General features: G+C 39.8%; 6 protein-coding genes and 2 long non-coding RNA genes across 8 annotated transcripts; 4 read left to right on the top strand and 4 right to left on the bottom strand.

Moving 5' to 3' along the window:
* Positions 1-27,694: 27,694 nt before the first annotated feature.
* On the bottom strand, positions 27,695-62,878 carry NHLRC2 (NHL repeat containing 2). Its single transcript, XM_072339927.1, has 12 exons — positions 62,767-62,878; positions 62,415-62,654; positions 60,459-60,611; positions 52,653-53,108; positions 50,865-50,986; positions 49,662-49,791; positions 40,295-40,394; positions 39,594-39,825; positions 39,010-39,132; positions 37,785-37,994; positions 36,009-36,234; positions 27,695-33,099 (listed from the first exon to the last, which is right to left on the bottom strand). The coding sequence occupies exons 1-12, from the start codon at positions 62,864-62,866 to the stop codon at positions 32,831-32,833; spliced, it is 2,361 nt and encodes a 786-aa protein (XP_072196028.1). The 5' UTR covers positions 62,867-62,878; the 3' UTR covers positions 27,695-32,830.
* On the top strand, positions 55,583-62,399 carry LOC140253881 (uncharacterized). The gene is made up of 4 exons (XR_011904019.1): positions 55,583-55,612; positions 57,625-57,803; positions 61,122-61,219; positions 61,961-62,399. It is a non-coding gene; the product is annotated as an uncharacterized lncRNA (long non-coding RNA).
* A 318-nt stretch (positions 62,879-63,196) lies between the features above and the next one.
* Positions 63,197-76,739, top strand: DCLRE1A (DNA cross-link repair 1A). The gene is made up of 9 exons (XM_072339926.1): positions 63,197-63,986; positions 64,915-66,411; positions 68,239-68,372; positions 69,416-69,534; positions 71,238-71,381; positions 72,210-72,355; positions 73,488-73,642; positions 75,606-75,747; positions 76,010-76,739. The coding sequence occupies exons 1-9, from the start codon at positions 63,569-63,571 to the stop codon at positions 76,174-76,176; spliced, it is 2,922 nt and encodes a 973-aa protein (XP_072196027.1). The 5' UTR covers positions 63,197-63,568; the 3' UTR covers positions 76,177-76,739.
* Positions 76,740-86,013: 9,274 nt separating this feature from the next.
* PLEKHS1 (pleckstrin homology domain containing S1) lies at positions 86,014-97,571 on the bottom strand. The gene is made up of 13 exons (XM_072340407.1): positions 97,541-97,571; positions 96,563-96,654; positions 96,352-96,458; positions 95,837-95,971; positions 94,802-94,874; positions 94,218-94,325; positions 93,429-93,524; positions 90,294-90,401; positions 89,215-89,330; positions 87,527-87,712; positions 87,319-87,420; positions 86,737-86,872; positions 86,014-86,102 (listed from the first exon to the last, which is right to left on the bottom strand). Exons 1-13 carry the CDS (start codon positions 97,569-97,571, stop codon positions 86,034-86,036), a joined length of 1,359 nt encoding a protein of 452 aa, XP_072196508.1. The 3' UTR covers positions 86,014-86,033.
* A 3,134-nt stretch (positions 97,572-100,705) lies between these two features.
* Positions 100,706-118,789, bottom strand: CASP7 (caspase 7). The gene is made up of 7 exons (XM_072340408.1): positions 118,741-118,789; positions 117,888-118,000; positions 105,187-105,335; positions 104,113-104,241; positions 103,462-103,637; positions 103,042-103,180; positions 100,706-102,344 (listed from the first exon to the last, which is right to left on the bottom strand). The coding sequence occupies exons 2-7, from the start codon at positions 117,998-118,000 to the stop codon at positions 102,121-102,123; spliced, it is 930 nt and encodes a 309-aa protein (XP_072196509.1). The 5' UTR covers positions 118,741-118,789; the 3' UTR covers positions 100,706-102,120.
* On the top strand, positions 114,281-118,713 carry LOC140254125 (uncharacterized). The gene is made up of 3 exons (XR_011904069.1): positions 114,281-114,325; positions 117,970-118,035; positions 118,411-118,713. It is a non-coding gene; the product is annotated as an uncharacterized lncRNA (long non-coding RNA).
* Positions 118,790-124,964: 6,175 nt separating the features above from the next.
* On the top strand, positions 124,965-170,140 carry NRAP (nebulin related anchoring protein; the record flags this gene model as incomplete). Its single annotated transcript, XM_072340959.1, has 41 exons — positions 124,965-125,104; positions 125,800-125,887; positions 128,153-128,257; positions 128,757-128,861; positions 129,759-129,866; positions 130,704-130,808; positions 131,069-131,176; positions 132,740-132,844; positions 135,343-135,447; positions 137,448-137,564; positions 139,210-139,314; positions 139,835-139,942; positions 140,639-140,743; positions 142,605-142,703; positions 143,243-143,347; positions 144,380-144,487; positions 145,370-145,471; positions 145,885-146,082; positions 146,307-146,411; positions 147,796-147,894; positions 149,788-149,892; positions 150,351-150,458; positions 151,080-151,391; positions 152,286-152,390; positions 154,462-154,560; positions 155,956-156,060; positions 156,446-156,553; positions 156,975-157,088; positions 157,966-158,163; positions 158,884-158,988; positions 159,989-160,087; positions 160,939-161,043; positions 161,407-161,514; positions 163,115-163,426; positions 164,395-164,499; positions 165,200-165,298; positions 165,408-165,512; positions 167,077-167,184; positions 167,817-168,128; positions 168,358-168,510; positions 169,713-170,140. Coding segments are annotated over 41 exons (5,184 nt in total), but the record flags the coding sequence as incomplete, so codon positions are not given.
* HABP2 (hyaluronan binding protein 2) lies at positions 169,735-189,147 on the bottom strand. The gene is made up of 14 exons (XM_072340406.1): positions 189,073-189,147; positions 182,387-182,420; positions 178,747-178,878; positions 177,744-177,854; positions 176,925-177,041; positions 176,530-176,649; positions 175,815-175,986; positions 175,335-175,429; positions 174,982-175,201; positions 174,147-174,289; positions 173,698-173,832; positions 172,363-172,508; positions 171,261-171,465; positions 169,735-169,772 (listed from the first exon to the last, which is right to left on the bottom strand). Exons 1-13 carry the CDS (start codon positions 189,145-189,147, stop codon positions 171,304-171,306), a joined length of 1,662 nt encoding a protein of 553 aa, XP_072196507.1. The 3' UTR covers positions 169,735-169,772; positions 171,261-171,303.
* Positions 189,148-237,292: the final 48,145 nt, after the last annotated feature.

The raw sequence follows: 237,292 nt of genomic DNA, 5'->3' as shown, positions 1-237,292 counted from the left end.
TGTCTCCTATCCTGTTCTATTTATGAACATCCACATATGTTGGTGAAAAGGGAAGTCTGTGTACCTTATGCTGCCCCACAAGTTATGCACAGCAGCTCCATGCAATCCTGTCTGGCTGCAGAGATGCTGTGAGTATCTGTTCAATTCCACCTTGGGAAACAGATGAGTATGAAGGCAGAGAGGGGAAACTTCTGGCCCTTTCTTTTCAGTTCACTCAAAAGAAGTGCCAGAGGAAAACAAATTTCCTAGAACTTATGAGGATAGTTTGATACCAGGGGCAGGATTGATTCCAGGCCTGAGGATTCTGAGTTGTCGAATACTGATGCAGTTAGTCCATAAAGCTAGATTTCACTCTTGCGAGGCTGAAACAAAACATAAACATAATTCATAAGCCCTAATTAGGACCTTTGTTGCCACTATATCTTCTTCAAATTGGCCAAATTCTTAGAGTATGGAAACAAAGCAAAGCAGGAAAGCCCATGAAATAGAAGGAAGTCTCTCCTGGTCTTCACCTCTTCTCCTACAGCAAAACAGTAAAGTTAATTGGCAGTTCTACTTTTCATTAGCTTGTCATTATTTACTGCATACACATAATCCAGGCATTTATGGTGTCAAGAGCTGTCTAACACAGAGCTTGCTGTGCAGCATTAAAATGTCATGGGATGATGATATGAAGCCACTTTGGTCCCTTCTGAACATATCCCAATTAAAGCTTAGAAAAGAAGGTCATGAGTGCATGATAAAATACGTGAGGAAAAAGTGTTCGTGTTTACCCACTTACATCATGCACATTCAACAGAGAAATTTGTTCTCACCTCTGGTTACCTGACATCCAAAGTATTTGTTTTCCTCACATTTGCAACATGGAGATACCCTTCTCTTTCCTTCTGAGCGTTTAATTGTGGTTGGCTTTGAATTGTGGTTGGCTTTGCTTTGTCTTTCAGTCACGGTTACATGTAAAAGGGTATGCTGGCACATAACTCAATCATTTCAGTCCAGAAAGCTCTTGACAGTTTGTTCTCCCAACTACATTTACTGCTGTGAATCTTGTGTTGGGTGACTTCTGTTCTCAAATAAACTTTAACATATATTTTCACACATGTTTCTGACACATTTAGTAGATGAGAGTTTATTACAGGCTGTAATTTTAGCCAAGGGTGGAATTCAAATTCTGACTGGATCCACCTGTGGTTATACCAATTCTGTACTATCTCAAGATGTCAAAGAAAATATTGCAGGCTATAATGTCATCCTAGACCATCCAGATAATGAACCAGACAGTAAATTTGAGACATCATAATCTTGTTGTAAATTTCTTATAACTTTTTCTTACTGTTTGTTAACAGACATGATTGATGACCATGTTGACTACTGCTCCACAGCTTCCCTTGTTCAATTAACCCTTGCTGTTCATCAGTCCCTCTTACAGATTTCATAGAATCATTAAGGGTTGGAAAAAGACCACTAAGTTCTTCTGGTTCAACTGCTATCCTGTCACCACCATGCCCACTAAACCACATCCCTAAAGCTGTCAGACTGGCCAGAGAAACTTTTCATGCTCTTAGCTGAATTGTGTGTTCTAAGATCTTTTTGGTGTAAGCTGTGTGAGTGTGGTTGTGCCCTCCTCCTAAATGTTGCCAATAGACTGGAGGATTTCTGGTATATCTAGCACTACTATGGCTGCCTTCCACCCCAGGGGAAGGATTCTTGTGGAAAGAACATGTGATGTAACTGTGTAATTAAAGATTGCATCTGTAGGAGAAATGCTAATTCATGCCTTGAAACAGTGATTGAGCACCTGGTGGGAAGGCGGGGCCAACCCAGGGGAATTCAGGTTCATGAAAGGCACCAGGATCCACCCCCTCCCCAGACCTCATTTAAGGGTTGACAGTGGAAGCAAGGGTATCTTGTTGGAGATCCCTGCATGCCTGAGGCCTTCCTAGGGTAAGCAGTTTTTTTTCCTTTGTTTCTGCATACACGGCTGTTGCATTTGGGCTTATCCTCACTGGCTGTAGCCTAGGATTTTGCTACCCCCACTATTATTGCTGTGCTTTGCATTGTATTACAGCATCCTAACGCAAACATAAATGTGTACTGCCGGAGTCGTTCAAACTCCTGCAAATCATGAGCCTTAAATATCTGATTTTTCTTCTTGAAGTCTATGCAGTCAGACACCATTGATTAAGCTATACTCATAACAGGGGCTTGTCTTTTATTTCCTGTATTTTGGGCCTTTATTTGGAGCCTTGAGAATGTTATTCAATCCACACTGTTCAAAAGCCACTGTGTGTTATATATGATATCCATTCATTAGGTTGCAAATGGTACTCATGTGATGTGATCCATGCTTAACCAGGCCTCAACAGAAAGCCTGTGGAAGAATAATGCCTGTGAGGTGTAGGGGTCACTCAGACAGAAAGTCAGAGCATCTCAAGGGCAGAAGAGGAATCACGAACCCCTACCTACTCAGCTGTGGATTCATTCCTTTTAAGGTTGTGAATATTTTTACAGTATTAATTTCTCTGCATTATGTCAGCCACCTTACTGGAAGCAGAAGTTTTTCCTAGGAAATTCTGTGCTATGGGAAGATTAGTACTAAGTCAGACTATGCTACTTAAGACTTCAGTTTAAAGAAACACACAAATAAATGTATATTATCTAATATAAACAAATGCAGGAACAAATATCCAAATCCTCCTCTTTTTTTGCTATAAATCTTGGATAGTCTGAGGTGCCAGAATTCAGGTTACTTCAGATGAATACTAGACAAAGTAGGATTTGCTCAGTGTTTCTTGTCTGAGATTTCTTTCTCTATCCTATTTGGTCCATGTCTGATGTGAGGTTTATATAACAAACAGCAGAGCAGAAGAGAAATAGGTGTTATCAGAACAGCTCTGAAACCACTAACTTTCCCAATTCCTTTACTGTCTCACTTATAATTCCTCGTATGGCAATAAAGACACAATTCTCCATCTAAGGTTTTAAAAGGCAAGAACCTCTAACTAGATAGAAGAAAAATAATTTGTCAAGCAGGCTGTCAGACTAGTCAAGCCAAGCAGCTAGCTTAATCCTACCAGGGCACGTTCCCAACTCTGAAGCAACACTGGTGATGCTGTATCTGCTGAGTTGATTGTGTTTTCTGATTTGTCAGACTGAACTTAAGAAGGGAAAGAGAAGAGAAACTAAAGATGGCGGCTGCTTGCTGCAAAAATCAACACTAAATCTTAAGCATGAAATATAAATATAAAATAACCACAAGTAAATATTATCTGCATTGCTCAAAATACTTTAAGTATTCTTTTAAAATTCTTTCTATGCTCCCTGGTCTCCTTAACTCTCTTCATAAAAATCATACATTGGTACAAGGAACAGTAACACACCCCTGGTGCTATAGGTGCTGTAGGTGTTACGCTTCTAGCATTGCTTTTGAGTCCAGAATAAAAACAAAACAAAAAAACCAAGAGATTGAAGCTTTCTGTGGCATGTAAGTGGCTGTTTGAATCATAATGGAATTATGTGCTCATAGTCTTTCTGAGGGTTATAGCTGAGCTTGCACCTTTAAAGTTTTGTGAATATATCTTTCCCTAGTCTTTCTGTGATAAACCTCAGTACCTCCTTGTTAGTCTGTGATCTCTGTCAGACAAGGAATGGTTCTTTCTCTTACAAGAACAAGATATAGGGAATGATGTTACTACTCCAGATAACTCTGGGAATACAGGGAAGGGAATGGGAGTGGAGTCCACAATTCATCATTCTGTTCTCTGATCTGCGTATTATTGATTTTTTTTCTGGGACAGAATTTTTCTCATGGTTGCAGCAATGAAATCCAAAAGCATTTCACCATATATCACCTGAATGACTTGTCTTGGAAGGAAAAGGCAGGATTCTTATCTCTGATGATGCTGCCCATGCATTTAGGTTGTTGTCTAGATCTTTTCAACATATGTGCCTCAGCCTGTGATTCTATTTTCAGCAACCAGCTGTGATACCTGGGAAACATTCAGCTTTTTAGCATTAGAAGCACGGAGAAAAGATCACTGCAGCAATTAGCTTGCAGCTGAAAATTCAGCATCTTCTTCATGTTTGATGCAATTTCTTGCCTGTTGCTGCAGTGACTTGGATGTAGAAAAATATAATTCCTGAAGAATTACCTACTGCAAATGGGCCTGTATTAAGTAGTTCAGATGTGTCTCGTGTGTGCTGTGTTATATTTTTGGGTGAGGACAATACGTAGAACCTCACAGTTCATCTGTGATAAGGAACAGAACCTGAAATGCTCTGAAGTAACAATGCAGAAAGCTGTGGAGGAAAAGTGTGTATCAAAGCAATTGGCTTGGAACAGAGAGTCCCGTGCTGAACAACTTTTTTATCTGCTTGACTGGCCCTGGAGATGTAATCATGTTGTAGTTGTACTGACACAGGCAGTGAACAGACTGATTTCTCATTCTTTTTCCTTTACTGGGGAGGGATGCCATGTAAAAATATGGTAAATAAGACTCTAGGCAGAAAAGAACAGTCATTCTAGATTAAACTTTCCTTCTTGAAGGGAGGGCTTCGTAATCACAGAATGGTTGGATTTGGGAAGGAACTCTGAAGATCCTCTTGTTCAAATTGCTGCTCAAGCAGACTTACCTAGATCAGGTTGCCTAGGACAATGGGCACTTCAATTCCTACGTGAATTGCTACTGTGGGGATCCACAGTGGGAGGAGGGTATGCATCCTTTATCACTTGAGCTTTGTGGTCCTCACGTGTATAAACTTCACAGAGATAACCAGATAGTCTAGATCAGAACACACAACTATGATAACACGAATGAAGTTCTAGGCCAGGAATGATAACACAAACCAGCGTATAAAGTCATTACCTTTGAATTTTCAGCACGTAAAGCAGAGCACGTTAACTCTCAGATAATTTGCTAATTTGTTCTTATAAAAGCACACAGTACGTTTTATACTGCGTCAGCGAGCCTGGCATGTTCCATATACAGCATCAAAGGGACATGAACTTGAACCCCAGCTGAAAAAGAGACCATGTGAGATAGTGCCCTATGATTAAACTGTGTTTTGAAATCAAGTTCAACGTAAGGCTTTTGTCCTCTGTGCAGTAAGTTATCACTAGTTTTGCAAACAGAAAGAATATTGCATGTTTCTCAGAGTAAAACGGATCCCACAGGCTTAGAATCCAGCCAAAACCAGAACAATCTTGGGGTATATCTGGTTTATTTTAGTTGTATTTCTTGGGCTAATGAAGTAATCACTGTTGCAGTGGGCAAAAGGGCAATGTTTATTAAGGTCTGGGCAGTCAAGCATCTATGATTTTAGTGTAGATATACACATCTGTATGTTTATTGCTTCCAAAAGGAAATCAGTATTTTTCTTACTTGAAATGGTAGAAAATCTGGAGGGTCTAAAGAGAAATTATATTTAAAGTATTCTGAAAGAGATCAGTGTTTTTCATACCTGTCTTTAGTAGTGGTAAACAGCCTACTCGTAAACTTAAATCCTTTCATGTTCCAATAAGAGATGCAACAGTACCTCTCCTCTCAACTGGGAAAAATGCAGCAACTGTGTCTTATGAGATGGAGGCAAAGCAGATCCTCAGAAAGCTGTCTTGTGGTTAATGTGGGTATTAAAAGACATCGTGGATTCACAGAAACTGTTAGAATCAAACAGCATTCTTTTTCCTTTTTATTTTCATTCACAGTGCTTCTGGGATGATGATGGGCGTCATTTACGTTGTTATGTAGTCTGAAGAGTTCTGTTGTATGAAAATTCAGGGAGGCAGAATCTCTCTGTGGACTCTGAAATGTTTTCATTAAGAAGGACTTATTTTAAAGAGTTCTTCTTCATTGCATTTGTGGGTATGCATCTTTTTGGAGCTGGATTTTTACTTTGACTGCATTCATGGGTTTATACAAGGACATTAAAGCTTTACAGCAGAGTCTGACCCATAGATGCAGCTCTCACTGCTGACTTCAAGTACTGAGTACTCCTGAACTGTGATTCATGGCACGGTTCTCTCCATCACTATTATGCCAAACCATGAAATCTGACTTTGAAGAACTGACAAATATTTTTTATGTTAGCCCAACTAATGCCAACAGATGTGTGAACATGTGGGTGGTTTCTGGGATGGGGGAAAGCAATGCAGTAAGAGCACTGGAAACCCCTGACAGCTAGTCTGAACCTAATCATTCAAATCCCTGTGAAAATATTGCATATGATGGTGTAAGATATAGGGTGTTCCATCTACCACAGACCACCTAAGGCAGATATGCACAGCATCTGTGTGCCAGATGGGAGCAGATGAGGTGCTTCCTTGCATGCCTCAATTAATGGAAGATGAATATAGTTGTAGTGTGGCACTGACAGGTGTGGTCACTTGTTTTGCACCTGTGAAGTAGGCTATGAAAGATCAGACACACCTCCTGGCGCTGCTGTCAAAACAAAGGAGTCAAGCTGACTAACAGCCCAAGGTAAAATATTTTACTAAATTTAAACACAAGCTATTCAGTATTCAGTCTCCTTGCCTCCGTCTGTGTACAGAGGTATGACCAATATGCTTGGTGACTCATATCAAGAGACGAGAATAGCACCAATGAATTACTTGAGTGTTTACAGCAAGACTTGCCAGAGAGGTGCCTTGCTCACAGTTTTAGATAAGACTGACTGCAGTTTGTCATAGGAAGATCAATTGCTCTGAAATATGACTTTATCAAGCTTGTCTCAGCTAAAAGTTACTATTTCCCTATCTTGTGCTAGCTGAACTTCCACACTGGTCTTATATTATTACAAAACTGCCAGAAATCTCAGTGGGAGCAACAGATTCCAGTGAACTGTAACAGTGAGCAATCCATCTCTAACAGCATTCTGAAGGAGTGGGGGTAACATTGAGTAGATTATTGGGAAACTCTTACGCGATAAAACTCTTCAGTCATTCACAAAAACTGAGGAAACTAAAAAGGACCTGGAGAAAACAACTTATGTAATATATGCTCATATTCTCACAGACTCTCTATATGTTCTGATTTGTGGGTTTTTTTTTTCATTTGCTTCATATTTCTGCATCCTAGCTGTATTACTAGAGCATTGCTACTACTCTCCAAAGAAGATATAGCTTTTTATGGCTGTGCCCTTTGTCTCCTTTACCTGACCTGAGTTTCTGTTCTGCTTGACCATTACATGACACCTTTGAGGCCATAGAAATGCCTACTCATCTGTGATTCTCCAATGAAACTTGTGGTTTCATAACTTAGCAACTTCAAACAAAGACAGGTATGATATTGCTATTTTAGCTCTTACAAAGTAAATAGCAAATATCTGAATGTTCTGTGACCTGGGTGACAAAACCAAGTGGTGTGGAAAAATATGATCTCCTCCTGACAGCCTCTCCTTTCATTCTTTTTATTTCCTGGTCCCATCTTCTTTGTTTGCCCAATATCTGATCTATTTGGTAAAACATTTTAGATGGTAAATATCTTGAAGAACATCTTTTTTTGGTGCTGTTCTCTTTCTTTTATGCAATACGTGTCTGGAAGGCTTTCCTTTAGCTCTGAAGATTTCAGATGTCAGTAGCTCACTCTGAGTGCCTTTGCAGTAAAATTGCCTCAACTGAGTGAGTGGGAAGACCAAGACTGAGCTGGGAGAAAAAAAAGCTATCACTAATGTCTGTGAATCACACCAACCTAATATGCATTTCAAGCCAACCCTGTGCATCTAGCTGGTTCTTAATGAGATAGATACCAAAACAGGGCTGCATCTGTCCACACAGCTGCCCATCACAGGGCGCTGATCGCACTAGGGATCAGCATGAGCAGCTTTCATCTGCATCTTGAGGTACTTGCCAGATTGAAAAACACAATATGTTTGTTTGTTGTTCAGCAGTGGAAAAGAGGCAGCACTGCTGAACCTCAGAGCAGTTTTTGCCATGGTATGCTTTTCCTGTCCTTCCAGTAGCAGTGAGGTGGAATGCCTCTGGTTGTATCAAAAAGAAGGCATTTGGTGGCCATGAAATGATTACATTTGGAAAACAAGATGCATAGTGCCCAAAGTCAGTGCTGTCAGGACAGCAGTTTGGATGCCATCCCTCTTTCTTATGGTCAGCAGTTGTTTTCATCTGAGGCAGCAAAACAGTCTCTGGGAATGTGTTGAATTTACACTTGCTTTTAATTGCCATCTGTCTGCGTTGCAGATCTCTTTATTGCATTTAGTGGAGAGGCTGAAGGAAGAATAAGCATGAAAAGCAACTGCTCCATCACCTCCTGTGAGCACTCCCCTGAGTGGACAGACTTACAGCTGAGTGTCACTCTTGTGACACCATGCTGGGCTGGGGCCATTGGCAAAAGGCTTGTGTCTTTGTGACTGTTAATGCAACACTAACTGCGGTCAACCAATTTCCTTCCCCACTCTAAAGCCCACTGGGGGTGTGAGACACTGAATTTGCACAGCTGAGCCCTGGTGGCAAAGAGACATGCTACGTGATGGCAGGTGCTTGCTCTGAGTTTGCACGCGCACTGCTTGCAAAGGCTTATGAGGCCAGAAAGGACAAAGAAATAGCACCCAGAGCTATGAGATAATCTGTTTTTGCTTTTGAGTTAAAGTTGGAAGAGGTATAAAACAAGATAGCTGGAAAACTTTAGGAGAGCTGACTGAAGCATCAGGGAGTTGGCAACTGTTTCCGGATAAGATGACATTCAGGGGGAGTGTTGATTCTTTGTCATGAACCAAAAGATGTGTTCACATCCACAAGCCCTCCCTTTACAGATTACCTGAGTAACTATTAAAGCAGATGACAAGTACAACACAAAAGAGAAATCACAGCTTATTCTGCAAATCAGTTAGTATGTTATTACTTAATATAAATATAGGGTAAATCAGCCTGTGCACAGAGTAATTTGCATTTCATTTTCACAGCAACGTGAAAACTATTCTAAAACAACATGAAAAAATCCCTGTAAGATATATAAGTGAACACTGGAAAATGTCAAGGGAGTGGTGGTTTTAATAATAACTTCATATAGTATTTTGTAGGCCTTAATTGAAGACTCTGCAAATATTATGTCCCTGTTCACTGCAGGAGAGTTGGACACCAATGAACTTCAAGGGTCCCTTCCAATGCAAATGATCCTATGATTCCATGATGTTTATGTGCTTATGTGTGTGAACGCTTACCTCTCTGGACACCTAATATACAACCATGTAGTTGGGGTTCAGGAAATCAGAAGCTTTAATTTCTGGCATTACCATTGCAGGTAACAGTAAGTTGAGTTTAGCCTGGTAGGTTGATTATGGCCAAATCAATTTTAATGTGGATGGTCCCATAATTAGTAGCTCACGTTTAGAATGAAAAATTGAGTATGGCCAGTGTCTGTTATTGTAGGAAAGTAGCAGCTCTAAAATGTCAGTTGAATGGTTTTTGGTTTCCTGAAAGTATGGCTTTCTCCAGGAGAAACCAAAGAAGTCTCTTTTAACTGATGTCTCCTTTCCTGAATGTGCTCACTTCTGCTGTTTGGATCCCAGACAGGCCTGAACCAGACCACCAAGCAGCATGAAGTTTGGCAGGTGGCTGAGGTAAAAGTAGACTCAAATTCAGATCTGTGCATCCATGGAATAGGTCCCACTTCTGCCATTTCTCAGACTCAAGCAATTTGAGAGCATACAAGTGCCAAAGCTCATGAAGTCCCACGATTTCCTCTAACAGCCTTAAAAGAAACCAGGAATTTAAATGCAGCTTTATGTATGCAGATAAACCCAGAAGCAAACTGAGATTTCAGGAAGATATCTCAGATTGATTCTGATTTCTGAATCCTTATGTTGACTTGCTTTGCAAGTTGCTCTCTGTAGTGAAGCAGAAAATGAGGCAAAGCCTGCCTCTTCCAATCTGAGACTCTCATTGAAAGTAAATGAGGATATAAATGGGAAGGTTGTCATGGGTTCATTCAGACATTACTTTGTTCTGCTGCACCTTCTGAAATACAAGTTCTTTATGCCCCAAATTTCTATTCAGCAGTAGAATAACAAGATATTTTATTAAATCAGAAGTTATCTGATGGTCACTGGCAACTACAATGGATGATATGGGTACCCATATGGTACCAATGGGTCCAGCACCCACTGAATATGTGGTACAGAGCAAAGCAGGTGGAGTAGGGCTGCTGTCCCTGCAGATCTCTAGCTGTTTCATAAAGTCATTTGTTGTTGTAAAAGGTTGTTTCTAGTTTCTAAGTCACTGCTGGGACCTCAGAGACAAGCTGTTCCCAGTCCTACTTTATATCCTGTCTGCAGCCTTAAAATTGAAGAAAAACAAAAAACCCAGCTTTTTTCACGTACATATTCCTAAATTATTGCTTGGCTTAGATCAACACTGTGTTACAGTGGAGGTATAATATTAGCATGGCATTAAATCATGGAGCTAAACCCACAGGAAACATTTCCAGCCTGCAGCAAGGCAGCACCTCGCTGAGCCCTGAGCCTGCAGGGCAGCTGGCAGCCCCTAGCCCAGGGATCTGATAAGTAGGAGGGAAGGCAACTTTTTATGCAGGTAGTTTGTGATAGAACAAAGGGAATGTTTTTAAACTAAAAGAGGGATGTTTTAGATTAGTTCTCAGGGAATTTTTTCAGTAAGAGGGTAGTGAGGCCATGGCTTTGAGGACCTATCCAACCTAAGCCATTCTATGATTCCATGTGCCTGACAAAAACACTGAGTGTATCACAGGTGCTAATCAGGTTTCGTTAGGTGGTGTATCAAAGCCCACACGTTCCAGGTAATGCTTGGCAGTGAAGGGATGAGCAGAGTGGCTGTGCAGCTCTTACACAGTGAGGTCCCCTTTGTGGATGTGTAATTGTGAGGGACCAGGACCCTGAACTCTCCAGCTTCAGTTGCACAGACCTTCACCTGACAGATTATATAGAAGCAGGAGGCCCCTATGGCCATTACTGTGTCTGTGAAGATGGGTTTTAGGCTATTGAACCAGTGCCTGACAGGGTGGCACTGGGTAGTCCATGCTTCTCAAACATTGCTTCCTTGTGATATCAAGCCCTCCTCTTAGTGCTTCTGCCTAGCTAAGAGCTCGGGAGAAAGAACCCTCTCTGTTAGCTTTCTAGTTTTCTTTTCAATACAAAAGGACATGAACAATTAGTTCAATTAAACTCTTTGGAAACAGGCTGAGTCACCAGAGGAGCGTTGGTTGGGAAGTATCACTTGAATCCAACAGGCGCACACTGTGAATACAAACTGCCAAACAGAAGTTTGAACTCCATTTTAAGAGAAAGCACAGGGGGAACATGAAAGGTGTCAGCTTCTGCAGCCAGCTGGGCAAAACTTGGAGTGGAATTGCAATGCTGTGTAACACAGCTCTTGCTTTGCACTTCATCACCCATAGCCCAGGCACTGCATACTTCCTATTTCACCTCCCTCTCACTTACGCTCCTCTCTGAATCCCTTGATAAAAGACAACAGATCTTTCAAGAGCCCGTTTCTTCTTTACCATGATTTCATTTGTTCAGCCTTGATGCTGCCACGAGTGGCCATGGTGATGCTCACTGGGAAGGAGGAGTGAAAGGGTTTGTCTCCTGGGACACTTTGTGTCACTGTGCCTCTGTCCTCCAAACAACAACAGAACAAAGAGAAGAACAGAACAAAGAGGCAGAAAACTGGCCTAATTAATACAACTCTGTACAGCTCATCAGGGTGCTCAGATGTAAGGAACAGGAATGGGGAATAAGACGTGGCTTTTCAAAAGGATTTAGTTCAGCCTGAAAAGGTTTACAGGCCTATCTAGCAAATCTCTGGGTAATTAGGCCAGTTTCTGGCATACCAAAGCAAATTGTTTAAATCTTTTCCCCCTTAAAATCATATTATCTGGAATTCCCTCTTTGATAGCAGGACTAGGCTCAGAAGCATAAAATCCTTTGTGCACAAAGATGAAGGAGCTCTAATGGTCTTTTCTGCTAATTTCCATGAGCTCCATTCTTTTTCTTGGGGAGGCTATGACAGGACATTTCAGAGCATGTGCATCACCTCCTGCTGCGTGTCCCATAACCTGGGGGAAGGTGAGGCAGCAGCATCTCAGATGGGCTATTGGATGCAAAATGACTTTCAGACCTGTGCTTTCTCCCTCTGCCTTCTCAAAGCCTTCTAACGTACTGTCATTTCCACTACTACCAGAACAGCCTTCCTGCCTATTGAAAATGAATGTATTCTCATCTAGCGCATACATGTGAAGCCAAGCCAAAATTAGTAAGAACTTGGTTTTAATGCCATGCTGGAATGGTTTTATTCTCTGAGTCTGCTTGCCTTGAGACATGCTGCTGCCTTAGAGCAGAACTCCCACACGTTTTGGTTTATTACCAGAGCTCATATTTTATAGGCAATTCCTAATCCTCATGTTATTTTGTTACTCAGACAAATTTATCTAAATCTAAATTTTTTGCAAATACAGACTGTGCTGTCTGAGGATGAAGGCATCTGGGAGTAGCTGCAGAACGCAACAGAGACAGCACGGTTTTTCTTTGCTTAGAAGTTTCAAGCCAGAAAATTCCTCAGACTGCTTGAAAGCTCTGAGACAAAAGTTAGCAAAACTGGATTTACGGACCTCACCTCAACAGTCCAATGCTTACGATAGCAAGTGCCATAAATTATTCAAATAAAATAAAGGATGACTCCTCATCTTTCTTTCTGTCACATTTCATTTCTGCAGAGAAAACCTGCCAATTCTTGATGGGATTTCAGTATTTCTAAAAGTGATATTATCAACAGCACGCACCTTTATCCTACACATTCAGCTTCTCAGAGCGTATGACTTAATTCTCCCTCTGACATGAGTGTTGGCTTCTGATCATTTTTTTCAGTTTACCTCTGCTGTTGATCCATCCAAATAAGTGTCAGAGTTCTTTCACAATAGCTCCTTCTCCACCGGCAATGCATAATTTAAATATGTCATTCTCTTGTCCCTTAAAAAATAAAGAAATCCCATTCTAAATCACAAGGACGCAGCAAAAGGGGTTTTAAGAACAGATTTGATTTGTTAGCATGCATTGTAAAGCTATCAACAGCTTCCCTGGGGTCTAACAGGAATGCTGAAAACTATGTCAAAGCTTATACAAATATTTAAGTGGAAGGCTTTCCAATGTAAATCTCAATAAAATGAAATCAAACGTGTGGTGCAGAAAAAGAGAAGATGATGACTGCTTCACATCCTTTTTCTATTTGTCTTTTTGTAGGATGTTCTCCAGATCTGTTTATGGCAAACTGAAGCAGACCAACATTAGGCTTAATGCTTTCAAAGTGCCCTGCATGACGTTCTGCCAAGCCTTTGGGACCTATGGATCTTTAGGTAGGAGCAATTGAACCAGATTTCTAAATATTCTTCTATGTTACCCACAGTTACATCTACCAGTTCCCCACATGTTCCACTACAACATAACAAGCTGGCCCTGCAATATCTCATTGCATGTCATAATTCAGTAGGGTGGAGAAGAGAGCAATTGGTAGGACAGCTCAGGGCATCAGGCACTTGCCTCTTGCAGTGAGCATTGCAAAGCACCCTGCTCCCTATCTTAAGTCTGAGGTCCATCACAACAGGGTAAACTTGAAGTTAATGGGCTCGCAACTGTGTGGCTGAGAGCAGGGTCTAATGCTCAGATTGTTATTTTGAGGGGGATCGCCCTGGGACCTTGCTATTTTCCACATTTAAGGTTGCTGTAACGTGTGTTCTGAATCTTTAATGTGCATCATTGATTTATGGAAAAGGCACCGTCATTAAGGTAATTTTCTCCAGACAATTCTGTTCACCTGCAAGTTTTCATAACCATGGAAAGAGTAGAAAGGAAAGGAAAAGGGCAGAGTCTCCAGAAAATCAGGGAGTTAACTTTACCCATTTCCTAATTGTAGTGCTGAACTAAACTATCAGCTTTTCTTTTTAGTCTTGATCAACACTAAAGTTACCAAACGGTGGTAGGTAGCAGTTATGGAGAGACTTTCATGTGTAGGACATATAGTGTCTTACAGAAATGCTAAAAATTAGTAAGATGTGTTTGTGTATGAACTGCTAAAAACTGCCTATAGGATTATCAACACAACAAAAATAACAGTGCTTTGGGCTTTCAAATGCTCTGAGAGCTATTGGTTAGTTTACATGAATGTCCTTACAATTTGCTTTCAGCTGCAGCTTGTGATTTTCCCCTTTTAAGACTCTGCGCATTAACTGCGCTTTGACGTTTCATCTCTCACTTTCCCCAGTGGGAATGCTGGTGTGTAACAGGAGGATCTTCCTCATTTTCAAACTTCAGGATAAGCAAATAAGAAAGGTACACAATGATAAAGCCGTGAAAAGAGGAAGATGTGCAACTAGTGATGCATGAGTCTTCCCACTGAAAACTCTAATATAGACATGTAACCAGAATAAAAATAACAAGTAATAGCTAGTCTCGACTTTTAAAGGGAAGGGAGGAGGAAGACCATACAAGTATTTTGCACTTCTAAAGCTTAGGTTGGTGTGTGATAATATAGTAGTGCTCAATTTAACCAATTTTATTTGGTCTAAAGTAGGGGCAGAATGCTCTCCCTCCTGCTTTCAAGTCTGCTTGTTGCTGGTGCATCCGCTTTGCTGGTGTGATTAGAGATGCATCTTAGTCATACAATCCAGTCCTGAGTAGTCACCATTCATGAAAGTAGCCAAGGGCAGCTTCTTCCTCACGTGGACTCATACATTTTGTATGAATTTTTTGTGGCAAAAACTACGGATTCAAATAATTCCTAAGCCCTAAAAAAGAAAAGAAGCTCTTACACTGAAACATGGGATGAAACAGTGAGGATTGAACTCTGAATTCTGTTACGTTCTTCCTTTTTGTGAGCAGGACACTTTTGAAATGTGTGATGCAATGGGATTCAAACTCTGTAGCCACAGGAAAGTGTATGATGTAATTCTCCTCAGGGTTCATCAGGAACATAAGTCAGCCAGCAATAAGGCACATACATGACGTGTCGATGGAAATGCTGCTGGTATTCAGAACTTAACTTAAGGTCAAACCTTAAAGCAGAATTTAATAAAGCCATCTTTCCTCAGCTCAGTTTCTCCACCTTCAGAAAGCCAACTGAGCTTATTTTAACTCCTGATCTGTTTTTCAGTTCAGGTGTTTTTTGCTTGTTTCTGCTTTCTTTACTCATATTCAAGGAAGTCTGGTGAGAAAGTATTGTAAGTTCAAGAAGAGATGGTAACTATTGCTCTCTGTGCCAGAGAATCATGGCTTCCTTAGAACTGCTAGCACCATTGGCCCCAGAAGCCAGAGAAAGAGGAATAATATTATATTTCTAAGCACCTTGGCAATCAGCATTGCTCTCAGTCAACTAAGGATAGAAAATAGGCAGCAGCTATCTAGGTATTAATGGCCTGCAAATAAAGTAAGGACATGATATCTCAAATGCTACAAGCAAGAAAAGATGAGCTTTTTAAAAGTGCTGATATAATCACTACGAGTTCCAGATGAGAAAGAAAAGGGAACAAACTGACTATATCAAAAGTTTCCCCAGTAATTCCAAACCATGTATCCAAAACCATTAAAAAAAAAAAAAAAAAAAGATAAAAAATTAAATCCTCAAAATATGTTGTTATTTAGTGCTTAAACTGAGATCTACCAGGGGAAATTAATTTCATAGGTCCTAGAATTACCGATCTCAGCAATGGAAATGAACTCAATGTCCCTGCGTTGCTCAGGCTTGTATGCTCTTGTACCTGTTTTAATGGTTTGTTTTGCCTTCTTTGAGCAAAATGAATTTCCACATTAAGTTCATTTCTATGCACCTCTGAAACAGAGCAATCTATATTTAGAGGCGTGTTGCAGTGGCAGTAAGAAATAAAGAAATGTGTAGGTTCAATAGAAAATGTCTCTGGTGTCTAGAATGCTTAAGAAAAATGGCTACGTTAGCAACGTGAGGAAGGTGGTGCTTTTCTGTGCTCCACTATTGCAATGGAAAGTACATTTTAAGGCAGAAAAAAGGAACGAGGAATTTTAAAAAGGCACAGGGAGAAATAAAAGGCCAAGTAGTCATCAAGAAAATCTATAACTGAGCTGGCAAAGCGACATGCCAAGTTTCAGCCACGGATTTTGAATTTCAGCTGACAGATTCATCTAATTTACTGCTTTGTTTTGGACATCAGGTTAAAACTCTTTTAAGAAAAGCTGGACCAACGCAGCTATGTCCTGAGTTTTCCAAGCATGATGAGCTCAGCTTGGAGAAGAAACCAAGCACTTGACATTACTGTGCAAAACTTGGGCCCTTGGTTTTCTTTCTTTTTCTTTTTCTCTTATTATTTTTTCTAAAAGGGTTATTAAATCACGTATGCTATCAAAAGGCAAGGATTTAAAAGCTCAAGATAGGCTTTGGACAACAGTGAAATAAGGACTTGCAGTTAAGCTTGAAATTCAGACTGCTTACTCAGGTGGCAGTAAGTCCAGTCTTGGAAGGCAATTTGGATTGCTCATGCTCTAGCTGCACCCAACCCCAAAAGAGCCCAACCACCATCTCCTCTTCTGATTGCTGGAATGTTCAAGCCAAACTTTCAGCAGAGCTGAATGAGGGAAGGCTTTGTGAAAGTGAGTTTGCGATACAAGGTCAGATTCTTGTGCATGTGCTTAAAACTGACCTCTAAGAAGACCCCATTATGTGACAAGCAGCAGTCATAATGAAAATTTAGCTTGAACATTTAGCTCCTAATTGCCACTATCAGTATCATTGCTCTTTCCAGACCTCAAGAGTGGGAGAAACACTTTACATGCAGACAAAAATTCTGCTCTGCAGTAGAATGTGTGGCAGGTCCCAAGTGAAAATTCATATCCTGTGTTGCTACCTGCTCATTCTCTTGCAGTACTCAACATTTTCAGCTTTAAATGTCATGCTGGCACTACCATGAAATGCAGAACTATGCAGCTCCCAGAGACCTCTCTTTGCAGTTGATACTGAGGTAGCACTGGCTGGTCATTGCATCCTGGTCCGACTTTAGGAGCAGACCACCAAGACAAGTGGTCATCCAAACACATCTTGAACATGTTTTCTTGGTTTTATTAAATGACAAAAGCCAAACCAACTGAAATGTTTTGGGAAACGTCATGGCTGAGGTGCTCAACCCCAAGAACACTAAGTAACCACCCCGCAAGTGTTGAGGCAGCTGATGGCTCTGATAAGCTGGCAGAACAGCCTCAGGTCTGTATGCTGTGTTGCCCAGCCATGTTAGATTGTTCTAATTACCAAAATAGTCCAGAAAATCTGCTCTATCTTTCACCTTGCCAACCTAAATACAAATCATGAATGTGTTGGCTGGATTCAGCTTGTGTATCTTTGCTTTCTGCACATTCTTTCTGGTTTGAGATGGAGAAGTGCAGTCCTCTTGTGCACAGAACAGGCCCAGTCCTGGCAGCAGACGTTAAATATTAACCACACCTGTAGATGGGAAGTACTGTGTGAAAATGGCTGTTACTGCCTCTTCAGCATAGTACTTCAAGTCAAATCTGGAAGGACCAGCTCACAGGCACTTCTGCTCTTTTCAATATCCTTCCACAAAGTCAGCTTAAATGTGTAAGCTATGATAGTGTTTTCTTGGAGGGTGGCCATGTGACTCCTGAGAATAGAACAAGACCGCTAATCCTGATCTTAAATAGGCATAAGGTAAGCAGCTCTTCCTTGCTTCCTACTTGGAAGTCTTCCAGACAACAAAGGTTCTGGTGTCTCAGCTGAATGAGCATATTTTTGGTATATGAAAATGTAACCTACGTGAAGTAAACCTGCAATGTACTATGAGTGCTCTGGTCCTCCTCAATACCACCTGATCTGCAAGAAGTCACATCTTTACTGTTCATGCCTATAGGTGTTTGTCTGCTACGTGCTCTCCTGCAAACTTAGCTTGAGGTCTGTCTCAGAATTTTAATCAACGTTATGGTGAGATATGGGCTAAGGATTTGCAAATGTGATGGTTTAATCAACTTCAGAACCACATGCCTATATATATATATATATATATATATATATATATGCATATATTCCTACAGTTTCAAGGTAATTCTTTCACAGCCGGATGATTCATTTTGTTTCTTGTCAGTTGCATAATTTTAGCAGTGTTACTTATTAAGGAAAAAAAAAAAACAACACCACCAGAGAAGGTCGAGCTTTAGATAGAAGCGATACGCAGTTTTGAGGCACTCATCACTGTCAGAGGAAGCAATGTCAAAAGAGACAGGGAAGCGAAAACCCTTTTTTGATTCTGAGGTTGTGGCAGTGTTTGTTAACTAGTTATGCTGTTCAAGGTCTCAGAAGCAGCAGCATTCTTCTAGCACATTCTTTTTAAAAACAAACATAAAAACCCAACAGTCAAGATGCTTACAGTTTCTCAGTTATGCTTGAGTGAGAATTTTCCATTGCATTCAGGTGACTTTGCATCTCTTACTGCTGCCACCTTGACACTGTATGGTCTTATTCCACAGCCATTGAGAAGCGAAGATTGTAGAATAGAATCATAGAATGGCCTGAGTTGAAAAGGACCACAATGATCATCCAGTTTCAACCCCCTGCTATGTGCAGGGTTGCCAACCACCAGACCAGGCTGCCCAGAGCCACATCCAGCCTGGCCTTGAAAAAGATTGGAGTGTGCTGCTCTGACTTGGCTTAAGGCGTGGGAAGATTTTAACTTATTTCCAAAGGCTTAAGACATTCTATCACTACTCTAATTTCTAAAGGGCTGCAGGGCTTGGAAACTGAACACAGAATGAAAAGATTTTGGGCATGATGATGAAAATACTCACAGATTTCCACATTACACCATTGTGGGGTCAAAGTAATCCCATGAAAAATCAGCGCTGTTGCAAAGTTAATTTTAATCGCATACAAATACAAGCTGTAAAGTTAATTTTACGGGAATACAAATATAAAGGGAGTCTATGATGTGTTAACAGCCACAGATCTAAAGTTGGGCATGTCATGATTTCCACACTTGACCTGATGTGTCAAGGGCTCAAGGTTAAAGCTCCCTTCTGAGAGCTCTGTTCCTGTGACAGCGATATCAACACGCACGAAAGCTCCCGCTGTCACCTTCACGGCTTCAGCGGGTTCAGGTGTGACACCTGAGCTCTCAGGAGAGCTGGGATGGTACTTCCAGCAGTCCATGGCAGTTTGGAGCTCGATGGAAGTTGTTTCATTCCTGTCACTTCTCATTTAATCAGAGCTCTCCAAGGATCCCCCACAAACTGCTGCAGTATGGATACGAAACGCTGTAGCCATATCCATTCTGGAGAATGTGGGCAGTGCAGTGTTTAAGCAGATTTAAGCAAATCACTGGTAATAAATCCTCCAGTATTTCCTTTGTATATACAATTTGGTGTCTCCGTTTCCCATTTTTAGTGATACATTCTGTTCTGATTTATATCCCATACAGAAGCAAAGCCTTTTAAACATAGGAGGAAAGCTAACATTTCACAGCTGGTGCAGTTAAATATATTAAAAATTGTTCTACCCTTGGAAAAAAAGAGATGAGTGATCTTTGTTGCTGCTGTTTATAGATAGCAGCAGAAAAGCAGCCTGCTGTTCTGAAAGCATTGAGCGGCCATCCTTCAAAAATTCAATGCATTTGAGTGATCATTAACTCAAACCATCAAATTGAGGTATCATTTAAACCACCTTAAATGTTTAGAGCAGACACCCTCCTGATGACCTGGGGATGCTGGAGTGCTTCGGGTCTTGCAAAGATGAAAGACTTTAATGGTAGACTCGTGTCACATTGCCAGATTCCTGCCTGACAGATAATTCAGTTCTCAACTCAGTGCTGTTTAAGATGCTTGATATTGTATTTACTGAAGGATGTGCTCTGCGGAAGTGCTTATAGATTTCAAAATTAAAGGAAAGCAAAGATTCCAGGGGCTTAAAGATGAGAGCCCCTCAGATTTAGGATGACAGCACTGTGTGGTGGACAATATCTTGCTTACAGGATGGAGAATGAGTACTAATGACTTGGCACGCATAAAAAAACCTGACAATAGATGTTAACCACCTGGCCATAGCATTGAAAGGATCTGTTTTAAGGCGTTGTGTAAATAAACTTTGATAGCTTTCATAATAACATGCTCTTATCAGCTCTGAGGCTGCTGAGTTCAAACAGCAGGACCCTGGGATCAGCATCATGAGCCTTTTCTTTGGACAGAGATTCTAATTCATCTGTGCTTTGAACCGACTGCTGCATTTTTTTGCTACTATGAGAAACTTTCGTGGATTTGCTTTCTGTATTTTATGTGTTTATTTTGTATGATGTAAGGTATATATATACAGGCTTAGCTCAGGGCTTTTTACTCTTTTTTCACACTGCAGAAAGTTTTCGTTAAGAACACAGCAAATGCAATGAATGCATTCAAGTGTTGCGCAAAGAGCAAGGTAGGAAAAGCCTTTGCTGGCAGGGCTGTTTAAATGCAATCAAGTATCTGCCATCACAGAGGCCTGCTTGTGACACTGTCAGCTCTCTTGCAGAAGAAGCGCTTTGCAGTCAACATTTCTGAATTAGCGAGAGTGTAGGATATTTTAAAAAGCCATAATGGGCATTGAAGAGACAATGTACGATTTTCATCACTTATTTCTATTGAAGCAGCACTCTGCAGTCCCAAGTCTGGGCTGGAGCCCCACTTTGCTCAGCACACAAAAAAATGTGTGCATGCTGATGCAGCTGTGTACTTATGAGCAGACCTTTACTGCAGAGAATGAGTTCTTTGCTGACAGCAGCTCTGCTCCTGGACAGTGAAGCACGCATGCAGACTTGGGAGTAGACCCTAAAAGGATCACAGTCTTCCAAAATATACATCCCAGTGTAGGTGCGGCTGTAGTGACATTGGGAATGAGTTCAAATTCATGTGAGGTTTCTGTCTGTGATAGGGGACAGAGATGGGTGGCAGAGGATGGCAGAAAAGACTCTCGAAAGCATAGTAAGATGGTACCAACAAAAAAGGTGCTTAATTATGGCTTAGAGAATTAGGAGGCTGAGATGTGGTAGGTGCTCTGCTTCAAGGTCCTTTACAGATAAGAGAAACTGACGTATTTTTCCTTCCCATATTTCCCTCAGACACTGCATCATCTTAAAAGGAGAATCGCTGAGGAGAAGATGTGAAAGAGTTAAATGGCAGCTCTTGGTGGAAAGCTGAGCTCAGGACCCACGCGTGCTGGAACGAGGCTTTGTAAGTTGGTTCTAATAAAATATGAGAAATCAAGGTTAGAACATCAGACAGGAATTCATCAGGATTAAAGGTAAAAATAAACCAGGCCATGCTAGCAGATTTATGCAGGGCTGCAGAAGTTCCCCCAAGAAAAGGCTTGTTGCCTATCTGTTTCTGGGTATTTACATTGCACCTGGAGCCCTCCTGACACTGAGCTCCCACACAGCACCATCACAGGGCAGTGCCTTTTTCCTTATGCATCTGATTTAGAGATTTCAGTCCTGGCAGACTGCTGGTGTGTTATACATGTCTTTCATTGCCTGGACTGCAGCCATGCAATATATATGAATCATAGAAACAGTATGGTTGGGAAAGACCACTAAGATCAGCAAGTCCAGCCCCAACCCACACTCACCATGCCCACTGACCCTCAGTGCCACATCTACACGGTTCTAGAACTCCTTTGGGGATGGTGACTCCATCACCTCCCTGGGCAGCCTGTGCCACTGCATCACCAAGTAAGGAGAAGTGTGAGAAGTGTAGAGACGAAAGGTTACACAGAAAACTTGTGACTGAGGAAATAAATTTCTCTACTCAGAATATCAAGTAAAATCCATGAAAATAATCATACTCTTCTATGCCAAACATACAAAAGTCAGCTGATGAAAAAGAACAGTGATCAGTCATTTAGATTCCATTGTAAGGGTAACAGCCTGTTCAGGAGACATCTCTGTTCAAAGCCAGAGAGTAAACTTCTAGATGAACGAAATAATGCCAAGGATGTCAGCTCCTACAGATAATCCAAACTCAGCCTTGGCAGTCCAGTTCTTCCCCAGATGAGAGAAAGATGGAACCACAAGTGATGATTCCCACTTGTTAATTAGCACTCAAATAAAGATGCTCAACGCTTATGATAAAGAAGCCAGGAAAGTATCCTTTCAGAGCACTGCACTAATTACACTTAAAACAGTCTGCAGTTGTCAGCTCACAACCTCAGCTCCAGTTTAGAGACATCAGCTCTAAATGTGTGTCATGCAATAGAGTTTATGGAAGTTCTATGCAATTCTATGGTGGCATTCTTCTAGTCCTTACCCTAATTAAGTGCAGGGAGGCCCAAGAGGTATTTTGATTGCTATGGCTGGCCAGTACTTCTGCAGCAGCCACGTCTCAGACTGCATTTACTACTGCATTTATCTGCCACAACCTCAGCGTGCAGCTGCTGCTTGGTGTGATGGGGCTGCTTCTTGTTAAGAAGGCTGTGCTAAGATCTAGTGGACACTTGTAAGAGTTGAGCAACTCTGCAATGGCCTACAATGGCCTGCAATGAAAAGGGCCATCCCGTCACTCACATGTGTAGGATCAGTTGTATTTTGGTGAAAGACAGACATATCACAGCATAATATCAAACCCCATCTTCAATCATCTTTTGCTTTTCATCTGTTCAATCAATCATCTCTTTAGCAACTAGAACAAACAAAAAGAGCTAATAAATATGTGAAGACTTGCATCTCTGGCCAACTTCAACATTTTTGCAGCATGTGATCAAACATCCATATAAAAAAAAAAAAACTAGATTAAAATCTCTGGACCCTTTAAGGCTTGAAGCTGGAGAGATGTCTAGTTCGGCTGAACTCCACGTGCCCTTCCAGAATTCCTGTGCTAATGACTTAATCCCCCCAGTTTAGGAAGGTTCCTGAATTTATTTGCTTACACATTTCTGAAGCTTCGGGAGGAAAAGCAATGAGAGATTTGTATATAAAGGAACAAGCAAGAGCAAGTCTCTGGTATGACGGAAGAATAATTGCGAATTTCATAGAAGTCATTTATTATTCCAGTTGCTGAATCTATTTTTAGAGCTGTTTTCGTAAGACAAGACACTACAAGGGAAATAAACCTGTCATACCAACTGTTATTATCGTTTATATCACCATAGTGTCTAGGACTCTGTCTCAGGAAAGAACTCCGTTGCATTAGGAGTTACATACATAAACACCTAGGAAGGATAAAGGGAAATTCCCACAGGAAGCTGGAGGTTGGGAAGACGAGGACTATTCAGCATGATGAAGGAGCTGCTTCCAAAGCAGGCAGAGAGCCAGGATCAAGTGTGGAACAGATGCAAACAGAAACAAAGATGTTAGAAATAAAAGATTGGTTTAAGCGTTGAAAGTAACAAGTGGGTCAAGAAGCCTGAAGAGATCTGGCTAACATAATGTTATTAGAAACCTTGCTGAGAGCAATTTTGGTGGTCAGCATGGAGACAGCTAAATTAGTGGGAATGGAATACAGACGTGCAATAGAGGAAGTTGGAGCTCTTGTTAATAGAACGTTTCACAAGTGCAAAAAGAAAATGGAAGGGGTGTGCAGGTTAGGAATATTCTTTCCAGTATGAAAAGAGCTAAATTGGTTTTCTTTTTTGGGGGGAAAAGTACAAATGGATAGTCAATGGGCTGTGAGTTTTGGGAGAACTAATTAAGAGTAGTGAAGGTGGAGTGAAAAGGATCAAGCAATAGTCATTAAAAAGAGATTCAGCAGAGATTAAAGAGATGATTGAAGCAAAGCGGTGGAAAATGCATCCATTTTCTGGCCAGGATAAATGTATCAATCTACTGCTCAGACTGCAGCAGGATCACCTCTGCATACAGAGCTATGTGAAACACTTGGCCTCGTCAGCTGGACAGCTGAAAGGAAGATACAGGCTGACAACAGATGTGAGTGGAAAGAAAGGTTTATCCAAGAGGTGAGAGGCACCAGCATGGTGCACATCCATGAAGACCTCGAGCATCTTCCTGCGTGCTTTGAGGCAATGGCAGCTTCAGTCCTACTGCCCCTCACTGCTGGGTTACATCAGGGCTGCACTGACCCTTCTCAGTGAATGAGTGAAAGTGCTCAGGAGCCACCACGATGTGATAAATTATTGCTGAAGAGAAGGACTCATTAATTCCACCGAAGGATTCAGCCTTCACATTTTATATCTCCGAGTTAAACTTACTACTGAATCTGAGCCTCTTCCCACGCAGAGTTTTCAGTAGGCTTTAATGCTGAGAGGTGCTGCTACATAGGCATAGTGGATTTTCCTCACTGATTTCCTTGGCTGACAACAACAACGACAAAAGGATAACAAATATCGTGGGTTAGGATAGGAACCATCCTAAGCATATTGTTCACCTGACTGGTCAGCATTCAAAATACAAAAGGCATATGAGAGGAGGAGACAATTCACTGAGTGTCTGTAAACTATCTGTCCCCATGGAAGGGTATGTGCTTATATAGACCCAAACTAGGTCACAAAGTCACTGAGATTCAATCCACTACCATTTCAAAACCTTTATTTTTAGAATCAACAAGTTCTCTGTATATTAGAACAAGATTCTTATGCAACTCTATAAAAGTAGCTTTCATTCTACTTCTTGTCTTCGCTTGGTAAAGTTATTTCTCCTGTATTTTATACATGTAATTTAAGCCTACTATAAAGAGAATTGCTCTTCAGCAGCCTCAAGCAAATAAAAAATGTTAGCCTCCTGCTAAGCTTCATTCCCTAACCACGCCGTTGTGAGTCAGTCAGTGTTGCAGTTTACAGTTCCAAGAGGCAAGTTTTGCCACCCTTTGCTGAGGACCCCATCTCAGCATCCCAGCATATCCTCTGCACCTTACACGTAGTCTGACAAGTTCTGCCACTCTGTGCCTCCTTTGACTCAAGCCTATGACAACTTTACAGCACTTCCACTGCTAAACGCCCTGCAAAAATGCTAATTAAACCCTTCTCCTTCACTCAACTGCATAAAGGAGAGAGAAATGTAAATGATGTTTCTCAGTACCCCCCGGCAAATTTCCCTTGGATTTAACTGCCGTTCCGACACCGCCGCTCCTATGTGCTGTTTGGCACATTTCGATTTCATGCTTTCCTTCGTGATCCCATTCAAGATGCTGAAAGGCAGCTCCATCTCTCATTCTTAATGATCTCTGTACAACTCCAGTCAAGCCACCGGTGTGTCAGGCTGTGTATGGAGAGAAAGGGAAAATGCTGAGGCTGTGATTGAGCCACAGCTCAGGCCTGCTGCTGGCAGACTGCTGACTGCTCCTCGCTTTGCTTAAGGCACCTCACACTGACGTGCTGTCACCTCAGACCTTCGCTGGGGAAGTGGTGCGCTTTCCCAGCCAGGATGTACAAAGAGGATATTTAAACTGATGAATTACCTTCTCATTAGTATATGGAGTTGATGTTGGAACAACGTCTCAGTTCTCATTGACAAGAATTGCAGCTTTAGCATCAGAAAAACAACACTGTGGATCTACACTATGAATTTACAAGCAAATATGAAGCACAAAGGTAATTTTGGCTGTTTGGATTTACTCAGCTTCTTCATTAATATCTTAACTACCGCTCCGTATATTGCAGCTTCTTTCAGCTTTTGGAAAGCATATCTATTATTTACAGCCTGCTGATAGGATCTCTGAGCACTGATAAGCCCACATACTCTGCTTAAGGCAATGCAGGAGAAAGGAAAAATACAGAGATTTAACCAAAGGTTACCAAGTGCTCGTGCTTTTCCAGAAAAGAAGGAAACAACACCTATTGCTGTAGCAGTACTTTAGAAAGCTACTTGTAGAGCTGAGAGCTGAAATCTCCCACTCTGCTTTCACTTCTCTACCTAAAGAAAGAGGGTAAGGAGAACAAACCAGCCTTAGAAAACCCCAGTCCAGCTAGGGTAGAATTTTGCTTCACACAGCAGAGTATAAAAATAGCCATCAGACACTGATTTCAGTTTCTGTTGGGACTGTGCACAAAATTCCAGGCTGACAGGAAGAAAAGATAAAACTTGTATGAGACAGCAGGACCATGAATTTGAATGGCCACAGGAAAGTGTGATTGGAAGGACAGGGAGAGGCCTTCTAAAGCCACTACCTACCTCACCTCTGGATAAGTTCTTGCCAGGAGATTTTCTTGCAACAGCTAGAAAACATCTTGATCCTCTCATCAAATTTCAAACGCAAGGCTCCTTCCCCTTGCCTTTAGAGACAGTTCAACTCTGTCTAGATAATGGCGGGACAAGGGGAAATGGTTTTAAGTTGAAGGAGGGAAGATGTCGGTTGGATGTCAGGGGGAAGTTCTTCACAGAGAGAGCAGAGAGGTGCTGGCACAGGCTGCCCAGAGAGGCTGTGGATGCTCTGTCCATGGAGGTGTTCAAGGCCAGGTTGGATGGGGGCCTGCACAGCCCGGTCCAGTGCCAGATCTGGAGGTTGGTGGCCCTGCCTGTGGTGGGGGGTTGGAACTTGACAATCCTTGGGATCCTTTCCAACCCAACCATTCTATGATTCTGTCATTCTATTCTATGATTCTTAGAGCTGTCACTTTGAGACCACAGAAAGGAGTGGTGCCTTCCTTGGTTCTGGCAAAATGCACCCAGCTCAGTCAGAGATGTCACTATACATAATGGTACCATGTGAGCATCTATAGGTTTGTACATACAGGCTTATGCATTAGGTATTAATGTTTAAAATGTTTGCATTGATAAGAGCAATGATATTTATCAAGGTTAAAAAATCAACAAAGCTGCCCTACTCTCATTAGCAATATTACCTATAGTAAACAAACAAGGTTTTTTGGCATACAGTGCCTTCATGAGCAATTAATCAATGTACCAGTAAGGCCATGAGCAGAAGCGTAAGTAACAGATGATATTCGTAGGTATGTTGGTAGTGCTCCTCACTTGAATGACTGCACAGGAAGCCAGTATTAGTGCTCCAGCTCCATATGTTCTTAGTCAAAGCTGTAAAACTGTTATCTAAAGTGAAATGGTTGTAACAAAACAATTCTAATTGGTAGAAGCTGCTGTTAAAGCATGCTTCAGACACAATGAAGCATCTTTACTGTGATTGTTATTGTCAGCACAACAAAATGTTCACCTCCCAACATGAACAACAAATGGGCGAGGGTGTATTCTCTCATTCTTTACATTAAGGTCTGGGTGAAGTCAAACCAAGCATTTGCTTGCAGAATCTTTGCGGGGGGTGTGCAGTGTGCAGAATAGCTGTGTCTACAAGCACCCACACGCTGCAAACCACATCACCTTCTACACACAGTAACACAGCTAACAGGGCACCAAAGCAGGAGATAGACGTGCTGCAGAAGCTAAGCTACCCCTTGGGATCTCTGCAGCAAGCTGAAGTGTGCAAACAGTCCATGACTCATGCAGCACAACATTTCTCATCTGTCTAATGTGCAGAAATGGAATGAAACCAGATCTCGTTTTCCAGGTTGCTGAATAAACCTGAAGATGGAGAGTCTTTGCGACTCCAGAGTTTTAGCCCAGGTCCATGAATGGCCAGCTGACACTTGTGGCTGCACAGCCCTGCAGGAAAGGGAGTGTGAAATGAATGGTGCCTGTTAGAGAACAGATTCAACTCACTTGTAACTCCTTATACTTGTATAACTCCACTGTAACGCCTTATGGCATACACATTTCATTGTTTCCATGTCTCTCTTGATGAAAAAACTGACAAACAAATCAGATCATGAAAGATAACATTTTTAATGTTCATATTTTTCCATGAAAAAAACCTTACAAGGAATAAGAGGTTTCACAGGAGAAAGAATACATTCTTCAGTAGCTGTTCATTTGCTCGCTGAAATCTGAGGCTGACATTTCCTCTCCGGTGTATTTATTTATTCTCCTACTATTACAGGACATTTACCTTTTACTTAAAAAGGATCATAATCCACAAATATTGTTAAGGAAGATAAAACAATCCCCATATTTCCACCTGAAGAATGCAGAGACGTTTTTTAAGGTGTTAAGTGCTCGACTGTGACTTCGTCTGCTACTGTTGTACTGCTGGATGCGAAGACATCCCAACATCAGAACCCAAATGCAGTGATACGGTTTCATTGTGAGAGTACCCGACCCTTCATAGCTGCCTCTACACACAGACCTCTCTTCCAGTTAAATCATCTTTGCTGATCTGTAAGAAGAGGGAAAAAAATCCCAACAGAAAAAGCCCCAAAGACCAAAACCTTCCCCCTAGAATACCAAGAATTGTCATCCTTGCCCATTTCAAGTTTCGCCCTCCATCTCACTTGCACTGCAATTTCTGCAAGGTGTTTGAAATCACCCCGCCAAGTTTACTCCTATCTCTCACGTGCACTCAAGAACAGCTTCAGAAGCATGTTCACAAGACTGCAAAAAAGACTTGAGATTGAAGTACTTCATAAGGGCAGGCTGAAGGAAAAGCACCTGCACTTCAGCTTGGTTCAAAAACACAACAGTGCAGGAAAACCGATCCTTACAGTTTCAGAATGAGCAGAGTTACAAAACAAACCAACAAAAACCAAAACCCAAACTCACAAATCGGGAAGCTCAAATAAATTCCCTGTTGCAGTCAGTACTCCAGCATTCCTATGAAGACACGCTTTCAAGTATTTTCATTCAAGGCACTGATGTTTTTCCTTCGGTCATCCTGATGCAATGAAAGCCCAGCACTTCTGTCACGCTGGGCTGAACCACTGTCCCAGGAGATACTTGCTGCTATCCCTGGGGAGCCCGAATTTCACCTTGCTGCAGTTTTGCAACTGCCTCATCATATGTAGAAGAGAGTACAATGCTCTTTACTAAAATAAATAGCCAATAATTGAAGGAACAGAAAGATGCGCCTCCGTCACTTCATTCTGATCATCTCCCTCCTGTAAGCAAGCGATTAGGAATGAGTCTTTCTTGATGCTCTCACAAAATGCAGTTTTATCCATGGTTTGAGTCACAAGATTTGATCATTGAAATAAAACAAGTGGATGAAGAATACATACTTACACACCTTTTCTCAGGCCAAGCAGATAAGGCATTTACATGAAACTGTAAACTACTCTCTCATGTATTACTCATCTGGTCCGGACTTGCTTTGTATCACATTACCACAGTATTACACAAGCACAATGCCCTACAAGTGGAAGACGTGAGGCAAAATGTGAACTATGAAAAGCTGAACCAGTAGAAAAACCCAAAAAGGCATGAGAGGATCTAATATAAAAAGGAATGAACTAAAAATGTGTGCATAAAATGCATGCCCATCAATAACACAACGTAGGCAGTCAGCATTCCTCCTCTACCTTCCATGGAGAAGAATAAACTACAGAGAGATGTTACTGAATTCAAACAGAGCGAAAAGCCATGAGAAGGTATTACTCTCCTTCTCTGAAATGACATTATCTTTCTCCTAGTGAAATTAAAACTGTAATTAAATACAAACATCTCCTGGAACTTTTAACATATTCATTCACAAACAAAAGCTGTTCTAGGAAAGCAAACTGTCTTCTACTGTAGAGTGCAAGCGCAAGCAAATTTCTTTAGAGATTTGCTACAGTAATTTGTGACTTTATTAAGGTCTGATGCAAAACCTGTTAAAGTCGGTGAGAAAACACGATGTGAAAAGGCTTTGAATTACATACTGGAGCTGGAAGTTCAAAATCTGTGAGTGCTGAGCCATACCAAATCAGTGGTAATTTGCAGTTTTTGTATCGGGAAATACTACAAGCTGAATTGCCATACAAAGAGATGGCAGCCATCTGATTTTTCAGTGTTTACAGACAGAAATCAAATGTCCTATTTTTCTAAATAGTATTTCAAGGATTCTTTCTGGTAACCCAACTGAAATTTCTGCTGCTTGTACAAGTTACATCCTGTCTGGTTACATCCACAGTGCTTGTTGCTTTAGTGTAACTGCACCCTGTAAGCCCTGGAGAAAGCAATGGAAACAGCATCTCTTTCGTAGGATAAAAGTAAACAACATAAGCTCTTAAAAAGCACATTATGCTAATTATAGAGTGTTCAAATGTCTGTTCAGCTGATGCCACAAGTGAAACATAAGTAGGGACTCAGTGAGTTTGTATGCTATTTCCTGGACAAACAAAATAGTGTCAGGCTTAATGTGATAGATGCCAGTCATAGTGAACACACAGAGTGAGCGAGGATCAGAAAAACCCCAGTAACTTCATCAGGGAGAGCTGGAGCACGCTGATCATCAGCTGCTCCAAAGACAACAAGGGAGAATTATTATAGCAGTGTCCCTGTGTGAAAGCCATAGAGACAGATCAGGGTTAAGAAGTTCTCCCTTTTACTCTAAAGGGGTTTAGGACTTACAGGATGCAGGTGGGGAAAGCATTTTGTGACATCCATCTTTTCTTTGTAAACAACAAGACAAATGTACTTTTGAGATGGTCTCACACACCTTCTGCCTCTTTTAGCACAGTCATTACATGCAGTAACAGGGAATGTACTAACAACGGCATGAATTTGCTACGTCCCAAGTTTGTGTTGGATACACTCCTTGTTTACACAGGATTCACTCAACTGCTGCAAGACAGACTTAAAGGAGAAATAAAATAATCAAACACATATTCCTACCGTTTTCCTTGAAATACAATTACTTAAAATTTGGCTGTGATACAGATTTAAAGGTCCTTTAACATCTGAGCCTGGATGTTAGCTGGATGCTCATGCAACACTTTCCTTAGTATCTGCTACCACTCCCTTCCAATAAGGTTACAGTGGCTCTGAATGTGCCTACCACACTAAAAAGGGAATCTTGAAAACAAAAAACATATGACCCTTAAGCACATGTTGACAGATGCATGTTTAGACAGAAGACATATCTACAATACTATATTTCAGCATTACAATTCAGATTACATTTGTTGCAGCTTTTTTTTTCTCCTGGGTATGAGAACAGAAGGCAGCATTTTATGATCCTGTTCAACTGAAACACATTTTTCTTCTCTAATTTCCAATTAAAATTATATTATATCAGTCTAACTGCTGAGTTACGAACTCAAGGTAACATTAAGAGTTCGATTCGTTATTCTGAACTTCTGAAACTAACACTTGGGTGTTTTTCAGTAAGCAGCAGAAAAGCTGTGATCTGGCTGGATGCTGAGCTATGGTTTCCTGGCCTCCATCCAAAGTTAGATAAACACCAAATAAAATCGGAAGGAGTTGTAATAAAACGTAAGAAATGATAAATGCACCAATCCATTTCTTTAGCTTCATCCTTCCAGCGGTATTTGCAACCTCTGAACAAAGCAGCAAAGCTCTACCCTTATTCAGAACGGCGTACGAGATTGAGAGGCTTATCCAAAGGAAGAGTGAATAAGAAAAAATGGCTTCAAGAAAGCAAACAAACAACAGAAACACAAGAGAAATAATAGTTCAGTCCTTGCCTTGCTGACAGGTGGTGAGCTAATCACCATTTCTTCTACTACAGGGAACTTACAGATAGCCTGGCACTTCAGTAGGAGGAAAAAACACACCAATCCTTATGGTCCCCCTGAACAAAAGCCCCTCGAGTTCATGACCCACGTGTCAGTCAGCTTGTAAGAAACATCAATGACAGATCATACTGCGGAATGACTGACAGGTGTCAGCAACCATGATGACTGCTTTAGAAAATACCACATAAAAATACTTCCACGAGCACACTTCATACTATATGCAAAAATACTATCTTCCACCTTAAATTCATCTTCTTAGAACTGATTCTCATAATCAAAGCACTGACCCTAATCCAGCTGCCACTTAAGCGCTGTGGAAATCCTTCCCATTTGGGTAAGACACTCATACATCCTCCTGTATTCCTGGTACTTGCTGTGGCAAATTGATCACATTTTTCTTGCAAAACAGTGAAGCACCAAAGGCAGAGTTCAGGAACACGACTTCAAAGTATTTTGCTCCAAGATGAAATCACTGATCTTCAGCAAAACATCAGAACCTCCAGACATGATATTTTCACATGCATAGCTCTGACTCAGAGGCCACCATAACAAATGTATGTGTGGACAAAGAGTGACTTCAAAAAACCCTGACCTGGACTTCAAGAAGGCAGCGTTACTCCAAATATTTTAAGCTTGCAAGAAAGAATCTATCTTCAGACAATGTTTTACATTGAAATGCTAAAAGTGAGAAAGTGATTCACTTGCTTGAAATGGCTGACATTTAATTTTTGCACTTCAGATAATCAAACATTTTCTATCACTTACCATAAAATGTAAGTCAGTACAGATTAGAAAGATTCCAGCATGGTTTTATGATATTTTTTTCCTTTACAAATATACATCAAGGAGGCACATTCTTTGCTAGAAATGAGTGTGATTCATTTATGGAGGAGCTTAAACACTTCCTGTCACAGGAATTTTTCCATGAAGCTGCGCTCTTCATATAAGGCAGTCAGATTGAGTTAAGCAAAACACTCACCTTAAATAATATCAGAGCTACACTTAATTTAAGATCTACTTTCAAAACACACACGTGCCATAGATGCTGTTCAGAAAAACACACAAGATGCTTCTTTTGCTGCCTTGAGAAAGAAACCATTAATTTTGACATTCTGTTAAATTTTAAGGGCACAGAAGGAATCAGGAACTGTTAGTCTGAAGTAATCCAATGTACAATGCAAGGAACTTCTTACAGTAACGTCACAAAGCAATATTAGCTCTTTCAGAAGGACTTGTTGCTCATTACTTAGAATGGCACAAGTCCCGTATATTCACAATTGGCAATAGAGTCTAGAGCTTTACAGTATCAGTGCTGCTACTGTAATGAAAAGAAATGAGGTTGTGATTACAAATTTTCCCATTAAAATAAGAAACTCTGCTTCATTTAACCAAGCACTAGTTAGTTATAAACGAATGTGTTAGTTCAACTTGAGTCAAACTGCCTTGGTTTGTACTTCCTATCTGCAAAGGCTGATTGAATGAGATTCCTTTCATCATGCAGGCACTGCTATCTTTACTGCAATAGTAGAGGCATGCTTTGATAGCCAGGACAGCTTCAGCTGATAGACAGACTCTTGGTAGCTGAAAGGGAATGACAGTTTGACAGGAAACATCCTTAATTTCTCCAGATAGATACTGTCCTTGAAGCAGCCATGCATTATTATCTGCAAAAGAACAAATGTTATCGTTAGGATATTTAACACCATATCTGAAACCAACAGAAAACATTAATTTTACCTATGGAACAACATAGCCTTTCTTTACAGTTGTTTAAGGGTAGAAAGATCCATAGCTTTGCTTCAAACTTGTGGGCACACATACAATAGACCTTTGTTAAATACAGTGATCTGCAATTTGTCCTATAGACTCTTTATAGGATATTAATACATTTTTTTCTGAGATACATAAGCAAAACTCCTCAGATCAGTGGGCTGTTACACGTTTTCACCCAAGGTCTAATACTGCAGGTAAGGTAACTGCCATACATGCACAGAACTGAAGGCACTTCATGACACTTCCAAACAGAAATGTTGGCTTCATGAGCAGCATGCTGAAATTTACCAATGTTCAGACAGTCACAGCACAAATGGAGCTTGGCATTTATTATTTAAGAGCGTGTGAACTTAAAAACAAACCGTACAATAAACAGTCATTGCATTGTTCTCTGCATTTGAGACCGGAGTGAGATGGATGAAGTGCTCTTTCTGGCATTTTTCAGAAAACACATCAAAGCCGGATCTGGAAGTTATGAGCTTCAAACGACTTGTCGAGGTTAAGTCACTCAGCTCCCTCCAGCTTCACTAATCCTTGAAACTCTGACGTAGATCCCCACCTCAACAATATTTAGAGATGCTGAAGGCCAAAAGGTGTTCTGACGGCCCTGAAAATATTCTATTGGTACTCCAAAGGCACAAACAGTAGTGAGAAACTACCTAAAATCGTGAGGTATATCCACAAATTGCGGATGCTCTACCGTCTTTGTTGAATGCTTTTACAAACAATCAATTTAATTAAGCTATCACACGGAGAGTTTGACGCTTTGAAAGCTGGCCAAAAAATCATGAGTCACAAAATGTGATGTTTAGTTTCAGATCGCTTTAATTGCATCTACAAGCTGTAATGACTATTAACATGTATTCATCATTGTAAAAGTCAATATGGCACGTACATTCAGGCTGAGAACAACCGCTAAAACTCAGCAGAATTTTAGAATCCAGCAGCGTTTCAGCAAAGAATGACTTTTCAATGCAGTACAAATGGGCAACAATAACTGAAATACATATGTTCTGTTTAATGCTTCTAAAATTTGACAAGGAAGCTGAAGATATACGAGGGTGGTTTTTTTTTGTTTTTTAAACTGTTTAGCAAGGTTTGTTCTGCTCTTTAATGGCTTAGTGGGTATTTTATTAACTTACCCCACGAGGTGACAACTCTCTGCACATCACTGACTTTTAGGGTACGTAGAGTGTAAAAACAAATGTGTTCATATCACACAATCTGAGTACTAAATGTCATCCCTTCAGCTCCAAGAAGACCAGTTCATGGTGGCAGCCTTACTTAAGCACACAACACCTACTATATGATACTACTTAGAGACACGGGTATTTCAGAGAGATGAATAAGTTAAACACATCAGTGTTAAAGCACATGAGCCATACCTGATTAAATCAAGAGCCAGGCAAGATTGTGTTAACACATAAAGAATGTGCAAAGCCATGGGTTATTTTGTAAATGGTCTTTCATATGGTAGTTGGTTCAAATGGTACTTCCATATGAAAGGTTTACTTTGGAATGGTACTTCCAAGGGCACTGACAGATATTCCTTTCTGAGTGCAGCTGGAACACTGGAAAACATTGTCTCCAAACACTCACTAATGGTCACCCCTTGCGAGGCTTTTCAGATAACCTTACTATTTTTGTACCAAAGAGAATTTCAAGGGACATGCTCACACAATCTAGTCTACCAATCACAACTACGGACAAAGTAGTGTCCAGAGTAAGGACAGTAATGATGGGTACAATTAAACCCAGTCACGTGCAATAGGAACATGTTCCATGTGTTCTTTTAAATACTTATTGAGAGAGATTAATTTAGACTCAGGACTCCCATTTCAGCTTCTCAAGAAGCTTTCTGCCAGAGAAAGGCAGTGAGACTGAGATGAGCCATTCATAGAGACAGAGTAAAGAGGGCAAGCATCTGAGAAGGAAAAATCTCAACTGTTCTGGGAGCAGCACCTCTGCACACCCTCCCTGGCTGTTTCTTTCAAGGAAGTTTTACAAAAATTAACACAGCATGCATTAATTCAAGCAAAAAGCTGCAGTCTGCTGTACCAAATGCTTTGGAGTTGTTTTTTTTATTTGCTTGATTTTTGTTTAATTCTTCCCACTTCCATTTTCAAATGTAACAACTCTGGATGGAATTTAGCATATCACAATGTAATGGCATATCACAATAGCAACACAGACTGGGAGGGACTCTTCGGTTCATCAGTCTGAGATCCCTCCTATATGTCTTGAGTATTGTGTTCAGTTTTGGGCTCCTCACTACAAGAAAGACACCAAGGCCCTGGAACGTGTCCAGAAAAGGGCAACAAACCTGGTGAGGGGTCTGGAGCACGAGTCTTATGAGGAGCAGCTCAGGGAGATGGGATTGTTTAGTCTGGAGAAGAGGAGGCTCAGGGGAGACTTTATTGCTTTCTATAACTTCCTGAAGGGAGGCTGTGATGAGGAGGGGTTTGGCCTCTTCTCCCATGCAACAAACAGGACCTGAGGAAATGGCTGCATGTTGTACCAGAAGAGGTTCAGATTAGACATAAGAAAGAACTTTTTCTCTCGGAGAGTGATCAGACACTGAAAAGGTGGAGTCACCGTCCCTAGCAGTGTTCAAGAGGCGTCTGGATGAGGAGCTACGAGATATGGTTTAGTGGCTCATGGTAGCGGATGGTAGGACTAGATAATCTTGTAGGTCCTTTCCAACCTTGTGATTCTATGATTCTATGTGCACATAAAGACAAAATCTACTTCTCATCTTACCTACACCTGTTCAACCGATAAAAGAACATAAGCACTTTACCTTCTGCAGTGATAAACCAAGCATTAGGTGCTTCTTCATTCAATTTTGAATCTGGAGGGAGAGTCAACTTCAGTAGAAACTGAATTGTCTGACCGGGAGCTGCACTCAGTGAAGGAAGCTGAATGTTTGGAGCAGATTTAGGCAGTTTTGGAAGGTTTGCTATTTGGTCCTTTTGCACAGACGGATGATCTGTAACATCGCGGGTCTCTGGATTCAGGATAGGCAACTATCAATAGAAATCAAAGGATTAATTTTCCCTTGTACTGGTACAGCAAAGAGGCTTTCCAAACACAATCATACTTTCATAGCTGACATAGACTAGGAAAACTAACACATCTACAGCTACTGCACTGAAACTCTGATAGAGTGCAATAATACTGCAGTGACAGGCAGAGAAAAGGAAGGATGAAATGACTTCTTAAATTAGAGGGATGAAACTCACTGATCCCTAGATGAATGTTTACTATTAAAATCATAAAATCCATCCCTGTTTTACTGTACCCACTACTTTAATTGAAATCTTCAACATTTGCCTCAAGTCCAAGAATGTAACTCTGCAGATTACACAGCAAAGCAAACAGCAGTTTCCAAGAAAATGAACCAAGATGTTGCATGGCATGAAAATACACACATACATGAAGATTGCATACTGTGAAATGCAAGAAACTTAGAAGAAATCAGCAGGACAATTACATCATATATTTATGAGAACATTAAAATGTGGTGCCATTATAAGATGGACAGCAGTGCAGATCTGTTTTGCTTTCATGTTTACAAGCACACCAAGCACTGCTGGATTTGAAAGTGGATTTCATTTGGCAACTTGAAAGCCCCAGATAAGGAATACATGAAATTCTGCACGGCACACACAAAAACTTCATGCTTTAAGTAAGTTTGGAAGCTCAGTGCCATAACAATAAAATTAAGACATCACAGTACACATTTCTGACATATTTGGAACCATAATCTTTTGGTTTTGGAACTACAGCCAAGCGATGGCAACAACTCTGCTCTCCTCACAGCAGTTATGTTATAGAAATGTTTGGTGACTTTTCTCTCCAGATAACTGCAGCAAGCTACTGCTTCTGTGCTTTATATTCTCAACATTGTACAAATTTTGGGGTATATTTAGAGATCAGAAACACAGATGCAGAAGTGGAGACAACAGTGTCAGCAAATATAGAAGCTGTTACAAACACTGTGGGGAGAAAGTAAGCTGTAGAGCAATAAGCTAGACGGAAATACACAAAGAACAAAGGGTAAGCTCTGCCCTGCAGTACAACAGTTTATGCAGTAGTAAATGTAGAACAGATGAAATCTGGCAAAACTGACACATCAGATTGCCATCTTATCCTTGGGATAGACTACGTACCACACTTTAAGTCAATGGCCTTCACAAACCACACCTTATGCCTTAATTAGAGGACCTTGTAATTGATTTTAATTCCATTCATTATTAAGAGTATTGCTGTTGCTCACAACATTTTCATATTGAGAAACTGGGCTACAGTATTTAATAGCTCGTATTTCATTATTATTATTACTTAATAGAGGGTAATCACTGTTTTCATGCAAAAATTGCCTTCCAAGGACTAGGGCTTTGAACAGCATCCTATCAGATGATGTTTGTTTGTCAGATCATCACAGAACATTATGTGAATATAGTTACCAAAAAGTTTATTAGCTACATGATGTTTTACTCCATTTGCCAAAGTCTGTAATAGCAATTTTCACCAAGACACGCCACTGTTGGACTGTTCACTAAATATCACTTGCCATGGATAGAATTTTTGTTTCCAAATCCAGCACTTTAATCTGGTGATTATTTGTGTCCGCAACGTACATCAAACGGCCATTTTCTTCAATGCACAAACCTCCCGGTTCATTAAAAGTCGACTGTGTAAAGCTGGAGCCAAGAACATTGCTTGCTTCTCCTGTGCCTGCCAGGGTAGCACAGTTCTTCATTTTGGGATCTACAACCTTAATCTAAGATTTAAAAAAAGACATAAAAAACAAAAAATGACAAAGACTTTCTGAAAAAAGCCACCAGAATTCATTATAATTTATTATATTATATTATATCCCACATTTTCTGAAGACAGTGCTAAACTTGATTCTCTTAGCTAACAAGCGTGTGTCCTATAAGACAGGTTATCATACTTTGCCAACAGGCATCTCCCTCCTTTCTTCCTGGACTTCATTCAGCTTTCTCTATTTAAGGCACCTATCCCTTTGGTATAAACATATGCTGAACAGCTTGTTTTTTCCTTGTGTTTGTTGCCACTGTGAAAACATTTGCAAAACAGGAAGACAACAAAACTGGGAGGCAAACTTTTAAATATGTTTTTCTAAAAATGGGCAAGTTATTCTTTTTTTTTTTTCTTAAAGTAATATCAAAAAAGTTGATGGTGTGTAATGCTTTGAACAAAATCTCATTTGCTCCTGAGGTTTTAATGATTGATACCTACCTTGGTCTTCAAGTAAAACAAACTACTTGCTTTTAATGCAATTAGTCAACGTACAGCTAGAAACTTTATGAAAGCTTACACAATGTCATGTGAAAGCAATCACAAACAGCAGTGTCTCATCTTTGAATTCCAAGGGGTAACTCAAAACATGGCTGAGGAAAAAGGCACTCTTCTTGCTCTCTCAGTTTTATCAAACCTGCAGTATGCCTGAATAAACACTCCTAGCTGTTTTGCCATTGTTCACCACCTTTAGAAAGATATTAGGAATGAGTCTTTAGTTAGAATGGCACAAAACTGACCTTCCTCAGGGGGCCACCATATCAACACAGCAGCGTATGGGAACAAAACAATGGGTATAGAGAAAGACTCATAAGGAAGGAAGGAAGGAAAAAGAACCCACAAAAGAACTCTTATCATTTGTTTCTTCAGCTCAACCAAGAACACTATTCATACATTCTGAAAATAATCTCTTACAGTAGTAACAATTGTGAAGAATTGTGAATCATGTACACATCAAGCTGCTACACGCTTACCTTATGATTATAGGAATCTGCCACATAGAGCAGTTTTCTTTTCTTGTCCCATGTTACTCCTAGGGGATGCTGCAGCTTGGCATTTATGCCTGCTCCGTCCACATCACCAAAGGCAAACAAATTCTGAAGAAGTACGTTATCAAATGAAATGATTTGATTATTCAGTGCTGGTATTAATTTAAACTGTTAGAATTAAATGGAAATTCACTGACAAAAAAAAAAATAAAAAAATCAAGACAACTTCAAAAAAAGGATATAGAAAATGAGGAAGCGAGGATGCTAATGATGGAAATGGAAATTATCACATTTAAATTATCGGTATGAATCCAGCTGGCTTTAACGACCACGCAATGCATTTTCAGTTCAACTATCTGATAAACAAGTCAAGTTATTTTGTATCTGAGGAGCAACAGTCTGCACTATAATCTCAGCACCACAACTGGCACACATTTGCATTCCAAGCAGTGAAGTTAAGAGACTGACGGCCACAGAAACTAATTTACCCTCTCACCCCAAAAGTGGTTCCTCCAGGTCAGGCTTGAGAAATATTAGTAGGGCAGTGTGGGGAAGTTTGAAGTGATTACCAATGGATCTCTCTCTCCTCCTACAAGGTGCTTCACAGCTCCGTCTTTCAGAGAGATCATTCGCACAGTGCTGCTCTCGCTATCTGCTACAAAAAGGCAGTTCCATGGTTCTTCAGAAGCCAGAGAGAGTCCAGAAGGTTGTGCAAAGCCGGCCTTATGAGGGTATGCATTGTTTCTGTTCTCTTCATTTCCGCTCCCAGCAAATCGAAGACAGACTCCTTTCTTTAAATCACTAAAGAAAAACAGTACTTATTTTCAAGAACAAGTCTTACATACTTCAGATGTTGTGCATAAACGCAAAGTACAGGACGACCACTTGTGAGTTATAAAAACAGCCGTACTATTACAGCACAAGAAATTACTCAAAGGCTTTATGCTATCTTTTAATGCGACTTGGTTTATCATTCACTACTAGGTAATTCAAATGGAATGAAAAGTAACATTAAATTGTACAACTGTACCTTACTGTCATGTAGCTTTTTAGCAAAGGTAGTATATTTCATTTCCTCTAACAGATGTGGGTAAAAGCATACAGACATTAAAGGACAGAAGCCTTTTCAGTGTGAACAGCAACAGCAAGCTTTAAGCTACATAAAGGTTGAGATCAATCAATTTAACTGGTTTATGTGTCTCTTTGGGGTTTGAAGGCTAGTTATCCAGACAAACGGCAGTTTCACATGTCTCTTATTGCAGCTGCTTACCTTCCCTTGGGAAGTTTTCCACCTTCCAACATCAGTGCCCATACCTGATGAATGCCTGCCATTGCTATCCATAGAACATCGTCTTCCTGGGTCCCTGAAACTTTAAAAAAAATAGGATATATAAGAACGGATGAAAAAGAACCAAAAAACAAACACCACCCTTTGTAAATGTTTCATAAAACAAACAAGCCAACAAACCAATCCTGACATCCCCACTACTTTGCCTCACTGTTTGCCACAGGAAAAACCAAAAAACCAACCAAATAAGCCACAGGGCAAGAGAGCAAGAGAATGTCTTCAGTTCACCAAGAAATCTGCTATTGTTCTTACATTCTCCTCCCAAGGATACAGAATTATGATTTTAGTATCTCTCCCTATAAAAGACAATACTTCACATGGGATTTGCTCTTTGGAGGATTCTGCTGTTGGGTCCATGTTTCACTTTTCTCTTTGGGACTGTATGCTAACGAACATGTATTTATTTTTCCTAAGCATGGAATTCAGGGTGGGTTTTTTGGTTTTGTTTTAAAGTGGCAAAATCAGACACTACCAAAAGCAATTCATTATTGTTTACAGGTTTTGAGAGGAATAACAAGGATGGCACCTTTTAGTTCAAATGCTTGTGTTAATTCCTGGTCATTTATCCTGAAAATTCACATATTCATACTATATTACACTTAACAGACCCATTGAACCCAGTGGAGCACTAATGACAATAAAGACAGGGTGCAGTGTTTTTAACATAATGCAAACTGATGCTGTCCAGCCTCCAAGTTGTACTCCCTATGCACACACATCTGTTACTGCACACAAAAGATGCAGAGATATGGAACAGTGACGTTCTGATCAAGCATGTAATTTCTTCCATCACTCATATTCACCAGCCTAAATCTATGTAATTAAACAAAGCTCTCCTGGATAATATATCACAAATAAAAGGACAGAAATAGAATCAGAACATTTGAGTGCTCTCTAGCTCAAAATATATCACACTACATAAGAAATAAGTTACCTTTCTAACACCATACCAGTTTGTACACATTGAATATCACTCTTTGATTTAGTCAGACACATTAAAATAGTTTTCTAAATGGATGAATCAGGTATTGAAATTAACTACTAGCTTAACAGAAAAGCACTTCTAAATGGATCACTAGTACTTTTTAACATGCATGAGCTTATAAAACAACATCCATATTACAGCCATTCCTTCAAACAACCTCTTGGACCAGCCCTCACTCCCTCTCATTTAAAGGTTCCAAAACAAAAGCAATTATATGTACAATGCTTGCCAATATCTTAGATTTGTGAAGTCTTTTAAAATGAAATTGCCACTATTGCCCCAATTGATATTCTGCTGCTGTTCCTTCAATCCTAAATCTTCCTTAGCATTGCAGACTGCAAGCAGAAGAGAACAGCATCCCATCTTCAGCATCAATCTGCTCATTGAGCTCTCTTAGGAGTAGAACTGGTATGAATATAATGCAGTTTTGGTTCAGCCTTTCCTGTTTCTTGGACGAAGATACAAGTTTCCAAGACGGTGATCAAAGGAACTCTGCTGACCCTCTCCTGCACTTCCACATAGCTCCATGTTTTCCACTCACAGTGAAGTTCCAAGACTAAAAGTCAGACTTCTGAAGTGCCTGAATGCTTTTTGATGAGACGGAATGTTTGCAAAACGAGTTGGAAAACAAGCATTTTGTCAGCCATCATAGACATTACCAAAGCATTGGCAATATCAGCGCCCTTCCCCACACACATAACAACCCCCCCCCCCCCTCAAAACACAGAATCCCCTTTGGTTCCAGCATGCTCCTAAGAGATTTAATTGAGAAAATGATTAAGAAAACATTTTACTACTTCCTATACAGTGCATGATCTGCTTCCAGGACTTTGTGTCAGTCTGCTGCACAGTTCGCACTTTTCAGGTTCTACAATTCTGAGGATCCCAGAGTGATGCTAAAAGTGAGCTTTTCATCTTGCTGTGCTGCACAGTTCATACTAAGGGGTGTCGAAAACAGTATTGTTCATTACTTACTCTTCACCCGACAATTAAATGAAGAAGTAAGACTAAAGCTGAGCACTTCAGAAAATTCTATTCCACAAAATCTAATTTCTCTAATTCCACCCACTGCTGCTCCCCTGTGACAGCTATAAGGTTTGAACATTAAAAGGGGTCTTACTCTAATTCTGCACATCAAAAGGCTTATCAGATACAAGACACAGGAAAATAAGTATAAACATTAATTTCAAATTTTACAGAATATGCAAGACCGACAGAGATACGATCCCTTCTTCATCTGGAGATCAAGAGAGGAAAAGTAAATAAGAACAATAAGAAGGAATTGCTGTAACAAATATTTTCTTCTGGACAGTAGCTACGACAAATGGAATGGAATGGGTGAAGCACAGTAACAGTACAAGCATACTGAGTTGTGGTAAATAGGTCAGAGCTTTAATAGAAAAAAAAACAAAACCTACACAAAACTAGAAAAGCAAAACCAACGCCAATGGCCACACAGAAACCATTTTCTGTTAATCACACAGTGGTCCTGACAGTACAGAGTTTAATGTTACGTGTTCTGAAATTAAAACAATCAAAAAAACCTCAGGCTCTTGTTTGAGGATAAAGCAGCACCACTGTCATCCCTGTACTGTTCGTGCAGGAGGAGGGAACCGGGGAGAACTTCTTGCTGAAGTTAGGATAATGCCAACATTACCATAACTCCTTATCATCCATGACTGGAAAGAATTTATTTGTAAAGAATTTATTATAAAACAACATAAAAGAACAAAGCAACTCTTTTACATTTATTCAATTAAGCACCACATTCCAAACTATCTCAAGCTGCTTTAAAAATCCAGTGTAGTTTCTCCTTATTAGGGTATGTACTTTCTTATCTTTAGTGCTGCCTGTATCAAAGCAGAGTATGGCTTACTAAAGTGATATACTCATGTTATAAAGATTCACCAGTAATAAACTACAGCTCTGAATGCATTTGTGTGATGTGGTATATAATATTTCAGTGCTTTTTAAGTTCCTGAGTCTGCCTGTGCTACATATCTGTTTTTTAATAACTCATAATCCTGTTCGTACACACACTGTTTTAAATGGTTGAGGAATACTGCTGACCTTTTTAAGACACTAATCTGAACACACCAAATGGACTATCTTCTGTAGCAGGCAACATCTACTTGAAGAGATTCCATTCCCAGGCCTACCACACACTTCCAGTTGCCTGTCTGGGGACTTCGTGCTTCCTTCCAGTCTGTGAATTAAAAGTCTGGAAATCAAAGTTAATCTCACAGCTGGTACCATTGATATTTTCTAAATAGACTGAAGTTTGAAAATATTATCCGTGTCAAGTAATTTTATCTTTATAAAATGCAATAGTAACAAAGAAGATTGTTGGTACACTCAACTTGCGCAAAACCCCAGCAGGCATAAAGGGCTGATCAACAGCCCCCTCCCCTTACAGACACGTATGCTGTGTATGTATACACAAGAATATAAGTCTTGTCCCCATTTAAGCCAGTGGAAGTTTAGCAAACTAAATTCAAATCTGACTAACACAATGGCACAGAATTGCTGTTCTTCTTCCAGTGAGACACGGACAGCAAATCATAAAAAACAAACGCTTTAGCACTCTAAGTCTGGACTCTTGCATGTACACCTCATCCTTTTTGCAGGAGTAAAAACTACTGTTCTCTTTTTTCCCATGCTACCCAGTTCTCCTTCACACACTTCTGCATTGTGCAAACAGCACAAGCTTTCATGAAGCAAAACAAGATTAGATTTTCCTCCTAAGTAAACTACTTCTAACCTCTAACCAGGGGAAATCAGTGCACATGAATAGCAAGGGGATGTCAAACTTTGAGAGATAAAAGGGAACTAAAAATAGCAGCTATGATCTGATGGCTTTTTTTTTTATTAACACTAAAGTACTAATTTAGATTATCTACTGTTGGGATACAACAACATATGAAGAAACATAAGATTGGTTACATGTTTTATTCATTCTTGTGAGGAAAAACAACCGCATGCACTCAAGCTTAGGTCAGTATTGCACTCCCCCTCAACAAACTTCCCACATTGGAAGGTGTTTCAGCATCAAACCAGGCCAGTTCAGAAGCCACTCATCCTGACCCTAACACGCTCATCAAAGCCTCTCTAAGGTTTCTCAGGGATGTTTATTTTCAGTGGATCTCCATCTGGAACTGAACATCAGAAACAGCATCCAATACCTAAAAGTGTTCAGGAATCTGACAGTTTTAACATCTTTCTAATTCACAAACAAGACCTATACACTGCAGAAGGAAGAAACTGTGTAAGAAACCATAATTACAGGTACAAATACCATACTTTATATATACAGAGGGCACTGAAAAGTCATGGAATTCAAGGTATTACTGAGTCTGACACCTGTTCAGATGGTATCTGCTAAACCAAATATTTCTTTTACTATAGAAATATAGAAATATAGAATATACTATAGAAATTTCTGCTGGAAATCCAGTCAGAACTCCCATTCAGATATTATGTTCATATCAAAGGCATGTTATACTAATATCAGTATCAAATTTCTTGCACTAAATCTACAGTGAATATGTAAAATATTATTAAAGTCTATTGATATTACTATTCAGCAACACCATAAACTCTTTAATCACTTAACAACCATTTACAAGTGGATTTAGGATCCAGTTTGAGAAGTGAAGACAGACACAGCAGTCTCATGTCAGCAATGTTTCTAATGTGACTTTTGGTGCCATTCAATCCTACAGGGGCAGATGATGCCCAAAGCTCGGTGTATCTCTGAGCTTCTATTCTGCACTGGAAACCCCTGAAGAGATAAGAAGGCCTTTTGCATTTCAACTGAGTCCGCACTGATACCTCATGCACTCATATCATATATGTAACATACATTTGGAGCAATTCAAATTTGAGTTATCAAGGAAAACGTTTCCTAATTAAAGCCTGATGATATCATTAAGGAGCCCTTTAATCTTCATCTGTAACTAAGGAAAATTCCTTTCACAAGGCAGTGGAGTCTGGAGCCTCAATGCCAGAATGAGACCAAACTGGAAGGGAAAAGAAAACTGACATGCAGAAAAATATGCTTCCAAGATAGAGATAGTTCAGACACAGTTCACCAAGTAGTGTTAATTACTTATAGCTGTAGTGATTATTGCTTTATTGTACTTTTGTTTGTAAAATTAGGGGAGAATTGCTAGGAATAATTCAGAAAAAAAAACAAAGAGTATTTCCTTGGGAATGCATTTGTAATAAATGATTGTCGAGTGGAAACGCCAGAAAAAACTGTACATACTTTTGCCTTTTAAGGGCTATAAAGATTGTACCCGTCTTATAAGGTACGGTACTTCCATTTAAATAATATCTATGTAAATCCCACATTGGCTTAACAATTTCCAGTTAGTTTACTGAAAGCGTGGTCAACACTGTGCTTGGGAGGATCTATAAATAGGATACAATCACACAACTTAAGACTGGATTTTGGAATGTGAAACACACAGTTATGTCACCAAGCACAGGTCATCGTCCTTCTCCCAGCAAGAATGCAGCTATCAAGAACATTTCACACTCAGATCAACTGTGCATTTAAGCATCACTTGCTTTCAACACCCGTTGAATAAAAATAGAAGAGGACAACAGAGAAAGCTAAAAAAGCACACAGTAATTTAATAATGTATTTTTAAGCTGCTGACCCTTCCCCTGTTTTGTCTACTTCCTGCATAATCTAAGTCAATTCAAATTCCAGAACCACTTTCACCAACAGAATTTAATCTAGGGAGTTCATTCAAGACTTTCAAAAGGGGAGGGCAAAACAGAATTTTACCATCAAGTAAAGATGGCAGGGAAGAAAACTTGCTATCTGAATCCCAGCACAATGTTTGTCTAAACCCTTCTACCTTAGAAAGACATTTTTATCACCTTTCTATTAAGGGGCATATCAGTCACTTAACCTTTTTGCCTCAAGTTTCAGCATCTGTATAAAATGGGAAACAGAAGCTCGTTATCTCAGAAGTATTGTCAGGACGGCTTCAAGTACATCTGCTCTAAAGATGAACTTACTTATGCTTTTGTTAACTTTTCCTCTCAATATTTTACTCTTCAAATATATATAGAAAGCAAATTCTATCACACAAAACTGTCTATCAGTGGGGATACATCTGGCTTTGATAAGGATAACATTATATCCTTTCAGGTCTTTGGCTTTGCACATCTGATTAAATGAGAGCTTGACCCTTATGAATACAGATTTCCAGAAATGATCACAAACCACAGTACTGAACTGCACTTGGGATTAAGAAGTCTCACTCTTAAGTATACAGGGAGGTGAATTAACACAAAAAAATGTATTCGCTGAAACCGTTTTCTGTATTGTCACAACAGATGTCAGCAACAGATTTGACGACTTCAGTGGGCTTTGAATCAGGCTTAATGTCGTCTGGAATCCATGAGACAACTGAAATGTTACAACTAAGCTTTATATTTACTTCACACCTTTGTGCCTACTGCCTCAAAGTGATAATGACTTTTGAACACAACGTTGGAGGATTAAGTGAGGGCTTCTCTTGGTTCTGTGCACGGCACCTTTTATTTAGACCGCGATATGAATTTAAGTTCACAACAAACAATACATTAAAAACTTATGAAGCAAACAGTGCTGCCTTTAAACTGATCAATACTTACTCTAAGCTTTATGTAGGAAGAGGAGATATGATTGATACAGGGAAAATATTAATCTCTCAAGACATAACCTTTCCTTCTGACACCCTGAAAAAGGTCAGCAGAGGCTGTTTAATACTGCTTTCATCTCATGTTTTGATTAGTATGGCTTTGGGCACTGAAAGGAAACTCACAGCAGCATCACTTGTTTAATAACTGTAATATCCATAAATCTACATTCTGAAAAAAAAAAATGTTTCTTTTACACTTTGAATTACATAGATCTATAGAAAATAGAGAAGCATGAATCTATTTCCCATATGCCATTCCAGTACTGGCAAAAGTCAGAATTATAAATGACAAAATTTGGAATATTGCACCTTAAGCTTTTCAAACACATATAAACTCCCACAGCTTGCAGCTACGTTACAGAAATAAGCACTACTGTGCAGATGCAAACAAAAATCATTTGGGAAAGTGATTAATCACTTCATTAACATATATGGGAAAAACAGTTTTGAGAACTTGTGGACAGCACAGTGAGAGTCACCAACAGAAGTCTGCATTTCTGCTCAGGGACAGGTCTCTACTTAGTAGAGACTTCCAATAGAGGTTAGCTTCATATGGGTTTACCAAATAACATATGCATCCCATCTCATTCTAATCGACCTTATGAGAATATCCTACTACATTCAAGTGACTTGCATTAACAGTACAACTCTGACAAACTCTACCCAATGAGTTTTTTTTAACAATCCTAAGGAAAAAAAACAAAACAAGACAAAAAAGCTCAATGCAGCTCATGACTGTATCTATGCCATAAGGCATATGTGCTACAAACTACAACACACAGTCCTCGCTCCTTGTGCACAATCTGGTTGTTTTTGTGCTTCATCTTCACACAGGATCACAGCGAGCATCACTCATTCGCTTGTTCAAAACTCCTCCGATTCTTCCAGTTTCCTTGAAAATAATGACTTAATTGCAAATTTGATCCCCTGAAAACATTCCAGTTTCTATGGCACTCCCAAAAATACTGCACATGCACCAAGAATAAGTAAGCACTTTTACCAACTGCTCAGCAGTGCCGTCTACAATTTGACAAGTTTCATTTTAGTCCAGTAAACTAAATCCCCTAGAAAGACTACCTAAACCTGAAACATAGAGATTGCTGCACAGAATTCAACTCCAACTACATGTTTTCAACTTCATTTCACAAATCTAATGAAATAAATGAGACACCATAACATGAGGTATCAGAAACACCTTTCAAGAAAGCTGCTTTGAGAGGACCAGCCCAAGGCTGCTGCTCTGACATGCAAGGCTGTTTTGAGAGACTCTTGCAGGAACATCAGGGGAAGGAAATGAGGCAGTTGTCTGCAGGACGTGCTCAGCCCAAGGAACATGGGAGAAAGCTGAAGCAGGCAAGCATGGCCTGGGATGCAGCCTGGGATGGTGAAAAGGAGCCTTCAGTTTTGTTTTGTGCCATTTTCTGAGAGCTGTTATCATAAATGCCAACAACATACTCCAAGGAGAACAGACAGCAAATCCTCCACACTCTAACACTGTCTTAAAGAGGCTTCAGGAAGTGATCTAGTTCATTACCCTTCTTGGGTAAACGTCATTCACAGCAATCCAAATCTGGTGAGATCCTCTTTCAGCTTTCCTTAAGTAAGATTCCAGAGGACCCTTCATCTTTAAGGGTCAGTGACACTGTTAAACATAAAACTGATGCTTGTGGCTTACTTTAGTAGTCAAGGCTGTTGGCAGTATACTGTATATAGTGACAATGTATTTGTGCCCCATGACTACTATACAATCAGCATTCGTGAACTAGCTACATGTTACCTTATACTAAATTGGAGTGTTTTCTCCTCCCTGATGCAAAGGTTTTATGCCACAGACAATCATTTTGCTGTCGTTAAGGAACTTGCATTTGCAAGCTCCAAATTATACTGAAATGGAAACATAAGAAAGGAGAACACTAACTCCTAGTTAATAACATTTAAAAACATGGCAGTTATGTGATCTCAGGCTCAGGAGTGCATTAAGTTGATCAGGAAAGAAAACCACTTAAATCCTCAGAAGATGATTTTTTGCATGCTATCTTGCAAAGCTTTCATTACTATCCCTTGATGCTTGGAAGGTGTTTTCTGAGGTGTTCTTCTTCTATCTGTTTGAATCTATCATAACCTATTAGTCTAACAATGTCACGTCATCTAAACAGGAATACGCAGAAGTCATCAGATAAAAGTTATTTCCTAAACTCAAATATTTACAAGTGATGAGATGTCCATCCAGGCAAGGAAAGGATCTTCAGACAATGTCCACTTCCTGTAAAATGCAGCCACTTCTTCAGTCATCCTGCCATAAAGCACTGGCTTAGCAAAGGCAATCACAATTTCCTTCCGTATTTTGACTGAGTAAATACCTAACTTTCTGTGAAAGACTTTTTCTTCGGAGAGGTTAACAGCTCACATTATTTCAGGATTCACATCAGAAATTTACACTCAGTTGATAATGGTGATAATTATACACATGAAACTACCAGTTTTTAGACTCAATTATAAAGTATATCTGAACATTTCATGCTTCAGGTTACTACCATAACAGGAAGACATTAAGCAAACACTCATGCATGGGAGATTTTGTTAAAAAGCTCAATTGAAACTGCACCTGAACTTCCGAAGACCACATCCCATGGAGAGCTGATAGGCTGTTCTTCTCCTTTTGCTCCACCTTCTTTATCAACACCTTGGATCCCAATTCCTGCTACAGTGGTCACAATTTCTAATTCCAGGTCAATCTGTAAGAAGTAAAAATATATACGTTAAATATACAACAGCAACCGTAGATAATAGAAGTAATACAGATAATCTGAGCTAGCTATGTAAAAAATGAAGTATCTTTGCAAGTAAAACACAGATTCTAATAAATTTCAGGTATTTGTTTCTGAAGGAAAATTGTTAATCTGACCATAATACTTTCTGCTGGTGGTAGGAGGGTAAGGCAGCAGGGAAAACAACTGACTGCACTTCCTTGCAGATGCACCAAAAATTAACACTCATTTGGTCAGCAATTTTAGCAGAAAGAATTAGAATTTGCTAGAGAAGTGTTTCAGATGGACATTGGATATGGATATTTTAAACTTCTATAGGAATATGCTATAAAAGCTCAGATACTGTAAAATTATTTCTTGTCAGCAGATAAAATAATCTATACAAAGGAAATTACTTTTGCAATTCACTTCATGCCTTGGAGGAAAAAAATATTTTTTAGTTCTGCAATTTAAATCTATTTATTTTTTCTTCCCCTTTTGTTTATATTCTAAGTGACTTCTAATATCTCTTTTAATAACCAGGTCATACAATATTGCTTCAGCAAACTTCTCATTATTCTAAGTTTGACCTCACTGGGCTTGAGATCCAACTCCAATTAAATATTAACAGCAACATTTCTATGCTCTAAAAACTTGCAAGTGTTAAACAGAAAAAAAAAACCCCACACAGATCAAAGCAAACTGTAGACCCAAACATTTGGATATCCACCAAACAGTAGGAGTACAATAACTTCTGATAAGAATCTTCCACAACTGGAAGTGAAACAAAAACCACTTCTGCTTCCAGCACTAAGAATAGTTATTTCTTATAACAGGAAAGTAAGAGTTACTAGAAGCAGTGCATGGCTTCATTTGAAAGGAAATACCAAAGATATATGCGGCCATTTATAAAACCACCATTCAAAAGCCTTTTTTAGGAAGCTATTAGGCCAAATTTCTTTCTTGATATTGAGCGTATCTGTAGATTAAGTCGCTTGATATAAATTTTCAAGTAAGTAGGGCAAGGCACAAGAGATTAAATTTTCGTATGGAAAAATTACCTTTCTAATTAGATGATTTTCTGTATCAGCCACGTAAATGACATTATTTTTTATAGCAACGCCTTGTGGTGAGTTGAAAGCTGCCTCTGAAAATCTGCCATCTTTTCTTCCACTATTTGGACCTAAAAATGAATCAAAGCAAACTCAAAATTCATTTTAGAAAAAGGAACTGGACAATAAACAATCTGATTAAACCTGTAAGATAATCACATATTCTAAAAGATGCTTCCATGGTGCCTTGTACAGTTCACATTATGTACATTTTGTTAAGCCTCGTTTTAGTCACTGTGACATGTCATTGCTACAGCCTGATACTAAGTTTTGAACTTGTTCTCCACGAGTTCTCCACATCTTTAAGATTAACTCTCAGAGAAAAGTCTTAGTAGGGTTCTACATTGCTCTAGTTGCATTTAGCTAAGAGACAAAAGTAAGTGCAGAAGACAACACCCAAAAACTCTTTTTTAAACTTTATTCCTAATCACAGCAAAGCAAGTCAGCAGCAAAGACTGCACATTCCAACCTCAATTCCATTTCAGTGGTTTTGATCTTAATGTAAATATAATGAAACCAGTATTTCACTAGCAGCACTTCCTCATTACTAATAAAAACTTAGCAAAAAGATGACACACAACAAATCACATGGAAGAACAGTGAGAATGATGGAGTGACATCCTTCTGCATAGCACAGTGAAGAAATAGGGAGGAATGTGACCTCAATAAAACAGTATCAGTGCAAGGATGGTATTTCAGATGGAGTAGCATTTAAAGTGCATCAGCACTGTGTGTCAGCAGAAGACATTTAGATTCATGAGTTACGTGCGCAACATGATGTATGATGCAAATATAGCAATTTCAACCTTTGTGCATGCTCACATTTATTACTGTATTCTCAACTCAATTACACTATTTTCTGCCCACGGAATTATTTAACTGCGTCACTAAAATACACAAACTTTTACGACTTACTGCTGGAATACAATTCAGACATGAGCAAATATGAAATACTGAGGTGTGCTGGATTCCAGTAGTCCCCTAACTAGGACACAGCGCAGCACAGCACAGAGAGCCATCAGGAACTGAGGTACCAACTCAGAGATCAGGACACTTCCCTCCAAGCTGCTCTTTACTGAACATCCCAGAACACTGATGGGTACTTTGCTGGCAGAGACTTCAGCTCACATACAGAACAGAAGCCAAACTGTCTGACTTCTGTCATAATAAACCCTGTTTGTGTTTCTTGTAGAAGAGCATTGGGACTGATGCTTTGACCAAGGTTCACTTGGATCATGACTCAGCGCACTGTTTGTGCCGCTGGTATAGGGAGTTTTAATGATCCTACTGAGTGATGATCTTCATTCCAAAACAAACAAAAAGCACCCCTGAAACACACCACCACCATAATCCAATGTTCTCTTTTTCCTCTTGGAAAGGGAAGCATTCTTATCTTTTCCCTATCTTGCTGCCAGATGTAAATATAGATCACTTAAATCTAAATGCATTTGAAGCTCTTTCAGAAGAAAGAAAAACTGTATTTTTTTGGCTGTCACATAAAAATACAGAACTCAGTTAATGAAACAAAGAAAAAAAAATAGAGACAACTCAACCAGTTGCATAATAGTCTCTCATTGATAGTACTATGCTTTATCCCTCCCATGTCCAGTAAAAGTGATTTTCTGAGGAAAAAAACCCATTCTACCAATGCTCACGAATCACCAGATCATAAGTGCACCACAGAATATAGTCCACCCCCAAGCAAAAAAGTCCATAACAAAATTTACATAGCCTTACCTCCAATAGTGTGTAGAATTTGCCCATTTTTCAGAGTGACCAAAATCCTGTGATGTCCAGTGTCTGCTATCACCAGCCTTTCTCCTGACTTATCTACTGTCACTTTGCCAGGAAACAGCAGGGGAGAAGGTGGGAGGGAGTCTTTGTACAGCTTTATTCCAATATTGTTATCTTTAATTTGTCCTCTGTCCTTGTAGAATTTCAGTGCTATTGAAGTAAATAAAAACAACTTCTCTTTGTGCCCTTCTCCAACAAGCGAAAACAGCATGTTTCCACGAGGTCCAAGAATGACCAGAGTTGGCCAGCAGGACACTTCTAGTTCATGCCACAGTGTTGCATCTGCATCGTTTACAACAGGGTGGCCAATGTCATACCTCAAAACTGCACTCTTAATGTTATCCAGAACTTTTTCGTTTGGAAACTTCGCTGAATGAACACCAATAATAACAAGGCCATCTGAAAGGAAAAGTGAATTATTACATTTAAACATATTTGTATTTCAGTTAAAATAGTAAAAACGAAGAAGTTACCCTCCAACGTAACTAAGCACATTTCAGAATGAGGAGGGATGAACAAGTAAAAAGAATAATATGTCACAAATAGTTCTTCTTAACCTCTGCATATTAAGGCAGAAAATGCTTTGAAAATAATTATGGGTAAGCTGCAGAAGTTCAGCTGGTACTTTGTTTTCTCAAGTATTCACGATACCTCTTTGGCGTCTGATTCCTTTACACAACTATGGTGTTTACAGAAAAGTAATACTTTTCTATTGCAAACCAGGAACCGCAAATATAACACTGAACTTTAAAGTAAAGAAATGAAAGGTACAGGCTCTTAAAATCAAAACAGTACCCCGTGTTTCACATAAAGCTGGCAGCACCGGAAACCATGAAAAATTTAAAAAGTGGATTAAATCAATTTAATCTCCAATTTTAATCCCTCTTCTTAATGTTTATAACAAAATATCTATATTTGGAGAATAATCAGTAGTATAGAGATACTGCATTTGAATTCCTAGTATGAAGGTTCTCTGCAATGTCTTCATCAATGGCACTGATGATAGGCTTGAGTGCAACTTCAGCAAGTCTGCTGATGACGCTGAGTGGAGCAGTTGACAGATTAGAAGGAAATGATGCCATCCAGAGGGATCTTGACAAACTAATGAGGTTCAACATAGCAAAGTGCAATGTTCTGTACTTGGGTTAGAGTAACCCCAGATACATATACTGACTGGGAGAAGCACACCTTGAGAGTAACCCTGTGTAGAAGGACCTGGGGGTATAGGTGGATGAAAAACTGAACGTGAGCCAGCAGTATGCTCTTGCAGCTTGGAAAGCAAATGGTACCCTGGGCTCTATCAGAAGAGGGGTGACCAGCAGGGACAGGGAGGTGATTGGCCCTCTCTGCTCTGTCCTCATGAGGCCCCATGTAGAGTACTGCATCCAGGTCTGGAGTTCTCAGCACAGGAAGGATGTGGAGCTGTTGGAGAGGGCCCAGAGGAGGGCCACAAACATTATCTGAGGCCTGGAGCCCCTATGAAGACAGGCTGAGGGAACTGGGCTTGTTCAGCCTGGAGAAGAGAAGGCTGCAAGGAGACCTCACTATCACCATCTGGTATTTAAATGTGGATTACAAAAAGAAGGGGAATCAACTTTTTACTTGCATAGACAGTGATAGGACAGGGGGGAATGGTTTTAAGCTCAAGGAGGGAAGGTTTAGATTGGATGTCAGTGGGAAGTTCTTCACAGAGAGAGTGGTGAGGTGCTGGCACAGACTGCCCTGAGAGGCTGTGGATGCTCGGTCCCTGGAGGTGTTCTAGGCCAGGTTGGATGCGGCCTCGGGCAGTCTGGTCTAGCATTAAATGTGGAGGTTAGTGGCCCTGCCTGTGGCAGGGGGGTTGGAGATTCATGATCCTTGAGGTCCCTTCCAACCCAGACTGTTCTTTGATTCTGTGATCTTATGAAGGTACTGGATAAGCACAAAGTAAAATAATTCAGCTTGTATACATGGAATAGACAGCATCAGCAATAAATTGATCAAAAAGCACACAAATTAAATGCTTGTTTATTTTCCCACTTCAGTGAAACTCCAACAGAAAATCTACAGAACAGAACTCATCTGCTTTTCTCTATGGGACAAAACATAAATATACTTTCACTTCATGTAAATAATTTCACCAGCAGTCCTAAATTTTCCACCCCCCTACCTACTTAACAGAGAAAGAATGGGAAGCCTTCAGCAAAGTCACTTTTTGGTACCTCCTAGGAGGATTAAACCTCAAACGCTCTAACGAACAATTCTGGATCTCTTTCAGTGTTTTAAATTATGCCTTCTAGCATAATCTCTTGGAAATTAAATGAGCAATGTACATGACATCAACAACATATTTTGTTTCATTTTGTGCATAAAGAATACTCAGCCATAAACATCATGTTGTTACAGTCAAAGTAACTTGTCAAATGTGGGATGATTTGGGTTTTGGGTTATTTTTATTTTAAAATTCAGAGATGCGAGTAAAATAAATGAGACTATCTGAACCATGACATTTGATTAAATTGCAGAACATTCCATTTCTAGAATCTGTTGCTCACAGCCACCATAAAAGAATGAGACACTGAAGATCATTCGTTACTGAAGCCAGGAAGATAACGACAGTAACAACCATGCAGTTGTAGAAAGCTGCAGTACAATAACTTTAAACCCAAACTGTTGATATAATTGAAATCTTAGATGTTAACCCTATGCAGTGGAAGACCTAAGTCATATATTGAAGAAGTGATTGAGCACCTGGTAGGAAGGCAGAGCCAACTCAGGGGAGCTCAGGTGCAAGCAGTGCCCCTGAATGACTAGAAGGGGTGGAGCCAGGATCCACCCCTTCCCAGACCTCATTTAAAGGTTGACCAGGGAGGTAATGCTTGCTATTTTGCTGCAGATTATTGTGCATCTGAGGCCTTCTGAAGGTAAGTAAATTCCTTCATTTATTTCTGTGCCTGCTGCTCCATTTGAGTAGGGCCTTACTTGCTACAGCTTGGGATCTTGCTGCTCTGCTGTTCCTATTGCACTTATCACTGTGTTGCACCTTACTATGTACTGAAAAATCACCTGTGTTACTGGATTTTGCAAGCTTTTTATAATCACAGGTAACTGGTATCATTCTACTACTTCATCTTTTATTTACCCTTATGTCTTAGTTTGAGTAGAGATGCTAAATTAAATAGGAAGGGGGAATACCCTTATGGTTGATATCCTTTTTAGCTAATTTTTCTAAATTAAAAAAATACTTTGACAACAACGAGTTCTTTCTTCTTTTTCCAGTTGTATCTATATAAATATTCAGCATTTATTTATTGCTTGCATTCAAATATCTGTAGTGTTTCCTTCTAGTGTTTTTTTTTTTTATGTTTACAGTGAATTTCTTATTTTTATCATCAATACAAGTAATATCATAAAAGAGGTGAAGACTTGGAGACTCTACAGGTGTCACAGATGGAGAAATTATCCAACCTAAATCCAGTTCTGTTGATGTTTCAACTTTAATATACAACTGGTACAGAGCCCTGAAGAACTTAATGAGGCTCTTAAATGACATTTATCTTAAGTCACATCTTGGATTAATTTGTGCTCCTTCAAATACTGCAGTGAAAAGTGTGTTGTACTGCTACAGGCAAAACAGGTTTGGTTGAATGGCTAATAAATTTATGTAAGGAGGATACAATTTAAAAATTTAAAGGATAAAAGTGGATGTGCAGTGTGAATCCCTAAGGAATTAAGTGCCTTTATTTGGTGTTGACTTGAATATGGTGAAGGTCACTAAACTGGGAAAGACAAACTTCAAATGTTTTCTTAGTGAATTTTCAGTAAGGCTTCAGAGCATGAACTGTTCAGTTGTTTGTAGCAGCAGATAATTAAAAGACCATTTAGCACTTTTTTGAGAATTACCATTTGTTATGGCAGAATGAATCTTTCATAGCTCCACCACAAGTTTAACCTGGAAAAGACTACGTTTTCAGTCATATTTCTGGCATATTCATTACTAGTTTCCTCACAAAGTGCTCACCTGCTGTATCTGCTACTCTCAGACTACCTAGAAGCACACCTGCAAATCTCTTCTTCCTGTGTTGCTCAGTGGTTACTTTATTTAAATATACTTTCTGCAGAAATGTCAAACCTTTTTCTCCTTATTTTCTTAAAGAATCTCTACAACTCAGCAGATATAAAGCCATTACATTTCTTAAAGCTTTGCAGCATAGTCCTATATATGTTACCAACCCAATGTTTTATTTCTAAATCTATCATTGTTTTTTCTTGGCCTACATGACCACTTATGTAATGGAATGTGTATTTAGCTTGCTCTATTCTACAATGCCCAAATGCTACCGTAGGAAAGCATTCCTGATGTGAAGAATTCTACTCTACTTTGCTTCTGATGCCTGTGCTACAGCTTGGTTTTGGTTGATTGTTTGGGTGGGGTTTTCTGTGTTTTTTGAGGCTTTAAAGATTAAACCAATATATAATATGGATTACTGAACAGATGTGTTACTGCAAATAATGCAGCAAAAGTATTATGGTGTACAAAACCAGACTGTAAATAATCCCCTTCTATGAAAGAATAAGCATTCTAGTGTACATTATGGTTGTCTGACACCTGCTCCAGGAAATAAATTTTCTGCAGCAATGCACATTGCATTGCTAGCACTTGATGAATGATCTCTAAAAATGGAGGGCTGCCAGAGCTGTTATTGTTTTGGCAGTGTAACTCATTTTTATTTCAAGTAAATTATCTTGATGGTTTTGTGTCAGAAGTGTAAGAAAGGGTATTATTTCCTGACTTAAACAGTTAAATTATTGAGCTCAGAGGAGTTTTTTTCCTTCTAAGAACAAAACTGAGAAATTAATTTAATCTTTAACTTGCATTTTATTTGTTTAAAAAGAAATTGAGACATATTTTTTCTCTTTTGGCTCTTCTCCTCAGCTCTAAAACAGTATTAATAGGGAAGAACAGCATCTAGAGGAGTGGTAATATTTCTGGAAGAGGACAAGGAAGGGTGAAGCTCTGCACATGAGCTGCATAAAACAAGTTCATGGACAGAGAATCAAGAAAACCAAAGAAATATTGTTGTTGCCACTGCAGTAAGCATGGCATGTTGCAAGGTAAGACAACTCGAATTCTAGTATCATAAGCTGATAAACAGCAATTTAAATGTTTTCACTGTAATAAGATCAGTAGTAGTGCTTATTTCCTCCATCAAAAATATCATTAAGGCTGGAAGGATAATTTCTTTGATACCTATACCGCACAAACACATTATAATACTCCTTCATGAAGAAAATTTCTGTGAAAACAGATGCTACACCATGATACAAGAAAATGCACGCCATTTAAAACACTATTTGAAGGATTATAACAGAGCATAACACTGGAGTTATGCCAAGCTATTTCTGAATATTAAAAAGTACTCCCTCTTATAGAAGTAATTTCTGGACTGCTGATAACATGAACTGGATATGCACTGGGGTTTAAAATAACTTTCTGAATGCCACTTGAAGAACAGAAATAGCTCCACTGAAGATAGCAACAAGAACAGATCAGATAAAGACGCTAGGCGACATTTAATCCTATGGAAAGCAGTCTTTACTTTGAGACAAATCTCAAGTTCCAGAACTGTCTGAGAAGATATATTTGATGGCTTAGGATCACCTTAAAACTTCCAGGTTCTTGTTTAGATGTCTTAAATCTGATGACTGTATTACTGAGTTTCTACATTCTCCCAATGAGACAGGATTTAAACCATGTAGACAAAAAAGTAATTAGAATATGAGAAAAAATTATGTACAGAAAGATGTTGCTGCAAATTATCAATATTAAGGTTTGTTCTCAGCTGTGCAGAAACATGGAGGCAGTGTTCTTTTAGCTACTCTAACACCAGATTAAGACCCAAATGCACTGTAAAACAGATAACTTTCTAGAGTAAAATATTTTTCTCTCTGAATAACACTCTGCTGGAAGAGGACTCTTCTGCTGCATAAATGAAATGTGTATGTAAAATACTATAGAGTTTTTTGTAGTATGAGGTGAGAGGTGGGGAAACCAGCCCAAGTGAAAGTGAATCTGTCCCCCATATCCTGAAGGGGCAACAGACTTCCGCTAAGTAAAGAAGGCAGTAGATTAAAATGGAATGAAATTCTGGCATCAGGGTGAATGCTAAAGAAGTTTGTATCTTAGTATCCTTAAAGTATTTTTGCTATGCCCAACATTCTTTCTTCTTCAGTCTTACTCTTCCAGCCTTTACTTTTCTCACGTTTCTCAAGCTGGCTTTTCCTCTCATCTGTTACTGACTGGTAACTTTTATCTCCTACATGCTTCTCTCATTTCTATTTTTTTTTTTTTTCCACTTCCTTCCCAAGCACCTTTTCCCAATCTCCAGTTCTTCTATAGCTCAAATCTAAGAAGTATTTGTCACCTATCAGCAATGTACTTTTCACAAGGCTGTTAAAATAATGCTTTTTGTTACCAACAGATTTAACAGCTTAGTTTAAAATATATTGGGGATGGCTGCTATGTTTGTACAACAACACTGCATTTCAAAATGTGTATTTTTAAGGATGTTATCAATTCAATGATCAATGCTATCTTCTGAAGTTTCAGAGCAGACCTTCTTTCCAGTATGCCTGACATCCAGAGCAATCCCTTTATAATTTCTTCATCATTTTCCACTTAAAACTGCCTCCTTCACAAAAAAAAAGGCTATGAAAATGTTACTTTAATGAAGTTTGTCATAGCAAATTATTATACCAGTTCTCAAATTTCTTCAAAGCAAACAGTAAAAATTTTTCAAGGCAGGTAAACTATTCTATTTCAATCTTTTGTAAAGCAGTATTTAAACCTACAATATATGAGTGAACTAACTTAATGAACTTTTAGTTTCAAAGACACTGTCATCTGTTTTTCCAATGAAAACAAGAAATATGAAAATAAATGCTGTCAAGATGAAAATCAAATCAGAATTGCTAATGTAAAATCCAAAGTGTAAATATTATAAGGTAATGTAATTTTCACTGTTAGTCCTTAAAAGTATTTTATCGAATGAAAGTAACACTTATCTACTAGGTTGATCTGCTGAAATATACAAGTTAACTTAGCAGTCAATATGTTCCTGTGTAAAAACACCTCTTCTCTCTGACAAGTCATGAGAATGATAAGAGACTAAATTTGAAATAGTAATTACCCTGTATTTTCATTCAGTCAGAGAGAGATGGGCTTTATTTCAGGTGTGGACTTTGAAATCTTTAGGAGCTTAATCCCTTCTCTCAGGATAGATGGCTACTAATAGAAAACAAGATGATGGGAAAAAAAACAACAACAACAACAAAAAAAAACCTCATAAACCAAGTTTTTATGTGTTTTTATTTCAATTAGAAGTTAAAAAAAAGACTAAACCAGTCTACCACTTGCACAATGTTCATTGCCCAGAGTTCATCTGTAAGGTAAATGTGCATACAGCAACTCTGAGCCTGTAACTTACATCCATGCATTTTGCAAATGGCCCTATGAGGATATCAGATTCACGCTTCAAGCACATATCATGTCTTCTGTGCCTGTACAGTTAAAGAAACACCGTATTTAGCCCCACCTAAAAATGTGATGAGAGCATAGCCAGTAACCTTTGTCAGGCTACTTAAAAGATTAGAAGACACTTTTAGGCATCCCTGAAATGCTGCCAGCTGTTTAGTAACTGAAGTGACTCAGCTACTCCACCTGCAACACTGCCAGGAAATTCTATTCTGTGCTAGCCAAAGCTCTTTTACCTTTATCAGAGTACTGGTGCTCTAATTCATGGAGATCAGGCAGCAGGTGCAAGCAATTGATGCAGCAGTAAGTAAAGAAATCCAACACCACAACTTTTCCACAAAGGTCTTTGTGAAGAGAAATGGGACCTTCAGTATTTAACCACTGTAAATCTGCACAGAGAACAGAGAGAGACAGTTTGAGGAAGGGTAGGGAAAGGAAGATGCTTGTACCAAACTGGTATGCTAATACACAACATTTCTAATACATTTTACTTCAGGCAAACAACCCCACCTCTTCCCACCAAGTAGAAAAGCAAAACAGAAGTCTTAGGTCTATCAAACTCACCCTTATGTATACAGATATTCAAAATGTCTAAAGGAAATTTATGAAATTTAATATAACATTGAAAGTACAACTTACATAGTTAAATAAGTACCTTTTTAATTAACAGAAGATGCAAGCTGCAGAGCAATTTCCATATATTTCAAAATCTGTTATTACTCAACATGTAACAACATCATAGGTATTAATGACTACTTATTTAAAAATTCATGGAACTCTTCATTTTACAACATTTTTGTAAATAACTATTTTCAAGAATGACTGAAATGTTTTTGCCTTTTTAGTTTTGTTCTTCATTTTAAACAGTTTGAAATGACATATGTAGTATTTCTTCCCAGGTGACAGAACTGTAACCCTTTCAGACAGATGTGGAAAGTATACTTGGATACTTATTCATATACTTGATATGAAAAATGAAGGCAATGCTTTCTCACTGGTAACTGATATTACTCTGATTCTGGTATTGAGATATGAATGTCCTAGATCTAGAGAACTGTTTGCCACTCGATGCTTTTTGAGGGGTGGGGGGAACAGATGTGATATGTTATGAAGTCAAACTCAATTCTTAAATGACTTTCTTTTTTTAAGTGCACAAATGTACTAAGAATAATCTGAAAATAGTCAGGATCTTCATCCCATCAGTTTCAGCAAACCATGAACTCAGTGTTCCAGAAGACATTGCTACTCAACTCAGCAGATTTGTTTTTTGCTTCACTATGAGGAAGTATGGCCCCTCTCTGTACACAGACAGAGTATATATTGATATATATTCACATGTACAATGTGAAGGTACACATATTTAGACTTGGAGACTTAATTTCAGTTCATGCATTTCTGCAGTACATGAGTGAGGATTTGCTTTTTGCTTTTTAGAAGCAGACCAGATTGCTTTAATGGCATGACACCCCTTTTCACTAGAATCAAAATATGCTTTAAAGGAAGATATTGGAAATAAAGTGTTGGCTACTTATTTGATTTCATCTCTAGAGATGAACATAAAGTTTGGCAAAATAGAGAAAGCAAGATATTAGCGATGAAAATTTATCTTGAGGCCAAATCCAGGCAGTAAAAGTATTCACAAAGATTAAAAGTCAGGATTAACTCCTATGCTGTGTATAATATTAATCCTGTATTTTATCTGTTTGGTTCTTTGCCTCGTAACCTCTCATGGCCCCAGCAAGCATTGCTATGGCCACAAGCACCCAGAGCGGGGTCTGCAAGACGAATGCTTTGCACAAGAGTCATGGGGAAAAGGTGAATCACTGAACCACGATGGCACCTCCAGCACAAGACACGTTATCAGGAACACAAAAATCGGCAAGCACAACTCGGTCATGGGATGAGAAAGGCCTGAGGCGGAAGAGTAAGAACTGCAGCAAAACCAAAGGAACTCAAGAGGCCGCTTACTGCAGAAAAACGAAAGCCTCTATATACAAAAGCTCTCAGAAGTTTAAGGACGAAGCTTTAAAAAACGCTTTTTTTATAAGAAGAATCAAGAGGGACGCCCACAAACAGGTTCTTTTCTCCTTTGCTCCCGTGCTTCCACCAACCCGCTGCCCAGGAAAAATGCCTTTTACTGCACCAGCCCACGGGGCGGTGGTTCCGCGGCGCATCCGGGCCCCTCCACCCACCTCCGCCGAGCTCGGGAACTGTCAGGTCCCGCTCCCGGCCGTCCATTTTCTTCAGGTACTGGTAGACCAGGTTCTCCTTCTCCTGAGCGGTGTCGGCGTCGAGCAATGCATACTCCAGCTGCGTCTGTGCGGGCAGGAGCCCCGCCAGGCCATCCGCCGCCATGGCACCTCCCTGCCGAGCCCGCCGCTGTTTACTAGCCTTGCGGTTCGCTGTCGCACATTCGGCCCGGGAGAGAAAAGCTGTAATTAAAACGAAGCAAAACAAGCAATGAAAACGGCAAACGTAAACACACAGAGGCTCGTCTTTCTTAAAGGGAGGGATTTTTAAATTCATTTCTCATTTTGACCGGACTTTTGCAATTCGCAGAAGCACATTCGTGAGGAAAACTGCGCGCTAAATCCCCAGTCCAGTCCAGCAGATTCAGCACCACCTTTTTTTTTCCCCCGCTCATTTCGCTTTTTTTTTTTTTTTTAATTATTATTCTTAAGTGTAAGATACGTCACAAGTGGAACGTATCAGGACTAAAGGTGGAGGGTTTTCTTAATTTATTTCTCGGGAGGGCAGGTGGCTGTAATGACAGAGGAGGTGACGAATCTGCGAACGCCGACACTCCGCTGCGTGGGCCGGCAGACGGCGCGCTCCTAAAGGGAGAGGCGGCTGCTCGGAGCCGGGAGCGGAGCGCGGGGTGGCGGCGGCTGCTCCCTGCTCACCTCGGTCTTCGCTGCGTGGCGGCTCGTGGCAGCGATCTCGGAGCTGAAGTCGCGTTTTTATACAGTCTTTTTCGGGGGGCGGTCAGGGGTGCGGGGAGGGCAGCACCCCAGGCCCGGCTTGGGGTTTGAGAGGGGGGGGGGCTGAAGGCAATGGCTCTGTCAGCCTTTCTTTCTGTATCTGACAGATTCTGCTCTTGTTTAACAGCGGTTGCAGATACTCAAAGAGGCGCTTGTTAAGTTATTTTCAGGCTAGGATCCACCATGCTCCTGTCCCATCAGGGACTGCCGTTTGGTTTGGGGCCCAGTGATGCTTTGGTAGGATGGGGTTTGATTGCTTCTGTGCCATCCCCCATTCGCTGCTGGAAGACAAGACGTATTGACAGTAGGAAAGTTAGATTTGTGGACTGCTCCTCAAGTGCGAGGACAATATTTCCTATGTTGCCATGTCTGAAGATGCGTTATTGGAAGAGGACATTTGGGAATACAAATCCATCAGGAAGCAAAAGCCACAGAGCAACACAGAGAGTACCTCTGTGTCCGTGCAGTCAGTAACCAAAGGCAAATGCAGGCCGAAAAGAAAGGAAAATGGAAGCAAAAAGAAATCTGTGGGAAAAAATAGTATTCCTCAGAAAAGCAAGCAGAGATTGAGGCCGAACAAGGATCTGGATCCATATAAAGATGACAGCAGCGTGCACACTCAGGAAAGCACGAGCAGCCTGACAGAACAGGGCTCACCAAGAACAAGGCTGGTTTGTGACGGATATTGCCCGAGCTGTCAGATGCCCTTCTCCTTGCTGGTGGTGCAGACACCTCGCTGGCATGTTGCTGAATGTTTGGATACTCTGGGATCTGTTGAAAAAGGTAGGAGTAGGGTAAGAAAAAAGTTTACCATTGTAAAATAATGGGAAATATCCTTCAGTTAAAGGTTTGCAGTTTTTGACTCAGAATTTCTCCTTCCTCAGAAATAGATTTCACAATCCTGAATACATATGGCTGTGCTGTAGTAACAATCACTTCCTGTTTCATGTCTTTTTTACTTTTCTTGAAGTTTCTTTTTCAGAACAACGAAAATTGAGCCTTTAATCCTGATTTTGATGGTGGTATTAACTTAAGGCGGATGTGTTAATGCTTTGTTTCCATCTCTTTCTCCTACAATTAATGGGAAAAAAATCCCAATTGATTTGCGTCTGTCTTAATGTTCTCAAAAGTTAGGCTAGTGAACTGGCAACAGAAAGTGTTCAGGGAACAGCCACAGATCTTCTGTTGGCATCTGAGTCTTGAGTACTTTATATATATAAGTAAATACCTGACTACTTTTTAAAATCTAAAACGTCTCCTAGCTGACAGTTTTCAGTGGAATTTCAAGTTGATTCAGAACCAAGATTTGGTCTGTTTTGAAACACACTTTAGCCTTTTTGGGCACTTTTCGTCTGAGCCTTGCTTGTACATGAGACAATTCTAAACTAGAAGCCACGTAGCACATTAGTAAGTACAACACTGAAACAGGGTAACATGCTCATCTTGCTAGAAAGGTGAATTAATGCAGGCTCAGTGCTATGCTAATATCAGGCTGGAAAACCTAAAACCTCTCATTTCATGCCAGCGTGGGGCAGGAGATGTGGCAGCCTGACAATTGCTTTGCACTTGTGCCTTCTGCCCTCCAATAACTGCATTTATATGAAAAGCTTTAAAACTGTATGCTTTATGAGATTTTTATTTGATGTTACAATTATGCAATGTATACTAGCAGAGATATTAACGTTACTTTTTGGCTGAATTGTTTCCATAGAGTGCCCTGATGGTTTACTGTGCACATCTACCATTCCATCCCACTACAAGCGCTATAGCCACTTTCAACTTGCAGCAAGCAGAGCAGGAGAATATCTTGTGAACTCTACAGCCAATGCTTTGGAGAGGAAGACGACATGTTCTACTGCTGCAAAGTCCAGCTGTTTTCCAAGTCATGTAGAAGTCTCACAGACTGAGAAACCATCTAAGAACTTAAAAAATGTCCCAAATAATGAGTGTACACCAGAGATACAGGATTCAGCACAAAGGACGTCTCTAAATATAACCAGTGAAAGTACTTCCTCTTTTGCAGATGTTCAAAAGCCTCAACAAGTATTTCAGCTCACCCAAACCACAGATAACAGTTGTAAATTTGAATTTTATGACTTTACCTCTTCACAAGAAAGTGTTTTGGGCAAAGATCTTTGTAGTCAAAAAGATACAAGTCAGCCAAGCCTATTGCAGTCAAAAGCTGACTTTAGTGACTGGGAAATTTCGTATTCTCCGCTGAGTACTTGTGAGGAAAGTGAAGGTGAAGCTGAGGAAGAGAAGGAAGTAAAAACATCACAAAATAATCTATTCAAAGTCCAGAACTTTGAAGGAGCAGAATCTAATGCTGAAGTTTTTAGACTTAAAAAGCAACACAGTGAGGAAATAAATACATCAAGCTGTTTGTATCACAGTGGGAAAGGTGCTTCTCAGAGTCACGTGGACAGCAAATGCTGTAATTCAACATGTGCAGATAATCAACAGGAGACACTGTCAGCAGAATCCTCTTTTCCTCTTAATTGCAATGAGGAGTTTCATCAGCCAGGATTGATTTCCCCTGTAATTAACACAGGTAATAAAGAGTCACAAGGCAGGGGTGCCTGTGCTTTGGGTTCTGTGCATTCAGGTCTTACTCGTACACAATCAGAACTGCTTACAGAAGGTGCTGGATCTCCTCTGTATGAAAAAAATAAGGTTTTGAGGGACCCAAGTGTTGTTTTAACTAATACAGATAAAATGACTGCTGATGCAATTGAAAAAGGAGCTTGCCAAGAGAGTCTGCAGCCTGTGGTGAAGAAAGAAGAAAACCTTGATTCAACTGGTGTGTGCTTTCCCAGCCCCATCTCTAAAACGGTCTCATCTCGTTCCTTAGCAAGTACAAATGCCAAATTCAGTCCTGCCAAAGAACTCAAACAAATGGACATTGGTGTTTTCTTTGGGTTAAAACCTAAAGTAAAAGAGGAAGGCAAAGGAGAGGCGTGTTTGAGTGAGGGAAAGCAGACACCGAGTTCAGTAGCTCCCAGTGGAAAGAGGCCCAGACAGCAAAAAAGGAAAGCTGAAGGATCTGTGGAGGATCTAGAAGCAGTTAAAGAAAGTTCAAATAAAGATGGAGGTTTTGCAGACGTAACTTCTGGTGGCCAACGAAAGTGGAGAAAAAGATTTAGAGAATCATCTACTACAGATGAAGGAGCAAGGAAAAAACAGTGCCCTTTCTATAAGAAAATACCAGGTGAGAGATAACTATGTTATATAGTGTTTATCTAATTTTGGCTTGTGTATTGCATTTTTTTTCCTTAATTTTAGGCTTTGTTATTCCTCACTCACCGTATCCATTTAAACTGCAGTCTTTTGTGACCTCTTCTCTAAGAGTCAATAAAATCATGTCTGGGTGCAGATCTTCAGAAGAATCTGACTGTGGGACAGCAGTCTGCAGAGGCCTCCTCAGTAAAGCGCAGAGAAATGTTTGCCTCTGGAAAGCAGTTACTAGGACAGCCTTCTGCTTATTTTTGACAGAATCAAAAGCATGAGCTGATCTACTTTCTGGAGTGTTTTTGAATTATCTCCCGTGTTAATGTTGACTTTTAATTCCTGTGTTTAATCTTTTACATTGTGTCTTTTGCCCCTAAAAGCAGGTTGGTCAGTTATGCTTATTTTCTTATGCTAATTTATAAAAAATAATAATAATTTTGTATTTGAAATTCAGAAATGCTACAACTTTGTAAGCAAAGACATGAAGGTGAAGCAGCAGAATGTAGCTCAGGAAACAGGAATTTGTCTTCTCAAACAATTATGCTAAATATGGAACGATACATCAGCAACTTTAAAAGCTTCACAATTCTGTTTACCACCAAAGGATTTAATCTTACATAAATATTTGAGGAAGCCAAAGAGAAATATATTAGTGGTTATAAGAGCCAGGCTGCTTCATGAAGATTGACCTGTAAGTCTTCACGAGGTTACACCACTATCATGGGTTCCATAAGCTGAGAGCACTTCCTGCGTATAATAAATTTGAAGAGCAGAGTTCTATACCTGCAACAGAAATTTAAAGTTGTTTTGCTATAATCTGTAGTCTGTTTTGTTTTGAGTTGATTACTTTACCTGAAGTCTGTTTTCTGTGCTGATAATGCTACGTGTTGATGCCCACTTGAGAATTTTTTGTTTTATTTTGTGTTGTTTTTTTTTAATTAGCAGACAATTGTGGTTTGTTGTGCTTTTTAAGTGGAGTTACAAAGTCTAACTCCAAGTGAGCAGAGCTATTTCTAGTTCTCCTGGAAGAGCTGGGAGATGTCAACAACATAAAATGAAAAACATTGGGTCACCAAATGAATTGGATCGTTGCAGCATTTGGTGGTTTTTCAAATGTAAGACTTAATGTAAAGGGACCGTTTGTCATTATGTCTGCATTAAAAACACTACATGTGCACGGAGGAAGGCTGTCTTCAGTGCTGCTGTCTTTATGCAATATCTTTGTGCAAATGGCACCTCACAAAGAATGTGGAATAGCAAATCATTCCAGTTTCAACTCAGCAGACATATTTGAAAATCCCAGATCGCTTTATTAGTAACAGTACAACAGCATGTTTTGTGGAGAGCATTAAACACAGAGTAACAGATTTTGCAGGTTGATCACAAAATAAGTTTTGTTAAGCTGTTGTTATCTATTTTATTCTGTGCTTACACTTTAAACATGAACTTTCAAATGCCAGTTAAATACAGATTTGCTTAACCAGCTGCCATCTGTGTAAGATGGCATCTGAGCAACAAATAGATGGGAGACCTGTGAACATATTTGCACGTGGAGACTTTGCTGAAACTTTGTTTAAATGTGGAAAAAAAAATTATTTATTATTTATTATTTTTTTTGACTGTTGAGTCATTTGCAAACTGAGTCTATCATTAAATGGTCCCTGACACTTTGTACAGTGGAACTGTATTCCCTTCTTAATTTGGAAGAAAGAAATAAAAAAGGAATATAAGAGAAATCTCATTAGAAACTTGTTCACTAGTTCTGAATTATGTTTACTGACTGGTTTCTCTTGCCTTTTTGCTTTAGGAACTGGGTTTACAGTTGATGCTTTCCAATATGGAGAAATAGAAGGCTGCACGGCCTACTTCCTCACTCATTTTCACTCCGATCACTATTGTGGGTTGACAAAAAACTTTGTATTTCCTCTATACTGTAATAAGGTAAGGTTTTTCAAGGTTACTAGATCTTATCAAATCCATGTACAACTCTAATCGTGGTGAAAGTTAATACAGGACCAGAGATTCCATTGTTGGGGCAGTTCAGAACAGTGGATAATATGTATAGGGGAATCTGGGAAGAAATCTTATCCTAGTTTGTCTGTTAAAGATTAGTGAAACTTATTCCTTATTTCCACGAATTAATTTAGGTTTAAATGATCTTTAGAGATCATGTAGTTCCATTTCTTGCTTAGTCCAGGACTAACTTCAGAGTTGGATCAGATTGTTCCGAGCCTTTGTTAGTCCCATTTTGAAAATATAAGAGGACAGGTTCAGTTGTGTCTCCATGCAACTTGTTGCAGTGCTTAACCCACTCTATTTTTTTTTTCCTTACATGCTGTTGAAATGTCTCATTTTACTACTCATGACTGCAGCTGCTTCTTTTATTTATTTATTTTATTTTTTTGCACGTGGCATGGAGAATTAATGTCTCCATAGTCTCTATTAATTTCATCAGGAGAAGAAAGTTTGAAATTAAGTTCCCCTTAAGCACTTTCTTCTCGAGGTTAAGTAAATGCAGTTGTTTTAGCCAGGTCCTGCATGTCCTATGCTTCAGGTCTCTGTGTGGGCCAACTCTGCTACTGGCTGTTATGTCCAACCAAGTCTTCTCTACTCCTAGCATGGTAAGGCACCTTCCCTAATACGCCCATCCAGAATCTGCATCAAAAATTTCTCTATGAGGTACTCTGGAAGTCTCCTGAAATTCGTGCATTCCACATTGTCCTTCCAGCAGCTGCTGGGTTGACTTCAGTACCCTATGATGAAAGTCAGGGCCAGTGACCTGGAAACTTCTATAGTTATTTAAAGTAAGCATTGACAACTTCTTTTCTTGACTAGGCAATCTGTAACAAATACTCATCATGTTGTTGCTTCTTGTTGGCCTTCTCACATTCTCACAGTTTCTTTCTAAGCCAGACAGTTTGGCTTTGAGGGCCTGTTTCTAAAATAAATAAAGTCTACAGATTTTGTTCCTTTTCTTATTGCAGATAACTGGCAATCTGGTGAAGAGCAAACTTCGAGTCAAAGAGCAATACATCAACGTGCTGCCAATGGACACAGAATGTATAGTGAATGGGATCAAAGTGTTGTTGCTTGATGCCAATCAGTATGTATCATTGCATTTGGTATGCAGTGTTCGTTTGTGTAGAATATTAAAGATAAATGGCTGAACAGACCCAGTTTTTTCATAATTTTTAGGTTTCTATGGATCTGAAAAAAGAAGGGCAGAAATAATTCAGTACCCTGAGTTGACTTCTTAACATTTCATGAGTGACTTAGGAGTGTAGAAGTCTAAACTTATATCTTGTGTTTGCTTCTGGAATTGGTGAGCTATTTTTTAAAATGAATGTTAGGCTTTTTTGGTAATGTAACCTTAGTTTTATTTTGTTTGCATATAATGAGCATTTAAGTTTTATTCAGACATATCTCCTTAATGTTAACACTTGTTGAGAGTTTGGATGGTTTTCTAAGGTCTGGGGACTTCAGTTTTTTGTGCCTGGTTGGGAACATCCTAGAACTGATGATCAGATCTGTTAGGTTTCTGTAGCTATGATTCAAGATAGTGTCATCTTCAGCTGAAGAAAAATGTGGTACTTTGGTTCTTGAGAGAGACAAAAGCCAACCATTCAGAAACAAAACAAAAACCCACAAACGCCACAGCAAGTAACTTGTAGTGGGTTCAGTGATTAAAAGGATGAGATTCTTACCCAGTGTGATGCACTGCCAGTATGCGGTTATGCTGGATTTCGGGTTCAGTAGCTCCTGACTTTCAGCCTTGTGTTCTTGCTGCTGTCTCTCGGTACCTTATTTGGCTATGTGCTTGAAGAAAAGTCCTTTCCCTAAAGTATATATTGAAATGCAGCACTGTGTCACAGCTGGTTTGAATATTACTTATCTTAGGATTTGTTTATAGTTGGGGAGATAAGATTCCATGAAGTCCTTTGAGAACCCTTTCTGGGAATGAAAGAAGCCTTGTTTCTTTTGTAGTTTGGACCCTTCTCATTTTTCCTGTTTGTCTCCCTGATCCCCTGCTTCAATCTGAAATGCATATAAACCTTAAGTACCAAGTTTAACTTTTTGGAGAGTTTACCAGTTTTGTAATTTTAGCTCTGATTCATGCCAGTTTTCTCCTTTTCTGAGGTTTCATTTACCCTTTCTATATGACTCATGTCCAAAACAGTCTCACTCTGATTTTCCTCTCTGAGCTCTTGCCCTTCAGACAGCTTTGGTGAGGAGCTGCAGAACATGCAGTGGATTCATTGTGGCCAAGAATTGTACTTACAAACAGTAGATTCTGGATGGTGGATGATATTTAAAACCTGGAAATAGAGTTTAAAAGCAAATGCTTCATTAAGTCCTAGAGGAATGAAGATGCATCTGCAATAAAGCAATATTCCTTACGGATAAGAATGCTGCTTCTTTTGTGGTATTCTGTGTCCTTGTTAACTCCAAGTTTAACAGAACCTCAGAGATTGTGCAGCTGAGGCAGCGTCTTTATTGTACCCAACAAAAAAAGAGCAACCCAAAAAAGAAGTTAATACTTGATTATTTTACTGCTGATTTGTTTTTTCTTCTCTCTGTCTCAGCTGAGAATTCAGGTCTGTCTTGTCTACGGCCTTAAAGACAGCTTTAAAATTCCCTTATAAACTATGAATTTCCAGCTACGTTAGGCAGCACAGTAGGAGTGATTTCCATTGTTGCTATGCACACTTCCTTGTTACTGGAGGGTGCCGTATTACTTGTCTCAAATCACTCCATCTCTATAGAAAGATGATTTATATATGGCTCTTTTTTGTATTTTCTTTCCAGTTGTCCAGGTGCAACAATGATCCTTTTTTACCTACCCAATGGAGCTGCTATTCTGCACACAGGAGACTTCAGGGCAGATCCTTCTATGGAGCGTTACCCTGCTTTGATTGGTCAAAAAATCCACACCCTTTACCTTGATACCACGTAAGTTGGGTTAATGTTTTGGTTTTTTTTTAGTTAATATTACTTTGTGAACCAAATACCTGTAGGTGTAAATAACCTTATTGTTTTGATGTTCATTAGTTCTGTTTAGTGTTATGTAAAACCCAAAGTTCATGTACGTCTATCCTGTTCATCTGTTGTGCTGTCAACACAAGAGAAGAAAAGTAAATATTGGAGAAGATGCATTTGTTGACATGGTTTTATTATTTGTAAGTGATATTAAGGTCCTGGGGTTAAAATTTATACAGTAGGTTGTTCAGCTCTAAAAACAAGAGTTTTATGGTTGTTTCTGAGTGTTCAGCTGTTATGAAAAAGGGGAGATAATTGAAAGACTGAAAGAATGCCAAGTGGATAAATCAGATTTCCAGGTTTTCATTAGGCCTTTCTGTGACTCACGTATGTAAGTGTTTTTCTGTGATGACTAATGTCCAGCTGCAGTTCTTTATTTCTCTTCCATATGTTTCTGTGAATGAATAAAGCTTTATGTTATGGTTTTGTGTGCATGACAAAAAATAGACGTAAGGATGTAATTAGAATATGCTTGAAAGAGCTCTTGGTATTTATAGAGGAAAAACTACAGAATTGAGTGACAGTGTCAGGCAAGTGAACAGACACAGGGAGAAGGCATGCGTAGGGTAAGTTTTATTCAGTTTTATCTTAGCAACTCAGTGGTTTCTGATAAATGGGTTTCAAACAAACTGAAATTATATTTTAGAATAGTGTTTTTTTCATTTCCTATTGCATATATGCAGTTTGGAAGTCCTTAGTAAACTCAGGTGTCTTCCGTCTGATCTTGTTTCCATGCTCCAGGTACTGCAGTCCTGAATATACCTTTCCTTCTCAACAAGAGGTTATCCAGTTTGCTGTCAATACAGCCTTTGAGATGGTGACTTTAAACCCCCGTACTCTAGTTGTCTGTGGCACCTATTCCATTGGAAAAGAAAGAGTTTTTTTAGGTACGTAAAAAAAAAAAAAAAAACAAAGAGAAAATACTAATAGATAAAACGACTAAATAAATGTGTAAGTATGTGTTAAATGACCTTTTTCCTGAAGGATACAGGATGGTTGTTTATTCTTGATGGTCAGAAATTGCATTAATTGAAGGAATGTAATTATGCTACTGCTTGTTCTTTGTTTTTCTAATCAAGAAGTTTGAACTTTTGGTAAGAATTATTTTTCTGCCATGTTTACAAACACACACACCTCCTCCTTCCCAAGTATACAGAAGGAATATTTGGATACTCATTGAATAAGCCTATTTAATTGATTGTGGTGTGAAAAGTGACTGGGATCATTTTAAGAAGTAAATGATGTATTTTTGTTTTAATAATCTCACTGTATCAAGATAGCAGAGGGGTATAATTATTCTTCAACTTCTATTTTGCTGCTTATTCTACAACCTTCATATAATGTATTTTCCAAGAGGCGTATATTTTTTAGTTTTAAATAAATCAGTTTTTACACAGCATTCCCCAAACCAAAACACAACTTTTCTGTCCGAATAAAAATCTTGTATGCTTTGCTTCACTCAGGTACAGCATTAGAAACCAAGGTGATTGTACTACAGTGTACTCTAGAGCAGGCAGTACTCTAGAGTGCCCTGTTTGTGCTTTGTGCTTTTAGGTATATTTGAAGTCATCAATACATAACTTTTGCACTGACATTTAGTTGCACTGGCTTGTTTTCTTTGTATGTTCCAAAACCCTTCATGTTTCCAGCCTTTTTGAAGCGATTACCAATTTTTGCCACGGAGATTTTACCAAAGAAAGAAGACTTTGAACTTGTCACTGTGCTTCTCTTCTCCTTTTCTTTCCAGTTGTGATGTGTGATTCTGGCACTCAAACATAGGAGCTGGAGTAGTTGGTTTTCTGGTGTATATTTTTTTTACCAGCCACTACAGGTTTCACTTCTCAAACAGTTTCACATTCTAACACATTATCCTGTTGAATATAGGTTTATTTTTCCCACTAGTAAAACTGACCCAGGATAGTGGCTAGGAATGGCTCCAAACATGTAACAGAGTAACTCTTACTTACTTATTTGTGTTTGGTTTTGTTCATTTTTTTTTTTTCTCAATTAATCCTAAAGCAATTGCTGAAGTTCTGGGTTCCAAGGCAAGCATGTCCCGAGATAAATACAAAACACTGCAGTGTTTGGAGTCAGCAGCTGTTAATTCCCTCATCAGTATGAACTGGGATGGTACTTTGCTTCACATTCTTCCCATGATGCAAATTAATTTTAAGGTAGGTTCTGTAAGTATACTCTGTTTAACCTTCTGGCTAATCTTAACTGCTGGCTCTTCCCAAGCAGTGTTTGGTGCTTATTACCCTCTTGTCAGATCATATTTACTTAGTATAAGTTTTGACATACAGCATTATATTGAAAATGAAATGCAATTAGACATTAATAATGTCTCCAAACGTGATGCACAGAAAGCATAATTTCACTTCAGTATGGTGCTTGTGCAAGATAAGCTGAGATTTGTTCCAAGACTTGCTCTGTGTGGGCTTTTTGAAGTGGATTTCTGTAATGACTGCAGGGTCTGTCTTATTAGCAATTAATGTTTTGACACTGAGTTCCTGCTTTCAGCCTGTCTTTATGTGATGCAGGAAAAGACTAGAAGGATTTTCTGCATGCAGCTCTGCATGAAGATGCGCTTCAGCCCATGAACATCGCTGAATTCCAATTTGGTATTTGACAAAAGAAAGGGATAGGGTTCTCTTCTGTTCCTCCCAGTTCAATTTCCAAGGATTTGTGCTTGTATTTTTACCTGCATAAACAAGGTTATTTCTCCTGCTATAGAATAAGGATATGGATAATTGAGGATATTGATAATTTAAAACTCACTGAAAATTTTTGCGTAAGCAAATAACAAACAGCAAAAGAATTGAAGGATGCTTTTTGCAGACACAGGCTTTAGTTTTTCCACACAATCGTTATTTGTATTTTCTTTAGCCAGAGCAAGTAAACCAGTTTATGTTTAAGGTGTTTCACAGCAGATGAATTTAAAAGCACATTCAGTCAAGATTTGGCGTTGGGACTTTGTGGGAATTTCTTACCTAGGAAAGGTGACAAATTTCTGGGGTGAAGAGGTGTTTTAAAATGGTCCACACAATACAGAAAGGCAAAGCGGCAGGCTCTAATTTTAAAGGTAATCTGAAAGAAAGGGAAAAAAGGAGCTCACTTAGTGCTGACAAATGTGGATTAATTTTCCTGCTTTTACTTCAGGCTTGCTGTGCCACTTCTGTTCTTAATAACTTCCCAGTGTCTGATGGGTTAAGTTAGCGATTGGTGTTTGGTCACGGCCTTTCAATCTCCATCTCTCCTTCCCCCCCCTCACCCTCCCTTTCTTTTTTTTTTTTTAAAAAGCAGGCTTTATTTTGTATTCTTCCTGCTGCTGACATAAGGTTTATGATTTTGAGCTCTAAAATTACAGCTTTCAAGTAAAGAATTCACCTTTAAGGTTTGATACACATGAAGTTTATTTTCTGGTTTTGGCTTGAAATAATACTGACCTCGTGTCATCCAGGAGTAGGACTGTACATTCCTTATTCTTCCTCCTTGTCCTTTTCCCAATCCCAGCTTAAACAACATCGAGGCGAACTTAGGAAACTTGGAAACTATTTTTGATTTTTAGATTGAAGCGATGATTTCCTTTTGACTGTAGTTAGAGATGTGATAAAGCACGATTTAGTGATCAGAGCAACACTGTATCCTATCCGTGCATTGGCTTGCTGCAATCTTTTGGCTAATTCACTAATTTCCTTAGTGTTCCTGGCCACAAGCAGATACCAAAATGTCAGTGGCACTTTAACTTAACCAGATGATTTTGCACTGAAGCAGGCTTTTGCCTTTTTTATCACCATTCAGCTGCAGGAGTGGTGACCTCCAGCTGAGAGAAGGAAACGAATTGCTTGGGGGCAAGATCAAAAAATGTGACGATGCCGTGTGTGTTCTGATTTGTAATGCATAGTTATTAATACGTGCTTATTCAGATGAAACAGTTAGGGTCCTAACATACGAGGTGCTCTGCAAATGTAAATATTCATCACTATTGATTTGAAGGCACGTGGTATTTAAAAGAAAAGAGCTCTTATAAAAGCATGAGAACCAAATTTAATTAGATGTCTCTATCATGAAATCTCCAGTCTTTCCGCTAATGAGCAGTTTAATGGCATTCAGCATATGCCCTGTTTTTGTTAACAGGGGTTGCAAGATCATTTGAATAAGTTTTCTGAGAATTTTGATCAAGTTCTGGCTTTCAAACCTACTGGGTGGACCTACTCTGATTCATGCCTTTCTGTGACTGATATCAAACCGCAGACAAGAGGGAAGATCACCATTTATGGTATGTGTGATAAAGATTCATTGCATTTAGTTGTGTGAATGGTCTTTGTATTTTTGCTCTGGGAACTCCTACTGTTCATTGCAACCAATGCTTTAGATAATTCAGTGAGAAACTGGACAGATGGGTCTCTCCAGGAGAAAGTAATTGAGAACACTGTAAATGAAGACTTTCTTTCATACTTTCTGCTCCTGTACTGTTCTTGCAAATAAAAGTTTTTACGTGGTGGAAGAGTAACAGATCTCTCTGACTTGTTTCATTTCAGGGATTCCTTACAGTGAGCACAGCAGTTACCTGGAAATGAAACGTTTTGTTCAATGGTTGAAGCCACAGAAAATTATCCCCACTGTAAACGTTGGTGACTGGAGAGCCAGAAGCTTGATGGAAAAGCATTTTAGAGACTGGATGACTGAGGACAGTGGCCATAAATAATAAGGAAAAATTTCAAAGAAGAGAAGTTGAATGGGAGATTCTGAGTTCCTGTGAAACTGTGGCTCCTTTTTACATGGAACTCCATGGGAAGGATTCCACTGCCATTCTCCTGAGAAAACTGGACTGGTGGGAGGGTACCTTGTTTTCTGATTTACCTACTAATGTATTTTCCTATCACTTGTTTGCAGATGCCTGTTTCAGGGTATTCTTATCTTATTCTTTTTACTTGTTCTTAATTTTCCTCAGATTATGGAGGTACCCGGATGTACAGTGCTGGGTGAGAAGCCACCTCCAGATTAATCTTCTTGGAAAATAAGCTATTATAATAAATGAAGCAGCATTATACTCATGCAACGTGCGAGCAGCGCAGGCTTCTGAGGAGCTCATTTTTTCATAAGCCAGAATTAGTCTCAATTACAACTTCGTAAACAAAGTTTACTTGATGAGAGAATATTGGTGTAGCTTCTGCAGTATTTAAGCTTGCAAGAATGAATTTTATAGAAGACATTGCTAACTATACTATGGTCAAGGTTTTTTGAAAATAAAGAACCTACATGAAGCATATGAGTTTGTGTTGGCAGGGTTGTTTGTACAGATTTGTCCCTTGGATTCCGGAAGAAAGTTAAAGTAAATCAACAACAGAAAGCTAAGTTTCACTTTGCGTTTTCTCCCTCAGTGGTGCTGTTTCTTTATCTGTTTGGTGTTTATGGTACTGAATTATGTCGTTGCACGCAGGCACACTGGTGTAATTGTAAGTATTTTAATAGAAAATGTTGGGTCATGCACAGAAAACCATCCTACAACTTCCTAGAATAGCTGATCTGAAATCTTCAATGTCTTTTTTGTCAGGAAAACGTTTAATGGTCAGTGTTACTATAAGAACTTGCACTGATTCTCAATTCTTTCAGTGCAATCACTGAAATATGACATCGTTAAATGGTTCTGTTTAACCCAGGCAATTAAAAGCATCTGAAGTTTTTATTTCACATCATATATTACGCTAGCTCTCCTTATCACAAGGACCATTCACTGCCCTGGATTTGGCATATCCATTCCTAGGATTCCTCTCCTTGTTGGAGTAGGTGTGTTAAAGATTATCTGTTGAAGTGCTTGCTTCTGCTGAGCCTGAATTACTGCCTTGCACAAGTTAGGGCAAATCTAGGGATTCTGTTTGGCAGGAATGTGCTTCTAACAGTTGAATTGTTATGGAATTATTCATGATTTTCAGCTCCCATGTCTTTTTCCTACCTAATTTTGCACAAAGTATGAGGGGCGTGCTGATGTTAAAACTAGTCACATCTCTGACGTCCTCTTGCTTTTATAGCTGCGGTTTCTAGAATGAGGATCCCTGCAGAGAATGAGTAAGTGCGTGGGCTGTGATCATGCTGATGCTTTACGGGCTTGCAACGCAATTAGTTAGCCTTTATGCAAATAGTAACAGAACCTAAGTAAAGTGGCTTTCACTGCAGCTGGTAGGTGTGAGAGAGCTGTTCCCCCAAGGGGACTCTGCTTTCTTGTCTCAGTTTCCTATGCTGTTACCCAGAGCAAAGGTTGGATTTTGTTATCTTTCAAAAGCAAACTTTTAATTTCTGCATCTAACCACAAAAATGACGTGTATGGGAAGATGCTGGCATTGGCATCACCGAGCTGATACAGTTAATATTGTTCTGATTTGGACAAAGCAAAAGCAGCAGAAGAATGGCATTTGCACTGAATTTGTTTTTTGCCTGTTGGGTCCTGTTGTCTGGTTTCAGTTGCCTGCTTTGTTGTAGTTATTCATACGTCAGCCCCCTGCTTGCTCTTATCTCTTCTTTCTGGATTGTATTTGCACTTCTACCTACCTTCACTTATTTTTGCAGGTAGATTTGTCATCCATGTTCTTATTAGGAGTTATTCTTGCTATTGTATATTGAGCCTCCTTCATATGGGGGAAAAAAATCAGAATCTCAACTTGGGAAGAAAGGTTTTGGTTGTTGGTTTTATTTCTGTTCTTCTCTGTATCGTAAAGGAAGAAGGTTAATAATGGGATTAGATTTCCTAGGTTGCCACAAGGGGCACATAAGCAGATGTGGAAAACCATTTAATTAAGAATTTTGTGGGCAGATTTATAGCAGGATATTTTCTCTTTCCTTTCTGAGATCATTCCTTAGGGAAAGCTCTGATCACAGCTGGTTAAGTCCTCTGAGGGGCACAGATACAATGAACCTCTTTTCGGAGTTAATGTAATTAAACACGTCAATGTAAATTACAGATTTCACTGAAGCAAAATGGGTTTGTGAGCACCTTGGGTGCACTTCCAGTTTGTCCGTTGCTGACAGACTCAGGGCAGAAGGCAAAGCAAGCAAGAAGGGCAGCAGTAACACGTGCCTGATCAGTGCCCAGAATGGTTTTCAAAACCAACCACTCTAAAGAATCGCTTTGTATTTCCCATCAGGACTCTGTGCTCTGATTACCTATCTCCCCAATAGGCAGATAAATGAGCTAAAAGCAATGCTGTGAACAGGGTAACGGGAGGGGAGAGGGAAGAGGAGGAAAGCGACTTGCTGAGTCAGGCAGTGAGGTTCAGACTGGTTGTGATAAATGAAAACAGCCACAGTAAGCCTGTCCTTTCCTTCATGCAGTGCCCTTAGGTGCTGTTAGGGTGGAACTGCTCTGCAGAGCTGGTGGAAGCCTGGAGAGCCTCGTGCTGAGCCCCAGCAGGCAGCGCCCTGCGTCCTCCGCATGCCTCTTGTTCCTGCTTTTTCATCTGAACCCTCACCCGCTGTCATACGGTGGCACCTCATTATCGAATCTCCAACAAATACTTTGGCAGGGAAGAGGCTTTTCCACTCGGTCACATTTACATGTGCTGTGGTATCTCAGAGCAGATAGCGTCTTGTTTGTGCCAGTTCCCAGCGAGTGCTCAAATAAGGATCTTTAAAACAATTTAAGTTTTCCTAATTGCTGCTTGAAAGTGACCTTACTCACCTGTCCTTCTGTGTGCTGTATTGGTTGTTATGGATTGAAGAGGAAAATGCACTGTTTTAGTGAAAAAAGATACAAATATTGCGCGTGAGGAAAAGGTGACGTGAGGACGCGCATGTAAACAAAGGTGATGCTGGGGCTGAGTTTGGTGAGAAGGGCTGGTGATGAGCCCCTGCTCCCCCCTCCTCAGAGCCCATTGCTTTCCTCCGTAGTTTTCCTGCAACTCCTTCATGATCCCTCCTGGGACAGGTAACTCTCTCAGCAGGCCACAAGGGGCAGCGCTCTTAGTGTGGGGGACCTGTGAAAGCCCATGTACACACCAGATGCTCTCTCTCTCCATTTTAATCCCATGAGGGATACTGGTGTCAACTGGTGTTAACTGGAGATGTTAATGTGCTGCTAGAGGCCAATCCAGAGGCTCAGTGGCTGAGGAGAGAGTCCAGGAAAAGCAGTGAAGGGCTTTGGGTGCATCTGCAGTAAATAAGTAGAGGTAGGGCTTGCTCAAATGGATATCTGAGAAAGTTGCATACTGCACCAGCCGGTGAAAGGTGATGCTAAATCAGCTAGGGAAATTTCAGGGATTTCACAGCAATGGAACTGAATGATCAATGTCATTTCAGGGGAAGCCAGCTGATGTTATAGCTCTTGTTTCCTGCTTTTATGCTTTCTACTTTGCTCCCAGGATGCTTATTCTAACAAGCAGCTTCATTCTGATGCCCACTGGGGACAGAAAGCACTGCTGTCTGCTCAGATCTGGCTGCAGCCCAGGCTGTTCTTTAGGAAGGAGCATCAGGAGGAGAAGGCATACAGGAGCCAGCCAGGAAGGATGGGCATTCACTGAGATGAAGGCTCAGGTCATCCCTTCAGGTACCCCTCAATCTGCTATTTCCTTTACTCTTTGTAGAGGTTATAGTACAGCGTCACAGACCTGGGACCAAGCGGATCCATGCCAGGAGAAGACCAGAGACCATAACCAATCAGAGGTGCAGGAGCACACCACAGGAAGACACCAATTGCTGGCCATGGGTGCAAAGCAAAGAGGCACTGAGGAGGCCCAGGGCTGGCTGGAGTCTACACCCTGATGGGGGCTGGGCTGGGCAGAAACAGCCCTGCTGTGCACACTGGGGCTGTGTAAGAAGCACTAAAGAGTTTGTAGCAACACTAAACAGCTTGTTGCTCAGTAGTCCCTGGACAAGATAGTTGCTTACTGACTCTGTTCTGCAGGGGTACGTTGTGTTCCATAATCCCTCCTGTCTTGCTGCAATGCCAAAATCTCATTGCCCTCTTTGTAGCCTCCTGCTCTTCTGATCAGCAGGACTGGAGCAAGACAAGTACAAATGGGTGGAAACGCACTGGGTGCCAGGAGCACAGAGCTGTTGAATTTAGTAATGTTTCATCATGCTGCCAGAGAGACTGAATGCAGTTATTCCAGAGCTTAAGCCGGGTTTGAAGAACAGGTACTGCCATCTGAAGCTTAGGAATAACCGTAAGCTGATTGTTTTCAAATCACCAAATATAACCAAAATGTATTTACAGCAGAGAACTCCGCTTTTACCGTCTTTGATTCTATTTTTTTCCTACCATCTCACTGTTTATAGCAACTCTTCATGACTCAGTTTTCCTTCCTCTATCTGTGCTCTCTCCCCATCTAGCCTTCCATCGCTGGGGATTTCTCAGAAATGTTACTCTACCAGCATTCACCTTTGTTCCTAGAAAAAGGAGCACAAGAACATTTGCTTGGAAGCAAGCTGACATCTGTGAAGAATGACACGGGCTTTGGACATGGAATTAAACTGAAAAGAGGCAAATCAGAGGGCAGGAGGAAGTTCAAGGGCATTTAGCATGTAAATGGGGTTATTTTGACAAAACGAGTCCTGGTGTGGAATGTGCCACTGCTCAGCTGAGGCTGCTAAGGAGAAACAACTTGAAAAGAGGGGTTCCTCTTTGGTGGAAAAGTTGTACCACCTTTATGGCTGCCGCTGGTGATATTGGAACAGCGCTTAGAAGGACATAAACCTGCAGAGACCACGGCAGCAGCACAGATGTGCTGGGATGGGTGTATCGCATGGCGCTGTGTGGAGTTGGGAACTTCAGGAGCCCAGAAATCCTGGGCAAACAATCCTTGCAGTTTGCCAGACCTTTCTGTTTCTAGGTTGAAAGAGGCATGTCTGAGAAATGCAAATGTGTAAGCGGCTTTTCCAAATGGGTTCATTTCATGGCATGCTGCTCATAATGCAGCACACAAGGCATATGTTCTAACGCTTCCAAACTTTATTCTTTTTCCTTCCTCAGTTACAAGGGATTGCAAGAGATGGAGGCTTAGATTGATTTGTTTTTCTCTTCTGGAACAAGTGTTTGGGGATTTCGCTTTTCAGAGGAACTTCTGCTATGTGGAGAAAAGTCCATTTTTTATGTTTATTATTTTTTAAGTGGGACGAGACAGCAGCACCTTTTGTGCTTATGTGGCTGCTTTGGATTTTCAGGTAGACTTGGTTAGCTGGAGCACACACAAGGGTGGATATTCTCCACTCCATTTTGTCTGGAAAGGAATCAAACCAGGGAGAGTCTGGGGAGCCCCGTAGATGATGTAAGCTCTGCACCAATGCAGATGTTTTGCTTTGGTGGAATTGATGATGAGCTCTTTGGGGAAGAAACCCCTGCTCTGGGAACCTGTAGCTCTAATGCAGTGTTTACAATGACCATAACAGGCATGCCATTTTAAACCATGAGGTTAGCACCACTGCTAGCTGTGTCTTAGTGCTCTCACTGGCATCCAAACTTATTTATTCTTCCTTGCCAGGTTATCAAAGAAACCAGCTCTCAGGCATAGAACTGAACTCAGACACCCCAGAATGGAAAACCCAACATGACCAGGCTCTTGCCACTGTTAAGTATTGTCCTGCTGTACAACAGTGGATTTGTGCCTGAAGAAGGGCTGGTCCTGCTATCGTTTCGGAGTAGGAAGGGTGAGACACTGTCAAGAAAACTTCTGCTGAGCTCACTGCTGTCAGACAGAGATGCAATTTCTCTTTAGGTGCTTTTGCTGAATGAAAGATTCACATCAACCTTGGCTGCCCTCTCACTTTTCTTTTAATGATGCAATAAATTAGAAAATCATAAGGCACCAAAGGGAACATTTGAAATTCCAGTGGCATTTCTAGGAATGGTCTGAGATACTCCAAGTTCCTTGCAGCCTGCTGGCCAGCCTGCAGCAGGGAAGGGGTTGCCTGTGGAAAGGCACGTAATGGGGAGGGCTGACTGTCCCTGGGAAGCAAACCAAAGCAGCCCTCAGCACAACTCAGATTATGTTGTCAGATTCCCAGACCTCAAGGTAGATGGCCCTGTGGTTAAGGCTTTGTGCTGAGGATTCAGTTTGTGCTCTCCTTCTAATGTCCAAAGGAACACTTTGAACATTTCCAGGGAGGAAATATCCCTGTAAATATGATCATACCCCTTAATGGGGCATGAAGTACTGGCCAAAGTTGTCCAACCCGGAGGATTTCTGTTTGCTTGCTGCAACTATCTGTGAGCAGCACACAACAGGACTGAACTCCCTGTGGGAGCACCAGCTCTTGTTCACCCGTGAGTGTGCTCTCACATATTCCTGTTGGGCACTAGGGTTGTCTTCTCCATTAGAATCAAATGGGCATCCCAGAAACTCCCCATGGTGCAGGGCTCTGACGTTCTTCCTCTCCACCTTTCTGCATCATGCTGGTCTCATGAAGATGTCTTCAGGAGATATCCTGGAAGTGAGAGCTGTTGACAGCATTGGATGTGATACTGGAGACCACTGTCAAGAGGCTACGCGCTCTGTTCCTGGAGATGGATGCCCACTCTCTGGAGGTGCTCAATACCAGACTGGTTGGAGCCCTGGGCAGTCTCATATGGTGGGTGGCAACCTTGCCCACAGCAGGTAGGATGGAACTGGATGATCTGTAAGGTTCTAAGCTGTTCTATAATTCTACAGTCACAAGTCACTCAGAAAACTGGGGATAAAACACTGACTGGTGCCTGGTGTCCTCAGATCTTCACTAATCCACTCTTCTGGGGTGTACAGGATAACATTGCTGACCTCTATTGCAGTTTCTCCTTTTTTGCTCCCACTTGCTGAAAGCGCAGCCCCACCAAACATGCCTGGCTGGGTACCCCAAGTCAAGGGGACTGAAAATCACACCATTCCTACACACTGTGGCTGTGTGCTGCACTGAGTAGAGCTTGTCTGTATCTCAGGTTGGGATGGACGCAGGCAGGGTAGCACAGAACCCCTTCCTGGCTGGACTCATTCTGCTGCTGTGCTTGTGCTCTCTGATTAATATATGACCCCAACCTGGGTTCTCAGTCCTTTTGTCCTCCAGAGGAGGTGCAGGGGCTGAATGGTCTGTGGTCTGTTTTGTGCTTTCTAGATAATGGGCATTGTGTTTTGTTGTTTTAATTTCACCACATCGGTTTTGGGACTTCTCTTCCTGTTAATTTCTATCCAAGACTTGCTTTTCTCCTGGATGGTTGCCACTTATCTACTGGAGAAGGTACTAGAGATGTAGAAAGAGCATGATTCATATTTGGGAGTTAAGGAGGAAATTAGCAGAAGGTAATAAATGAGCGCAGCATGGGAATGTGCCATGAACTAACAGGCAGGGAAACAGCCTAAAGACACAGGAATAAAGCTGGTGAGGAGCACATTAATCATTAAACACAGATCATGGAGTCAAGCACAAGTCAATTCAAGCTTGCAGGTATTGCAGCTCTTATTCCATGCCTATAATTTTATGTTGGCAGTTAGTACTAGAGGTCTTCAGGTTTTGCAGCCTTCTGACTGTGCTTTACAAAGATGGGCTATTCTGTGGGTTTATTGAATTTTATCTCATGACTATTTAAGCAGCTGTGTCAGGAACCCTCCACTGGCCAGAAGCTGAGGCCATTTTTAACAGCACATGATCATACTGCAATAAGGAGTCACAACAATAGCTGCTTCTAAGTGTCTGCTAACATAGCACCTATAATATGCTACAGGTGGTTGTAAAGGATTAGCTGCTCAACGTCAGCTGGCATGAGCTTAAAGACAGACTCTTCAGGTCTTCAGGAATTAAACAAGAGTGCTGGGTGATGCAGTGCATGAAGGTATTTCCCTTTGCTATTGCTTCTAGATTTAGCAGAATTTGGCCATTTGAAGAAAGGTACCATTTTCACACTGGGGAAAAATGTTACAGAAGGTTGTTCTTGTTTTTAAAGGGTAGGTTTGTTTTGTTTTGCTTTTAATATTACTTGTTTGTGACCTATCTAGAAGTTACTGGGAGGTTATAGATTGTCTTTAGTGGGTGAGGAGGGACCATATTGGGAGAAAAGAGAGGTAGTTAGGTAATGCAGTACATGTTGTAAAGTGGTAATGTATTTTTTAATTACACATGCACAGACAACTTCAGACATCCTACCAGAATTTACTGTACTGATGTCCATGTCATATGTCTAGCAAGTGTTGTGAATTATACATTGTGTAAACATTCATCATTTGCATTTAACATGCAAACTGACATGATAATCAATTTATGTAACACTTCAGTAACTGCTTATAAGTAGTACAGAAATAATCATCTCATTTTCTGAAGTACTCTAGAATCCTTCTGTGCTTGGTATCTCTGATCCTAGCCCTTTCTTGTCCAAAAGTAATGTTCTCCCACAGCTGAGAGGTGCTATGTGTCACTCAAAGTCTGCTTCATATGCAAGTTCTGGGGTGGTGGCTTCTTTGTTCTCACCACCTCATATGATTTGGAGCTCCTCTTTGTTCCTCTCTTCTTGGAAATGATTGGAAACTCAGGAAGTTTCAGGAAGTAGCTTTAAAGCTTCCTCGCCTCTTTGTTTGCTCATGGCTGGAAAAGGAGGCATTTGTTTTGCTGGTCAACATCATGTGAATGCCTTTGGGAAATGTTTCCCCCCCCCCCCCAAAAAAAAAATGTTGAAAGAAAATGCAAAGTAGAAAATAAAGCATTCCCCTTTCCCACTGAAAACAGCAAGAAAAATCCTAATCATACAGAGATACAAGTCTTGGAACAAGACAGGAGGGCTTCAAGTTTTCTTTTCTACCATTCAGAAGAAGAGTTTCTGCAAACCTCAGGCAGGAAAGGTTAAGTGAGAGTTATCAGCAGATACTTGTGACCTCTATATGATTTGTGATTTCAGGATTCCAGCCTAGAGGTCTGCCTGTTAGGGCAGATGGTTACAGAGCTGGAAGCAGCCCTGCATGGTGATGCCCTGGCCACCCACCCTGCAGACACTTTAGGTGCAAACAGATTTGTTAGGCTCAAAAAAAAACCCAAACAAAATAAACAGCCTAGAGCAAAGGAATAACATAGCAACTATGGAAGAGGGCTCCTAAGGAATTCTTTTTCTTCCATTCTCCATCTCTGTTATTCCAGAACCAGGATTTCCTTCTGTCTTTATGCAGAATTCAGAACAAACAGGCCTTTGAACAAAACCGAAACAAATAGTAGAATATGATCCTTTCCCATCATAAGGAATAGATGTATCACACTTATCTCAAAAGCAGAGATGGGCTGTGGAAACACTGAGTGTGAAAACTAATATTTGAATAGGGACAGAGTCTGAATTGGTTATATGAATATTTCAGGTTTTTTTGAATTACTGATGCTGTTTTCATCTCAAGCTAAATAACAGAAATAGATACATATAGGAAAAACACAACCATTCATTGCACCAAAACAAGTTATTAAGACATAAAAAGAAATCTTTTCTATTCATCATCCTTAACGACAAAATCTGTCAGTCATCTCTGGGCATAGAGAAGGTGCAGAATGCCTCTATATGCTACATATTCCATTCCTCTCCCTGATCCTTTCCCTTGAATTTTGGCACTTACTTCATTGACATCTTTTTTTTTTTCAGGAACATGAACAGCCTTTAACATGGAAGGTATCTGAATGTGGAATCCTACATACAGTAAGTTTCACCTTAAAAAGAAAAGGTAGGAGACACTGCTTTATAGATTGTTACTAATGGTAAATATTTGTGCTGCCATCTGACTTGTGTTGTAGCAAGCTAAGTAAAAAACATCCTGGTTAGAGAGATGAAAGGTAGTTTTTCTTTCTTGTTGAAACTGGCTTACTTTTCTTTAGGTGGCAACAACATCTAAAGACCTCCAGTTTCTCAGCAAAATTAAAGATAGTCCTGTACGGTTCAAAGAACTTCAGTATTGAAATTGGAGCCTATCTCAGGGAGACATAGATATCTACATGTAGCAGATTACTGCAGCGTTAAGGTATCACTTGGAAATCCCCTAGTTCTCAATTCGTAAGACATAGCCAAAAAATACCAACCAACTTTAATTTAAATTTTGGGTTGCACAGACTTTCAGATCAAGACCTCAAACACAATAATGCAGATCTTGCCATTCCCCGGGTGGCACAGGACTAAGAAATGCTATGCTGAGTGATGCTGAGGGACTGTTTGGTACAGAGGTCATTCATACCACAGTCAAAACAGAATGAACAGGTTTGAATGAAGCCATCTGAAAGGCAAGAAGCATCTTGCTTTCTGATTCAGTGCAATTCATTTAATTGTCACTTTGAGGTTAGCTAAGCATACCTCCTTTTGTGCGGACCTGCTGATGAACAAGGAAGCCTCCTCCATGTTCTGTGGGTGTAGACCATTCACAGCCACTATATGGTCTCCATGGTTAAATAAGCATCCTAGTCGGCAAGGGCCAGTCCACTGTGAGACACTAACATATATGGAGAACAGACAACAAATGAATCATAAGGGATATACAATTACTGGTTACTGTTAGCAGAATGAAAAACAGAATTGCACTTATGGCATTGCCCTCTGGAAATGACACTTAGGCTGTGTGAGTTTACAACTTCTTGATCTTGATAGCGAGTAAGACTAATGCTAGCAGCAACACAAGAGAGAGCTGGGGATTCCAGTCGGAAAACGGGGCTAGATTTGGTGCAGGTCCATGTATGTGCTGCAGATTTGAAAAAAATAAAATAAAATAAAAATTCCCAAGGCATTTCAAGAAGCTGAAATTAAAACTTATTTTCATACATTATATTTATGGTACAATTGCGAGGATCAGAGATCTGTTGCTCTCCTGACTGGATCTTTATGCTGCAAAACTGCATATGGATGTGTATGCTTCCACCCCTACATTCACCCTTGACTTACCATATTTGTCCTGCTGCTTCAGTAAGTTTTAGGTAACTGTTAATATCTGCTAGGGGGACCAAAATATCCAACTCCTGCAGTTGTGTCTTATCTGTAACTTGACTGTGAGAGAAAACATTAGAGATCAGGCACCCTCTTAATTGTAACTTAAGTGGAACCTAAAGACATATCTGTCTTCTTAGCAACAAGAAATGGGGGAGGCACTTACCTGAGCAGTATAGACAACTGAACTACTGAAAGTGGTGATGAGTTTTGCCTTCTTTTGAGGAAAGACTGCTGTGTGGTGCTTTCTGGGAGTTCTATGTCTGTGTCTGCTTCCAAGTTGCTTGGACTTGTGTTGTTTTCCAGGCTTTTGGGAGGAGAATGGAGCCTGTCATGTCTACACGTTAGCCTACTGAAAAAGGAATGGTGATAAAAAATGAACTGGTTTAGCCATTCCAGACACTCCTGCTGGATCAAATAGCTGTCAGTGAAGAAAAGAATAACAAGTTCTTGTAGAATATCCAGTGGGCAAAATTACAGCTAAGTAAAATAAACTGTCCTTCTAAAAACGGGCCGTAAATCCTAAAATAAACCTTTTCAGTATTTAAAGACTATTTATTAAGCCCAAAAACATTCCAGCTAACAACATACTTTTACAAATAAGTGAGTACAGATTGTTACCCTTGGCTTTACCACCTTTTGTGGGGATGCAACACTTTCCTCTGAGGGATACAATGACTCAGATAGGCTTGAATACTGAGGTTATTTGATGAGGCTTATAATGCCCATAGTCAACTCCCTTATTCACCTTGAACAAGGTTTGGGTTAGTAGCATATGGACTCCCATGGCATAGACTTGTGATGTATGTATAGTGAACTCTTCCACAAAGACTCCTAAAAATGCAGATGAACAAATTTATTGTAATAATCTGCATTTCTGACTGCCTCCCACTATGTGAAATAAGGCCTGGCTGTCTGTAGGTGGCAGGACATAGCCAGCAGCTATGGATGAGTCCTTTGGCTCATCACTGTCATGCAGTTTTGGTGCAGGCACCCATTTTTTTTCACCCTGCCATGCTATATTTTACTGGTTGTAAAGTTTCCTGGTGACACCACAACTGTGAAGCAATGTTCAGGTCTTTGTCTCTGACGTACCAAATACTACACCCTCAAAGTACACAGCATCACACCTATACTTAGAGAAATGGTTGGAAGAAGTTGACCTCCTAGAGCTAACATTGCATCTGTCATGGTTGACACTGTTGACAGCATCTTAATGGAAAAACTAGGAGCTAATGCTACAAGTCTTTGGCTTTTTTAAGTAACTAATACAAGTTTCTTTGCAGGGAGCCTGTCTGAATTGTTGCTGGAACTTGGCTGAGGTATCTGAGCACTGTGGTGTGCTGTTATGTCCTTAAGGCCTGGATTAAGTGTCAGTCAACAAAACCTGCTGAGCCTCTTGTCAGAGCCTGTCTAAATGCTTGAGTTGAAATGTGAGTTTAAATTTCACTGTGATGAGTTTGAAGTTCACTCTGGTATTTCCACAAGCCTTGAACGTTCTGAACCAAGACAGAAAGAAAAACTCATTCAAATGAGATGCAGCCTTCAGGTACTGTTGTATAAATACTATGAACGACAGCTCTAGCTATACCACTCGTAATCTGCAAAGCTTTAATGGAGATGCTTAATGAAGGGTTGAAACATTTGATTTTCCAAAAGAATGGCCAGGCACTGGAATGGGCTGCATGGGGTGGTGCTTGAGTCACCTTCTCTTGAGGTGTTCATGAAAGGTTTAGGTATTGCACTGAGGGACGTGGCTTAGTAGGGAAATATTGATGGCAGAAGGATAGTTGGACTTGATGATCTTGGAGGTCTTTTACAACCTTGGTGATTCTGTGATTCTGTGTTACTTACAGTGACTTCATTGACACATAAGCATTCTCCTTTACTGTCTGCCTTTGCTGTGGCTCCTCTTGTACAGGGATATCAGGCTCAGCTGTAGGGTCAATCTCCGATATTTCACTATTGCACTGTTAGAAACATATAACAGTGTTAAGAAATAAATATTCTTGCTCTGTCTATGGAAAAAAAGAATCTCAGTTACCTTGTTTTGTACAGTGCTTGTGCTGTTTAAGACCATTAGTTAGTACAGCTGGTTTCCCTCAAATAACTCACTTCCCAGAAACTGCAAGCTAGAAATGTAGTTAAAACTTAGAAATTCACGCTGTCTGGTGTAATAGATACTATCTTTTAGGTTGGAACATAACCAGCTATATTCTCATGTATGACCACTTAAAATTTGCTAACTTTAGTTTAGGAAAGTCTTTCAAAAAGATTATATACATATTTTTTAATTTATTTAATTTAAAGCACTTAGATAATACGATAACATTAAGTTGTTAATGCCCTCAGGTATCTGTACAGACTTTGGAGAGAGGCAGTGACTTCTGCAGAAGCTTGCTTGGCTTAATGAGCTTCTCATGACCACTGACTGTATGGGAAACCCTGGGAATTGAGCCTCTCAAATTCGGTGCCAGTATTTATGATTACCATTACGATTCTTTCCGCTCCATTCTTTCACACTGAAATTCACACGTTAGAATGTTTCCCAGCATTTAAAAATTACTGCTTGGTTTTACGCCACTTACTGATGCTACTGATTTAAAATAGCACTAAGTATAATGTGTAGTTAGTGCTGTTTTCATTTTTTACTAAAACAGACATCCATACAACTGACAAATGTCATTTACAATAGTCTGAAGAATTTCAACAAAATCAGCAGCATGTTTTGTCAAAATGAAACTTAGCAGAAAGACCCTTTGAGTTTAGCCTTTTCTTCTCGTACACTTTAAAGCTTTATTACCTACTGCTTTACCTACGTACTTCTTTGGCAAAGTATTAGTGGTTCCTCATACCAGATCCTCTTTGGGTCTTTATGTTTGTCCATCTCCCTAGAGCTGTTAACAAAACAGAACTCACAGCTAATAAACTACCTGTGCTAAAAGGCTGCTGGGAGTTTGGTAATAAGGTTCTTCTTCCTTTTTGAGATCTTCGTTTGAATCTGATGACAGATTTTCCTCAGTCTTTCCCAGATGTTTATCCTGTGAAAAGAATGTTTTTTATTTGAACAGGTTCACCTCTATGGGTTGTTTAACATGTATTTTGCATTTCCTAATGAATGTCCCCAGGAAACACATGCACAAAATAAGGCACTGGTATTATTGGTATATCTCCTAGATGGATTTGTGGTAACTGGGCAGTTGCAATTGACTTCATGTTCAAAAACTGTTATTTTATTTAAAAATCAAGTAGGCTGAATAATATATTTGTGATTTTGCATGCTTTTATGTGCTTATGGGCAAAACTCCTATTCATCTTAAAGCTCTTACACTAGGAAAAAAATCGATGGGAAATCTAGAAGTGGATTGGGAGATATTTGTCACTTTTAAGCAGCTTTTAAATATTATCAAGTACAGAATACATTTGGGACTTCACTGACTAATAGAAAGTTTATAAACTCTCGTTTTTAGAACATAGTCCAGGAGGCTGAAGATCTGATACTGAATCCTTTATGTCCTGAACGATATTCTCACAGGTTCATTAATACCTGAATTATTAAGGCTGCGGCTATTTGGTAAGTCAAGGAGAAACTGATCCTTCCACAAACCTTTCTAAATACAAATCAGTCATTTTAATGTTTCTTTGTAGTGAAAAGTATAGTAATTAGAATTCTTCTGCCTCCCAATGTAATTCTCCATGCCATGTTTGCAATGCAACCATTTCTAATCTTTTTACTTAGATCCTTGGTTTCCATGGTGATCATTTTAATAATTGCTAAATATGCCACAGAATATATTACTGTTTTCAAGGTAAAGTAAATTAAACTAATTACTCTCTTAGATGTAAAGAGAAGAAACTGACATTGAATAGAAATTTAAGATGATGAATGTATTTTTGTTCTCTGTTGGTGTAAATGACACAAAAAGAAGCCCACGCTGCAGCAGTCAGAACAAACCAACGAAAGGTCCCTTCAAGAAGTGCAAAACAAAACTCCTTTGGGAACAAAGACTGGCTCTGTGGTCATGACCTGAAGTCATGAACAAGTTTCCAATTGATGTTTTGCGGGGGCTTTGGGCCAATCAAACTTGTTAATGCTTGGGGAAGAGGGAAAAGAGGAGGTGATATTAAGACTTGAGATCCTCCAACTCCTATGAAATCTCGGAGTAGACAGCACTCATCAGCTTCCCAAACTGAGCTTTTGATTGCTGACAGTGGCCACTTTTAGCAAATGTGTCTCTCCACATCATCATCACAGACTATGGGGAACAATGGAGAAGGTTAAACAGCAGCATCACTGCGTTTTCCTGAAGAAGTTTGATGACATCTGCGTTCCTCTGAATGTTTTACAACCAGTGCATTATGGAGGAAATTGGCTATGGCAAAAAATGTGAATGATACCTGGAAATCATCTGGGTAATTATTAGTTTTGGGATCCTTGGTTCTCCTTGCTGCCCTGAATTTCTCTTTCAAAAAATCATGTCCATCATTTACTGGTACCTTGACCAGTATGTCTAGGTACCTGTCATATGGTGTGATGCAAATTAGGATTCCTTATTTTGATGCATTTCAGATATTAAAGGCCGCATGCACAAATAACTAGTACTCAGTTGCTGAGTCAGGTGTGGTTCGGTAGCTCAAAAACATGGGTTGAAAGGGAACCAAACTCTCAAAAGCATTCCTGGGTAGCTGGGTCCCTGCCTGTGTGACCAAACTTAGCTGGCATCAAGAAGCTTGTTTGCATGAACTGTGGTTTCTGACCACTTTTCAAGATCAGGGCCCGGATGATGGAACTGCCAATAAACAGCAAAACTAATCAGACAATAGAAATGTAGAGTCATAATTCTAACAGGAAGTAAATACAAAGGCTTAATGTGGAAGTCAGCTGTCTGGACATCACTGAGCAGAGAATAGATCCGGAGATGTTAGCGGATGTTAAACTTATGAGTCAAGTGTAGTATTTTTATCAAATGCAGAAATGTTTTTACTCCTTGCTAGCTGTATGGGAAGGTTATTTATTATGACACATGCTGAAACAATATAAGCTTCCTGATACTCCCTTTGCTTCAGGCTAAAGAGAACAGGAAAATCCAAATTCCTTATCTTTGACTGTTTCTTGTCAGCCTGTCCTATTCTGGCCAGTTACATACAATACGTGCTCTCAGAGTCACTGTGAGTATAAAGGATTAATGAAAAAGACAGAAATGACATGTATAGGAGAAAAGCAGAAAGAGAGCCTAGGTATGAATCCAAGTGTAGCAGTAGCTCAGGTCAAACTAAGAGCTAACACAATGCATTTCAGAGTTCAGATTCATAACTGAGTGATCGCACTTTCACAAATTACAGTGCTTCAGCTGAACTATTACAACAACCCATGACATTGCAATGTAATTTCAGCTATTTTCACTTCAATCCACTAAATCAAACTGTATTATATCATACTTGCTGCCAGCCTGTACAAATAGATGTTGATTGTAGCATGTGATTTGCTGTCCTGTTAGCAGTGATAGCAGAATAGATTCTTTCCCTATATCTCAGCTCCTCCAGATCATAGTCCAGTGCAAAACTAAATTACTGGAAGTCATATTTATAATGATACAACGTCAGCTTTAAGGCGTACTTCAGTCTGATTTTGTTTTGTAGCTTGATTACTCTGATTCAACTGCTGCTTGTAGAGGCTGTAGAAGGAAGCCATTTCAAAGAGTGTGGCACAGCTGAGAAATATGACAGGAGAGACAAATCCTCAAGCAGTGCAGCTTCATAGTATTCTTCTACAAAACCTGAGAGAGCTGCCTCAAGTTGCAATCACTGCGTGGAAACTCTGAGGATCTGCCTCCAAGGAACAAAGTAAATAAAGGGTATTTAGAGCAAGTTCTTGGAAGATTATTTTCAGTGCTAAATTGAGACAACTGACTAGCTACCTTTAAGAAGCCCTTATAATGAAAGCCAGGTCAGTGTGCTGGGAAAGTAGGTGAATAAACAATAGCTTACAGACAGTCAGGTGACATGAGAGCCAGTAGTCACTTCTCCAGACTAAGCAAGTCAAGTGCAATTTTATTTGTTGTGCTCACCAGTCTTTGAAAAACTCCTTGTGGTGAGTCGTTCTGAGCCTGATGAGGGCCAGGATCTGAATTTGGCCTGTTCTTATCTTCTGAGGGACCATCATCCTGTATACAGAGGAAAAAAATGTTGTCTCCTAAAGATACAATGGAGATGCTTTACCTGCATTCGGCTTCCTCTATCAAAACTATTTGAGCACAACTTTGTGACTACAGAAACCAACACCTTTTGGCAGCTATTCATTCTGACACCAAAGGACTAAGACTTTCTATTTAAATGTTAAGAGGGAATATCTGAAAGGCAAAGACAGCAAGAAGTGTGGGCTGCAGTGGAAGGAAAGCAATGGGCTGAACTTCCCCACTAGGCTTTATTGCTCAGAGAGACAAAGAAAAGCACTAGCACACAACAGCAAGAATGTGTCTAGCAGCTTTTGAAGCAATCATCACAAGTCTTCTCCAAGGTATGTCAGAGCTCATCTGCAGCTACTTCTTGCCAACCAACTTTTGCCAGTCACTTGAGATGGACAGTGGATACCAGTGCTCACTGCTGTCATCACCTGCCTTTACTTACAGACAGACTTACAAACCAATGTGCCAGTTCTGGTCATTTGTGGAGGCTCTCTGATGATGTTAACATCCAGTTCTTGCATAGGAACCTCAGTACAGAGCAGTACAGGCCACCTTGGGCACTCAGTGCATGAGCTATGAAGAACTTTTGATTGAAACAAGCAACTATATAAATCAAATTTCACAGCCACCCCTGGCAGCAAACTCATTGTTAAAGATGGGTAATCCATTTACCTTCAGGTAGCTTTGCCTTCCCAGGGAATCAGTTGTATCTACAGAACTGGAGAACAATGGCATAGAGAAGGACCGGTTTTTGACCTCTGAATTTGCAAGACCCTGGTTCTAGAAAAAAGGTAACAGCAAGGTAAGACAGACAGCTGAAGGGCTGGAGCTTGAGCTGGCAGGGTCTCCAACTGGTTCACAGCACTGACAGGCCAGATATGTATCACTTTGTAAAACAGCATGTACATATAGTCAAAAAGCATGCAGTAAGAATCACACAGACCTTCTCAAAGTAACACATCAAAGATACAATTCAATGTAGCACAATGTCAATCACTTCCTAATTTCCATGTTTCTTACTCTTCAAAAAGATGTGTTCAATGTAAGAACAATCCCCACGCAAACAGCCTATGCAATGCCTGCTTAATGCATGAGCCTGGAGTACAGGATTTGTGTGGAAAATTAATTTCTGATTAATCAAGGCAAGGGACAGATGATAAGGCCAAAATCAGGACAAGAAAATTCCTTGCTTTTGCATAGGTTTCTAACGAGATTACAAAATTCTTTCTCTAAAATCAAGCTTAGTAACATGTCACCTGAGGGCAGCATCCACCTCTTTTAGCCTCCCTGATGGAAGATATGGCCGTGACCCAATCCTCTATTTCCATCCTGTGGGTTAGAATAATAGAAATTAATATCTAATCCTAGGTACAACACAGGGAAAACCCGTTTGCTCACCTACTTCCTCTTATAAGCCTAAAATAATGGCTGTTGAAACCATCAGGAAAAATCAGCACCTTCCCTTTGGGAGATGGATGGAAAAACCCAGCCTCAAAAATGTGCATCCCAGGCACAAAAGATATGCCATGGCTTTTGTAGGGGAGGTGAAATGGTGCTTTCTGCTTCATTTTGTGTGTAGTGCTGCTCAGCTGGTCTTGCCCTAAAGATGGGGCTCAGAAATGCAAGCAGGGTGAAAAGTCTGTGAAAGCACCCCTGAAGCCTCGTTCTGTGCTTCGAGTGGGTTTCATTGGATTAATTCTACATTACTTCCTATGGAACCTGTGAGAGCAGTGCCCTGGGCAAAGGAGTGGAGTGGAATGCTCAAGTGGCACACAGGTATGTGTTTTGCTTCTGTGCTTATCAGCATTTCACACATCAGGTGCTCTTCTCCTTTAGGGCAGAAAAACCCCACCATGACTGTAGCTGGGAAAGCAAAGAGAAGTGGGAAGCTGCGGTGAAGAAGTGCTGTGCCAAATGTCCTGCCTCACTGAGCCGACCACCTGGACCGTAGTGATTCCTGCCCTGCTGGCAGGCTGGATTGCAGCGAGCTGAGCAGCTTGCAGGTAGGCCCTGAGCTACTCCTTTTGAGATCAGCCTTCTCTCCCAGCTGGTTCAGCTGTCTGTAACAGCAGGAAATTAACCCAGGCAAGGGAAAAGTGGCATAGAAGAGAGCAACTTTCCTTTGGGTCATCCAGCTAAGCCACTTGGCCCAGGTTGCTCAGACACAGGAAGAGCTGGGAGCTGCCAGTCAGAGCTGCAAAGGAGTGGGATCATGCCTTGGGGCAGCAGTTTACAGCCACATTAGCTTATCTGAAATATCACATTGCATTCACACATCTCTCTCAGCCTACCCGCTCTTCCCAATGAGGTAGTAACGTCTGTTTTCAGTAGTGATGGATATCACCTCTTCTGGACAGCATCTGAACATCTTCCTCACCGTTGCCATTATTTCAGAATTACTTATGCCGATTTCTAGACTTATGATCCTGTGAAAACAACCACATGAAACACTCAACTATATATGCATGTAAACATACCCTTCTTTGCAGTGTGAGAAACATCTTCTACTGTAGGAATACAGCCTTTGGGATCATGGAACCAACCTGTCTTCTTTGCAGGTGCATCACCACAATTGCTCAAATGAATGTATAAAATTTCATCAAAATATTTAGGACTTTTACTCTTTCATACATCATACACTGTAAGTTGTACCTTAGGCCTACAAGATCCCAAGGGAATCTTTAATTGTCTTCAGTAAGACTTGGTCAAGAACCTCAATCAGGAAAAAGCGCTTGTACAATTAGTGGTCAATTAAGATGGCTGATAAAAGATTTAAATTAAAAAATGATGTATTTCAGTTACATACTGATCAACAGCTATGGATCCCTTCATGCACATTCCTTTTAGGTACTTCAGGATGTAATCACCCTTGCTGGATTTGGACAGGATGAAATAACGCCTTTTCCAGGAATTCTGCCAAAGAAAAAGTCACTTGTCTCTTGTTAAAACTCAGGATAGCGGAAGTATCTGATGTTTGGCAAGAGACTCTGGAATATGATTGATCTGTGTTCACGTACCTTGGAGTTGATAAGATGAAGAGGTGGTGACTTGATGAAGAATCCATGCTTGAAAACTCCACCTTCAGGGCAAAATGGGTTTTGAACTTCTACTAATCAAAGAGAAATGAATGGCACCATTACTTTATTTGTTGCCAATTAATCTTTTATAAGAACCTCCTGGAACTGAAAATTGTTGCTGAGCACTTTTTTTCTGAGCTTAAATGATCATAAAGCACATTCAATTAGAGAAGAGAAACACAAATCAAAGCTATAAAATACAGAGCCAGGCCCTGCTTCTTTGATGTCACTGTTACTGCTGACAACTGGCCAAAGCTGTCAGCAAATGATAGATGTAATATACTGTGTTGAAGGACGTGGCTCAAAAGATATCATGAAGCATTGTCTTATTTAAGGTTCTTATTTAACTTCTTGGGTCTTGTCTTACTTAACTTCCTCATTAGTGAGGCAATCTCGTTCCATTTCTTAAGCCATAACCTTGATGTGAGAAGTTAATACTTCTAAAGAATCCAGTGACTGAAGAAAGGGCAGTCAACCTCCAGCAGCCCAGTACAAGTTCTGGGAAGGATGGCAATACATCAACAGCCAGCTTTGTGGAGAGAAACACTTGGTTCTGAGATCCCATTTACTACTGACTTCAGTGGAGGTAAGACTTCATGGTTAGTGTCTTAGAGCTACTGACATATCGTCCAGTTCCCAGTTAATTTTTAAGGATTTTCGTGTTTTTAGAAATGTCAGTAAAATTTGTGTGTCAGGTACAAGAAGGATTCTGTTATAATGGAAAACGCTGTATTTAGGACAGATTCTTTAAGGGAGGGAGCAGAGGGGTAGAATTATCACAATACACTGTTTTTGCTATTTAAAACAAAATCCCTGGCAGCTGGAGGCAAAAGAGAATAGTATCAAATACTGACAAGTATGTTTTGCAACCTGATTAAATCTTACCACTAACAAACCTTAGTAAATGAAATTTTGTACCTTCAGAGTTTTTTCTATTTCTCAAAGCCATCCTGTTTGTTCTTTTTACTGAGATGGGAAAGAAAAAACCTTGAAGCTAATTCCTTTCACTCTTTCTTGCTGAGCAACATTTCACGGCATGCACGGTTGCCTAAGAAAATAACAAATATGTCAGAAATGTTTGTTTTCACAGTGATGGTTAAACTATAGGAAATTAAACAAATTCCCTAAGAAACTACAGATACAAATATAGTTATTACTCATTTAAATATATTACTATCTATAATAAAATAGTATATTATAAAATTATCTATTATGTGCTATAAAATTACATTTTAATCTTAAATCGTAAAGATAAAATGATGCATTACAAAATCTGTTAACTCACACGATTCAGAGGGATGATTTGCTCAGGATGTGAAGAGACCCACCAACAGTACTGCATTTTGCCCCTTCCTTTGCAGGAGCCATTTCAGCTGTACCCTAGGGACTTTGCATCGCACCCATTTCTGACACTGCCTTGGCAGCAAGATAAGCTCTATGTGCCCTGAAAGTGCAAGAACACAGTGGTGTGCATCTTTCAGAAGGTAAAAAGTGGCTTTAGTTACTTTGACACAACTCAGACTGTGGGCTTTCAGGCAATGCTCTGCTGTAAATGAGAACGACCATTGCTGGAGAACTCTGTAGAGCATTTCTGCTTACACTTTTTTTAGGGGAATCAGTACAGTTTTGCCTCTTTTGGAGAATCTTGTACAACTCTTTGGTTCTACAATTGCTGGGACAGACTGTTAGAAAATGTAATGTCTAGGTTTTTTATCTATTGCTTAAAAAGAAGGGGAAAAAAAGGACAAAAAAATATTTCCAAAACTGAAAATGACTGCACGAAAAGTCAAATGCTTAATGTCAGTAGCGGGGAACCCATCTAATGTTGCAGTGAAAGGCAAAGTATTATTCGTCACATAGTCTCATGTAGGTCTAACTAAAATCAGGATTTCCAGGTGGAAAGATGAGAACTCATGAGATTACAGCAAACTTTTCATCACTGCTGCCTCGCTGCATTTCGGAAAAGAAGTTTTAAGTGTTGTGTTTAATCATTTTTTCCACTTCAATGGAAGAAACATATTAAGCACATTATGTTTAATTAAGAACAAACAATGCCAATTCTGTGATTATACCCCACCAGATTTTTGTATTCCTGACATTCAGAGATTTGATTGATTTCAAACTCTTGGAAATGCAGCGAGGCACTTCAGTCAAAAATGCAAATAAAGCACTGCAAGCGAGTAAGAAGTGCGCTATTATAAACCTTCAATAATATAATGCCAAGATAAGGAAAACAAAGTGTGTTAATACTTACAGGCAAATGTCTTTATAGCGTGGAAGGTCTTAGAGAAATGTACCATTAAACATTTCCAGATTTCCTGTATTGTTTGCTGTGGCAAAAGACGATGTGTCCTCACCCTGCACTGTGACTGCTGACTTATAGCTGGTGTATAAACACAAACACCCTGAAATATGACCCACAAGGAAATTCCAGTTTCTGCCCGGAGAAGCAAATTAAAGACTGTTCTGAAAGGGGAAACCCAGATTAATATTCATTTACAAACAACTTAAAAAATGCCCTTTTGTGGCAGCTGTGAATGTCTTCCAAGAGGAAAAAAAAAAGCCTGGAGATACTTTTTATTCTTTTAAACTGGTTTCTAAGTAGTCCCTTTCTTTCTCCCAGAGCTGTGCCTGGGAGATCATATCCACTTGTGATTGGGAGAGAGAGTAACATTAAGAACCATAAAAAGATCATAAAGTGCCATAAAATGTTACCAAGTTTAGATTACTAAATAAAAATCACAAAGTGGAATGAGCTTTCTTACCCTACCTATGCCCTAACTGTACTTTTGTTGCAGGGTCAACGTCTGTCCTGGTTATAGGAGACTTTCTGCATTCCCTCCAGTGACATACAGTATGCCATTAATGAGAATGATTTTCAGCTGTTCAGCTATTTCTGCTAATAACAGAAATGCTTTTAGATGAAAAAGATTTTTAAATTTGAATGGGAAATAAACTGAAATGCCCTGAAGCTTATAAGTCACAATTCAGTCATCTGGCATTGCTCAAGTCACAGGGTCAGGCTTCCTTACTCTGAATGTGTTCCTGCAGGCTAAATAATATTAATGCTTCTTGGATATGATCTAAAGTAATGCTCCATCTAGCAGAGACGTGGACCCCTATATAAGGGAATTATGGTTTTCTCTCAAAGTTATCTGTCCAGCTTGCTTTCCTCTCTGGCAGCATCTTCATGTATTTTATGCCTGATCTTTGTATACTTCACATACTGAACAAGCCTGAGAGTTGCTTAAGATTCAGCCTTTATTTCTTCCCTTCTCTGTGAATCAGCACATAGAATTGCTGTGCACCTTTGTTCTATGTTAGCATTTTTTTTTTTTTTCCAGGAAACCTTTGGTCTACTGGGAGGGATCTCTTAAAAGCTGATAGTACTGATTTGCATGCTGCATTAGAGAACTTCAGATAACATTACTGTTTTGCCTTTCTTCTTAGGGAGACAGCTACATCTTCACTTGTGAGTTGGAAATTCCCAAGCTGTCCATATTTAGTTTCCATAAGAGTAAATGTACAACAAGATCTGGTAAAGACCTGCTCTGTTCACCCCTTTTTTAAGACATCACATCAAATCGGGGATAGAAGCTTTTCCTACTGCTAGAGTAAACTAACCAATGCTAATCTCTTCTTATTCCTTGTCACCACTCACAGGGAACCTCACCAGCCACAAGCTGAACCAGGGACTATTTGTAGGCAGCTGCAGAGCAACGGGACAAAGGTATTTAATTATCCATCCTAATTACAAGCAATTTTGAATGAACTGCTAGAGCAACGTACAGTGTAATGTATACAAACATGTTATGCACTGGGCAAGATTAAGGGCTGGCAAATCAGGAGATTTTCATTTAAATCTTTTCAATAATTCTGGATTGCACTATGAAAAGATCTGGCCTATTTAACCCAGGTGATCAAATGCCAGCTTATACTTCCAAACTACTTTCCAAATGACACAGGAAACCTCATCAGAATAAGGATGCAGAAGAACAACTGCATTCAAGGCTGAGAAAAGTTTTGGGATGCATTTTGGTTCGTTTTCACTTCAGATCAAATGACGAACAGGCAGACGTTCATAGGAAATTTAAAAAACAGGTCTTTATTGATATTATGTTCCAGACTTCCACAAAATAATAATTTATTTAATTAAAAAAAAAAAATTTGACTTATGAAAAAGATATGCCTCGCTATGCTACATTTCCTGTAAGAAAATATAATCAATAAAGAGATAACTCAGCATACACCTGTTTTCTTAGATTTAAAAAAATAAAGTGTACATTTACTAGGAAAGGGGTGAATAACCCCATTTACCAGTTATTTACCAATCATTTACCAGTCTAATCAAATCATTAAAATTACTTTTTTGAGCTAGCTATCATATTTAAAAAGAATATAAAAAGTAGAAATATAAGCATCGCTGACATAACTCCAAAATACAAAATCAAGACAATATTTTAACTAAAAAGGCACTTCTGGTTTCTGATTCAAGAAAGTATTTCTAGTCTTGATGAAATTCCTCATGGATAGAAGTAAAATCTAAACGTGCATTTCTAACTGGAATACATCAGTCTGTTGTTTCAACGTTAAATTTTAATGTTTTATAACAAAGGCTAGACGTTAACTTTTTGTGGGCTCAAAACTTATGAATCAACATGCAAACATTCATATTACTGCAAACAGAGAAACTGCACTACTACCGTGTCAAGCAGTTCTCAGCTAGTTGTCATTTGCAAGGCAAAAATCTTCATAATGGTATTTTAATAAGGTATTATCTAATTAGTTTGCCCACTTTTAGAAAAACCAAAATGAAAATCTTTCTATTTGATAAATTTCCATACCATTCAGCTGAATCATCTGCTAATAAAATTAACCTTATGCTAGAATGATAACTAAATTGACTTCCAGATTAAACACAGTGCATCCATTTTTCTTCATTAAGAGTGTTCTAAAATGGAAATAGATTTATTATACTAAGAAGCACCCTTTTAAATAGCTACTATGTCAGTTTTATCTCTGGACATATTTGTTGTATGATGGTCTTTCCAAATTTCTAAGGAAGTTACAATTCCATGAGACTGTAGTGAAAGAAAAGATGGAGTTTCCTTGATATGTTTTTTCTTTACAGATTTTACATCCTGTTTTTTGGAATAAACCTTTATGGGTCAGGTAACTGACTCTCAGAACATCTTCAACACCCATAAATCAAGACAGCTACACTAAGAGAAATCAAAATTAGTTGTACTAGAATCATGGAGTCTGTGATTCTGTGTTTCTAATACAATGAGGAATTAGCTCTAGGATTGATCCACGGCATTTAGGTGGTCTTTAAAATATTGCATATTGTCCATCTGTCAGGTACCCCAGCTTACACAACATGTATATCTAGTATCATCATTTCTGTTATTACAAATTGTGTTACTGCAATTTATAATCAAATCTTCACCCCAAAATTTATCCTGATCTCACATTACTGGTTGTATTAAAATATGCTTTCAGAAGTAAAGTTCCTTAGTGAGCATAGAGACCACGCAAGGAATCTGCTTCTTCTCACTGAAGCGTGGATCATCAGACTGTGATTCAAAATTCGTGGCAACCACATAGTTGACCCGTGTGAGGATCTGCATGATCTCAAGTTGTTTTCCATGTTCATTGAGCACAGAGCACAGAGACTGCACAAACCAAGAGCCTCTTCCAGGATTCCTCCAGGAATAATAACCTTACAGGAAAGAGATTAAAAAAAAAAAGAAAAAAAAAAAATAGAGTGGGTTTTTTTTCCTTCTTATGACTTTGTGTGGAAGAATGGAACATCAGAGAGAAGTGTAGAAGTTTGTGTGAAAGATTCTGGAAAAGCAGTAACTGCACGCAAAAACTTCAATTCTTGTTACTCCTGTCACAAATCTTGCTTCACTGACAAGGAAAATAATGTGTATGACCTCTCCAACCTTCAGCATACTGAGGTAGCATTCTCTATTTTTTCATAGAGCTTATTTTTTGCAAAAGTTCATGCTATAGCCCCTCCTCTTCTTGTATTTAAGTTCCACATAGTAACTAAACTAGCCTATCAAAGGTTGGTATCACTTTCCTCTGCCATCTGTAATGCCTCTGCTTTGTCATTTGGGCTTGCTCCCATTTCAGCTTGTTGTAAAAGTAGTGGATGGAACACACTGGCCAAACATACACCATGCCTTAGCATTTCATCCATCAGTGAGGGTCAGTCTAGGATGCTAGTAGTCGTACTACTGCAGCTGTGATGCATAAGAGAAACAGCCAGTTCTATAAAGATAACATGTTTTATCGGAGTAACCATTATAGATGAAAAATGTTGACTGGCAAGTGAAGATAGGATAAATTTTTAGGCTTCTTGCCTCTACTACTCCCCCATTTATTTATTTATTTATTTATTTATTTATTACCTGGCACCGTGGAGTATGCAAACAGAAAATCTGCTTCTACTGGGATTTTATATCTAGGATTGGCATCTGTTTCCAGAGTGTCATTTGCAGGTCCAGAGTCAGTTTGTATACCTTCATCAAACTCAGAGCCTCGGCAAGCCTGAAACAGCCGTGAAGATGAAGACAACTTGACCAGTAAGGAGAAATGAAGTGTTTTATAAAGCTTTTTTTAAAGATTTTTTTAATGGATGCAGTTTTTAGCAATACTTTGTATGTATGAGAGGCAAGAAAGTAGAAAGTAAGGCTACTCAGGGAGACTGAAGAATTTAGCAGAATGCAGTAATTTGGAGACACAGCCTTTATCCACTTTTGAAGACACTGACAACCACACAAGTGCTGTAATATGTTTTCCCCACTGCAGCAGAAAGATATAATATTTACCTGAATGAAAAACAATTTGGGTTTGCCTATAAGGCTTTTACATTTGTCTCCTCTGAAGAGTGCAGTCAGGTGTTTGATAGCCATGGGTCCATCGGTGCCATAAATGAGGCCTTCTTCCCCATGGCTTAGAAGGATACAGGCAAAACAAGCAGCATCACTGTGGTTCTCTTCAGCAGCTACAAATCAAATAATTTTTAGCCAAAAGGAGTCAGCATTTTAAATGGAAAAATATATTTATCAAACACATCTTTCAGAGACTAAAGGAACACTGAGCCTCTACTGGAAGTCATAAAATGGAGTAGGTAATTCCACTTTTTAAGAATGTGATAAATATCTTGAATAAATGAACGTAGAGTTCAACCTGCTCGATTCAATAGGCTGAACCCTTAACTACATGCAGTTATTTTAGTAGATTTGTCATCTACTGTGACAACAAAACTACACATTTCTGAATTTACACTGGAGGAGGAAAAGTTGTGGGAATTAAGGATAATCTGTTCAGAAATTGAATCTATCTCTAGAGAAAATTCCATTTCATGGGGCATAAGCATTCTGTTCTAATCTGACCTGCTCTGTGCAGAGCATTGCTTAGGTGACCTCTAAAGGGAGGTCCTTTACGCAATAAATTATGCTATAATTCTAAATTTTTACCTTGTTTCAGTAATGTTTTCATATCCTCACAGCTTCGGTCATTGTATGTGTGAACATCAAAACCTAAGCTTCTGAAACTCTTAGAGAGATCTCCAGCATCTTTATCAGTACCATTGCGTATACCCATTCCTACCAGAAAAGAAATAGTACAGTTGATTGCACATTACACGATTTAAAATCATTTATATGTCCAAAGGCAACTTTTAGGTTCTTAATTTATTTACAATGAAACATGAGTTTAAAACAATCCTCTGACAACATCCTTGGCATTCAGAACAAACTATGAGTTTTGTTTTAATGCAAAGTAATGCAAGGTCCAATGTGAACATGTATTTTATGCTGAAAAATACTGGTTTATATCCAACATGGGACCTCTGTGGAAAATTCTATCTCCTTTTGGTTATGCAGAGTAACATATGCACCAAGATCTTCATGAAATAATTGTTCAAAACGATTCCCCATGATACTCCCATAAAGAAAATTGACGTAAATTCTTTGGAATAAGCACTTCATTTAATTTGTAAGCCCAGCTTGTAGAGGGAAAAAAAAAAAGCCTGCAAAGTTGGCTATATCACAGATATCTGTCTGCTTCAAAACACTGTACACAATCTGGAATGTGCATCTGACACTGGATTGTGAACAGAGCACAGTAATGGTTACTGTAGTGCAGCTATAGCTTTTAGGTGCAGCTCAGAGACAGAGAATTCATGGGCTGCAGATACCAAAGTTCAGGTTTTAACAATGCAGCCTTAAATTCTAGGACAGAAGTTGAGTTAAAAGTAGGCAGAACAAGCTGATGTACTTTTTTTTAACCATCTACTGCAAAGGAGCTGTAAAGAGCTACTCTAATATAAGGATTAAAGAACAGGAACAAACAGTATGAACAACTACTTATCAAATAAAGTGAATATTGTCATTAAAATTCCATGTCCTAAAAATAACAGGTTTATTGATTAATGAAAGCATCTGCAATGTGTCACTGAATCACAGAATCGAAGAATGGTTTTGGTTGGAAAGGACCCCTGGAGGTCGTGTGGTCCATCCTTCCTTCTCAAGTAAGACAAAGAATGTTACCTGTTTTGTCTTCAAAATTTTTGTTGTTTATAATTATACATTTGCCAACCTTCTTGTAGTTCATATTATACTGGAATGTGGGTGTAACAATTCGGTACTGGTTACTGAGAGTGGACTTTGGTTGTTCTTCTTCTCCATTCTTCTTTTTCCTGTGTGAATCAAATGAAAACACTGTTAATGACCAGTCATGTGAATGTGCTTATTTATTCTAGCTCATACCATTGGGGTAGCACTACCTGATGTTTTTATTTCTCTTATATTTTTCTTCCTTTGTATTTCATACAGAGATGTAGAGATATTAACTCATGGCTTGAGTCGCATGATTTCCCTGCAGTATTTGGATACTGATGATGGTAAAATCACTCTTGAGTGAACTGCAATCAACTGCGATGCATACAGACCTTGACCAAATATCAGGCTGGCAGCAGTCTTTTGCGAACTATGGTTCTAAATGTAAGTACTATTTTAATTTTACTGTAAGTGATTCATGTAAGCCCAGACAGATCTTCCTTAATAACTATTGCAAGCATTACAAGCAGATACACAATTTACTATGTGGCATAATGGGATCTGATTATTGAATCATCCCTAAATTCTCTGAAAGTGATTAAGAGCAGTAGGTATTTTCTACTGATAAAGGTTATAGATATGAACAGCTCATTTGTTAGTGTGGTCTGTCAATCGATAGTTTGAAGCTATGCTAAAAACTAAGTACCATTCAGTGTGATCTCATCAGTATCTCAACCTCATTATAAACAAACAAGAAAATCCTATAGACATTCTCCATTAGTATAACTGTGCACTGATTTTTCTGCTTTGTGATGGAGTCTCAGACTGAATTAGAAAAAGATGCTGAGAGAAGGCATGGACTCTACCCACCAACTTCTTCTAAATTAAATACTATAGAAAGAATCTATGATAACAAACATGCACATCTGAAGTACAAGCATGAGGAACTCAGCAGTGCTTGCTTTTAGAGGTGGACTTTTTTGTCCAGCCAAGTGATTTCTGACATTGAGATGATCTCCACGAACAGAACTGAAGCCAGTGAAAGCCTTCAAAGGCTCTGATGAAACCTCAAAAATTACAAGCAAGCTTTGGAGCAGGCCTGCTTAGAAACAATACTTGGGAAAGAGCAGAAGAAGGTATCAGCATCTTGCTTTCCAGTAGTACTCATTGCTGAAGTCTAAGAGGAAAACATAACCTATTTTCTCAGCACAACTAGCAGTACTGTAACATTTTAACAAAATTAGATTTGTACCATAATGTCAATTAAGTACTTTCACTATTCCCACTTTGATATCTTTCTAGAAAATTACCAAGCTTTTTCTTCACTAATAGTCCTCACAGATGAGATTGCTGTGGATTGATTAAATGTTGTTTAGGAAATGTAACTTTTTATCTTCCTGACTTAACAATTGTTGTCTCTAGCAATTGTTGGAGTTTCCAAGTGTCCCATTTTTCATTACTAAAGGGCAAGACTAACTGGAAACAATAATAAAGCATCTCTAGATGATTCATCATGTTCAAATGCCATGGCAATTCAATTTTAAAACAGTTTCTTCTTATCTTTGAGTGTCCTCATGCTCTAAGTGACCAAATTAAATAGCTGCATCTGGCAGGCTTTCTCCATACTCTTTTTTACCCATCATCCTAATGTCATCTCCTCTCTTAGACTTCTTTTAGAATCTGTGAAAGAAGATTTTGAATTGTACCTACTTGAGGACTGTATTTGATACTCTGAAAATACAGGGTTTTATTCTGGCAAATCACAGACATTGGTATTCTCCCTACATACTGCTTCTTGAGGGCTCAGAGAGCAATAATTAAATATGCTTCACCTCAAGAAAAGATTTTAACCATTTTAAAGAATTATCCACAGCTGCATGATGTTAATATTACATTTGGGTTTCAAAGAGATCATGGATTCTTATATTGGCCTAAAATTCCCCCTAGTCCAACATCACAAAGACAACTCTTGGAAAAAAAAAGAAAAGAGAAAAAGAAAATTCAAAACAACTAGTGAGCACTCAGGTCAGTGAAGAGACTAATTTCCTCAGTCCATACCCTATTCAAGTTTCTACAAATGTATCCAGCTTCACAGACTTCCAGAACATGCTGTATGACTATCCATGGATGTTACACATACTCAGATATTTTCAAGGGACAAATGATACAAGGGACAATAGACACAAATGTCTATTGATTTTCAATCCATGAACATTCTTGAACACCTGGAATAGATCTACCTACAAGGTGCAATATCATATTTACACTGTCTGCCCCAAAATGCTGGAAATGATCTAATTTGAGACAAGAAGTCACGCAGTCACATTACCCAACAAAGAACTTTGCTGAAAATAGCAGCTGGGGTTAAGTGGCACAGTAAAGCAGCCACACAACTTCTCTGAAACCACTTAACTTCCGAGTTCAATAGTTTGCACTCATTCATGCAGAAATTCTCAGGACTTTAAGAGATATGGCTACTGCTGGTATTCCCAAAAGCATGCCAGAAGCTCTATGCAGTTCAGTGTCAAAGGTCACAGACAAGCCTTGCCAGTGAAACAGTCCAATTGAATCCATCCTTTAATTTCCCCATTCCTTCACAAAGGATACTATGGTTTTGTTCTAGTGATTGCTTCCAAGCTTAACAGGATAATCAGATAATAAGCAACCACAGCGTATCTTGTGGGGTTACGCCTGTTGTTCCTTTACTGGCAGACAACAAAACAGTTCCAGAAATCTTTTGGTATCTGTCCAAATTGAATGAATAAGAATGCAAAGGTTGTGCTGTACACTTATCCCACACTGCAATCCAGGGAGAATTATTTATTTATTTATTTATTTATTAGGATTTTATTTGCTATGCCAAAATAGGGCAATTTGGGAATTGCCTGAGTGGCTTAAGCTGATAGTTTGAGGTTCCACTCTTCGGTTTAAACAAATTAAATCATGCCTTGTAATAATGACTAATAACGTAATAAAAATGTACTAATCAGTCCTAAAGGGAAATTCCTTGTCAGTGACAGGCTGTCTTATGACTGATAGCATAAAGCTTTCTAGACAAATTTTGATATTCTAAGCTTTGAACTGGACACATTCACATAAATGTTTACCACCGCTGTTCTCTAAGCTTTCTAATCACAGTAATTTCTGAGAGCATTTCCACGAGTTAATTATGTGCTTTTATAAACTGTTGTCAACTATCTGCTCTTAGTTTTATTTCTTTCTGCTTCTCTGGTATCCAGTGTCTTTAATTTCCCTGGTTTTGGATTCAAACTTTCCCAGTCTAAATAGAAACTTGTATTTTACAACCGTTCCCTCTTCTTTTAGTTTTTAACCACAGCCAGGCTTTAATTCCTCGCTCCACTAGTGGTCACTCCGGTCTCTTTCCTTAGACAGAAACATTCTTCAATCAGTGCTCTCACATATTTCATGTTCTCACCTTTCAGCTGAGAGTTCAGAAAAATCAAAACTCCACTCTGGCACCCTCAAATTACTTGCACATTTTCCTACTTATTCTTACAGTGCTCCTAAATCTAGGGCTTAGGCCTGACAGCGGAGTGCCTAGGAACATGACCGCATCAAGTCTATGCTCAGTTTGTGTCAGCCCTGGGGAAAAAACGTCGTTATCAGCTTCTCATATTTCAAATATGAAATGAAAGTTTCCCATAGCATTTATCAATGTGGTACTGAGCTTCTAAATAGCAAAAGCCAAATTTCTCATCGTTGTGATTGACTAAAATCCTGTCAGTGTTAATGGAGATACATTCACTTGCACCAATAGGAACTCAGATCTTGACCGTCTAAAGAACTGATAGTTATCACAACAAACTTTTTTCTGTTATGCTTTAGGTAAATCATGATTTCAATATGCAAAGGTATCAGAATTTAAGGATAAAAATGCCCCTGTTAACTACTAAGTATACTTAAAGACTGTTTTCAAGAAAATGAAAACTTACAATTTTATTGAAAACGGTGTCTCTGAGCAGCCCCAATTTCCTCTACTTTGGCTTCCTTTCTTCTAGCATCACTCTGTACTATCTTTGCTACCATGGAGAGTTATGACACACAGCAGTGTACTATGAATCCTTTACCAGGAAAGCTTCCAGTCTCTCATCATCTCTTAACTTCTGATTAATTTCAAGCAAAGCACAGTATTTCCATGGAGGTTTTCAGCTACCATTCCATAACTAATGTCAACTGTGTAGTCTGGTAACTTCAGTCTTTGTTCAAGGTGTAAAAGCTAGTAAACATAAATCTTTTAAAATGCTTTTCTGCTGTAATACATGGACTCCCCTTGGAACAGTAGCAGCATGACACAGGTAAAAGTCTCAGGAGAGAGGAGCGGATTAAAAAATGAACATGAAAAAAAGGCAATCTCTAGGGTAGAAACTATTGCACCCAATCCATTTACTCAGCCTGAAAATTAAAAGCAATTAAAAAAGAGTCTGATAGAAACTTATAGACAACAGGTGTTTTGTTTTGTTTTGTTTTGTTTCTGGAAATATGAGTGTGTCTGCCTTAAAAGCAAGCAATTCAGTGACACCTATGAACACCCAGGAAAGAAACAAGGCTCTTCAGAAAAGAACCGTCACTTAAATAGGCAGAGGGTTAGAGGAATTAAACAAATTTTGAGATAAAGGGACGTTTTCATATCCTTATATCAAAAGGTCTCTGTCTGTTTTCCCTGTAGTGATTTTAGTTCCTTTACATGCTCCATTAGAATGATGGGCAGTTGTATATCATTTTTTAATACCTTGTATAAAAAGAAAAATTGGTTTGTCTTATAAAACACGCTTTTACAGAACACATTGTCTCAGCATTGCTTCTGAAATCCCCAGACCTTTTGGCACTGGAGAAGAGACTGATTCTTCTTATTATAGGGTTGTCAGCCTTCAAGTCCAGGCAACAACCTACAGAGCTTTCATGCACTTCACACTCTGGGACAGAAGATATAAAACATCAGTGCTCTTTATTCTACTGCTAAACACTTAGGTGTCCACTCATCTTTTTTTTACCTTCTGAGGAAGTTACCAAGAAACAGAATGCATGAATTAGACAAATCAAAGTTCAGTATTTAATTCTTTCTTTTTTACTTTAGTCTCAATAATCAGTGGTCTATTCATGTCTGTTGCTTTCTGATAAATGTGTGTGGATATGCCTTGCTCCTGTACAACCTTCTCTCCATACTGTCAGCTTTAATACTTCTATGCAGCTTTAATACTTTTATCCAGTCTAATTTCACCACACGCATTACACCTCTAATTACTGTACACACTCCCCTCTTTGAATTTATTTTCCTCTTGAAATCTATTGGTAATAACAAGCACATGACACTTGTTAAACCTGACTAGAGCTTTTTAGATCTTAAGTTCTTTAAGGCAGACTCTTTGTTCTTTGTCAGATTTGTTTTGGTAAAATGTCAAGTAGGTTTAGAGCTTCATGCAAATAACAGATTATCCTGTTGACTTTTCCCATTAATACTGCATCAAGTTGGCAAAACTGCAATGTTTCTGGACAAGATGATTGTACCACTATTTGAAGCATCTTTTATAAAATAATTATTCTTTTACAGTTAATAACCAAAAAGCATAAGCTATATGGGATAAGGACTAAGCATTAGCCATAAATGCTAGTCCAAATACTAAAACCGTATTGCATTGTGCCTGATTATGTGATTCTGGGTCACATGCTAACAGTGCTACATGCTAGAATACAAAGTGAAATCTACTTTAAATACTAATAGGAGCCACACTGGCTTTTGAGAGAACTCCATTTTGCTTGTGACACACAGTAGGCTCTCAGACTTTTTCTCCTGAATATACTACAGTAGCATATGTGATTTCCATCTATTTTTCAGACACATAGCACCTAAAAAACCTAAAAAGTAAAAGTTCACCTAAAAGCATCTATCCATCATTTCACCTATACTGTTTACTATAGCAGGGAGATTACACAAAAGGACTGAAAACCTAACTAGCAATTTTAAAACCAATAGCAAACCTAAACAACTGAATACAAAAAGCTTTTTGGTGCCATTTTAGTTGCAGGCTCTTCTCCAATTAGGAGAGGGGGAAATCTTTCTAAGTTCAGGACAACTAGAAACTAACTGTTAAGAAAAGGAGTTGAGCTGTTTGAAAGAAGCAGATTCAGGCAAGAACTTTTGGTGTCCTTTATACATTATAGATATTCTTGGATTTCTAAAATATATCTAAATTTATCATAGAGACATAGAATCAACTAGGTTGGAAAAGACCTTCCAGGTCATCAAGTCCAACCATCAATCAGACCTGCTGAGTCCCAGAAGTGTATCATGTCCCTTAGTGCCAAATATCCCACTATCCCTCTAATTCTGTGATAGTGATGGCCTTAACATAACAAAATCAAAATCACGGCTGCAGTTTTATTCATTACATGTACATGAACAATATGGAGCACACTGGTGCTAAGCCAGTTCCACTGCATGAAAATGTTTCAACACAGTTTATTACGTCTAATACCACCCACATTTCTCAACAGTTGAAAAAAAGACAGGAAAAAAAGAATCAGGTACCAGCATCCTTTTCTTTGGGCACCTAATATTGTGTGGATGATTTGCAGCCTGCATGACAATCCTGTGGTGTGACACCTGCAGTTGACCAAAACTGGGTAAATTCTAGATTCTTAGTGATCGATTTGCAATTCAGTTTCCTCATTAATTTCCTGCATGGCATGGTATGCCATATAATATTCAAATACCATTCAAAAGGTACAATTTTAGCAAAAATAATGTTGCTTGATGAAAGGCTTTCTGCTCATTTCTGGCAAAGCTGAGCACATCCACCTTTCATGGGTGTTCTGGAAACTGAAATCTTGAATGATTATATCCTAAATAATATATATATATAGGCAATTTGCAAGTATGCAGTTAAAAAGAAATAAATAAAAACCCTCTTTCATCTGTCATAGGTACTATGAACAGTTAACAGGTATATATATCTCTATACAGGCTGCTTGGAATATGACTCAAAATAAAGCAAAACCCCCAAACAATATATCTAGGAGAACATTCTATCTAGGATTACCAATTGCAAAATGCCAGAAGAATTATAATTAGCAACTGAACTCCTTTAGGGTGCTCATTCATGAGGTTCCCAAATGGGTGGCAGAGAAGGAAGGAGGTAAATAACTTTCCACAGTACCTTGGCTCATCATCAAATGGCACTCCACACTGCATCTGAAAACAGCTTCAGCTTGTGCTCAAGAGCAAGTCTAATCCTCTTTGCTAATGCTAGGAGCCCACCATGCTCGGGGCTACATTGGAGCGTGAAACAGGATGCCCTGTGCTCAGGCCCAAAGATTCGCATGTGTCAGCAGTGGGTCACACTGGACTTTTCTATGGGGCTATTCAAACCCTCACAGCTATCGTCCTGCAAACAGAGGTCATGCAGGCCTGATCTACCTTTGCTGACAAGTGGAAAATACACTCTGATTCTATCACTGTTCATATATAAGAGTGTAGGAAAACAGAGCAGATCTTGAGATGGAGGTGACACAGCAAGCTTTACTTTTTAATACAGCTCCCTGCCTTCTTTCAGAACTGGATCCAGCCATCACTACAATATTTACACAGTGAATGCTTCTGAGAAAATGATGCAGATCAACGTAGACAGTTTACAAGACCTGTTTTGTATCTTAATTCATAGAACTATTTCCCATTTACTCTTATATAGTTTTGGATTATTAAAAAAATACACCTTAATTTGTTGTGTTTCCTTTAAGAGGTTAAATATTAAAACATATTATAGCTTTCCTCCAAATTTTGAGTGCTGACAGCACAGAGTTCATTGCAGTGAAGGAAATAAGTTACTGCAATAAAAAGGAATTAAGCTACTTGACTCACTACTGCAATTGCTCCAGATACAGTTCAAGAACAATCCAGTGTTTGCTGTGCTTCACATGACAAAGTCTCCAAGGAGACTGGAAGCAAATGCTAACTGAATTAATGACTTCTTATACTTTAGGTGCTATTTCAAGATATTGGGCATTTCCTACATGGTACATTCAGTAATTGTCCAAGGTGAAGTACATGCACTGTGCACCATTTTATCTGTTTACTCTGCCTGTGGTGTTCTGTACAAATTGAGATCAGAACAAAACCAAAAGCGCGCCTCCAGCTTAAGAATGAGTAACAGAAAGGAACACCTCTGTTGTACCACGTCTGTTAAAACCTCTTTTACTGTATTTGCAGGAATTAACATTAGCAGATAAGAGTTGCCAGAGCCCGTTACTTCTGAAATTATGTTCATTAATTTGGAGGACATATGCTGGTATTTAGCTTGGGAAAAGCAGAACCCCAAACAAATTAAATGCAATTGCACTAAACTTCAGGGTGAGGATAGTAAAAGGAAAGATCATCACTTATTTACAGGATTAAATAATACACTCATCGATTTGCTTAGAGATATAAAGGAAACCTGTGGCTGAACCAGGAGTTCAGTTTGGGTTCGGCCCAGATCATAACTTCAGATGATTCTTTTGCTGTTACTCATTAAGTAACTTACTTATCATATACAATATCAAGATAAAAGAGATACAGCAGTATTTGTTTTTGAAAGGTTTGTAATATTTTGTGGCTGGTTAAACTGTAACAACTGCATTTTAGAATCTAAAAGCGTAAAAAGTTATGTTGAAAAGATGAAGGATCACTGAAAGCATCATCTGAATGTGAACATACGAATTTCAAGGCAGGGATAGCTGGTGTAGAAGCAAATACAGTTACTTCATAAACATTAAATCAAACACAAAGAAACTGTTGGTCATCAAACATTGTGCTTCCTTATTTTTGTGCCCTGTAACCTAAACGAACACCCACGTAAGTGGAAAAAAAAACCAAAAACATCCCTATGTATCATCTGAATCTAAATACTAATTGTATGGTAACTGTTGAATAACAGGATTGAGCACCTGGGGCAGGGACCCAGTCAACCCTAGGAGTGCAGGTGAAGGCAATTCAGCTGTGTGAACAGAAAGGGTAGAGCCTGGCTGCACCTCTCTTAGATCTTATTTAAGGGCCGACTGCCACTGAGGTAGGATTCCTGGTTGGAGATCTGTTCCTTGTAGAGTTCTAACTGCAATCCTAAATCTTCAGAGATGGGTGAGCATTTCTTTTTCTTTGTAATGCCTTTCTATTGCACCAATCCCTTTGTCATTACATCTCCTGTATCACCATTCCATCACATTGCTCTCTCTGATTGTTACAGCAGCTTACAGGCTCTGGATATTTAATTGGTAGACATCATAACTCTTGAACTATCACAGTAAGATATGCACTGATGTTTCTAGAAAGCTTCTGTATTAATTAGAATAAAGTCTCAAACTTTATGGTGGCCTGGCTTGGTAGCAATAAATAACTTTTACTGTTTTAAAAAGCTGAAGGACTCTTAATGAGCATATGTGGGTGTACCCCACTGGGCTCATGGAGATTTTGTTACAGTTTTTTACTCTGAAGCTCCTACAGAATCACACAGTTTCAATGGTAAACAGGTATTTGTAATTCTTAAATACATATTTAAACAATATCTTCCCTTTCCAAATAGGGGGAATATTGACTGCAAAACAGGCATGAGAGCTGCAGTGAATAAAAGTAACCAAAGGACAAAGGGTTCTATATAATTATTAAGTATAAAGCTGGTATCTTGATACTACTAACAACTACCTTCTGTGTTATACTTCTTTGCTGAAGTTCACAGTCCTGATTAGTGAACGTGTGAGTGCTAATCTACCAAACCTTGGGGATTTTCAGATGCAGCTTTAAAAACAGAAGTGTCTCAAATTGCCAGCTCAGTATTTAATTTACCACGTCTTTTAAAATCCCGTTTTGCTCAAGGTCGCCGTAGTGCATCTTGCCTTCCCTGCCTTATGATAAGTAACTTCTTTGGAAGTCTTCCTAAATTAGTCTTCTGCGGTTTTCATAGTAAACAAAAGTAAAACCCTTCTGCCATCTAGTGGCTGAGAATGCCAACAACTGCCTAACGATCTGAAACGCTTTACTCCCCCCTCGCCGTTCTTTAAGTTCTAGCACTTTTTCCAAGAAAAGGCAATATGCAGGAGAGGATTCTCCCAAACTGTGGTGCACACAGAGGAGTCTGTGGCTTGTTCTGAGCTCTGTTTTCTTGGTAAACCACGGTCATGATCTTCTTAGAGAAATGTGCTGTATTGAAGATTCTCACCTATTTCTGTTTACTGCTCTTGCCATCTACACCTCCATTCAGAGATGGGTATTGGTGAACCTGTGAAGGTACTGGACCAACTACTGTTGGTCTGTCTGTGTGGCTCTGATTTTAGTTTCTCACTGGTCCTCCTTCCCACTACAATTCACATGCTTATCTAACAATAGAAAGTACTTCTTCCTACTAAGCTTATCTATTTTAAGCTTATATATTTAAACAAATATTAATTTCTTTTAAAATGTAAATGAAACTAAGTGTTGACTTTTGTAGAATCATAGAATGGCCTGGGTTGAAAAGGACTATAGTGATTATCTAGTTTCAGCCCCTCTGCTCTTAGCATGGTCACCAACCAGGCTGCCCAGAGCTACTTTCCTTGAAATTACTGCACAGATGTTAGAAATTGGGTCCGTAAAACAAAATTGTAGTCAATCCAAAGCTTTCTAGACACTTTTTTCCCCCCACAATTATTAAATTTACATTGTCAGAATGGAGCCTTGGCAATCAGGTCACAGAGCCATTCAGGTTCTAATTAAAAGCGAACCAAGCCCATTATCTGGTACTGACTAGTAATGAGTTTTAAAAGAACAAATTAAAGAAATTCAGTCCAGAATATACTCTCATAGCAATCTGATTTAGGGACATCTTGTATCAAAGATTTTAACATTAATATTCCCAGCAGATTTTTTCTTCCACACACTCATCTGGGTTCTTCTGAACTCATCTAAGTATCAACATACGCATATCCTGTGACTAAAATTTTACATCTGTATTCTGTACTATGGGGAAAATTGTGTCTTACTGATTGATTGTTTTAATCTCACTCTATAAACTTTTCATTGGATGTCCCTTGTACTTTTTGTGAGGCTTGATGAGCAGTCATTCACTATTCACTTTCTCCTTTGTGACTGTCACTGGTTTTGGTCATAAACCATCTTTCTTTATCCTCACATCCCTTTTCTATATTCCTGCAGGCCAGAGAGTATCTATAAGATAACGACCTTATTGATGTACTTGGATTTTTAAGATCTTCTCTTAACATCTCATTCCTCTTCAGGCTAACATAACTTCTGCTAAGCAGCACTGATAGATTATTTCAGACTCAATTTCCTACAAAATCTCTATTGAAAAATCTCAAACTTTTCCTATTCAGTCTTTTATTCTGTATTTATTTTATCTGAGTTCCTTTTTACTTCTAGCAAAAGATGTTTCAAACTTGTATCTTCAAGGATTTCATGAAAGACGAATGTCTCAAACTGATGAATGGCCAAATTACTTGAATATTTTCTTATATTTAAAAAAAAAAAAAACCAATGTAATAGAAATGCTGATTCTTGCTTTTCCTTCAGGAATGATCAACTTGGAGTTGCATAATTGAGTACTGACATTAGCATATCACTTCTTCAGAAGATGTCATATTTTAAAACGCATCTATAAAATTTAAAAGAAAACTTGGAAAAATACTTGGGAAGTTTTAGAAACAAATGTTGTCTATCTTGTATCATGTGCATTTGTGATAGTTAATAATACACATCCGAAAATGCATTTGAGGAATGGGAAAATGAGAGACAAAAAATTTCTGTGCTTTGCTTTAGGGCACACCAAAAGTCATCTAAGACAAAGGCAGCTTCACTTCTCTCACATCTCCCAGATGCATTACACCCATCACATCCCTATACTACACTACAAAGATAAAATGATTTTCTTCATGTGCTTCCTCTGAATTATCCACATTGAAGTGAGCAATACATGTCCAACAACAATAAAAAGTTAAACCTCTGTAAATACAAGTATTTGTAATAAACACCTGTACTAACATACTGGCAGTTCACCCCATGAATTAGTATTTTCCGATCTTCAACAGCATTTGTTAATTTTGCATGTTCATCGTTTAGCTGTTGCATTTTCAGCCACATTCATCTAGTGTTTTACAGACATGGAGCATGTCGTTCTTTCTGCCTGTACGTTTAATGAAAGTAAAATTATGCTTCAGTGAGTCTATTAGGCTAAAATGAAGGGCTTTTAATTTATTCTGTAATGGGTTACATCTCTAGACTCAGTGAGGCTTCTTTGTGCTACGGTCTAGATGGTGCATCCAGGCTTTAAACTAACTTAAATAGTCAGCAGGGGATTCCAACGATGTGTGAGATCAGCTGAGCTGAATGCAGTAAAATAGATAATTAATGACATATTTCATTCCCAGCTCCACAAAAGGGCAATGTTTAAGATAAGGGGCTACAACTGACACTAAATGAACTTAGTGGTCCCTTGACTACTAAGTAAGCTGATGGGAGATATTACAGGTCTCTGTAAATCAGAGCGGTGTGAGGGCTTTAGGGTACGGATTAAATATGTTAGACCTTATACAACACAGAGTGCTTATCAGACATTCTGACACTCTGGGCATGGCAAACTGAACACTGAAATCCCATTAGAAGGGCAGTATCATAGCTGACAGAAAGAAAAATAGAAATGGAAGTAGTAACTTACTTTGCAAAAAGTGAGAGTCTGCTACTCCTGTCTGGTTTTGCATCAACCATATCATCTTGATCTCCATTACTTCTCTTTTCAGAGGAACGATCAGCACACTGATCTCCTGACATCTATAAATCAAGTACAAGAACATAAGCATCCCGCAGTGAGTGCTATTATTTCAGTACTTCCTAAATAAAACTGTTAGATGGAGACATGGGATTGCCAGTTTATGTCCTGTGGTCCTTAACCAAGAGTGGCTATGGACTTCTGGTGCTGCATTAAAGTGGTATGATACATGCGTGGCCATCTCTGTTCTGCCTTGTGGTGAATGCCAAGAAGTCTGACACTACTCCAAACAAGGCAGATAAGAATGGAAGTAAAAGTCACCTTACAACTAATTGCCAGAAAATTCTTCATGATCTGGAAAGAATTGCGTTGGGAAGGAAGCAGATACATGCAAATAGGCTTAAAAGGAACTCTATCATCTTCCAAGGATATGATCTTAATTTTTCAATTTCTGTTTTGTCTATATGAACAGCGTACAGTCTTAGTAAGAAGCACTTAGCAAGTGCTTCTTGGAAATGAAGTGCAGTTGCAACACAGGAAGGAAGGAAAGTGTGCAGGCCACGGGCAAAAGGAGAAGATGCCCCAGCGAAGCGGTCCCACCCACGCAGGTGGAGGAAATCAGCGCCATCGATTGCAAATGACACCCCGTGCTCTCTGCAAGGAAATGGCCGTGCAGCCACGCGAAGGGTCGGACTGCTTCCAGCCCGCTGCAGCGCGAGGTACGGGGACGGCAGGAGGGAGCGGGGCGGAATGGAGCAAAGCCCGAGGGACCCGAAAGGCAGGGACAGGCTGCGGGGCTTGCCTTAGTGCTGGGCTCCGAGGAGACGGAAGCGAAAGGAAAAGCGAAAGCAGAAGGTGGGGCATGCGGGCAGAGAGCGGGGCGGGGCGGGGTCTGTCCTTGTCCCGGTACGGCCGCCTCGCTCCACCCCAGTAGCCGGGCGTGCGGGCTGTCCCGGGACTGTGCGGCGGCGGTTCTCCTTCCGCTCTGCTCCTATCGAAGGGGCTCAGTTTCCCCCTTTCCTCAGCTTCATCCCAACGAAGAGAAAATTGCCGCTTTTTAACAGCATCGCTCCGCCGCACCCCCTCGGAAGAGGAGCCTGAAGTTTCATGGTGACACGAGATTGTCTAGATCTAAGGAAATTTTTTCCCTTATATAAACTTCAGTGGCATTTCCTTATCTTTCCAATTATTCACTGTGTTGCATCTCTGCTAATTATGATACCCCACTGCGTAGCCGTTGCATCGGGCCCAGCAGTTCAGTGCACGGGCTGGAGATTGGCACAGTCTTGCTAATTACTCCTGGATATGGGCTCCGATCCTGCAAAATCACACACCTACCCAGCGGCGTGCAGTGTTTAACATTCGCTACCTGAAGAGATTCACATCAAAGCTACATTTTTCAGTGTAACTGCCTCATAATTGGCACAAAACACAGGCTTTGTAACAAACAGCCTTTTGCTTCTCGACAGGTCACCGCTTCGATGTGAGCGAGCAGTGTCTGAGCTGCGCATGGCTCTCGCCAAGCATCTGTGTGCTGCTGCAGGGCCGAGCTCCGCTCTGTGTGATTATGCCTGTAGCTCCTGGTTGGAGACAGAGCCAAAGCTTGCTGCTGAAAATTAAGCTCTAACAGAGTCCCATGGCTCCTCTCATGCCATCTGTTAGCTGCTTCTTTTCTAGAAGCCAGTTCCATTTCCAAATCTGTAATAGATCTTTAAGGACAACAGAGGAACTAGAAATGTATGGATCTTCAATTAAATGTAGAGAGGTGAGGTGGGAGAGAGTTGTAGAACCATAGAATGTCGTAGGTTGGATGGGACCTTAAAGAACATTGAATGCCAAACCCCCTGCCATGGGCATGGTTACCACCCACCAGTCATGCTGCCCAGGGCTCCAACCAACCTGACCCTGATGCCTCTAGGGATGGGGTATGCACAGCTCTGGGCAGCCCCTGCCAGTGCCTCACCACCACCGTCTCCCACGAGCTTTCTCTTCTCCAAGCTAAACAACCCCAGTCCTTTGATCTGGACTATGTCATAAACAGCAATGACTGGCACTGGATCATGAACATCCAAATACCCTTTCCTGGCGATGTGTGTTTGTGTATTACTTTGGAAATCCAGATATGGTATGCCATCTGTGGTTTCCTATATCTCAACGAAAATGTTTATATATTGTCATTTGGTCTTCATGGCCAAATTGACATATCTAAAAACATTTCCATTCTACAAGTCGGCGTAATGCTATCAAAAAAATTAGTACTGCGTTTCACAGAATTGTTTGAGTTTGAAGGAACCTTTAAAGATCATCTGGTCCAATTTTCCTTCAGTGAACAGGGACATCTCTCTTCTCACTAGTGACATGTGACAGGATGAGGGGAAATGGCCTCAAGTTGCGCCAGGGCAAATTTAGGTTGGATATTAGAAAGAACTTCTTTACAGAAAGGGTGGTTAGGTACTGGAATAGGCTCCCAGGGAGGTGGTTGAATCGCCATCCCTGGATGTGTTTAAGAGCCGTTTGGATGTGGTACTCAGGGATATGATTTAGCAGAGGGTTTTTAGAGATAGGCTACTGGTTAGGCTGAGGTTGGACTTGATGATCTTCAAGGTCTTTTCCAACCTGGGTAATTCTATGATTCTATGATCTACAACTCGATCAGCTTCATTCCTCAGTGTGCTGCAAAACCTTTCTTAACTACATGGTAATTTAATATTTCAGTGGAGAATAAGGTGCTAGATATTTCAGAAAATCTTGCTGGTTTTCAGTGATGAGTAAGGGAGAAATTAGAAAATACATAAGTAAAAGGAAATATCTTGCTTCAGGGCATAGAGTGATTGCTACCTCAAGAAGGGTCAGGAAGGAAACATTTTCTCATGTGTATTCTTGCATAGCTGGCCATATGCATTACTGGGAAGGAGGAAGAGACAGCAATGTGATGCATCAGCATTCCTCTTCTTATCCCTGGAGACTCACTCTACTCTATAAAAACATTAATAAGGAAGCCTTTGGCTGGATATTTGCATTGTAGAAAAGAAATGTTTAACCACCATGTAAGCAGCTGCAGGATGACAATGCAGCATGCCTTTGGGAAATTGAAAGGTAGATGGCAGGTACAAACTAGAAGGCTTGAGGCAACGAAATAGTACCTGTCTGGAATAATAACTGTGCTACATTCTGCACGACATCTGTGAAAACAAGGATGGGGCTTTGCTGTGACCTGGGAGGCAGAGGTGAGGATACTTCTAGGTGGAAGGACTTGAGTGACTCTCAGGATGTACCCTCCTAAGTTGCAGCTGTTAGGATTTTATGTATGTTAAATGGGAATATTTGGACAATGTGAACATTGTCTGCATGGGCTGTGTTGTGCCTGCTTTGCACATTTTTCTTCGAACTTTCACTTAAGTTGAGTTACATCCTCAACATTTCTTTCTCTGATCTGCCTTTTTGTCCTTCTGATTCTTTATTTTCCCCGTTTCTCTCTATTCCCCCTCTCACTTTCTCTTACTCTTTGGCTAGGTTTGCAAAATCTCCCCACTGTTCAGTTTTTCAGACGCTGGCAACAAAAGGAAAATGTAAGCACAAGTTGAGAAATGTAAGCAGTTGTTTGTTGGTTTCCGACACAGCAAATAATGCAGAAGCCTGCTGTACACATTTGGAAAGCAGTTCCATAGCTGTTTTTCTTCACATCTTGATAAATATTTTCCAACTTATGGTAGTTATTGAAATCAGTGTTTGCTACTATGCTGAACTTAGATTAACACAAATAAAATGCTGCGAGACCAGGTATCTAATTAGCTATGTGGGTAGCGAAGATTACAGTGAAGTTGGGCTCATGTCTGAGTTTCCACAGGCAGCTTTTAGCCATGAATATTGCCCCGGGTCTGTGTGGTGGAACAGCACCTTCTTCAGTTTTTATTTTTGCAAACAGAGGGGAGATGTGGTTGCCAGGATTTGTAGAGCCCGGCTTCCTGCTATTCAAACGGCTGGAAGGGCACAGCTGCTATTCAGGGATGACAGAGAAGGCGGCCCTGACTTGAATGTCTGTTAAGAGGTTATTTTGTGTGACTAGAGCGTGCTTTTAGATTCAGATTCTCGATGCAGGAACGCTGTAAGTTTTCTATGCAGTTAATTCAATGAATAAAAGGTGCTTGGAGAGGTAACAATGTTTCTTCCTACTAATTTGCACTTTCAAGGTACTGTCTCCTTGTACTTTGTATGTAACTGCGGTACTTTTAAACCACATTGATTAAGGTTCTACTGTTAAGTAAAGCCTTTTAAGATTTTCATTGATATCAAAAAGCCTTTATGGGGCCCTACTAAGGGAGGAAGAAAGCCACAATGAGCTTTTAACTGAAGAAAAAATGTCTTGCTAAGATTTGCCAAGATAACAAACTTGCACTGGTCTTGTGATTTAATTCCTTGCATGATCAAAATGGAGCACGTACTTTGTAATGACACCGTACAATGCTTGTTTTTTTTCAATAAACTCTCTTTTCTGATAGCAACCCTCATTTTAATCCAGAGTGGTGAAGGACAGACCATACAACAGGATGGTTTTGAGGTGCTCAGGAATGGGAAAGTCTTCAATAGATTCCAGCAGAACTGGGACACTATGGATGAGAGGGAAAATAATGTGGCTTGGAATGGATGTTACTGGGAAGGATGTTGCTGCACTGGATGTTGATACTTACCCCACTTCTCTTTTAGGATATGCTGTAACCTAGGAGAAGAAGGAGAACTTGGAAAACATTGGCTGACTTTCAGCCAAGTTGGTAATCTGTGTTCTGGTGAAAAGAAACAAGCATGCTCTGTCTCTCTTGAAATGAAGTAAGTTCTGTTTGTGAAACCTAGCTATGACAAGCCTCTTGGCTTGGAAGGAACGTGTGGTGCACAGTGCATCCTGAAGTCCTGTCCAGATTCTCAGTGTTAAAATGTCTCCCGGTTGAAGTCTTTTCTTTTTGGGTGGGGGGTATGCTGTTTTTAGCGACTCTCTGTGCTCATTTCAGGAATGTGCTGAGAGAGGAGGAGGACATAAATCTTTGTTCCTTGTGTGGGATCAAAACAAGGGTTACCTAGAAAATAAATGATAAATTGACTCTTGGATTAAATAGACACAAAGAGGCAGCAGCTGGTAGCATGCCCAGTGCTAAATAAAGAAGACACAGCCTGGCCACCATGATCCTGATAGCTGTCACTTGTATAAACATAATGGCAGTTTGAAATAACATGAAAAGCTGTGTCAAAAAGGAAACTTTTTGGAAGACCACATTATTTAGCTCCACAGGTGTGAGCATTATAGCTGTTATGGAGATATAATGTAGTCAACATAAAATTGCTCCCAGTCCCCAAAGGAATAGCATGAGGAAGCACAGCAGTATTGCAGTACAAGTTTTATTCTGTAACCATACATTTTTAAAAGAAAATAGAAGTGTCTGTATGTTCATATTAATCACCTCTTTTGAACAGCCTTAAGTGTTTGCAGGACTTTGTGCCATACCTATTGCTCATCAGATTAGTGTCTATTTTCAGCATGCCAGTTGTTGACAGCACCTTGTGCCAGTACATTGTCAGCATTCAGGCATAGGCTAAGCAGAACAGTGTATCCCCATCTCATGAGTCCTGAGGCTCTCTAAGCATACCCAGAGGCTTTAGACAGAAATGATTTTGATTCTTTTTATTTATTTATTTATTGATATTTCGGTTGAAGGTAAATGCTTGGCTATATCTCAGAACTACTGCACTGGTACAGATGCATGGATGACTGAGAAGACTTTCACGACCCAGGGCTGTAGAGCCCTGCAAGTGAAGATGTTATGACCAGCTGAGTTGGAAATCTCAAACCTTGACCATTTGTAGCTGGTAAAATTTAGTAACTTTGTTGTTGTTGTTGTTCAGAGTAGACTTGACAACCATAATAATTTGGCTGAATCCTAATGTTAAACATAATGACTCTTAAATAGTGTTATCAGCAATTCTTATAATCAGATCTGTGCCAGCCTGCACTTTGGCACACTCTTACATAGCTGCCTTGTTCATTCCACCAGTAAACGGTTCCTTTCTGATGTTGTTATCCATGATGGATAGATGTTTGGGTTTGCACCCACCACATTTAGAGCTCTTTGAGATAGGAGGCCCATATTGCTGTGGGTCCTAAATCTGGAGTGATGGTTGACAAGACAGTGATGGAGAACAAATGTACCTCTTCCAGGTGTAACAAACTCTGGCCTGCTTCTTTGGTGGTGCCTCCTAACATAACACTCCAGAGCAGTCCTATGTAAAGTCATCTGCTGTGTGTCAGGGTGTGCAGTGACTGATGAATTGATGCTGTGTATGCTTTTATCTTCCCCCTGGGCTTACGACAAGAGGCTTCAGAACAAAACTGAAATATGAAATGATCAGATTCTAATGTTCACATGGACATGATTCGATTCCATGAGTTCATTCTTCTATTTAGAGAAAGATATTGCTACCCTCCCTTACGCACTGACACAGTTGCCAAAATAACTGCTCTTACTAACTGGCAGCTTTAAAAGCCAGCCTGCAGCTGACTTTGAAACAGAAGGTCAGGAAACGGAGCAACAGACTTCAATTCAGAGCTTTAATGGGAGCCATTGACCACAGCGAAAGGCCCTGACTGGAGTGTCTAGAGCGTGCTTTGCGCAGGCCAAAAAGTCACTTTCATACTCTTTGAACCTTTTGTATAAACCTATATATTTTTCACTCTGTGGATTTCAAGATGAATGTGCAGCCGTGTGCTAGATGTGGCTATGGGGTTTACCCTGCTGAGAAGATTAACTGTATAGATCAGGTCAGTTCTTTTTCTTTATTATTTTGGACTATAATAAATGTATAGATTGGTACTTTTAACACAGCACAGATCTCTTGGTTCCAGAAGTTCTTAACTCATAGCTGGGATCAGATCTGAAATGACTTACTAATAAGCATGTATTTGAAGAGGAATTCTTCAGGTTTGGGAGATGGGTGGAATGGGTCAATACTGAAATGTGAAACTCAGCGGAATAATGATGAAATACAAATAATGTCTGTTTGGTTTCTCTTTTGTGGTATTTCCAGACATGGCATAAAGCCTGTTTTCACTGTGAAGTGTGCAAGATGATGTTAACAGTAAACAACTTTGTTAGCCATGAGAAAAAGCCTTACTGTCAAGTGTAAGTTTGTTTCCTTTGGTTTTTGTTTTATTTTATTTTTAAGCATTGCCAAGTAATCCTAATGAAATAGAAAATCTCCATTTAGACTCAGTCTGTTCCTATGTAATGTGTAATAATGTATTATTAGAGTCTGAGCGCATATCTTTGCATTTAAGTGGTTCAACAATGGTGGGAAACTCTTGTTAAAGATAAGGCTTCCTCATTTGTTCAGCATGTTAAAAGATGCCAAATTAGATTCCATTCCAGTATTTCGGGAAGGAAATGAACCCAAGCATAAAATTCAGTGCTTTTCATATCAGTGGTTAAGAGTTAACAAGGTTGAGTTAATCATCAGGAAAATGTATAAAATGCAGATTTTGGAGTTGGTTTGTTCTCGGAAGTTTTTATTTTATAATGATCAGTTCCTGTCAAATTTGTCAGCAGAAAAAGGAGAGATGACAGTTGTTTTTTATTCTATTATTCTCTTTTGTTATTAGAAACACAGCATTGATATGATGATCATTAAAATTAATTTTGCTCTAGGCACCTACTCCATACAATAATAACTTGAATGTAATCCGAGATCTGTGTTTGAGTGGGGGGAAAAGTTATGTACAGGGGGGTGGAAGCTGATATTGTTTTCAAGTGCTCAAAGAGAACCTTTCTTGTGGGCTGTCTGGTACATTCCTCAAATCCTTTTATGCTTCCTTTCTTAGGCACAACCCAAAAAACAATGCCTTCACAAGCATATTTGAGACACCAATAAATCTGAATGCCAAAAAGCTATCGGAAGTGGTAAGTGAGGTAAGGAGTTTGAGGGCCAAATGTGTTTGGCTCTGATTTAAATTTTGATGTCATGTTTAGTTCTTGTTATAAAAATATATGTATGTATTCTGTATTTAACCTCCTGTACTCTTTAAGAGCAGTATAAACTTCAGCCCAGGTCTGAATCATTCATAAGAAACCAAACAATACTTTCAAAAGGAAAAATGGATGGCAGATTCTATATAGCATGTCTGGCAATCCATATGGAAGCATTGTTTGCATAAGGCGCAGGAGATACTGCCTGGAGTACGCAAACTTAGTAACTAAGCTGGGGGGGTTACACAGCTGTTTGAAACAAGAATGACCTACATGTTTTATGATCTCATCTGAAACTGATACCAAATACCATGAAACAAACAGATCTGTCTCAGTCAGAGCTAAGCAAAAGTCTTCATAAATACTTCGTCCAATATTTCTGGACAGTCTGAGCTGATATTTCATTTTTGCAAGGCAGCACAAAATGTGGGGAGCTCTGCATGCTTTGCTGGAAATATTTTGCTAGAATGTTATGGATGGCACAGCTTTCTGCACCCGTTTAAGTGCTGCCACTGCGGAAGGCTGCTGTGCACCTCTGAACCTCTAGAGGTGCTCCAAGTCTTCTTTCTTGCAGAATGCCACTGCTCTGCCTGGCATTGTTTTCCTCCAGGTGTATTTGTTTCAAACTTCCATATGCCTATCAACTTTTAAAAAACAAAAAACACGAGGCCAGCCCATAATTGTTTGCAGCCTCAGTTCTATGCTATGTCTTTCAGGACTCTAAAATAGTACTACTGATTGCAAAACCACATTTAGTAAGAAAACCAATGTGTTTAAATGTGATTAGACATTAATAAAGTAAGTATATTTCATTACTTACAGCGCACTACATTATTCTGGTTTTTTACTGTGTTAGTCATAAGAAGTGGAAGCGCATTTTACGGCTTTTATGAGATGTTGTATCTTTATCAGCTGTGAGTATTATTATTATGCATCAGGTTTGGCAACATCAGAGGCGGTCACTTTTTCATCAGTGACTGTCACACTTTAAGCTGTGTGTGACAGATCTGGTCAGGAATGAGTCTGGGATTACCGTAGGTTCTATTTCTGGTTTTAGGCATGATATGACACAGATACTTCCAGTGCATGTGAATATATACACCAGATAAATTATAGCTCAAAGATCATTCTCCTCCCTTCCCCCTCCCCTCGCCCCACCTTTTTTAACACCTCAAGCACCTTCTGTCCTTTTCAATCATGCAATGAAGTTCAGCTCCAGAGAGAAAATTGCTCAGGGCAGTAAAGAAGCTGATTCTGCAGTACTTAAAGGGGGCACTTCTGTAGAAATTTTGCATGTAGGAGCATCGTTTCATTGGTAAATGTATAAAGTAGTACAAAGCTGCTTCATTTGCTACTGCATTTTTTTCCCTTATTTTTAAACTTAACCAGAAAAAATATTTCTTCATTTCTATCATAATCTTTACATGTAAGTGAATATAGAGATTAAAATTCAGCTACTTCTCTCTACACAGAAATTCTGTGTTGTAAACAAATCATCAGTCTCTGTGTGCCTCTGTACTTAATTTATAAATTCAAGATAACTGTACATGTGTTGAGTGTCTCTTCTGTCAATTCTGTTTAGTTCTTGCACTCTTCAGTTCAATGGCTCTTATTTTTTTGCATGTTATGTAGTAGAGGTGTGATTTCAGTTGGATTCCTGGTATGCTGTCATGATAAAAGTAACAAGAGGAAAACATTGGCCCAGGACTAAATATAGTATCCCCTTGCATTTACACAGTCAGTGTACTGCTCACCAGGAAATTGTGATTTCAACTAATACTGCATTGGTGTGTTCTGCTTAAAAGTTCTGCAGGATTATAGAATTTGTAGAGTTGTTTTTTTTTCCAAAAAGTATTATCAGAAGATCCAATTATTCTTTTGGAGCTTCATGTCAAATTTCAGGTCTAATATACCGATCCTTTACAGATCTGCAGCTTCAAAATAGAACCAATGTTAGGTAGAAGCTTGTCACGTGGTTTACAAAACAGAGCTTTGACCTTAAAACTAAATCCAGTCTTGTTGTGAAAACGGCACTGGTTTTGTTGCCTTGATTTGCAGTACTCATTGGTTGCTGCAGTTCCCGCAGATTCCATACCACTGTGGATTAAGACTGCATTGACCTTGTTTGTCTCCCTTCTCCTCCTCCTGGGAGTGATGTGTTTAGTCTGTACAAACGTGCTGCTAATACCAAGTTAATTTTTTTTGTAGGTAAAGTACCGAGAAGAGAGTGAGCAATTCAATTCTGCCTTTCAGTGGGATGCAAGGTCCAGAGACATTGAAGCTGCTTATAAAGCCCAACATCTGGCCAGCCGGGTAAGAAATAATCCTCAAGTCTCCAAGCCTTAAGCCTACAGGAGAACAGTGTTTTTCCTTGGCACTCCTGAGCATTACAGGTTTACTCACAGCTTTCCAGTGCCAAGAAAGCCAAATGCTTCTTATTTGGCTGAACTATTTATGGCTACGTAGCTTGAGTGTAGCTTAGGGTGCAAGAACTGAAAGGTAGGGAAGGTTGAGTGTATGTACCTACTTAGCAATTAGACTGCTGCATGTACTGACACGCTTCTTTTCAACTGACACTGAAGCTTCACAACAAGTGGTCTGATTCCCAGGGGAATTATTTGGGTCTCAATCCAGGATCCTATGTCCCGACATCTTGACGTCTGAAGTTATGTGGAGGCCTTGTGCTGTATGTCATCGGAGGGTAAATTTTGCTTCCACAGCATTGTGTGTTTCCATTTCTTCCTGTCAGACCATCTGCTCGCTTTTTAAAACAAGGATAAAGATTAGTAGTTATTTAATTTTTGTTTTGTAGAATGCTTACTATGCTGCCTACGAGGGGGGAACATCATGGTACTCAGGAAACATGCCAGATCCTCAGATGGTCAGAATAACTCAGGCACAGAAGACTTTGAATGATGTAAGTGCACTGACATATGAAACAGATCCAGTTTCATGGCTGAAAAGTACATCATACTCAAACCTTCAGTACGATGCTACCAAAAGAAATACTGACATACCTACTGCTGCATCAGGGGAGGTTTGGATTGGATATTAGGAAAACATTCTTTGCCAGAAGAGTGGTCGAGCACTGAAATACACTCCCCAGGCCATTCGTTATGGTCCCTAGTCTGCCAGAGTTCAAGAAATGTTTGGACAGCACTCTCAGACCTAGGGTTTGAATTATTGCTCTGTGTGGAGCCAGGAGTTGGACTTGATGATTCTTGTGCAGCCCTTCTAATTCAGTTATTCTATGATTCTGCTTCCATCATTAACAGCATTTAGACATGTCATGTAGTATTTAGCCATTTACTCACATAACAGTATTATTGCCTATCCTGAAAATCTTGTATTTCTATATTTATATAACAGAGATGCACTTCATCTATTGATCAAAGATACCTGACCTGACCTTGATTATATCTTCATCTAATATTTAGTACTCTTTTTCTCTTTAAAGCAGAACTTATGATAGAAAACGTGTTATTTTTCATGGAGTAAAACTTTCATTGACTGTCTTTTCTTTATAGGGGGAAATATATTCGAAATTATGACTCTCTGCCCTTACATTGGGTTAGCACCTTAACTAACAGAAAGCTAACCATGGATAATAGAAGTGAAGGTGAATTTTTGGTTGACTGGTTGGGGTGATTTTTTTATTTTTTTTTTTGTCTTGATTTTGGAAGCAGGACATAGTTCTACCTAACAAACTTATATGGTATAAGCTGTAGACCTTTGGGAAGAAGATGTTAGAAGAGTAATCATATTCAACAGTATGTTCCTTTGGAATAACAAAACCAAAATGCTAATTTTCCAGATTCAATATACAGAAGAATATGAGCTGCATCAAGGCAAAGGCAGCTTTCCTGCTATGATCACTCCAGGTTATCAGGTGGCTAAGAGAGCAACTCAACTAAGCAGTAACGTAAGTGTTATCTTTTTTGATCATGTATTAGACTTCCTGAATGTGGAGAATCCTGGGTTTAGGCCATTCTCTTTAGACAGCGTACTCTATGATGAACATAATTCTACAAAATAAAACTCTAATATGATGCAAGAAACATGATTAACACACTACTTGCTTTGGGAAAAGTAATCGTATAAGATTAATGGCAATACAGACATTTCCTGGAAGATGAAGCAACTTTTTCTGTAATATATTAAAACCTGAATAAGATCATGAGCACTTGAAAGTATTTACTTCATTACTTTTATTTTCATTTGCTGGCTTTATTAATCGTTTTTTTCTCCTCATCTTCTGATCTTTTCTACCCTCTTTGTTATATGAAATTAAATATTGTTGATATTAAACATAATTCCTTTACAAGCTAAATTAGATCATATATACAAATAAATTGCCTTTCCATAAAAATAGCAATTCAACTGAAAGGGATCAAGTAAAAATAAATCCAGAACAAATGATTTTAAGGTATTACACTGTTTTCTATACTGCCTGTATTGTTACCACAGTATGATCTTAGTAATGTCTGTCAATGTCAGTTCTTGTAATATTTTAATCAAATAAATCACATAATCAGATAAATCTAAAACTTAGATTATCTGAGGCCACTTCTTTCTCTTTCCAGCATTCACTTTAAGGAAATGAAGATTTCAGTATGCCTAAAACGTGACTCTCCCCACGTGGCTGTGGGGAAGCTCTTTACTGTTGCTGCTCACTTTCTACTGATACATTCTGAGAAAAAAAATATATTTGCTACTTCTTGCTTGTAATATGCATTGTGTATATGTATCTTTCCCCCAGGTGGAATATAGGCGGGGACATGAAGAGAGAGTTTCAAAGTTCACCTCTGTTGTAGACACTCCAGATATACTTCATGCGAAGGCTGGAGGGCAGCTTGCAAGTGATGTAAGTGGAAAAAAGCATAGGTTGATTTATTTTTGACTCTGAAAGTGACTCTTAAGATATTTATAAATCACTTGCAAATATGAACATAAAATAAAAACTTAATACTAGACAGTTTGGTAGTTGACAGCCATTGAATGCTGGACTTTGTAACTTTAAGACCTGATTATGTGTGTAACCAAGATACCTTTCTCTGATCATTCCTGTTTGTTTTGTTTGTTTATTGCTGTTGTTTGTTCTATATTGTTTGTTTGCTTTTACAGTTGAAATACACTGAAGACTTTGAAGAACAGAGAGGGAAAGGCAGCTTTCCTGCTATGATCACACCAGCTTATCAAGTTGCCAAGAGAGCAAATGAATTAGCCAGTGATGTGAGTGTCCAAAGCAGAGTCTCTTTTTGGAAAGAAAATTAAATTCTTATATAAAATTTGGATTAAAATGCTTACTGGCAGAAATTTCATGAACACTGGGGATTTACAGTAACAGTGCACTTCATGAATAAAACTGTTTAAGGGATAAGACTGAGTTTTATGCATAAAGAGAAAATCTTTTTAGTTGTGAATAAACACTGGGTTTCTGTGGGCAAAATTCCCCCCTTTATCCAGCCTCCTGTTGCATGGTAGGTAGAAGGAAGACAATAAAGAATCAGCTGAAGGTCTTTGATTTCACTGTGCCCAATCACATGTCAACTAGAAGGGCTGAAGAGCAGTTCTGACTTACACAGCAGCCACAATACTCCTTGGTGGCCTTATATCAGGGGAGTGCTGTGTTGGCGGGGTTCTGCTTTGCCATGATTTACCATGCTCCCAGTGAGTCCTTGCAGCTCATTGTCTCTTGTGCACCATATCAGGATGAGGCTTACATGAGCCAAAGAAACAAGCTTCTTGAACACCAAGTTTATATATTTATATACACACAGATGCACATGCATGTGCATACGTTTGATGTAGAAATATGTATATAAACAATTCCTTTCTATTCTACTAATGTTACTTATAATTTTTGTATGTGTGTTTTTGGTAAACTCCTTGATATACTGATCTTTATTGACTTCCTTTTCCTTTCCAAAAAGCAAAACCACAACATCTCTGTAATCCTTAAAAAGCACTGTAAAAGGACATCAGTATTGCTTCTGAACACAGTCAATTGTGTTTTCTCATTGGAGAGTGAAAGTAAAGCTCTATTTGTTGGATAATATATTGTGCTAACTCAGTGGAAGTGAATTTAAAATATTATTAAGAGTCATCAAGGAGAATAAGAAGAGATCTGTAGTTCTGAAGGCAAAAGCAACTTACTCTAAAACGTTTAAATGCCTTTGTTTGCCTTTGATCTGTGAAAGACTCTTTGTCAGCAAAGAGAAATACCGATTAAAGGGCAACATCAGGTTAAAGGCATTATTTTTACTTCAGCAGTAGTGCAAATCTTGGTCCAAATCTGAAGGTTGATTGCCCGGAATTCCCTTGATCATCGGGAGATAGATCACTGTCATTCAGAAACATTCCACTTTATTAATGGCATGCAGGTGACAATGTTGCAAATTAAGTAGGAAGAAGTGCTCTGTGGCAACCATGAATTTACATTACAATTAGTTACGGGTTTGGTTTTTTTTTAACTTGAACATCAGGGATTAGCCTCTGAGAAGCAGAGGGTATTGAATAGACTGCACTCCTGGTATGGATAAAAATGGCAAGTCCCACATTCACTGTGTGTGTTATAGTATTCACTGTGTGTGTGTGTAGTACACCACTATTTGTTGTTATATCTTTAACTTCTGACGATTGGTGGCACTAGGAATTAATAACGTGTGTGCCATTGTTTGGTTTTTGTTATATAGTATTTGTGGACTAGGTTAAACTCATCCAGATGATTGTTTTCTTTTTCATTTTCTTTTTTTTTTTCTTTTTTTCTTTTTTTCTTTTTAAAAATCCTTTTAGGTAAAGTATCATCAAACGTATGAAAAAGAAATTAAGGGAAAAGCCAGCCATACAACTGGAAGAGATGTTACTTATACAAAAGAAAACATAGATCAATATGGCCAGGTATGCAGCATCTGAGAGATTACTGTCACTGCAAATCCTTACGTAGGGGCATTTGGGTTATGGGAGGGTAAGTCCTACTGTGGTAAATCTAATTTGTGTATATGTATGCACTGGAAATTCATATTATGGTGTATTTATGTATCACTGAAATGTGTTTATGTGTGTAAACTTTTCCTTCCCGTTGGAAAGAGAAATGTAAATTCAGCTGGGAGAAAATGTGAAAGGGTCATGAAATGATAGAAAGTTAGTTAAAGTAGTAATGTATTAGAGGTTATTTTTCCTGCCATTATTTTAAGAAATCTTAGAAGGTTTGCAGCTCTGAATATGTGCAAGTTCTCTTATTGTTGGCTTTTCCACAAAATTGGTATTGTAAGACTGACAAGTTGTAGCTCTACATGTGAGGAACTAAATAGGCTTTACTCCTGCTTTAGTCTGTGGCATTCTTCTTGGTTTCATTTCTTTTTAAATGCGATACCATTATTTTTGTGGTCTTCCAAATAGCATCTGAAGTTCTACTCTAATTAAGGTATGCCTCTTCCATGGACACAGTAGAATTAAATAGAACTAAATACAGCTAAATGGAATTTGTAAGGAACTGAATGATGTTTCTGTATAAAAGGAATTACATGGTTAGTTTAGTTCCTCTTCCTAACTCCTTATCAGACGTGTATTCTTTGGAAGGGATAGGAAATATATTGTCCTAAGATTTTTGGGAATTTTACATTTGCTCACTGCTTCTGTCCAACCTTAAATCTTTGCGATGTGTGAAAAGCAATCCATCCTTGAATAATATGAGTTTAGAAGGGAGTCTTCAATAAGTTTCTATCTTTTGAGCTCCTAGAAGTTTGAGTAAGAATAAACAAATAAAATGAATTTGAAAAACTGCTAATTGCATCTTCAAGGCTTGGAATGCTTCTATCATTTGAATTAATTTAAGTCTTTTTTTTTCTTTGAAAGTATCTTTGAAACTTCAGTCACAGACTTCAAATTTAATTTGAGTTTTAATCTTAACAGGCTGGATTCTGATATTTTTATTCAAATAAAAGTGAACCACTGAAATTAATGGATTTCTCTGAATTAAGTATGACTTAACATGAGTTAAGCTATTGGAATTTTAACAGTCCAGTTCATGAGGCTATATTATACGTCACACATGTGCAGACATGCGTGTACATATACATATATTGGGCAATTTAAAGAATTTACTGCATGCTGTTGTAATAATTTTTGAAAAAAACAGTTAAAAGTTAAAGTTCTGAATAATTAATTCTAAAATTATGTTTTGGAATATGAATGATACTAGGAATAATTTCATTATTTCAGTATTTGAAGAAATTGCAAAAAAGAGAAAATGGCAATTCAGTCTCAAGAATTCAGGCTCATGAATGTAATTTTAAAGGACTAACTCAGCTGATCAGTCAGGGATATATATATATATACATATATATATATATTTACTTTCTATGCCTGTTTATAGAACAGTCTGGATGCAATAACTATAATTATATTGTTCATAAACTTACAATATGACCTATCACATCCTGTGATATTGATGTTGCACAAAATTACCTGCAGTGAATTGTTTTGCACTGAGAAGTCACCAGAGAGATCCCCCAAATATTCATAGTAATTTTTATCTATGCTGTATTCTCTGTGATACTCCTTCCATGCCACAGATTTTATTTTATTTTGGCTTACATTGGCCACAAAGAACAACAAAATGTAACAGAGAAGACACATGGCACTATACCTTACTTGTGTGTATACTTATCACATTCTCCCCAGGTCTGGAAAACTTTGAGGTGGTCATTATGTAATAGCATGCTTAGAAAGTTACAGTATTCAGCTATTAAGTCATCAAAAGGCTTTTCAAATGGTAAAACTTATTTATAGTTTCAATGGGATAATTCCAGAGCATAGCTGTGTTGTTTTTTTTTTAAATCAATTGAATTTTGTGAGTTTGCTTCCAAAATAGTTTAACACTGTAGCACCCAGGTATTTATGTTACTAGAGAAGTATCATGTTTTGGTTAGTTGTGATGTGAGGAATGGCTGTGGTGAGGTCTATGGAGGCTTCTATCAGACTCCTACACCAAACTTGGAAAGTTTAAGGTCTCCTGGCTGCTCAAACCATTAGATATTCCTCCAGGGTTTTTTTCAGGCAAATGTATATTAACAGTGACACGATAAGGAGATATTACAGCTCTGAGATTTAGGGTAAAATTAAAAGGATGTATGTAATTATACATTTGAATGCTATGTTGACCACAGCTAATTGCTAACTAAATTTCTCTTGCAGGCACAGTCCATTTGGTGGGTGATTTCATTCTTAAAGTTGGTCATCTTACTTCTTAACCTTTGTTAAACTTCACTTTTGTTAAAAAACTAATGATAACAAAACAATGAACTTTACTGCTAGCATGGACTGTGGGGTTTTGTGAAATCATCCATGACACCACCATACTTAGATGTGATGAGCAAACACTGATCTTTCCTTAGGATTATATGAATGAGTATGAAGAACGCAGAGGGAAAGGAAGCTTTCCTGCTATGATCACTCCAGCTTATCAAAATGCCAAGAAGGCAAATGAATTGGCAAGTGATGTAAGTATGAAACCCAGATCAATAACATTCATAAACAATTAAAAACATCAGTTTGTCAGAACAGTACTCTAGAAGGAAAATGCTAAAATTACACCTGAGAAGTAAACAAGGATGACATTTCACTGTGTTGCTGGGAACTGGATAGCTCAGGGGATTAATAATTTCTATTAATAAAAGGGGACACAGCTCCAGCTTGTGTGAGGGAGGAGGTGGAAGCAGCAGCTAATGGGGATCCCTACTGTTAGGCTAACCCTCCTGGCAAATCTGCACCTGTATTATTAATGAAACCTTCAACTGCCTTAATCATCCTTTGGACTACTGTGGTATATTCCCAGTAGTGAATAAATGGAGGATGAATGAGCTGAACTGGTTTGATATTTTGATGTATCGTGCCTCTAGCACAAAGCCAGTCATATGGAGTGTGACACTGTCACCACATAAGGATTAGCTGATTTCTAAGCTGTTGATTTCTAGTTTTGGGCAATAAGCTGAAGAATGGGCAAAAAAAGATGGTGAACTATGAATCCTGCATGCAGCCCACTGATTAAAGAGTTTCAGTCCTGCCTGAAGAGACTGCTTCTAGCAGTGACGAAAATGAGGTCACTACCCTGTGGCTGCTGTGAAGGGTTCCTGTGAGTGACGGACTCTGTGAGGACAGCTGCCCCCTCTGAGACTATCTGAGCTGATGGGCTCAGTCTGTCTTTTGGGAAGCTAACAGGTGCTTGAGCCTTTCAGCTTGTACTAGCCTGGACCAGAGGCTAGCAATAAACAAGCATGGAAGGATCGGTGACATTCAGTTACTTGAGCTTACAGAGCGAGACCATACTAAAAATCTGAGACCTTCCATGACCAAATCCCATATGACAAATTCAACTATTTCAAGTTTAAACAGGAGATTATTAGCTACTCCAGCTAAAGATGGCAGTTCTATATTATTCTTTTTTCAAAATGTGAGTGGTCAGGAGTTTCTTTATTAATGCTGATGATCTTGAAGGTCTTCCAATTTACATGATTCTGTGAGTCTAATTCTAATATCTGGAGTGAAGGATCTATTTATAGCAGTAACATTACCTAGCTGGAGTAGTTACCATGCAACTTGAATGTCTTTAAAGTCTGTGAAATGGTGAACAGACTTGGAAAATAAAAAAAAATACTAACTTGACACTTCAGCACATTTCAAGTAATTTGTTATTTTGTACATTATGAAGCTGCTGTTAAAAGCATTCCTGTGAGATGAAGAACACAAACATCTCCTTGTGTGCAAGAAACAGTGGAATATATTAACAGAATCACAGAGTTGTAGGGGTTGGAAAGGACCTCCATAGATCATCAAGTCCAACACTCATGTCAAAGCAGGCTCAAGACAGGGTTTCGCTGGGCAAAGTCTGGCAAAGGCCAGCACAGATACTGTCTCTTTACCCATCCTATCTAAATTAAGCTCTCATCCAGACACCTCAGTTAAAACAAGAGGTATCTCAGTGATTTCAGTGTTGACTTGGAAGAGAAATATAATTGTTTTAAAAACTTCAAAAGTGCAAAAAGATAAAGCTTTCTCATAAAACTGGTTTCTACAAAAGGGGGGAAAAAATCACAGAAAGCTTGATAACTATCTGTATGTAATTCTCAGAGCAGAATTCTAAAATTAAAGTACTGACAATTAACTCCAGTAATAGAAAAGCATACACGCTCCAAGCATTCTCTGGTCATGAGTTTGTTACTTGTCTGTGTGAACTATGAACAACAATGAGTACTGCTCAATCTGTGTAAAGAAATAGGTTTAAAACTGCTGTCTATTGAAGTGGCTTTGCAGGAATTGTTTTGGCTGTGATTTTATGCCTGGTTTATTTCAGGAAATAACAACTTGCAATGTTTCAACTTTCTAAATTCTATTTTCTTATGAAAGCAAGAATGGCAAAAGTTATATTGCAGATCTTATAGCCAATTCAGAAAGCCACATTGAAAAGGTAGGCATCTGTTTTATAATTTTTCTTACTTTTCAGATAAAATACAAGAAAGATCTTTCCAAGATGAAAGGTGCAGCTCACTTTCACTCTCTAACAGCTGAAGACAACCTGGTCCTTAAACAAGCCCAAAGTGCTAACAAGCTTGTTAGTGAGGTAAGTGATCTGACAAATGGCATAAGAGCAGCTCACACAAACTTTTGCATCTGGTGATTAAGGACTACAGACTTTAAAATCTTTTGTTTTTATTGTTCCTTGTGTAACTGAAATTATGTTTGTGTAGCACAGTAACTGGAAAGGAAAGTGTAAGAACAGATCTTTATGTACTGTCATCTGGCCCTTCCAATGATATGTATGGAAACATGGCGAGTTATACCAGGAGAGCACTTCTAATTCTGATTACGTGGAAAACAGAAATCTAAGAAAACTCTGTACTATGCTCTTAATGTGCTCTGAGGTTATAAGCACAAATGGTCTTGGATGATTTGGGAGTATATATTACAGTGTTTCAAAGAATATTCTGGTTATAAGTGAAAAACAGCACCAGTAGAACAAAAAATGTGTGCTATACTGTCAGTGCAGGGTTCTGTTTTCTTACGTGATGTAAAGGACTGACTTGCTCATAATGCATTCTTCTTCTCCTAAGCAAAGGGAGATTGTGAGAGAATTCTCAGTAGATTATGAATTGTTAATTTATTTATATTGTCATATCAGCTATAAAGCTATTAATAAGTGTGAGTTCCTAGAGGTTTCCTGTGGCACTTTAAAAACTTACGCTCTTGAGGCGTCAAAGAATAAAACCTTCAATAATGAAAAACCCCTGGAAGTAGGACTGGAAGGGGCCTCCTGGGCCAATGATTTCTGGCTTCTGCTGTTTTTGCATAGTATCGTATAATTCTCTTCTTCTAATTTCTAGCCTGCATTTATTCCCATCCATTTTATTACTAGTGTGTTTTGTGCCAACATTGCCCTTTGGTTTATAAAGTTCTTTTCACTGCATGATTACCTTTCTGAGATGTTTGCACACATATCATTTTCTCTCTGCCTTTGTTTTCCCTGATTAAGCAAGCAAAATTCTTCTTCTCTCATGGTCCTTCACTGCAGCTGTTACAGGCTGAGTGTGTATTTCTTGAACAGGAATGACTGTCAGAATGCATGAGTTCCTGATGAGATCTTGCTGGAACCTGGTACATTGCATGCACACTACCCAGTGCCTGCTGACAAAAAAAACCAAACCTCTTTTTTCTCCTACTTTGGACTGCATTTACCTTCTTCATGGCTGAATTGTTTTGGCACCTTTCCATTCTAGTCTGATCAGCCTACATATGAACAGTTTTCTTTCTCAGCCCTTCCAGGCAATGAATCCTTAAAGCTGAGATTTTTGGGGCCAGTCTCTACATATATTAACCTCCACACTGCTGAATTTAGTCCCAGTTCTATTACTCCGGCTCTTATGTCCTCTTACTATCTCTCTGAACATCCCTGCTCCAGAGCAAAAGAACTTAATGAAAATATTAAACCAATTATCTTTAAAATTACTCTGAAAAATTATGCTAGTAAACTTTCTCCTTTTCAATTCTGAGGTCTGTGAGGATTCAATTGGTAACATGTTTTGCCTATAAAATGGGAAGCAAGTATAGGATATTTGTGTTCATAATAATTTTCATAATACGTTTTCTGATAAGAGAGACATATCAAAATGTTTGAACTGTGGTCCTGGCTAATTAACAGTGTGCAAGGGAATTTGATAGAGCAATTTAACATTTTACCATATCTTTTTTCCTTTTGTATTGTCACCAAGGTGGAATATAAGAAGGATCTTGGAAACAACAGAGGCTACAGCATTAACTACTGTGATACTCCACAATTCAAGAATGTGAGCAAGATCTCAAAATACACCAGTGATGTAAGTTTTCAATGCCTTGCGTGGTCTGTTGAAAGCTTACCCTGGTAGCAGCTGATGTAGGGTAGATAAGTTATCTTGTTCTTGTTCCCTACTTGGTAGGAACACTGGGTGTACACACGGCTTGGTGAAAGCAGCACCAACACAATCTACTTTTGGTAGATGATTCATTTGTACAAATATTGTAGGAATAATGCTTATTTGCAACTCTATTCTAGTATTTATTTCTGGTGTAATAACTTACAGCAGTAGAATGTGTGGGTACTTTCTGAATGTGGCATCCAGGTGGTCTGAAGAATGTACAAAGACCGTCTTTTACCATAGGAAACTCATAGGAAACTCACTGAGTATTCCAGGCTTTGTTTTTAGAAGTGCTGAGGTTGTTTTTGAGCTTGTGAGTTTCTGTAGCGGTGCAAGACTGATGTACCACAGCTGCAGTAATTTTCTTCACTGCTGTAACTCATAGAAACAGATGGAAAAACCTAAGTTTTAGAAAGGGTTTGTTTGTTTGTTTTTAATACAGATCAAGTACAAAGAAACGTACCAGAACCAGATGAAAGGCCATTATATGGGTATTGGTATGGACAAGCGAATGTTACATGCCATGAAAGTTGGCAACTTGGCAAGCAATGTAAGTCTTTTAAAATTATACTTCTGTAGACATGGCTTTCTTTAATTTCTTTTTCCATAATTAAACTGGTAGTGGAATTTAGATTAAATTGTAGTGAAGATTTGAAAGATAGATATGTTGAGAAGAGAAGAAATTCTGGAAACCCTTTTGTACTGCACTGTGTGGGAGAGACTGAAATAAGCAGATTCAGTGATCTGGCAACATACTGAGCTCCTTCAGTTTTCTTTGACATCAGTAGGATGCTGAAGGTTGCTTGCTTCCCTCCCCCAGGGTCAGACCTTTGGTAAAAAACACAGCCTTTAATGAAGATTTCTAGATTCCAATTTAATTTACTGGGTTAGTCAAGGAGCTATTTTGTTACATACCATTCCTTCAAGTACATTATTTACAAATCTGTAAGAAGCCTGAGAACTAAGCAGAAAGATAAAAGAGATGTGTCATAGGTGGAAGTTAAGTTAATGCTCCCACTGTTGGCATTGGATTAATTGAGGAGCTGAAAAAGAATCAATTAGTGGCTAAACTATGCAAATAATTTCATTTTCTTTGTCACTCACGACATTGAAATTACTTTGTTTCCTGCATTTAATATTAATATTATTGTTTCTCCTTTCCTCCTGACTGATAATTATTCAGACAAATGACAGCCTAAAAAAAAAGAATGACTTTTTTTTGTTGCTGTTGTTCTCTGTGTTTCAGATAGCCTATAAATCTGATTACAAACATGATGGTGTTGACTACAATTACCCAGCTACTCTCACTCCTTCGTATCAGACAACAAGGAAGTTGGTCCCTTTGAAAGATGTAAATAATTTTATGGCTTTATTTCCATGGCTTGCATGGCTCATCATCTCTCCATAGGAGAGAGCGTGATAGACTGTGTATGTCAAATGATGATTTAATCATGGGAGAGCACAGCTGATGATTAAAATAAAAAAAAAAAAAAGGTTAAAGCAAAAAGTGCAAGGAGTTAAGAGGGCTCAGAGTAATAGCAGTGCCACCTCCTGTCATTCGCTTCAGTGGGGCAAAATTAGTTAGTTCTGCCCCATACTTAACGTTCTTCCTAGAAACATAGAATGGCTTGAGTTGGAAGGGACCTTAAAGACCTGCTTCTAACTCCCCTGCTGTGGGCAATCCTCTAGATCAGGGCTGAGGACTCTGTCCAACCTGGCCTTGAACACCCCCAGGGATGGGGCATCCACAGCTTCTCTGGACAGTCTGAGGTATTTTTGAGGAATTATTTGGTAAGCTTCAACTATAAGATGAGTTGTTGCTTCTTGAGGTGGGTTTTTTTAAAGACTATAAAAAGGTAGACTTAACCGTTTGACTTCTTAATTTGTGAGAGTTGTATTCTCAAAGCTTATTAGTTACCAATAAACAAGTAAACCCTGGGACTATTTCAAAATACTAGGTGATGATTGTGACTACTGCAACAGGCTCTCTGGCCAACTGACTTATGGGTTCCAAAAGCAGCTCCTGACTGCATTGTATAAGAACAGAAGTGCTGGAATGTTTAGAGCAGGTAGAACTCTTTTCTGCCTTTTGGATGTAAGTTCAGGTTCTATGGACAGTGACCTTTCTTCTTAAAAAATCATAAGCAGGAGTGAGTATACATTTTGAGTAAGAAAGAAATTCTCTCTTTCTGTGTAAGTAAAATTCTTCTTGTGTCTAAGAGAAGCAAAACAAATGTTTGGGTTTGTTGTACTTTGATCAATCTGGAAGTTCTTTCCCAAATGTTATCGTATCAGAAAGAAGAAAGTTTATATAAGGATACCTGAAATAGAAAGGAATCATAGTCCACTTAACTGGAAATAAGTGTTCTGTGAAGCTAGGTTTATGTGATTTGCAGTGTTTGCAAAGTGGTGATTAACTACAGTGAATATTGATCTTGGCCAGCAGTGAATGGTAATTGTGTTCTGCAGTTTAAAACCTTTGGCAACAACAGGTTTAAAATAAAGCTTCTCCATGATTTGTAATCTTGTATAATTTTGGGTTTGAATATGTTTTTTGTGTCTGTGTTTGTTTGTTTTGTTTTGTTTTTTAATACCTTAGCATTGCTATCACTGTGTTAATTTGTTAGGAATTTTGCAGACTTCAATACTATGACTGTTATTAATTTTTTGTTTTGTTTTGTACATATATGGTTTTCTTCTCTCATCCTTTACATAAAGCTCTAACTACATAGGGAACTTTTGTGATACAGAGTTTTAATGTAATAATTAAAGATAATGCACAAGATAATGAGAGTTTATTTGCTCTGTATAGCGTTACATTGGGCAGACCTATTCATAAAAAGGAATGTCATAACTGTCTTTTAAGATAACCTGATCTGAGTGATGGTTAGAAATACCAGTTTTATATGAATGATTCAGGAGACTGTGTTTATGAATTTGTTGCCTTGGAGGAAAGGGATTATAAATTAAGTTCATTTTCAAAGTGAAATAATAACTGTGACCTCAAACTAGGAAGTCTCCAGAGTGTTAACTGCAGATCTCATCCAAGAGATCCTGGTATTTTTCCCCATCTCAGCTTGTTACAACTTAAGTTATGATTTATCTAGGAAAATAGCTAACAAAACTTTGTCTACTCAGTCTCTCATTTTCCAGTCTGAACATTACCTCCCTTACTAAATATTCTCTTTTCCATTTATTTAATTTTAAATTAGGTAAACTACAGGCAAAGCATAGACAAGATGAAGTACAGCTCTGTTGCCAGCACTCCACAAATTGCTCAAGCCAAAATAAATGCTCAGCAGCTCAGTGATGTAAGTTCTGTCAACACTGGCCATCTCTGTGTATTAGAATTATCTCATAATTTTATTTCATTGCATTTGAAGGACTTAAATGTTTTTACTGTTGATGGGTGTTTGGCAGATTTACAGCCAAGAGAATATGAGTTGAATGAAATTACTCACAGGAATGTAGCAATCACAGCAGTCAGTAGATATAATATTTTCTTCTAATTTTAACAGTTTTATTAGTGTGCTTTGTTAGGAATTTATCTTCTGAACATTTATTAATGCATGATTTGTAAAAAAAAAAAAAAAAAAAAAAAAAAAAAAGATAAAAAAACCGGGTATTTTTTACTTACAGATTTTTACTCTATTTATGGAATAGTTGTTCTAATTCCTAGTACCTATGTAAAAGTTATAATTACTGTAACACATTTGATGTTCTTATGTCAGAAGTAACACAGGACACCAGTAGGATGAAATTTGGTGGTAGTCAATTGATGATGTAGGCCTTTTGTTTAGTGAATAAAAAATAACTGAGCTTGGTTTTGATTCTTTTCAATTTATGACAGTTGAACTACCGAGCCCAGTATGAGAAGACAAAAACAAACTACACTCTACCTCAGGACATACCTCAGTTGGTCAAGGCAAAAGCCAATGCGGAATTATATAGTGAGGTAAGTCACGTGATGTGGAAATATTTCTACTCGCAATGTCATCAAAAGAGAGAAAGGAATGTAAAGATGATGGCACTGTTTCTAGAAACAGTTATGTTTATAAGCTGTATTCAGTGAACAGCGTGAGATTTGTGAACAAGAAGAGATAGGGCTGCCATCTCAAATACAGTGATGCTGCCAGACATTTTTTTTTTTCCAAGATCTTATCAAATGCCTTGAATTTGTTTAATAAGTGAGTGTTCACTACACAAATGAGCTACTTCTGTGCTGGAGTCTGTATTAAGAACCAACGTTTATGCAGATCTAATAATTCAAAGGCCACTGAAGTCTGTGCAATAAATCACAGTGAATTTGTTGGACTTGAGTCAAACCTACTGTTGCTGCCATTTATCATTCTTCACAGTATGTAGTGATTTTCTTAGAGACTTTGGTCTTAAAATCAAGCACTTACAGGAAAGCCTTAGTTTAAGGAGTTAAACTGAAGAATTATTAGGCCTAAGTTTACACGAGCTCCAACTTTTGAAGCATATCAAACGGAAGGATGCCCTCTAGCAGCTCACTTAAAGATCTGCGGCTACAATTAGGCATTCAGAGCGGGGAACATTGCTAGATCTGGATTGGGAGGTATGATGGGGGAAGAAAAATCCTGAAACGTGGAGTGTGATGTCTGATTCTAAACACTTCCTCCCTAGAGATCAGCTCCTACTAATCCACAGTATTTGCAAAGAAAAACAAAACAAAACAACACAGATGCTTTTGGAAACATTTCCCTCCTCCATGGGACTTTTAAACCTACAGCTATTGAATTATCTTTGGGAACTTAAGGTGACTGTAAACTCCAAGCATAAGGCTATTGGGTCAGTCCTAACAAATTAATTAACTCAAATTATAATGAACTGTGTCTTAAGAGGATTCTAGTTCTGATTTATAGTTTATAGATTTATAGTTCTGTTTCGCTCTTAGTCATTCTCGTGCTCAGTTAAGGTATTGTGTGTTGTATAGTGACATATATTTCTGTCTTTCCTTTGTCAGGTCAAGTACAAAGAAGGTTGGGAGAAGAGCAAGGGCCAGGGATTTGAAATGAAACTTGATTCTCTGCCTTTACTTGCTGCCAAAGCTTCAAGGGATCTTGCCAGTGATGTAGGTTACATTTAATTACCTAGGAATTATTCTTTACATTAGTTGCTGTAGCACAGGGAAATAAAACTTAGCTCTCTTCATCTAGATTTTTAAGCCCTGAATTTTACTGTCATACATTCATCTTTCTCAAAGGCAGATGAACAGCTGGAAGCTTCCTTAGGCTCTTCTGTGAAATTTCACTCTCTGGAAACTATTTTTTAAAAATATAAATGTACAGAAGGAGGCAAAGTTTGCAAAAGGACAGTGGGTTCAATCCTCTTATAGTAAAATTCAGTGTTTTGAATTGTTTATATTTTCAAAAATACTGTTATCATCCACTGCCTATTTCTTTAGTCTGCTTCTTTAACATAATATATATAATATATATTTTTTAAAAAAATCCAAACTAGCTATTTTTAAATGACTTATCCCACAATTCTTCACCTGTGTAAAGGAAAAGGAAGAAATTTTGCCTGCAGCTAGAAAGCGCTCAGTACTGAAGATGATTCAAAAACCTATTGAGAAAAGAAGAGTTTTATGCTCATTCAGCTGTCTTCCCACCTCATTAAGAAAATCAAGTCTTGCTTGATTTTTCCATGATTGATTTCTTATCTGGTTCTTAAACCAAAACATAATTTAGCTATTCAGAAGACAAAGTTTGTAAGAAAATGCATCTCAGAGGAGTGAGCTTTGAAGAATGAGGTTAAATGTAATACAGATAAGACTTGTCCTTCACATTTGGGAATTTCTGAGGACGTCTGAGAAATGCAAAGCGACAAAGTGCAAATTGGAATAAGCCTTTCTAAATTCTGAACACCCAAATTGTCAATGAAAAACATATTGCTTATCTTTGGTGCGAATGAACAATGTGCTTTTATTTCTTTATTATTTCTTCTTTTACAGATTAAGTATAAAGAAGAATATGAAAAAACAAAAGGAAAAGCAATTGAAACAAAAGATTCAAGACTTTTGCACTCTCTGCAGGTGGCCAAGATGAGTAGTGAGGTAAATTATTTATTTCTCTTACTCAGAAGATGTTATCCATAATTATGAGTCTTTCAGCAACAGTATGTGAGTTGTTTCTTGCCTCAGACTGTTAATGTATGAAGATTACACAGTACATTTGTTCTTGTAGGTGCTTTTGGGTTCGTGGTGTTGTCCTTTGTGCCTCAACACTTCAACAGAGAACTTTCATGCAGATAGAAGTATATTGTAAACTAAGACGTACTATAATAAACTGCAGTGTCAATTCTGCTGTTTTATGGATCTCACATAGGACTTGGTTTAAATTTTTATTTACTTATTTATTTTACCTAATCTTCTTAAAGAAACGAACAAAACTAAGATAGGTTTGGATTTGCAGTGCAGTGGTACAAACAAGTTTGTTTGTTTTTTTTTTTTTTTCCTTCTTTTTCTAGATTGCTTACAAAAAAGATTTTGAGGAAAGTAAGACCCATTTCCATCTGCCTATGGATATGGTAAACCTGAGGCATGCTAAGAAGGCCCAAGCACTTGCTAGTGACCTGGATTATAGAAAGAGACTTCATGAATACACAGTGGTTCCAGAAGATATGAAGACAAAATGGGCCAAGAAGGCCTATGGGCTCCAGAGTGATGTAAGATGGTATAAGCTCAGCTTAATTATTAATGCAGTATGGATGTATATAAACTTCTTCAGAATTTGATGCTATTTCTTATTTCGTGTGGACACAATCTGAGTTATAGCAAGACTTTTTAAATGGCTTTGAGATGTCTTTGAAACTGGCAAGTGTGCTCATGTTCACACCCAAATATTGTACTTCTGCCCCTCATATCAATTAATATTCTTTTTCCTCAATAGCTTCAATATAGGGCAGACCTGATGTGGATGAAAGGAGTTGGGTGTATCACAGAAGGAAGTCTTAATATACAGCAAGCCAGAAAGGCTGGAGATTTGGTCAGTGAGGTAAGCAAAGTGCTCAGCTTTCTGTCTGTTGATTATTCAAGGGCTTGTACATGCTTATTACACTGTATCATGTGGAATGAGGTGAGGAATTCCTATACTGAAATATGACAGTTTAGATATTCTAAAGTATAGGTGATCCTGGATTCAGTGTTAAAAATGTTTTCTCATGATGCAATTACTGATCTCCCTCAAGACTGTGAGGCAAAAGGCCTCCCACAGCCATTAACCTTATGGAAGTTCATTTCCTCAGCTTCTTAGCTATGGTTGAGTTGCTTCACCAGTGCTAGGAAAACCAGAGGGTAGAAGGGTGAATAAATTAGGGGAAGTTTCACAAGAAGGATGAAACCCCTCTTAGTGCTGGAGGAAGGACCAGAAGCCAGTAAATTACAGGAGATCATACTCTGATACCTTGAGTCTCTGACAACCTCTCACTGCTACTGCAAAAGGAAAAAAAAGTACATCTTAGAAGCAAAAGAAGAGCAGCAACGCTCAGATCCAGTGTCTTGCTAGAGACAGACTTACATCTGCTACTGTGATGTACTGTATTAATAACCACTTCCAGAATTACTTAATCCATAATGGCCTGCCCTTTCTTTTCAGGGCTATGTCAGGCCAAGGGATGGCTGACAGTCACTTAAACTGGTTATATTGGTGGATATTATTTTAGAGATCTCTGTTGCCCTACAGTGACTGTCATTTTGTCTTTGCAAAATGTCACTATGTTGTGCTCCATGATATGTGACAAAACATGTTGGTTTTAATCTGCCTTCCTCCCTTCCAGTTTCCTAAAACAAAGCAGTGAGCACCTCTTTGAAGTGCTGCATGCTTTTTTAACTTCTGTTTTGTGTTCCTCTAGAAGAGTCACAGCATAAACTGATCTGTTCATCCATCAGTTCAAACGGAATGATTTCTCTCCTGAAATGCCATATCATGAAAAAATACATTTAAAGCTCTCCTAGGTGGAATGCCCCACCTTATTGTTAGAATAGGAATTGGACTAAAGTATGCAAGAAGTGTTTGCCTGTCATTCTTTTGCCTTGAAGTGGTGTTCTGAATTTCCTTGTATTGTCTCATAGATAGAGGTGCTTAACTTGCTCTGAAGCGAGCAGTGCATAAGGCTTGAGCAGAGACATAGATACAAAACAGACCTCATCCAAAGGCTGCTGATGTCAATGGAAGTTTTCCAATCACTTTAGTGTGTTACAGATGTAAAGTAAAACAAAATGGAATAAAAGTAATGCAAGTCTTATTTATCAAACTAGAAATAGTAGTTAGTATAAAAATTTGTTCTTGTGAATAGATTTTAAGTACTCTATCAGTCACATGCTTGTGGGAAGGTAAGTTTTGCAGCAGCTTTTGTATAACTTGCTTTAATTTGATCTAGAAAAAATACCGACAGAAGGCTGATGCTCTGAAATTCACCAGTGTGGCTGACAGTTCTCACATCAAACATGCCAAGAAAAGCCAGGAATTGCAAAGTGATGTGAGTCCTTCTCTATACAAATGTTTTTCTCTTAATGGTAATTCCTGAGATATGTGTATACTGAGGGCTGAGAATCAGGAGCCAGAACACATCGTTGTGAAACTTTACAATATATAAAAGTTTAAGTTCTTGAGGTTTATTTCTAAGGGTTTTTGTTTGTTGATTTCATGATTTCTCAGTCTGAATTCTCCAAACTAGAACAACAACAAATCAATGGGAATGGAGATATGCAAGCCAGGCTTCCCACAAATTATGTCAATAGCCAGAGAAAGAAAGGGAGATCCTCTTTCAGAAAGCCTCTGCAACAATCTTGTGGGGGATGCAAGTGAGATTCAAGGATGACTGAAAACTTTTCATAAGAGGTTGTCTAAATTTTCCTGGGACATTAATGTAACCTGTGCAAAAAACAAAGAAGTAAAAGGAAGGAAGCAGGCAGGGGGGAACAGTATTCTCAGTACTCAATCCGATCTCAGAGTTTCAGAGCAAAGCAGATGTCAGCACAAGGACTAAGATACAATCACCCCAGGTTCTGTATTTCTCTCCACTCATGGCCCTGTCAGACTACATAGTACTACATTAGTGTCTGTGTTTGGTGTCACGTTCTTTAGCTGTTGCTGCTAAGGAATTTTTAGTGAAAGAATTGAGTCCATTTTCCCAAACTGGATACTTTCAGGATGCTCTCTATCCATCCCTGGGCCCTCCTGACCCTGGTAGATGGTATTTCAGAACTCCTGGCAGGACCTAGATGAATGCATCTCATTTTTATAATTCCAGAAGAAAGAGAACCTAAGAGAACCTGTTGTTAAAAATCACTGACCAAATGTTTTTGTAATAGAAGTGCCATGCCTTGAACTGAAGATGCCGTCAGCACCTCAAATTGCTACATGAATGAAGTGTTATTGCTTCATGGTCGTCATGGCTTTTTTTTTTTTTTGTCTGTCTTCTTCAGGCAACTACCTTGTTTCCTTTATTTTTTTATTTTTTTTAATTATTATTTTTTTTTTTATTCCTCTGTATCAGTGAAAAACAGGCACTTGCTTGGATGAGTGCTATGTGTCTCAGAGATAACACTAGTATCAATAGGATGAGAATGTTGGTCTCCTGATTCCCATTACTTATCTGTAATGCTACCTTCTTGTATGAGTGTTGAAGGTGGAATAGTAATACTGGATTTAGAGCTCTATTGTAGGGACATATATATATATTTTTACTGTGAGATTTAAGAAATTTAATGCTTCGTGAAATCTTTCCACAGCTTTTCAGTAGCTCCCCCAACAGCTTTATGGGGCTCTGAAACAGGGCAGCAAATTTCTCAGTTGAAATTGCCCTGAGATATAAAATGGAAATGTTTGCTGCTTGGATCATAAAAGGTCCTTGATATTCTCACTTAATGTTGGAATGGTAGTCCTTGCTAGAATAGTATGTCTGCAATTATATTTTGGTCACACATTTTCTCTGCAGATTGAATGGCTCAGTGTTCTTCATTTCATGTCTAAAATTCACAATTTTTATTAAGCTACTGTTGTTTATTAAGGTATTACTAAATAGTAGCTACCATTTAGTATTGGAGAAAATATATTCTTGCAGACGTTTAATTCAGATTATGAATTAACATCAGATATATGATCAGTAAATAACTAACTTTTGGAAAGAGAACTGAAGTGTCCTGATATGCATGCCATTTCACCACTTCCAGCAGTAATTTGTTTGTCTTGGCTCTGTGGGTTAGCTTTTCAATTCAGAGTTGGGGAAAAAATGTCATGATGCTAAAGACTAACTCACCAAATAATTTGAGTGAAACAAATCCTTGAATATTTGGGGTGTTTCAACAGAGTTTCTTCAAAAATAACTGTGGACTATGGTTTATTGACCACACTTTACTTTCTGGGACAGGTTGCCTACAGGTCAGGAAAAGAGCAGTTTCTTCATCAGTACACCATCACCAAAGATAACCCTGTCTTCTTACTGGCCAAAGCAAATGCTGCCAATATCAGTGAGGTACTGTGTGAGACTGTGGATTGGATTCACTAAGCCCTGTGAATAGCTGCAGTTGAGATGTTGGTTCTGTGGGTGGAAGTTGGACCTTTTCACAGAAAGAATCTGACTGTTTTAATTGTGAAATCTTTATGGTCCATTTGTTTTTAATTAAATACTTGACACATCCACTGCTCTGAGAACTTGTCACTTTTAGAGTTTGAAGCTGTGTATTTTCCATGTGTTTACCTTCACTCAAGTGGAGGCACACTGAGAGTTTCTCTGGAGCCAGCAAGATAGTGGGGTTACAGTATGCACAGTGTGTAAGGGAAGATAGCAAGTGATGAGAGTAAGATCTGATTCTTAAATGCATGGTCATGAGTGCATGGTGGTTTGATATTACTTCAGAGATTTCACTGTGACTAGAAAACAAATAGAACATATCGACAGTAATAAGGACACTGTTATTTTCATCTCTTTAGAAACTGTACAGAAGTAGCTGGGAGAAACAGAAGGAAAAAGGATTTGTTCTTCGTCTGGATGCTTTGTCATTCTTGACAGCTAAGGCAAAGAGGGATCTGGCAAGTGATGTGAGTATGGACTCCATCGAGGTTCTTTAGTTCTTTAGACAGCTGACAGTCCAGGCTGCTACCAGGGTGTTGAGGATATGTCACATCTCTTTCTGTGCCTTGAGCCACTCTCACTTGATTCATGCTAAGGAGCAATGGAGGAGTTCTCTGGTTGACTTACTGCATAATTATTCAGATGGTTTGCTCTGAGCAATTCAGAGTTATTTCCCACATGCTGACTGTCTTTTGCTATCCTTATTTTGACAAGAGGTTGAATTTTAGTACTTGAAGTGGAATTGTGCTATGAAACAAGTGACAGTACATCTATGCCTGACCAGAAAATGTCTGAAAGAACCCTCTGACCTCGGTGCTGAAAGAATGTTCATTTTCCTAAAGATAACCAACAGTACAAGATTTCTCAGAGATTTTTGAGAATGAATAATTAATGATAAAGCTTTATTCTTGGTAGACACTTACTAATTTCTGAGGCATTTCAGCTCTTTTTAGCAAATGGACTTCTTAGTCCCTTGTATTGAGGACCCAGTGTCTCACAACACTGATAGAGCATTGCATTACTACAAGTAGAGCTGTCAGTTTAGTAACTTAGATGATTTGAATCATGGTCTATGTTTTTCTTCACAGATTAAATATAAGGAAGGTTATGAGAAGATGAAGGGTAAGCTGATTGGAGTAAAAGCTGTGGAGGAAGATTCAAAGATGGCTCATTCCCTTCAAATGTCAAAACTGCAGAGTGATCTGGAGTACAGGAAGGCATTTGAGGACACAAAGAATCAGTTCCATGTCTCCATGGATATGGCTAACCTTGTCCATGCCAAAAAGGCTCAGAATTTGGCTTCAGAAAAAGGATACAGGACAGCCCTCCATCACTACACTGTCTTGCCTACTGACAGGAAAGTGGCCTGGGCGAAATGGGCGTATGGATTGCAAAGTGATGTAAGTGCAGAGTTTACTGTATTTCAGTGCCTCATTCAACTCCTTCAGTTACTTAGTGCTGAATTTCTTTATATGTTGATGCTTTTTGATGCTATGATGTGCACTTAATTTTTCAGAACTTAAATAGTTAATATAAAAACAGTAATTATTAGCCACCTATTTAATAAAACCTTATGATTCACTTAAGATATACATCTATTTATGTGCTTTACCTAGTGTACAGGGAGGTTAAATAATGTAAGTAAGCTAGTGATAAGATTCCATATGGAACTCAGCTGAAATGATCAGATGCAATCTGCCATTCAGAGGTCTTAAATTAGAACTTTTAAAGGAAACTAAGATAGATATGTTTTCAGATTTTGTTAAGGTGCTGGTGCTGAAATGCTTCCAGCTTCTTTGAGAAACCTGCCTGTAGAGCTTGTATAAGCTTTTGGAATTTAGTAGATTGTTGGTAGGAGGCATTTTGTGAGGAAGTGAAGTACATTTGTACACTTACTCCTTAAAATCACGTAGAGGAAGAAAAAAAGGCAACAAAGTGCTTTCCCTCCAGTATAGCAAAAGAATAGTGGTTTGGAAATGTTAACTGTCTATTATATATCATTGCAAATCATAAGCAACCTTCTAAAGTTTGTTGTTGAGTTAGAGCAAAGACTACAAGTAACAGTAAGGTATAGACTACTACTACTACTTGCCTTGCAAAGCATGTGTTGGAGTCTTAATACTGCTATCTTGTTCTGCAATTTATTTTGCTTTCCTTGCAATTGTGCAATAGCAAATAAAACACAAGCAGGAATTAAATTGACTTGGCTGTTGTTCCTGAGATGGCTGAATATTTAAATGGCATTTTAAGTGTACGAACACCAACAATAGGATGATTTTCTTTTTCTTTGTCAGAACCGATACAGAGCAGATTTGAACTGGATGAAAGGAGCTGGATGGATAGCCACTGGGTCATTAAATGTGGAGCAGGCTAAGAAGGCAGGAGAACTCATTAGTGAGGTGAGATTTCATGACAGCATGCAACAGAATTTGCTGCATAATGTGTGCAAAATGTCTGTATAAAATTAAAATAATTTCTACTCAAAGGGGAAAGAAAAAGGCATACCACATGAAAGCCCTCAAAACTAGGGATAGAACTGGTAATTAGAGGGAAACCGGATACCAAACACACACCAGTAGGAGTCCATATAGCCTTTGCAAAAACAAAGTAGGTGACAAATGATATTATGAATAATAATGGCAATCAAACGGTGTTCAATTGCTACCCACTAGCCTACCTTTTTAATGAAGCAAAACAGGAGAGATGATGAAAAGACGTAGTCATTGGACTGAGAACCTTCTTTTGTAAGAGATACATGTTCCTTCTTGCTCCTTTTTGAGATATATTCACGTTAGCTATTGAAATTCATATATATCTCTCTGTATGTAGCTATATATATATATATAGTAGTTTTCATCCTTATTTCTTTCTATAACCAATGCCACTTACAGGTAAGGGAAGCTCTAGAATCCTTTGTGCCAGTCCCAAGAGGCCTTCAAAGGAGGTAGTGGTGGAAATGATTCAAAGGCTCATAGCATTCTGTTTCTGCTATTTCAGAGGGAGTCCTATTGCCCAAATCTGATGTACTAGTACACTGAATTTTGTGATTTTATTAGATAACCACTGATGATACAGGAATCATCTGTCCATTCGTTCAATGAGAATAATGATAAAGCCACTGGTCTCAGAATTATATTGTTGTTCTTCACATCTGCCTGATTACTAACATTATTTTTCTTTTCCTGTTTAATCATTTGCATTGAAGATGAATGTTTATTTTAGAGAAAATAAATTAGATCCTCCGTTAGCATGAAGTGAGATAGTTTCATAAAAGCTAGTGCCAACAGGGACAGTAACTGTGACAAATTTGCCATGCAGAAATTTGACCTGGTAGGTTATCACGTCAACATAATTTGTGAGTGCAGATTTTAGATGGCTTTTCTATACAGCCCATGAATTACTTGTTATATTGCTAAAAAGAAACTGCTTTTTGAATTTTATGTAGCGATGTTCTTGTCAGCTAATGTTTGTTTTTGCAACTGAACAGGACAAAGAATAACCCTCTCCTGTTCTCACTTAAAATCAATGAGATTGCTCATTGTTAGTGGATTTCTGTCTGAAATCAAAATATTGCTTGTTAGCTTGCAATGCCTTAAGAGATTTAATATGTTTTACGTTGTCATTTTGAGTCCTCAAAGATTCAAGATATTGTCTCAAAGTAATTTCTGGGGATGGTATTAAATCAAAGGAGAATGGCGTGACTTTAGCCTTGTATGCAGATATAAACAGTTTCCAAAAGAGTCATGAACATACTTACTGACTTGGGAGTTCATCACAGATATCAGGATATTTTGTACGTGCTATCTGGAGAAGTGATAAAAGTAATGATGTGTATAGGAGCACTCATGCAGGAAGGGAAGTCTTTACTGACTGGACCATATGGAAGAAGTGTCATTTTCTCATAAAACAGCCTTCATTTTAATTATGTGTATGTAACAAGATGTCTCAGAGGCTTTTATGGGTTCTTTCAAACAAGCAAAATTAATATCATGTACCACAACAATTAAGCACAGTGTTAATAGCCGCACAGATTTGCTGTAGGCAAGTAAGGAGAAAACCTAGCCCTTGAAACAGTAGGTAAGCTGTTGCCGTTATTGAAGCACCGCGATCATATACAATTTCTTACTTAGCAGAAATATAAATAAAAAATATAAGTCATACTGTATTTGAAGCTACCTGAAAAAGATTTTCAAATCCTGAGTCCTGGAGTATTTAAGTAGACAGAATCTCATTTTGAAATGTTTTCCTTATATTTTGGGAGAAATACTTTAATATTAATCGGCAAAAGGTTATTGTTAAATTGAAACAAATATTAATCTGAAAGTACCTAGGACATAAAGATGAGGAAAGAGGAATAATAATTATGTTCACAAATTCACTCTAATCTCCAGCAACCTATGATTTTTCTCTTTCAAATAGCATGAAAGAGCAGCACAAAATTCACAGCTTTGATCTTTTTCTGCTCAACAGAAGAAGTACCGTCAGCATCCATATGCTTTGAAGTTTACCAGTATTAAAGACACTCCTGAGATGATCCAGGCTAGAATTAGTTATAACCAGGCTGTGGATGTAAGTTATAATGTATATACATTATGATTATAAGAGTGGTATCCTCTTTGAACGACCTGATTGAAGCACTGGCTTTCTCTCTCTTTCTTTCTCTGTGATAATCCTTGGGAACCATAAAACTTCTGTGTTCTGGTGTGGCACATCTCACAAAAAACATGTTTCTAACCTGAAACGGGAAGTCACAGAAATCCCACTAAAGTGAATGGGAATTTCATGTAAAAAAGTCATTTGGCCAATGTTTTTCTCAGAAGTAAAATTTGGGAGTAAGGCTGACCTTCGACTTGTAGGAACTGCTGACCTTTTAAGATTCATTGAGGAAGAGCCTATCTGGGGTTCCTTTTCCTTCTCAAATAATTTCTTTCAAATTTTGATTTCCACATATTCTTTGGAAATAAAATGAGAGACAGCGTGACAAGGAAGAAAAAATAAATTGTTTCAAGCTGTCAACCTTCTGAGAGAGAAATCCAGGAGGGGAAACGTTAAAGGGAAGAATTGAGGCTGTTTGGTGTTTAAATGTGTTTATTTTTAATAGTAGAGCGATTTAAAACTATTGTAGACTTAACTGGGATAATGCTGAAGTGAATAATAAGCAAAAGTCACTCAAAAAAGACAAGTTTCAAACATGAGAGGATGCTTTATTGTGAAAATAGATATTTTTAAAGCAGAGAAGAAGATGAAAGACTTTGTGTAAAACACATGCTACTGTAATACTTATAGTGTCTGTGCCTTTGGTTTAATTAATAAGATCCAAAAGACTTACATCTCAGGCAGGATAAATATAAGTCATTTTGTTCCACCTAGCCACAGTCAAAATCAGTCTGCTGTTCTACTTCTTCACACATAGAGTTCTCATTAATTTTCTTCTCATGGAGCTGCATTACAAGTGGATCTACTTGCTAAAGAAAGAGGCAGCAGGGTGAAACGCACAGGTTTATTCTGATCTCGAGGGTCTCAAACACTTATGTGGGAGTAACAGCCTGGGAAAGGCAAGCTGGGTGGTCAAGATATGGGTCATACCTAGGGCCAGAAGGTGAGGTGGCTATCTGTGGTTGTCTGAGAACAACACTGTCAGTGTAAAAAGAAAATAATAAAGGAAAGAAAAGTAATTTGAAATAGGTGAACTCTGGGTAGCCATTGTTGGCCAAGTTCCAGTTAGCCTCATGGAACTAGCATACGCTAGCTGGCAGATGCATGAAACACCTTTTCAATACTTTTAGACTGATATTGTTTCCTGTACTTTATGCTGCTATCTTTTCTTGTAGTCTTTGCTTTCCAGAAATCTATTCATGTACTTTTCTTTTTTTTTCTTTTCTTTTTTTTTTTTTTTTTTTTGGTCAAAATTATTTGGTGAACCTAGATTGAATACTTACTATTAAAACTCATTTCTGTTTGCAGCGGTTGTACAAGGAGCACGGAGAAAGCGTAAAGCATCAGTATACACTAACAACAGATCTTCCTGAAATCCTTCGGGCTAAATTAAACACCATGAATATCAGTGAGGTATAAATCCGTCCATTAAAATATTAAAGAAAAATGAAAAATTCACAGTACTTTGCCATTTGTCTTACACAGGCAGTCAAGCTTTTCTTACTTTCTCCTGTGTATGGTTACTCTATGGTCTAAATGTCCCTAAAGTAAAATGAGAAATGAATCTTCTTGCCAGACTTCTCTTAATTTAGAAAGATTGAGATCAAACAACTACAGTTTTATAATGAACTTTTGTAATCTAATTATTCTTGTTGTGTATCGATAGTATCATTTATTGTAGCCTTCTGTGTTAGAATAGAATGAAATTGTTCTGGTAACATCGCTAGGGTAGCAATAATGCTGCAATACTAGCCCTCTTATCAGCATCTGTATTTCTTTCCTCTTTTCTATTTGCTAGAATCGCTATAAGGAGTCCTGGCAGAAGATGAAAGATGGTGGATATCAGCTGAGACTCGATGCTATTCCCTTCCAGGCAGCTAAGGCTTCGGGTGAAATCATAAGCGATGTAGGTGAACTTACTGCTGATACTGTCTAGTAGGAGATGTCAGTCACTTCAGATGTTTCTGCTCTGCTGAGTGACTCTTGATGGAATCTGCGTGTTCAGTGAACCTTACAGCTGGGAGACATTCAACTTCCTTCTTGTTGGTTACTGTAGTTTTGGAGGTGCAGACACAATGAGTTGTTGTTGGTAACTATCAAAGGAAGGCTTGCTAAAGGAAAGCTGATCAGCCTAACTGATGTAGGGACTGGGCAGTCATAGGGGTTGTACAGAAGATGTAGGCCATCATCAACTATGTATGACCAGAATTTATTATTCATGGATGTCCTTCTGCAATATGTAAATCTTTTTATTTGGATTTATAACAGTTCTAAATTCTTATTTCTCTTCAGTCCTATTCATATTTCTTTTTTTGTTTCTGTCTCAGCACAAGTATAAGGAGGCGTTTGAGAAAATGAAAGGGCAGATGATTGGTTCATGTGGCCTGGATGGTGATATTCATATTGCTCATTCAGTCCATGCATCATCACTACAGAGTGATGTAAGTACAAAAAGGAAGATGTGGATGTTTTGGGATTGATTCCTAACGGGGCATAGGATCCTATGGAAGGTAAAAGGAGCTGTGAACTAGCTTCTTGTCATGCTATTTCAATTCAGTGAGTTCTGGGCTTTTACTAGGATTCTTTTTTGTGTGATGGTGTTCTTAGGCTGATAAAGGTAAAACAAGTGTCTAAAGAACTGAGTAATCTGTCAGATTACCTTAAGTCAGTTTGATCATCAGTAGATCTGGATATTCGTTATCTGGATGAACTACCTGAGCATCTCAATTTTGCATAATCTGATCAGGAAATTTCAAGTGACAAAAAATATCTGCAGATTTCAAGAAATTCCTCTTCCTGAAACAAGAAATGAGAAGAAGGGGGAAATCCCAGCAGCCTCAAAAATGATATTTAATACTATGAGATGAAGCTGGGTGCCAAATCAGTAGGCACCAACAAATATTTTGAGTGGGGATATGTAGAGTTTCAAATATGTAACTGTTCATGTTTTATCCCCAAACAGTAGCTTTAACTCCTAGCTGTACTTTCTAGACATACAGAAAATGAAGAATTCTGTCATCAGTTTGGTGATTTTATAGATTCAATGTATTTCATAGTAACAACAATGAAAATTCTTCAGAATATCTCAACTTAGTTAAATATAATGTAGATGACTGTCACATATTCTAAATACAAGTGTTCACAGAAGAGTTAAATTCAGGACTGCACTTTTAAAAAGAATAATTTATGGTGGACATGGATAATGTCCCTTCTGAGCAAACTGTGAACCCTGATTACTATGCTGCAATTAGATGCGTGATATATTAAGTTGCATCACTGTACTGCAATTCTGTTTGTTGTCTGTTTTTCATTCAATAGGTGAAATATAAGCAAGGTTTTGAGGATACAAAGACTCACTTCCATCTGCCACTTGATATGATAAACTTGGTGCATGCCAGGAAAGCCCAGTCTTTGGTCAGTGAACAAGAATACAGACAGCTGCTACACCAGTACACTTCTTTGACTGATGATCTGAGATTGCAGTGTGCCAAGAATGCATATAAACTACAGAGTGAGGTAATTGCAAAATATCTCAGCAATATTCCCCAGCTAAGTGTGACAGGAGATAATTCAGTTCCAAATTGTGGCAGCTGATGGTATGTACTTGAATGGTGGCTGAGAGATAAACAGTAGCTGTTCCCCCTTGATTACAACCAGGATGAGTTGCTTATCTGTTTGAGCTGTTGTACAGTGTGTGTGATCACGCCATACTGAGAGATGAAGTAAAGCAGTCTTTGATGGCTGGGCAAGCAGTGCTTACAAGTGCGTATGACTGCACTGTTGATAAAATATTCTTTTTAAGGTCTTGCTTACCGTGAAAACTATTTAGCAACTATTTCAGTTGATTTGCATCTGGGTAGGAGTAATGTGTACTTCCATGAGGAAAATATTTATTGTTAAATATAGGACTTGAAAAAGACCTACAAATAAATACTATGAAGATGCAATTTATATAATAAACAAATGAAATTTATTTATCTGGAGGAGATTTTCAAGGTTACAAATGGAAGCTGGGAGTCCATTCAGTGTTCATGGGATTTAGTACTCTTCAGAACCTCTGTAGATCTGCCAGTGCTGAATGCACATAAACTATGTAGGGTGAAGGGCATTAGCAATACCTATCACAGACAAATTTTAGTGGATTTATTTGAGTAAACTTATTGTGTATTTTTGGATGAATAAATATAGGGCATTTCAAACGCAAACTTTTAATTACTTCTGCTTGGTTTTCCTTAGAATTTATATCGGTCTGACATGAACTTTATGCGAGGAGTTGGATGTATTACTCCAGGGGCCCTAGAGATTGAAGGAAAGAAGAAAGCCTCTGAACTCATCAGTGAGGTAACAAAAGAGGGTTTTGATTTCTCCACTGCATACAAGAGTTTGCCAGATGTCTTTCCATTAAACTGGGCTGGCAAAGTGGCTCGCTGGATAAAGCTAGTCTCCCTCCCCTTGTGTTTGATCAGTCAGTTCGTGTCCTAACTGCAGATGGGTAAACCTGAATGAGTTCAAGGATTTGCAGACTGCTGTTTTCACAAATCTTTTCTCCCATGTTTCGGACCCAGTAGGTTATTTTATGTGATTTTCATTTAGATTAAAAATGGGATTTTCAACTAAAAGTAAGGCCATGGCTATTTCTGCGAAGTACCTTGTGCTATTTCTCCAAAATTAAGGCTGCAGTACCCAACAGTCTGTTTTTCACTTGCTGCCTTCACATGCCATTTTTTTAAATGCCTCTTCACCTGATTGTTTCTCTCCTCTGTTGTGTTATCTTTGTATAGTCTCTGATAGCTTCCAATCATTGATCTATTACCCATATTCCCACTGATGTGAAAACAAGAAAAATGTTTGCTCTTTGTAGAATGCTCTTCATAGTTGTTTTAGTGAATGAATCCCTAATTGCAGTGATGTTGTGGTTACTTTGTTCACAGTTCTGACATATGGGTTAGGTGAAATCTTGTCTTTACCACAAAAGAATTCATCTGACTTGTGCAGCTCCTTTTCTATGGATTGGATTGCCTCTCTGTAATTCCACTAGCCAATGCTAATGACACCAAGGTGTGAAATAGCCTCATGGCTGTATTTAGCATGATAGTTTTTTGCTTGCTTCCTTGTTTGTTTTTCAGACCTTATTCCTTATTTACTTTTCCTTTCCACTGTGAGACTAAAATTAATCAAATTCAGGTTTGCAAAGGGTAAATTAATTTAATGGCTACTAGTTACATGCCCTTTGCAAAGTAAAGTAGATCTTTAAGCACAAGGGCATTAGTACTAGAAAATGTCCCACGTTTGACAAGACAATTTAGTTATTCTGTTCATCTTTCTTTGTGCATGAACTCAGAGTAAATATCGTCAGCAGCCACATTCCTTCAAGTACACATCGGTGACAGACTCTCCTGGCCTCCTTCATGCAAAATTCAGCAATATGATTGCTAATGAGGTAGGCTCTCTTTACGTGAATCAGAAAATATGCTTTTCAAAATGCAGTGAGTGAGGGATGGAGGAATGGGAAAGAGAGCATTCTTTTCCAAAAGCAAAATGCATCAAAAAGAAAGCAAGCATCACTGAATTCTGCTTATGCCTAGTTAGATTGTGTTTTATTATTTCCAGGCAAATACTAAATATCATTTTTCAGTTTAATCTCTTTAAAAATAAAAACCAAAACCATTTAAATAGTGCCCATATGTTAGGATCCCGTTATCAAGTATTTTTACATGAAACAAAACCTCAAAAGATCTGATGTTGTTCTTGAGGGAGCTCATTTGCACAGTATGGGCTAGTTTTGAGGCCTCCAGAATAATATCTTCTCTTATTTTCAAAGAACAGGAGGAAATCCACAGGTAAATTATCAGAATTGTCTGTCATAACATGAAGAAAAGGGCTAAGCTAGAAAAGATGGCCAGAAATAGCAGCCCCCTTAAATAACATACATTCAAGGTACAATTAATGGTTTTAGGTACCCATTAGGCCTGCTAGGAAGGTACTAAATTTAAAGCTAACAATGCAGTGGGGTGGCATCCTGGTGGTATACATACGAAAATTGTTTTAAACTTGTCCAGGTTTTACTTTCCAGAAAAATCAAAACATGAAATAGCATTATTATATTCTTAGCTGTTGGTTTGTTTGTTTTTTGTTTTAGTTTGTTTTGGTTTGTTTTGGTTTTTTGTTTGTTTGTTTTTGGTGCTGGCTGATTATAGTTGCCATAATCAAAAACAACTTAAGCACTACTGTTGCATTACTGAGATATTAAGGATAATTAATTGCGACTGTCTTTTTTGATCTCTTTTCTAGCGCCTTTATAAAGCAGCAGGAGAGGACATTCAGCATCACTATACACCAACACTGGGACTGCCTGAGTTCACACAAGCAAGAATAAATGCAGCCAACCTCAGTGATGTAAGTTTTTGTATTTTTTATACTTATCTGAGTTGGAGGATAAATTGTACAGTGGCAAGGAAGGAGGATAAGTAAAGGACTTCTTAGATCTGTTCTATTTATGCTTCCCCTGATTTGATTATAATGATATTTATTTCCATTAGCATACCTGTAGTTGTAAATTAAATCTACATGAAATATAGGACTTGCTTTGCCTGAGATAGTAAGATTTCCTCAAGATAATTAAAAAAAAAAAAAAAAAGAAATTCCTTTGATTATGAGGAATGAGTAACTCAGAATAACAAATGAAAGAGGGTTCCTTTGTTTATTCCTTTGTGCATTTAAAAGCGAAAGAGCAATCTACATGTGCCTCTCCTACTTTAGGTGAAATACAGGGAATCTTGGCATAATCTACGTGCTCAAGGCTACAAGCTGACAATGGAAGCACTCCCTTTCCAGACTGCGAGGGCCTCCAGAGATATTGCCAGTGATGTGAGTTGAATGATTCAACCTTCCATCTTGCCTAATTCCTGTTAACTTCATGTAAAACAATGTCTAAAGCAGATTTTACTGAATTAAAGCAACTCCGTAACCATGTGAGACAAGTGTGAGACAGAATATATTACTTATGAATGAGATTCTTTGTGTGAATTTAAAAAAAAAAAAAAAGGTAAGAATCTTTGCTAATCGAGAGCCAACCTCGGTTAAACATCTTCCAGTGGGAAATGGCTGGTGAATTAAAGTATTTGCAGACAGATAAATCAGAGAGATTCTGTTCATCTCCAGGCTTTTAGCTTCTCATATTATAAAGTGCCCACTAATTCTGCCTGCCCTGCTTTGAACTGACTTTTGGAAGTGCTTAGGGCTCCTGAATTGAGATGAATTCAGAAAAGCATTTTTTGAATCTCTGAAAATCAGGATATGTCTGTCTGGTTAGGAAGTGAGAATTAGTGAATGCTCCCGTACATCTGTGTCCCTTAATTTCTGAAAGGGAAGGAACAAATCTTCTTATCCCTATAAATGCACTTTCATTTGGATCGCTGCTGACAAAGCACTTGGACACGGTGGTACCCATTTCTCAGAAAGTCTAAGTTCATCCCTTCCTCACAAGAAATGTAAGAAAAAAATATATCTAAAAATTAACTTTAAAAATTCCTTCTTTTGTGTAGCATTTAGTTGCATATTTTATCTCTAACATGATAAAATATGAATCTGTTTCATGTGCATTTGTTTTATGAAGCAACTATATCTAACTGTAATTTATAATGTATACTTAACTACATTTTGCAGAGTGCTTTTGGTTACAGCTTCAGATCTGCTCTAAAGGGTACAAGTCCATAATAGAATTACATCCACTTACAGCAGATCTGAATTTGGCCCTTCATCTTCGAAGCACTTTGTAAACATTAGCAACAGTAATTTAATCCCCGCAACTCTCCTGTGTGGTAGATAAGTGTTATTATCCCATTTCAACTACATTATGAACTCTTCGGGGCCCAGGCCTTCTCTTTAAAGTTCCAAGCACCCTGTTGATGCTGTATAAATAATCATTATCATCATCATCACTATTTCACAGAGAGGATAAATGCAAGATCATAGAGAGAGTTATAGTCCCAGCCAAGATGAGAAAGAGGGGTTGCTGGTGCTTATTCTTCTGTTCAGGCCACCATCTTAGTCTTTTCAACATAGTTATTGATCCGGGAAGACTGAATTTACTCTTTAAAATAGCTGGGTGGCATTTGCAAATCTGAAGGCTACAGAGTGCATGATGTTTCTCCATAGGGATATTTTCTTCTTCCTTTTGTTTATTCCTCTTACATTCTCATTCCTAACTATGGGATTATAACTGAGAGTTAATAAAAGTGCATGATCTGAGGTTTAAATATTACCAATTCTTTGAAGATATTTCAGAGCATATATTGAATTGTGCTTAACTTACATATTGCAACATTCAGGGAAATACTTAGCACTGCAGACCCTGGATGTTATTGCACTCAGCATAGATGTTTCAGTGACTTATCCTAAGCTACTTAGCTAGAACAGCCAGTCTTAGCATGGCACTTTCTCACTTCTATCCTTTTTTTATTTTTAGTACCAGTATAAACACAATTTTGTGACGGAAAGAGGAAAGCACATTGGGGCCAGAAGTGTTCTGGATGATACCAGGTTGCTGCATTGCTTGCATGCTGCCAAATTACAGAGTGAACAAGAATATAAGAAAGGATCCCAGGGAGTGTGGTCTCAGTACTATCTGCCCATGGACATGGTGAATCTTGTCCATGCAAGGAAAGCCCAGGCCTTAGCAAGTGATCAAGATTATAGAAAGAGACTCCATGAATTTACAGCGCTCCCAGAAGACTTGAAGATGAAATGGGCCAAAAGAGCCCACATGCTACAGAGCGAGGTAAACTTTCCTTATGCAAACAGAAAATAACTGAATTTAGCATTGGTAGAGCTTTAAAGGAATGGCACAAATTGTTTGCTGACATTGGGAAGTGTTTTTAGAAACATTATTTGCAAACTTACAATGTCTAGTAGCAAGATATCTGATTGCTCTATAGAATATACATGGATCAGAAGTTATGTTATGAACATGACAGAAAATCAGTGTGGTCCATGTCACTTATCCTAGAGCTCGGGGATATAAAAATATAAAATAAAAATAATAATCAGCAATGTCTCAGCATTTTGGATAGCAGCCAGCCAGTGGTTTGACAGCCATCGCTCTACACATAGAATTCTTTGTGCAGAAGGATTTGTCTCTTTGCCTGTGGACACCAAAGAGAAATGACCGAGGTGATTTTGTCTGATCCCCTCGCTGTCTAGTAAGAATAATGTACAGCACCAGTTTGAGCTAGCTGGTTGCCATCCCTTTTGCTTATAGGAGAGGTAAGAATCGTCAGGACTGGGACTACTTTCCTGGCTTTTACTTTACATTGAGTCTGTCTCATTTTCCTGGATAAGAAGGTAGAGGAAGCCTTTAATGTGAATAAAGAAAGAGTCTTAAGTCTCCTCTTAGAAATGGGGTTAATGAGGAAGCCTGCACCGGATAAAATAATTAGTATTCCTGACTTGAACTCACCTCAGAAAATTATTTCAAAAGGGTTTCTTTTACGCCCAGTACAAACAGGTTATTACTGACTGCTTTGAGTCATACTAATTCACTTGTGGGGCCTTCTCTTGTAACTTGCATATGATACATTATTTAATTCCTGGTGGAATGCACAAATGCAAACAGTTTGGCTTTACGATCTGATATGTGCATGGCAAATGAAAAACCTCAAAATGTTAATACGAATCAGAGAGTCTTTTTAAAATACCTTAATAGCTGTGGATGCAAAACTGATAGCTAACGATTTTCATTTTCAACAGCACCGCTATAAATCAGACCTGAACTTCATGAAAGGAGTTGGTTGGATGGCTCTGAGATCTCCGCAGATAGAAAGTGTAAAGAAGGCTGGCGAGCTCATCAGTGAGGTAACTGATAAATCTTTCATGGGATAGCACGTCTGTAGGAATTGTTTACCATCAAGGCTCCTCGTTACATGACACTTACGAATGTAGCTTATCATTTCCTTTTGATGTGGGAGCCTGTTTATACAAGGTATAAGTTACCAAGAAGCAATACAGGAGATGCAAGTCCACTGTGTGACACCTGCTGAATATTTTCCATTCCGAATGAAACACAAGAGTATAAACAAAACACGTAGCAATAAATAAATGCAGTAAATTCTATTATAAAATTCTAAGCAGATCCTTATGGAAGTGATGTAGAAAGATACAGCACTGACAGTCACAATGAAGGTGCGTTAGCCTGCTTGGTATCAGGTATTAATAGAGGAAAAGTATAAGCTGCCAAAAATGCAGTGTTCATAGATTTCACATGTGAATTTTCAGTGCAAATTCCTTGCGAGTGCACACACACACACACACACATAAAAATAAAGAAAGGTTGGTGATTTGGAATTACAGCAATGAGACAGTAGTAACCTTGTTCACTGGCTGAAAGAGCAACTAAGACCAAAGCAGAACAGTATGTTTTTATCACTATGGCTTCAGGAAGGTGATTTTGGTGATTTACACCAATTATCGTGCACCTGGAATCACGATATATCACCACTGTCTAACAGAAGCATCCCGTGTGTGTATTTGTTTGTTTGGTTTTTGTCCCCTCCAGACCAAGTACCGTCAGAAGCCAGAAAGTCTGAAGTTCACTGCCGTGGTTGACTCTCCAGATTTGATTCATGCTAAAAATAGCTACATCCAGTGCAATGACGTAGGTTTCATTTGACTATAAATGATCTTAACTTTTGTTGTGCTGAAAGCATTAAAGAATGGACCTCACTTCCAGAATCAGTTGCATTCAATGTCTTTTGACTCCTCAGAGGCTGTACAAGGCTGGAGACTCTGAAGCCAGGCACAGGTATACCCTGCCTCCTGATCATCCAGATTTTATCCGAGCTCGCCAGAATGCACTTCATATCAGTGATGTAAGTAACAGAAGATTTTACTTTAAGGAACTGACTTTATAACAGTCATTAAAGAAAACACATTTGCTTGGAAATGAAAAGCTTTCATGAATGTGTAGAACTCAGGTTCTTTGAACATGAACTGAAAAAGGCAGAGCTTGTGGACTGCCAGAACGCTGCTTGGCCTGGGAGGGAGGGATCAGGAAAGGTTGTTTATTTTTCTTTTAAGAATTTTTCTGCTTCCTAGGACAAGAAGCTATTATTAAACACTTCAGTCCTAAAGTTTAGGCATAACTTCTTATAAATCTTTCTACTTGTATTGTTGAGAGAGAGAGAATCCCTCTCTTTCCTTGACTGTATGATCTATCTCCATGAAGTTGCAGTGCTGTGTTGAGATGATCCCTTAGTCACAGTCCTCAATGTGAGTGCAAATGAATCAGTGAGTGGAATTGGTTTAGAGAGATTTTGTTTCCACTTCATGCAGTGGCACACGGTCTATTTCTAATAGTTGTGATCAAATTTGTCATCTTTAGTTGCAGGGTCAGAGTGATCTTATTTTGAAAAAAGTTTTGAGTTTCTCATTTGGTGGTAGGTCTTTCTATATGTACAAGAAAGAAATAGGATTTAAGTTCTTTGATGTGACAGATGAAAAAAAGTGACATGGCAAAGGGGTGACTGAACACAAATGAAAGATCAGCCCTAGACCTGTTAACAAAGCATATGTTAACGTTTGCATTGGTTCTATTCGGACTACTGATTCTGGCAGGACTTATGGCATCTTAATTTACTTTCAAATTAAGCATCACCTGGCACTAAATCCATCAGTGAAACACAAGAATATTTTTTGAAATACGAAATAAATATCATGCTGTCATGCTGTTTTTCTCATATAATTGCAAACCTTCAAAAGGATGGATCAAAGTCTTCCAGAAAGCCAATCAATAAAATCAGAAAGGGACAGCCAGAAATGTCTGCTAAGGTGCAACAGCTGGGTGGTGGGACTAGAAGCTGTTATAGGAGTGCTACTAAAGAAAGAAGAACAAAATCTAGAGAATTTTCTCTTCAAGATGTAAATGTACTTCACACCCACAAAGTCACATTAAACGTGTTAGAACTTGGCTGTTATTTCAGATGAGTTAATGAAGCCACATGTGGCTATGAAATAGAGACAGGAATCATTAGAAAAGCTTGAAATAACTACTATTGAAATTATGATGCCATGAAACCCAAGACACTGAAAAGGGATGCATCAAAAGGGAGAATAAGAGTAATATCAATGCAATATTGATGTGACTGATGCATCACAGTTTCTAATAGAAATTAAATCCAATCAGAAACAACCATGTTCATGTACAAAAGGAAGCCCTTGTGGCATTTTTCAGATGAGACATTTTATCGTTATAGGGAATAGAAAACAAGTTGAAGGGCTGTAGAACTGGATCAAAACCTTGGAGATGGTACTGATGACTCTTGAAACAAACAAGCCCAGTAGGATAAAACATTTATTATTACAGTCATGGGACTACGTTTAAGAAACTGCAAGGGGGAAATGACTGACTGTTTTGTTCTTTTCTTTTCAACACAGAAAGTGTATAAAACATCTTGGGAACAGACAAGAGCATCTGGCTATGATTTTAGGATTGACGCCATTCCATTCCAGACAGCAAAGGCTTCAAGAGAGATTGCTAGTGATGTAAGAATTGCTCTGTTTCAAACACTTCCCAATCCTATTCCCATGCCACCCCTGCTCTGTAAAAATGGGTGAATAAGACATTAGAAAGTGCGTGTGTGTGTGTGTGTGTGTGAGAGAGAGAGAGAGAGAGAAAATTGGTAACCAATGAAATAAATGCAATTTAACTACAAAGATTTCCAACTATAGGCTCTCATTAATGATGTCCAATACCAAACTGCTCTATTTCATTTTAAGGAGCTGTTCTTGGGAAGGAGGGATATTATATTGTAGTTACATAAACTAGTCAAAAATAGTCAAGCGTGGGCTAGAATAAAGTGGGTCACCTTTGAACACAGAAGGCCTCAGTCAGCAAGAAAGCTGAATATGGAAGAGCTGCATGTTTGAGATGTTTACTCGGTACAGAATAAGACTTAAAGTTACTTTTGAGAGAGGACTACTTTGGGCCCCTATCTGTCTGTTCTGCTCCCCTAAAAATTAACATCAAGGTCATTCTCCTATAGTGTCAGATCAGGAGATGTATCCTGAAACAAAAATGTTATTGAAAGCTAGGGGAGGATATGTTGTTTCATAATGGAATCTGAAAGTAATCTGAATGAATGTGAAAACTACACTTTTCTCCACATGTTCCTCAGTACAAATACAGAGAAGCCTTCCTGCGAGACAGAGGCCAGAGGATTGGATTCTTCAATGCAAATGATGACACCCATATCAGACATGTCCTCAGAGTGGGGAAACTCCAGAGTGACAACCTGTACAGGAGTGCATACACCCAAAACAGAGGACATTTTCAGAGTCACCTTAACCAGCCAGGGTTCCTCCATGCTAAGAGAAGCCAGCAGCTTGCCAGCAATGTTAACTACAAGCAGCCCTTGCACCAATACACATGTGATCCTGAGCAGCTAAATGTGAAACATGCAAAGCAAGCCTACAACCTGCAGAGTGATGTAAGTATAGCTAAGAGGCAGTATCCTTCCCAGTGCTAAGAGCTGTCTATGTGGCAATGTCATCACAGATTTTATTTATCAACAAAATCATTCTTAAAAGAACTACAGTCTTTGCAAAAAAAAAAAATTTATTTATTAATGACCCTGTTCCCCTTTATATATTCTCTCTCAAAAACACAGAGTATGTGGTTGATAGTAATACACACTATTGCATGTTTCATTCTCTTAGGTAAAATATAAGTCTGACTTGAACTGGCTCAGAGGCATTGGCTGGACTCCCCCAGGTTCTTACAAAGTGGAAAGGGCAAGAAGAGCTGCTGAGCTGGCGTACCTTCGGGAAATGGGGTTGCAGGCTGCTTCTGCTCAGTATGGACCTGAAGCTGTAAGTAACCCATTCTTCTCACAAATAGCTACACCTGTGCTCTTGAGAAGGCAGGTGGTAGGCACACAGCCTATTTAATTCTCCCTAGAGATTACAGCTCACCCCCTTACTTAAAACAGAATATATGTGATTCCCTCCCCAAGCTTTGTGGCTTTCTGTAGGCTTCAGTGTGAAGGAACATCACAAGGGAATTCAGATCTGTCATGGCTGAGGAATTCCTGTAGGGACTAAAAGTACCACAGGATTGGATTTTCTTTAAGGACAGGATGTATTTCCCTTGACTTTGGATATTGTCAGATCTCTGAGTGGTATAACCACAGAGAGCAAAAGTACAGGTGGAAGGGACACCTGGCACAACTCCCTTTCTCTTTTCCTAATCTCAGCAAGACAAATATCGTTACCCTGTACTCTCCCCTGACAGCTGTATTGACAGGCTCACTGTAGACTCTTGACACCATAATGTGTAGTGTGAGAGGCTTTTCGAAAGGGGCAGTGCTCCAGACTCCTCTACTTCAGTTCATCCCCAAACACAGGAAATTACAAGCTGGTTTTTTCCAGGTTTTCCTTGTCCTTTACCTCCACAAGGTGGTTTCAAATCTGCAATGTCCCCATGCAAGAGAGCACAGGAATCTTGAACTGTAGCCCCTATATTTAGGGAGTGTTAAATTACAGTAAAAGAGAATCTCTGTGCTTTTAACACTTGTTTTGTTCAAGTAAGTGTTAAACTTTGGCAAGAAGTCAAACAAATAAGCCCCTGCAAGAGAAACAGGACATAACCATGATTTACATCTCATCTGTAAAACTACTGAGGAAACAAATTTTAACTACAGATGAGCAGTGCAGGCCGTGGGGACTGGAGGCAGTATATTTCTTAAGTCTTACATGTGATGATGATCTGATGGTCCCAGAGAAATCTAAAGGCAGGCAATACATCTGCAACTCAGGTGTTTGCTAATGTGTTCATTATTTAATGCTCTAATTAGAAATCAGACACTGAGCACATTCTGTCCTTGGATATATGTATCATCTACACTTACTTTCCTAGGGCAGAGATTTTCTCAATACAGAGCAGTAATTCATTCAGACTTTGTCCAGTTGTTTCCAGTTGAGGTAATCTTTAATTAGTAAGTATATTTATAGAATAAGAGTTAAGCTTTCTGCTTTCAGCCATCTTCATGATGTAGTTGTGTTTGATCTTACAGGACCAAGTGGGGCCAGAAGGATCTCAGCAGGTCGCAGTTAATCCTGATGCTCTGGAAATTCTGCAAGTCAAGAGAAGGAAAATGCAGCTGTACAAATAATAAACAGGAACATAACACATTACATTAACTTATCTACAAATATTACAGCTTTTCTATTTTTTATGGAAAGCACAATAGATGGCATCTAAGAATTTTTTTGTTTTAAAAAACAAACCAGACATTGCAACTTACAATTGATGTTTGTAACTTGTGTGGATATTTTGTGATTTATCACCGTATGTATTACAGAGGTTGATATTTATTTAAAGCTGTAAATGAAATTAATACTAGATGACTGGCAGGCTCAGCTTTGTACTACAGATGAATGAACCTGATTAGTAGCATATAAAATCATTTGTATTGAATAAATGTGATGAATCTGGTTCCGTACTTCTAGTCTTTAAAGATTTATATGTTCACATATTGTTGGCTCCATTGATTTTTAAGAGAATACAAATACTTGATTTAGGTGGTCTAACAGATGAACAAGACATCAGCCAGTGGAAACAAAGTTACTGACTAACCAAAGACCTGTTCTGCTGTCCACTAGAAGACATAATTTATTCTTGGTTAACAGGACATATTCAGATCCCATTTAGGTTGTTTATTTTTGTTGTTTCTTTTTTTCAAATCCTCCAAAAGAAATAAATAAAAATCAAGATTAGTCCTTTGGAAACTTCTCCTCACAGTTATTGACAGATTAATTAGGAAGCTGCTTAGGGAAGGTTTAAAGCCTGGTATTCAGATGAAGGCGGTACTATTGTAAAGAATTGACTCTGTAGGCAATTTAACACCAATCCCTTGTTTTCCAGTTTTCTGTACAGTGTTACAGAATCATTGGGCAGAAAAATATATAATTCTGCTTGCAAAACTTGTTAAGACCTAAAATTAGCCAATAGATTTAGATATTTTTTTCAAAAGGATTTAATACCCTCTAGCTATGAATTGAAGCAAAGCATGTATATGCCATGGTAGAGTTGGAGAATAATACATAATCCTCCTCTCATCTGGAGTAAAATAAACCACCAGTAGAAATATCTAATTTATTTTTCACTTGTTCTATCTGGAACTCATTGCTGATGGAATTTAGGGTCATTTGCCCTACAGAAATGCTTTTAAAAATAGTTTTCCTGCCTGATCTTCCATCCTCAGATGATTCTAATGGCTCCAGTCTTGCAAACACAGGCAAATTATTAGTTTTAAGATGTGAAAAAATGGCATTGGCTTTAGGAGCACAAACCAGTGTATTTGAGGTGGATAAGTATTGGTATTGCTCTTGTTTCCAGGCTGTTTTGCCTACAAAAGGAGGGAGTGTTTATTTCAAAGCCCCCATCAGAAATACTGTCACTGAGCTTCTAGAAAACACTAAAAGGTTATTTTTAAGATGGTGATTCAGAATGCCCATCTAGGACCATGAGAAACCTTCAATAACATATATATTTATTTATTTTTTTTTGTTAAAGAGGAGTTTGGTGCAAGGTTAAGAGCACATAAATAGCTCAAACTTACCCTTCGTCATATGAAAGATGTTACCTGTTGATCCGATAATGACTCACTCAGTCTGAATTTTGTTTTTAATCCAACGGAGAAATGATGTCACCTGAGTATAAACTCCTGGCTTGTTTTTTAAACCACACTGATCACCCCAGCTGACAATGCCGTATACATAATGGAAACCATTTTCGATGCATGTTAGAGGACCTCCAGAGTCTCCCTGATGAGAAAAAAGAAAAAAAAAACAACCAAAAAAACCCACAAGATTAGTTTAAAATAAGAAGCAAATCATTCACTAATATAAGAATTCCTTTCTCTTATGAAAAGAATTTGGAGCTGGAGAGGTGGCGTTTTGTTTTTTTTCCTCCTAGCAGGTGTACTAAAAGTGCTGATCAATTCCCACATAAGCCTGCAGTTCTGGAGCCAGGGCAAACAATACTGAACTTCTTTGGACATAAGTTTCTGTTTACATCTGTGGCATGTATCTGAAATTTCCCAGGCATAAAAGTACTAGGTGTTCAGAGCCTGAGCTAAGAAAGATAAAAATGTGATCCTTAACATAAAACACTGATTCCCTCAGATAATGGCAATTATCACTAAATTGGCTGATCTCATTTTCAGTTTTATTGGTGATTTCTATTTTAAGTATGCTTGCAGTGGTAGTTTTCTCCACAAGAAGCACTGTTCAAACTCCTCACCAGACTTACATGAATTGTCTTCACATTTTCACTAGCTATGAAGAAGTATCAGTCCCAACTTCTCTAGTAAGCATAAGCTCTGATAGATCAGATAAATCAGATTAGATTTGTTTCTCGTGGTAGAGAGTGTAATGGAATTGAGAGGAAAAAGGCAAGTTTTCACGTTATTATGACAGTCAGCCTCAGAAGCCACCTTTCCCAGTCTATTCTTGAGGTCCCATAGATCTGCCTGCAGCTGACAGTGATGACATGAGCTCCAGGAATATACATCTCAAACTGTATGGGAGAAAGACGATGGCTGTTGAAATAATACACTGATGGAAGAAATGGATACACATGCAGAGCCCTGCCAAAGCTTTTGCTCTGCACAGCCTATTTACACAAAAAATTAGTGTTCAAATACAAAAAAAGCAACAGACCTGACAAGAATCAGTTCTACCTCTCCGAAGGTATCCTGCACAAAACATGCTTTCATCCAGCTTCTGATCATATGCTCTGGGTGCATTGCATTGCTTCTGCGAAATCAGCTTGACACTGGCATCTAACAGCTGAAGGGACATGTCATCTGCAGGAAGTACACCGAAAAAATGGAGTCACCTTCCTCACATTCCTGTTACATGTTGTAACTTTTTTCAAAATATTCAAAACAAAAATTTGCTCGCCTTATGGATGGGAAGGTGTAAAGAGCAGGAAGGGGCTCATTGTCCAGCCTGGAAAGAAAAGAAGTATCTGTCTGCATTGATAAGGGTTAAAGTCAGCCTGAAAGCTTCACTCAAGACACTGAGCTGTTGCCTGAACAAAAGCAAAGTCGTACACACATCAAGAATCTGGCTCAGATCAGCTCTGAATGTAGCAGTGGTATCTCCTGCTTTTCAAGGGTGCTGGTTGTCTGCAGCTCCCACTAAGTACAACAGTACTTAGAGCTGCTAAGCACTTCTCAGGCTGGTGCCATTAGATGTTTTAATGTGTGGGCTAATGAAACAGATGAAAACTGAATATCATGCAATATTTAAAGGCAACAATTAATTACAGTGAATTTAAAGACATAACTAACTTGACATCTAAAGGCAATAGCCAAAGTATCAAAGCAGTACCATCTGTAGATGACTGAAGATGGTTTACAAGTTTGGTTCTGCTTGAGTTTCAGGATATTTACCATTTCTGCAGTGATTTCCTGAAATGCTAATAATAGCTCTGTACAAAGAAGGAGCCATCTAGTTTGAACATGAACAGGGTACTTGATATACTTTACAGGAGAAAGAAAATACAAAAAACCTCCATATGCTTTTAAGTTGCCTTTTATTTGGAACTTTTTAAAAAAAATGTCTATTAGATTCTGTTGGTGCTTTCTGATCAAATATACATGCTTGTCTCTTGTGGACTTCAATGAGACTTGCATCAGAAGGAAGAATTTGGCCCTACATACCATATCAGGCTGTATCAGTCACAAAGCACTAGGACACCTACAGCAGCCTCAGTGACACATTTTCCTTCTGCTGCTTTACAGTAACACATTAATCAGGACGTGAGAAAATGCATTTTTTCAGAAATCTGCAATTATCTTGTCTAAAGCGTAGTAACTTCTCCCCTCAGGATTTACTATGGGCAAGAAAAGGAGCTAGTTGGGTGGAGCTAAATTCCATGCCTTGTGCCTAGACTTACATTCGTGTCTAGCAATTGCCAATAAAAGTACCAGCTCACCTTGCCATCAAGCTACTAACAAAACTCCAGCAAGCCCTTGAGAACTCGCATACCTGTCTCCGTCTCACCCCATCCTGAAATGAAGCAGTCAGTCCCAACAGGAAATTCAAAATCTGGCAGACATGCTGTTTTCACATACTTTGTTTCTAGGGCACACTGACCATCAATCAGCTTCAATTTAAGTAATGCTGAAAACAAGAAAAACAACCACAAAAAGAATTTGTAACTGGTTTTCATCCCTAGCCATCACTGTCAGTCTGTACCACAACTCTGTGCAAGGCTCCATGCAACTGACATACAGCTTGCACTACATGCTGAACCTGTCCCTTTATTTTTTCTAACTCCCACCCCACACATGATTTTTCTCTGCCCATCATGATTCATCTTCCAATGATTCACAGGGGTGTAAACTGCAATGCGGCCTAATTATTTCCAGTACACATTCTCAGAGGGGAATTTTATACTGATCTCAGTTCCAACTAATTAAATGAAAAGATTTTACCAATATCATTGTATGGGACATCAGCCTCCACACTGTATCTGTGATGTACGATGACCTTCTCCACATCAAATATTTGTTCTTGCTGCTCTTTCCTCTTGAGGTTTTGCTTTCCCAGGGCCACTTGGAGATTTTCTGCTTCTTGTCTGCAAAAAAGAGTACAGTAAACTGCACTATCCATTGTGGTGGTGCAGAAGTTACAGAAGTTGGCTTACAGTGGTGAAAACCTGCAGCTTAACTATCCAGAAGTCAAGATACTGCTTCCTGATGTAAGGCGTGATGGAATGAATTCCAAAGATAGTAATAAGACAGTTTAGAAGAGAAAGCTGCCGTGCTGGACAGTATGTGCACTCTTGAATAGTTGCAATCATAAAATAAAACATTATTAATGCTGCATGAACATTTTTGTTGCTTTTTTTTTTTTTTTTTTTTTTTTTTTTTAAACCTAGTTTTTTGACTTTTAATTTTTAAATTCATTCTGGGGTAGAACAGCATTGTGCAAACAGACTATTATCACAGCTGCGATGATGAATGAATCATAAAATGACCAAGGCTGGAAGAGACCTCCAAGATCATTCAGTCCAACTGCCCACCCACAGACAATATTTCTCCACTAAACCATGTTTTAGATCATTTTAGGTGACTGGTGTGTAAGTTTAATTTGTAATTCCAGCAAGCACCATTTTTTTTAAATGTATGTGCATATTTTTATGTATGTTTTCCTTTCAATTTGATACTCAGAAATAATTTGGATTGTAAATCATTTCAATAAGTTGTCCTTAATGGCCACCTTGTTTTTTATATGTTTATCTGCCCTAGGCAAAGGACATGCACATACTCAATGCAGTGTGCAGCAGTAAGAACCCAGCATGATTTAATTAGCACTCCACCACAAAAGTGTTTTGCTCTTCCAGAAGACTTGTCCTGCAGAGATACCATCCAGGGGTGCTTGCCAGCTGTAGTCTTAGTTCCACCATAGATTCTTTTGAGACCCCTTTGACTTTCTGGTTTTCCACAGGTTTTGAACATTTCACTTTCTTGCTCTTGGCTCTCCACAGCTGCGTTGGAAGAAACAGCAACACGTACTGCAGAAAAAACATCAGATAGGAGGAGTTAAGTAACAGGCAGTGATCTGCTCATCTGGACCTCCGACGCATGGCCAACCAGCTCACTCCTAATGCATTACTCTACCTGTTCCAGAGCATGGTGAAACAGCACAGAAGTCCCATTCCACTTTACCATTTTTTCTGATGAAGCACCAGGGCTTTTGATCCTCATCAGGATTTCTGAAAAGAATGGTTGAGAACATCAGCCAGCCAAAGTGGAAAACTCTCCTGGAAGTTGTGCAAAGGAGCTGAGAATGCTTATGAGAGCACATCTGTGCTTCCATAGCAGAGTCAAGCTTTAAGAGATACACTTCAAAAGCTTTGATAAAGAAAATACCTAAAATAACGGAGTTGTAACTGCTGCCATTTTACTCTCCCCATACCTATCTTAACCCTAAGAAAGACAAAGGAAATCAGGTCTGTTTCTGGAATCTTCTCTTCAGTAACAGTGGTATTTCCAGTATCTCCATAATTTAGAGAGAGGCGTTGTCAAGAAAGATACCATGATTTTAATACCATGATTTTAGCAAATTCATGGGAGTAAACTGGCTCTTCAAAATGTTACCTGCAGAAGTTATGCTCCCCAATGCCATAAGACTCAGCATCCTCCATAAATGCATTAATAGAGAAGTCCAAGAGCAAGTGGGAATTCCAGTGCAGGCAAGTCCTGCCATTCTCTGCTTGGTTTACTCTTCCTCTGTAATAAAAGGAGTCCTCTTCATAACAATCATCCGGTCCTGTAAGACCATGTTGATATGAAAGAGTCTTCTCTGTCATTCTTTAACTAAAGTGGTTCTTTTTTCCCTCTCTCTTCCTTCCCTAACATTAATTTGACAAAGGACCAGAAGGACTGGCAGGGCTATATGGTGATAGTCCTTATCCTGGATAGGTCAGAAATGAGTTATGTTCCAACATCTCTCCAGCATAAGTTCCACTGACTTCAAGTGCCCAGAGCCTCTTTACTGGGTAAGACCTAGCAGCTAAAAGGTGTCTGACAAAGCAGAATCTCTTCTCCAGTGGCCTATGCAAGAAATGGTACTGGAGGGATGAGGCAGAGCTGGGCACAGAGCTGCTGTCATGATAGGGCAACGGGTGTGCTAAAAGTAAGTTTGCAGGGTTATAATCCTAAACTGCATGGAGGATGGTGCAAAGGACACCTGCAACACAGAGCAATCAGTGTTATGTTACAAACATCAGCCAGTCATCAGTCAGGCTGTCTGTGAGGTGAGGGCGATCTGTGAGGTTTGACCCCTAGCCTCTCCAATGGAGCCAGCACTTACCGATCTCACAGAACCTCCCTTGGTAAGGTTCAGGGCACTTGCAGGTGAATTTTGTTCTGATTCTGTGCCGCATACAGATCCCTCCATTTTTGCATGGGTTTGGCCTGCATTGTGAAAAAGCTGTCAAGGTGAAAATCAGAGAACAACATCGTCACTCTGCTGGACACACTATAGCCATTCACATCCCCACTGGAAATTAGGGCAAGCCTCCATTTAGCCTTGTAAGAACTTCAAAATACCTGCCAGCATGGGGCTCATTAGTGACCAACCCACCAGGACATACACAGGGCATAAGTCACCCAGCATCATCTCTGCAGATGGGACCTGCAGCCAGCACAGGCCCAGACCCACAGCACCCCACAATGAGCAATCCGTGCCTGCTGAGCTGCACTCACCTTGCTGGCAGTCTGGTAACTTGTAGGGATGGCTACAGCTGCACTGATAGTAAGGTTTGGTTAATGTAACAAGGCAGTCTCCTCTGGCACAGTTGTTGTCCACACATGTGTCCTCCACTGCAGGAAAACAGAAAAACAACTTCATCCACGTGTGTGAGAGCTGTGCCATCACAGGCTGATGGGAAGGCATCTCCTGACCCAGAGAACCACAGAACATCATCCAACTTGGAAGAGACCAAGGATTGAGTCCACCCAAAAATCAGACCACATGTCTGAGAGTGTTGTCCAAATAAATGCTCCTTGAACTCAAGCAGCTAGGTGCCATGCCTGCTGCCCTGGGCAGCCTGTTCCATGCCCATCACCCTCTGGTGCAGAGCCTTTACTTACCACCCTCACATGCCTCCCCAGACACAGCTCCATGCTGATCTCTCAGGCTCTGTCACTATCACCAAACAGCAGAGCTCCACGCTACTGCTCCACTCCCCATGAGAAGCTGTGGGACTACCATGAGTGCTCCCCTCAGCCTCCTCTGCTCTGGGCTGAGCAAACCTCATACACCTCGCCCCACAGACCCTTCACCATCCTTGTAGCCCTCCTCTGGAGGCTGCCCTGGGGTGGCAGAAGACAGCAGTGTGCCTTCTCCACACCTGAAGTGTGCAGTGCTGCTTTAGACAGACTCTGGCCTAGATCTATTGACATGGCTGGAGTGGGCTACTAAACCTCTCCCTCCTGTGATGAGTAGGCTTACAGAACCCTGTACTTGCTCCTGTTGCCTCAGCTGCAAGAATAAGGAATGTCAGTCAGCAAAGGAGTGATTACCTTTCTCACAGGTATCCCCGGTATAGGGCCTGGGGCAGCGGCAGGTGAAATCGCTTCCTCTCATCTCACACCAGCCGTTGTTCTTGCAGGGGTTGGGGGAGCACAGATCTTCTAGGGTAGGGACAGAGAGCTTTTAGTTTTGCTTTCAGCTTCTTGCCGGCATTTTTTCTTGTGTGCACTTTTTGTGTAACAGGTGCCACCATAGGGCTATGCAGAAGGTTGGGCGAGCATCCACCATAACACATGTTGTGCTGATGGCTGGCTCAGCAGGAGCAGATATGGATTGCTGTGGAGCCTCTTGTATGCTGTAAGGCTTAGAGCCCAGGGATTCCCAGCTCCCTTTACAGGCAACGTGATGGAGCACATTTGCCTCTGCAGTAGAAGCAGATCTATTAAGAACCAGAGCTTTTCCTGGGCACCTGCCTCCGTGCCATTGGTGTGGAGTTGCCTGGACCTGGTTCTGCCCTGCTTACAACCTAGTGCTAAAACTCCCTTGGAAAAGCCATCCAGAAAAGAAGGGTTGTTGCAGTCCCACCTCTCCCCTTGTGATCCCACAGCAGCCCAGGGCATCCTTTCCTGCTCTCTTAAAGTTCAGTAAAATAGAAAAAGGAAAAAAAAAAAAAAAAAAAAAAAAAAAAAAAAAAAAAAGAAAAGAAAGAAAAGAAACCTGCTCTACATTTGGTTCCCAGCACAAATACAGAACATCTATCCCATGAAAACAGCAATTACATCTTACAGTGTCTATAGACAAATAAGCCTGTGTTTTTTTGTAGTAGCAATCAGAAATGTTCTGCATGATCAGAATCCATCCTGTGAAACCTAGAGATAAAACACAGGCTCCTTACAAGAGAAACACAAAAGAGAACACAGCAAACAACCCTCCCCACTCATCCCTTTGAAGCAGGCATTCTGCAGGCAGGCTGGCAGCCGAGCCCTGCCACACACTGCATACTAGGGCTGGGATTTCACCCCTTCCTCACCCCCCATCCGCCCCCATGAGTACCTTGCTGGATTCTTCTGTAGTGAGGGGATAGGTCAACCCAGTCGGGATCCCCCAAAAGCATAATCTCTTTGGAGGGTTCCTCCTCCACCTGCGCGTATTCATCATAGTACTCGTCGTACTCATCAGCCTCAACTGTAGGGGAAGGAAACGCATAAGGGTTATAACTGCTACAAAGTCACCTCTGTGTGTGACCATCCCCAGCTGGGGGCATCTGCTGCAGTACTTGGAGGGGACATGGATGTTCTTTGCTCATTTGATGGTTAGGTCCATACAGATATGGATGAGTCAAATTGGTTGAGAGGGAATGGTCTCAAGTTGTACCAGGCGAGATACAGACTAGATATTAGGAAAAACATCCCAGAAAGAGTGGTGAGACACTGTCACAGGCTGCCCATAGAGGTGGTAAAGTCATCATCCCTGGAGGAGTTCAAGAAACATGGAGATGTGGTACCTAGGGACATGGCTTTGTGGGCAATATTGATGGTAGGTGGACAGTTGGATGTGAGGAACTAAGATGTCTTTTCCAGTCTTAATGATTGCAGAATTCTAAGCATCCTGGGAAGAGGAAGCTCTGCAAGAAGAGGCTTCCTTTGTCTTGTTGCTTCAAATGCCAGCTCCTTGAAGATACACAGCTTCATTTGGTTAGCAAGCCTGCAAGCCCTCAGAGCCTCTCTGAAGGAGCAACATCCCCACTGTACTGGGGAACATGTGCCACAAAGCACACGCTCACTTGACAGAGAGCCTGGAGCTCCACCAGCCCGTGTTTGGTGCAGCCAATCTGCATGGGCTTATTGCTGCCCATGGAAGCCCTGCTGACATGTCAAAGACAACCTATGGTAATGAGCACACCTAAACTGCATGCGGAGAGATTTTAAAAAGCTCTCCCCTAGGGCCGGACCAATGGCCCCATAGATAATACTCTGCCTTGAACTGATTATCGACTACATTATCTTAGTTTTCTCCCCTCATTCATTCCCTCGCAGCCTTTATCTTTATTCTTTCTTTGCTTCTGGAAAAAAAAAAAAATCCACTTTTGTAACAATGGATGTTTTATATTTCATATTAAAATAGAATCATCTTTTTTTTTTCCTCCTCTTTTTTTCCCCCCTTCCTACATGCCAACTCTCGTTTCTCAGGAAAAAAAAAAAAAAAAGAGAGAGAGAGAAAAGTTTCACCTCATTTACTGCTATGTCAAGTCAAGACTCCTTTTACTCAGCTCATTATTTCCACAGGAGCCGAGTCTCGACAGTGTGCAAGTGTTGCAGAAGTGTGCGCTGTGCTGAGGAACAGAAGGATCTCGTTGGAAGATAAGGACATTGTCTACTGTGGACAAAATTAAATTTAATGTGATGTAGTTAAGAAAGGAAAACAAAAAGAAGGTTTTGCCTGAAATGCAACCTGCAAGCTCACTTTGTCCGAGGGGAGATTCTGCAGGCGGACTCAAGTTTGAGGGAATATTGTGGAGGAGCTTGGTTTTGTTTCCCCTGTTTATTTTCAAAATCTTAGCAGGGAACGTCAGCTTTTGTTCCACAGGTGATTTAAGAAGCTATTCGGAGAGACAGGGTAGCCTTTTTTCTATCTTTCTTCTCTAAAAGACATAGCTGGTAAAAGTTGTGAAGGATGAGCGGAGGAGTTGGGGCTGCCGAGAGCACCCAGCAGATATACCCAGCATGTGGTACAGAGAGCACAAGGGCTTTGCTGAATTGATAGAGGAAAAACAAGTGCTCCAAACAAGCACAGACAGCAAAGCCGCTGCAGAAGCATCTACCAACTGCTCAGCATCAGGACAGTGCTCAGAATTGACAATACCATCGCTTCGTTTTGCTGCCATCTCTTACCATCTCTTAGCAAGGAATCAATCATTTATTAAGCACCATAAGAATAAAGAAGAACAGACACCCCCGCGACTTGTGTACATCAAACAAAGATGTCTTCCTGTTTATCACTGCTATATCACTAAATAACTATTTGGCTTCCACATTTCTTACTTAAAAAGTGTTCCCATTCCATTTTTATTTTTTTTAATTATTCATAACAAGCCACGAGTTTAGTAAAGCAAAAGCAACATTTTTTTTTTTTTTTTTTTTTTTTTTTTTTTTTTAAATCTAAGCACATAATTAACACACCAAATCTGATACACTGGTTGATTTAAACACATTACTAAATCAGAACTAAATCAGAGTACTCATTCTCTGTAAGCGCTGGAAAACCTTAACGTGCTTAATATAAAAGCAGTGATCTGACATTTGTCACCGAAATGTGACTATTACACGAAATTAAATTAGACATCCTGCATGCAAATTTTCAAAGAATAACTTTTTTTCTGTGTAGTACAAAAAAAAAAAAATCCCCCCATAATTGATAGGCAAGAGATTGACTTTTAAAGCTTCAAATCAGCTTTGAGGTCTGGGTGATCTTTTAAACTGCTAAAGCTTTCATCTGCACTTTTTCACGTTGCCAAGAGCTGTCAATCATATAATGGATTTCTGATCAATATCCTCTTGTTCGTTAGCTTACACGGACTGTCTCTTATAGGGAGAACAGATATCCCGATGCTGGTAGTCACACTGTTTTCAAAACGTTGCCTGGATCAAGTCATGACTAATGTTCCAAGTGGGAAAGTGATGCATTAGGATGCCATCGAGTGACCCGAATGGCAAGGTAACTTTTTTGGACTGCAGTTGTCGAGATGAGTGATGTGCAAATTTAAAGCTTATTGCTAACACTGAAAGCACCCGGCATTTATTAAAGCTCTCTGAACCTCCAGGGACGAACTGAAATCTGGCCTAATTTAAGCAGGATGAGTTTTCCTGCCACCTCTCTAAATACTTTCTGAGGGTCTGTGAATAATATAAAGTTATTTTATGAAGCTGAAATTGCGATGGCACTTCAAATACCAGTAGGTCTCCCACTTGCTTCTGCACAGACCTCTTGGTATTTCCTCCCTTCCACAAAAGCTTTGGCTGCGAGCATTTGTGACTTCAGAAAGAAATTGCAAAAGGAATAAGAACAGTGAACAGCCAAACCCTTACTCCTTTCAAACAATTTCGGGTCTGTTTCACTATAGTGGCCTTGCAATGCCTGCCTGCTGTTAGTTGCAGCTGACAATGTGGAAACTAAATACTGATCTGGAACATTCTATAAGGAAAGCAGAATTAATCTGGGGAAAGAAGCAGAGCTGTATGGATACAGGGTCACCAAAATGACAACAGAATGAAGAGGAACATATGAGTGAGTAGTAAAAGTGAGCATATGTGTGAAAAGGAATCAAATGTAATCTTTACTATTACTTGTAAGCTCAACTTTCTATGCCACTGAAATCAAGAAGAGTGAGGCTAACCCACTAAACTCAGCACTAGAACCATAATGCTCCACCATAGATCCAATAAGATACAAAAACACACAGTATTCCTAACCTGGTTATTTAAATAGTTGCCCTTTGCACCAACATGAGATGCAGGAAGGCCATGCTGCCTGTTCAAAGCACAATAACTTCCTATTTTTCTCAACTATTGCTTTAAGTGCTGCAAAGCCTCATATGAAGTAAAAACTCAACACTGACCACCAGCCATGGATCTCAATGGATCAGGCTGCCTCAGGCTCATATGCAGAATTTAATAAAGAAGTCAAAGCCACTTACCATTCAGCAGGCTGACCAGGGAGGACCAGGAAGGCTGTACAGGATAAAGAAAGAGTCAGTTTCTGAGCATCCAGCCAAAGTTGCAGTGTGTTTGTAAAACATGAGTCCCAGACAAGTTAATTACTTCTTTGCTTATTAAATGATGGTAGTTATCTAATAGCACTGCAGCCAACTAGCAGGGCACTTCCTTCCCATGAGGAAGTGCCATACATTCACCCTCCAACATGGGGCTCCAGCCTTTCCTCTTTGGCTCCTGATCAAGGGCAAATGACAAAAGGGAGCAGGAGGAGGAAAACAGCCTTTGAAGAATGAATGAAGCAGAAAGAGAACATACCAACACCACAGCAGGATTCATTCCCCACACAGAGGTTTCAGCATACCTCTCCTTTTGCTGTAAATCACTGCTACCCAGGTGCAGTGAGGGCATATAAGAAATGATGTGGAGCTGCCATGCCAGCATTCTCAGCTAAACCCTGGCTGTGACTGGGAGCAAATGAATAAGCAGCAGGGAATAAGAACCTCGCCACATTACTCAGAACAACTCACACCTGCTGCTATCCTGGGCACATGCACCTGAGGTTGCTTCATGTCCTCCTGGAGACAGGGAGTGGGGGCTTTTTTGCTTCCGTGCTACATGGTATAGCCTCTATGTTTCCCTCCTCAGCTCTCTGTGCTTCCCCTTCGTGCTCTTTGATGAATGGGTTTGGGGACAGAAGCTTTTGTCTTCAAGGAGGCTGCTAAAACTTCCTTACACTCGGGGGCAACCCAAGGAAGGACAGAGTGACAGCCTAGGCTGCATGAGGTGTGCACTGCACCATTGCTCAGATACAAAAAAGAGAAGGAATGGAGCCTGAGCACATTGCTATTCCTATTATTACAACTTTTCCCCCAATCCTGTCCCCCTTCCAAACCTTTCTTCATGGACAGGGATGCTTGCAAGAGAGAATAACACTCTGGCCTCCCTCTTGAAATAACCTGCTGCCCTGGAAAATGTACAGGTTTCCATCAGCATCCATCACTCCTTTGTACTTCAGGGTGCCTAAGCCTTAGACTTGCATTCTTAGTTTTGGATTAAGGCCACTACCTGCTGACACAACACAAATGTTCTTTGGAACAAATGCTCCCAGGAGATCAACTCAACCTTTATCAACTCCACTGTGCTGTTTCTCTTTCCTCCTCAGATATGTGATGCAGAACTGTAGGGGACAAAACCTCAGGTATACCTGGCCTCCTAACACAGAGTCTTCATCCCTCCCTTGAGATATCCACCAGATCACACTGCTTCAGACAATCTCCACCTCTGCTAGCAGACACGAAGCCAAATTTCACCTTTTAGTCCCATACGTGAATCTTTTTATGGTGCTGTGTGACTGAAGCCAGCAAAGAGCCCCTCTCCTTCCCTCCTGCAGGTATGAACATGCTCCTTCCTATGTGCAGGGGGCTGCAGGGCATGGGATGGGAAATGAGGGAAGTGGGATGGAGAACATGGGATGGGGGATGCGGAAAGAGGGAGGTGGAATGTAGCATGCAAGTGGTGCAATAGGGGGCATGGGATGTGAGATGTGAGAGGCGGTTTGCAGGAGGGGGATGCAGGTGGGGATGCAGGAAGGGGACTACAGGCAGGGGACAGAGCTTTGAGGCCTGGAGGGGCAGCACAGCAGCGTGGCGAGGCCCCTCGCCATTGTGCCGTATTGCTCATGGCCAGCAGAGGAGGATCTTGTCCTTTCAACGAGGTGCGATACTGCGCCCAGCCTGGAGCGAGATGCGAACAAAAGGAGGGGAAGCAGGGGGGCGAAGGGGGAAAAGAAACGAGGCTGTGGGGCTTGTTTCACCAAACAGCTTCCTTTCTGCAGCCCAGCACCGATACTTTGTGCGTTTTCTCAAGAGAAAATAAAATCGCCGGATCCTGCTGGCAGCGAGTCCACAGAGATGGGGGAATGAAGCTGGAAGAATTCGCGGAGAGCAATTGTAAATTTTATGACTTTAGGCTCATAGGAAAAGAAACCCTGCAAAAAAGACAAATGCAGGAGAGGCATTTTATGTGGGCACCGGTACATAGTTTGGAGTCTATCACATCTATAGGGTGCCTAAAAATAAAGGGTGGGCTAATGACTGAAACTCAAAATACCTGTTTTCAGCTGACCTTTGTTGTTGTCATCATCATAGGGATTAACACTTCAGTGAGGCTTCATTTCTCCAAAGAACCATTGAAACTTTGCTAATTAGGCTTTGTATAAAGGTTAAACACCACAGAGATACGATGCTCTCTATTTTTCCATTTCAACTCCTTAAGAAAAGCTAATAAAATAGATTGCAAATAGCAGTGCCAGAACAGGGAGCTTTCTTATGTCTCAGGTCAGAATCCTACAGCTCCTAGACAAAAATGTCCAGTTAATCTCTGGCAGTTCTTTCAGAACAAGGCAGGAAGATTTGACCCTAAATTCAAGGGAAGTTATTTACAGCTGCCAAGGGCATTCTGCAGTTGAACAGTTGATTGTGTCTTGCTACCCCTTATTACAATCAAGATGAATAATTACAATACAAAAGCAGGTGGAGGAACAGGCAGCACAAAGGCGACAAGGCAGGGTTAGGCTGTGAATTCACATATGTGCAAACCAGGAGTAATTCCAGAGAAAACAGTGTTGTTATTTGAGCTGATGAGGCAAAGGGAAGAAAATTGCCCCTCCACATATATGTAATTCACAACAAAGTCCTACAGGAGTTCAGAAATTCAGCTGCATCTCGTATGAGTTGCTTGCTTAATTGCACTAAATCAAGGCATTTCTCCTGCAACTCACCACAAAGTGGCCTCCATGGCAGCAAACCAAGCTTTGGCCCTTTCCTCTGCACAGTCTCAGCATTGCAGTTGGGGAGGCAGTGACACAGGGCTGTGCTGGAGAGCGAGGATGGCTATTTGATCAGCTTCCACCCACGGCTGACATCCGGCACGGAGGAGCCACGAGGGCAGTCACAACTACTGCCTTTCCTCAGGAACCCCTTGATCCTGCTGACAGCTCTCAGTGGGAACCTTTGTCTGGGCTCCCCGCCAAAGGAGGAGGAATTGACAGTTCTGATGCTCTTACAATCAGCCAGATTTTTGCCTGCAACCATCTTGGATAGTGACAGTCTTTGAACTTCAAGGCAAAATGGCTTTTCCAGCAATGACATTACATTACTCAGCCAAGGCAATGGCTGTGGTATAATGAAAGCAGGGCATATTATCATCTGGAGCACACATGCAATGCATGTTGTATTTTTAGCCTGGGAAACCATTCCCTTACAGGATTCCACCCAAACCCCCAAGTTCTTCACCTCTCTGCTAGCAAGCCATCTCCTGCTTGTGTGCTGAACTGCAGTGTTTGCCCCAGAGTACACAGCACGTTCCTTATTAACTGGTGGCAGGACTTCCAGAGAAGTTTACATACAGCTGCTCAGGGAGGTGGTGGCATCACCATGCCTTGAGGTGTTCAGGAAATGAAGAAATGTAGCACTTAGGGACGTGGTTAGTCAGCATGGTGGGGATGGGTTGATGGATGGACTAGATGGTCTCAGTGGTCTTTTCCAATCTTAATGATTCTATGATTTTACTGGTTATTCAGTTGCAGACCCTTCCTGTGGTCACACCCAATTCAAAACATGCAGGGATCCAAAAGAAGCACAGCACAGCTCTCACAGGTGCTGCAGGAGGCAGTTTGCTTCCCTGCACCGACACAACCAGCTCCTGCCCTCCAAGAGATCAAAGTCACCAAGTTAATCTTTACATTGTAGGAGATGGGTCGCTAGCAGCTGGCTGTTTTTAAAGCTGCTCTCACTGGTGGGTGTGGTGGGTGTGTTGCTCGCTGGAAACAGGGCCAGTCTGCAATGCCAGAGTGAGGGGAAGGCATGAAACCCATTCCAAGGAGGTTATACAAACCTGCTGTGTCGCATTGAATGCTTTGGCAGTTGGTGCTGGGCTTGCAGGTTATGCTACTCGACTTAAAGCTTATGCAAAGTCATTAAGTCCCTTTAGTTACAGGGAATATCAACCTGCACGCTGCAGGGCATAAGCTGATTGCCTTGGGGGGGCCAGAGAGATGTGTGTCCCTCTCGGAGTGCAATTAGCTGGAGGCACTCCTGGGGCTTCCTCGCCTTCCTGCTGCATCAGGCAAAGTGAGGTGGTGCTGCAGGGGGGCATTGTGCCTCATGGAGTGCAAAGGGAGGGGGGTTTGACAACCCTTGCTCTGCTCCGCAGTGGTGCAGCAGAACAGAGTCCTGGGAGGATGGGTGAGTAGAGAAATGGGAGTTCATGACAAGAATGGATCCATGAGAGGGTAGAAAAACTAACATACGAAGGTGTCAAGAGAGACACTTGGGGTCTTTTCACCCTAAAGTGTGATTTTCTGAACACTCACAGCATGGGAAGACCTCTGCTGATGGTAACAGCTTATCGGGTGCTGCGGGCCAGCTAGGAAACTGGGATCGATGGAAAGTTTTCCTAGAATCACAAAAGCACAGAATCATAGAATCATAGAATGTCTTAGGTTGGAACGGACCTTAAAGATCATCCAGTTCCAGCTCCCTGCTGAGGGTAGGACTAATAGGTTTTCCTTGCAATTGTTTGATCTTCATGCAATACTTTCTTCTTTTCCGTTCCAATACTAAGTGCACTTGACTACTGGACTGGACATGGCTGGGAACTTCAAAACCCTCTCCATCACAAGTAATAGACATCGAGTTTTTGAAGATCCAAAAAAGTCAGTGAAGAACCACAGCTGCTGCTTCGACTCCTGCGCTTCTCTCTCTCTCTGCTGCCAGTGGTGCTGAGTATGGAGGGAACACTGATAGGAGGGAAAAGGCTGATCTGAACATCTGTTGATTTACAAATGTCTAGAGCTTCATTAACTGGGAGCCCAGCAAGTGAGCATCTCCTGCCCTGGAATGTGTAGGATCCAGCTCAGTCTCATCTTTTTGCCAGTTTCTTTAGACATGGCATTTAAGTGTATCATTCAAATCTATGTGTATTTCAGAAAAGATTCAGTGCAAGCCCGGGTAAGGCAGGATGCTCGGCTGAATGGCTCTGTGGCTCTGTCTGGATGTTGATAATAACCTGCTTCAGCAGAGCTCACTGAAATTCTTCCTGGAAAAAAAAAAAAAAAAAAAAAAAAAAAAAAAAAAAAAAAAAAAAAAAAGTGTGGAATACTTGAAAACACAGCACTTTGTGCCAGGAATATTTCCACCACAGCATCTTATTGAGAAGAAATGTATTGATTTCTCTAAAAGTTCCTTGTCCATACGGTGCCAATGTGTGGATCCATGAGCACCTACTGCAATTAAAAGCAAAACAAAAAAAGAAACCCACTCAAAACAAAACTGAAAACCAGGAAGACCAGTTACATCCAAAGGCAATCTTTTGTACAGTTGCACACATATGTTAAAACTGGAGCAATTTTTGCTCTCACTTGCATCCATGATGCATTTTCATGCCCTGAATAGAAATACTTTGGATTCAAAGCAGTTTTTCCTCAGGATATGAAAGAATGGGCAGAAATTGTTGCTTGATAGTCATTCAAACCCTCTGGATCCATAAATGTCCCAGATCTCTTCCATCCTATTTTGACAGACTCAGTATGAGCTACTGTCTAAATCTGTGTTTGACTTCTGCTATCTAACATCAGTAGCATTTGTACAGAGGAGTGTTACTTACACAAACTCCTAAAACTAGCCCTGAATAGAGGCGAGAAGGATGAAAACAGGAATTTGGCCGAGTGTGCGAGAGGAATCCACAGTCACACGAGTGTGCAAAGTCTATGGTTTTTTTGCTCAAGCTATTTCAGCATAACTTCTTTGGAACAAATCAGTAAGGGAAAAGATTCCCTTGTAACATGCTTGCCATGCAATGGTCACGTCACAGCAACTCGTTCCCCTCTTCCTATTTTTTTAGTGTTTTTTTTTCTGGGATTCACACCAAGTGCTAAGCCAGAAAACCTTGTTATATTAATTATGAAGAAAAAATATGTTTTATTAAAAACTAGCCTGCTGAATATTCTGTCGTGCTGCGTTTCAGTGACAGCAGAATTGCTTTTTCATTTTAGCAGCGTTAATGAATTTTCAGGGCTGGGGGAGACATGCACTGCGTTTTCCACTGTGCAATGTAGAACAAAGTCAGAGAAGGATTGTCAGAGAGTGAACCAACCTAATGCTTAGAACCAGTTAGGAAAATTCACACCAGACTTCACACTGTGTAAGACAACTATACCTGCTTCACTGAGTGTGGATTATCACTGCTTGCAAACTCATCCTGCTCTTCAGAAAGACCCACCATGTACTAAAGCCCCTCACTATACATGTTTCCCAAAGAATCATAGAATTACCCAGGTTGAAAAAGACCTCAAAGATCATCGAGTCCAAAGGAATCAATTTAAACATGCAAACATTGAACATTTGGAAATCAAGTTCAGCAAATATGAAATCACCACACATAGGAATTGGCATCAAGAAAGCAGGGGTTTGAAGGAACCTTCTTTCAAAAGAAAATCCACTTGGAGAGACCAAAGTTCAGCCCAGTGCCATCCCTGTGCTGTGCCCAGGGAGGAGGTAGGCAGGAGATACCCATTACCCACTCTTCACCCTTTCCAACTGTCCAGGAAAGGCTCAGCAAGTGACAGGGCTGGCATACAGCAAGAAAAGAAATACCGAACCATACTCACGGACACATAGGTGTTCCCTAGGAAAAGGACCAGTGGGAGAACCTGAAGGGACAAAGCACCATTAATTATCCTCATGCTGCTCTATTTGAACTGAAATTTGCTTTTTCTTGTTGTCTACATGTTTTCAGATAAGGCACAATTATTTGAGGCTGAGCTACCTCAGTGCAAATAACTGACTTCAAATATTGTTTAATGTTCAACAGATTGCCCTGATTAAATAAGTGCACCCTGTCCAGAAAATCACCTCATTGGATGCTGGTAAATATTCCAAACAAGTAAGTAACAAAGCTGGACATAGTATAAACTAATGACAAAACTAACTGTTTTTCTTTTGTTAGATTTTTTTTTTCTGTTATTCAAAACAGGTCTGTCAGACTTTTCTTCCAGCCACTTGAACAAATGGTGAATCTCATTATAAATTATAAAACTTTTAGAAACATGAAAGTGTGCTGTTTTTTTATTATTATTCTTTTCTAGTTTCAAACATCAAGACTCACGTTCTCAAGCATTTTCCCATGGATATGAGAACTCATGATCTGTTTGCTAATAAAACCTGAAATTCTCGAGTTTCCTCAGTTTCTAGGTGAATACTGAAGCATTTACAACAATAGTGGCAGCTGAGGGAAACAACACAGGAACACAACCCTCTGCTACAGAAATGCCAACAAAACTGCACTTATCAGACCTTGTTTGTACTACATGTTATGAGAACATATGAAAAACACACTTTTTCTCCCAAATATTTTGGAGCCCAAGAGCAAAGGACAAGGAAAATAGAAATACAGAAGTACTTGTTAATACTTCTCTATGTTTATAAAGCTGAGCACATTTTGCATCACCGGGAGGAAAAGAACATGGTTTTCTGTTGAGAAGACTCGAACAGTCTGCAATAAATTGTACACTCATTTTGGAGCTTGATCATCATAAAGTAGTTTTCATACATCAAAAAATAAATAGTGTGACACCTGTGCCTCACGTACATACTGTAAGCAGGAGCCTACAAGCAAAACATGTTTGAGATTTGATATGTTGGTGGCCACACATGCAGGTTTAAGATATACCAGATTCTCTAACTAGTTGGAAAGACAGCAAGATGAAAGGAGTTAGATAATGCACAACTTTATGTAATGTGTCCTTGAGTAAGCTGATTTGCACTGAATTTTAATAGAGCCCTGATTCATCAAATCTCAAACAGAATTAAGGTATGGACTGGATCCTAATAACATCATTCTTTATACCCATGAAAGATAAATTAAAGGATGCAAAACTGCTATTGACAAACATTGATTATATGTACTTTGATGGACTTTGAAGTTGTGCCAGATGCGTCTTGTCAGCCTCCAAAGTTTTCTTTTAAATCTCATTGCATAAGGCTTTTACTTTTTAATTATTTTTTTTCCCTCAGCCTCTTTGATCAAGAAAAAATGTAGATCATATTTGCGTGATGCTATTTCCTATGCATTTTATTTAGATATGCCCTTGTGCACAGCTCATGATATGTTAAAAAACATTACGTGGCACCTAGGAATCTTAACTTGTTATCCTGGGTGCTGTTTAACACTTTATTGACCTTCTCATACTTTGATTCTTAAAAGGTATAAGCCTACATATTCCATCTTGCTTTCCTTGTCCATGAGGACACAGCCAACCCTTTCAAGGCATGGAAGATGCATAAAGCATGTTGCAGTGCATAGTAAAAGGCTTCAAAGGCAGTGAAGGGCTTGGGTCCAGCTGTTCTCTTTTTTTGGAACGAAACTTTCTATACATCTCCAAACTCATCTTATTGATGCTGTATTGCTCATCAGACACAAAAGGCTTTTCTGTGACAGTTTAGGTGGATTACACAAAATATGGATAAAAATGTAAAGAGGAGCTAATCAGTTCTTTAAAATTGAGAATGAATAGATGGAAACAACTGTTACATGTGCTGGAAAGAAATGCTGCTGTAGTGGAGGGTTTCAGCACAATCATCTGTATATTGCCTTGAACAGATCCTTTACTCTCAGTATTCCTTTCACTTCCCACCTGAAGCGTGTAGGTGGTGACATCTCTTTCACTCCGTGTTGCCTATTTAGACAACAAATTCTTCTGGATCATTTTTCCCCCTACATTAATGAACAGCTCCAGGCATAATTTTATTATTTATTTATTTTATTTTATTATTTATTTATTTATTTTTGGCTGTGCTGTCTAGTACAAAAGTAGGAAAAGAGCAACCTAAAGGATGATACTGTCAGTGATTTATTTGGAATTACTACTGAGTGTTGTACATGACAGTGGCTGGGTAATTTTGTTGCCAAAATAAAATGCAGAAACATAGAATCATAGAAAGGCTTGGGTTAGAAGGGATCTTAAAGCCCATCCAGTTCCAAGCCCTGCCATAGGCTAAGTGCCCACCATCAGATCAGGGCCTAATTCAACTGGGCTTTGAGCACACCCAGGGATGGGGCACCCACAGCTCTCTGGTCAGCACTGCCATCAAGTAAAGAATGTCCTCCTAACATCTAACCTAAATCTTTCCTCTTTTAGTGCAAAGCCATTCCCCCTTGTCCTGTCACTGTCTGTCTGTGTAGAAAGTTGGTCTCCTTTCTGTTTATAGATGTTTGGGGATATGAGAGGCTTGGGAAACCTGATTGCACTACTTAGTCCATTTTTTTTCCCAACTAAAATAAGAATTTCCACTAAGAAAATATTTCCCCTGGACATTTTTCTTCCACCATGCACAGCCCTCAATTTCTGATTTTGGAAAGCATTTCAAGCTCTTCCTGGATGATGTTTTTCATCCTCGACCATCAAGCAGAAGAGCACAAATGAATAACATGCTGTGATAGAGAAAATTCCCAAGGTAAAGACAACAACATCTAATTATCAACTTTAATAAAAACAGTGATTATTAGAAATAGTTGCCAGCATCAGGCACCAGCACAGTGCCCAGAAGAGCATAACATGATCTCTAGGAGGGTCAGGAAATCTTTCCTTAGACCCAGCATCAGTGCTGTGGAATACATAAAATTCAATGCTTTGACTTTGGCCTTTCCCACAGCTACCATTTTGTGGCTTTCTTTAATTAAACTAATAACTCGAAATCCTTATACATGTTTGTGCTTCTTTTTTAATGCTCCCTCCACTGCCATTAAACACGGGCCTTTTTCAAACTGCAAATAAAAGTAGGAAAGCAGAAGCCCTATTATTCTTCTCTTTACAGAAGGACTGGAGTTGAGTGGGAGTAGCAGGAACTGACTTTTAATATCAACTCTGGGAAGGGGAGGAGGGGCATTCTCTTTGTGAAATTCAGCTTGGTGCAGAAAGCCAGCATGAGGTCTAGACACCACTTAAATCAACATTTAAAGTGTTGCGGTTGCATTTTGTTTCATAATTCTCTCTAGCAGCAAATTCCCAGTGATGGTTTCAATTCTTGGGCTCAGATCAAAAGCATTGTTAAAATTTAAAGACAAGCAAACAAACAAAAACCAAAATAAATGCAGGCAGCAGAAAGTTCTGTTGGACGTGCAAGAACTCTTCCCTTGTCCCTGCTGCTTTAACCCAGAAGTAATTCTTCAAAGGCTTTATGCAAATAGATTGAGCACGGCAGAACTTGGCTAATTAGGAAGGGAAGCAATTCAGCTCCAGTGGCACACACTGTGCCCAGCAACCTCTCTGATACTGATTTGGTGCCAGGCTTTTCATGTGAAGGCACATAAACACCAACAAGCCCTTGGAGAGCAATCTGCCACCAAGGAGCTTTACTCCTGTCCCCAGCCCAAGGTGTGTGGTTGCCCCAGCCACGAGTTCTGTCCCTGTCTGCCTTTTGGTTGTTCTTTTAAATCTTTCCTATCAGAGCTCCGGATATTGTTAGCTGCACTGCCCTGTGAGCCCATTTTTGTGTCTTGAAGCTGCCTGCTAAAAGCATTAAAACCGTAAAGCAGTGGATAAAGGCAGTTTTGCTTTCAAGCTGAAAAACATGCATCAAAGCTCCTGCAGTAAATATACAGAGTATTAAAAGCAAACAAAATGTGACTGCAGGGTAACATCATTTTAGAAAAGTTGCGATGGCCTACCTCAAAGTCTCCATTTAATGTGCACAGCTCTCACTTTAACCTGCGTAGGCTATGAATCCCAAGGGCCAAATTCTGTTCAGCCATCCTAAAGCAGATATTTTTACTTTGAAAAGGTAGAGCTAGTATAATTTCTTTGCAATGCCTTCGCAGGCTCCACTGACATACAGTGCCAGGCCTGTAGTGCACAGACCTCCAGGTATTCACCAGCTCCTGAGAAAGGTACTGTTTCTCCTAGGTGCTAAGCCATCTGGCCATGCCGTGCTTCAAGACTTGGTGCCCCTTCAGCCAGCCTTTTCTCTTCTTGCTGCAGTGCTGATGACACAATGCACTACTAATTTATTTTTACAATCCCCAAGCAGGCCAACAATAATGAACGTCATGGCAACCAGTTTTTATTGAGTAAGCAAATCTGTAATGAAGGTTGAACTCCATGCTATGTTGCATGCATTTAGAGGCAAGCATAAACAAAATGACATTTGGATTAAAAATAAATAAATAAGTAAATAGAATTGCCTCCAAAACACATGTCAAAAGAATTTACTGGAAATTCTGACTTTCTTTTTTGTTTCCTATTCACTGCAGTGCTGCTACTTGAAAGGGGAGTCAGGTATTGTTCAGTGCAACAGTGGGATATCATCTGCTTCCAGAAGGGGTATCCAATAGGAGGTCACGGAATAATACATATCCTAAATACCTGGGAAACCTTAGACAGAATATACAGTATGTGATGCAATTAATTGTCTAAATGATAAATAAAATATCAGAGACAAATCATTCCAGATGCAACTGTACAGAGCTGCTATGAATACTGCCATGCAGTCCTGATGGAGCCAACAAATCTTATTTGAATAAGCATCATGCACCTACATTACTCTTCTGAGGTGTGCAGAGTTCTGAATAAGAATATGCTTTTTTGTTTAAAAATAACAATAATATATTTACTACTACTATTTGATGATACATATGACAAAGAGTTGGCCACCTGAGCAATGAGCTGAAGGATGCATTGCTGAAGCAGCACAGTTGCAGCCCCTGCCCCACTTCCTTGGTCCTCATACCTCAGAGAGGTGATGAAATACCTAACAGACCTGGTACTAACGTCATGTTTATCTTGGCTTCGTGTCTATTTTAGCCAGCCCAACATCATGAGCAGGGCAAGTTTGGTTGGAGATTGAGTTTTTTTCAATCCCAGCTTCCCCAGACTGCAGTTCCTCTTTCTGAGTCATCATCTTAGATCTGTATTTTATTCCTGGATTTTCTTTATGAAAAGAAATTTTTCTGTGGACACTGATATACAATTCAAGATCATTTTTTACACAGCTGAAGTCAAGCAAGCATTTTTGTTCTTTAAAAACAAACAAACAAACAAAAAAAAAAATAGTCTCTTACTGAAGTAACACTGCACTCTGCTCTTTTCTCCATGTAGTAATGGCAGCCACAAATAAAATTGATGATGGCTTTTATAAGGCTGTCAGGGATAAGAAAACAGTGTCTTGAGTAGCAGTGCGAAATGTGAGGCCCAGGTCAATAACTGCAAGACTAATAGATTGTAAATTAGTCACCGGATATGTGTACAGGTCCCCAAGGGATTTCCTGTCCCACACTCCCTGATTTCTCCCCCCTCCTACCTTTGAAAGTCCCAGCTCCAGTTCCTGCATTCAGCACTATTTACCAGTTTCTCTCAGGTCTTCTTTAACCAACACTTGTTTGTCTTAGCTGCTCCTAAACCTGTTTGTTCCCATTTTCATTCTAAAATCATCTAGTCCAACCATCAACCCATCACCACTATTCCACTAAACCAAGTCATCCAATGATGTATCCCACAGGGCACATCCATTTCGGCAGGGTGAAAAAGTATGTCTGAAGTTAGCACTTCCCTTGCCCTACCCTTCTCTCTCTAAGCAGATGCACACTGTGGAGCCCACACTTCCAAACTTTCTGCTTTCTTTAAGTGATTTCCATACTAGGAAACAGCGTCATTGAATTTTGCTTAGTTAAGGGAAGACAGCTCATGTCAGAAGATGTTTTCTAGATTGGGTCTCATTTTGTAACATTTCCCCTCAAAGGATCATTCAATGATGCATCTTAGAATCATATTCCAGAGAGGGAACTAAAAGAAACATCAATAAAAAGAGAAACTGTGAGGAAACTAAATATAGAACAGGCCAATATGAATTAAACAACATACTAGAAATCTTCACACAATAATTGATTTGCTCATTTGTACTTCTTTCTATTCTTTAATCTTTCAGCAGGGCTTCAATCTTCCCCCCACTGCTTTTTTAATATTCTCTGTTCATCTGTTGTCTACAATATTGTTTCTGATCTCTCTCATCCCATCAATCATCTATAAAAAGAGACTAGTCCACACGCTCTGGTCTCCAATCCTAATGACTGTAAAGAACTAATCACCTAAACTGAGTGATGTTCATTGTTGTAAGTGTCGCTTTGATTTATTAAACATCTCTGTATAAATTCCTGCATGTTCTGCAAGTTGTTTCCCAGAACCTGTATGAAGGCACTTTGAAATCCTAAAACTGTCTGCTTATAGGGTTTTTGGTTCACCTAATAAATGGATTCCTGTCACGAAAAATGAGGACCACTTAATTCCAAATTCAGGTCAGATCCTTAGTTGAGATTTCCTAAACACACAGCAAACTTACAAAGGCCACTCATACACATTTTGTATAAATCTGGAAATACTGTGTGCATTGATTCAGCATGCCTGCCTGTTGACAGAGAGCCACAGACACTACAGAAATATTCCTAATGATGGCATTTTACCTAGCTGTCACTTTCACGTGCTGTTGCAAGCTCTCTGGTTGAGCAAGGTTTCCAAACTGCTTAAATAAAGTTTAAAACCTGAATCTGTTCACACACTGCTGTAATCAAAACTATGCAAACTATGCATTCAGCAGCATGCCATCTGTGTGCAACCATTCCTTGTGGTGATGAGGTTTGATATCAGTGCTGAAGTCAGCCTCTTGGACCTCATATCTACAGTGAGGCCTCAAGTGGCCACCAAATCCTCCTCATGGGATCTGGGTGTCACCAGACTCAGGCTCCCACCTCTCCTGCTCCCACCCAAATGAAAGCAGATGTTTAGGACAGAGTAGAATTCAACATGGATAAGGTGTGTTGAATATGGTCAATATGAAGGTCTCATGAAAGAACTATGGAAATGGGAAGTAGGCAAAATCCTGCTCATCTCTGAATCTGCTTTAGGGCTGGTGCAACTCCTGGTCTTTACCAGCACCTTGGGGTGCAGGACTAGACAGAAAAGATGTAAAGTATCTGAATGACACAATTCTGGGAAGGATGGCTTGTGAGATGTTTAGAAGTTCAATTCCCTTTTCCCATAGCATATTTGCACAGAATACTGAATGCCAGCTAAAAATAAAGGCATACTCCACAACGTTCAATGCACTCTTTACAGCAGACCCTGCTAATGAAACTGTTGCTGTTACAGGTGGTGGAGTTTTATGCATTGATTGCTTTAGTGCCACATACTAAGTAAAAGAGACTATAATAATCTTATTATTACAGAAACATTAAGGAAACTCATAAATATAGATTCAACAGTTAGATCATAAATCTGTGAAAAGCCTTTTTTTCAGCACAGTATGATCGTAGTGGTGCTGGCAGGCAAAAGAAGTGGGGGAAAATCACATTCAATTTATTCTGTACATTTACCCATTTTTTCTGTTTACAAAACATGCATCAATACCTTACAGCTTTTGTGCTCTGTAACCGTTATGGAAAGTCTTACACAACCCTCAGGTAGGGGTAGTTTAAGCTGCAATGGTAACTCTTGGTTTGGGGTGTAGATATCTGGCTTTCCTTACCATTGCTTGATTAGCAGTCACAGGTTACTCTCAAGTTTGTTTCCAAACATTGACTTCTGCACAAAAAATTTTCTTTCTGAAAAAAGCTCTGGATCTCATGCAAGCATCAGTGTTTTAATGATCGCACTTGTCAAATGAAGAAGACATTCAGTGATTAGGCCCCTCACAACTGTATGCACTCAGGAAGGGCTGCAACATAACAGTGCAGCAGGATCTCTTCTTAGTGTTTGGAAAAACAAAAAGTAACACTAGTAGAACTGATTTGTGAAGTTTAAAATTTCCCTGTCACCTGTAGTAACGTATATAATATTGCTGTAAAAAGATATTTCTATTAATACCAGATGAGCGAACTCCATTATCCAGAAAGGAGAACATAAATAAATAATAACCACCTGCAACACTGGTGTTAGCAACATTAGCATAGGCGCTGATGTGAGCTAGGTGATATCCAAACACCCAGGAAGGGGAGACTCATTCCCATTGCAAGGAGCCTTTGCTCAAAGGGCCATCACAAAAATGGGCAAGATAGAAAGCTCTGACAATTTCTACATAGGTGAACTCTGCACTTCAGAAAGGACTGCAGAGAAATGTTTTTAAAGAGCTTAAGAAGTGCAGGCAGGATAGAGGCTTTACATAGCAAGAAGAAAGGCATGAACACGACAGTTGAACAAAGAATTTGACCCCCAAACAAGTTGAATTGAAACATTTCCTTAGAGCAGTGTCATCCTATTCTGTGTGAGGATCACCCATATTAACACTACATACTTAAAATACCTACTGGTGACAGAGTCCATCTCTTCATTTGGTTTGGTTTCAGCTTGAAATGAGCTGATTTTTCTGTGTGTAACACATCCGTAAAATCTATTATCTTGTAGTCTACGTTGGACTTAAAATTGAGTGTTTACTCTCTTCTCAGATAAATAATTCCCAAATATCTATGGGATAAGCGTGGTGGTGGTTTAACCTGTTTTATAACAGATTGAACTTTAAACATGCTAGCTTACCTAAGAAAGGTTGTTATGAATTTTACAGCTCTGGTTTGGGAGAAAATTGTGCAGCATGAAGGAGTGAAACAAAGACTTTCTTTATCTGATTGGTGTGGTTTTTGTTGTTTTGTTTTGTTTTGTTTTATCTTGCTTTCCCAGAAAGAAGGTTGCTGATTGAGAAGCACTGAGCAGCAAAGAAGGCTGGAAGTAGTTAGTTTGGTGGAGGTGAACTGCACGGTTAGAGGGCAGAAAAAGAGGTCAGAGGTATAGATGATCAATACAATATTGCACAGGAATTGCCACAGCGAACACCTTGCGCCTACTTTGTGTGTGCACTTATAATACCTGCCCGTTATGCCAATCCCTGGCTCAGCTGAAAAAGGTTCTGTATCTTTGACGCGAGGCGAGATCTCCATCCCCGCAGTTCTACTGAGATTACTCAGCTGTGAACAGATAACTCAATACAAAGACAAGGAAGAAAAAGCAAGGAAAAAAGTAGAAGCAGACAATTTCATAGAGCCCAAACCAGACAAGACTCTCTCTGATGACCAAGGGAAAAGCTTTGATAAACGGTAGGGCAGCTCCTCAAATCCAGGTCTCTGAAAGTGGGGGTGGAACACTGCAGGAAATAATGTGAGAGTCCCTGCTGTGGGAGTCAAGGGAGACAGGGAAAATAGTTCAGGTAATAAAAAAAAAAATGTTAATATTACAAGAGTGGAATGCATCTGAGTATAATTCCAGACTTTTAAGTTCAGTTTTCAAATCTTGGAGAAAGAAAGAGACAGCCTGCTGCCATCTCACTAGTTTGTCACATTGGGTTTAAGGTGTGGAATAAATCAAAACTTTTTTTTTTTTTTTGGAACGTGGTACAAAGAAATGCATTAATAATACATGAAAAATGTTCATCACATTGGTGCTCACTATTCGAAAGAAGCTATGAGCATCACATGAAAAGGTTTGACCTGGGTTTCACTTCTGATGTGCCGGGGTGGGGGCAAGGCAAGCATTTCTCTTACCTGCTGATCTGCTCTACCTGTGACTTCCTGCTTGGGAACAGAAGTTGGGTTCCCAAATCAGGGGTGATTGCTGTTGTGTTCCCCCCAGCCCCCCACAAGCAAGCAAGGAAGTCTGAATCCTCTGAGCCATCCCCTCTATGTGCATACAAAAGGAACAGAGGAAGAAATAAAACAAAACCTCCTAGCTAACTGGTAGCTGCCACCCCTTTTCTTCCCCTGCATGCTGAATGTTTAAATGTCTAAAATCTCGGATGCTTGCCTAAACAGCAAACATTTTTGTGCTCAGCTCCGCACAGTGTACTACAGAGGACTAGGACATGCCCACATCCTATGCCTTTCTAAATGATTTTCCTTTTCTTCCTTTAGCTTTACAAAGGGAAGAGGAGACAAACACAAACCTGATATTTTTGATTCAGATTGTGGTAGCATCCCAATACTTCACACAAAAAAATTAACCCTACGGGGTGAAAATGGGGATTTCCATTGGTGATCAGAATGAAGGAACGTCAGTCTTGCCAGGGCATCTGCTCCTGAGACTAATTCTGCTCGCATGAGCTGTGGGCATCCTGCATGGGCCTGGAAAAAAAATAAGTGTTTGGGTCCCACTACCCCTGTGGGGCTGTTCATCCATGGAGGAACTCTACAAATCCTTTGTGCTTGAGGAATTCAAGCACCTCTCATCATAATGCAACTGGACAACTTCCTTCTCTTGGCTGTTGGAAGGAGGAGGAAGTGGGCTGTCATGTGGCTATGCAAACCTATATTGCTGCACGTCACATCTGTCTACCTCCCCTTGGTGCTGAGGGAAGCATCAAGTGAAGGTAGTGGAGATGGAGTCAGTGTGTCAAAGGACACATGCTGGGATGCAGCCATGGGACCACTCTGCAGAAACTTGCTGGTGGCCATCACCTCTCTATAGAGCCAACAGAGCAACCCTCAGTGAAACCTGAGAAATTACCTCATCTTTCCGTGCCAGGCCCTGATTTTCAGGTGGGGTCATGGGGAAGGGGGAACTGACCATCCCAGCAGACAGTCACTGAGTTCTTTATAAATGCCATAAGCCTGTTATTACCTTTCTCTATTGTAGTTCTATGAACTACTTTTAGCTTGTTTAACACATGCTCACAATGGGAAAAAAGGACCCTAAGGAAAGAGAAGAAAAATTCTTACTTTGCTAAGACCTTGCCTGGCAAGTTTCAGCTCAGAAACCCCAGAGAATGCAGAAGAGATTAATGAAAATGCTGAGAATCGCCATAATAATTCTAACGACCCGCACCAGTGTCAGCAGGCTCAGCAGGGCCTGTCATTAGAAAGGCCCCTTTTAAAACGGGTGTCCCTCCTATTAGTTAAATTATCTAGACTGTGGTGAAGAATATTCCAAGGTGACAGAAATCGGAACAGTACAGACTTGCTAAAAATGAAAATCAGATAATTGCTCATAAATTACTTCTGGGGTCTTTCAAGATCTTTCAGTCTTGCTGACTGAAAGGCAAGTCATTTAGAATTGCAATAATTAAAATAAAAGCTGCAACATACAGGAAATGTAGTTGGAAGGAAGATATTAAGAGATATATTGTACCTGCATAAATTATCATCTGGTTTTCAACAGCATCCTAATTTTGTTCTTACTCTCCTTAAAAAGCAGGCAGACAAGAATCTCAGCATGGAAATCAACTCTAGTGTTGGTCCCATATGGTGACCTGTCCTGGGAATGAGTGTACTGAAGAGATAAAAGTCTAAAGAGCCAAAGGCGTGTGAGGGATGAGGAAGGTGCTGTGTCTGGTACATGCACCTGGCATGGGGACCCAGCACATCTTCAAGAGTGGCACAGCCACCATGTCCCCTCATGGCTTCAGCTTCTCACATGGGACAAACTAAAACATTTTGTCCCCTGAGATGGGAACCTGGGGACTTGTTGGGAAAATATTAATGAGGCTTTTTTGTCTAATTTGCCACATCTACGGGCAAAATTCATACCACACTGTGTTCAGCAAAGCCACACCTGTTTTACAGCTGTGTGGGTTTTTTGTAGTTTTAGATGAAAGCTGCTTAGAGACTGAAGGGGTGATCTGGTCAGCTGAGGGTCAAGACACAGTCATCTCTTCAATGACATTCTCTCCTTTTTCTGATCATCCCACGTAGAAACTGTTTGGAGGATGACAGCAATGTAACTCCAGAAAACATCTGTTGAAAACTCCCTTGACGCTTTTTCACTGCTGACCACGTTTGGTCTAAAAACATTATGCATTAATTTCACCCCTCTTGGCATTTATTGGACAACATGGAGATGTTTTTTTCAGACTTCTTTTTTTCAAGTACGACTATATTATGTTAGTTGCCCAGAGGATTTCATGCATGGGCTACTCTATAAATAAGACTTATTATTCCCCAGTGACAACTGTGGTTTCTTTCTGAGAAGTTGCATAATAGCTTGAGTGGGATAAATAGAAATTTTCTGATGGTGTTAAGTTTCACAATTAAACAAGAGACAGTTCCTGCTATTAGCAGGATGGCTAACTGCTTTTAAACAACCTTTCCATCTGGGCACTGAAGTCAGCAAGTCCTCTGCCCAAGAGCTGCAGCTGGGTAGAGGAAGGGAGCCACTGATGTGCCATTCCCTGCAGTTCCCCAGAGATATATTTGATTCTCCCAGCCACATTTAGAGCCAGGCAGAGGTTAGATTTAGGACTGCTTCTAGGAAGGGAAATGGAAGGCATCTGTCTTCGGGGCTGCTCCTCTGATATGTTTTGCCAAAACTACATTCAACAACGAACGTGGAAGAAATACTATGGGGCTTCTACCACAAATAAAATGATGCCAGGTCACCTAACCTTCCAAATGAGCAGGACAGGAAGGGAGAGAGGAGAAGTCATTTAAAATTATATCAAGGAGTACAAAGAGGTTCAACAACCTGTGTTCTCTTGCAACTGAATCACCTAAAAGCCCAAATTGCCTGAAATCAGCAAAGAACCACACAATCTCACACAGCCTTCAGCAATGAACACCGAGCAGTTAGCTTCTATTCGTGAAGGACAAGTGTTTTATGATGGAAATTACCAACCTCAAGGACAAACTAAATTTAGGTCTTCAGCTTTGAGAACAATCTTTCTTTTTTTGTGACTATTGGCTAGAAAATGGAAAAGTGACCAAACCTGACAACTTTCTTCTGGCAGGAGCAGAGACATCCTCAGATGAGACTGATAACACAGTGACAGTGAACCTGAGTTCAAAGCTAAGTGCCTGAACACCTGTTATGCCCAGATCTAAGCATTTTTTGAGGTAGACCTTCACATTCATCTCTCCACAAAGAAATATCCTCATTTTCCTCCACCAATGGCAGAATCCCTCCCTTTCAGATAAGCATCCAGACAGCTAAATCTCTGAATCTAAAGAAAAGATATGGCAATACTGGGACTGTTTGGGCTGTCCTCTGTGAAGCAGCCCCATGCTTCTTTCTGACCAATCGAGACTCCTCCTTGCATTGAAACAAACAGAAACAGGGTCACATTTTTGGTGAAGAAATGGTGAAGGATGGCTGTCCTGCTGTGCTGGCTGGAGCAGAAGGGATGAAAGGAGGAGAGAGGAAGCTGCTCCACACAGCTGCAGTGTCCGACCAGGACAGATGCAGAGAGAGGACAAGTATTTGTGGAATGGAGCAAATTATACAGTTTGTGTACTCAGCAGTGATGAAACAGAAAGGTCAGTCTCTATACACGCTGGCATATAGGCAGGATACATGATTCATATATACGTATTTTAAGCCTTCTATATCTCTCCAGCTCAGGCTGCCATCCATTTCTAGTCTTCTAACAAGCAGGCTTTTGAACAGCATTCACGCTCACTTTTTAAGTTTTGAAAGAAGTGTCTTTTACTGTAGAGGCTGCTGCTAATGAGAGATGAGCACAGGCGAGGAGACAGTGCTGCTCCAGGCGGGCTCTGCACCATGCATCTCACGCAGATGATAGCAGTGCCGCATGGGTCAGAGTCTATGTTAGAACACGAGTAACCATTAACCTAGCCTTTGCCACTGGCTTCCAAAAGCATCTCTGAGCATTCACCTCTGGTTTTGTAAATAACAGCTGCATTCAAGGAGAGGCCAGTTAGCAGCAAGGCACGGCTTGCTAGAATAGGAGCCATAGAAAAGCAAGGTCATGGTAACAGCTTTCTCTGCAATCTCAACAAATAAAGAACCTCTCTTTCCTACTCGATCTGTGCAGTGAGCTGCACTGGGAGTGGCAGAGCAATGGTGTTTCTGCACTCCATGTCCAGCTGCAGCAATAGGTTGCAGAATGATGTGTCCCTACCACTTCCGCCATGGGGCACTTGTGTGACATCCGTGCAGCACCATCTACAGTTTGCCTGGTAAGGACTATTGAAATGGATGTTAGGCATCTCTTGGCACTTGGTTTGTTGGGATTTTAGACAGGGGGCAAAGGAGTGACTCCTCTCTCCAGACACACTGACTTCTGAACCATCTCCTATTTTCAAAAACACTTTTGGAAGAAACTAGAATCATGGAATACCCCAAGGATCCATATCCACTGGAAAGGATCCATAAGGATCAGAGAGTCCAATTCCTGACTGTACACAGAACCAGCCAAAAATCAAATCCCACATTTGAGAGCGTTGTACAAACACTTCTTGAGCTCTGGCAGCTTGGGGCCATGCCCACCGCCCTTGGGTGAAGGACATTTTCCTGACACCCCTTCTGACCCTCTGCTGATTCAGCTCAATGCCATTCCCTCAGGCCCTACTTACACCAGGAACACCACTTCAGCATCAGCAGAAGACAAACCCAGTTGTTTCTCAAAGTCATCTCACCAGTGTAATTCCCCCACCTGTGGAGGACAGCAGCAACAGGGGCCCAGACCTGGTCTGGCTTTGATTTTGCTGTGTCCTTCAGAAGGAAAAGCAATGTCTGTATAGTCTCCCTGAGACTGGAAAGGCGGAGGAAGGAAGGACCATTCCTGCACAGTAACACATTTCTAAAAACCAACAAGTGTTCTCCACCTGATGTCTCTGCCTCGGCACAAGGTGAAGCAGTTATACTGACCACTGAACACAACTCACTGTATACAGCTCTCCTACCTTCTGCAGAGCTACAGCAGGGACCATTCTCCTCTGCAATACACAGCTCTGCAGTTTTCATACTCCCTTCCGTCTTTAAATCCCTAAACTGCAGCACAGAAGCTAGGAAGCTATAAAAGATACTTTGCACAGACAAGATTTGCAACTCATGCTCACTGCTGAGGTTGTAAAAGATGCCTAGCTCTGAAACAAAGATCTGAGTTCCACATGATGCGTTTAACTTTGAAATATCATATCCCAGGTTTTACAGTGATGGGCACTACAGACAACATGATGAGAAATAGACAGGTAATTACTGCGATGGGTTTGACTTTTTACCATCATCTAAAACTGTAGTCTAGTTAGAAGACACGGGTTTATGCTTCTTGAGATCTGTGTTTAAATCCAGCTTGTGTCATGAGCGATTTGAACATTGTGGTCACAGCGTGACTCCTCACCATGATTAGATAAAGAACTGGCTTAGAATTTTGGGGGGTTTTTGCATCAGAGCATCCACACGTGGGTACAAAGCAGTGTGACTGGAAGGGGGCGGTAGGGTGAGGAGGGAGCAAGGGAACCCAGACTCCAAAAACAGTGTTGTATGCAGTGCCAGCTGTGGAATGTTCCCCTGGCAGCTACCCAAATTGAGATCTGCTGGTTTGGTACTGATGTGGCTGGTATACAGACCATAACCCCTGGCTCTGACAGCAGCCCAGGCAGAGGGTTCCCTCAGCTACAGCACCCTTGGGTGCTCAGGGACAGGACAGTATCACAAGCCGCCCTATGGGCCATGTGAAGACCAGAAATGAGATCAACCACAGCCATACTCTACAGACCAGTGATGCTCTGTGCTTCCTCCCAGGCAGTCAACAAGGTGACCATCCCCCTGGCTACAGCCTCACGGCATAGGGACCCATGGGAACATCCCAGGTTGGCAGCACCAATACGGGGTTGCTGTAGGGCTCCAGTGGCCCAGAGGGGCTCCCACTGGGAACACCACAACCACCTCACATGGGGCTGTCCCCTGTGTCCCCGTGTTGTGTGAGCCACGAGAGGGCACTGAAACCTCAGCGAACAACGAGATGCTCAGACTCCTACAGAAAGCAGGCTCCGGCTGATGCCACCGCTTTCCCCTAATTATATCTTTAGATAAAATTCCAGAACAAAGAACGGATACAAGGAGAGAGTCACGGCTATGTGTTTCAACTGTCCGTTATGAGGTCTGGAACAAAACCAGGGTTCATAAACACCACACAATGCAAGGCTTCATGTGTCAGGAGCACGCGATGAAATATGACTTTCTGTTGTAGTCGGTTGTCAGGCTAAAACAATAATTGTATTGAAATTCATTTTTAATTAAACCATTTGCTGTGCTCTGGGAATCTGCACTGGCATTATACAGCGTCCATCATTGCTGTATCTGTGTGTTTTATCTGCGCCATCAGTTAAGCTCAGTATATTTTAATTGAAATTCTTTCTGTCTTTCAGCTGTTACTTCCCCCCTTCAGATTATCGTTCACATTATAGCGGCATTTTATGCTTATCCAACACTGAGTGATTACAAGAATAATTCTGCCATTATTTTTAATTCTTCCGTTCTTCCCCCTCACTTCCACAAGCCCTTTTTACAACAAACTTGCGTTGTTATGAGGGAATTTGGTGCAAATCAGTTCACACTTCTTTTTTTTCCCTTAAAGCTATAAACCAGATGTAAGAAACCCCAACATTAAAACATTCTGCACTGAAAGACTTTGGTTATTCTAAGCTGAAAAACACCACTACGATGCGACACATTTTAAAATGCAACTGGAATATGTGAAACAGTTTTAATAAAAGATATCTTTAAAATTTCCTGCAGAAAAGATCATCACAAAACAGGAATGAGGAGAGTCCCCATTACTGCCTTTCACAAAACAACTCATATCTCTTACTTGATAGAAATTAAGTTTCTTTTCGTTATTTTTTTTTAATTTTTTGCTTAATATTCTTAGCTTATCTTTTTAATATAATGAGAAGGGGGAAAGGAAAAAAAAATCAAGATTCATAGATTTCTTGCATAAAGGAAAAAAGTTAAATCAAATTTGTATGAAATGAGGTTTTGATTCACATTTGTCCAATAACGCCAACATACTATTTAGTCAAAAATTAAGTTCTGTAGATAGTTTTACCAATTAGTACTCTCCTAGGAGCACTTTTTATTTCTTTTTTCTTTTTTAACCAAAATCCCAGGAAAAAAACATATTTTTCAAATCTCTACATGAAATCCATCATCTCTTATCTCACTGCTGTGGCACTGTTACAGTTTGTTGGGTATAAGAGCCTTCCTGCTGCAACCCCCCTCCCCAAATAGCCCTCATTCCTACCTGCAGTGCTCAGAGGAGGAACAGAACAGGGTGCAGAGGGCACCAATGGTGGGGGACCACATGGGAGTTCATTCTTCTGTGAGAAGCACCACAGAAGTGAGAACAATTTGTATTAACAAGGTATTGAGGGACCACTGTCCCTCTCTGGTGCTTCATGGGAAAGGCTCTAACCTAATAAATTATTTCCATGCCTGAATGTCGCAAGCTGAAGTCACAACCACCACCATCAGCCTGAACAAGGCATTGATTGAATGATGGAGAGCTGAATTCTTCCTCATTACAAAAGCATCACTCTGGCACCCAGTGTGGACCCACAGCATCCTAGGGCTCTGGGAACAAAGCCCCATGGAATAACCCATGGACACACACTTAGCGGGACCACAGGGGGCTCTGCCATCATTTCCCAAACCACTTGACCTCAAAATTTTGCATGCACCTCAGTCCAGAACTCTGATGTGTGTGTGAGCTGACGTGGTCGAAGAAATGGGAAACCTTCTATAAGAATCCACATTGCCCTATAAAATAATTCTTGTGCCTCATGCTCTGTTCCAGAAGGCTTACACCAAGAGAAAGATGCAGCAGAGACACCTCTCTTCAGGTTCAGCCTGAGCTGTGGACAGTTATTGCTTGTGCTTCCAGCCAGCTGCTTTGCATCCACAGTACATCTCAAAATACATCAGAAATATGTGAACCTCCAGGAGGTTCTGCATGGGGAGCAGCACCCTACCCATCAGCAGCCACACCAGCACTGCTCTTCCCCTTTAGGGGAAGGATGGAGGCATTTAAAATGCTCTGGAAAGATTTTACTTCCCCTCACCCCCCTTATTCTAAATGTGGAGCAATGAGGTTGGACAACGAAGCACCATGAGGGATGCTGCTCTGGATTTGAATGCTGAGCTTTAGTGGAGAGCACTTCTGCCTCCAGCATGAGCAGAGCAAATGAAGGATTACATTTATTCACTTTTTAAGGAATGCACGATAAGCCTCCAAAATGCAGAAAATATTGTGATTTATCTATCTGCAGTGGCCAGATCTGCCCACCCCACAGCAAACTTTGCCTTTCCCTGTCATCATCCATCACAGCAGAGGAATGGCCAAGGACACCTTCTTCACCCCTAAGCCTCATTCTGTGACAGCCTGACACCGCGCCTTAACTCTTGGCTCTCCAGACAGAATCCCCCTCTGTTCTGAATTAAAGAGGTGATGACAGAAGCACTAAAAAGAAAGGTCCTTCCGTAACAACTGTGACTTCAGAATAAGTGGTCTCTTCTTCTCAGTATTAGCAACACAGAAACACTCTCGCTACCAAGCTCAACCCTGCGTACAGACTGTGTATAACCTTTTAAGCAGCTTTTGCTGTAAAACACAAGTCTGTGTTTGCTGTAACAGAAGCGTTTCATTCCTCACAGCAGAATAAAAGAGTTCGCTGAAAGAGAAAGGGCATTGCGAGTCCCTGCTTTGTGCTCTGAATTCTTTTCCAGCATTTTCCTTTTAGTACATCGCAAAAGGGGGGAAGAGGAAAAAAATAAAAAAAATAAAAAAAAAAACATTAAAAAAGTGGTTTAGAGTGTTTTCCCAAGAAATATCACACACTGAATTGAAACACCTTATCTACAAGGAGGTCCTGGTGGCAAGTGCAGAAGCAACATGGGAAAAAAATCAATACAGCCTGCAGAGATTAAAAACGTACTGGAAAAACATAAGAAAAATGCAACAATTAATGCCAGTTGTACATATAATATGTGAAAACAAAGCAGAGAGGCATTAGTGTCTACACACAGATCTATTGGATAGGTAATGCTTTTATCTCAACTTGAAAATGGAAGCTTTATTAGACTGCTTCCCATCAGGAGGCATCATACCAAGAACAGAGTAAAGCTCTAACTAGCTAAAAGGCTCTTTCCCCCACACCTTCCATCGCAATCATTACGCATACAGGTAAAATTCAAATGGTAGAACATCAGCCTGAAGTAGTGTCAGACACAGGGTTGGATTTACCACCTGGATGAACCCATATACTCTCCCTCTCCACAAGACATGAGCTGGCCGACAGAGGCCCTGGGGTAGGTGGGAATATCTGGTCTGCGATTCAAGAAGCCTCTCTGCGAAGTTGCAGCTAGAAATTATCTTAAATGTCACATTTGCATTATGCTGTAACATCTGTTTTTATGCATCTGACTTAAACAAATTGTCTTACACAGGTTTTACCCGTGGAAGTTTTCATAGTGAAATAAAGATGTTCACGCACAAAAATTAAATTAATATTTGAGGTGCAGCTCAGTGGAAAGGCTTCTCTAAATTCCTTCCAGCAGCTTTGCATCCATGCATTAAGTAGACCAATTTTTTCCAGCTTATGAGTGTAAAGCTTAAGAAAAGGCATTGTATCTAATACCTCTTTCTTATTCCGCTACCTAATGTTAAAGCGTATTATGAAGCCTAAGCAGCATTTTGCATCGTCAGCTCTGTCAGACAGGAAAATCCAAAGGAATGTCCCCCTTTCTCAAAGAATTGGGATCACCAACCCACATGCTTCCTGCTGTTCCAGGACAGTAAAACAGCTACGCTACCCAAATCACTTGAGCCCCTTGTGGGCAGGGCCTTAAAAGAATGAGAGAGCATAAAACATCCAGACCTCTAAGCCACACTTGCAAACAAACTTGTCCAAACACATCCACCATATTCTTAGAATTGCACAGCCATCAGCAACATAGCAGCATCTTCCATGGAAGTATCTACTAGGCAGACAAAAATGAACAATACACACAGAACTTTTGTTATATACCACTGTGAAGGCAGTGATTTCATGGAGTTAGCTGTGTTTTCATGGATTACAAGAACAGCTCCTGGAGCTCAGCTTGTATTTTGTCCTTGCTTTTTATGGCAGGGGCACCTTGCACTTTATCCAGGGTCCCATCTTTACATCATATAAATCCAAATGGATAAAGAACATACTAGGGCACTAGTGTTCCCACTACAGGCAGGCTGCTTGCCAGCATGGATAAACTAAAGTACTTTTCATTTATTAGTTACTAGATTTCATTCAAACTCCCAGAGCGCTGATTCTTTCACTCTGGACCACATCCCATGCTTCTTCTGGAGCCAGTTATAAAGATTCTCCTGACCACGCTGAGATCAGATTCATTTGAAACACATTTTAAAGGCTCGGCTCTGCAGTTCTCACATGGGAAGGTGCAAAGCAACTTCAGGTAACTCCTGAGGATGACTTTACACAAGCCAAATTTGCAGGATTTTAAAGAGCCTTCAATAAGACCTCCAGTTTTGTTTTTGCTTTTCTTTTCTTTTTTTCTTCCCTGCTGTAATACTGTCCACTCTCATCAATCAGTAACAAGCATTCACAACACCCCATGAGGCAAGAAGTCATAACTGGGCCTACTTTAAGACGCATAAGCAGCAGAAAATCTATTAAGGCTCCATAGCGAGCCAAGGCTGGGGCCAGCATGCTGAGCGCAGGCAGTGCTGGCTCTTAAAGTGCACGTGAACCTGTTAGTGCTAAGGTTCAACTTTGTCCTGTCAGATGTCTTTGAGTGTTTACTAAATCCATATGTCCTGAGGAAATAAATGAGATTAAAAAGAATCTGCTTCATTCTCACACTTTCCAAAGCCCTCTACAATGTACTGAGTTGCTACAGAAAACACACATACTTGCAGGCAACAGTGCAGCCATTGCACATTAGCTGAAGACTTCATTAACTCATCCATAGAAAAGCTTAAAAGACTTCAACACTGCACTTAAAGAAGAACATAATATTCCATCATCTCATTTTTTGAGAAGTGCTACCTAATTTCTAGTTTCCACCAGCACAGTGCCTGGGAAATATTTTCACTGGTCTCTCCAAGAGTACTGTATGACTCTCCATGGTAGCTTTTCCCAAAGTGAGAAGGAAAAGGGATCCTAACCTCCTGGGGGGGTCCTCAGGAAAAACACAGGCTCAGCAGGTGGAGATATATGGCAAGTGGAAGCACTTGAGCTCAGAGAGCCCCCACTTGCTCTGGAAACATCTGCATGCTGAGCTGGACAAAGAGGTCTAAAGATGGGTAAGATCTTGATTGCACACTTTCAGTAGAAACCCTCAGACCTTGTTCCCTGACTCTTCTCTCTTCATTTTAGTCTGATGAAACAATTTTCTGTTGTAATAAGAAATAAATAAATAAATAATTTAAAGAAAAAACTCAGGTGGAGAGCTCCATTAGGAGGAGAGGAAGGAAACGTGCTCAGGGTACAGGGTTGTGACTCGGAGAAACCCAGAGCACTGCCACCAGGGATGTGGACAGGTCTCCTGCTCATTCCCCATTTCAGCTCACCGCATGCGAGCCACAGATTACAGAATTCTTTTCTTCTAGCCATTTGTCTGGAAAGATTTGGGGTTACTGCGCATCCAGCAAGAGGTGGCTCAGGCCTCAGCAGAGACACTGGTACTTTGCCATTGTACAAACAATAGCACCTCAGAGGAGCAAGCCTTTGCTTTGTATATTTACTTCGTTTCTTGTTCAAGCTTTGTTAGGGAAGCAAGGCACTTAGGCTGGTTACTAAAATAAAGAAGTGCTATAAAAAGAGAGATCTGCTCTTGCAAAGAAATCCAAGCTGCAGAAACATGAACAAAGATCCATTGAAAGGCAGGGTTAAATAAATACAAATTAATTTTGCCTAGTTCCAAAGTCCTTTGGTCAATACGTGCCTGTTCTCATTATTATTCAATAACATTTAGCTAATATATTTGGATTTGCAAGCTCAACATTTTCAAACATTTTTCTAAATTAGCACAAATCTTCTGCTTCGTCTTTTCTTCGTCTACTGTCAGCAGAGCAAATAATCAGAGAACAAATAGATACGTATCCTGCTTATAAATTCTTCTTGCCAAAGACTCGACCTCTGGAGACTTGGCTTCACATTTGCTTTCCCGTAGAATTTAACAAAATTAGTCAAGTGCAATTTGTTTCGTGTTTGTTTCTTTTCAAACGATGGCAAAGCTCAGAAACGTCTAGCTCTGGTGATTAAAGGAAAAAAGGGGATTTTATTAATAATGCTTAAGTGGCAGGATATTAGAATGTCAGAAATACTTATTAACATTCTCCACCTGTAGATAAAGACTTATAAAATCTCATCTCCTGTGCAAGACAGAGGTCGCATCCCACTTAACTGTGACAAAGACAAAAATCATGAGGGACAAATCCTCTGATACCACTGCACCTTCCTGGCTGCACTAAGGGTAGGATGAACCCAATATTAAATTTAATAACAGAATCACGTGCACAGACCACCTGCACGATGTGGCCCCACCCTGAGGCACAGGCAACCCAAGATGATTACATATCATCAAAAGCACATCCTTTCCCCTCTTCCTCATTTGAGCCAGAGGAAGGGACTATGCCTGAACTGTTCAATGCAGCTGCATTTCAGTAGGATGCATGTCAAGGTTGACAGCGACTGGAGAGCTACTTGTTGTAAAGCTGTGTACTGCAGTTGATGCAGCCCTACGGTATGTCTCTGGTTACTGCAAGCATGCTCACTTGTCATTTGGAGGCCTTTAAAGCAGGTGGCAATGAGAGTCTGAAACACCGCAGAAAGGGATATGGCCGGCTTCATTTCAACATGCTTGTGCCTACATTTTCATGAATCAGTCTTTCTGGTCCTGAATTATAATAAATGGAGGATTTGGAGATCAAAGGTAATTTGATTTCTAAATGAAAGCTGTGATAGACAAGCTACCTGGGTGCTTTTCAAGTCGGCAACATCAGGGAAATTACTCAGTTACTGCACTGATGCTTCTCCTGTAAAAACTGTCAGAAACTGGCAGTCCTGCTCCGTTCTCTTAGGAGGGACTTTCCAAGTCATCCCACAGCAGCCAAAGCCAGCAGAGCAGAGCAGAGAGAACTTTTGGGACGAGTCCCAGCTGTCAGCATTTGGCAGCAAATGGAATGGACACACCCAAGTGACAGAAAAAAAAAGATTTGTTTTAACGGAATACAAATGCCGTACAGAAAACTCTTTTCTGATACAAATCTGGCCTTCTGTTCTCAGTGTTCAAGGTCTGATGTGACTACTAAGTATAATAAATACATATTACAGCCCACTTCATTCAACCCAGCAAACAAGTTGACATTTACAGAGATGCCAGACCTAGCTTGCCAAAAGATCAAGCAAGATTCTGTCAGTATTTTGATACTTCCAAGAAAGGGATACCCAGGAAGTAGAGTTCAGGGTTCTTTTTATTTTTATTTTTTTGCCAGCCTCTGCCTTGGTATGAAAAGGAGTATCAGCAATGACATGATGGCACCCCAGAGGAGTCAGTCCTTTGAATTTGCCTTCAGCCAGAGCCACTGACTATGATGGAAAACACCAGAGTTTGCTGTCAGATTAGAGCCCAGCGAGATCACACATCACTTTTGCTCAATGAAACTGGAAAGGAGCCCTTCATTGCCACCAAACAAGCACTAACAACGTAAGTTGGGTGAAATTAATCTCCAAAACCAACATCCAAGCCAGTAGCTACAGTCTGCACTGGAGGAGAAGAGCTGAAACGACGGCATCATCCCTGGAATCACTTCCTAGTACCACTGCCTTTGCACTTTGTGCCAACTGTCTGGCTGTCCAACTTTCTATATTCATCTCTATTTCTTCCATCTCTCCACTTACCCATCTCTTAGTATTATGCTCTGTTTTTACTCCTCTTCCCACCTCCTGTCCTCCCCTTCTCCCCCATTGGTACCTTTTAACATCTAGTTTATTCTCTTCCAGTTTAACTGAAGGAAAAATAGAAGTTCATGGGCAACATGCCTATAGGCTGCTTCAAGTATTGCTTATCTCAAGTGGTCCATTCACCCCCAAGACATTAAGTAATAAACACAGCAAGCTCATGCTCTTAAAGACATCTCAGAATGGAATACAAATGCTCCCCACTTACTGCACATTGCTGAGCAAGAAACTCAACCAGGAAGGGTTCTCTGTGCTTACAGCTCACTGAAGCAGGAGGAACACAGTAATCTGCTATGATTTTTGCTTTTTTTTCCCTTCTTGCATCTTATTAAAGTGAATTCCTTGAATTGCACGGCTATACAACACAGTCCCTACAGGAGAGTGCTGCTGCTCTGATTGTTATCACCCCTCCTTTCTTCTAGATCGGATCATAATTGCCCAAAATTTTAGAAAAAAAACTCTTTATCTTCTCGAAACAAAAGGAGAAAAGAGATTTCTTGTTTTCTTTGCTGGCCAAACCGCACTGAGCTTTGGAAGGAGCAAATAATTGGGGTCAGCATTAGTCAGGTTGCAACAAGGAAGCTGGCAATAAAACATCTTTTTACACTCTACAAAGTCAAGCACCTTGTTTGAATGGAAATGTACATTCCAGAGCCACACTATTGGAGCACTCGCACTTGAGCTATTTGGAGAAGCACAGACCTATGTAATCACGTATTGTAGCCGGTTCACTACAGCAGTCAATAAAATGAAGACTTTTTGTAAGCCGGAACAAAAGACTCACTGGTGCAGGGAAATGACTTCCTGAGAGTAATAATCCAGGATGGCTACAGAGATCTTCCATGCTGGGAAAACAACTAAAACCAAGAAGGAAGCAATACAAATCTTCCCCCATCACTCAGAGCAGACAGATGGCACAAAAACGTCTGGGCATCACCAGGACACCATTTCTGTGCCTATCTTAGGCGATCTTCTCTAGAGGACCTGGGATTCAGCAGCTGCTGTTGCTGAAATGAAGATGCAGGTCAGCCTAAACGACCTCTTATCAACTTGAGATATAAGTAGACAAAGCCCCTATTGGAAGCAGTCAGCAGCTCTGGGCAGAAGAGAGACATAGCATGGATAAAATATAACAAAACTTCTCAGTGACGTCTTGTAGGTGGAATAGTCATTAATGAGTGGTTTCAAGGATTTCAATCAGTGTTTCAGGTAAACTCAGAAGATATCAAAACTAGCTGTAACCAAAACCAACCTTCAAAACTCTACTTATTTCCACTGATCTAAGGAGTATCTGAAAGAATATGTGTAAGACAGAGTTGCATTAAGCAAGTCTGTTTGGAGTGTTATCCCAATTGCATATTTATACAGAATTACCCAAGTAACAGGAGTCCAGTGAAAATCTACTTATTATCAACTTGTATTTTATTTTATTTTTTGCATTCAGACTTCTTATGGTAAATAAAGATGCAACAGCTGCAGATTGCTCAGAAAAGACTGAACAATTTCAATATTTTTTTTTCTTTAAAGATGAAAAAAAAAAATCACTCACCATCCCTTTCCATTTAAAAATAAGTAAATAAGGCGCAGTTTTCTTCTCAAAAAGTTGTAGAAACAAATGCCAGTAGCTTGTAATAAGCTTTGGCAGCAGGTATGAGAAAACCAGAGGTTCAGTTGCTGCTTACAAAGAGTTAAGCCTGCCAGGGAAAGTCTGCTAAACACTTTCCAAATTACATAAATAATAATAAAAATAAACAAATAAAGTTTGTCTGCCTTAATCTCATGTTATCGCTGTGTTTCGCCCAGGAAGCTTCTGTAATTTTAATAATGTGAAAAATAATTTCTTTGTCCTTATGGACAAAAAGCCTTTTTCAGCTCATTGTACAGCAGAAAAATCTCAACACTAAGGTGCTTTGTAATTTAGTTCTGATATACACCTTGGCTCACAGGTGTAATTAAAAACCCATTATAATCATCCAACAAGCAAATCAGAGCAGTCCCAAGAGGAGATGAGCTGTGAGAGCCTCTATTTATAAAATCATATTCAACATAGTCTTATCTCTACCTTGAAAAAAACATCTGTTTAACATACTGTAAACAAAAATATTAAGGTTTCCTGTCCTTTCTGCCAGAATTACTTATGACATGATCTGCAACATATGCAATTAAGGTGTAGCAGAAAAACTGCCCAATTTCTATGGAAACCACTACAAAAATGTTGTACATTTGCTCCTAGTCAATACTTTCAGCGTAGGAGCAAGAAAACAAGGGCTGGATGTGAGGGGATCTGAAGGGGTTTGGTCAACAATTTGCAGCCTCTTATTTTTGTGCATCTCCACTCAGACAACATAGAGATGGCAACACCTTTTATTTCCCTACAATTCTGTCTTGAAACCGCAGGGAAAAAGCACGTTGCCTCAAGTGTTAATGAGTTCAAATTAAAACAAACCAACAAGTACCAGCACCACAGCAGAGTAATAAGCATATTTGCATAATCCACTGTCTCCCATGCATTTATAGATAACCACATCTTAAATCCAGAAGATGAGATGTGGTTTGTGCTACCATGTGGATAAATGGGAATTAGAAGCACTTTGTTATTTAAGAAGTCAGACTAAAGTAAGACCAATGGAAATTGGCCACCAGTTGGTGTCAAAGTGTCATTCTAGGAAAGTCAAACACGAAACTGAAATCTTTTCCACTGCTCCTGTGAGATCATATCCCTCACCAAGACAGCAGATTTGATACTGATGTAGAAACGATGGGATTGGGAAGGACTTCAGTGAGCTGTGGTGGGTTCAAACACTGCTTTCCTTGGGAGGGGGACAAGTCTGAACAATGATACTGCATAGCTAAATCCAAAGTCTTCTACTTGAGATTCTTCTTGCTTTTTTGTCCCTTCAGAAGTTTGGAGTGTCCCACTGAATGTATACCCCCAAACAAATTGCTTTCTCTTTAAGAACAAAGCTCTACTCCTCTGCTTTATCAGGACCAAGTTATTACAGGGTGAATATTAAAAGTAGAAATAATTGTATTTTTGAATGAAGAGTTGTCTATGACTACAAGCTGATAAAGTGCTAAATACAGATAAGCACAGTCCATAGAATGTGAAGAAATGAGGTTTAATCTCCATCAAGAATATTGCTAAAAGCAGAACAAACTGAGAGATCCTCTGTGCCTGATTTCTTTACACCCATTTCCAACCTGGAGACCATGTCAAGTAGTTTGTAGGATTTCTGCTTGCCAGAGAAGCTCTTCTTTTGCTGTGTTAAAACACCAGCCTACCTACACTGGGAAAGCTCTGGTGCCAAATCCAGAAGCAGTCAGAAGTGCCTGAATCTGACAAATGTGCAAAGGCAGACAATTGCTTGCCCATGCAAGAGGGTGCCCTCAAACCCCAGCTTTCAAAAATCATGAAATTATGTAATAAATGAGAAGAACACAAAGTCAAAATCAACACAGGATAAGGCAGAAGCAGCATATTACCACTCCTAACTGTCTCTTGCTGCGTAACTGAGCCACTTCCCTGCTCTTCTCAATAGCACAGTTGAGTGAAAAGGATTTCCTCTGATGTTCACTTGAGCCAAAGAAACAAAACAAGCTCAAAGCTGAATTTACCACCTTTTTGCAACCACCAAGTATCAGAAGGGACCTTCTGAGATCACAACCAACACACAAAGAAATTAATTTGGTGTTGACACTTTGCGGTGCTTTGAGATTGTAAATCAGAGGCTGCTTGGCAGGTAACAAACACCACCTCCCTTAAACACAGGAACACAGCAGCTGAGGAGACCTTTCTGAGTCATCAAGCAAAATCCCCCACTATCACCGATTGCAGCATCTAATATCCCTGCTTCCTTAATAGCCCTCATTATCACAGCACTAAGCATCTGGCAAAGTACACAACACTGCGCTGCCCTCCCACAATGATCTCCGTGCTAAGAGGAGAGATGGATATTTGCTTGTAGGTTTTGACATACCTGTGAACTTCTGAAAACAGACAATAGTCATTCATAGACCAATGGAAACCTGGCAGGAAGGATCTTTGAAATATTTCTCAGCCAGTTGAGAAAGGCAGAAATGAAGCAAATTATTTTATCCCTCTCTTATACCTGGAAGGATTAGAGTGTATTTATGCAACACATTCCTGCCATGCAAAAATCTAGTTCCAGACATTAAAAGAACAAGTAAATCTTTTTAGTCCTAAAAAGTCTGTGCATGCAGCTCAGACAGACACACGGCAGCGTCAGGAGGAATGTGTATTCTCTCTGATAATAAATCTCATAACAACACTCAAAGCCAAGTTGAACTACATATTAGACAGTAAATGTCCCAAACTGCTCATCTCACTAAACCTTCATAATAAAATAATATTACAGTCTATAATGACATGGTGTAATGATGCCATGGGAGTCATAGTCAGGGAAGGCTTCATTTTCCAGGCTTTGCAACAAGTGTGAATCAGTCCAAGGCTTAAAAGGCATTCACAGACTGAATCCAAAGCTAGGTGCAAACAGGACTGTCATATGTGACATAAGGCAGACAAACCATACAAGTGCTTGCTCAGAATTGCTACACATGCCCCCACAAGCTCCTGAAAGCCAGCCACATCTATAACCCACTACATCTGCAGTGGTTTTTTTCCTGACAAAGGTGAGTGGAGTGACCTGGAAAAGCTGGAATGCACTGATGCTTCTGAAATTGTGAACAAAAAGAGCAAAAGCTCAAAATGCAAGAGAAGCGAATACATTTCAAAAGTACAAATTGTAAGAAAAAAACCCCTTTATAAGTTCCCAATGTGACCACTTGTGTTTCTTAAAAAAATGCAAGACCCTCTTCCAGTTTAAAAGAGTTGGAAGGCTTGCTTGGCCAAAACTCATCTGGTACTCCGACATAAGCATTCACTGGGTTACCTGTGGTGGCACTGGTGTTGCCTCTCTACACAGAGACTGGAAATGGAGATGTCATCTCCAGTCCCGTGAAGACAGATGCCTATGCTCCATGTCATCAATAGAGGGAGGACCGCCTGTGAGTACCTCTTTCTCAGGGCCTGGATGGGGATCCTAGGGTGCTGGGTGAAATGTCCAACTTTTAGATGTTTACAGGTCAGTTAAATCAAACATTTTGCTCAGCTTTTCCTTCACTTCCCCTTGGAACTTCTAACCCATGATATATGTTGTTACAAATCTGTTCTACTTTTGTAATAGCATCACTTCCTCATAAGAAGTACCTTCATGATTCTGCAATAGGCCCTGTGGCTGTGATGCCAATGTTTCAGACACTGCTGATCCACAGATATAACAAAAGTAAAAATCCACAGAATTTAACCCTAAAGATCCACTTGAACTGAAGCCCATACAAGCATTGGCTGTAGTTCACCTTAACCCCAGAAGTTAAGTTGTTGCCCCATTTGCCATGGGAGAGCTGCATATTCTATACTATTTTTGTAGGTGGAATTTTCTACTTGAAAAGTGGGAGCAGAATAATCAGCAGATCCAAAAGATGGCTGAGATCCATCCTGCAGCTCAGAAAGGATGATCTGATGGAAAGACAGTGCAGTGAAGAGCAGAACAGTAAACCTAAAGGCTCTGTGTGTGAACTTGTGCTGTAGGGTTGGAGGGGCCATGCCTACCTTTCCCTGCAGCCAATGGGCACTATCACTAATCTGCATCTCCAGTCTATTGAAAAGTTCTACCAGCAGCAAGGAACAAACGACATTTTCTAAGTGTTCAGGCAATCTGCAAGGCAAAAATTGATAATTTCTTTTTCAGAAATAAATCAGCTGCAGTTTCATTAACTGTTCATAGAGGACCCAGTGAAAGCTGTATCTTGTAAATACTGACAGAACTGCACTATAAAGCATCACTGTAAGGCTCAAGGCTTTACATGCTAATCACTCAAATGCTCAATTCCTCACTTGTGATTCATTTTTGGACACAGACAAAGAGTGCACAAACATGTATCATGGAAATAGAGATGTGGATGTGTGTAGGAGTCATTAGATTCACTGTCTCTCAGTTGCACTGCACAGGTTGCTATTTTTCTGTACCTTGCACTAAGGCACAAGCTGGTGGATCTCTTGCCAGACTGGGGTCATAACACTCACCTTAGTTCCTCGCTCTGCCCAGTAATGACTACAGGCGTAGACAGACAAAATCCTGACCTTAAAAATGCCCGTCATAAAAAACATCAATTGACTACAAAAGGGACAGAATTTATCCTCTTTCTCTCCTGCGGTGCTCAGGTGTTGCCTCAAACTCTCAGCCATATCCAGGGACTGAGGTATCTTGAGCACTCGTATTTTATTTACAGGCATGTGAGACCCATGGGGGTCACAGAACTAGCAATAGGGGAGTGAAGAGGTCATGGCTTTCCAACAAAAACTCAATCCATTACCGGACACATGGCGATAGGTCAATTGTGGGGTCCCCACAGCCACATGGGAGATGTATTTACACATCTGCACAGCTTCCTCACACACTCCGGCTGTGTTGGAACAGCTATCTATTACAACACCCCTCTAAGTGCTTTTGTCTAAAACTACGGCCATGTGAAGAAAGCCTCCCTACAGATTTCTGACATGCTCTTCTCTTACCCACTCTTCGGATGCTTTTGACAAACGCTAGTGAAAACAGACTCTTGAGGAGTGGGGTTAATTGTTCTCCCTTTTCTGTTTAAATAAGTATTTTGCAGACTGAGAATTGCTATTTCCAGAAATATATAAATCAATTAAAAGTTCCATATCCCCACCTCATGGATAATTTCAGAGCCTGAATCATCTGTTTTGCAGCAATTAAAACAAAGGACGCTTGTTCGGGTGCATTGTTTTCAATCTAGAAAGCCCTGTCTGCCTTCAGCTGTCTTTACCAACTAGGAATTCAAGAAGAAAGAAGCTATTAAAGTTTCCTCTACCCAGTTTAAATGTGGCACAACACACATTCCCAGCCAACTTTTCAGACTAAACATCTTAGTAAATTCTTCCTGACAATAGTTAGTGACAAGCATGTCAAAAACAACAAACTCAGTCACATATAAGGCTTATCAATAATTTAGTCTTTTCCCCCCACGAGAGACTGTGTGTTTTGCAATAATGAAATATATGATTTTAAAAATAAATAATAGGCTGTTGTCAGGCCGATTGTAGCTAGAAGTTATGAATTTGATTGATTGATTGAACATTTGACTTCATTCTCTCTAGCAAGATCAAAGCGAAACTCTTCCATTTGCCCAAGGCCACTTGCAATTTATTTAGAGATTGTGTTCATATCCCAGCAGGTAGCAATATTGGACTGAGGTACACAGAAAATCAGCTCTTTGAGGTTTTTCTGAGTCCAAGGGATGCAACAAATGAGATTTTTTTAGTTCATTAAATCATTAACCACTTAATCACTAAAAACCACAGTATTAGTTATATTTTCCCTTAGCTAAGGGTAACAAGGAAGCCGTCATGGTGCTGAAAACTTCTGCTTTAACATCGATGCCTTTGTCAAACATGACAAGTCCATATTTTTTATTTATATGGCTATTTTCCGCCTCCCCCTTCTTTGGTTTAATTAGCATGGCAGGAGGCAGTGACACCCAAAAGCGACAGGCGTATGAATTGCAATGAGAAATTCTTCTAAGAGCAACACGGAGAAGAGACATACATGTGCATGAAAGCACACCAAAGATGTTTGTATAGCAAATATTGCAAATGCCCGTGTGTAAAAAACCCCAAACAAATCAGCCCAGTCTAATGCAAAACCTTCAGCCACCATGCGACAGAGCCGTATCTGCTGCTTTCTTCCCCCTCTCCAAATAGCATTCACATGCCAACTACAGACACTTGCAAGGCTTCCTCAGCAAATAAAATAAAATAATTCTTGAGCTGTCCTGTATTTGTCCTATACAAGATTTGGGGATTAGCAGCATTAAAAGAAACAAAACCCAACCCTAAAGCAGAGGGGTCAGCGCAGGCGGCCGAGCGGCAGCTTGTTGGCAGCAATGCACACGCATGCAAATCAGCAGTGGCTGCACGTGGGACTCAGCAGGGGCTGACAGCAACAAAGAACCAGCAGCCCCAGAAAGCCTGTTAGGCACAAAGATAAGGAAGAGAGAGCAGGGAAGGAGGACTTCTAGGAGCCAAGTGATCCCACCTTAGGACAAGGGAGCAGGTTGATGGAACATGAACAATCCCACAGCTGGTCCAGCCTTGTCCCATACTTCTTCCAATAGCAGCCCATTAGCCAAGGGAAGGTGCGTCACAATTAGCAAGTCTAGATGCCAGCCCATACCATGGCATTATCCCTCACTACAAGCTCCGTAGACAAAGTAAGCATTTCAGAAACCCTTAATTCTCTTTCTTTGTACCACATGATTCTGAGATGATGTGATATTAATGGAAGATGGAAAGGACAGTTTTCTGCAAAGCATTACCAACAGCTATGACCTCAACTCCCAATCTCCAGAGTGTTGTTACTCCTGATATACTCTGCAGTAACACACCTAAGCATGCTCCAGTCACCTAACCTATAACAAATGCTCCCAAGCAACTAGTTATGATGGGAATGATAACATAGGTGGGCAGTAAGCACAGATTTCTGTGCCAACCTCCCACATAGATGCAGGTTACTTTAAGAAGCAAGACAAAACTACAGTGACAGACCTCTAGATATTTTCCCTCTAAGTAAAGATTGCAGGTTATGGCTCTAGAAAATCTGTGATATTTTTAATTACTAATATTTAATTCTTTAAAAAAGGAAGTTTGTTCTTTACACAGTCTGTCAGTGCCATGACAGACTACAGGTTGCCCTCTCGGCTTGTCTCCACTCCTGTGCATCCACTTTGTTCTCCTCCAACCTTCCCGTAACTAGCTTCCCCTCACACTGATAAAAACCACAGCCCTTCCATCTGATGCACAAAAATCCAAGCTGTTCCAATTATGTCTACAGCTCCAGTTTCAGTCTTTCTCACTGAAATACAATGGTACACAGGTTGACAGTTACTTTGCTGCCTCTTGAGAAGCTTCTGTAGGAAAATGGGTGTGCAGGTATTCACTCTATCTCAGCATAGTGGCAAGTGCCTAGATTTCAGCATGAACTTTGGGAGCATCTTTGCCCTATAGAGAGTCTATTTCCCAGTTTTAATAAACCTCAGAGACCAGACTGTTAGAAAAAGAATCTGAAATTATCATGTGCACTTTCCATTGGAACAGGAAGGAGACAAACTGAGGAACTAGTATTCCTCTGATATTTGTATTAGTCCTACTATTGCTGCCTCAACAAATGCCATGACATTTGGAGGCATCTAGATTGTTGCTTGCCAGCACATAACTACCATACTAAGAGACCAAAGCCAAGTGTCTGAACTATCATATCCAGCAAGAAGAAAGCACTCAGCAACTAGAGAAGGAACAGGTTAAAATGGATAATTCTCTTAACCTCCTTTCCAGCCCTCACTTTCAAAAATCTAGATTTTGATGGTCCAAGACCATTGTAATAGCTCCTGGATGTTCATGGGATAGGATTGCTCAGTCATGGCTAATAGAGGCAGAAACATGGAAATAATGAGTCAAGTGTTTGTTTAAGAAATGCTCTACTTGTAAAAGTCTTTTCACAGTGAGAGCTGGGAATACAACCATGCAGTCCCAGTCTCCACCCCCCCCCCCCCCCCCCCCCCCCCACCTTCCCATTTCTCCCAACCATTAGGGAGAACAAAGCTAACCCAGCTGTATAAAGAAATAAAATTAGACCAGGCAATACTGGGTACAAATGGACTGCTCCATATGAGAAAAGGAAAAAGGAACAGCTTAACAAAGAGCCAAAGTGGTTTCAAACATAAAGTAGCTTTCATTTAGTATCGTGCTAAAAAGAATAAACAGTGAATATTTTCTCAAAAAACTGTTCCCCATAACAGTCTGGTATCATAAAGGTCCAAAGGTCCTGCTAAGTAACTATTTAAGACAGCCATATAAGATGCATATCAAAGAATGCACACACACTACACAAAATACAGCTCTTTACAGTGATCACCAGTCACTAGAGGGCATTTATGTCCATGAAGCTGTCAGACCTGATTTTTCCACTGAAGGTATGATTAGTTAATGAGGCTTGACAGTTCCTAGAGATCAGTAACAAGCTGAACATAATCACGTAGAAGCAAATGTATAAGCACAATTAGCAGAGTTCCTCTTAGACTTGCTCTCTGTTGACTGAGTTACAAGTCTCGTTAGTTGTCTTGGTGGTGCAGCCTGAAGGCAAGGAAAACCAAAAGCCTTCAGGGTTCCATGGCACAATTAGGAAAAAGATTTAACTCCCTTAGGATGAATGGACTGGGCACAGAGATTCAATTTGCCTAGAAAAAAATGACCTGAAGAAGCACACAGACCTGATTCAAAATCATAGACCTAAATGTAAGTATTGAGAACACTCTTTTGCACTGCAGCAAGTATGAAGTGGTTAGCCAGGGCACCTCAGCAGCTAGGAAGGTCACAAGGAACTAATATGCATGTTCCATGGTGTGATGACTTAGGTAAAAACGCTTCTTGTAAGAATAATTAACAATATACTGGAGGGCAAAGCAGCAGGTGAATTAAGGATAAGAGCAGCTCAACGATCGCCTTGAACAATTTGTAGCAGGCACAACAGAAGAATGCCAAAGTTTAAAAAGCTGCATTTCCAGTCCATCTGATTTATCAGAAATGTTATTCTTCGTATGTCAGTGTTTGGGTGATTAAGTTTGGAAAAGGAATCAGACTGGACTACAGACACTCTCTAGGACATGAAGAAACAAGGTATGTTTAGAATAACTGATAGAAAGCTAGATAATAATATTGTTTGCCATCATAAGAACTCTCTCAACAGTGTCTTCCTGCTATTAAAATAAACCACAGTCTGGTTCTAAGCTCTTTGCTGATTTCAGTGACAGATTACATAAAGGAGCAGATAATAGGTGTTACATACAAGTTCATATTCTGCACCAACACAGATGGTGAAATGAGTATTGTAAGTCAGTCTAAGTAACAGAACTACAGAGATTAATTCAGAAAGAGCCTTTCAGTAGTGAGCTGAGCACATCCAGCCTTTGAAAGAAAAAACTCTTAACTTAGCCTCATAGAAATGGTGGAGTGACTGAGTAGGCTTTTATGGAAGATTTCAGCACTTTTGCCACTCATACTGGAAATACAATTGCTTACGTTAACAAAAACATTAAACAAAATGTCCTGAATACACCATCAGTCTTGAACTGGTGGCTTAGATTAGCTCATTTTTCTCAGGCTTGCTCATCCATTATTTGCTCAAATGTGAATAAGTATTCTGAGTAGGATGAAAAATCAACCACTGAATCATGGAGCAAACCTGAGCAAAAGTCCTGTGGCCTTCAAAGCTACCTCATACTTAATGAACAAGGTAGCTGCACTACTGTTAAGAACAAAAGATTAGTGTCATTTTAGTCCTGCTGGTCTAGGAACACAAGCAAGAGAGTGTCCGTTAGAAAGGAAGTTACCTTACAGTAAGCCAAATGGTTTTCCTCTCCTTACAGGTCTTACACACTATGGCAGTCACAGCTACAGCACAGAAGGTAAAGTTCATCGCTTGAAAGGGCAGCTACCAAATACAAGGTAGATTTAACAGCAACATCTGCACTCTAGCTGGTTTACTAAAAAAGCTGTAGCTCTTGCCACAGACTGTGCCTTGTGAATAACACCATCTTCCCCCAGCTGGGCTGTTTTGTCCCCTTTCATTCCAGCTTTCTGCACAGGCCAACACAAAGGAAGGAAAGTGTGGAGTTCTGGATTCCCTCCCTGGCTCTGAAGGCATCTATAAACATGAAACGAAGATCCAGTCTAGAGATGAGGTTTTACAGCCATCCAAGACCAGCTGAAATAAGACATAGACTTTTCAGCATTCAGTATCCAAGAAAGTGCAGGGAAGTGCAAACCAGAGCTAAAAACAAGAGGATGCAACTTCAGCAGAAAAGAATAAATATATAGACTTAATCCCTGACAAAAGTTCCTGGGTAAAAAAGATATTCTGAAGTTTTTTAAATAAGGATAAAAAGAAAGAAAAGTCACCCTGCACATCAGTGAGGTGGAAGAAAGTTCTGGTTATCTGTGTTGGCAGGGAAACGACAATTAATGGAAATCACTCACATTCTCTGCCTACTGCCAGCAACGGTTAACAAGCTAAAATTGGCACGTAGTGATATGCCAAAAAAACACTGCGTGTATTGGCAACTCTTCCTTATCCTCCTGGATACCTCCTGGTATCCCCCAGCAGCTGAATGTTTTAGAGATTTTGGGTTTCTCTGCCAGTCTCCTCTCCTTTGGTGCTACAACGTGGTGGGCTCCTAGGACAGGTTTCCCAGGCATTTAAAAAATGAATAAATAGAATCAGTTGCAGCTGTACTGGGAGTGTAAGTTCAGAGCAGCTATTCATGCTTATCCCATGGCAACTGCTGGTCTTGTTTAAGCAGTCATCGTAAGAGTGGAAAGGCAACTTGGAGCTCACTCTGCAACAACTGAATCTTACAGCTGCAGCTTCTACCCGATTAGCCATCTAATGAGGGCAGTAGCTCTGAGTTAAGTCCATAGGGAACTCTATCCATGTGAAAGCATGAGCCACAACATTCAGGGCTCTGATCATAGGCCAGAGGGAAGTGCTAAGGAAAGGAGTGGGAGCCCTGTGTAAAGCTGATAAGGTGCAATGAGCATTCTGGAAGAATACTTCACCTTGCATGACTACTGAAATGGGAGCTTCTTGTCAGGCTTGCCTACCTTCCATCTGCACACACAGCATCTTCCCTAGCTCTCGTTCTTCTCTGTAAGCGTGCTTCCCATGTCACAGATGCTTGAGTCTCCTCCTCCAAAGAGGATTTGCTGATATGTAGTACAGAACTTCATTAATTGGCTGAAATCAGAGCCACAAATACAGCTGACTCAAAAGAAGATGTGTTTGTGTAACAGAGCCAAAATTGCCCCTTAACAGCCATAAAAGGCCCTAAAACCCTCAGATAAAAGGTTTTGTAGAAGTTGACAGAGTGATAATTAAAGCTGACTGCTCTGATTTCAGCCAAAGACATCCTGACCTCAACATTCAGGCAAGGAAAGGCTTGCAGTCAGAGCAGACGGAGATAGGTGCTAAGCTAACCGTGCAGCTACAGCAATGCCTGACAGCAACAGAACACATGGTGGAACCCAGAGGTTTCTCCCTTCCCAACACTGCACAGCACAAGCCATGTGGGGCTGGGAAAGCAGCCACTGTGCACACGCTGAAGACTTGGGAGGTCAACAACAAATCACTGCATAGGATCCGCCGCCAGTCCTTCCCCTTTGGCTTTGTTTTCCAGAGAACACAGAAAAGAAATCAGTGAACCTACAAATGTGCTGATGTGACCTCTCCCATTGTTCCTCTGGGCTCAGACACCAGTGCTGCTATGAAGCAGCTCCGTGCTGGCATGGCACTGTCGTCTTGACATGCAAATGAGCAAAAACCAATGGAATATCTTCCAGTGCTTATTAATGCCTGATTTATTTATTTAATTTTTTGTATGCTGTATTTACTTTTTGATGCTTTCATAGTCTCCCAGAATAACTTAGATGTATTCCTGCTTCAACTGCTACATTTTTTTCCCCCCAGTTGACTTGCAGCTTTAGTGTTTGTTTGTTTATATATACATCTAGATGTGTGTAAACTCAGCTTACATTAAGGAACAGGAATATTTTAAGCTATTCAATCACCAGAAAAAAAAGCATATGATGATTCTTTGAAATTCCTTAGTGTAAAACAACTGCAGCAGCCCCTGCCTTGCTATAAAACAGCCAGAAAATCTGAGACCTAACACCCAGAAATGAGTATGCAGCTCCCATGAAGTGAGAGCCTGCATGCCATTCAGCAGGAAAAAAATACATCCTTTCCCTCTGCTTTTGTCTCATCTGGAATGAGACAAAAAAGAACTCAAGCAAAATCTCAGATGAAACTTATGCTGCAAAAACTGTTCCAGAAATGCATTATTTATTTATTTATTTGCATAGTTTTTGTCTGGCTTAAGCTCCCTTGAGTCTAAAACAAACCCCCAGCCCCTTCCAGAAGGATTCTGAAAGAGAAACACTGAAACCTTCAGCTTATAATGAAGAGCAGGGTTTTACCCAATCCTCCTAACATTGAAATCTTGATTCTGCCTGATGAGACACTGTGGTTCAGGGAGCAGCTTACCTTGGAGATGCACAGTGGACATCCCACATTAGCATCTTTGTGTACTGTCTGTAGAACCACCAGAAACACATTCATCTAGCATGGCTGAGCTGAGTATTTTCCTTTTTGCCTGTATATCAGCTGATACTGGGATCACTGAAACACAATATAAATTCTACTGAAGAGCTCCCTCATTTCCAAGAACCACAGATATACAAGTAAGATGTAGTGAATGCTGTGAGGTGCTGTCTTGAAGAAGAGACATTTCTACCCTCCCAGATGCTTGCTGAGTTCCATTTCTGCCTTATCCCACCTATTCCCACCAAGAAGGCAACTTTTTATGCATTTGTTTTGATTATCAGAAGTGAAAGCTAATGGGCACTGCAATAAGCACTCAGCCAGGCTTTTCACATGATTACTTCGTGCAAAGCTAAGAAAATATTTTTAGAATTTGGCAAGCAAAAGGACCTCATGACTAAGACATTTATTTTAAGGCTTCTCTGTGTTTGTTTATTTTTTAAAGATGTATATAGCAATAGATATTAAAGCACTCAGAATATCTGAGAATCCTATCATTGCTTAATAATAGCATTTGTTTGAACATCCTTGAACATATATAGGATCTCGAGGTTCATCTCCAGGGAAAGTTTATTTTGTTTAAACCACAAATGTGGTCCAGTGGTTCAGACAGTCTTAATTTTGTTTAGCGTAGAGGAAAGGGAAAAAAAAAAAAAAAAAAAAAAAAAAAAAAAAAAAAAAAAAAAAAGGAGACAAAGTGTTTTCATCTTCCAACCATCTTCAATAAAGCCATGGTTTGTTGCTAATACCTGACTCAGTGAGTGCCGTCTCCCTTCACTGCCATTGATTACTCCGTGGTTTTCGAGAAGCTGCAGCCCATGGTGCCTCCCAAGGATGAGAGCAGACGAAAACAAGGAGTGTGGGGTAAGGAGAATGGAATGTTTCAGCTCAGAGGATGCTCTACTAAGTACAGCTCAGCCTCAAAGATCATAAAGAGCACACTGCCCTCAGCAAGGAGAAAGTTAGCAAACAAAATACTGCAGGACTTTTTGTAACAGTGATTGATAAACATCAGAACAGCTCTAGATTTCTTTTAAGGTTAGAACTGAATTTGGATCTGAAAACAAAGGATAAATGGATAAATGTGTTTCTTCTGACATTTAATGTTGTCTGATGACATACTATTTCATTGCTTTTTCTTTATGATGTAATTTTTGTAAGTGATACCAGTTGTCATCAAACATCATAAAAGCCAGACTTGCCTCAAGTCATCAATATTTACTACTCTCCTGCAGCAGAGCCTGTTTTGAGTTTGGTGTGCATGGCTTTAATTGTTTAATGGAAGAGAGAGTTAAGCTCGGCCTTCTCTAGTATAAAATATCGGTCTGAGATAGACCTGTTGTCATGATGCTGTTGAGATATTCCAGCAGCTGGTGCAGAAAATGCTCTTTAAGAATAAATTTAGGAGAAAAAAAAAGTGTGTGTGGAGGGGAGGACTGAAGAGATGGGGATTGGGCTGGATGAGGGGATTAGTAACAGGATACCAAGCCTATTGCCTTTGGGTCAGTCATTCAAATTCTCCCCAGGTCAGAAGCACCCATTGCTGCTGGGTCACTTGGCCTCAGCAGTCAGGCCAGCACCAATTCATGCCACAGGTAGTGAGTGAGGCCTGGTGAACCAAAGGGAAACAACCTGCCCTGAGGGGGTGAGTGCTGAGATCTGCAACCAGCCTGAGCAAATGCAATTGCCCATAGTGGTCATCTAGCAGCTCCTGGGAAAAGCAGGCCCTCCAAGCAGACCTCTGCCCCTTCACAGGTTAATTTGCACCTCAGATCTTCTATCTGATGGAGTTATAGGGAACAATAACAAAAAATTCAAAACAAACAAACAAAAAGCCCTCTTTCTTTGCTACTTCTTGTCCTTCCATGGTTACCCAAACCCTACCTATGGCAGAAAACCATGGCTCATTCCCCAGAAGCACTGCTTGGGCACCATAAGGGACCAGTCGCTGACTGTAGGGATACTGCATTCCAAGTGGACCATCAGCCTTACACAAAGATGTTCTTTCCATCTATCACCTCCTTTCAGTCAGTTTTTAAATCTTGGTGGCACCTCTCCCTTTGTTGAGGGGATGCAGAAAAAATCTGGGGTATATACAGTCACTAAAGCATACATAGGAAGGCCCTTTGAAATGGATGGGGACTGGAGCAGCAGAGGTTTGACAGGGCGAGGAAAGTAACAGAGAGCAAACATGGCATTTTTGGAAAGAGCTTTCTGAGCTCTTGAGTCTCTGGAGAGCTGCATATAGCTCACTGAAACGGCTGAGAAGCAAGGAATAAAATTCACCTGCCCTGTCGGGAGAGCACTATTCACAAAACCCATCTAATTTGGCTCTGAATGTGCCCATGCAGAAGCACAGATGTGCACACGCAGAAGCACTTCTGCTCACCTGCCACATTCACTTGGGCTGGGTGGGTTTATTTTGTTTCTTTCTTTGTTGCCCACACAGCTGGCAGAGGCAGCCTGTAGCAGCATCAGCTCTCGTTTGTCTTTGTGAATATTTTATGCTGCCACCCAGGATACCGGCACTGGGTCACCAAACAACAGTGAAGCACAGGTGCTGTGTTTTTCAGATGCGCTTCAGATTGCATATCCTGAAATCTGCTAAAAATAAATAAATAACACTGAAATTCCAAGAAGAATTCCTTGCAGTTTCAGTCAGCTCTCTGGGTCTCCTCAAACATGGCATGAGGCAGACTGGATTTTGCTCACAGTCATGAAACGTAGGGAAGTTTGGCCAGGATCTATTAAAATCTGTATTTAATCACATGCTCAGCTTTCTTCGGCAGCACTCTGACTGAGGCTGCATTTATTTATTCTGCATCAATCCACCATGGGTCCTCTATGCAAATTCATTCATGAGATCTCATATCTTATCTATGAAGCATCACTGCACTTCACACACAGTTAAACCAAGGTGAGCAACAGCTCTGGGTGTTTGGGGAGATCTCAAACTGACCACAGCTCATCCAAGTGTGACTCAGTTAGAAGCAAGGTTTCTGTTACCTTCCATACCTTCTAAGGTGAGATACATATCCCCATCTGGCTCCCACCTCCCGAGCACCAAGTTGTTTCAGTGGAAGCTGAGATGCTGTCTCCACTGCCCTATAGGCCGACAAAGCATCTTCCTGCCTGAACCCAGAAATTTCAAATACTTGCACCTTGTTCATGAGATAGATGCTCTTGCAACATAGATGTGCTGGATTTGATGTACTTCACCAGCTGGTCACAATAAGACCGAGACATATCACTTATGCGGTTGTAGGATATGATCCTCCTCATCACCACCACTCTTTCCCCTTTACTTGGAAACAGCCCTGCATATTTGCATAGGAACCAGCCTGACAAATATAGGAATGAATGCTTTCCACTGTTATTTGAGCAAAACACCCAGCAGTTGATTGCACATAGCAGTTTGGAGGAACTAACTTCAGTAAAAGCAAAGGGAGACTCCTCAGCTGATGTCCCAAGATCAAAACCTCAGTACACAGCCTAGCAGGATACCAGCAAGAACACACCACAATGTCCCAACCCCACACACCACAAGGCCCAAACTTCTTACCATGAGGAGCAGAGTATCCTAAAGGGTAACTCCAACAGCACAGCTACACGCCAGGCTCTCCTTCTCTGGAGCTGTGCCTTGCCCCAGATGAGTAGCACCTGCTTGAGGGTGGGACCCAACCAAGAACCCATCTCCATCCCCACCCCAGCTGATACAGCCTGCATACACCTGCTGAGGAATGATAATTGTTACCAATTATTTTGAATTCTGGTTAATTTTTGTTTCAGTTTGCCATTGCATTGCCACAGAGAAACTCTGTTGGCCTAGAGGGAGAAAAAAAAAGAAGCTTCTTTCTGGTGCATAGAATTTTTCAGATTTAAAACTCAAACTTCCCTAAGTTTTCTGTCTGCATATCTCTCACCCTGGAGAATGCATTTTATGTGATGCTCAAAGACATGCCCTGTGAAGGAAAAACTTAGTATTTAATTTGGAAGGCACCACGTGAATAATGTGTGGTGGCCTTTAATGTAAATTTGAATAAGAACAGGATTTAGAGGTGAACTAAAAACTGGCTGCTCTTTGATACTGGTCAGTCAGATTCCAGTCTGTTATGTCTAATGATGGAAGGTCATCGGACAGATTTCTGGTTGCTACAGAAGCATCATACAGGTAGAGGGGAAAGAAGCTGACGTGATAACTGGTCATCCAGCATCCAAATGTTTCTGAAAATCTGGGTGTTCTTACCATGTGCAGAGAATAGCATGTTGATTTTTGGGTGAGTACAGTATGAAGGAAGGACTCCTTGATTTGGTCTATGAATATTAAGGATGTAGGAAAATGCAGAGCATGGAGAAGAGCAAACTGCATTGACTGCTTTTATTTGTCAATAGAAATCAATGTTTTCTTCCTGTAAAGAAATTGCCTCAGTGGAGAAGCGATCAGAATGTGGCAATGTGAGGAACTGTTATATGTGTACCCTGCAGCCCTGTAGGTGTGCTCAGTCATTTGAAGAGAGTGTATGGCAAAACTTTTCTTCATAAGAAGAGAAGAAAACTTATATCCACACAATCCTATTTACATGCAAAGAACCTTGTTTACAAATAGGATTTCTTCTTTTTAGGTAAAATTAACTACCACCTTCGTACAAGGAAGAAAGCTGTAGCATCCATGGGGAGCTGATGCTACCTCTTGGAATGCTAACTGGCCTTAGTAAAAGGATTTACCAAATGACAGTTGAATACTTGCTTAACGGAGCCTGTGTATGACCAAAGACGGTGGTATTTAATCAGGCTAAGAAGCTTCTGAAGCATTCTTGTGATTGGAGCCCAGTACAAAATGGCCAGCCGGCATGGAGCAGGCATGGTTGTGCAATACGTCAGTTGGGATGAGGAGCAATCAGCCTCTTCTCCTGATCTGAGCTTGCAATCTGGGGCTCAGCTGGTGCTCACTTAGTTCCCCATCTAGAAGTGTATTTGAAGCTGGGTCCTATGGGCTAATTCCCAGCTGAGCACTGGGAAGATTAGTTTGTACTGGCAGATGCTCGCTCCAAAAGGTAAACAGTGTGCACTGCCTGCTCTAATAAAACAGACCTGCCCGTGTTCACGTAGCCCTCCTAGCTTCTTCAGATCACTTCCTTGGATGAGACTGGCTGAGTGCCAGATCTCTGCTGCCCATTGAGCCTGAGGCTAAACCACAGGAGGAGCACCTCGTAGCTCTGATAGAGACAGTTCTGCTGTAACACCCTGAGTCTGGACTTCATCCAGAGCATCACTGAGCTGGGCCAAAAATACCATTAGGCTACTTCCTTTCACATCTCTCATATGCACACAATGAAACGGAGTGAAATGCTGTGTTAAGATATTATTTTTAAGAGGAGATTCACTCTGAGCAGGACTTGTTCTCAGTTTGAGATATCCATTTCCTGCTTTGAGGATTTGGTCCTGCAGAGCGCCTTGCTCATGTTCATCACCATGTTTGCCTGTCACTTTTTAATTAACTAATGAAGTAGCCACGTTTGCTACCTCCGATTACCCTCTGATTTGGGCTCTTCCAGGGAAAGGAAGAACACAGAAAGCTTTTCCTATGCATACACATCACATACACAAGTTACAGCTGTCCAAAAGAGTGAGAATGGAAAACTGCCCAGATTGATCAGGGACACACCTTTGGAAAGTTCAGTTTGAGTAAAACTATTGTTTTAACAACTAGGTTTATAAGTTCATATCATGGGTTTCTGATTATCCATCTTCCTATTCTTCCCTCAAGGTCTTGCACTTGGGTTGTGGTGATCCCCACTACATGGGAAGCACTGGAACAGGCCGCCCAGAGAGGTAGTGGATGCCCTGTCCACGGGGATTTTCAATGTCAGGCTGGAGAGGGCTCTGATCACCCGATGGACCTGTAAGTGCCCCTGTTCAGTGGAGTCAGACCACATGGCCTTTAGGGGTCCCTTCCAACTCAAACAATCTATGATTCTAAGTACTTAAATCCTGCTGTTCCAATAGCAAATACATTTATATAAGTTTTTGTAGTCTGGTATCAGCGACTGCCATCATAACCCAATGCAGCTGCACCTTCAGCAGCATAAGCACACATTCATGTGTATTTATAGGTGCTTGCTTTGAATGAACAAGTAGCAAAGAGTCCATATGCACTCGTCAATACTGAGTGCAAACACTGTTCCAATTTGAAATGAGAATGAGAAGAAAAAAGAAGACAAGCAAGGACAGTGTCTCACCAGCCTGAGGATGGGAAGGGCAAACCAAGAAAAGTCAACAAAATCAATGCTAAACTGTTTCCAGACATTTAAAGTCAGCCAGTGTGTGTGGAAGTAAGTGGTGTGTCCTGTCAGAAGAGATGCAGGACAGAGTTTACAACATGAATCCCAGGAGCACACAGCTTACCGCTAATCATCATTAATCTCCTCTGTTCCTTCAGACGAAGTGTGGGACACTCTGGCAGCATCCACCTAGGATCAACAATAAGCCATATAGAGCAGCATTCCTGTAAACTCCTTGGCCAAATAATTACCGAGATTTCCTGCCCGTTGTCCAAAGAGTGGGCAAAAGGAATTGTCCATGAAGAGAAACAGCGACCTTCACAAAAATGCTATTTTCTTCTGCTTTCTGTTTTAGAAAGCTGGCTAAGAGGCTGTTTGGGAATGGAGGTGCTGGGTTTTGCTGTGATTTTTTTTTCTTTTTTTAAGAAACGTCTATGTAATTTCACAATTAGCCTACAGCAAAAATTAGCCCTTCATGTAGACTTATACAAAAACTGGGCTATTTTTTTTTGCAGAGACTGTAGTAAACGTTTCCAAAACAGACGTAGCCTGAGGTGAAGCTGTTCTTGTATTTGTGTTTAGAAAGCAAGGGATAGAAAATTATGAAACGAAGGATTCCTGAGTGGTTTAAAAACTGTAAATTCCTGTTGAAAAAAAAAAAAAAAAAAAAAAGTAATCTCTGATCATATGGGCATATGGTGCATCCCACTATATCATGTTTCTACCTGGCAAAATAAAATGTAATTTGACAGACATTTTCAAATCCACTGCAATATACCTTCTAAGAAGCAAGTCAGAGCCCTTATTCTTGGGAACTGTCTTCACTCACCAGAGAAGTCCACTATTTCACCTTTTAGCAGCTTTAAACTGGGGGGGAAATAAAAAAAAATTCCATTGGATAAGTTTTTATCTTTGTTAAGTTGACACATTCTCTTCACCCATTCAAGAAATATCGTCCTCTCTTATCACCCTCTCACGGTCTTCAAGTACCTACATGGGAAAGAGATTTCTGATGGAAGAGGGGTCTTTAATCTAGCAGAGAAAGGCATAATGAGATCCAATGATTGAAAGCTGAAGTTAGACAAATTCAAACTATCTTATCTAGGAACTTGGTAGATTCCCCATCACTTTTGAAGTCTTTAAGAAGCTATCCAGTCTTGATGTAAAAGATATGCTCTAGATCAAACAGAAGTTATGGGTTTGATGCGAAAATTATTGGGTGAGGTTCTGCAGTCTGTGTTATGCAGGAGGTCAGGCAAGGGAATCATAATAGTCCCTTCTGGCTTTAAAATCTGTGAAGCCCAAACACGACTTCAATAAGGAAAAAGCAAGCCACCCTCACGACCTCTTCTGCCCACAGAACTTTAATTTTGGAAACAGGCTGGTTAAAGCAGTTCATCAGCGTTACCTGGACTCTGCTTTGCACAGTACTCGTAACACCTCGGGTTCTTTCAAAGAAAAGAATTTGAAAACAGTCTAGTTTCTCTATAATAAAAGTAGTTGGAAAATGCTGACTGGTTTCTCAACCAGCATGCAGCTATTTCTTTACAATGCATAACAATTTTACTTTTTCATTTGAAAGTTTCACAGCAAGTCTTTCCTTTTTTCTTTTTTCCTCTCATAGTTTTCTGCACCTATTTATTTGATGTTCGCTGTAATATTTTCTTGCAAATGAAGAATCTGAGGCACTTGAACCAGATTCCAATTTATTTAACAACATTTGCATAGGTGCTAAGTGCAGAATAATTAATGTCCTGTAATCATATTATTTCTACAGCTTTTCTACCATGCAAATAAGTTATGAAAAAATTTGAGTGCTGACAATACCAGCTTTCCTAACTTAGTACTAAGTCTTTAATTTGCCACTCCTGGGAGTCATAAGAATATGCCAAAATTTTGATATTTCTTTTGTTAAAAAAAGGTTGCTCAGGGTAGTTACAAATAAAATTCTATAGACATAATACTTCCCCCCAAAGATTTACGTGAATAACTCAGTAAATAAACACTTTCACTTGTTTTTTCATCAGATGGTTTTAAAGCAGGTCCTCTGTTCAGCCTGCTGAGCATACCTGGCTAGCCATTTCACTACCAAGGGCAAAAGCAAGGCTTTGGATAGAATAGGAGCATTCACATTACTATAGCTAAGTAAGCCTTTAAGAAATCACCCCCACATCTTCTCCATGGCTGGCTGAGATTTACCATCACTCACGTACATCTTGTGTAGACAAGAGTTCCAAATTTTCAGATGGATTTTCACTGCCTCAATCCTCAAACTTTAATACTTTCATGTGAAGAGGAACAGTAAACATGGGCAGCACAGCGGACAGAAGCTCAGGGCTTAAACGTGCTTAAGCATCCATGCAGCCTGCTCACACTGGCAGCAACAGCTTCTGCACATTGGTTGTAGTGCAGAATGTGTGTGAAAAAGGACAATAACAGCTAAAGGCCTCTTTAAAATCTCCAGTCCTTAAAGAGGCACGGAAACCTTGCAGGCTCTCCAGCTCTTTTCTGTTGTCATCTCACTCCAAACTGTCACAAGATGTCAGTGTTTTCAGATATAACTGAGCAAACAGACCCTTTGTGCTGTGTGGCTGACTTTCAATGGCCTAAAATTCATCCATAAAATTGAGCCATAAGGTTCACAGCAGAGTGGCAATACTGCAAAGACATTCTGGGCATAGACACCACAACCGAACTGCAGCCTCCTGCGGCAAGACCAAGGCACAGCTGCTGTTTGTTTCCCTTGGCCCTGGAGTAGTTCTGCAGCCACCAGCACTTGAGCTGGGGTGGCTGATGCTTATTTGGAATGTGGTGTCCCCATGGAAGTCCTCAGAGCATAATGTAGCAAGGCAAAGCAAGAGAAGGGGATATGGCAAAGAAGCACTAAACGTCTCCTTTCCATGCATGACTTGAAATGTGCTACATGGTTGTCCTATTGGGGGGGATCACTGAGACTCTTGACACAGCTCCCCATGCTGGCACTGGGACTGCTCTAGGATCCAGCTTTCTCCTATTAGGCATGATGCAGTAAGCAGAAACAAGACACAAGCAGGAAAAGAGGTGGCTAGTCACAGGAAAGGCCATTTCTTAAATTTAAGAACAGCACTTTCACATGAAAGGAACCTACCTCTACAAAGTTGTCTCTACCATCTATACAAAATGAATACATGGGTTAAAAAGTCAATATAGTCCTCTACTTTGGAAGCTTTGAATTGCCCTTTAATGGAGTTACTTACTTCCATTAACAAAGAAGAAACATTAACAATAATAGGATCCCACTGGCAACAGATAGACTCTACAGGTTATGCCCTCTCTTCTCACAGTGCCTTCCTGCCAGTGTTAAGTGACCACTCCAATGGTGATGGATAAGAAAATTTCCCCACCTTTTTTTACAGCAGGTTTGTCCTACCCAGTGCCCCAACTGTTTGTGAATTGCACCTGGGAGACCATGAAAATTAGCATGATTTCTGATAGAGATGCATTAGTGGCAAATAACTGGTCCCATCACAGAGTTCCTACAGAAAACAAACACGTTGCAGGAATGTTTGTAACTCAGACAAACCCACCTGAATGAAGTTCATTCCCCACTATTTGTTTCAGAGTGATGCTCTGGGTTGTAGGTGTGAGAGGACAGCTGATCTGT

Source organism: Excalfactoria chinensis, chromosome 6 (genome assembly GCF_039878825.1).
Source record: "Excalfactoria chinensis isolate bCotChi1 chromosome 6, bCotChi1.hap2, whole genome shotgun sequence".
Lineage (NCBI taxonomy): Eukaryota > Metazoa > Chordata > Aves > Galliformes > Phasianidae > Excalfactoria > Excalfactoria chinensis.
The sequence above is the reverse complement of the archived record's forward strand: the minus strand, read 5'-3'. Positions and strand labels throughout refer to the sequence as shown.

Excerpts from the sequence above, each read along its gene's own strand:
- NHLRC2 (XM_072339927.1), bottom strand. The coding sequence starts at position 62,866 with ATGAGCGGGGGAAAAAAAAAGGTGGTGCTGAATCTGCTGGACTGGACT. Across the intron at positions 40,395-49,661 it reads TGTGGTCTTCGGAAGTTCAG|TTTCAGGGACCCAGGAAGAC; the intron begins GTGCAGTTTCAA and ends TTTTTTTTAAAG. Across the intron at positions 39,826-40,294 it reads GGAAAACTTCCCAAGGGAAG|TGATTTAAAGAAAGGAGTCT; the intron begins GTAAGCAGCTGC and ends GTTTTTCTTTAG.
- DCLRE1A (XM_072339926.1), top strand. The coding sequence starts at position 63,569 with ATGTCTGAAGATGCGTTATTGGAAGAGGACATTTGGGAATACAAATCC. Across the intron at positions 69,535-71,237 it reads TTGTTGCTTGATGCCAATCA|TTGTCCAGGTGCAACAATGA; the intron begins GTATGTATCATT and ends TTTTCTTTCCAG. Across the intron at positions 73,643-75,605 it reads TGATGCAAATTAATTTTAAG|GGGTTGCAAGATCATTTGAA; the intron begins GTAGGTTCTGTA and ends TTTTGTTAACAG.
- PLEKHS1 (XM_072340407.1), bottom strand. The coding sequence starts at position 97,571 with ATGGCTTTGAGAAATAGAAAAAACTCTGAAG. Across the intron at positions 96,655-97,540 it reads AAATAGAAAAAACTCTGAAG|TAGAAGTTCAAAACCCATTT; the intron begins GTACAAAATTTC and ends CTCTTTGATTAG. Across the intron at positions 93,525-94,217 it reads GAAGGCAAAGCTACCTGAAG|GATGATGGTCCCTCAGAAGA; the intron begins GTAAATGGATTA and ends CTCTGTATACAG.
- CASP7 (XM_072340408.1), bottom strand. The coding sequence starts at position 118,000 with ATGTCAGGAGATCAGTGTGCTGATCGTTCCTCTGAAAAGAGAAGTAAT. Across the intron at positions 105,336-117,887 it reads AGACTCTCACTTTTTGCAAA|GAAAAAGAAGAATGGAGAAG; the intron begins GTAAGTTACTAC and ends TGATTCACACAG. Across the intron at positions 104,242-105,186 it reads AAATTTTGAAGACAAAACAG|GAATGGGTATACGCAATGGT; the intron begins GTAACATTCTTT and ends CTTTTCTGGTAG.
- HABP2 (XM_072340406.1), bottom strand. The coding sequence starts at position 189,147 with ATGAGGATAATTAATGGTGCTTTGTCCCTTCAGGTTCTCCCACTGGTC. Across the intron at positions 177,042-177,743 it reads CGGGGATACCTGTGAGAAAG|TGGAGGACACATGTGTGGAC; the intron begins GTAATCACTCCT and ends GTTTTCCTGCAG. Across the intron at positions 176,650-176,924 it reads GTTACCAGACTGCCAGCAAG|CTTTTTCACAATGCAGGCCA; the intron begins GTGAGTGCAGCT and ends TCACCTTGACAG.